This window comes from Choloepus didactylus, chromosome 22 (genome assembly GCF_015220235.1).
Source record: "Choloepus didactylus isolate mChoDid1 chromosome 22, mChoDid1.pri, whole genome shotgun sequence".
Lineage (NCBI taxonomy): Eukaryota > Metazoa > Chordata > Mammalia > Pilosa > Megalonychidae > Choloepus > Choloepus didactylus.
Genome location: NC_051328.1, coordinates 19,924,252 through 20,212,609, shown reverse-complemented (window position 1 = coordinate 20,212,609; position 288,358 = coordinate 19,924,252). Strand labels below are relative to the sequence as shown.

Below are 288,358 nucleotides of genomic sequence, written 5' to 3'. Positions count from 1 at the left end.
TTGATTGAGCACTTGGCCAGTAATTGCAGCCCTTTGACTGTTTTCCATAGTTTTGAGGAAGGTTCCTGTCTTTAAGATTCCTAGGCTGCTTTTCCCGCGGAGTGGGGGGTGGAACAATGGCTGCCCTTAGAACAGACCCCCACTGAGCTGAGTAGTTAATCAAAAGAGATGATCAGGGATCAGACTGCACCCCCCAACCCAAATTTAGAGCACTAGGCATTTATGTACCAACCTGGCCTCAGCAAGCCCTGCCAGGAGCCCAAGCTGTAGTCCTCCCTGATGCTTGCCAGGAGACTCGAGAATGGGGGATGGTTGCCATTGCAGGGAGAGTGAAATTCCCTGGGATTTACCGCAATTTACCAGCTTCTTCCTCTGTGCTACCTTGGATGGTTCACAGTGTTTCATTGGACTCTGGAGTTTCAAAATAATTGATTCAGACAGTTATGGCCAGTTCAATAGTTGTTTCATGCAGGGGCTGATTCCTGGAGCTCCCTACTCCACCATCTTCCCACCTTACCTGCAGATCTCATTAGTTAAAATTCAGATTCTGATTTGGTGCATCTGAGGTGGGGTCTGAGATTCTGAATTTCCAACCAGTTCCCTGGTGATACAGATGCTGCCGGTCCACAGACCGCACTTGATTAACCAGGCTGTAAAGAGCACTGTATCTAGACTCAAGTTAGCTGGATTAATGCTCTGCTTTACCATTTCTCTCTTTTGTGTGACCTTCTAAAAACACATGCCATCTAGGAACCTCCGCTCCTCTCTTGTTCTATCTTCTTCCTCAGCTGTTATAAAAATTCTCTGAACTATGAAACATCAGCTTGTGTAGGTTTGCCTCCCCGGCCACTCTCTTTTTCTCTTTTTTCTCTTGGATTGAAAACCCCACTGAAGTAAAGCCCCCTCCCACACACACATTGTACAATTGCCTCTTTTTCTAAAGCATCTCAATCACAAAAATGGCAACATTAGCAACCAAGACATGCATGAAATGGCTGCGACACCATTAAGGTTCTTATGGTCCTCATTGCCAGGAGTCAGACCATTTAATTCTCATTAGAACCAATATCATTAAAGGAAAGAGTTAGGAGACATAAGTGGCAATAAAACCCAAGTCTTGTTTTCAAGGAAATTGACTTTCTTGGTAGGGCTTTGTCAGGGTATGTGTCACTAGGAGTGGTGGAATCACTGTTAAGCAGGAACAAGTCAGTTACACTGAGAATGACAGGAGAACCTGTTAGCAGCAGCATGTTTCCATCAGGGGTCCTCAGCGGTACCCTTGCCAAAATAAACTGGCATGTTGGGGTTTGCATTTCTGTATCTGGGATGTGATTATTGAGCTATCAAGCAACACAAGATATCCAAGGAGTCACAGGCTCTATGCAGACAAATCCAGTGCAACCTCACAATAAGGAGAACACACTTCATTTAATTTACTTAATTTACTGGAGATTAATCAAGTGTGATTTTATCTTGTTACAAAGGCTTTGCCAGCATTGATAAATGGATGTATGGATGGACAGATGGATGGATGAGCATGTTAATGAGTAAGTGAATAAACAAATAAATGAAGAAGTAAATGAGTAAGTAAACAAAGGCTTGATAGACTCAATCTCTTGAAATTTGGGAAATCATGTTATTACATTTTTAATGTGCCAGAGACTCCATTTAAATCTAAGGTCCTTTCTAGTACACGAAGAATGCTACGGCTAAGGGAAAGTATGCAAATCAAATTTACCTACATGTGGACTGTGAAATTGGGAAAGGAGGGAGAAAGATGAGAAAAGACTAGACTGAAAAATCCATGAGGGCAGGAACCAAGTGTACCTTATCCATGACTATGTATCTAGAGAGAAGCACAGTTCCTGATACACAATTGGTGCTTAACAAATATTGTTGAATGAATGAATGAGTAGGCATTACAGCAATTGTACTAAGACTTTAAAGGGCATGAGAATAACTTGAGGAATATACTCAAAGGCTCCATTTCTAAAAATGATGATTCTTTTGTTCTGGGGTGAGTTTGAGATATCTACTTCAATAATTATTCCTAGATCATTCAGGCACAGGAGGCCTCACTGAGAACCTCCAACCAATTCTTTACATAAAAGTTATTTCCAGGTGATCCCAAAGAGACAGTCTTATGATATTCTGATGTGAGCAGATTTTAAATTCAACACTGAAATCAGATCAGGGCTTTGCCTCTGGCATGCTACCTTTGCCAGGTAATTGTTTGAGCAGAAAATTCTGTGAACAAGTTACATTTCAAATTACCCTGTATGATCAGAGATTGTGCTCTGACCTTAGTAAAGTTGCTCTCAACCCTGAATCAACATTAGAACTGCCTGACAAAAGGGGTTTAAAAATACTTACGCTTGGGCCATGCCACAAGCCAACCTAATCTCAAATCTGGGACTAAGGCTCGGATATCAGTATATAGAATAGGTGTCCTCCATATAACCAGCTTGAAGGACCTGCCACAACCTCACCTGTGTTTAAATTTCGTCTATCTCCTCTCATCTCCATCCCCAATCATTGGCTGTTTTTATTTTCCAAAATCTGCTGGATTCAGACATTTTATATCCTGCATTCTGGATAAAAACAAGGAAAAAACCATTACATTATAATGAACCAGAGCAGGTATAAATTAGGAAAGAATCCATCTTTAAAATTACAGTTTCATGTCATTTACTTTTATTTTATCAGTTGGCTTGGCAAGGCCGTGGTATACGCCATCATAGTGCAGCTTGGATTTGGTAAGGGGAAAATCATTTTGCAAATCCAATAAGCAACTCCTCTCTTACAAGGCTGCCCTTGAAATGGCACCCTGCATGGACCAGTAACCTCAAGTGGGAGAGGATTGTTCACAAATGAATAACCTCCTTTTATTAATTAAAAATATTTATATGTTTTATCTGCTGTCTACCTTGTTCCAAAACATGTTTTAGAAATGTTTAAATGTAACCAGATACAGAAAGGAAATGTAAATGGAAAGTAAGTGAAGATAATGAGGCAAAGAGAAAACAAGGGCAGGCCCATAAAACAAAGCCTAAAAAATGAGATCACATCACCATTTACTCTTCCCAGGACTCTCTGAGGCTCCCAGGATCCCTCCCATCTCTCTGATCTCAGCTGGAGCGGCCTTCCTGAATGCTGATTTCACAGGTCATCCCCCCACCCCCTTGCAGCCAACATACAGTATCCAGCCCCTCAAGAAACAACTAATGCAGTGGTCCTCCAACTTCAGTGTGCATCGGAGTATCCTGGGGGACTTGCTAAAACTCAGATTGCTGGGCCCCACCACCAGAGATTTTGATTCAGTTGGTCGGTGTTGGGGCCTGAGGATTTGCCTTTCTCATGAGTCCCCAGGTGTCACTGAGGCTGCTGGTCTAGAGACCACTATTTGAGAACCACTGTTCTTCTGGTTTCCCATTGTAACGTACACTCTTAGGATGAAGGCAAATGTTTTCCTGTCCTATGAAGCCCAGTGGCCTGCCTTCTACCTCCTTCTTTAGATCCATTTAGCAGCACTCTCTCCTTAGTGTCCAAGTCCCAACTACAGAGTCCTGGGTCCAGTTTCTCAAATGAGCCCTATCCCCTTCTGCTACAAGCCCTTCGTGCATGTGGTTCCTTCTCCACATTAAACTCTCTGCACAATTGCTGCCCCACTTCCATCTCCAACCCCCTCTTTAGGCAGTTAGCTTTGCTTGTGTGTCATTTCCTCAGGGAAGCCCTTAGTTTAAATCAGGTTTCCTTATTTTGTACTCTCACAGAACCACGTTCCTTTCTTTCACAACACTTAGTTCTATTGGGAGTTATACATTCATGAGTGTGATATGTGGATTAATGTCTTTTTCCTCCTTTAGACTCCAAGCCCCTTGAGAGTGGGAGCCCTGCTTTGTATGGTGTATTAATTTATCTTTAAAGCCTAGCGTTGCCTGGAACAGAGATGGGCTATTTACTTTTAATGGAATAACATTGCATACACTTCTTAAATTTGGATTCACATTTAGTTCTAACTTTTCAGCAACAAATTTGAAAAACAAGAGAGATCAATTATGTAATTCTTTGTATTACCTGTAAGTTGCAGGAAAATCAATTATTCAGAATTATTACAACCACCTCTGATTCTTAAACTGGAGTGGGGATCACACGTGACTAAAACATCCTGGTCAGTCAAAATAACAAAACATGTCACCAATATTGTCCCAACTGCAAATCCAGTAATCAGGCTCTTGGCTGGGCTCCTGCCGTCCACGTAGCTCCCAGGGCAGGCCAAGGCAAGATGTCATGATGGGTGGACAGAATGTGATTTTCTGCAGGTGCATGGCTGGTGGCTGATGGCTTAGCTTAATCCATAGTTGACTTAGAGCCCTCAAAGGCATGGATGGACTGTACGTCAAGAAGATTTTTTCTCTCACCCAAACCTTGGAAAGATATTGGACATCGCAACTGTGTTTAAGAGTTTACTCCCTGGTAAGTCACTGGAGGGCAGTTTGGGTGGGTTCCATTGAAGAGCAAAATCATAGGCTTTACAAGGCAGTCTAGATGAGAAACCTGAACTTCAGTTAAGCTGCCCAGGGCCTCCTGGGATAGCCTGAGTTGCAATGCATTTATAATCTTATTAATACTCATACTCTGGTCTTGCTGATCTGTGAACACAAAGCTTTCAGGCTGAAAATGTGTTATAGGAAGCTCCAATACAGACAAAAAGATTAATGTGGTAATGAGATTGTGAACTGATCATGGGTCATGCTATACCGAGTTCGAATCCTTCCTGCACCATGGCCAGGTGTGTGCCTTTGAGTAAATTATGTAAAACATCTAACCACCAGTTTTCTCAACTGGAAATGTTAAGCATGCCCTTCTCCAAATAAATAAATAAATAAATAAATTAGAGATAAATTAGATAATGTATACAAATTTCCCAGCTTATGAAGTATAATAAATGCCATTTTTGTTGTCTCCCAACACTCATGATTTTAATCAGCTATTATTTAAAGAAACCAAAAATTTCTATACTATCACAAAAGTGATGTCACAGGAATTTACATTTGTGAAACAAAGCAAATTTGAGGCCAAACAAACTAAGTTTGAGGCTACTGGCCTTTGTTCTTATTCCTTCTTATGCCTTGGAAAGACCCAACAGATGCTTTTTTAAACAGTAAAATAGAAAAAAAGTGTTTCCCCACAGCCCAGTGGATGGTGGGGTATAAAAGACTCAGGCTTCTATGGCTCTCAGTCAGGTGGCCACAGGGAAGGCAACGGGGGCCACCTCCCAAGCTTTTGTCCATGGCTGAGTCCTGCAACTAAGGGCGCTTGCATTTTGGGTCTTCACCTGGCTGCTGACTTGCCAGGGACACTCCCCAATGGCTTCTGCAAAGAGCTGTAAGTTTGTCAGTGCATTGTGCACTTGCAGCATCTAACTGTGGAAATGACAAATGGTCTTGGGCTACCCCAACTCTGATGATTATGCAGAGCATTTTTAAAAGAATCTTCCATTTTTAATATTGTTTAGAATGCCATAGCACTCACTGAGTGTCAGGAGACCTAATTTTTACCTGACTCTTCCACAGAAAGTGTATTCAACCAGAAGGGATGGCAGGCTCAAAGTTACAGATGCAAATAATGATGTAGAGATCATTCAGAAATTCAGTGTAGCTGGAGACTCGAAAGCATAAGGGGCGGTGGTAGGAAAAAACGTCACAGAGGATGTAGTTGGGAAGAGACATTGAAGGGCCTTGGTGTTCCAGAGTTCTTATGACTAGTAAACCCAGCTTACTGGGCAAGGATGGGCAGACAGAATCAGGCTATTTTTCTGAATGTTACTCTAGCAGAAATGCAAAGGATGGAGATGATGATGAGACATGAGTAAACAGAACACACTAGTTAGGAAATTTAAGTAATCCATATTTTTTAAAATACACACACACACAATGGATGTGTATCTATACATATGTATTTCCTAATAGGAGCATCTTAAATCATCACTAAGAAAGCATGCATTCCCAGCCCCACCCACCCCCGCCACATACATACAGAATGGAAACAGAGAACGTGCAGTGAGAATGGATGACAGCCCTTAAATTGAGGAGGCAATCCCAAGGAAAATTCAACTGGATGTGGAAAGAAATGAGGGAAAGTGCAGGTTTTTAGTTTGTTGGCTTTTAAATCTCGGTAGATAAAGAAATTTTTATGAGACAAGCTTAAACAAATGTCTTTCCCTCCAGCATCTTAGTTTTGCCATTCATAAAATCAGAAGATCAGAAGACAGAACTTCTGGGGTAGAGGGAGAGGGTGTGTTCCCTGCTGCGATGTTACAGCCACCACGGTTGTGCCCGGGATGGCTGCCTGGTCACCAAGCCGCAGCAGCTGTATTTTGGGAAGGAAGTTAGTGATTTGAATCCAAAGCAAGAAGTTTCCCAGGCACATGTGCCAAAGCCAGGTTAATGCTTCAGAGCACATTGCATCTTTGGCTACTGGGAGGAAAAGCTGTGTTTGATGAAGTAATTTCCTCAATTTCTCTATCTTTGGGATGGATAAATTTGGCTTCTCAGTGTGCCTGGGCTATCTCAAGGAAAATTCTATTAAAGACACCATGTCCCAAAATGACAGGCTCTGTGGCATGTATCTACATGTTAGTCCTATGCCCAAATAGGACTTACATGTTAATACAGCCTCCATTTCCTTAGCTCTAAATTGGGGGTCACTCATACTGGGTAGATAAAAGCAGTTTTTATGAGACAAGCTTTAAACAAATGCCTTTCTCTCCAGCTTTAATGAAGACAGAATGAGAGGAAGTGAATACAATGTCTGCTATAGAGCTTGACACACAGAACTCATTTAAAGTTATTTCTTCCATTTTGCTGTTTGGAGGATTCAGCATTATGTAAAGGAATATCTATAATTTGGGGTTAAATAGACATGGGGTCTTATAAATTTGATTAACTTGATGTTTCTTGAGTCTCAGTTTTCTCACCTGCAAAATGGATCTAAGACTAGTTACTTTACAAGGTAGATGAAGTATCAGTGATAAACTGTTTTCATTTGTCCATGTTCTAATGTATGATCTCAGTAAATTGTATTTGCTCTTACTCAATGAGCTTCACCAAGAAACAGAACATAGTTAAGAAGGGTTTGTTCAGACAACAACCAATCCAGGGGAGGAAGAACTGGAAAAGTTAATTGGTGATGAATACATGGGGAGATGGCATCCAAAGCTCTAAGTAATTGGGAAAGAAGAAATGTATAAGTATTCTTGTTCTTCTTTGTATAATTTATTGCATGAAAAGATAACAATAATTTGATGAAGCACAAACAAATATAATTGAGCATTGATCAAATACTATATGGCAGACACTGTACCAGGTTGAAAAGGAATAGAAGAAGAAAGGAGAAGAAAATATAATTTCTCACCTAATGCTTTCCAAGGTAAACAACCTACAAGTAAATAGGAGTAGGAATTTGAGTCAGTCTTTTAAGGAACAGTGAGCACACTGGAGCTAAAGCATGACAAACTATTCCTTGGCTTTCTTTCTTTTCCTTAGGTGACCAATTCCTGCCTTTTCAAGGAGTTAATTCTTCAGTTCGGAAGCCACCCAACAATTTTAACTGTTTAAGGAACACTAAATTACGGAAGTAACAAAAGATTGTGCTCTCCAAGAGCAGCTTACATGGGGACGAAAAGAGATGTTGAATATCTATAAAACATGTGTCCCCATCGAGGGAAGCAGAACGCATTTTCTATTTCTAAACAAACCATTTTTTTTTTCATCTGGAATTATTTCTATCCTGTCAGCAGAAAAAAAAATCTTTGCATGTGGTTGTGTATTTATGAGTGAGTTTTATCTCTAAACAGTATTGTAACTAAAAACAGAAATATCTTTTTATGGGAGACAGCTGGTTGGGAAATTAAAGATACACATGGAGGGAGAAGGGCTCAAATTAAACATTCCTAGACATAGAATGTCTGTGAGTATTAGGAATCTTTTAACTTGTGACCTAAAAAACATCTCATCCCCACAAGTTTCCCAGGATAAGTTTCAGACTGTTATTTGGCAGTTATGAGAGAAAAAAAAAAAACTTGGAAAGCCGGTAGAGCTATAACTCTTCAAAATCTCAAGAAATCATAAATAACCTATAAATAGTCATGTGAGCATAAAAATTCCTAAATATGCAGTTCCATTTATGGAATTCAGAAAAAAATTAACCAATTGAATCAGGCCAATTATGGGCCCACTCTTTCCCTCTTGGAGTACAAAAAGATGTGCTTCTGAGATTTTGGATTTGATCCCCAAATTTCGAGCAGCTGCCACATTTTTGTGCTGGGAGTGTGCTGTAGTTGCAATAAAACTATTCTTGGTTTTATTTTCCAAAGGGCACTGGCAAACATGCATTTACAAACATTTTTATTGTGCCTGGGTATAACCCTTTGATTCTGGTAAGCCAATCCCCAAATTGGATTCAGACCACCAATGACTGGAACTTCTCCAGTTATTTTCTTCCTAGTGTGGGAATGGCTTTTAAGATGAATGACCAGAGCTCGGGCTGGATTCACTTGTGGCTGGGGTCACCATCCTGGGAACATTGGTAGGAGAAGTTTTGAGAGCAACCACTTTCAGATGGTGAGCTCCAGGACCCAACACAAGGGCTCCATGTGTTTTAAACTGATTTAAGTTTTGGAATCATCTGAGTAAGAACAAGGTAGAGCGTCAATTATACTCAATGATTTTAGTGGTAAAAACGAAAATGGCAATCATCAGGGTTGGCTGATCCTGGAGAAATTTGGCAAGGTCCATTTCCCACACTTCTCCCAATTTAGCTGGGCATTTCTCAAAATTCCATCATTGATTACATTTTAAAAAGAAAACATTATGCCTCATTCATAAATGAAAAATTAGTATTAACTGCTATAAATAGAATATAATTTTGGAATAGAATATAGAATATAATTTTCCTTGTGTTTATTTTACATTATCGCTTCCTGAAAACTCTGAGCCTGATGTGTACACTTTTGTTGTTGTTGACGAAAGGGGAGGATAGCAGGTGTTAGAGAGGTGTTAGAGACAAATTACCAATAAAATCACTGAAAGGAATGATTGATTACTGAAAAGGAAATACTTTTCCACCATGTAATATTTAATGTCATATGTTCATGCTACCATCAACAATCAGCTTTAATATCACCAGGGATTTGCATTCCATGCTTTGGGGAATTCTTTTCTAGCAGATAGCTGCTACTACTCTAAAGAGCCAATATCGCTCAAGAAGGCATAACCTTCTAAAGAGCTTATCAGTCATTATCACCTGGGAGTGGATGCAGTTTCGAGTCTTTCCTCATTTTTTCCCTGCCCATCAGCCCTATCTCATCTTCTCCATTCTAGGTTTCAGACAAGCCATGAAGTCTTTTTCCTACATTGCTTCTAGGATCTAAAAAAATGTCCCTCCCCAAGACAGCCCTTCCACTCACCAACATGCCTCTGTCCACTTCCTTGAACAGCTCACACTGATCCAACATGACTCAACAATCAAAGAAACTTTGAGAAAAAGTGGATGATAGACATAAAATGTGTTCAACTTCTAGAATTGATTAATCAGAAATATTTGCTTAAAGGCATAAAGGTACAAGTACATGGATGATTATTTTGGCATTGTTTGGTACATCAAAAAATAGCAAAAATGAAGCAATATCATAAATATGGCACTGGTTAAAAAAACTATGATGCATCCATAAAATACACTATTCGGAAGTGATTAAAAATAATGGAGTCATCTATATACTTACATGGGAAGATAGTCACCTTATCTGAAAATTTATTGGGTGCCTCCTTATTCCTTAACTGGATTCATTAACTCATTCATTCAATCTTCACGAAATCCCTAAGGAGCAGCAGTATTCTGTCCTTGTCGCAAACGACAGAGGTAGGACATACGATGGTGAGGTTATTTGCTCACAGCCACCAGGTGGTAGAACCTAGACTTAACCCCATGAATTCTGTTGCTTTGGATAGTTCTTTAATATTTTGTACTGTACTATAGGTTTGAAGAATATAAGTCAAATTGTTGACTTCGTTTACCTTGGAAAGAAGTAGCAGGTTCACAAGGGACCTCCCCACACGTGGTGTTTGATTCCTGATGACCTGTACTCATTGTCTCACTAACTGAAGCCATCAAGACCTGGTTAAGGAGTGGAGGCACAAAAGGAACTATTTGTATTTATTCTCTGGGTCCAGTGACAGTCTCCTGGAGCTCCTCGGTGAAGCCCCATGTCAGGGATAGAGGCCTTTCAAAAAGATTCACCCCAACAAGAGTGGCTGTTCACAACTGTATGCCTGCTGATCTCATTTTGGCTAAATAGCCTCTGTTCTTTTTAATTAATTTATTTTTGCTTTATTAGAGAAGTTGTGGGTTTGCAGAGTAATCATGCATAAAATGTAGGATTCCTATACACTGCCCCCTGCCTCCTTGACCAGCAGTACTCTTGCCTAGCTCACCTTAGCTCTGTTTTATTTTTACCTCTTCTAAGATTTGGGGTCCTCCCTAAGGCTTCCTCAAGATCAGATCTCAGCTTATCCCTTCCTCTTTCAGGGTGTGGGGATTCTTATCCCAGGGAAGTGCCAAACCTGCACTATTGTCCCCTAGTTAGAATGGGAAGGACAGAAGGTGATTAGATCTGGTGGTTTTAGTCTTTGGTTCCCATTTGCTTTTTCAAGGTGATGCACGAAATACATTCTAGTGAGCTGTTGATTAAATCACCAAGGCAGGGGCTTGCTTATTTTTAAGTACATTATGATTGCTATTGGCAAATCGATTCTGGTAATTTCTCTTTGAAAATGAAAGCTCTGGGCGGTATGACAAGTATCTTGAAGTACTACCTTCCTACTGACAGCAACATTATTATTATTATCATTGTTATTATTCCACAGAGGTTTATTTGCAAACTTTAAATGGCAAATATCTTTTATCTGGTATGCGGCCAGATACCAGGTGTCTCTCCCTCTGTCTTGTGGCAATGCCTAGAAACATCAGTTGGAACTAGTCTGCCATTCTGTGACCATCCCTGCGGATATGAAGTGGCAAAAGATGGCTGAGCATCAGGGGATTGAACTATGTCAACATGATCCATCAGTGCTGCTGCTGCTAATGCTATTATAACCACTAATGGAGTGGCTGACATGGGCCCAGGATTATTATCTCTTCACATTCAGAATCTCTCATCGTCTCAAGAAAACATGAAGGAAAAACATTATTACTCCATTTCAGAGATTAGTTTATCGAGGACCCGGGAGATCAGGTGAATTGGCCAAGGTCGTCAGAAAGTGGCAGAACTACGATTTGGATGTGCACCTTCCTAACCCAAAACCCCTCCACATTGCCCAAGAAACTTCAGGCTTCCATCATCCAACCACAGATTTGCTCTTTGTGGCGGGGGTGGTAGGGGTGGGTGGGTGGGGGGAGGCTTCCATCTTTGAAAGTAATTCCTTTGACAAATGTGAATGCTAAGGAAAGTTCCCTCTAATTTCTGGACTTGGGGCACCAGGAAAGGGTGGGAACATATGAATAGGAGTTTGCTTTTCTACTTCCAAACCTCAGCCATGAATTTTGGAAGCCCCAAGAAGCTCCACACAGTGTTGTATCAGCACACAGCTGTGGGACATCTTCCAGAAAAGATGTTTATTTTCATCGACCCTTCCTCTTCCACCCTTTAGTTTTATTTTTTTTTTTTTTTATGGGCTAAGTGTGAACACTCATCATCCACTTGAAACCTTCCAGCTGCTTCTGGAGCTCTTTGGAGACAAGGTCTGAAAGCCCTTGTGGTAGTCTGCCTTGCTAGAGACCCTTTCTGAGAAAAGAGCTCTGGGACCAAGGAAGGGACAGGGACGGTGGCTAAAATGCAAGCCAAGGATGCCTGTTGGTCCTTGGTAACTGAGGGGCCTGGCTGCTGGGATGATCAGCGGACACAGAAAGCCCCTCTGGTTCCACTCCTGTGCATTTCCCTACCAGTCCGCTTTGTGGATCTGAGGATTTGTCTCCAAGTGAACTATCACTTGGTCCGAAGCAAAAGACCCCAGGCTTTCTGTCAGAAGCTGCAACTTTTCACTTGTTGAAGAGATAATGATATCTACTGAATACACTGCAGGCGTGTGGTACTATGTTATACATATTTTTAAGCCTTTTTTATTGAAATAACATTCACATAACATAAAATTTACTATTTAACCATTTTAAAGCATACATTCATGATGTTATGCAACCGTCACCATTATCTAAACTGAACCGTTCCATCAATCTTCTGATTGAATCTCATTAGCAGCATGGTTGTGGGTATGGTTGTTTGCATCTTACAGATGAGGAAATGGAGTCTCAGAGAACCAAGGTGACAAAAGTGACAAAGGTGTGGAGTGGTGCAACTGGGATTTACCTAACCGTGTGCTCACTTTGAAGTTCACTGCGTTTCCACTGCCCTTAGCTGGCTCACGGGGAGCTGCTTGGGGTGGGGTTCCTCGATAAGGGGGAAGGGTTAATTGTCACTAAAACCTGTGCTTTATTTCTCTTAAGATACCCGGAAAATCAGATATTGTTGGTGTCGTCAAGCTTAAAAACCTACAAAGGATAATTACAGAGGTACAAGGAGATCACAATCTGTAAATCAGGATGGGAGGAAAGGAAGTTTGTCTCTGATGCAAATGAAGCAAACAAAGGGTATGAATGAAAAATAATAACAATAAAAACATGAGTTCCTACCAGAAAGCTTACACATATTTTGGATCAGAATCTCACTATCCTTATTTCAGTCATTGCTCTGGAGAACTCCTCAGTACATTTCTCTGATGGATGAATATGTACTACACTCTTATAGTTTATACCAAGCACCTTGTGTAGGGCAAGGGCAAGCCAGTGTAGATGGGAACTGCTAGGAAAAATGGCCACAAGAGTGAGGAGCAGTCATTCCAGGTAGGTGATCTCTTTGCATTAGGGGAGGATGAATTTAGGCAGGTAAGGCAGGCAGCAGGTGAGTCCCAAGGATGGAGGGTTCTGATCTCTTGCATCAGAGAGGGCTTCAGGTAGAATTCTTGAAGAAAAGGGATACTAGTAGCTTTAGGACCCGCCTGCAGCTTTTATTGGGAGCAGCAGGCTTTCCTGATGCTCCCCCACCCCCCACCTAACACTTTGTTTTTCAAAGGTGTTGTCCTCTATTGCAGAGCCTGGTGGTTCACCTGGGACCCCAGAGTAATTTTCTTCTCTACTTCCCACTGGATTGGAAGTGATAATTGGATGTGGTCCTCCAAAGGGAGTATATTTCTCCCTCTGGATATGGCGGGCTGGCTTCAAGGACGGAGACATGGCGTCTTCCTTCTCATTACCGGTCAGTTAGTCCCTTGGGGTTCTCTTTCTCCCAGTTAAGTTGGTTTCAGGGTCTGTGGTTTGCTGTTGAGCCCTTCCACCTGAGCCCTTGATCTCCAAGTCTTTGGTTTCTTAAGGACCCCACTTCAATTACACATGCCTGCGTTCAATCCTTCAGTTTCTAAAACTGCTGAAATCTCCCTGGTCAAAAAATTTGTTATAAAACATTCCACTGAAGAATGAACATAGTAAAGATGTCAGTGCACCCCCAAAAATGATCTATAGGTTTAATGGGATTCCTATCAAAATCCTGGCAAGATTTTTTTGTAATCATAGACAAGATTATTCTAAAATTTTTATGGAAACAATTTTGAAAAATAAGAACAAAATAATCGCTCTACCTGATTTTAATGCTATTTTATAGCCACAGTAATGGAGACTGTGTAGTTCTGGCAGAAGGAAAGACACAGAATAATACAGCAGAATACAGAACCCAGAAATAGACCCATACAAGATACCCAACTGATTTTTGACAAAGGCATGAAAGAACAGCCTTTTCAACAAATGGCACTGGAGCAAATGGGCATTCATAGAAAAAAAAATGAACTTTGACCTAACACTCACCACTTCTAGGAAAATTAACACAAAATAAATCACATACTTAGATGCAAAATGGAAAATGACAAAACTTTTGGAAAAAAATATAAACAAGAAAAAATTCCTAGGATCAACAGCTAGATGAAGAATTCTTAGACTTGACACTAAAAGCATGAACTGTAAAAGAGAAATTGGATAAGTTGGACTTCATTAAAATTTTAAAATTTTTCTCTGTGAAGGACCCTGGTAAGAGGATGAGAATATAAGATACAGACTGGGAGAAAGTATTTGCAAACCACATATCTGGAAAAAGAATACTATGTGTGATATGTAGAATTCTTAAAACACAAGAGTTTGAAAAGAAAATCAATCCAATTAGAAAATGGGCAAAAGACAGGAAGAGACATTTCATTGAAGAGAATACACAGATGGCAATAGGCACATGAAAACATGCTCAACATCACTATCTATTAGGGAAATTAAAACTACAATGAGATATCATCACATCCCTATCAGAATGACTAAAACAAAAATCGTGAAAACACCAAATGCTGGTAGTGATCGGGAGAAACTGGATCATGCCTACATTGGTGGTGGCAATGTAAAATGGTACAGCAACTCTGGAAAACAGATTGTTGGTTTCTTATAAAACTACACATACAGCTACCATATAACTCAGCAATCACATTGTTGGGCATTTATTCTACAGAAGTGAAAATAGGTTCACACAAAAACCTGTGCATAATAGGCAAAACCTGGGAAAACATCAATGTCCTTCTATAGGTGAGTGGTTAAATAAACTGTAGTGCGTCTATACCATTTGTTATTATATGTGTCTACTCGATAATCTGATGTGTTAATTTCATGTGCCAACTTGTCTAGGTTATGGTGTTCAGTTATTTGGTCAAGCAAGCAATGGCCTGATTGTTGCTATGTGGGTATTCCATGGATTTAAGTCATTAATCAGTTGATTGAATCTATGGTTGATTATATCTACAATCAACAAAGGAGATTGCCTTCAGGAATGAGAGAAGTTTGTCCAGTCAGTTGGGGACCTTAAAGGCGGGAGAACGGGATTTCAGCCATCTAAAAGAATTTCTATTTCTACTTCAGCCAGTCAGCTTCTCCTGGTGAATTCATCAAACCTTTACAAGCATTCCCAACTTGGGCCCTGCCCTATGGAATCTGAACCTGCCAATCCCCACAGTTGCATGGGTTGATTCCTATAATAAATTTCATAATATTCACAGAGCTATACATATATATTTATACATACACATATCCAGACAAATATATCCTTTCTGTTCTGAAGAACCCTGACAAATGTGCCACTGAATGCTACATAGCAATAAAAAATGAATGTGCTACTGGATACATACACCAAGTTGGATGGATATCAAAGGAATTATGCTGAGTGGAAAAAAGCCAATCTCAAAAGTTTACATACCATAAGATTACATTTATACAACATTCATGAAATAATGATATTATGGCGATGGAGAACAAAGTAGCGGTCACCAGTCCTTAGGTTGGGGATGGGGTGGAGGGTGAGGCTATAAAGGGATGATAGCACAGGGAAAACCTTACATTTTGGAATAGTTCTGTATCTTGATGCGGTTGTGGTTACAACATGTCATAAAATTACATACATACAAATGAGTGTAAATATAGCTGGTGAAATCTGAATAAATTCTGGGGATGGTGCCAATGCGGAGTCCCTGGTGCTGATACCGTATTATAGTTATATAAGATGTTACCAGTGGGGAAATGGGGTACATGTGAGTACACAAGACTCCCTGTGCATTCTTTTGCAACTTCCTGTGAGTCTTTAATCATTTCAAACTCAACAGTAAAATGAAAAAAATTCCCTTGAGCATAGTACTCCTACAAATGATCGCCACTTCTTTCTTTCCAAGAAAAAGAGCCTACCATGCTTCTCCCACTTGTTAATTCTATCACTTACAATTCATTGCCCTCCTACCAATCCAGTCCAATTTATTTTTCTTGCTGTCTCTGATAGTCCTTTGGCCTCTTCTCAGTCTTCCAGAGGAATTTGATCATGTGGTGAATATTCATCACACTCTTAATGAAGTGAAATTAATAAAGTAAAATTAGTGAAGAACTAATTTTGTGGAAAGTATTTGAGTGGGAAATAATTAGCCGAGTCTGTTACTCAAATGCATTTCCAAACATTGAGTTAAACAAGTTGCTTTTCTGCTAAATTTCTGAGAGCATCTATGAATCTGTCCAATCCCAAAACAAACCCCGAAATATCTGCCCACATAAGCCTTTCTTTCATTGAGATAATTCGTGGGACTGATGTTGCATAGGAGACCAGTTTGGAGAATTTCACTATGGTGCACATAACCCCCACAACCCTACCTACTCACACATGCTCACGCATCACTGTGTCTATGCATTCTTTCCCTGATGTCTGTGGTTCTACCTGATTCATTTTGTCTATTCTATTAATGTCTCTCCAAAGACTCATTATATCTTTTCCTGCAACCTCTCATCCCATTTCCCAAACTATTATCCTTATGTTGTTGCAAAAGATTCAGTCTTCAGGAAACTCACTTTTTTATTCTGCCACCCCCCATTTTTACATCCATTTCCACAGTTTCACTTATCATCTACAGGACATCCTTCAATTCTGTCTCATCAGCTAGATATGGTCCTCTAATTCACACTCACAAATCTAATCAATGACTGGGCATCTTCATTTGGGTGTTCCGCAAGAAACTCTTAACTAACTTGTCTAATGCTAAACAGCAACTTCTTCAAGTGTTTTGAAGTTTCCCAGTTTACTCATTTCAGGGAAAGTCACTTCCATCCACCCATTCATCATCCATTTACCACCTTGTTAAATGAGATACCAGGGGTGGAGGTGGGGTGGGGGTATTCTAGACCACTATTAGAACTAGAATTTATGGAGTACTGGTACCCACCACATAAAGCAGGTCTTATTTGCCCGTTTCCTCAAGGAAAATGAGACTTAGATGTTAAGTAACATGTCCAAGTTCCTACCAAAACAAAAGTGGTATACCTATGCTATAAAAACCCATGTTTGTCTAACATCAAAGTTCAGGCACTTTTCTCTTAACCACTCTACCTCTTTTAAATTCATTCTTTCAAATGCCCCTACTATTCATTCTTCCCTCTCCATTGTATGTGCACATTCCCATGTCTTCTTTCCCAAACACTTGTAACAGTCTCCTTAGCTGACTTTTTGTTCCCAACCTCTCCCTTCTGTATTGATTATTTACACTACCACAAGATTTTCATGATATTCAGAAACTTTTACTGGCTCCCATTGTATATTTAATTGTTTGAAATCCTTAATTTGTCATTAAAAATTATCTACAATATGCACCAACTTCTATCTCCATCTGTATATATGAAATTACACTTATTGTTTTCTAATCACACCATTCCCTTACTAACTTATTATTTATGTCCATGTCTTTTGTTTATATATTTATTTAATGGCAGCAGAATCTCAGGAGTGGAAGCACTGATTCCTAGTCCAAGACCATTCTCTACTGGGCTTTATAGATCTTTTAACAAATTATATCAAATAACATAAAAAGTTCTCAATAACAGATGGGGGCAGGAAAACAGATGGGAAAGAGTGTGGCAGTCAGTGAGTAAAGATTGACACAAGTTCAAGTCATTGCCCACATTCATACCTAGAGAGAGTTATAAAAGGATGCGTGACAGGATAGAGGCATCACTACAAGCACAATGAACTAACGGTGAGCTGATCACTACAAGCACAATGAACTAACGGTTTCTAGATTAAACCTTAAATTTGTGGCTTTAGGCAACTTCCTACGTTACCCAACCTAAGACGCAAAACAGGTATGATTGCCTATGTTCAGCTCCTTCTCATGAAGGTGTGAAAACCCTAGTGCTACTCAAGCCCTAATTTTCAGACTCCCTCTTGTTCTTGCTCTCCATGGAGTACATAGTACCTATTATTCCACATGAAATGTAATGAATATGTACTGAAAGATAATGAAACCGTGGAAAAATATAATGTCCTTGCTGAGCCCTCTGTCTTGGGGCTTGCCACCTATGAAGCTTGTTACTGCAAAGGAGAGGCTAAACCTGCTTACAATTGTGCCTAAGAGTCTCCCCCTGAGTACCTCTTTGTTGTGCAGATGTGGCCCTCTTGCTCTCTAACTAAGCCACCTTGGCAGGTGAACTCACTGCCCTCCCCCTTACTTGGGACCTGACTCCTAGGGGTGTAAATCTCCCTGGCAATGAAGGATATGAATCCCAGGATGAATCTGGACCCGGCATCATGGGACTGAGAACATCTTCTTGACAAAAAGGGGGATGCGAAATGAAACAAAATAAAGCTTCAGTTGCTGAGAGATTTCAAATGGAGTCGAGAGGTCACGCCCTATATAGATAACACTTTTTAGGTTTTAACGTATTGGAATAGCTAGAAGTAAATACCTGAAACTACCAAACTCCAACCCAGTAGCCTTGACTCTTGAAGACAACTGTATAACAATGTAGATTACAAGGGGTGACAGTGTGATTGTGAAAACCTTGTGGATTACACTCCCTTTATCCAGCGTATGGATGCATGAGTAGAAAAATGGGGACAAAAACTAAATGAAAAATAGGGTGGGATGTGGGGGGATTATTTGGGTGTTCTCTTTTGTTTCTATTTTTTACTCTGATTCTGATTCTTTCTGGTATAAGGAAAATGTTCAATAATAGATTGGGGTGATGAATACACAACTATATGATGGTACTGTGAACAGTTGATTGTACACCATGGAGGATTGTATGGTATGTGAACATATCTCAATAAAACTGAATTTAAATATATATATATATTAAATATATATATATATATTCTTGCCTTATCAGTGGATTTCCTTTGAATTTTAGTTTCCTCATCAGTAAAGTGAAGACACTGGATGAGGTAATGCTGTAGGATAATCCTTGCCTTGATATGCTGGTATTCTGAGCACCCTGCTCTGAGTGAAGCTTTTTGCTTATGGCTTCAACAAAACTGTTCTGAGAGAATCATGAATCACTTTCATGAATCACTTTCAGCATGAGCAGGATGTGACTTCCGTGGTCACCTGCATCTCTCTGAGCTTCCTTTGGCTAGCCCCCTTATCTGCGTTGGCTTCTATTGCAGGTTTGATTCCTTGCGATGAATGTTAATGTTGCAGGAACTTTATTAGAGAGTACTCTTGGGGTTAACACCTATGGAATGATGGAAAATGAAGAAGAGAAGAGTAGAAGGAGAAGTCAGGCTGCAATATAATCACAACCAAGTTTTCAGCTGATTTAATGAGGGACTCTGAAGGTGAGATGGCCCTTTAGGATCATGCCTAGTTGAAGTGAAGATTGTTCACTATATAACCCTGTGTCAACCAAACGCTGGATGCAGGCTTCTCCAGGAAAGGGGTGTGACCTTGGTCAAGGCCGTTCTTTTCAGTCGATAACTTCCCCAAAAGGACTGATGGGTGAGGGCTGTATGCAAGCAGCACCTTCAGTAGCTGGATATTAGGCCCTATATTCCTAAAAGGGTTCTGGGTGACCCATCACAATGGTGGGCTATGTTCCCAGGCAAAACCTGGTGCCTGGAAGTTAGTAACACTTGGCTAATAAGTAGTGCGGCTTTGTGCTGACAGTGTCTTAGGTAGTACTTGGAATTCTTGTGTTTTTCTCAGTGTGAATTTCTGTATATGTGCTGCTTGTCACTGACATTGGTAGAATCACTTACTGCCTGCCCTTTACTTTTTCTCTCAATACTTTGGTGTCTGGCTAATTTTATTCTCCTATCCTCAAATACCTGCTGATCAGAAGACATAATTTTCTGATATAAGGTATCCATTGTTCTTTTGGGTGGATTGTTGGGAACAGGTTGCATCATATAAGGTTGACCAGATGGGTAGACAGTTGGATGGGATACATAGGATAAATGGATAGATTTGTGGATTTATGGATTTATCTCATGGAAAACAGTACTCTGACAGTTTTCTTGAACTGCTTTCTCTGTCCTGTTGCAATATAAAGGAGAAGAAATGAGGCTAAAATTGGAAATTAGGTTGGAAAGAAGGGATAAAAGTAAGATGAAATACAGCAGTGCCAAAGAAGATCAAGCTGACCAGTCTCATATAATTCTCAGGTCCGTCTCTGTTTATTTTTTCATATGCAGTTCTCTCCATCTTGATTCCCTAGCTTATGTTCTCCTTTCATCAAAATCCTACCCTTTCTTTTGAAGCTCCCCCAAATTTCCCTAGACCACTCTGACTTCAGTAATCTACCTTAGTCTCTGAAGTAATTTAATACTCACTGCTAGAATAACAGAACTCAATGCAATGAAAACTCATCAATCATCTATTCTGCACCAGGAACTGTTACATGTCTTCAGGACTGAAAAAGAAATAGCCAAAATTTGATTTCTCCCTTATGAAGTTGCTTTTCGTTAGAACATTGACCTGTAAGTATTTAATAGCAGTATAATATGGTACCCATTACCACAGAGGGTGAAAGATATGTTGGCAGTAGAAGACATGAAATAAATGCTCAATAAATATTTTTTGAATGAATGAATGATCAGATTTGTAAGTTAACAAACCACTCAGGATGGATAAATGAAGTCTAATGCAGGAATATTAGCTAGAGGGTGTTACCTGAAATGAAATTTTGAATCAGGAGCAATGGCAGAAGAGTCAAAAAGTTAATGGGAAGTCAAGAAAATAGTGCCCTATTTGAGGGCACTCACACATTGCATCTCTCTCAGGAATCTGTAATCAGGACATGTGGAATGAATGAATGAAGGATGACAAGTTTTGCACCATGCCATGTTCAAACTAATCAAGCCACACATCAAAGACGGTTTATTTTCTTTTTTAACTATTTTAAGTTTTCATCTTGAGTCTTGACATGTCCCCTCTTTCTCCAATTTGCAACAAATGCATAAACATTCCAATTTTAATAGAGAAACAAACGCATTACACTGCAATCTTTTCCTGTTTTAGAATACTCAGTTGTTTTATCCAAACATATTTATAGTAAAACATTTTGGGAACAAATTTGTAGCCTGTCAGATATCAAACACATTAAAGTTGGATTTTAGCAGTTTATCAGTGAAATAAAATTAGCTGAAATCTGAGTTGTCAGATTGTCAGGGGTTTTTTTTGGTTCAGTGATATAGTATTAAGGAACTCATTTATTGCTGATTTGTTTAATTCATGTAGTTTTTCCCTTTGGGTGGTAATCTTGAATAAAACAATTATGTCTCTTACCCATCCCTTTGTCACATGCACATACTGTTACTGGGCTCAAGCTACAAAAGACAATTCATTTTGCCCCAGATATGCATTGTGGGTTATTTTTATTTTTATTTTTTTTCATTCTTTGTGCTTTTGTTCATGGGTTCCTCAGTCATAAATGTTTCTGTAGCACTTCTCTCCCTGTTGTTTAAAATGCAGACTTCCATCACAAGAATTAGCTACAGTCTTTTCTGCCTAGCGTACATCATATTAATATGGGTCATTATTAATGTTTGTCACAAACGATGATAAACAAATGCTATTGAATTAAATAATGCATGTACCACAAGAGAAAATAAAAGACCAAGAAAGGAATGCATTTGTAAAATCTCAATGAATAGACACTTTGGATTTTTGCATTTCACTGTATATAAATTTTTACATAAAAGAAAATCATTGCAAATAAATATTGAACTCTAGTAATACTGTGCACACTGAAGTATTTATGTGGAAGTGTATAGCTATCTACAATCTACTTTGAAATGTGTAAAAAAATGATGGATTGATAGATGGATAGTGCGTTAAGTAGATTAGAGGAATGGATAGCTGGATAGATGTGATTAAAAACACATGTTTAAAACTTTTCACAATAAAATGTTGGAAAGAAAAACCAGGGTGAAGAAGAAAAATTAATCAGAGGATGTATAAATAAGAAAAGTAGTCAATATTCCCTCTCCTGACTCTGATATTTAGCATTAACTCATTTTATTCATTAATTTATGTTAAGCACCTGCTATTGCTTACATAATGATGTTGTGAACTGAACATTATTGACCCAGTTTACATGAATGGAAATGGAACACCAGTCAGTTTAAATTGTGTGCCCAAAAGTAGGTGGTAGAGCTGGAATCTGAACCTATTTCTGTCTGATGCAACATTCTGCACAATAGAAGTTGTGAACTGGAAGCAAAATTGTTTCTAGATAAGAAAGCTATAAGATAAGTGAAAAAAAAAAAAAAACTTGGCAAAATATTTCAAAGAAAGTGCTGCAGGTCACCCAGTTGGTCTCACTTTGTATGCACCCACAACCAAATATTTATGTAGCAGTCTCAGATGATAACACAACTCATAAGCTCAGAGGTTAGTGATGGTGTGTGTGCATTTTTGAGGTATGGTCAGGGACGTTTTATGGGGAAAACCAATCCAAGATTTGTAGAAGGATCATAGGGATCTCTGGCCTGACGCCACTACATCATTCATATACAATACTTAATTTGTATTTCAAGGAAATAAATTAAGGACACATTTGAGGGGTGCACATAAAGTTTTGGAAATCATATATATCTTTCTTCAGACTTAGATTTTAGAGCAAACTGATACATAACAGGGCTGGGGCTTGGCTGGTTAGATCTAAGTTAAGTAGAGAAAACACTGCAGGAAGAGTGACACCAGTTTAAGGACAGAGTCAGCTGGTCACTCGGGAAGACCACATCATTCCAAAACCTACTTATGCACCTTCTGACTTTAAGCTACAAACCCTCCACACCTTAATTTCCTCATCTTTCAATTGGGACAATAAATCTCTACCTGGAATCATTGTCAAAGACTTCCAGTTAAACATGGAAGATTGAACACATGGGTTTGTCTCTGCTCCCTCCCAATACGGCAAGGAGAACAAGGGAGAACAGCAAAGTAGAAAAGAAATGGAAACACAGGTTTGGAAGATACATAGCCAATTGAAGAGTGAAAACGGCTTAGCAACTGGAAGATAGCTAGAGGAACAAAAAAAGCAAGCCACTTTCAGTCTAAGAATCTGGAAAGAGCTTTGCACTGGACTCACCTGTTGTCTGAGATGGCAGGATGAATTGCAGGATAGAACTCAGTGAGTTTCCTTGAATGTCTGCGCAGAGTTTCCCAGACCATTTGGTCACCTCTTCTGTTTCGTGTGACCGGATAATCACCAATCACTAGCCTCAGTAGAAGACTGTGAATTTAATAGTTACAGGAAGTGAACCAGAAACTCAAGCCTCAAGCCACAGGGCACAGATGAGTGTGTAAATGAGACAGCATACTAAAAAGATGGAGATTGATCTGTAGACTGAAAGGTAAGACTCTATCTCAACCCCCTTCCCTGCTTAGCTACTGTGGTCTTTTAACCCTAGGAGATGTGAGGGTTGTTTACCTGAAGAAAGTGACCAGCCCAAGAGAAGAGGAATAAAGAGATGAATATATGTATGGATGGATGAATGCATGGATGGATGGATGGATGGACAGATAGATACATACATCTGAATACCCCCAGCAAACAAACTGCATTCCTACCTAATTACCCTATAGTGAATCCCATAAGTTACACCTATCAAGTACACAGAGCTATAAATCAGCTCTTCAGTTTCTCATTCTTAAATATGAATACCAGCTTATGATCATCAACATTTTAGAAAAGTTACTGTCAAGAATGACAGAGAACTCTGGAACTTTAGGGAAGAAATGTTTTGTTTGTTTGTTTGTTTGTTTTGTGCAAGATCTATATTTTCTGTAGCACACTAAATAATTTAACTTGTATGGTCAGTTTATTCAAATACCTAAGTACATGGAACTTTGAATAGGAAGTGAGATCTGGTAGATTTGTACAGGTTACTGTGAAATCCTGATACATTCCAAAGTAATTTGGGCAGAGAATAAAAATAAAAATACATTTGCAGGGCACCCCTGAGGAACTGGTGAAAAATGTGGAAATGTTGGACTTCCCTACCTGGGTTATGACTGATATTCTCACAAACATTGAGGACTAACAATTTAGTAGGCTGAGCCCTCGATTTGGGGGCTTTACCTTATGAAGCTTTTCACTGCAAAAGAGAGGTTAAGCCTGTTTGTAATTGTGCCTAAGAGTCTCCCCCAGAGAACCTCTTTGTTGCTCAGATGTGGCCTTCTCTCTTTAAGCCCACTAGGCAGGTGAACTCACTGCCCTCCCTGCTATGTGAGAAATGACCCCCAGGGGTGTAAATCTCCCTGGCAATGCGGGGCATGACTCCTGTGGATGAACCTGGACCTGGCATCGTGGGATTGAGAACATCTTCTTGACCAAAAGAAGAAATAAAAATGAAACAAAATAAAGTTTTCAGTGGCTGAGAGATTTCAAATGGAGTTGAGAGGTCACTCTGGAGGGTGTTCTTATGCACTATATAGATACCCCATTTAAGTTTTGAGTGTGTTGGAATGGCTGGAGGGAAATACCTGAAGCTGTAGAACTGCAATCCAGTAGCCTTAATTCCTGAAGACAACTGTATAACTATGACGCTTACATGGTGTGACTGTGTAATCGTGAAAACCTTGTGGCTCACACAAGGTTGAAGTGACTTCAACTGTAAGTCATAAGCACTGCTCTATGCCAGTACTTAATATGTAGTAAACAATTTTAAAATATCCCTTTATCAAGTGTATGGACAAATGACTAGAAAAATGGGGACAAAAATTAAGTAAAAAATAGGGTTGGATGGGGGAAGGAATGTTTTATATGTTCTTTTTTACTTTTATTTTAACTTTTTTTGGAGTAATGAAGATGTTCAAAAATTGATTCTGGTGATGAAAGCATGACTATATGATGGTACTCTGAACAATTGATTGTACACTGTGGATGATTGTAGGGTATGTGAATATATCTCAATAAAACTATATTTAAAAAAAAAAAAAAGAATGACAGAGACCAGACAGATAAACATAGAGTGAAAAAAAGTGAACTTCAAAAAAACAAGGCAAAATCATGAGGGAAGAAGCTATATATTTTAATCATATCACCAAGAGACAGAGAACATATTGAATTCATGAAATAAGTATTAGTTGCTTCCCAAAAAGGATACAGAATAAGAAAAATATCAGAAGTAAAATTAGAAGAATTGAAAGAGTTGAAGACCTTCAGGAAAAAAGGGAAGAAAAGACACAATTGGAGGATGAGATTCCATGTTTAATGCATAGCAGTTCCAGAAAAAGAAAGTAGTAGAAATGGAAGGCAGAAAATTATTAAAGAGCTCATCATGAAACTCCCCCATTCCCAAATGATTTGTTACCAGATCAAAAGATACCTTGAAGGCCCAACATATTTAATGGGGGGAAAACAAAACAACATGCATGTCATCATGAATTTTCAGAATGAGACAAGAGTGTACATAAAAGATTTGGAATAATAACTCATCCCAGTTAAAGCTTTAAGACATGAAGAAATGCCTTCAAATTCTAAGGTAAAATTATTTCCAGCCTTATATTCTGTATCCAGGCAAACCAGAAATCAAGTATGAGAGTTTTAAGAAGATATTCTTGGACATGCAAAGTCTTAAAATATTACCTGCCAGGCAACCTGTCTCAGGAAACTTCTGGAAGATGTATACCACCAAACCAAGAGAATAAGTCAAGAAAGATGAAGACTTGAGATGCAAGAGAAGACAGATAGCTAACAGAAAAGAAGCAAAAGGAATACCCAGTATGACAGTGCAGGGATGTCCCAGAATGACAGTTATGCAGCAGGCTTGTGGGCCACTAGTCCAGGTTGGAGGAGGATGATGGAGGGTTTCAGAAGGTTGTCTTCCAAAAAAGAAAAATGGAGCTGATGGGCTACACCATGTTGAAAGGATATTTGTAGTTCCATCAGAGATTTGAGGGATGCATTATTGGCAAAAAAATAAAAAAGGAGGCTAAAACGTACCCAGTATTATGAGGCAGTTATTAATTCCAAATGTGGGACATTTTTCCAGGAAGAACATATAATCATACTACACTGCAATAGTCAGTTATGAATGTTATATATGTACATAGCTAAATATGATGAAAATTGAATATTTACTTACCCAAATAATAATATATAACTCTTTTAGGAATATGGAGAGAGAGAGAAGGAGACAGAGAGAAACAGAGAGAGTCAGGAGTGACAGTGGATATAGTGTAACTGAACCTAACATTTATGCCAGGAAGTCAATAGATGGCATCTAAAAATGAAAAAAAAAAATAGTTGAATGAGAATATTATTTAGAATTACAAAAGTAAATACTTGATTAAAAACAACCAAAGGATTTTATAGCAGTTATTTCTGGGTAGGAGATATCAGGGTGGGGATGGGTCTTCATAACACATTTACTCATCTATACAAATATGTGGAGAGATTGCTTTATTCAAATGTATGTGGCAACAATAAAACGTTTAGTTGAAGCAACTTAAACTGTTAAGTCATAAGCACTGCTCTACACCAGTGCTTAATATGTAGTAAACAATTTTAAAATATTTGTTGATAGAATAAATCAATACTATTGGGATAAGACTACATGCACCTTACTATATCATTATCTCAAGTGTAATTATGTAAAATAAACTCTACATTTGCTGATTGGATTCCTGATATAAACTTGTATTTCCCTATTCATTAGAGAGTATTCAGTCCTGTCAACAACCACTGCCATAGGGCAATTGAATGCATAGGAGTTTAAACTTCTCCTGGACCTCTCTTTTCCTGGGCTGCCCGAGTTCTGTTGATTTTCCTCTAATTGACGCTCTCTGTTCTGTACCACACTGATCTGGTCTGCATTCAGCTGGTCACTCTCTTGCGTCAGAGCCCCTCATTACTCTGTTAATATGAAATCCCTTGCTTTTGCTGAAATTTTCATTGAAATTCACTTGTCGTAACTTAGCATAGCAAAGGAAACTTGCTTCCCTTCAAAATCTATGCCAAATATTTTCATTCATTCAATCATTCATTCATTCATTTTGTCAACAAATGAGTATTGAGAATACACTGTGGAGGGGCCCTGGCAAGCAGGACATAGTTCCTGGAAGTTCCTCAGGAAGCTTGAAGCCTAGTGGAGGCAGCAGGCATGTCACCTGTCCATCACAAAGGACTGGCTATGGGCCTGAGCAGAGGTAGATGCAGGGTGCAAACGGAGATGTAGAAGAAAGCACCTGACCCAGATAGGGGTGTATCAGGGTGTATCAGGGTGGACTTCTTGGGGGAAGAAAAGTCTACAATACCTTCCTTCACGCCGCTCTAAATGGAATGCTTTTCATTCTGCCTGACTGCTGCTGTGCTTTGTCCCTGTTCTCTTTCTGGGAAAAGCATAGGTTGCTGATGTGAATCTTATTTATAGATGGATTGCCCATTGGTCTGAAGCATGATAGCCAAGACACATCAGTGTAATTTCATTAAATAAGCCCTACTTTTCATTAAAGTTTAGGAGGCTTTTGTCTAGCTTTTTCTCATCTAATTATTTGAAGCAACATTTTGAGTTCCACGAGAACTTAACGGCAAACCTGTCTTGTTCAAAGCTTTAACTTAAGTGATTACCACTATTTCACACATAGTAGGTATTCCATAAATATTTGTGGAATGAATAAATAAGTGAACAGGCTATAGAAGGCACTCAGTACTTGTTCATTCATCTTTCAGATGAAAGAACTGGATGGGATGATTGCCAAGTCCTTTTTCAGCTCAGAAATGCTCTAGTTATATGTCAAAGGAATCTTTTTAATAAGAATGGTAGCCTCTCTGGATTTTTCTTCAACTAGCCTTGATTGCTACAAAGAAAAGGCACCAAACAATAAATCAAGTAAAGGCTTCAGAATCAAATGCTTATGGACCAAAGATGTGCTGGAATGGACTTGAGTCCTAGAATCAGACAGACCCAGTTCTGATCCTGGTGCTGCAAGTTTCTGATTGTGAGGCCCAGGGGCAATTCAGACTTGTTCTGGCTTGCTAATGCTGCCATTATGCAAAACACCAGAAATGGATTGGCTTTTACAAAGAGGGTTTATTTAATTACAAAGTTACAGTCTTAAAGGCATAAAAGTGTCCAAGCCAGGGTGTCAACAACAGGGTACCTTCACAGAGGAATGGCCAATGGCGTCTGGAACACCTCTGTTGTCTGGGAAGGCACATGGCTGGCATCTTCTTCCTTTGCTCCCAGGTTGTGTTTCAGAATGGCTTCCTCCCAGGATGCTTCTCTCTAGGCATCTGGGGGTATTCTCTTAGTTTCTCCCAGGCAAACGCTGGAGTAGCAAAGATCTACTTTCAATGGCTGTCTTCAACATGTTTCTCTTGGCTGCAGCCATTCTCCAAAATGTCACTCTCAGTTGCTCTGAGGTTCTTCTGTCTGTGAACTCCAGTGATTTAATTAACACCCACCCTGAATGGGTGGGGTAACACTTCCATAGAAATTATCCAATCAAACGTTTCACTCACAGTTGATTGAGTCACATCTCCATGGAAACACTCAGTCAAAGGATTCCAACCTAATCAACACTAATACATCTGCCCCCACAAGATTGCATTAAAGAACATGGCCTTTTGGAGGACATAATACATCCAAACCAGCACAAGATCCAACCTCTGGCCCTCAGGTTTCATCTTCTCCAAAAGAAAAATGGTAATGTAAGCAAAGCAAAAGGAAGGCACTCAGTATCTATTTGTTGAATGAAAGAACTCAACAGAAGATTACGTGAAATAGGCAACTGTCTATATCGCCTGACATAAGTGTCCAGGTGTTTGACTCCTCCTTTCATCCATTTTACAATGAAATATGAGTAAATAAGGTAGTGTCAGGAATTATGATTCCTCCAATTTTGAGGAAAGGTGTGCATGATGTCAAAATTTTAAAGGAATAAAACTTTATGACTTTTCTACTTTCTCACATAAATTAAATACAAAAGAAAAAGTTAAACGAGACAAGCAATTTATTAATCCGTTTCATGATGGGCCCATATTACATTATCTTTAAGGTCCTTTAACAAACAAAAATTAATTTCTAGACCCACAAGTTTTTGGCACATTGATGGACTCCTTAATTACAGGGTCTTTGGCTTAGAAAATAATGATTGATTATATTAGACTGTATTTCACTTAGTTATGGATGAGACCCTGAATATTTGCATAGAGAAATTATTTCAAAGTTATTATGATTAATAAGTGTTACAGACAGGATGTCTGAGTTAATGCAAAATCTGAGACAATGAAAATAATTTTCTAGAGTATCTGAATGGGTTGTTCTGAGGCAGATGACAGGAAATTGGGAAAATGAATTGTGCTTCTCTTTATTTATTCCAGAAACATTTATTCGATGATTTCTAAATACCAAATCCTGTATTGGACACTGGAGATACAAAGTTAGATGAGACGTGATTCCTGCCCCCAAGGAGATCACTATGTAATAAAGGAAACCAATGCTTATTCAAATAAATTCAGTGTGATGATAGAGAGGCCAGGAGAAAGTTCAGAGATGGGTCACTCATGGGCAATTTTATCTGATGTGCTCAAACAGAAAAACAAACAAACAAAAACAGCTCACAGAAGAAACGAAGCTGAAGCTGTAGGGATGAGAAGTGGTTTTCTGGGTGGACAAGGGCAGGGTGGACGTGCTGTGTTGCCAAAACAGCCTGAGCAAAGCCTAGCATTATGCAGAGAAGCAACTTCCAGGGGCTTGGCCCAGCAGGAGTGAGGCGGTCAATGTTAATGATGAGGCAGGGGAGGTAGACTCTCTGCTTCAAGTTTGTAAACATGCAAGGAAAACGGTCACAGTCACAATTTCAAGAGACTAGTCTGGTAACAACACGGAGGCATGAAGACAACTAAAATTGGCTCCATGAGGCTCTTTGGGAAATGATTATGATAAATTATTGGATGTGGGGTGGGCTGGGGGTGTGTGCTGGGGCCCTGTGTTAGTTTCCTAGGGTTGATATAAAAAAAAACTTCCTCAAATTGGACAATCACAGGTGTTTTTCTTTCATGAATGATGTGTATTTGATTAGATTTGACCAAGTATTTGACATATGTAAGTCTTGGTTTGCTGTCTCAATTCTCTTGTTATAATTCTAACCAAAGCACAATGCTTTATACTTTAGTCCTAAGGGAAAACACAGTTCACAGTAACTTTTGTGGTGATTGTTCTTGCTTTGGAATTCAATGCATCATATCAAAAAGGGAAAGAGACTCGCATTCAATTCACAAGGTAAGGCTATAGGATTAGGTTTGGCTAGAAGCAGGAAAAATCCTGAAACTCCTGGTTTCTCTTAAGCTGAGTTTCAGACCTATGTTTTTGGTTTAATTACATGGGAATAAAATTATAAGGGAGTGAAATATAACTCCCGGGTGACCTGATGTGACTTGCAGCTTCTTCCTTTGGGCAATCCTGGAATGTGGTTCTGTTAGTATTTTATCTGTCCTTTTTTACTCCTTCAGAAGAAGGGGTCAATGAAGTTGCAGTGAAAACAGAGAAAATGTGTAGATGGCTAACTAAGGGTGCAATAAGACAAATGCAAAGGAAAACAAATTGAGAATGAATTTGTACAGTGAGAAGTAGGGGTTATTTCAGGAATTGTTATATATAAAAAAAAAGCAAAAAATCAGAGATAAGAACATAATGCCCTGGATAGGCAGGGGTCTTTCTTTTCATTCCCAGCCTTTTGGAGCACCATCCCTTAGGCCAATCCCTGGATAGGCCGCCTTCTATACTGGGACCCCGAATTCCCAGAATCCTCCCTGCCAAAGTTGGTTTCCAACTCCAAGCTCAACCACTTGCTACCTATGAGACCTGGGGACAAATGGCTAAATCTCTCTTATTTTCATTTGTTCATTCATTCATTCATGAAGACAGAGCAACACAATTGCATTTATTTGGCTGTGATCAAATGAAAGTGAATTTGCATTTTACAGGTGAGGAAACTAAGGTTCAAAGATCCCACAGGGTTTTCATAATGGAGCTTAGACTTGAACCCACATCTCCTGACAGTTGCAGCCATAGTTACAGCAAGCCTTTTCCACAGATGGTGAAGGAAGACATTATTCTGTTTCATAGGGGAGTAGGACTGTGAAATAGATTTGGGTTTCTTAGAATCATATCAGCATTTTTCCTCTATCCTCAGATTTATTTAGGGTTATGAACCTTTGAGGGTAACTTGCCCAAAAAACATTTGAGTAATTTATCAAGTCTCCACTTTGCTTAGGCTGCTCAGCTGTGGCCTAAGGGTGTCAAACCAGGAGTCTCACTCACCAATGAAGTCCATCAATCATTCAATCCACCCTGGTCCCACCTCATAGAGAAGAGCCAGAGTAGCTAAAGGGGAGTTTGCTATCATTTAGGGAACAACCAGCATATAAATATGGTCATTCAATATGCACGCCTTTTAAAAAAGAAATTGTTTTGCAATAAAGAGAAGTAATGATTATCAGAGCAAGAACCATGAAATAGCAGATTGGAAGTAAAATATGCTTTTATTAAGTCTCCATTTCTGTGTTGCAGAAAAGGAAATAAATAACACAGTGCAGAGCTAGGGGCTGAGAAAATATTGCTAAGGGTGGAGTCTAATGACTTGACTATGAAACAAAGAGCCGGCTTTAGAGAGAATTGAATAAGTTGGTGAAATCACAAAGAATTTTCAAGTTCTCCACTGACCTTACATGCAATGCTTCTTTATTTCCTGACTTTTAATTTAAAATGGACTCCAATGTTTCTTTCTTTTTTCTAAGCTCTCTTGACTTCTTTTTAAGAAGTACTTAGCCATTGTTAGGCTTAAATAAATCCTCTGATTCATTAGGATGCATTGAGATTTTATAATATGGTGTTTTAAATAACACCACAAGTAACATTCTTTATGCTCTGAGTTTTTATTCCCTGGTAATCTTTCCTTTGTCTCACATCCACATGCTGCCTTGAAGCTATCATAGTCAATTTCATAGACTATATACATACATACAGATGCACACATACACACACACACACACTCTGGCAGGCTGTCTAGGCCAAATCTGACTGCTTGTATTTTGTAAGTCATTGCAATGTCAAATTCATATTGACGTCTTTAATAAACTGTGCTTTGTGCAAGGAAAAAAGTGGAAACACATTATTTTTCCTCCACTCCTATCTTTTAAAAGACCTGATTTATAGCATCGCCATGAATTTATAAATCAGATTTTAAGGTTTTATTAAATTTCAGGTAACAGTAAATTAAAATTTCATTCACAGATGCTTCATTAATTTCATTTGTTATCAATAAATGCAGCTACATTTCTTGATATATTTGAATGTGTCCTATAAATATATATTAATAATGAATTCCCACAAGAAATATAACACTTTGTTGTGTAAAGCATATTATAATGATGACTATTTTTAAAGTATGTGTTTAATACAGAATTCAAATTATCAAAATGTGGGTGTATAAATCATAGCAGAGTTTAGAAATGAACTTTTCAAATTTGTATATGTAAATTTCTAGCAAGAATCTTTCTATTTTTCTTGTGTGTGTGTGGGTTTGTATAATTACTTGATAGGCATCCACACATATTAATGGTTTCTAAGCATATCATAATTAATCTGTCCTCCCAAATGCAGCACAAAAGTATTTTTCTTCAAATTACTTTAACCGATACTAAACAGAATTTCCTAACTTTTGTTTTCCTCTTGATGCAATGAGTAGTTTAAATATTGGACAGGTGGGGACATTATTTTTGCTTTATGTGATTCAGATGGAGAGTTGAAGGGCCTGGAATTTGGGATAAAGAATAAAAGACCCAGGAACATACAAGTTTTTTTCTCTCCTTAGACATTGATGCTTTAAATATTTATCCTGAAGGTGTCAAGAAATAAGGATCACCAGCAGGGAAAGGGGCTGACGTTGGGTCTAGGGGATAATAGATAAGTGTAGTCTCAGAGGGTTAAATTTGAACCTATGTTAAATGATAATTGGCCTAACTTCAGAAAGAATATCTGACCAACCCGAAGCATCCTACCATAAAGCCTTGAAGGTAATGACATTTCTTTCTACTGGAAATACTTATGCAAGTGACATAAAGGTGTTTCCTTTAAATGACCATGAAAATTTCCTTCAACTTGGCCATTTTGATTCTTTCTCGAGGTCAACGTCTTCTGAGGGAGAACCCTATGGATTCTTAAACCAGCAGATCAAATTTTTTTGGTTGCTCAGGTTGGTTTTATCCTCAGTGAAATTAATTTAGGGTCAGTGACATCATCAACATGGCAATGTAAGATAGCCCCTGAAAAAAACTCCTCAAAGATTCAGCAAATAAAAGGACAAATCCCTTTTGCTTAAAACTCTGGAGAAAGTAGAGACTGAAGAAGGACTCCAAAACTGCTGATGTGAGAAGAAAGAAAAATAACAGGTAGGAAATTGCCTTCCTGTACAGTTCTGTTTCCTCCTCTCACTCATCCTGCACAGCTTGGGAGATCCTCAGAGACAGAGAGGCTGGGATCCCTCCCTGCCACCATGATCACAGACTTTAGAGCCACTCGCAGGAGTGTGATAGAATCCCACACATATCAAGGCACTGGGTCCCAAGGCTGGAGAGAAACAGGGTGGAACACAAGCCACTTGGCAGTGCCACAGTATATGGGCACCCAGGAGAGAGGAGGAGAAGCTGCAGCTAGAAAGATATGGCTCAGTCAAGGAAACAAATTAAAACTTCAGAGCCAACACAGAATTTGGACCAATTTATCAAAGAAGTGCAAAAAGTCTAAATCAATTCAAGGAAATGAAGGAAAATATGGCTAAAGAGATAAAGGATTTTAGGAAGACACTGGATTACCATAAAGAAGAATTTGAAAGTATAAATAGAAAAATAAATTATGGGGATGAAAGGCACAATAGAAAAGATTAAAAAGACACTAAAGGCATACAACAGCAGATTTAAACAGGCAGAAGAAAGAGAAACAGGCAGAAGAAAGGATAAGTGAGCTGGAAGAAAGAGAAATTTCAATTTCAATTTCTTTTTTGAAAGAAAAAGACAGGAGAGAGTGGCTTGGAGTACTGTGAAGGAAACACTGAACATTAGTGGATTAAACTCACAACTCAAAACACAAAGATTGGCAGAATGGATTATAAAAATCGTAAGCCAACTATGCACTGTTAACAAGATACTCACCTCAGACCCAAAGACACAAATAGGTTGAAAGTGAAAAGTCGGAAAAAGATATTCCATGCAAATAGCAACAACAACAAAAAGAGCTGAGGTCATTATACTATTATCAGATGATATCAACTTGAAATGCAAAGCTGTTATAAGAGACAATGAAGGACACTGTATAGTAATAAAAGGGGCAATCCACCAAGAAGAAATAACAATCATAAATATTTATGCATCTAACCATGGTGCCTCAAAATACATGAAGCAAACACTGGCAAAACTGAAGGGAGTGATAGATGTATCTGCAACAATAATTGGAGACTTTAATATATCACTCTCATCAATAGACAGGACATCTAGACAGAGGATCAGTAAGGATACAGAGAACTTGAATAATATGGTAAATGAACTATATCTAACTGACATATATGGAATATTTCACACCCAAGCAGTAGTATATACATTCTTCTCAAGTGTGCATAGATTATTCTCCAAAATACCTACATTAAAAAGAAGAAAGAGCTAAAATCAATGGCCTAATTGCACACCTGGAGGAACTAAAAAAGAACAGCTAACTAATCACAAAGCAAACAGAAGGAAAGAAATAACAAAGATTAGAGCCAAAATAAATGAAATTGAGAAAAAAACAATAGAGAGAACCAACAAAATCAACAGGTGCTTCTTTGAGAAGATCAATAGAATTGACAAAAACTTAGCTACACTGACAGAGAAAAAATGAGAGAGGAAGCAAATAAACAAAATCAGAAATGAGCAGGGGACATTACTACTGACCCCAAGAAAATAAAAAGGATAATTAAGAGGATACTATCAACAAGTGCATGCCAACAAATTAAACAACCTAGATGAAATGGACAGATTCCTAGAAACACACAAATTCCAGAAGAAATAGAAAATCTCATCAGACCAATTATAAGTAAAGAGATTGAATCAGTTATCAAAAACCTAGCCAACAAAGAAAAGCCCAGGAGCAGATGGCTTCACAGGTGAATTCTACCAATCATTCCAAGAAGAATTAATAGCAATCCTGTTCAGATTTTTCCAAGAAATTGAGGAGCGAGCACTACCTAACTCATTCTATGAGACCAAGATCACCCTAATACCAAAGCAAGATAAAGACACTATAAGAAAAGAAATTTTCAGAGCAATTTCCCTTAGGAATACAGATGCAAAAGTCATCAACAAAATACTTGCAAATCAAATCCAATACAATGTTGAAAGAATTATACTCCATGATCAAACGGGTTTTATACCAGATACGCAAGAGTAGGTCAACTTAAGAAAATCAATTAATGGAATACACCACATTAACAAAATGAAGGGGAAAAAAACACATAATCTTCTTCATTAATATAGAAAAAGCATTTGACAAAATCCAGCATCCTTTCTTGATGAAAACACTTCAAAAAATAGGAATAAGAGGAAACAAGAAAAAATTCCACTTATGATAGCAACTAAAATAATCAAGTATCTAGGAATGAATTTAACCAAGGATGTAAAGGACTTGTACATAAAAACCTACAAAACATTGCTAAAAGAAATAAAAAAAGACCTAAGTAAATGGAAGGGCATTCTGTGTTCATGGATTGGAAGAGTAAATGTCATTAAGTTGTCAATTCTAATCAAATTGATGTATAATTCAATACAACTGCAATCAAAATTCTAGGATTCTACTTTGAAGAAATGGAAAAGCCAATTTTTAAATTTATTTGGAACAGTAAGAGCCCCGAATAGCCAAAACCATCTTGAAAAAAGAATGATTGGAGGACTCATACTTTCTGCCTTTAAAACATATTACAAAGCTACAGTGATCAATACAGCATGGTACTGGCATAAGGATAGATATATTGAACAATGGAATCAAATTGAGAGTTCGGAAACAGATCCTCACATCCATGGCTAATTGATATTTGACAAGGCTGCCAAGTCAACTCAAAGGGAAAAGAATAATCTCTTCAACAAATGGTGTTGGGAGAACTGAATATCCATACCCAAAAGAATGAAAGAGGCCCCATCTCGCACCATATATAAAAATTAGCTCAAAATGGATCAAAGACCTAAATATAAGAACGTGGACTATAAAACTCCTGGAAGAAAAGGTGGAGAAGCATCTGCAAGATCTTGTGGCAGGCAATGCTTTCTTAGACTTTACACCCAAAGCACAAGCAAAGAAAAAATAGATGAATGGGACCTTCTGAAAATTAAAAACTTTTGTGCATCAAAGGACTTTGTCATTAAAATGCAAAGACCACCTTAAATGGGAGAAAATATTTAGAAACACATATCTGATAAGAGTTTAATATCCAGAATATATAAAGAAATCCTACAACTCAACAATAAAAAGACAAACAACCCAATTAAAAAAAAAAAACGGGTAAAAGAGGAAATGCAAATGGCTAAAAAGCATGTGGAAAGATGTTCAACCTCGCTAGCTATTAGGGAAATGCAAATCAAAACCACAATGAGCTATCATCTCATACCCATGAGAGTGGCAACTATTAAAAAAACAAAGCTACAAGTGTTGGAGACGTTGTGGAGAAATAGGAATACTCAACGTTTGCTCGTGGGAATGTAAAATGGTGCACCGGCTGTGGAAGACAGTTTGGCATTTCCTCAGGAAGCTAAGTATAGAGTTACCATAAGATATAGCAATCCTTCTATGAGGTAATACCCAGACGAACTGAAAACTGGAATTCGAACAGATATTTGCACACTGATGTTCACAGTGGCATTACCTACAATTGTCAAAAGAAAGAAACAATCCCAGTGTCCATCAACTGATGAATGAATAAACAAAATGCAGTATATGCATACAATGGGATATTATTCAGCCACAAAAAAGAATGGAGTCCTGATGCATGTGACAACACGGATGAAACTTGAGGAATTATGTTGAGTGAAATAAGCCAGACACAAAAGGATGAATACTGCATGATCTCACTGATATGAGCCAATTATTATAAGCCAACTCATAAAGTTAGAATCTAGAATATGGGTTATCAGGAGATCGACTGGGGCTAGAGAATGGGGAGTTAATGCTAAACTTCTGCAGAATTTCTATTTAAGTTGATGGTAAAGGTTTGGAAATGGATGGTGGTAATGGTAGCACATTATTGTGAGTGTAATCAACAGCACTGAACTATAGAATTGAAGGTAATTAAAAGGAAAACTTTAGGATGTATATATTACTAGAATAAAAATTAAAAGATAAAACATAGCACCATATGACACAGTGAACCATATTATAGAAGATCGATAGTTATTAGTACAAGTATAAGAATGTTATTTTGTGAATTATCATAAATGTATGATACTGTAATAAATGGCGTTATTAATAGGATGGCATGTGGGGGAAAATACCCCTAATGTAAATTACAGATGATAGGTAATGATTTGATTTTAATAATCTTTCATCAATTATAACAAAGGTAACTACTGTTAAAAGATAATACGATTATTAAAAAGTGCTATCATCAATTGTAACAAATGTTCCACACCAAGGCAAGGTACTGGTGGTGAGATGGTGTATGGGAATCCTGTGTTTTATACATGATTGCTATGTAAACCCACAACTTCTCTAATAAAAAAATTTAAAAATTAAAAAAAAATGATTTAGGGTCTGACACCTCAGAGTCTTAGAATCTTGAAGCTGGGGGTGCTTCTAGACATTTTATGGCAGAGAAATGTCAAACTAGAGAAACTAATATTGAATACAGGAGAGGAAACATGATTTAATTAAGATCACACCATAAATTGTTAGGCCTCAAATGCACGGCCTGATTCCTGGCCAGTGTAAGGATCAGGGACTATTCTTAGATAGATGGATTGAAGGAGGCACATTTAAGTGATACTATCCATTACTCCACTTTAAATATGGAAATTATTTGTGGAGTCAGATAATAACTCAGGATATATTGCTGTCATTAAGTGAAGAATTGTCTGTGCCAAGTGAAGAGCACAAAAGCCCTACTGGCCAAACCTCTCTTTGCGAATATGTCCAGTCCACACCTAAGTCTAAAGATGGCTCAAGAATGAGCAGACTTCCCTTTCACTAAAATGGTATCCTTTTCCCATATTTGGACATCTCTTTGAAAGCAATAGTGTAAATTAAAATCTTCCAAGATACAAATGACGAATCAGATTTTCACTTGTTTTCTTGCTTCCTATTGCAGAGACTGCCAGGTTCTGGCATAGTGGGGCTTCCATTCTAGACTAAACTCAGGTCATGGAGTGTATAAATACAGTGGCATCTGATACCTGGATCCCACTGGACTTTTGGTTACTTAGGTCTTGTTTGATTTGCAAAGCACTTTGACACTTTAATTATCTAAACCCTTCCTCTCACCAACCCCTAGAAGTAAGCAAGCAAGGCTAGTAGTATTTGTACTTTAAATAGCAATGGCCTCATTTGTAGAGACGTTAAGAGAGCACACAGCAAATTACGACAGGGTAGGGACCAGGACATTGGTATCTGGTGCCAAATCATTGTCATCTAGTAAATGTCTGCATGTATTAATCTTCTCCTCTATTCTTCAAGATGTCTGCTTCCTTTGATACGGGGCTCTCTAATTTCTATTGTGTCTCACTGGGAAAGGCTTGAATATTTCAGCCTCATTACCTTCTGACTTGGCCGTGTGATTTTCATGGTGAATGAAATGTGAGTGGAAATGATGTATGCACATTTAAACAGAAACTATAAGCCATAGTGTGTTCCCAACATACATGGCCTCTCTGCTGTAAGAAGGGCAATATTCTCCAAAGAAACTTTCTCACAGCTTGGGTCCTGACATAAAAACGGTGCAGTGCAGGTCACATCCCACAGAAAAATGGGCATGTAGTGGAGGTGAGAATAATTCTTTGTTGTTATAAACCACTGAGATTTGAGGGTACTTTCTTTAGCATAACCTAACCTGATCTAACCTATGTGACTAATACAGACTCCAAAGAAATTACCTTTTCCATCCTGTCTCTGGAGAAAGAAAAAGCTTCATTATTACTCAAAAATCATTATATTAAAATAAATTTTTATTGTACACAGTTTAGCCTTTATGCAGATATTTAATTTGTGATGTATGCTGCTATATTAATACAAATAGGTTAAATACTGGTGTGTGAACTAAAATTTATTGAACATCTACTATGTTTTTAAGCACTTTATACCTCATTTTCTCTAATGCTCACATCAGCCCTGAGATGTGGTGTGCTGGATTATAAAAATGGCAAGAAATTCTCCTTCTTCCTGTACCATACCCTTACAGGTGGTGCTGCAGCTCTCCAAACAAGGGAAGAGCTAGGAAAGAGTTTTTTAAAACCACATTTTCCTTCTTTTAAGTTATTTAAGGTTTGTGAGAAAGTCATTTCCAGAAACCAGGTACTCTCTATATCAGTGTTAGAGCAATTGAGTGTGACAGAAGAAAGAAATTTGCTAGAGGAATGTTGCATTTGTGTTATTTCCCTCTTATCTGTAACTGCATTTACTTTGATTGCCTCTGGGTCTGCAATGTTGAATTGCTCCTACTTTGCACAAAAATTATAATTTTGAACCATTTTCATGATTGGTATCATCAGGGTTTATGTTACAGACCCTTTTTATAATCTGCAGGCAAGAAACGGCCCATCATCTTAAGGGAAATAAGGGGTAGGAAAGAAGGCTGAGCATTTGAATGAATTCCTAATCATAAGGGCTTTGTGGATGCACATATACATGTTGAGCTATTAGGAGTGAAACCAAGTATACCAGACCAGAGACCAAAGGTGGAAGGTAAAATCTACTGGAGGGCCCTGAGAGCCAAGAAGTTCATCATGGAAATAATTTTAAAATTATGGATGAGGGCACCGGTGGACCCGGTCCAGGGCTGACCTGGCCTGGCCATTCAGAGGGGGAGATGTGCCCTTCAGTCCTGTGGGCAAGAGGAATACTGGAGTCTGTGGATTTGCTGTGGCATCAAATTAAAGGTGACTATTGAAGATGGCCTCATAGCATAGAAATGACTCATAGAGGGCTGCAAAATAAACCAAGAAGTAAGTGTAAGATGTATCAACTGTCATCACTCTAGATTTGAGAGCCGGGAGAAGACTGGATTAAATGAGGAGCACCTGTCTTCACATTTTACAGAGGGGAAAAAAGTTCTTATGAAAAGCATGATGGAATTGTAAAAAGTGCCTGAGATCAACTCCATAAATTGTACAAAATAAATCACTTAAATTTTGGAGGGCATCAGTAAAAAACTTACAATATTTCAACTGAAAGAAATGAAAACAACAAAGAAAAACTACCAGGACGTGGAAAGAGAAAGATAGAGGTTTAGAAAGAGAAATATAAATGTGTCTTAGGCTTAAGGTCATGGACAGGCATGTGTGCACCTGGGTGCACGGGGAAACAAGAATGCTTGTGACAGTGGGGCTTGCCAGAGGATGCAGAAGGACTTACAAATATTTTAGTACAGTTAAGGCTATGCCCATCAATTATAACCTCTTGTCTTTGATCCCCTTCTTGCTAAAAATCACAGTTCTTTCTAGATAAGCCACTAGGGGAGAACTGTGTGATGTGATATGATGAAGACAGATATAATGAAGAAAGAGGCATTTGCAAGAATCTACTGTGCTCCCTGTGGTTTTTCATTCTAATGGCATTCACCCTATTCCCTAAGTTGAATCCTATGGCTGAGGCCTTTTGACTCCCTCTTTGAACATTTTAAGACTTTGCTGAAATGTTTGAAAATTCACTTATCCTTCATTTGACTTCCCTTTACGGTACAGAAATAGGGGGTCCCTGGTGGAAAACGAGTCAACATGTTTCAGGAATTGTACCTGGCAAAGTAGAGGAGGAGAGTCTTTAAAGAGTGATGCTCTCTGGAAGACAGTTTACCAGGTATTTACAGGTATATATTAACACACATGTGCAAGCGTGTGCATCCACACACTCATGCGTGTACCACTCATGACACGATTCCACTTCCCCAGTTAAGCCAAGACAACATATCTTGAAAATGAGGTCTACCCACCTTAGGCATAAAGTATGCATAAGGCAAATTACATGAGAAAAGAAAAAAACAAAAAATAAATAAATAAAAAGGAAAGCAATTCAGAAGGGCAGTCAAACAGAAAATAGTAGTTAATTATGATTTATAAACTTATTAACTTGCTAAGCATTGTAACGAAACAAAGAACAAATTTAATTTTAAGTAACAGTAAGGTAGAAAAGTTGCCTAGATGAAAACACAAGCCAAGGAAATGTATTTAAAGACTGAGAAATCACATTTCTTTAGGACAGAGCCTAAATGTCACATTTTAATTCAACTTTTATCCATTTAACATGAACACAAGTAGAACCAATACAAAATAACAGCAATTCAACATTTTCTAGATAATTGTTATTAAGTAAAAATACATGTGTATTTCATTTAGTTCTTTGATATAAGTTGCATATCATTTGCAAAAACAAATTACCATGGCAGTTTATAGTTTTGCACTTTAATGTTCTTTTTGCACATATTCTGGGCAAATAATAGCTTATACTGTGGTCTAAATAATGTCTGTGTGCAATTAAACAGGAGAAATCATTGTATTCTCTATTTGAAATAAAAAAAATCAAATTTCATAGAAATTGTGATATTTTATAAATCACCCACATAATATGTGATGGCAAAATTAACTTTGCAACATTGATTATATAGTATTACATTTCATTTGAATTAAACCTTTGAACTTCCTTGATTTTTCCCACTAGCATGTGAAACAAGAAGAAAATTGCAGTTGGAAATAAATCAAAATATACTACAGGCACATCCTGCCAGCTAGTGTTTCAACACTCTGGAAGTGGTTCTGTTCCTAGAAAAATCACTCTAATTTAAATGTAGCCCAATGATCAGAGACAAGGGGAAACAGTAATACGTCTTTATACTTAAAATGTTTAAGGGACTACAAATTACCCACATCCTAACCCTTTCTTTAATGATAAATAAATCTGGACCTTAGGCTCACTTCCTTTTCATTTCCCTAAAATCCCCAGGCTGAACTCATCAGTGTCCCCACTGAATGAAGATCAGATTTCTATCATAAAATTATGTTTTAAGACTTATTCTGTGTCAGACACTGTGTAAAGGGTTTTACAGAGATCATCTAATTCCTCAAAAAACCTGTTGAGATATTATTCCCATTTCACAGATGGAAAAACTAAAGGGTGAAGAGACTGAACAGCTTTCTTAAATTCAACAGCTTTCAACAGTGTGGCTCTGGATGTGGACTAAAGAAGTCTGACCCAGTAAAGAGTTCCTAAGTCTCATGCTATAAAAGGCAATGGAACATGTTTTGTGGTTGGTTGAATGGCTGGTTAGTTGGTCAGGTGTTTGGTTGGTTGGTTGCTGTTTTAGTTATGGTTCTCTCAGGAAACAGAATCAACAAGAGATATCTATAAATATAAGATTATATAAAAGTGTCTCATGCAACTGTGGGTGTGCACAAGTCCAAATTCCGTAGGACAGGCAGCAAACTGGCAAATCCAATGAAGATGTTCGATGAATTCCTCAGGTAGTGGACTGGCAACTTCAATGAACGTGTTCGATGAACTCCTCAGGAATGAGCGGGCAACTTTGATGAACTCCTCAGGAAATGCTTCACTGGTTAGCCAAAGAAGAAGTGAAGGTCCTCTATCTGTCTCTCTTAAAGGTCTTCAAATGATTGGATTAAATCCAGCTGATTGCCTTCTCTCATTGTGGAAGACACACCCTTTGTTGATGTAATCAGTCACAGCTGCAGCCAATTGACTGATGATTTAATAAACCAGCCTTCTGGTTTATTAATCAGCCACAAATGTCCTTGCTGTAATGGTTAGGCCAGTGCTTGCTTGACCAGTCTGGTCGGGCCAAGTTGACACATGAACCTAACTATCACGGTTGGTGTGCCAGTTTGGATACATTATGTCCTCCAAAAAGCCATGTTCTTTAATGCAATCTTGTGGGGGCAGATTTATTAGTCTTTTGATTAAGGTGGAAACTTTTGATTGAGTTTTTCCATGGAGATGTGACTCACCCAACTGTGGGCGATACTTTTGATTAGACTACTTCCATGGAGGTGTGGCCCTGCCCATTCAGGGTGGGTCTTGATTAGTACACTGGAGTATTTAAGAGAGAAGCTAATTACTGATGCAGACCCAGATGCTTGCTGATGCTTGCTGGTGTTTGGAGATGATAAGCTAAGAGATGAGGCCCACAATTTGCCCTGGAGTAGCTAAGAGAGGACTCCCAGATGCTTAGAGAGAAACACCCTGGGAGAAGGAAGCAAGGATAAACAGGAGATGAGAGAAAGGATTGAAGACAGAAGCCCAGAGACATTTTGGAGAAAGCCATTTTTAAACACAACCTGAGAGCAAAGGACCAGCAGACACCAGCCACGTGCCTTCACAGCTGACAGAGGTGTTCCTGGATGCCATCGGCCGTTCTTCAGTGAAGACACCCTCTTGTTGATGCCTCAGTTTGGACATTTTATGTCCTTAGAACTGTAACTTTGCAACCTAATAAATCCCCTTTATAAAAGCCAGTCCATTTCTGGTATTTTGCATAATGGCAGCTCTAGCAAACCAGAACAGTTGGTTTGTGTGCCTTTCCCAGTAGACTGGGAGCTTCTTGAAAGGAAGGGCTATGACCCTTTCATTCTTTCTCAAAGCATTGATTACCTACTACATACCGTATAATGAAGAACAAATTTGAAGCTTACTTTCTGGTTGGGCAGGGTTGGGGAGAAAGACAGATACATTCCTCCAAATGGCAAAAATAACCCAGGGAAGTGGAAGAGTGAGTGTTATGGGTTAGGAGCCAGGACAGCTGTTTCACAAATATGGTCAAAGAAAGCTTCAAAATAAAGTGATAATAATTCCAGGCAAAGGGGCAGTGATTGCAGAAGCTATAAAGCACCCGCACACATCATGGGTTAAAGGAACACCAACCAGAGCAGGGGCTCTGAAGCCAAGTGAGAGGGTGCCCATTGGTAGCAGATGAGGTCAGAGAAGTAGCAGGGCGAGGGCAGTGCCCATCAGATAGGGCTGTAGGCTGTTGTAAGGCCTTTGGTTTTTGTAAAAGTTACCTGGTATGGTTCCCATTCAATAGGTATTTATTAAAAAAAAAAAAAAAAAGAAACTTGCCCTTGACCTTTAACAGGTCACTCATCTTTCATTGATGTAGAATCATAATCAAGCAAATGATAGGACTAGTGATGGATTCCTTAACCTCTTAAAATCTAATTTTTAAGTTTCATAAGTAAATTCACATTGTTATAAAACTGTACTCTTTAGTGACTTGCTAAAATATTATTTTCAACCAAGATCAATGAAGTCATGAGGCATTGGTGACCCTAACCTAACCCTAGATGAATTCTACTCAGAACTATGATTTTTGAGAGTCCAGCTTTTTATTGGATAATTCAGTGTTTTATATGAGGTATTAAGATTACCTAATTGGCATTGGCTGCTAAGAAACTCAGAGCAAAGTTGTGTGTCAGGGGGAGGAGGGAGAGAGGCAGAAAGAGGGAGAGAGATGCTTAGAACTCAATTTTCTATTTTTGAACTTGTCTATGTTTACAATTGAAATTTCAGGATCATAACTCTCTAATCCAGTGCTGTCTGACAGAAATATAATGTAAGCCACAAATGCAAACACATGTGTAATTTAAATTTTTTTAGTCGCTAGATTTAAAAAGAGTAAAAGTAAAAAGGAAACAGTTAACAGTAATTTATTTTATTTAAGCCAATATATCCTTAATATAACATGTCCTCAGTGTAACTCAATATAATCAATGTAAAATTACTGATTTCATAATATACATTCTTTTGTCCAAATAAGTTTTTGAAATCTGCTGTGCCATTATAACACATATCAATTTGGACTGGCCACATTTCAGCCCTTCCACTCGGACAAGACAGACAATTGATTGGTTGCGTACCTGTAGACATTCCAGCTGTTGTCTTCCTTTCTAATCTTGATCTCATCTTCATTGCCCTTCAAATGGCAATGTCCCTGGGGAGACTGAGCCCACCTCGGCCTCAGGATCTGAATCTTTCTTAGTCTAAGACCATATCATGGTGGTCTCATTTACTTGCCAATTTCAGGGATTAAGTGTGAGTAGGAACAAAATCTAACACATCAGTCCACAGTCGGGATCTGGAAGAACTTCTGGGAATAGTTTCTTTGTTCTTAAAGATACACGGGACAGAGATGTGCTCTTAGCTCAGCCTCTCGAGTGCCAGCTGCATGTGGCAGACTGCTTTATCGGGGAAAGGTACAAGTTAAGAGTGGCAAAATACGAAGCTAGAAGGAACCTAGCCCGTAGGGATGCTGTCGAGCCACTGAATTATAACGTCATGAATGTGAAATAATAGTATTTATAGCTCAAGACACTTTTAGGTGGGTTTTCTGTTTGTTGAAAGCTAAGTAGTAGTAACAAACTAAGTATTTCATCCACCAAATGCTTACTGAGCCCTATGAGCAGTGTTAGGAGTGGGTAGTACATTCGTGATCAACTTTCTTGATCCTGCTAAGCCTCGATTTACTGATCTGTAAGGTTTTGTTACAAATATAGACTTCATAATCTTGCTATGGATATTAGGCTATTATTATTAATTGCAAACTTTGGAAACTTTAGGAAAACAACTAATGGATGACTTTTGTATAAGTGAGAAAGTCCAATGGCGGCCTTTGGTGCATAGAAAAGAAATGGTTCCAATATGAATTTTGGCAAATGGAAGGTGACTTCTCTTCAGGAAGTTAACACAAAGTGAGGATATGTAAAATGTAAATGAGTTTCAGTTTTTTTACTCTGAAGAAGGCGTTGGGCAAAGTCACTGTGCTGTTATGGAAAGAACATACTTTAGAATCTGGAATCCAGAGGGCTCTGTGATTTATTGCAATGTGACTTGGGAAAAGAGCATTATTTCTCTTAATTCACAGAGGAAATAGAAGCAATATCAGAAGAGAAGTTTCACCTGCTCCCACCACCAAATATACCAAAGTCCCTGCATCTATATCTATAAGCTGTGCTCTTGCTCCTGTTACAATGCATGTACTCACGTTGCCTTGAAGGCCAATTTCTCCATTGTGACTGGGACCCAATCATGCCTAGCCAAGTACATGTCTCTTGCTGCTGTCTTCTCTCTTGCATCATCAAATGTCGCCTGTGTATTCCCATAATCATACACACTATAATATTTCCCACTTACCCCAGAACATCCTTAAACTATTGCCCCATACTCTTAGAGTGAAGGGTCCATTCATTGTGTCATCTTTTCCCCACTGAAACCAATCATGTCAATTGTCCTTGTCACCAAATCCAATGGTCATTTATTAGTCCTCATCACACATATCACATTGGCAGCAACTGACACTCTCTTCCTCTTAAAATATTCAACTTGACTTCTGGGACAACACTCACTCAGTTCTCTTCCTCCTTAATGGATTGTCACTTCTCAGTTACCCTTTCTGGTTTCCCCTCATCTTTCCTACCTGGAAATAGTGAGGTGCCCCAGAACTCAGACCGCTTCTCTTCTCTGACTATGTTTAGTCCCTAGGTTATCTCATTCAGGTCTCTGAATGTTGAACTCGTATGTCTGCCTCCCCATTTGATTAAACATCTAAAAATTTATCCACTTTATACACAAATACCCAACTTCTTCACATCCCTCCCCCAACCCAGCTCCTTCCACAATCTTCTCTCTTGGAAAATAGCACCTTGATCTTACTAGTCTCTCAGTTCACAAACATGGTACATTATTATGTCCTCTTCTCTTCTCATACCCCATTTCCAATTCCTAAGGAAACCCTGCCAGATTCATCTCTGGAATATTTATACATCCAAATATTCCTCATTTTTTTTCCCACGGCTATTGCCTTAGTCCAAGCCACTGGTATTTTTCCCGTTTCTCTTCTCCCTACCCTGCTCCCAAGTGATTCCTCACAAAGCAGCCAGATGATTCTTTTAAAATAGATCATGCCACTTCTTGGCTCAGACTCTTCCAATCCAGTCCTAACTGCTAAAATTCAACACCAAAAAAAAAAACAAAAAACCAAGTAACCCAATTTAAAAATGAGAAAATGACTTGAATAGACATTTCTCCAAAGAAGATATACAAATGGCCAATAAGCACCTGAAAAGATGCTCAACATCATCGGTCATCAGGGAAATGCAAATCAAAACCATAATGAAATACCCCTTCACACCCACTAGGATGGCTACTGAAACAGTAAATAAACAGAAAATAACAAGTGTTGGAGAGGATGTAGTGAAATTGGTACCCTTGCACATTGTCAGTGGCATTGTAAAATGGTGCATCCACTGTAGAAATCAATATGGAGGTTCCTAAGAAAGTTTAGCATAGAATTACTATATGATACAACAATCCCGCTTCTTGGTATATATCCAAAATAAGTGAAAGCAGGGATTCAAACAGACACTTGCACACTAATATTTATAACAGCATTTTTCACAAGAGCCAAAAGGTGGAAGCAACCCAAGTGTCCATCGACAGATGAATGGTTAGACAAAATGTGGTGAATAAACACAGTGGAATATTTTTCAGCTGTAAAACTGAAGTTCTGATATATGTGACAACATGGATGAACACTGAAGACATCACATTGACTGAAACAAGTCAGACATAAAAAGACAAATATTATATGATCTTGCTTACAGGAGTTTCTGCTTGAGGTGATGAAAAATTGGGGTAATGGATGTTGATGATGGTAGCACAATATTGTGAATGTAATTAACACCACAGAATCATACACTTGAAACTGATTAAAATGGGAAATTTTGAGTTCTACATTACTATGATAAAAAGTTAAGACTGAAATCCTGTCCTGAAGATAACCTGATTCCTCCCAGCCACCAGCCACCACCTCTTTGAATTCCTTCCACATTAACTTCCCCTTCCTCCCTCCATTGAGTCCTGTTGGTTTCCTTTAATTCCTAAAAGCCACGAAGCATGCTAACACCCCAGGGCCTTTGCATCTGCTGTTCTCTCTGCTTGTCCCACTTGCTGACCTGGATAGCTCCCCTACTCTCTGCAAGCCCCTATTCAAATATCCTCCTTTCAGGGAGATCTTCCCTGACCAACATACATAAAATAACCCCTCCTCAATAGCACTCTATTTCCTTAACCTATTTAGCTTTCTTCAAAGAAATTTTTACCAACTGACTGATTATCTGTGTATTCATTTCTTGAATGCACTTTGCCCCCATTAAAAGATAGACAGCATAAAGCAGGAACTTGGTTGATTTTATTCACTGTTATACCTAGAATTGTGTCTACAATGTCATAGACATGCCATAAATAATTACTGGATGAATAAGTGCATTAATATAATAACCATCCATAGTCACACCGACTATATAGACAAATATTAACACCATGTATGAGTAGATTAAGCATTTGTATATGTTTCCTTCTTATCTTTCTCAACATATACACATGCATTTGCTTTTGGTTTGTCTTACAGAGTAGAGGCTTTTTAATATATTCTTTTTTGTATTTTAATTGTTTCACTTAATATCTAAGCCAAATAATTTTCACACGTTATTTTGAATCTTTTGTAAATGTGCCCTTTATCAGTGGGATAGTCTTTCTTCCAATAGATGAGTCAAACTTTACTTCCCCTTTTCCCTATAACTGGATATTTAGGCTTTTTCCACTTTTTTCACTCTTCTCAGTAACAGCATAAAAAAGCATTTGTACCAAATGATTTTCTGCTATATCAAATAATGTCCTTGGGGTAGGATAAAAACAAGATGAGGATTTTCCTGGGTATGATTTTAAAAATTGTTCATACAGCTTTTTCAGAAAGGTTAAGCCTATGGATACTCCAATAATATGCCTCCTTGGCTGGCCTTTGACTTCATGCTGACATGAATGGATTGCCTCGGTAAACTCTTTCTTTGTGTTATTAATGAATTTATTCTTAGCAAATTTCTCACTCCTAGCTATTTCTAGAAAAAATGGTTGAGTCCTGTTTCTGATGCTTCAAACATACAGTGATTTTTAAAAAAACTAGTTGCCTTGAAGGAGCTGTTCAACCCAATTGATGGTTGGTGAGGCGCATGTGCTTTGTCCTGTGGAAAATGTATGATATGGAGCTACCTTGCTATTCTGGCACAATTCTGCCCCCATAACTTGTCATCTCCATCATCTTTATGTGTTGTGCCTTCTATCTTTGAATCAATTAAAATGTGTGTTCCCAGTGGATTGCACCATTGAAAAAATGGTTTGCACAAGAAGCAAATTTGGGTTTACTTTGTCCACATGTGAGTGTGAGAATCATTAGGTGGTCTTGGGAGAAGCATGGACTTTAAGTTGGGTGGACCTGAATTCAAACTCCAGCTCTCATCCATACTGTGTGACCTTAGGCAGGTTACTGAGCAAACCTGAGTGAGCCAGCCTGAATCAGCTTTCTCATTTGTAATGAAAATAGAAAGCATAATGTGTGTCTTATAGGGTCGTTGTCAAGATTGAATGACAGCTGAACGAGAACACTGCATACATTATGTTCATAGGAAGTTGTGGAAATAATGGCTCTCTTTCTCTTTCCTCAACCACCTGTAGATTATTTTTGTCTTTGCCAAATATTCCAATTTCTTTCATTGCAAAGGCCCTCCCTGAAGGAAGAGTATACAAACCTATCCCTTTAAACTTGAGGAGACATGTGACTTGCTTTGGCCAATGAAATGTCTACAAGGTGAGGTGTCACTTCTGAGCAAAAGCACCTTAGTTCATCATGCTTTTAGAAACCCTTGGTCGTGACAACTAGAGGAAGAATGTTCTATGAAATGGGTTCCAGAGTGAAGGTGACAGGTGGAACAATGTAGCTGACCTGCAGTAGACGTGTAGCATGAGAGAAAAATGAACCCCCCATTTCCTAAGCCCCCAGGACTTGGGGAAGTTTATTATCATAGCTTAATCTAGCCTATCCTGATTTATATCCACCAGCCCAACAAAATAAGAAGCATCAAGTTCGTCCAGGCAAAAGAAGACCAACAAACAAAACTAAAAGCCGTGCTTATTTAGAATCTATATGAGTTATTCAAGTTATTTATAGATATATCTGCCCTCAAAGAGATCACAGTCCATTATTTCAGCATATGTTGTTATAAATTATCTCTGTTCCCTTCACACAAGGAAAGGTGTTCTCTGACCCAGAAACATGAAGGAGATGTCACAAAATGTCCTTCTGCCAACAGGGTGTGGAGCGAAACGAGATTTTTCTCATTGTATCCACATTATATTCTACATATGTCCCAAAGTGACTGGCTCACTGCAGTGTCTGTTATTGTAGAAGGACAAAAAAAAGCAATTCCATAAGCTATTTTAGTTTTCCTAATGGAAAAACTAGATGCTGCAGATGAAAGAGTTATTAGAAAAATAAGTCTTAGTTTTTCTATAAAAGCACCCAAAATGTGCTGTCCGTCTTGGCCAGTCCATCAGCGCTGGGAAGGTGTGCATTAGCAGACAGGATCTCTAATCAAAATAAATCTTATATTTAAAGACTTTTCTTCCCTAAAAAGTAGCTAAAGAAGAAGAAGAACAGCCAGAAAAGATACCAGAAGTTGAGTGAATGAACATGTTTCAGACCATTTGATGATTCCTTTTCTGCCTTTTAAAGGGTGGGGACCACCGAGGCAGCTATTTCCAGTGACAGGTAGAAGCCCTGCAGCTGGAGTCCACCCAGGCCACCCACCCAGCCTTTGGTTTTCTCTCCTACCCTTCCTGGAATTGCAACTACTTGGCGCCACTTTCTGGTGCTGCTTTTGACGATGTGCTTCTCTGCCCCTGATGCCTGTCATTTCTTCTCAATCTTGATTTTGTGTAGAACCTCAGCCAAAGATGAAATGAGTTTGCTCCTCCATCCACGGTAGCATTTGGGCAGGGTAGAGCAGTATCAGGCAGCAGAGTTGAACCAAGAATGAGGTGAGTGAGGCCCTCACCTCAGGCATAACATGTAAGTGGTGCTAAAAACGCAGCAATCAAGGTAAATAATATTTTGATGCAATATTTTAAAATACCAAAATTAATGCAAAAATTCCAAGAAGAACAAACTATCAAAAATTTAAATCCAGGCAGGATCAATATTACCTCTCTTTTCTTTTGTCTCAGCTCCCAGTTTGGTTCTTTAGAGTACTTTAGTAAAATTTTTGATAGTTTGTTCATCATGGATATTTTGCCTTAATTTTGAGTTTTAAAAATAATGCATTATAGATATTATTTATCTTAATTCTTGTGCTTTTAGGGGCCTCCTTAAATGTTGTATCTACGATGAATGCCTCACTCTCCTCACCCTACTCCCATCCCTGTCAAACAGATTAGAGTTACGTGTTTATGGTAGCCATTGGCTCCATAAAATCACATCAGACAAAGCAACAGCTCCCTTATTTTATCTTTATAAACCTCAGAAGCAGGCAAAGTTCTATAGCTTAAGTTCCCAACAATCTCGCCCATGATTCTGCCAAATAGGTCATTCTTTGGAAAATGACTTTTTTCTAAAAATAAATTTTTCATGGCCAAGTTAGTTTGGAAAATGGTCAGTGGAACAAAGCTAAACAGAAAAGAAATAATATATTGCTGGATGTGCTAATATACACTCACACGCAATGCATATGGTAAATCTCTGAGATATATATAGAGAGCCTGCAGTATTTTCATATTTGAGCAAGTAACCCCCTTTCCAAAGGCTAGTGTTCCAGGCAACATATCCAGGGAAATGCCTAGGAAATCTTGCGGAAGAGATCTCAATGAACTCTCTTTGAGAAGATGCACAGAGCCTGGGAAAAGGTAAATTGGTAATAGGCCTGCTGACACAATCTAAAGAATAGTGTCACAACAGAAAGTTGAAAATAGCTCACTTGCCACTCTGGGGGAAGAAAGTTTACGTTGCATGACTTAACATCCTCCTGTTGTTAAATAACACACAGCTTCGTGTAGGATAGAGTGGGAGAGATGTGAGTTATTGTTCATAATCCCTTATAGCTGTTATACTTTCATTGACAGAAAATTTTCCCTTTGCTAATTTTATTTCAACTTTCATAAAATCATCATTCAGCATTGAAAGGTAGAGTCAAAGCTGGATCTGCAAGAAAGTAGGGAAATGAATTGAAATTGATTACTTTGAAGGCAAGGAAAAAGGCCTCTCTCACAGCATATAATGGTGACATCCATTTTTCTGGGTGAGGCAATGCATAGGAATTTCTTCCTTTTTAGATACTGGCAAATCAGCATTCTTAAAGCCATCCCATTATAAAAAGTAGACAAAGTTTATCGGTTGTTTTCCATATACAAGGCCCTGTGCTAAGCACTTACGTGGATTATCATTTGTAATACGTATGGCAGCCCCATGAGGTAGGTTCTGTAATTTAATTACCCCCATTTTACTCAAGAGAAATTAGGTTCAGAAAGGTTAAGTCACTTACCAATCTCAGGCACTTAGTAAGTGATGGGGTTTGGATCAGAAGCCAGGCAGTCTGACTCCAGAGTCTGCAATTAAACACTAAAGGCTAGAACCTTAAAACCTTTGTCTTCTAACCTCTCAGCAGGCATTAAGTTGGCACCCAGCTGGCAAGTTCAAGTGGGAAGTGAACTTTATTTGTGGCTATATTTGTGCAGGATGATCAGCATCAACAGAACAGTTTCACACGTATGATACAAACATCAAGATAGTCAAAGAGAAGACAAGGGAAAGTAATCCACAGAAAGGTGGAGTTGTCTCAGTGGGGATATTGCTTCCTAGAAAAACAGAAGACTAAATTCTTCTACCACATTAGAGCCACAAACTTCCAGAAAGGGAAAGAAACTTAGAGGTAAACAATTGTCAAGACCTGACTATGGTAAAGGCTTTCACTGTTTCCCAAACACCTATGTCTTCCTCCACATTTCCCAGCCCTCTTCAAGAGGTGGGACCAGTTCTGACCAATGAATTGAGCTTAAGTGACTTGTGTCTGTTTCAGGGCAAAAATTTAAGAGATTTAAAAGATTAACTTTCTTCAACACTCAACTATTTCCTGGGGTCTTCTTGATGGGGGAGTCTTATATTTCACACATTTGTTAAAACAAAAGCTTTTGCCTTATGCTTGAAGTCTATTATTGTTAAGTGCATTTTCTTGGGTTCCAGCAAATTAAGATTTGTAGCAAGTTAATCTCTCTTTCTAAACACATTTGTAATACCTGGTTTTCTTTATACTGTTGTTCTGTGTATTCTATATATCATTATATGATGCTGCATTTCTTAAAGAGAAAACCTGTTGGAAGTATATTTTTAAAAACCCGAATCCTTTATTATTATGGCCTATGGCAATTAAAGCTTGAAATTAGAATTAAGGATTGTGCATTTTGATGCAGGCAACCATCAAATGACCCTTCCACTCTTTCCTTCACCTGCAGCAAAGACATAAACTTTTCAGTGGCAGAGCCATAGAGAGAACATCTTAGGTTCTTACTGCAGAGAGGATAGCTTTCCTAGAGTCACCTGAGCAGTGGATCTGTGAGTTCAAATAAACTTTAATGTGTTATGTCTTTGGTATTTCATGGTTCATTTGTAACCACAGCATTACATGGCCTAGCCTATCCTGATAAATACACTGCAAGTTTCAAGATCACCTAGGGAGCATACAAAAAATACAGATTATAGGACCATACTCCATCTACTGAATCCAAATTTCCAAGGATGGACTTCTCGAATTTCTTTCCTTATAAAACTAGGATATTTTAATGAGTATCAGTTTGGGGAAATGCTATTAGATATCACCTAGTTTCCCTAAGACTCTCAATCTGATTCCTTTTCAAACTCCACTGTTTTGGATATGAAAAACAAAAGAAAAAACAGATGTTGAAACTTAGCCTTGGAAGCCTAGGATCTATAGTACAATGGCTAAGAGCATGGGTTTGACTATCAGCATTTGCTGTTTACTATCTGTGTGGCTTTGAGCAAATTATTTAACTCTTCTGAACCCAATTTTTCTCATCTGGAAATCAGAGATAAAAATAGCATCTACTTCTGGGGTGATGGAAATGTTCTATATCTTGACTGGGGTAATGGGAGCACAATTGTCTACATTTCTCAAAACCTATGAAATTATGCATCTAAGATACGAGCAATCTACTGAATGTGTTTTACTTCAATAATAATAATGATAAGTAATAAAATGGTATTTACTTTGCCAAATTGTTGGAAGATTATAATAGAACCATGGAGAACATACATCATGATTTCTGGTACAAATAAAGCCCTTAGAAAAAAGTGTCAATTATTATATATTATTATTTATTATATATCATTTTCAGAATCATATTCCAAGGTTACACATACCTAAAACCATAGCAGATTTGGGAAGCTCTGAAGAGAACTCAGATTATTTAGATTGTGAATTGTGTTCTCAAGGTGCATTTATTTCTGTTTTAAGTGAGTAAATTCTTTTAATGAAAAATATTTCAAAAAAACAAATTTCATACTTACTCTGAGAGTTTCTTAGAGAATGTTTTGGACTCCTACCTCAGCTTATCCACAACTCATAATTTTGCAAATGATGCATGCTCCAACACACAATATATATTTTGTTATGCCTTTGCTATAATTAATCAAGCAAAAAATGAGTATTATATTTCCTAATGACAACTTTGTGCCTGCAAAGAAAACTCTTGCCAAGATGCTAATGCATCTATATGGTTGCCTGCATCAAAATGCACAATCCTTAATTCTAATTTCAAGCTTTAATTGCCATAGGCCATAATAATAAAGGATTCGGGTTTTTAAAAATATACTTCCAACAGGTTTTCTCTTTAAGAAATGCAGCATCATATAATGATATATAGAATACACAGAACAACAGTATAAAGAAAACCAGGTATTACAAATGTGTTTAGAAAGAGAGATTAACTTGCTACAAATCTTAATTTGCTGGAACCCAAGAAAATGCACTTAACAATAATAGACTTCAAGCATAAGGCAAAAGCTTTTGTTTTAACAAATATGTGAAATATAAGACTCCCCCATTAAGAAGACCCCAGGAAATAGTTGAGTGTTGAAGAAAGTTAATCTTCTAAGTCTGTGCCTTGTCCTGTGCTAGAAATTCTGGGGATGCAGACAAAGAAAAGAGTAAAATTGCTCTCCTACAAAAGTTACACCTTGTTTTAAGGTTTTGTCTCTAGTAGGGGTTTTGATATTTTTGACAGTCTTTTGTCTCTAGAACTCAGAACAACAAAAACAAAAATAATAAGCTCTGAGATTAAAAACCATAAAATTAAATAAAAGACAAATTTGTGAAATCATCTCAAAGAGATAAAACAGTCCAGGTCCACAGAAAGATGTGGCTGTAGCAAAATTGCTTCTGTTTACATATTTGAAAAAAAATAAAAAGTGTGACTATCAAAAGAGAGAGGAGCAGCAGGTGAGAAAGACAGATTTACAGCATGTCCAAGCAAGGTCTGGGGAAGGAGGTCCCTGTGGGTCTCTCTCCCCTTGGCAGGGCTGCTCCTAAGGTGGAGATGGTGCACGAGACTATCAGTCTGAGGCCACTGATGGCCTGGATGATTCCTGAGCTCTTCTTCCTCATTTCTAGGTTCCCACAAATCTTGTAATTATAAAAAGTCTTTTCATGCCATCTCCAACAGACACACACTCATATACTACACTCAGACTTTGCTCATTTTTACTGACTTCATCAATATTTTTAACAGCTTTTGAATAGTCACTATAAGTTGACTTCCCGATAAGAAGATAATAAATACATGCTGAGCATCTACCATTTCCATATAGTTTACATTGTCTTTTTGTTTGTTCCTCTTTTTGTTTTGTCCTTAGTCCCAAAGCTAGATACCATTATTCCTAACTATACATAACCCAAATATCCTCTCATCCTTTAGAATAGAAACTGCAAGAAAAGTACTCTATTTCACATATGGCAACCCAGATTCAGAACTCAACCTTTTTCTCATATCCTGCCCCCAAAGAAGCAATCCAGTGTCATAAAATAATTATCAAACATGATAAAACTTATTGGAGATGTTTGGCAGAAAAATAGAGGAGGAGACCTATATAGCACCTATAAACTAAAATCTCCGTTAGACATTCCCCTTCTCCATAGTCCCGTCTCAGCTTTGATACCAGTGGTTTGCCACCTAAAGTCATGCGTGTCGTAGCTGGTACAATTTAGCTCTTCAAGAGACTTTACAGGATAACATAACTCGGGCTTCCAATTTTTAACACCTAACTGATCAAGGTGCTTATTTGAAGCAAAGAATTCTCTTGGAGCCATGATGTCCTCAAGAAGGCAATTTGAGAACTGTCTTTTTCCACTTGAGTCCTCCTCTCTTGCTGCTTCCTCATCCATTCCACATATCATATATTTCTTCAAAATACACATCGGGTTCCTCTCGGGAAATTCTGATGAGCGAAGTTGTTTTCATTGCCTTACAAGTAGTTAGATAGTGAGCTTCTGTTTTTTCCAAATTGTCTTGCCTTAGCACAGACAACTCAAGTGTGAGGTTATATATCAAAAATACCCTAATCAATTATCATTTCTGGGACTTCGTTTCTGAGTTGTTGGACTTGCAAACTGAAGGCTCGATATCGAAATTCAGTGTATTCTTCAAAGTTATGTTATCCTGTAAAGTCTCTTGAAGAGCTCCAGCTGGCAATTCCCTAGTGATGTTGTAACAGGAAAGGAAAGCAGACACAGAAGGAACAAAAGCCAGTAGTAACAAAGCAACACATGATCAAGAATCCACTTTTGAGGTGCAGAGGATAGCTTCTCTAGGAGCTTCAGAGAGAGCCCCAGGAATCAGAGAAGTGAGTGAAGGCTTCCTAGCGGTGGTAGCCCTTGAAGAAAGATGGTTGGGGACTGACTGTCGGGTAAAGGGACCACCACAAAGGAAGAGTAGACACAAGCGCTTTTTATAAGCTTTCTATTCATCTATTCCTCTGAGGCTGGCACATTTTATTTGCCTAATTGGCTCAATCCAACTGGGTTTTTTTTAATCCCTTGGGGAAGAGACTTTGTCTACCAAAACAGCATAGAATCAGTTGTTTTCAGATACACATTTAATTTCATTATTCCTGATGTGCTGATGTTATCCTCATACCATCTCACCATCTTCGATCTCCCAATTCCTATCTGAGTTCCTCTATTCACCCTACCTAAGTTCCTCTTGATGTCTCTTGAATTGACCTGCTCTCATGCAGTTGGAAGGCAGTTCTTCCTACGAAGACCTTCAGAATAAAATGGGTTTACTAGAGAGAGGAACAAACAAATGCACTTGTCGTAAATAATTACAACCTATCCAATCATTAATGTATAGCTAGATACAGAAAAAATTAGAACATCTTAGGAACAGAGTATTGTTTTTTCCCAATATAAATGGGGCATAAGTCTAGGACTATCTATTAGACTTTTTGCCTCTCCTTTCTTCTGTCCTGTCCTCTCCCTTCTGCTTCCCTTTCTTCTCCTCCACTCCACTCCTCTCCCCAATCCTTCCCTCCCCTCCATCATCCCTCCCTCCCTCTCTCTTTCTGAAAAAAACACTGATTTTGTGACCAGACACACCTGGGTTTGAATGTCACTATCTAGTTAACCGTGAGTAGCTAGATGGACTCCCAGGGCTTCCTCCAGCTGAAAAATGAAGTTGACATCAGCCATTCAGGATTGGTGTGCAGGTTAAATGACATGGCATATACAAAATATTTAGCAGAAGGATTACGAACATCTCACACAGTAGTTGCTTTGTAAACAGTACTGTTATATGACCATTAAAAACAATGGTGGTAGTTGTACTTTTCATATTAGTAGAAAGAAACCCTTGTCTAAGGCATACGCTACTCTAACTAGACTTATAACAATTTCCATTAAAATTGTGACTTAGAAGAAGTCATGGTGGTCTGTAATATCCTCTTTTATCCAAAGCAGAAGTCCCGGAAATATGACACTGTCAGATGGACGTATAATCTGAGTTCCTATGCCTACAATGACCCCAAGCTCCCTATTCCCAGGAGTACAAGATCTGGTGGTGGAGATCTTTTCTGCCAGAAATCCTTCTTTAGACTGAGCAGCAATCCAACTCCCTGAAGATTCCATCTATTAGTCCCAGTTCTTCACTCCCTGGGGCCAGGCAAAATGAATCTAATCACTCTTCCTCATGACAGCCCTTTAGATATTTGAACAAAGTGATCATGTCCCCCCAGAGCATTCTAGTCTCCAAGTGATATATCCTCAAATTGTTCTTTAATTCCTCCTTGTGGCTTGCACTCCAGTCCTGAAATGTCTTGGCTATCAATGCAACACCCAAGACTGAGAACTTCAACATAGACCAGAGTACAGAGGACACAGAACCACCCGTGGTCTACAATGTGTGCTTATCAGTGCAGCTAAAGAAGGCCCAGCTTCTTTGTGTTAAAGCTCACGAAGTTTATGAATAAGTAAAATATCTAGATCTATGTGATGCTGTGTATGTGTTTGCAAGAGTAAGCTGTGTGTGTATTTCTCTCTCTCTCTCTCTCTCTCTCTGTCCATCTCTCTCTCACACACACACATTTTCCCTCTCTCTCATCCCTCTCCCTCTCTTTTTCCCTATCTCTCTCCCTTGTTAGAAAAAGTCCTTGTCAATAGTTTCTATCTCATGTGTTTGTTGTGAGAATTAGATTAGTCTAGATGTAAACTGCTTACAGTGGTTCCTGGCTCATGTAAGCACTAAGTGAATACCAGCTATTATTCCTATTTTATCCTAACATGTATTGATACAGCGCATTTCCCAAGGGCTGCACTTGGTTCTGGAGATACAGTGATGTATAAATGTGGCCCCCACCCTTAAAGAAATAAGATCCTTTGGAGAAAAATTTATAAAAACAGTAATAGGTTAACTACTGTATCAAATCTTAGGCACAGGAGGACTACAGAAGATGGCAGGAGGAGGGGGCAAGGTGAACCAGAGAAATCTTCCTGGAGAATAAGACACCTAAGCAAGGAAGTTTTTAAGAATAATGGGAATTAGCCAGAGCAGGAAGAGCTTGTTCTAAGCAGGGAAAGCAGTGTGCAAAGATAAAACACTATAGCCCTTGGGGCATTTGGAGATATGCAGAGGATGACAGATATCCCTGGATGCGGCTTCAGGATTTAGATGTCTTTCAAGATGTTAAATATCCAGTGTACAGGTGGATACCATCCCTTCAGACTGGACGCTTTTCAGTTTACACAGGAGAAATACCAGGGTATACTGGACTAAGAAAGCTGCATGTAGACATCGAGGCTCCACAATATCTAAGTTATTTGGGAAAGGCACCTACGTTCTAATAACTGATTAGGATGCTGCTGCTGATGTTGTCCATCTATGACATCATATTTAAGTAGACACTGGCCAAATGAAACATACAGGTGGTCTAAAAACCACAATATTAACAAAAAAGAAGGTCAAAGATATTTATCACGGAAAAGTAATTACTGGGTATTGGCATGAGGGTGAGGTTATGAGGTTATGAGGAAGGGGATGGAAAGGGCAAGACAAACTGGTATTTTCAGCTGTCTTTCTGCTTTGAAATCATACCTCCTTTTAAGTGATGATCTGGGTAAATTTCTCTACTTCTTCCTTCAGAACCTTTTGCAAATACACTAACTTTAGCTTTAAAAAAAAGTTTCACTCCATTTTATACAGCTACCACATCCAAAACAGTTTTATCTGATGATTGATTATTTTGTAGCACATCTTCCAGTGTTTGCTGCTATGACTCATCCGACTTAAAGAAATGACACTGTCTGGGTGCATTTCTCTCCTTCTGTTGATGGAAGCAAAGCTGAGGAAGCAGGCCATTTCAGATAGCAAATACACGTGGCAACCTTTGCTTCTTTTGATAAACATTTCTTAGTCAATCAAGGATAGTGTGTACTAAAGCTTAAATGATGACTACATATCACATAGAAGAGAGCTATTGTGCCAATTGGGCCAGTTAATGGATTCTGCTTTTTCTTTGTTTTTCCTTTATACTCTACACTAAAAACTTCTCTTTTTTAAGGAGCTGGTGTGTTATATGCAATACTTTCCTTCTCCTCTTCTGTCCTCATCCCTCTTCCAGGATTCCTTCTTCAAACATCTTCTTTGTCAGTCAAGTTTAGCAGACCTTTATTGAATGCCTACTGTATGCCTGTATGCTTAAAATACAGCAATGATGCTTTGATAATTATTGACCTATAGATGTGTCTTGCAGGAAAGACATTTTTCAGAAAAACAAGCCTAGGGGGCATGCCATACATCCTGGCAAGAGCAAATTGTAGACAAGACTCCAGGAAGGGGAAAGGTCAAGGGATATTTTCTGAAATGGGTGATCCCTTAGCTCAGTCCTCAAAGATGAAGGATAATGATTCATTATCCAAAACATTGACTGAGTATTATATTCCAGACACTGAATTATCACCTTTCAACCACACAATTCTCTGAATAGGTATAAATGCTATTAGCATTTTACAGATATGGAAACTGAGTTCACAGAGGCAAATGGTTTGCCCACAAAGAGCAGGGGACATGATAAGGGTTTGGACCTGGGCCGCTCAATTCCTAGGGCCATCTCAGTGTTCTGGTGTAATGCTCTCACCCCTGATAGGAGAGGGAAGAGAAGATGAAGATGAGCGATGGTGCAGACATCTTAGGTAGAAAGCAGGTCTGGTGAAAATTCTTGGATGTCATGCACAGCAACAAATCATTGACAAATGGCCCTGTGTAGCAGCATGAGGGCAGCTAGCTGACCTGACACTGAGCTCTGGGGCAAACCGAACACCTCTGTGTGTCTTCTGGTCATTACTACTGCCCCACATCCTCCTTCACCTGTTCCTCGAGACAGGACCCCAGCTGACATGGAATCAATATAAATGTATCCTTTGGACACAGTTTTGAAAAGCTGTGCCTGGAGTGATCACAATCAGTAATCATGGGCTTTTAGAGGGAAGATGGAATGCAGAAGTCCTTTGAGAAAACTTCATTTTAGACAAGAAGAAATTATAGCTCATAGAGGGAAGTACTTGTCCAAAGTCAAGGTCCAGAATCCATTCTCCTGCCTCAGAGCTCAGAGCAATTTCTATCTCTACCTTAGCAAATGTCAGGCAACACTCCTGTCCTGACCCAGGACGATAATATGCAAGTTCAGGAAGGGAAAGCACCATAATATGTGGCATGGGAGCTTAGCCCAAAGTGGTTTCTTACACCGTAGATTTGGGATCCTCACCTTCCACTTCTTGCCATGCTCACATGCCCGGTCATCCCGAGGCATCTACAAGTCGGTAAGAGCCTTCTGCATCTCCCCAATTGCTAGAGTTAGTCATTGGCGAATCTTCATTTGCATCTTACTGCCACTCCCCTACCTCAACCAACTCAACACAAAGTCTTACTTCCATCCAGAACACATCTAGTATTTGTTCCTTTCTTTGCTGCCACTGTCTCAGCCCCACACAGCTGGCAGCCCCTCTCTCCTGGGAAACTACAACAGTTTCCAAATCAGTCTCTGTGCATCCATTCTTGCTCCACACTGCACCCAGAGTGTCCTTTGCAACAAATCCAATCAGATCACTCCTCTTTAATAAAACCCTTCAATAACTGCCTATTTTAGTTCCTTGGTTGCTAAAATAAATACAATGCAATGAGTTGTCTTAACAGCAGGAATTTATTGGTTCATGATTTCAGAGGCCAAACGTCTTGCTTCCTCCAGAGGTCAATATCATCTGGCCGGCTGGCTATCTTTGGGGTTCCGTGGCTTTTCTGTCACAAGGAAATGCACATGGCAGAGTTTGTTCCTTTTTCTTCCAGGTTCCATTGACTTCCAGCTTCTGGCTGCTGCCCGTGGCTTCTCCTCTCTGTGTCCAATTCCTTTACAAATAAGGACTTCAGCCATATTGGCTTAAGGCCCACCCTCATTCAGTTTGGGCACACCCTAACAGATAACATCTTCAAAAGGCCCTATTTATGGATGGGTTCATACCCATAGGACCAGAGGCTAGGGCCTGAACATGCCTTTTGTGGGGAACTTGATTTAATTCCCAGCACTGCCCATATGCCTTCCCAGTACTGATGGTTAATAGCCATGGAAACTGGAACCCAGAGCTCTCTTAAATACAGTTGTCCACATTGTAGACTATTTGCAAAGCATGCCAGTATCAATCCTGAATGCATTTCTAATGGTTCTCCTGGAGTACAAACACATTTAAATGTGCCTATTCACAAATTTTAAAAAGAATGTAAATGTATGCACATATAAATATTGCAATAGCCTTCTGTAACGAGTTTAATAAGCCAGTCCGTCAGTCCACACAACACACAAACTCGAATTAGAAATCAGAAGCAGAACTGTCATTATGCATACCTGCATATTTCATTTTAGGAAATTCACATGTCCTAGAAAAGTCATCTGCATACTACCATTTTGTAAATTGGATTATATTTTTAAAGCACTAAAAGGTAGTATTTATACCTTCAGAAAGAAATCTTTGGTAAAGTGAAGAATCGCTTTTGTAATGGCATCATTAATTGGCATCATTAAATTCACTTTGTAAACAAGGGACATTTGCACCATATTTAGATTTAAAGTTTTCTCTGATGATCTATCTGTACTTGGTTCTGGGTTTCATTCATTCAGCTAGAGTTTACTGAACATTTACTATTCATACATTCATTCTACAAATGTTTACTGAGTATATGCCTGACACTGTTATATGTTCAAAGTACAGGAGTAAACAAGAGAGATTATGTACTTTTTCCTCCAGAAGCTTGTACTCTAGTGGGGCAATGTGACTAATGGATAAGTGAACAAAAATACATAATACAATTGCCAATAGATACATGTGTTATGAAGACTAGAATAGTCTAAGAGGATAAAAAGTGATGGGTTATGGGGGGTTGAAGTGTTGAGCAGAGGCTTCTCCTTTTTGCAGATAAGAGAGCCAGGGAAAACCTTGTAAATAGGTAAAGTGAGGGAGCCAGTCATGAATAAGATGGGGAAACGGTGTTCCATGCAGGGGGAACAGCAAATACAAAGATCTTGAGTCTGGAGTACACTTGTGTTTGAACAGTAGCAAGAAGATTAGTGTGGCTAGAGTGATCAAGGAAGACAGTGGAAGGCAATGAGATCAGAGAGGTAGGTAGGAACCATCTCCTGTTGCTCTTTCTAAAGGTTATGGAGAGAAGGTATGTGCAAGCTACTGTTTTCAGCACCAGCAGGGGACAGGAGATGAACACCTCCCAGTCCATGTCCTCAGTGAATGTAGAATCTAGAGGGGGAGGAATATAGGACGAAGTAATAAAGTGAGCTGAGGAAGTGCACAGAATATGTTGATGGACATTAGCTAACAGGGTAGGTGGCATCTGAGATGGAATGAGAAATATTTTATGGAGCACTTTAATGTAATATTTTGGTGGAACAGAAAATGTAGGTGATTGAAATGCACCCAGAAATGATAAACTAGCTATGAAGTTTGGTTGATGGTCCCCTTTTCTAATATATTTGAATTACACTGCAGAAGCTCCTCCCTCTCAAAACACTAAACTAATAAACTTTAACATGTAATAAGTGCTGTCTTTGTCGTAAGTACTGTGCCATGGATTTCACAGATACTAGTTCATTTGGTGTTCATAATCCTATAAAGCAACTACTGTTCTCATTCCCATTAGATAAATGGGAAAACCGGGGCATACCAAAATTAAGTACTTTTCTAAAGTTACCAGTCAGTAATGTAATTCAAATCATTGTGTGTATATGTGTTTCCTGAAGATGACATTCATTTGAAACCTCAGATTTCTTTCAACTCTTATTTTTATTTCAGGGAGATACTCATCATTTGAAAACAAAAAAATACTGAGTGCCTACTTTATGCCAGACCCTGAGCTCTAGACCAGGGATATGTTGGTTAATAAGTCATGTTCTCAGCTCTTTGTACTGGAGGAACTTTGAGCTGGGTGGCACTAATGTTTCAAGCATGCGTCGTGTAAAGAACCAGGCTAGCTTAAAAGAGGAGACAGTAAAATTCATACTCCAAAGGGATTGTCACAAATGGCATGTGACTGAGGCCTCTGTCTGGGGTCTTTGACCATTAGATAGTTAGCCCTTTCACCCGAGGAATATTCTGTGGAAGAGTGGTGGGAATCCTCAGGAACTGAGCAGAGGCGTCAGAACCGAGGGAGAGAAGCAGGCTGTGGTTTCCCTCTGGGCCGGACTCTGCCATCACCACCTTCCATCCATCCCGCCTGCTGGTTCCTAACCCAGCAGAGGGCCTCTTGGAAAGGCGGCTTTAAGTGAAAGCAAACCTAGAAAACCCCGACAAAATGTCACTCTTTCCTTCAATGTGCCCTGAATGTGTGGCCCTTAGAATCCACAGATTTTTCTGCCCATCATGGAAACGGATGGCTTTCAAATAAAGCAGCATTCTTAAATTTTCTTTCTTATATCCTCCTTCCTCTCCTACCTTCTCTACTTCTATCATCCTTCCTCCCTCCCTTCCTTTCACCCTTTCATCTTTCACCCATAAATGTATATTTTCTGTGCACCTACTGTGTGCCAGGCATTATCCCTAGAGTGCTGATGGGTACCCCTAAGCTCTTCTCTCCCCAACCCACTCCAGTGATATTAAAACCAGAATCTGTTGTACATGCTTCTCCACTGATAGACAGGCCAGAGAGTGAGATAACTTGTGAGTCGAATTCCAGCTCCACTACTTATCAGTTGCATAATCCTGGGCAGTGCATGTCATTTCCTTGTGGTTTCTATTCTCCCATCTGTAAAATAGGAATAATAATACATACTTTGAAGAAATGTTGTGAGGATTATTGGTTTATATATAAAAGTTTCTGGGATATAAAACAACTGAATGAATGATGCTGATTATGATTATATTATTATTTTTGTTTCCCTTCTCCCTTTCTGACTTGAACCCTGATAGAGAGGACAGGGATATGTGCAATGATATGGTGTGATTTTCTGACCCTCTAACGTTCTAGAATATGTTGTATCCATGATTATAGGACCTGAAAAACCAAGATGGCCCGCAATGCAGGCCTGACAGAAAGCTGTTTCTGCCAGTGAGAGATGGCGTTAATGGCTCCGACTCTTTAACCTTCTCAGTATCCATACCCTTTGCCACATAACTCTCGAGTTTCTTTGCCTAAAACGGTTGATTATATTTCGCCACCCCTTCACTTTCGACCTCACCATCTGATGGGCTTTGGCGTAGGCCTCCAGAGTCTGCACTTGCTTCTCCTTGACCTCCGTGTCACCACCACTGCCACGAGAACATGCCGGCTGTCCAAGGAGGAGGACGACAAACACGGGAGCTGGGTCAAGTTGCTCCAGCACAACTCCGTCTAGACCAGGCGAACCCAGCCACCCTAAAGGTCTGTGGGAATAAATAATTGTTGTTTAAAAATGCTGAGTGTTGTTTTAAAATGATCATTCTTGCATAGTATCCTTGTGGTGATATTTGACTGATAAGACTGGTTTTCATTCACTCAAAAATATTTATTGGATTTCTATGTTTGATCTGCCAGGCACCGGGCAAGTGTTGGGGATGCAGGCATAAGCCAAAAGTGTATCTTTCCTGTCCTTGAGGAGTTCACAGTCTAGGTGAGGGGGAAAGACAAAGACAAGCTCTTGACAGAGGTTAAGAGGATGTATTTCAGAGACAGGGGATGCCAGAAGCCAGGTTTTTGCAGATTATTGACTGATTACTCCTAGAGGCAGAAAGGGTAATTGTGCCTCTGAGATGCATGCTTTCATTTTAATGAAGAAAGGAGCTTAAAGACTGCAGAATTTCAACTTTGGAAGGATCCTTCCCAGAGCTCATTTTGGATAAGCTCTCATTTAAAGCCAGAGAAACTGAGGCTCGGAGGAAGGGATGACTTACCCAAGGTGACTCAATGAAGTTGTGGCAGATCCAGGACTTGAACTCAGGCCCCTGCCTCCAAGGCTGGCACATCTAATTCTATATGACCCAGCACATGCCTGACAGTGTCAGGAGATTTTGAACTGCCATAACATCCTCGGTCAGACGTTTTACTAGGAATCCCATTTAAGATAAGATTAATCTTCACAATTATTATAATTCATAATTGCAGTATGACTCCTCTCTTGCTCAAGTTATTTAAGGTATGATATTAGTCAGACCTAATAATTGATAGTAGTAATTAATAACTTTCCATTATGAACCTGTGTTCCGGGCTTTAGGTACGAGGGTAGGTAATCCTTACAACCATCCAGGCACAGGTAATAACCGCCATTTTACAGAATTAGAAACTGCATCTCATAGAGGTAAAGTCTCTGTCCAAAGCCACACAACTAGTAAGTGAGAGAGCCAAAAACAGACACAGATCAAAGACCAACATTCTTCCCACTTTCCTCACAGGGCCGGCGGTGGGAGTTTCTGCCCCGAGTGTCTCATTCAGAAATTGCTCGCCTCTTCCATCTTTTTCAACGTCTTCCCTCCTCCTGCGGAAGGAAAGATGGGAGCCCACTGCTGCATGGTGAAACCCACTCCCTGCTTGGCTCCCACCTCGCTTTTGACACCACTTTCCAAAGGATACCTCTATAGCAGGAAGCTTTGAGAAGTTCTGGGGAGCCCGGGGCTTCTGAGTGGAGACAAGGAACAGACTCAGCAGGGCCTGGCTGTCTTCAGAGTCTGAGGAGAGGCGCATCAAAGCGATGAGAGCCTGGTAACTTTGATGAGGGAACTGACAGGAAATTAACAGCCTCTTGCTGGCAGGGACAAAGACAACAAAGGGCCCGTTTGGGCCTCGTCTCTGTCTGGATTGGAACAGGCAGGAAGCAGAAGCGACTGTTTAATACTGGCTGCAGAGCAACGGTGAACCATGAACCTTGGCTTCTTCGCTTGAAGAACAAAGTGAAGGAAAGGTGAAGCAAGTTGAGATAAACACCCAAACTTTTGGCTGCCTGGCTGAGCTGAATCTTTCCATTTAAGCTGTCAGTGGGTTCTTTTTCCTTCTTTCTCTTTTCCTTTTTTAATCTAAATTGTAATCACATAATACCCCACCTATGAGCTTGATATGGATTTCTAAGACAGATCCTAACATAGTCATAAAAAAATCCCCTCTGAAATGTGCACTTTGTACTGTGTCTATGTGTAGGTGTGTTTAAAATGTCACGAACTGGGATGCCTAACTCTAGTTCCCAGGAATTAATCACTTAGAAGAGTGAAAGGAGGGAATTAACTTGCTTTAACATCTTAAGGTTCTCCAAAGCAGTTGCCAAAATAGAACTCGCTGAATAGAAGTATGGTTATCTTTCCATAAGAACTTAATCTTGTTTTTTATGTTTTTCTGTCTTAAAAACTGCCTTGCAAAAGTTTCCTCCCTGGGGCTTAGCTGCAGGTCACAGATACTATGGGAATGGAAGTGCAAAAAGAAATACATGTTTTTTGGCTTTTTGTGGTTACAACTCAATGATTTTTAGTAAATTTATGGATGTTTGCAAACTATCCAGTTTTAGAACATTTCCATCACCCCACAAATTTCCCTCATGCCCATTTGCAGTCAATTCCTGCTCACACCTGCAGCCCTGGGCAACCACTTCTTTCTGCCTCTCTAAATTTGCCTTTTCTGGAATTCATATCAATGGAATCACGTATGTAGATTTGCATCTGGAATCTTTCAGTTAGCATATACATTTAAGGTTCACTCATGTAGTAGCATGCAACAGTATGAGTTTCCTTTTAATTGCTGAATAACATTCCATTGTATGGATATACCACATTTTGTTTATCCATTCGCTAGCTGATGAACATTTGGATGACTTCCAGATTTGGGCTTGAAACAAATCTTTGTGTGGACATATGTTTTCAGTTCTCTTGGGTAGAATCCTAGACATGGAATTGATTGCTGAGTTATGCAAAGGAATATTGACTATTGCTAAACAATGGATTCTGTCTGCTCTGTGCATGCATTATCAATGGAAATCTACAAAGCAAATGCCAACTTAGGTTTTTCATTCCCTATGTTATCATTCATAAACTGGATGGTCCAAAAAACAACTGCTATTACTGATAAATGTTGAATAGAAAGTAGAAGACAAATTCAAGCTCTCAGATCCCATGTTACCAGGCTCATCATACCACACCTCCACAGTGGAATTAATGAAACTTCTTACAGATTGAGAGCTGTCCTAACCATCACAGGTAGTGGGCATCTTTGTGTATGTATAATTAGATTGACGGTGGTTTCACCTTCCCTTTATGTCCATGTGAGAAGGATGAGAAAATCCAAACAATGGTTTGTAACCAAACAAGAGCAAGTGACCTGAGTAGGGATCCTAGGGGAAGCTGGAGTCTTATCTTTTTTCTTGTGTAACTTCATTTGTGAGCAGAAAAGGAGAGACCAGAGCCCACCATCACCATCACTAAGCCCCATAAGAGTGGGGATTTTTTGTCATCTGTATGAAGTATGATCCAGAAGATGGCTCGTAAAAACTTAGAACTTCTGTCTTTGCTTGAGTTCTGCTTATTTTCAGAAAAAAATACAACTGCAAACACCTGTAAAGAAGCTGAGCTGCTAGAAACTCCAGGTCCTGTAGCCATTGCCCTCACACAATGTAGGGTCTACAAAGCCTTTAGCCAATGAAAAAGCAAGAACCCATCTCATTGCTGACCTCAGGTTTCTGCCTTGCCACAGCCAGAAAAGTCCCTTTCCCAGATCATGTGCATTAAGCCCCCAATCCTGACCCTACTTTACCTTTTCTCATTATAATAGCAAACTCTCACCTCTGGGTGGGATTTAGATGCCATTTTCTGGACATCCAATGTGTGTAGAAGCATGTTCTAGCATGACCAAAGACTGAGGGTGCTCAAAACCAATTATTTGAAAAACTCCTTGAATTCTCCGGAAATCTCCTTGCCCACTTGCCCCACCCACCATCCCATAAGCCACTACGAAGAACTCCACTCACCTCCCTTCAGAGAGAAGGTGACTTTTGGACACCAGTCCACCTTTTCCATTCTTTGGCCAAATGAAGTGCTGCTTTGCTTTACCCAACTTGGTTTCTTCTAGTGGTGCGAGCAATGTGGAACAGGAGACCCGTTTCGGAGGGTCTGGCCCCTAGAGGGTGAGCAACATTTCGGCGGTGGTCTGGGACGAACCAAACTGACAGTTTTAGGGCTAAGAGTGACAAGTGACAGATGAAAAGACAGGGACAAAGAGGCTGAGAGAGGAAGCAAGGCGGAGCTGTGGAAGGGACTCTGGCGGGAGAGCCACCAGCGGAGACCGAAGCAAGAGGGAGGCCTCGTGACCCAGCGCACCTCGTTCCCTGGGAAGGCGCTCGGCGTGGGTGGCCTCCGACGTCCCCTGCACCGAGCACATGTGTGGCGAGCGTGAGGGGATCTGGGGCCCAGAGGCCTGTCACCGGTGAGGAAGGGCGGAGAGGCAAGTAAAGTGGGCTGCTGGAACCCTAGCGCCCCCCCCCCATCCCCAGCCGAGGAGAGGGCAGTTTAAAGCCACGGTCAACGGCCTGCGGCGGACAAACAGGACGCCGGCGGGTTACCGGCGCCGGGTACCGCAGGCATCCCGGAGTCGCGGAGAAGAAAGCGGGCGGAGGCGGGGGGAGCGGGGTGTACATATGGAGCGTAGCCCCGACCCGCCTCCCACCTCCATGCACGCTGCCCCGCGCCACGCGGAAACCCGGCGAGCTCAGTGCGCCCGCGGACTCGGGAACAGACGGCGAGGAGCGAGGGGCGGGGTTCGGCCGACCCCTCTCCTCTCCTCGCGCTCCTGGTCCCTCCCCTCTTCGCGTCGCTTCGGAGGCTTTCTCTTCCTCCCTGCCGAGGCCTCTGGTTCCGTCAACTCCTCTTCCCTCACGCCTTTTCCGAACGCCTTGCCCCAGTGCCCTGCCCCCCCTACCCCCCACCGCGATCTCCTCCCCCTGCTTCCGTCCTGGGCCCGAAATTCCTCATTTCTCAGCCTCATCCTCGACCCCCCAGGCAGCTCCGTCTCACTCTTCGCCCATTTACTTCTTCACCTTCCCTTTCTTTTCTCTTTCCTCCACCCCCAGCTCCCACCCCACCCCGGAAACTTGTCTTAGCTCAGAGTCTCCAGCAGGTCACCGTTGTTCCCCTCCACTCCTGGGATCACAGTGGATGCGGGTCCCGCCGCCGCCAACCCCTCCCTCCCCCCATACCGAAAGCATCCCGTCCAGGCCCTGGCACATTCTGAAGCCCGGGCTCAGCCCGCCCTATCCCCGGGTCCAGCGGGCCCGGGAAGCTGGCCCGGGGCTCCTTCCCTGCAGCGGGTCTGCGGTGGAGGAGTAAAGGGGAGGACAGAGTGAGGGTGCGGGCACTCCTTCCCGCTGAGCAGCCTCTCCACACCCACGGGTCTGCGTGGGGGGTCTGCGGCGAGGGCGGAGGCAACAAGTGACGCTCCCTGCGGGGGCCGCCGATACCTGGCTTGGGTGGGCGTCAAGGCACCCCCGGAGGGGAAGCCTGGTCCGAGCCTGCCCTAGCCCTCCCCGCGTCTCCCTCCAGAGATAGGAGAGGGGAGATAGGAGAGCACAGAGACGTGGCTGTAACCAAGTCGGAAGCCCCCTCCCCCGGGATTCGCTACCCGCGCCCCAAGCAGAGTTTGGAAGGGGTGGGGGCAGGGCAATAGCCGCCGACGTGGAGGGATTTTCGGAAAGTGGGATGGTGGAACGAAAAAGAATAGGATTCCCTAATTCCCGAGAGCCTTCCCGCTCGGGCGATGCTTCCCCCCAAGCCAACAACTCGGCTGGCCCGAGAAGGCCCAGCTTGACCATCTGGAGCGGATTTGGGGGGAAGGAGGAAAAACGGGGCTCCCAATCTCCCCCAGCCTCCTTCCTCCTCCCTCCCTGATTGGCAGTCCGTCCCTGGAGCCCAACTTCAGTCACTCCAGACTCTGTTTGAGCCTTAAGGGAGCCGGAGCGCAGCGACCCGGGGCGGGAGGGGCGGCCACGAATCCAGCGGTTCGCACCACTGGGGCCCTCTGGGGGGGAGGGGCGCGGACGGGGTGGGCCCCCACGGCCCCGGGGAGGCCCAGCTCGCCGCGTCTCGCAGTCTCGGCTACTCTCCGCCCCCCGCCTTTTCCTTCCCTCCCAGCGGCGGCCTCAGTCCTCCTCCGCCCCCCACCCCCCCGCCCGCCACCTCCCTCCGGTTTCTCATTCCTGCCACTAGCGCGCTCGGCGGCTCATTCCGCGGCCGCCGCCAGCCAAGGGGAGCGTCGCGGGCCGAGGAGCAGTTGTCGTGGGAGTCGCTCGAAGCCGCCACCGACTTGTGAATGGGACCCGGACTGGGGTCGGGGCTGACACTGCTGCGCTAGCTTTTCACCAGGGACGGACCGCCCGGAGCTCGCGCCCCCCCGCAAGGGCCCCAGGTGAGGCGTGTCGCCAGTCCCTTCTTCTTTCCTGGATGGGGCTTCTTGTGGATGGGGGGGAGAGGGGGGACTCCTCTGTAAGGGATTGTCCGTGGAGGGGTCTGACGCGAAAGGGCTTCACTGATGCAAATCGCAAAAGGGATGGGGGGGGGGAGGGATAAGAGGAGATTTGTTTAAAAATTAGAAAGGGAGAAGGGAGCCAGCTGTGGGCGAGGGCAGCGCAGGGGCCAAAGGAGCCAGATGTGCGCTCCAACCTCTCTTCCCCACTCCTGCCTCCTCTGAGGTCTGCGCCCAGGCCGCGGGAGAGGGACGTTTGCACCCGGCTGGGACAAGAGACTGTAGGACGGAGCTCCGGACACCCCGACTGCCCCCCGGTCCTGTCTCTGGAGAAAGTAGCCCCCGGCGCAATGCCCGCCCGCCCGCTCTGCACCTCTTTCTGAAAGCCGCGACATGACCGCGCTCTGCGGGATTCCTACCCTCCTGCTCCTTGCTCCCCGCCAAGAGCTCCCCGGGGCTTAGTAAAGACTGCCAGGGAAAACCAGGAAAGCGGAAAGAATCAAGCCGGGGGCGGCAATTCCCCGGCACTTTTAATAGCGTGAGCTTAGGTCGGCTCACTGCGGCTCTGGGGCTGCTGACTGCGGTGAGCGCTCCAGCCCTCAAACCCGAGTCCCTCCCGGAGCTCTGGGGGCAGTTGTCAGCTCCCACTAGCCAAGGGGTAAGTCGGCGAACGGCTCAGACTCGGGTTGGGCTCAGCGAAGCTTCCAGGGTCAACGTTAACTTTGCGAACCGAACCTTCCCCGAAGCCGGCGCCACCCCCAGAGCGCACCAGACCTCTCCAGGTCCCCTAGCGCACGGCCTCCCTCCCTGAGCTTTGCCCCGCAATGTGAGCGGAGTGGTGGGAAGCGCGGAGAACCGGGCAGGATGGGGAAGGCGGTGAGGAGGGCACCCCTTTGGCTCCCTACCCGGGCGGAGCTGTAGAAGGGCCCGCCTCGCGCGGAGAAGAGGGTCTCTAGAGAAAGTGGCTCGGAGAGGCCCGCGGGTCTGGCTTCCTGGTCCCTTTCTTCCCAAGGCCCTGCTTTTGCCGGGGGCTCCGCGCCTCGCTCTCCCGGGTGAAAGGTTGTATAAATGATAGGAAGCCCTGTAGCTTTTACTGATAATGCAGCAGGAATTTCACGGACCATCGCACTGCTGTTAAAAAATTGCATCTTTTAATTATTTAATAATGCCATCCCTGCATGATGACGGGTCGTCCCTAAGGGCTGGGGTGGGCGGTTGTTTCTGAAACCGTGCTGCTTAAGGCTACAGATGTGCTTGAAGTCTTTCCTTTCGTTTCCCCCTAAAGATAATCTTCGGATGGCTCTTTTCTTGTTTTCTTCTTCCCGACCATTCCTATCGGCTTAATATGTGGCAATGAGTAAGTTTTCGGTTTAATCACAGGGATAACATGATAATTAATCTGGAGAGCTGATGCATCTTTTTTTTTTTTTTTTAATCACTTGGGTTTGCAGCAGACATCGATGGTTTTGCGGGGTGTCTGGATTTTCCGGGGATGGGATTGCAGACGTGTTCTCAGGAGCGAGGATCCGCCAGCATCGCCCCAGCACGTTTGTGAGGCTGGGCTGCGAGCGCTAGCGCCTAATGCAAGGGGAGCAGAGAAAAGAGGCTGACCTTCATTTCACTAACCGTGGATTTATTATTCCTGCAAATACGTCAGTGCAGACACCAGAACACAAAAGTAGTCACTGCCCAACCCCTGCCGCAGGGAGCCTGTTCTTCCTCCTCTAGAACAAAGGAATAAAAGTTACAAAACAAAGGGACTGAGTTGGGGCCAATACCAGAGAGGCCCTGAAGCTCCCAGTCCTTAAAGTTCCTTAATTGCGAGCTCTGATTCCAAGTTCTAAAGTTGGCCAGTGGGCCCTAGAATTCGAATCTCTGTGCAAAACTGAAATCCTGCCTACCACAAAGGAATGTGAGTAGTTTTTGGTAGAGACCAGGGAAAGGCATTTGAGAGGCCAGGAAACTTTTCCTGGTGAGACTGACCCTTACGCTGTGTTTTTGAGACATTGCAAATTAGTATATTAAAAATGTCTTACAGCTACGCTTTCATATTAATAATTATTATCGTTATTTTACTTATTTGAGAGTCTGCCTAACATGGCCATTTCATGACATTGTTTGAAAAAAGAAAAATGTTCACATCACCTCTCACTCCTAGGGGAGGAAGGATAAAGAGATTCCTTGAAAGGACTGAGATAAAATAATCTGTCCAGGCCCCAGACTTGTAGATTTGCTCAAACTGGGCTTATTGCTTACTAGAAGAATAGACTTTTAAAATATTTCTAATTGAAGCAGTGGACCATCTTGATAGTACTTCCGAACTTTCATTCTGTCCAGCATTCTTATCAGAATGCCAGATGGTAAAATGACTGGAAACCTAAATTCTACTTTTAATTTGAGAATTAAAAAAAAGTTGCAAATATTTTTTAAGACCCCGAGTTCATGGTTCCCCCTTTGTAGTGGTGGCTGTGAATGTGTATGTTTATTTGTTTATTTATAAGAGGAGGGGGCAGGGCTAGAGAGCCACACCATGATTTGGAGGAATGAGGATCAATTTCATGCTCCTTTAATGCACTTGTCTTCATAATTCATGGTTTTTCTTCCACTTTGAATAGAATTACAAGGCTGCTTTGTACAGATTCTGGTTTGGGGACCCTTATATGGGAAACACCATGACTTTGACCTCAAGGCCTGACTTACAATGCCAAAACTACAATCCTCTGAGCATAGTGTGTCTCACAACCATGCCTGTGAATTCCTGGGACTTACGAAGTTGACACTTCACTTAAATTTTGATCTGTTATATTCAGACCTGTTTACAGAACCATCCAAAGGAGATCTGCAAATCTGATTTTAATCTTTCTTCGTTTTTGATACATTCATTTAGGCAGATGTTCAAGAGCATATTAATGTCATTGAAGTTTACTTTTATGTTGATTTTTTGACCATAAGCATACCTACTTATTAAAAGGGTAATAATAGTAAAACAGTAGTCTATAGGGTTCAAAGGTAGGTAGCAAACGTTTCTTGTCCTATCAAATATGCATATTGGCTATGAATTCCTAAGTGTCCTGGAAAATCTGAGTACTGTGTAAATTTGCTAGCCAATAATTTAAAAGACAGAGGTGGGTTTGGGGATGCATTTTTCCCCCTTATGAAACTGGCCTTTTGTTTATAAAAATGTACCTAATTTGTCAAGAACACCCCCATTCTAAGTTTATTAAGCATTGTGTTTGTAAACCTTTCCAACCCAAAGTTATTACCCCAGAATGTGTAAATATCTTTGGTGTATACAAAATGTATGATATAATTGATTAGGGAAAAAAACACATCAACAGGTCTGTTAAAAAAGAGACAAAAAAAAAAAAAAAGCTGGAGAAAAAGTTGGTCAAATCCTGGTGTACCAGTAAGAGTAGGGATCAGCTTTTCCATCAGGATTACTGCGATAGCCCTCCACAGCCTCCTCTAGGAACAGGAAGGGCTAAAGTAAACACTCGAGAAGGATAATTAGACATCTTTCTGCTGTAATTTTCCCCTGACATGGAGAGCCTTGTACATCTCTGGAAATGGACTCCTTCGTGGAAGATCGCACTTCTGGCCACTAGAGGGCAATGGCGCCCTTCTCCAACTTTCCGCATGGGCCCGTCTGCTTGAGAGGGTACCATGAAAAGCGGTTTTGTCACCACAAGCCTTGTGTAGCCCCCTCCTGAGAGACCAAATTCAATCTAGCCGTGGTTCAGGCTACTGCTTGAGCAGTTTGTCAGGATTAACATCTTTCTAGTCGGTGGATCCCATTACCTTCAGGCTCTCCTTCCCACCTTGGAGTTTACTAGAAAGTTGGAGAAGTAACTTGAGATTGTCTGAGGGGGAGCCTGGGTGGGGGCTGGGCTGCACAATAAACAGGGTCTGTTCTCACTGAGGCCCTGATCTGGAGGGGATTTTCTGTCTTTTTCTCTGGCAGAAAGAGCATCATTTCAGACTCCCAGGGTATGAGGCCGACAAGGGGGTGGGGTTTGAGAATGAATAAGAAAAATATTATAAGGCTGCTACCACTGCCTGTCCTTTCAAGAGGGTTTGAAGACTTTTCTAATTTGCAAAAAAGAATAGCAGTTAGATCTTCGGTAAACACTTTGGGGCATGGAGTTTTAATATAACAGTAAATGTTTTACTATTATCTTTAAACCATTCCTGATATGGCTATAGAAAACATAACTTTAGCAGAGAGTAAAATTTAATTTAAGACCGGTCTGCATGTACTGGAGTTTAATCATTTGACTTTTTTTTTTTTTTTTTGCCTCCTCAGTGATATGAAAATTACTGCTTATGATTAAATTGCATATTTTAGGCTGCACAAATTTATATTTGTTACTATTTGATAATGTCATTATGAAAGTTCAGAACAAGAATGTAAAAAAGAAACTAATGGTATATTATAATTAAGTGGAAAGCTCTATTAAAAAATAAGTACTGTTTTAAGTGGATACTTACTTGTATTTTTTTTTTTAACTGAGTCCACTTGGCTCCCTAATGAATCAGCAGTGGAGCTCTTTGCAGCTCTGAGCTGTGTTGGAATGCATAGACAGTTGATGAAGAAAGAATCAATGCAAATGGATTATGGGGGAGAATATTAAGTAACTCAGCGGAAAATAAGACAAAGTGTTTTGTAAACCAACGTTCACTCACTGGACAGTTATTTAACTTAAAAAATTTTAACTGCTTGTAAGTAATGCACATTTGTTAGAACTGGAGGCAAAATTTCATTGTTATTTAGTTTAATTAGTTGTCAGACAGTTGCAGTGTTCTGGGATTCTTATTGAGATAAAGCATGTCCTCATGGCTGTGTGGTCAAGGTTTCTGCTCAGAGCGAGACACTGGTATATCAGGATACTAAGCTAGAAGTAGGGGAGAGAAGAGAGGAAAGGAGGAAAAGGGGCAGGGGAGAAAAAGAGACAGTGAAAAAGACTAGTAATGTTGTTTCTCCTGGCAGGCCAAATACTTGCTCCCTCCCCTCCCTCTCTTTTTTAAAAAAAATCCTTATTTCAGCCATGTGAGGCACTGAATCCAGAAAGTGGGTATAGACCGCTTTGCAGGCTTCTGTAAACTGTCAGGTTCCTGTTCTATACTTTCTGGCACTAAGGACTCCTCAAACAATACTTGTGTACAAACACTGCCTTCTTCCCAATTTTTCCTGGTTGATGAAGGTAAAGAGAAGCCTTCACTCCCTCGATTGCCTCCCTCATTTGCCAGAAATCCTCCTGATGGGGTCATCTGCACTGGGGTGATTTCCACAGATTGAGGTTACTTCTCCACATTCAATTCTCTTGAAGAAGATGGGTTGGGTTCTGGCTTTGTCCCTGCTCTGATGATCACCTGACAGAACCGGGGTGGTGGAGGCTCTTGCCTGGCCTTAGCTGAAAACAAGTGGAGATGTCTTTTTGAAATTCATTAGGCTCAACCAGGGAGAGCAAATGACGAGAACTTAGTGTACAGTCTCTTCTGTTGATGCTAGCTTATCTTTCTCAATGAGAACCAGCATGGAGGAAGGAAGGGAGAGGCGTAGCAAATCAAATCAGTCTGTGCCCACCTTCCGGTTGTCCTTGCAAAGGTTTTACCGATGAACACATTCTGGAATGTTTAGGCCTGTTTCCATCATCCCTGAGGCTTGGACCAGTCATTGGAATTTGGAGGCGGCATCACCCAGCAGCAGAGCGGGGTCTAGGGGGAGGGTGAGTTGTGCTAATGTAGAGTTGGAACCATGACTTCATTTAAAAGTTTGATATTTTGCCTGGCATGGATTTTTTTTTTTTTTTTTACCTAAGTTTTGATTTTTAAAATATTATTTATCTTGATGACCGAGTTTTTGGTGCCTCCTTAAATTTTATGCCCACGGTGAATGCCTTGCTTGCTTCACCTTAGTTCCAGCCTTGCCCTTCTGATTTATTTCTCTAAATGCCAGCTCTGCTCCTTACAAAGCATGTGATCAGTTACCTCTCTTAAGACTCAGAAACCCAAATGCCAGCTGTGCTCCTTACAAAGCATGTGATCAGTTACCTCTCTTAAGACTCAGAAACCCAACTGTAAAATGGAGCTAATGCTGATATCTATGTTGTGACTATTAAATGAGAATATAGCACAATGATGCTCAGGTTGTGGCAAGCATTCAGTAAATGCTCAGGCCGTTTGTCCTCTCTGAAATAGACCTGGGATTCAGTTTTACAGACTGGCGGGTAGCAGTTCTTCCTTAGACGTTTTAGTACAAAACCCTGCAACGAACATGGGCTTTAGATTGAGGCCTCTACCAATTAGTGATGAATTGTTTATTAGTGCCTGCCTTTTTTGAATTATTTCATAAGCGTAAGTGATCCATCCCTCTTCCATTTAAAATATTCAAGAGGCAGCCAAGGTTGGAGAGATAATTATTGTTTTTGAAAAGTGCCTGCCTCCTTCCTTTCTTTGCGATTTCCCTCCTTTCATTTTGCATAGGGGATGGTGTGGTGAGTTACCCTGAAGAAATGTCTTACTGGGAAGGTTTACTAAGCCTTGGATGTTGAGATATTCGTCACAGGGTTGCCTTCCTTCAAAGGGGGCTCATTACTATTCCAGACTTGCTTAAATGATAATTAGTCTCTTGATAAATTGTCTCATTTCAAGAATATTCCTGTGGTTGTTCAGGTAAATGTAGTCTAAGGGGTTTTAAGGGATTTTAAGGGGTTTGAGCAGTGACACATTTAACTCGTGACAGGATTGCCATTGAGGAAGCCCCATCCTTGTCTTGTATTCTTTCTCTGCCCAGGCAAATCGCAGTGATTTGGTGCAGTGTTAAAAACAACAGTAAGGCTGATTTAGCCCTTCGCGGCTTTCCAAGTGTTTGCACACCCAATATCGCCGTCAGGCTGGGCGTCCCACGGCTCCCGGACCTTCCAGGTTGCCCCGCCATTTCCCATCGGAGGCGTTCTTGGATCTTCTGCTTCCGCCCCAGGCTGGCCTTCCCCTGAGAACCGACTTTTTGAGATTGTCTTATGTGCTGGGTGCTGGACCAGGTACCTCGTATAGTCCATACAACCCCCCCCCCCATGAGAATAGTAGTGTTATTTCCATTTTACAAATGGGAGGGGGGAAAATGACTCTCAGGGAGGATTCGAGACCCTTGTCTAAGCACTTGAGGCTGGAAAGAAGCAAAGCTGGGCCTCCCCTCCTGTTCTGGCCTCAGGTGCTCAGCAGTTTCCCACCTTGTATGATGTACCACCACAGGCCTGGGGCGGGGGGCAGGTGCTGAACAGAAGAGCTGAGCTGAATGCAGGACCCTGTGTCCCTCCAAGATCCCCCATCTTCTCCATGAAAAGAGTTCTAAGGCCTTCTACTCCAGCTCCCCAATCAACAGGTCTTCTCTCTGACACTGGTTGACAGCTTCTTAAATGTCCCAACGACAGGCTGCTAACTGCCTCTCAGGGAGCCCATGACATGGGTGATTCATTAACTCTATTCATTAAAATGCCACATTGTATGAGGAGCTAAAATACCCCTCTCTTCTTTCTCCCAGTGATTGCACTGGGCCCCCACCCATCACTTTTTCCTTCTCCTGGCAGCCCTACAAATATTTAAAAACTGGTATCAGATAATAGTTAAAATCCAGCACTTACTGTGCACTGTTTATTTCATGCACTGTGCTAAGAGTATTCTGTATAATATGAGCCTTATCCACAATAGCCCTATAAGCAGATAGGATTATTGCCAGCATCTTACTGGAAAGAAACATACATTCCCGTTGTTCCACAGGTGGTAATAAGCAGCGCAAGGATTCAAACCCAGGCTTCCAACACCAAAGCGTAACCACCATTCCGTTCGATTCTTCCGCTAATCTAATGAAATATAATCTCCAGGCCTCTCATGCAGATCTCTCCCTTCTGCTTCTGCTCCATTGTGTCATTGCTGTTTCTTAACATACAGCACCTTACATCAGATTTCCTATTGCAGATAAAGTCTAACAACTGCACAAAAATTTGGACCCACTGTTTCAGGAAATGGTGACTGGGGACTCTGTTTTATAAAGTAGAACTCTCAGGTTTCAGATGCATAAAATTATTAACTATGTCATCAGTTATTCCAATCACCCTTCATTTAGAGGTGAGGGTCCAGAGACCCAGAGAGATCATAAGATCATATGGTCATTTAGGGACGGATGGAAAAAGAACTGAGCTGCCTTGGCTCTTGACTTAGTCTTTATCTGCTATTTTCATGCAAAGTTCCTCCCCCCCCCCCCCCACACACCTCTCCAGATATATACCTGTGGCTGGTTCTTATTTAAACATGTCATTAGTTCAAGCATGGGTATATATCTTAAACCTGTTGTATTTCTGGATAGTTAAGTTTTAAGACCCAAATATGGGACTTTGCATGAATCCATGGTTTTTAGTAGTCTATGGCCAGCCAGTCTAGTATCGTTTGATAATAATTTGCCAAGTGTACCTTTTGAGCCTGGACTTCAGCTTTGTCTTACTTTATATTCACCTACATTTACTATCTCCTTCCAGGTTCCCTTAGCTATCAGTGTTAGAACGTAATCCTCCCCTAGCCATCCCAAGCCTCCATGGGGCACCTCCGGCAGCGTTCAGTTTGAATTCCACATCACACATTCCTATGTCACCTGCTCAAGGTAAGGCTCTGAGCCGGACACAGAGAAATTGTCAAATCTCAGTGCTTTACTTCAGAGAGTTGACAACATCAACACTGCAAAAAAAAAAATTCTAGCTCTGTGTATAAAATAATTTAGGCTGCATTAGTAACATGCCGTAAATATTGCAACAGAAGTGTAAGCAAATATGGTGATAGGGTTAGGGGCACAAGGAGGAGTTCATCCAGTTGATTAATGAAGATGCTTTGGGGAAGGAATAACAAAATTCCACTCCTCCATAATTGGAAGGGACCCTAGAGATCATCTAGAGCAATGCACTATGCCACTGCATGCCGGAGTCGTCCCTGCCGTGTCCTGGTTGCAGCTTGAGCACCACTAACCATATGGAGTTCATTGCCCCCGTTGGCAAACCATTTAGACACAGGGAAAGTTCCCCTCACCATTAGAAAAACTTACTTATTTTGAGCCAAACTCCATCTCTTCAGAGATGGTATTGCTTGAGCCAAGCACTTGATATCATGCAAAAAAAAAATGTAATTCTTCTTCCACATTTCAGTTATTCAGGATTCAGTATGTCTTCCAAGTAGAATTGCCTTCTCCCCAGTTGTATCATCTCCAGAATGAACACCCCACCATTTTTGCTCTAGCCGACCTCAGATGGGAAGACTGAAGACAGAAATTTAGGCAGCTAGACTCTAGACGATCATCTCCCGTCTTACACACTTCTTTTATTGCAGCCCAAGGCTACATTACATTAACTTTTATTGCAGCCACATCACCCAGAGGACTTATGCTCCACAGTTTGTTTGTTTTTCTTCATGTGCTGCTAAGTCACATTTTCCCATCTGTCCCTGTGCATGTAAGACATGATGGGGCACCTTCAGTGGCATTCTCACAGGCTCCGGAGTCAGGCTGCCCTGCTGCCAAGCTTGGCTCTGCCACGTACCAGACATGCAAGCCATTTTATCTGTTTCTCAATTTTGCCACCTATAAAGCTGGGTTAATAATCATATCTACCCTATAGGGTGGCTCTGATGGTAAATAATATTAATATATAAAGCCACCTATAATGCTGGGTTAATAATAATATCTACCTTATAGGGTGGCTCTGATAGTCAATAATATTAATATATAAAATCCTTAAAACAGTGCATGGCATGGAGTTGCTATTATTTCCATTATATTTTACATTGTTAGGCCCAGTCCATTGATCTGTCTCCCAGAATATTTTAAATTTAAGTCTTTAGTTTGCTTCCCAGTATATCTGCCATCCTTAGCCTCATGCCAGGGGTTGGTTTGTTAAGTCAACTACCTTACTTGGTAAAAACAAAACAAAACAACAACAGCAACAACAAAATAGCCAGAATAGGAGCAGGGACATTCTTGTTAAACCATGCAAGATGCTTCCTTATATAACCCTTATAGTGCATATTTGCCCTTTTGTTTGCTTGGTGGTTGGTTTGGCTGCATAGTATCGGAACTCCCTTCCAGTGTCTGGGGAGTAACCCACTGCAATATCCACTATAGAAAGAAGACTCAACAGTCAGAGAGTTGCTTCCCTAGCTCTCCTGGAAGCTGGAGCACCAATTCAGCTCCACCTTCCCAGGGTGTTCTAAATTTGAATTCAGTATCTTACACACACACACACATGATCACTGGCCTGGAGAATTCACTCTGGTGGTTGTGGCAATAGCTGTTGCAGGATCCATTTCAGGGGCCACCAGGAGTGAGCTGTAGCCCCGTGTCCAGCTGGGACAACTGCGGGGCCCTCACCCACACGGTTCCATGGCAGGATCTGGTCTGTGGTTCTGACTGCCCAAATTCCCAAGGTCCCTGGAGGTTTTCAGAGCCTGCTTCTCTATTCTTCCTGCAAATACCGAGCTACCCAACATCTTTCTGATACATTCCCCTCTGGCTTAAATCAGTTGGAGTCTCTTTCTGTTGCTTTCAATGAAGAAACTCAGAAGGCTTCATTTCTACATGACCTTGCAAGACAGCTGTGAAACACCTTACCAGCTGCAACACTGAGTGAAGCTTTTAAATTCCTCTCGATGGCTGGATAGAACACTGTGGTAGTGAGATAATTGGAAACTGGGCTGGGAGGGTTGCTAGAACAGGAGCTTAATGAAACACTGAGTAGTCCAATTTGGGTTGAGCAGGAATTGGGCGGGGTATCAGGACTTAGTGACAGAGCTCACTAGATGAGGTGGGCTTTCCAAGAGCAGCTATTGCAGGTGGAATAACAGGCATGTAGATGGCAAATGGTCTCTTACAAGGGACAAGATAGATTGTGTGGGAAAGTGGCCTATAGATGCTGGCCATGAGGCCAGTGGAAAAATCCCAAAAAGTCTTATCCAGAGGAGCTTAAAGCCAGATTCAAGAACAGGAGTCCAAATTGGATCTGTAATCCAAGGGGAGCTAGATAGAAAGGAGTATTCTGAAAAACATCATGCAGAAGCCAGGAACCCTGGTTGGAATACATAGGGATTCTCTAGGCATTGGTGGGCACACGAAACACACCCCCAGGAGAATGGACAGGGGCCCCAAGTCACATGCCAATTTTTGAGGGGCCAGCCTCCACAGCCCTCCTGGCAGTGTTGGTCTCCATGTTTGCCCAGGGACTGAGTGAGAAGGTGAAAGTTGTTGCCAGTACCCACAGCTAGACAGCTTGGGGGAGCAGGGACTCACAGGCAAAATCTACCTTCCTCATGGTTTAGTTCCATCCCATCCCAACCCAGGACAACATTCCTGACCCTCCTTTGACAGGAATCAGCATCATCCTTCCAAAGAGCAAAATCTTCAGGAAAAGCTCAAGATTTCAAAGCCTCTGTGACTTGGGGGCCTGAATGATGGGCCAGGTAGTTGAACCATTTAAGAGATTTGATTTGTGGCAGTTGGAGCTCCTTGCCCAGACCTGACCCAGGTGTCACTGTGCCCCATAGGGCTCTCAGATCATGTATTTCAATTTCTGTGTGATACTCCCTGTCTCGTCTCCATGGACACAAATACAGACCACAAACCAAGGCTAACTCCCCAAACACAGGTGAGGCTGGCTGGGCAGCCTAGGAAAATATCAGTTCTTCTCTACTTTTCATTGTCTATTTATTAAAGCCACATATTTAACATTCATTAAAAATATTTATAGGCAATAGCAGCATAAATTTCAAAGCCAAATTGAAAAATGAGGTACTTTTATATAAACAATTCTGATTCAAACGCAGCAGCTTCCCCTGAAATATCCTAATAGTAAAGGGAGATCTCTCTTAAACTGCCACATTCTACTCTATGCTTTAAGTATAGACACAGTTGTAGTATAAAATAAAGTTTTCATTTTTATTATTCTTGGGAACCTAAAAAGAACTATATAAATGAAGCATCACTATTAGTGTTGTTTTATAATAAAAATTGCAATGTAGCAGTTAGAGCTGGGCAACACTCACCTTCAAAGTAATGCATTGATGATTCTTGTGTTTTATTCATTGCCGGTCCTACTGCAAAACATTGCAGAGAATCTTCAACTTCAGCAAATCTCGGCAGTGCATTTGGGAACATTAGTCAGGAGACTAATGCAGCCTGAGAGGCCGTGTCTTTGAAGTGAGGGATGGTTTGTGCAGAATCGTTTCAGCTGCCCTCTCCTGATAGTCCCCACTCCTGCCGTGCCCAGCATTGCAAGGCAGAGAGGCATTGACTGAGAGGCATGTCTTGTGTCCTTTTCTTATTGGATGCGTAACTTCTGTCCCATTTCAGATGAATGGAGAAAGATCACCTGTCAGCAAGCTTGCGGCCAATTGCTGACAAATTTTCCCTAATATTCTGCCCCGCGGTTCCCTCCGTCTACACAGACCAGCCCAGTGCAGTGTTAGCATTGCTGATAAATAGCTGCATGGCCTTGGCAAGTCAATTAACCTCAGTTTCTGCATTTTGGGTCCTTTCCAGCTCTAAAATGGTCTTGCTTTCAGATATTCTTCTACAAATCACTTGGCATGGTAGTTTCTAATCATCACTTCTAAGCATTCTGGAGAAGGAATCCTGCAGACAAAATCGTGGGGATGTGAATAAGCAGATCCGGATTGCCTGAGCAGAGTACACCTATAGGTGAGAGTGGGACTTATGCCTGGGACCCATTGTGAAATACCTGGAATGCCAGGGTCAAGGGTTTGGCTTTATTTTCTAGACCCTCAGGCACCTAAGAAGGGTTTGGAACAGGGGAGTGATGTGTTCAAAGTTTTATTAAAAGATTTCTGGATGAACATTGAGAAGAACAGATACGAAGGAGCAGAAGTTTCCCTCTGGGAAGCCAGCAGGGAGGGTTTTATGGCCGTGATGATGAATCAGAGCCTAGGGTGGTGCCATTTATCATTTATAAGAGCTAATGTGTACTGAGCATTCACTTGGTGCACACACCACACTCAGCACTTTCCATGAATTATCAAGATCCTGCCTCACAACAACCTCAGTGAGGGAGAAACTTTAATTATCCTCATTCATAAAATATGGAAACCAAGACTCAAAGAAGTTAAACCACTTTCCCAAGTGTTATAAAGATGATTAGTGGTCAGGTAGGATTTGAACAGAGAGAGATTCCATGTTCTTCACCACTGTGTTGTAGGGAGACAGATTTAAGAGGATTTGCTACCGATGGTCAATGAAGGATGGGAATGCTACTTGTGGGCAGGACTGTGCCTTCCGTAGGTCATCTCATTCCATCTTCCCAACCCCATAAAAAGGAACCTGCGATCCCACAGGTACAGAAGATTTGAACTCAGGGCCTGAAAGATCCAGAAAGCTTTTCCCATGAATCTCCTAATGCATTCAAGATTGATGGATTCTTGGCTTTCTCCCAACCCAGGATGATTTAAAGATGACACAGTGTTATATTTCCCATGATATGCTCATACAACTTAAAATATTTAAAAAGATGTGTTAGGCAGAAAAGAAGTTGTGTTTCCAAGATCTATGTTATCTCTTGAAATTTTGGCTCCCGTCCAGCCCAAGCATAGATGAGGGTGCCATCAAAAGTGTCACATCAGAGCATTTATTTTGCACCCAGTTAACAGTGTGATTTTAGGGCTCATTGATAAAAGACAATTAAACCCAGTCTTGGTCCATCAATAGGCACTGTGCTGGTTTGGATGTCCCCCAAAATGCCATGTTCTTTAATGCAATCTTGTGGGGGCAGACATATTAGTGTTGATTAGGTTGGGACCTTTTGATTAAGTGTTTCCATGCAGATGTGACACACCCAACTGTGAGTGACACCTTTGATTTGGGTGTGACCTGTTGATTAGATTATTTCCATGGAGGTGTGGCCCTGCCCATTCAGTTTGGGTCTTGATTAGTTTACTGGAGTCCTTTAAAAATGCTGGCCAGAGGGAGATGATTTCTGGCTTAGCTGAGAGATGCTTGAAATTGCGGACCTCTGACATTGGCCGACGCTTTGACGTTTTGGAGAACGCCATTTTGGAACGCAACCTGGGAGCAAGCAGGTGCCAGCCACGTGCCTTCCCAGCTAACAGAGGTTTTCCAGATGCCAACAGCCTTTCTTTGGTGAAATATAATCATATTTATGCCTTGGTTTGGACACTTTTATGGCTGTAGAACTGTAAATTTGTAATTTAATAAATCCCCTTTATAAAAGCCAGTCCATTTCTGGTATTTTGCATAACAGCAGCATTAGCAAACTGGAACAGGCACTATCCATTTTCTGTTGAACAGTACCAAGAGCTTGCCGAGTGTATGTAATAGGTGGGAGAATAGAGTGACATTGCAGCGGTTATAAGGCATATGAATAGGATGCAGGTTTCTGAAACATGAAAGAATCTGCTCTGAGATCTAAGAGGACAGAATTAAATTAAAAACAATTAAAACCAAATTGAATTGTGAACACCAACATTGCAAAGTTTTATTCAGAGATACAAAGGCTGACAAGATGTCTTCCTTTAGCAGTATCTTGTCTGTGCTTTGTATTTATTTTTCTGCTCTAGTATCCTTGGAGCATTTGCATCCATATACTCTTTTATACATACTTTCACCCATCCCTTCTGGTTTTAACCAACTCACTGTGTAACCCAAAGGATGTCAATTCTCTTCTTTGGACTCAACTTTCTTCTTTTGTAGACTTAAAGGCTTAGAATGGAAAATTGCCTCCCCACAGGAGGGATCTGGAAGAACAGCTAAGCTCTGTTTAGAAAGTTCAAGAAGTTCAGGTCATCATGCTTGACCCAGAAAATACATGTATTATTGTCTTCCTAATCCAGCTCCTGAGATATATGTATTTTTTTATTTGTTCAATAAGAACCAAATTGATGGTAGGCTCTTGGAAATTCAGAACTTAGTTCTCAGTCCTGGCACAGAGCCTCCATAATGGGTCCCCCAACTTATTTAAATTAATGGTTATAAAAACAAAATAAGGAAGGAAAAGCTTTATGGGCAAGAAAGTGAATTGATTAAATCACTCTTGGAAATAGCATGGAAGTCGCATCACTTTTCAAGGATTGCTTGCCTTTGCTTAATGTTGAAAATATTGATACTATCTCTTGTATTGTTTCCTCCATTTTTACATTTGCATGGGAAATAATTTGATTAACATTTTTCTGAAAAATGTTTCGTTCTGAGAAAGTGACATTGATTTTATCGGCTTGGCCCACTGAATCTTCTTTCCCATGCAGGGCTGATTTGGATGCAAAGCTGAGCTATTTTGGAAATGGTAACTTTACCAGTATTCTTCTGTCTCCTTTCAAGGCTCAGTTGGGTTTCTTATAAGGCTGCATTGAGGATGCCATTCATGTGCTCCCAAATATAAGAAATTGTGCTAATACAACTTTAATTTTCATATCAAATTGAACAAGAAATGAGTTTGTCAGAAATAATCATACCTATTGCAGAAGAACCAGGTTGGATAGTTACTGAGATGTGACTGTTGCTCCATGATGTGACCTTGTAACTTGGGGATGTGTAGATGGAGGTCACCTAGGGTACTAGACCCATTTAGACCTCCTGGGAAACTCTTCAGGGTCATTCTTGGCAGTAGGCTCACCCCAGCTAGGAACATTCTCCAGTCTCCCAATATAAGTTGGCTCAGCCTCTGTCTCATTCTCAGGAACCTCCTAGGTCCTATATTAAAAAAAAAAAAAAAAAAAGAAAAAGAAAACATTCCTTTATATATATATAGTTCAATCTTTATGAAATTTATGTTTATCTTAAAGGCATTGGGTTTTGATACTGATGCCATAGAAATGGACCTTGAAATCCAATATAGTTTGGGAAAGAACCATGAAGATCAGAGACACTCATTATAATAAACATAAGGAAGTGATTTTAAACTTATTAGTTATCTGTGAGGCCAGTATTCTTTTAGTTTCATATTTCATAGGTCAACTTTTGAATAACCTTCCCGCAAAATACTCAGTGATTCTTACAGGATGCAAGATTCTACTAAAATATCAGAGTTCCCAAAGTCAACTAAGGTTCATCCTCATCTTTTTGTGTCTTTCTTTTGAGCTAATGGGGCACAGAGTGATTTAAATCTTATATCTTTTAAATGCTCTGTTATGCCTTCACAACAACAAAAATAAAATTATGTACCCTTCCTTGAAGCTGTTGGTATGTACTGTCATCTTCGATTCTCTATGTGATGGAACTCTGCTCTGAGTGTAGCACAGTGGTTAAAAACTCAAGCGCAAGTTAGAAGTAATCAATATTTCTCTTCTGCAGATAGGAAGTACAGGCTCAGTGAATTTATACATCTTGCTCTGGGTCATAGAACCAGTGAGCACCAATGGTGGAATCTGTATTCAAGTTCAATGACTCAAGCCCATTTGTTTATGTTCCTTCCCTTTACTATAGTTTACTAGCTCTTGTTCTTCTCTTCCACACTAAAACCTCAACTAGATTTGACAAGAACTAGCTTTCCATTACTTACCAAAGTTTCAGGATGTACTTTTGAAAGGAATTGACATATGTAATTGGGGATAACCACAGTTTTCAGAGGTGTGGTGAGCTAACATTTACACAAGCTTTACATTTGTGAACTTCTCTATCTTGAGTGCAAATTCTTCCATTGCTTTTTCATATTTAAAACAGCAAGAGAGAGTATGGAAAGGAAAAATATGATTCTTGCATAGCTTGTGCACTCTCTCTCTCTTTCTCTGTTTCTTTCTCTCTGTCTGCCTTCTGTGCTCTCTTGAGAGTTGCATGGAAATGTTATCATGTGTATATACCAAGAGCTACAAATAAATAAACAAACTAATAAATACTTGTAAAGTATGCAAATATATATTAACCAAACAATCATTGCTATATTGTTGTCAAGTAAAACATTTGTTCGTCAATACTTTACATCTCTGTAAGAGATGACATAATCCATTTAGGAAATATTGGGCACCTATTGTATATGGAGCCTTATACTAAATATGGAGAGATCTGAAATAAGAAAAGGTATAAAAGACGTAGTCCCACACACTAAGTTTATGGAAATACAATTATTTCTCTACTGAATAATTCAAAATATAGATAAAAAGCAAAAGGGCTAAAACTAAATACTTTTTGACAAGGTGTTTTGCTGTGAAACAACCCACCCCTAAGATAATGACTTAAAATAGAAGGAACCATTTATTTGCTTATCCTTCTGTAATTAAGGCAGAGGTTGGTGGAGACAGCTCATCTTTGGTCCATGTGGCACTAGTGGGGCAGTTTGATTGGGACTGGAGGATCCACTTCCAAATTAGCTCTATCATGGATGGCAAGCTAGTTCTAGCTGGCAACTGAGCAGGTGGAAACAGAACTGGAGGCTCAAGTTCTCCTCCACATGGCCTTTCTATGAGGCTAGGTTTGACTTCTCATAGCATGGTGTTTGGCTTCAGAGGGGAAACATCTCAAGGGCAAGTGTCCCAAAAGGACAAACCTCAATGTGCAAGTGTTCAAATGGCTCTGTTTGTACCATGATCAATGTCCCATTTCCAAGGACAGTCACTTGACCAAGCCCAGAGTCAGGGTGTGAAGGGCTTAGCCAAAGACGTGAGTGAAGGTGTGTTTTACCGGGGTTTTCCAAAGTAACAGTCCACCTCATAAGTTTTCCTGAGAGTGAGGTATCTAAGTGTGTAGGAAAGTGGGCGTATGTAGAGGCTGCAAGAGGCATGTTCCGCTTAGAAATATTCCCACGTGCTCTGTTCTTCTGTTGACCCACTAGAACCAATTGGGGTGGGACTTGGAGTCTATAGACAGATGGAAATCTGAACAGTGAAAGAGTAGATTTTCCAATGGATAAATACTTAGCTCTTCGGTGTTGTTTTCATTCAAACTTAATGTTCTTGGTTTTAAATCAGAAGTTTCCTTACAGTTCATGCTAGCTGTGGTCTTCTGGCAGGTGTTAGAAGTGAGAACCTGCAATGACTGTGCAGAACAAAGAGAGATGTTAGTACTTTTAATTCCATAATGCAACCTGAGAACAATTTTGCTGTTTTGAATGCATTGTCAACATTGTGTGAATATACTATGTCACCATAACTGTGAATACAAGTCCCTGAAACAAAGCAAAGCATCAGGATAAAAATGTGTCATCCTTCCACCCATCCATCTATCCATCCATCCATCCATCCATCCAGTCAGCCAGCCAGCAAACATCCATGGTACACTAATAATCCACTAGTCTGGGGGACATAAGGATGAACAAGGTAGATATATATTATCTCTTCTTTTATGGATCTTATATTTTATTTTGAAAGAATGGAAAATGAAAAGCAACTAAGTGAACAAAATTATGTTCAATAGTAATAGTATTATCAGTAAAGCATGGCAAATGTGATGTGTTAAGAAGTGACTATGACATTGGTGAAGGACTGCTTTGGATTGGGAGTTCAAGGAAGTTCTGCCTGAAGGAGTTATGTATGAGCTGAGCCCTGAATGTTGAGAAGAATTTGGCTTTGGATATGGTGGAAAGGATCCTTTGTCAGAAGGTGTAGCAAGTCCAAATGCCCTGAGGTAGGAAAAGAACTGCCGTTTGAGAAACAGAGAGAAGGGCTGGGGGCTATCAAGATACTATGAAATGAGTTTGGAAAGGTAAGGAACACCTACAGTGAAGCTTGTGTAAAAGATACATTGTGGGGTTTTCTCTCTACATGATTATTCTCTTTGTTTCATGCGAGCAACACATAGTAGCAGGGGTGAAATATTTTAGACAAAATTATGGAAAAGTAAAAAAAAAAAAGTAAGCAGAAACTTCTACTCATTCATTTAAATTGCTTTGCAAAATAGGAGAACACCTCAGTGATTGGATGTTAACAGTGGGATTCCATGTGTAGCACTGGGATATACCAGTGTTTAATGAAGGTCTAGTTGGAGAATATCTCCAGGCTCTTTTTCAAAATAGTAGAGATCCCTACAACATTGTTTTGGCAAATGTTCATGTAGCCTTTGGTCCAACATCTTCTGGACAGGGAGCTCTTTACCCAGCAAGGCACTGTTTTCTATGCCTATATTGTTCTTTTCCCTGAAATGTCTGTCTGCCAAAATCTGTCTTTCTATAGTATCCACCCATAATTCCTAGTTATAGCCTTGAAACGTACCAGAGCCAACTTATTTCCTGTTTTTATTAGCATAATTTCAGACATTTAAAGATGATAGCCGCCATCTCTGTCCATTTCAGCTGAAGGATACTCATGCTGAAGATGAGGAAGAAGATGATGGTGATGATAGTTATTATTAGAACCAACAAAATGATGAGTGGGAAGGAAAAAAATGAATAAGGAAGGGAGAAGGAAAATAGAAAAAAAAGAATAAAAGAGAACAAAAGGAAAGAATGGAGGGAGGGGGAACAAGACATTAGCATCATGGCTGTCAATTTTCATAATTGATGACATGGAATCTCCATGATTGTCCTGAGCGTTGGATTCCCTAATGTTGAGGGAGAGCCTCAGAGAGGAAAAAGAACTTGATCAGCATCACAGGTGAGGTAAGGGCTCTGGGTTTTTTGGTCACAATTACCTGATCATGAATGCCTGTCTCTCCTTGGGGATGTTCTGTGCCTTTATATCAGGGAAGGCCCATCTTAGCAATGTTGTATTTTTTAGGAGAGTGTTATGCTTCTCTGGGGGTTCTGGGAGGTTGACGAATGGGGGGAACATATTTGCATAAGTAAGTGGTTGGAATGGATTAAACATTAGAACATAGTTCCTCCGAGTAATGGATAAAAGTGTTGAATGATGCCTGGAAGCATACAACCTACACATATTTGAGGGATTGCTTTGAGGGAGAAAGTAACCAGATTTTCACCTCTGACAATATTAAAAAACAACAACTACTAAATGTAAACCTCAAGAAGAGACATTAGATTAAATCTGAACTGCTCCCTTGATAAAACATGTTAGCTCTAAGTGGCAGCACATGGAGTGGTTTCCTCAGGGGTATTAAACAGCAGCTGGCCACCATCTTGGATATCACTGCCAAATGCCATCCTGCAGGGAGATACCCTGGCTGCCTTCTCACCCCACCTCCCTCAGATTCACTCTTCTCTGTTTTTCTTGAGATAGCTCTCTTTCTTAAGGAGAGAAACTTTATCAAAGTTTCCTTTATTGGCTACTGATCTCAGCCTTTCTCCTTAAATATTGGAGATTCTTTGTGGTTTTCTCCTTAATATTTTCTTCTAGGCATCTTCTCATGTTACACTTGTTCTGAGAGATGATTCAGAAATACCTATGGGATTATCTACTAATTCTGCTGGCTAATTCTCTTATTGCATACCAAACTAAACGTAGCAAACTCATATGTGATCCTTTTCCTCTATTGCATATTTCACTGATGACCATATCGTCAACCCAGTTTTCCAAGCAGAAGCAAATGAACACATGTGATAGATGAAATTATGTATCCTAAGAAAGGACATATTCATAATCTTAATCCATGTTCCTGTAGATGTGAAACCATTTGTAAATAGTATCTTTGCATATGTTACAGTGAGTCAGGGTATGGACTCATTTGTGAATAGGGCCTTCTAAGATCCAATATAGGTGTGGCCCAACTGATTCAGGGTAAGCCTTAATCCCTATTACTAGAGATCTTGTAAGGAGAAAGCCATAGGAAGAAGCAAGAAGCAGGAAGTTGGCAGAAACCAGAAAAGCAGACACAAAGAGGACAAGATTCTTATGAGATGGGAAGCAGAGAGGTAAACCAAGGAACCCCAAAGATCCGGCAAGCCAGCACCAGAACCCTACAGACTTTGGGGAGAAAGAACTGCCTTGCCCATTATAAGTATTTGTTATTTAAGCCAACCCTTTGTGTAGTATCTGTCATAGAAGCATGGCAAACTAAGAAGCGCAAATGATCACCAAGCTTTGTGCAGCTATTATTGAGACCTTATGGTCAGTAGAACAGCAATTCCTGTTCAGTTTCTTTCTGATATTTCTTTCGCAGTATGTCCCCTTCATTAATTCCACTACTACTGTTTCCATTTCATCCCTCATCACTTCTCTTCTGAGATCTCTCACTCTTCTACCTGGCCTCCCTGCCTCTTTTCTTCTCAGAGCCTTCTAACCTTCAGTTCTAGTGCTTACTCTACTCTTCTCTGCTTGAATGTGAGCTTCATGAGGGCAGTGACTTGACAGGTGATATTATCCCTGCTTCTTCAGTGTTTGGCACAAAGCAGGCTGTAATAGGGACAGAAAACAGAAATACAGATCAGAATAGTTTGAGAGGAGAACTTGCAGGCCTAATAATTGGGAAGTTTAAGAGTGATCTAGCTTCTGGCAAGACTGGATCCAGGAGTTAAATCATCTTGTGAACTCTGTCTGTCTTTCTACATCTCCTTCCCATGTAGACATCACCATCTCCTTAACACTGCTTCTCTTTGAGTGTTGACTTCATACTCTTATTGCAGACAGGCTGTCTCTGTGTGGCAAGAGCAATGACACAATGACCACTGGCAGTCTCAGAACAGTTCTCATTTGATTTAAGATTGCAAATGAAAGGTTTCTTCGCCTTAAAATCAGAAAACTGCGAGGAAGAACTGAGATGGCCTTGCTTAGATCATAAATCCATCTCTGGGGCTATTTCCTATGCCCTGTGAGTACTCTGAAGGGCCCAACTTGAATCTTGTACTCATCCCTGTGATTATCAGTGGGGTTGGACAGAAAAGAAAAATCTATCTAACCACATCTAAGAACTGTTGTTTGATGGATGAACAGATGAATGGATGGATGGAATAATATTCTGTTTCCCTAAGTCTTTCATGTCACTTAATTTCTCTAACTTCTCATTGTGTTGTTCACTCCCCTTGGGAGAAGGGACTTGCCACTCTCCTATGTAGAATTCATTATGGTACATCTGTCTGTGCCAGTGATTCCCCAGTAACTATGAAGCCCATGAGATCTAGTCCAGCATTCCATTTCAGCTCAGCACTCTGCACAGTATCTGCTGCACAGATATACTGGGTGGATGAATGAAAGAATTAATGACTGATGAGTATGAATGAATCGATGAGAAAATAGATGGTTGTAGGGCATTCCTTTATTTCAGGTTCTCTGCACAATACATGCTTTACATTCACAGTTGATGATCATTTTATTCATTTACTTTTTAAAAAAGATATGAGAGCCGACACAGAGAAATGTAATTGACTGCCCCAGAGTCACATGCTTTAACAGTGGCAGAGCTGAGAACAGGACCTCAGCAGATGGAACTCCTAGTGAGGTGTGTTGTCCATTGCACACTCTCTTTTCTCAACCAATATGCATGAGATAAATCCTTCCTGCATACAAGACCAAAGAGAAGGTGGTACAGGGTTTACTTAAAAAATGAAAAGACAAAGCTTCAATTCTACAGCAGCTCATACTCGAGTGAGGAGGATGTGATAAGTGTCCAACAGTGCAACTATTGCATACCCTGAGAAGGTCTGGCATTCTGACCAGCTATTTTGACATTCCTCACTGTCTGAGTAACATTTTATATATTCGCATTACTTTGGTCATCTTATCTAACTGGATTGTCAGGGTTATTTTAAAGAAGCATCTGAAGACTTGTCAACTCTAGCAAGTTGATCAGTCTTCCCTAAGTATCCAGGGAACTTCTAGATAACAAGGAGAAGGATGCAATAACAGCTGGGGACAGTTTATTAGGAAACTCCTTATCACTCAGTTTTCTGAAGATATCGTACCGGCTAGATCAGTTCCTCCAGCTGTTCCTTTATGCAGCCTCATGCCCTTCCGTCTGCACTTGCTCTCTTTGGACGATCTCTTCCGTCCACCCCCCACCCCCCATTGAGTTGAACAAGCTTGGCTTCAGGTGGGAAGGAAAAAACAAGAGTCGTCATCCCAGTGGTCCCCCAAGTAATTCAGGCAATTTCTTAGCTGGGTTTGGGTGGCCCACCTGTTTTCTTGCAGTGGTTTCTGGTTAGATAATCTTTCTAGCAGAGCTCTGCTGTCTGGGCTAAATCTCACAGGAAACCAGTTTACAGGCTCATAATCTGAATTTCCTCCGATGTGATAAAAGCTATGCCTTAATTTTAGTAACCATAAATAAAACCCCCAGCAGTGACTGGAAGGAATAAATATCAGGTGCTTCCTGTAAGGGGTGAGGGGGCTGTTCTGTTCCTTGTTATAGGGGCTGATTACATGTGCTCCTTTAGCAAAAATTCATAAGAGCTGTGCTTTCCTGTTTGAATATTACACTTCAAATTGTTACCAAAATAAAACAAGGAAATAATAATAATAGTTATTCCCCTATAGCAGTAGTTATCAATCTAGGGTGATTTGGCCCCCAGAACACATTGAGCAAGGTTTGGAGATAATTTTGTTTATCACAACTAGGTGGGGGGGTTGGTGCTACTGGCCTCTAGTGGGTAGAGACCAGGAAAGCTGCTCAACATCCTACAATACATAGGAAAGCACCCCCCTTTCCCCCCTACCCCAGCCTGATAAAGAATTATCTGGCCCAAATGTCAATGTGTTGAGTTTGAGAAACCCTGCACTAGAGAGGATCAATCTAAAAGATTCATTGTTGAAGGGTCATGACAACTACCATTCACAGAGATTTATAAGGTAGACCAGATCTTTATTTCCCAGTTGCAGAAACTGAGGCTAATAAAAATTAATTGTCCCAGGGTCACCCAGTTAGGAACCAGGACCCTATGAAGCCAAAACTCTTACTCTGAAGAACCAGTATATATCATCTTGCCTATTAACACTTCTCATCAAAAAATAATATTTTGAAAGCTTACAAATAGATTTTTTCTCAATAACTGAAATGTTTGTGTAAAACAACCAGGCATTAAAAAGAAGAGGCTTTACAAAGATAGCATCTGTGTGGTCTTCTGCAAGAATGCCTTTATCAAATGTAATAATAGAGTACTGTGAATTCCTTTTGCCAAGAACTGTCAAAGAACATTGTGAACCAAAAGCACAGCATTCTACTTATTGAACCAGTTAAAAGCTGACCTCTGTATACAGGTAAGAAGACAGCTATCATTTGAGGGTGTTGCAATGTGTTCCTGATTGCCATTAGGGGATTGGATGGTCTCTTCCATTTCTTTGAACTTGAGATTTTCTTAAGTTTCCCTTGTAAATGTTAAGAGATTTATTGCAAAGAATTGGTTTATGGAATTGTGCAAAACTGTCTAGGCAAGTCTGAAATCCTATGGACAGATTGTCAGGAAGGGTGGTCTGGAACTCTTGGATAAGAGCTGAAGCTGCTGTCCATAGGTGGGATTTCATCTTCCTGACAGAAGTCTCTGTTTTGCTCTTAAGTTTTTCAACTGATTGAATCAGGTCCACCCATTTTATCTAGGATAACTCTCCTTAATTAAAGTAAACTGATTATAGGCTTCAATCACGTCTATAAAATACCTTTGCAGCATCTCTTAGATAAGTGCTTGACTGAAGGCCTGGAAACTGTAGCCTAGGCAAAAAGTACAGCGAATGTAAAGTAATGCAACGCACACTTAACACTGTGAGACTTTGGGTGGGTGGCTGCACCCAGAGATCCAGATCTCCTTTGCTCTCCAGGCTTGTAGACATCTTTGAATGCAACCACTTGCTTATGATTCAGACTTCGAACTCACTGGGGTGTTGTTTGGGAAAGAGCTAGGATGAGGCAGGCCTGGACCCAAACCCTGGCTCTGCTATTTAAGAGTCGTGTGAATGTTCCTGTTTCTTAACTCTACTAAAGCTAATACTACACTGGTTCATAGGAGATGATGTGATTTGCCTGAGAAACCCTTGTGCAGTGTATGGCAATATAGATACATATATGCACAGATATGTATGTATATGTGTACAAACACACACACACACACACACACACATACACACACAGCTGATATTTTAGCAAGCATCCATTTATTCAACAAAATGCCTACAATGTAGTAGCCACTGTGCCAGGTACTAGGTGTACAGAGATGAAACTCTCATAGCCCCTACCGTCAAAGCGCTAATAGTCTGGTGGAGGATGTAAATTGGCAATGTCAGCATCTGTAATCCATGCTGTAAAGCCCACACTTAAGCCCTAAAAAGGCCTCACTGAGTGTTGAATAACTCAGAGCAAAAATTCATCAGCTACAAGTCTATCCTTTGAATACACACCCCTTGGATAGACATTAGGACCAAGTCTGCCTTACTAAAGAATTACTGTTTCTTCAGATTTAGCTAAAGCTCTGGGCAGACAGCCAGGAGAAGGGTGATTGGAATTACAGGGGTTGTCCATGTGAAGAGCTCAAACAGTCAGGCCTATTTACCTGTCCATTTATTTATGGCCTTTCTTGTTCTTAAGAGGAGTTGAAATGACCTTCATAAATATCAGCAATGTACTAAAATTAAAAAGAAAAAGTTTTTAAAGATATTAGGGAGAGGAGAAAGTAAGAGTAAGGTTGTAAGATGGAGCAGAGGGCTTCATTATAAATCACATCATAATTTACAACATAGCTCATGAAGTTTCCCAGCAACCAAAGAAACTGGGGAAATGTCAGTAGTTATAAATCAGCACAAAATAAAAATTCATAAGTGTTCAGATGAGACAAAACATTTCTTGACACTGATGTCAGTAGAATTTCTCCCAAAGAGACTTATAAAGAGGACAATACCAAGAAAAAACAAAAATCTACACACACACATACATGCACACACACACGTGCATATGTGTTTACATGCAGATATACAGATGTGTATATAGATGTTATCTCTAGGGTCATTTAATTCTAGTTAGGGGCCCAAGAATAACAACCCATTTCAGGAAAAGCAATTCTTAGATAGTGACTTGTGGAATTTAGAGGATACGTCTCAGCCCTAGCTGGTCCTCTGTCCTCCTCTGCGTGCTTCCTCAACACATTGCCCATGGCCTCCTCCTGGAAGGACACAAGATGGCACTGACTAGAAGCAGAGGACTATAACCAGGTTACATTCCAGAACCTCACCACTGTGCAGGGCTCATGGGCCCAGAGCCAATGTGAGTCCCGAGTTCCTGGGCTCGCTGTCACTTGTCTCCTCTGGTAACCTCAGAAAAGGCAATTTGCCTTTGTGGCCTCAGTCTTGGCATGCCTAATAGTGGGTCACTTTACTTCTAAGTTTCTCTGGGTCTCAGAAACAGGGAACAGGTACAGTATCAAAGGTGGGTGCTTTAGTTTCCTGTCTGCTAAAACCAATGCCATGCAATCGGGTTGGCTCCTTATCAGTTTGGCCCAAAGCACTTCAGGTTGGTCTCCCTGGGCCTGGTGGGCGTGAGGACCTCCATCTCCTGTGCTCCAGGCTCAGAGGTAGACATCTCGGGGGATCTGTGGAAAGAACACTGGTCTAGAGTCAAAATATACATATTTTAATAAAGGAGCTAAAATTGGTGGCCTTTAAAAACCTGTGTAGTTCTGAGGGGCTACAATGTGCTGATCACAATTGTAGGGGCGGAGATATGAGTGAACGGGACAGACCCTGCCCTCTGGGAGCATTACATTCTGTTGGAAGGGGCAGAACATCCATGACAGAGCAATTTTGATTGGGATAATTGTCACCAGGGAAATGAACAGCATCACATGAGGGAAAGAGAGGTGAAGTGGGTCATGCTCGCCAAGGCAACCTAGGAAAACTTCTCTGAGGCGGTGACATTATTTGAGCTACCCCTTTATTCCTGACACCTAAACAGTTAAAATTGACATATGAAAGAGTAGCTTTGTCTTTTGCAAATTCATCTCAGCAATAGCAGTAGAAGATGGAATTGCTTTAGGGAGGGATCTCTTGCCCTAAATTCTTTGTGGAAAGTGTCAAGGTATAATAAAGGAAAATAAATTGAGGAAGTGTTTGCAACTTGAACAAGAAACACATTTATAGCCCTGGGAGAGGGATGAAGCTTGCTTTTCAAGATGCATAAATCATTTATTGAGCTCCTACAGTGTGTCTAGCATTAAGCAGGGGAGTGAGGCTAGGATGATGTTTATCACACAGAATGATAAACTTGGGAAAGGCCTAGTCTAGAAGGGAGCTAATCTTCTCGCTCCACTGTAACAGATGCTGTAATGTGGCTTTTTTAAAGAGCTAATGAAGAAGAGATTATTTCTTCATAATGGAGCTAACAAAGGAAATCATCAGAGACGAGGTGATTTGCAATCAGCAAGGAGTGTTACCGGACCAAGGTGGTGGATTCTTTTGCCCGATGCGCTCAAATGACCAATTCCCGAGACAAGGGGTTTCAAAGAGAGAAGGAGTCTAAGCTCCTGTGCATGTCAGGTGGGCCCATTTTGGTTAGATCCAGCTTCAGTTATCAAGATAATTTTGGACTTGGGGTAGATTAATTCTGGGCTGATCCAAGACCCTTCACTAATAAACATTAGGGGCTGACTTTAGTCGTAAGACTTTAAAGTAAAAAAACTGGATAAATGGGTACAAATGAAGGTTAATAACAAGGTTTTATGATCACAAGGGCACAAGATAAAGGCTATACAGTGATCAGAGATCAAGGCAGCTGGATTATAGTTCAGGTTTCAGCTATTTCCCTCTGTCCACTCTAATATACCAGAAAGCAAAAAGGAGTATCTATGTAATGATTTAGTAATCATAATCATCCCTTAAATCCTAACTCTTTGAACATGCATACTACCTTCCAGTAACAGTATTCATGAAGGGAGAAGAGACAGACATACTACCACATAATGGAAGAAGGAAGAAATTATGCTTAGATTTGGAATGCAGACAGGCATTTACATACTTTATACTCACAACCCACAAATGATTACTTCACAATATGCCTAAAATTTCTTAGTCCAATCCAGACTACCTTCAAAGGTCAGAAGAGCTCACATTTGAAATACAATAAATTCTTTAATAATTAAGGGGTTTATAGCCAGAAAAAACTGAAAATTTTCAGCATTATTTCCAAGTTCTAAATAATACTGGGAAAATGTTAGTTCACAATATTAAGTTATGGCTTCTAAAAAAACTAGTTCAAAGCTCTATTTATTAAAATGCTACTTCCTTATTCAATAGTCTTACAAATGTCATCTCTTCTATGAGGTCTTCCTAGGTCATTGTTTATCTGCTTTTTAAAATTCTTCCAGCATTTTTATTTCTTTATTTGGATAATCAGCTGGTACTTTAAACACCACTGTCTTGTACCGTGCTCTGGTACAGGTATATTCAAACTGGAATATAAACTCTTTGAAGCTAAGAATTACCCTGCCCATTCACGACAACACTTACTAACATGATTATACATGTGCTCACGGAACATATTTCCTGACCTTAACAAAGCCACCACAAATTCAAATCTTCCACTTACTGGGTAACAAATGGCAAAGTAATTAAAAAGCCAGATTCTTTGAAATCTAGGTAATGAAGGTTACAAAAATTTCTTTTAAATTTCTTACTAAACTTAACTGATTTCTTAAATAGGATATATTTGAAGCATTAGCATATGTTTCTTTTTATTACATTTTATATGTGTCATCATTACCGGAAACATTGCTCAGTTTATACAACCTGCCTAGTTAAGCTATTTTTAAGAGGAATTTTGAGAATGTACTTATAATACTAGCTTATTTTATCAGTAAGCTTGTACAAATGTAGGGAGAACATACTTATGCAAAATAAAATTGCATTTGTCCAATTCAAAATGTCCTCAAGAATTGGACTAGACTTTGCCACTGCAATTTTGTAGCTGTGTTTTCTTTTTATTCCTTCTATTGGTGGTTAAAAAATACTCTTTGTTTCCATAATGTCCTAAAACTATGGACAACCTTAAAAATACACTGACTATCAAATTCTGGAAAACATACTGTAATTGTTTAATTTGTCCCAATCCAGGAAGACTTTTCCAGAGTTCTCAAAGACCTTTCATTTCACTTACTGAAAATTTGGCAGTTGGATCTTATTCAGTTACTCCTGTTCTAAGGCTATTTATATTTTAATAATAATCTGATTACTATGGTTACCATTGCAAGGTATTATTGGGAAAAAACAATTTTAACAAACATGGCCTATTCCACAGCATTTCTTCTGTGCCTACTATTTCTCATGTCTAGGCTCAGTTGAAAGAATTATAAACCACACCTTCGCCGTCTTTCTATACCCAGCCCTTCCCTCGTAGCTGCCTTAGGTGGTAGGCCCTGGGGGCAGCGATAGGTGAGACAAGGGAAAAATGAAGTCTGGTCTGTCAAACTTGAATTTAAAAGTTTTAGGTGAAGGCAGTGGGATTTGAGAGTTCGTAGGCCTTTCTTTTAACTATTTCCAGTTATTAGATCTATTTCGTTTAAGGCTGTGACCCAGACAATTGGAAAAGGTTTTTGCCTTTCCCAGAGACAGCCCTCTGGCAGCCTTCTGCCGTCTTAGGGAAATTCCAGGGGCACTTTCTTTCTAATGTCCAGGTTTGTTTACAGTAATTAGAAAACTAAGGCTTTTTTTAACCCTACTGCGTAGAGATTTTTCCTTTTGGACTGCAGGATTACTAATTTATATAAATATGGTTGTTCACTTTAAAGCAATTCAAATAGAGCTCTTTAAGAACTTTTGTTAATTTGTTATTGCCATCCAGAGGTATGAGAATATACACTGAACGGGAAGACAAGACACAAATAGAAAGTTAGTCACAAGAAACAGAAACACAGAAATACTTTTGAGAGGGACAAATAAAAGACTGAATATGCATTATCTTATCCCATTTCTTCCCTTTTGCAGAACAATTATAGAGCCATTCTCAGGCCATTTCTTTCCTGATCTTAAATCATACTGAGGCCAGATTGTGTTACAGAAATAAACCTTTTTCTCAAAGGCTCATAACTAAAATCTTTACAATTTTTCAAAATACAGCCCAAAGGACTACATTCAGGAATGCTTTTTGAATTAGAATTTCCCATTGTAAGTGATTTCTTTTGAAATCAGTAACCAGTTAGGAATACTTGACCAATACAAATGCAGTAAGACACCAACTAACAAATTTAAAGGCACAACACTTACTATATATATTTAAGTAACACATCAATTAATATCTAGATCAGACACATCCATTAACAATTCAACAGGCATTATTATACCAAACACATCAATTAACAATTAAAGAAGAATTAAACACTTACTATATCAAGGTGACATACTGGTTAACAGTTAAGCGAGTCTACTTAATTTCATTAAATACCAATTAATTGTTGGATGACTTATTTTTTTCAAGAGTATACTCAAAAGACAAGTTTGAGGTAGGGTCCTCAAACCTCATACAGAATGGTACCCAGAAAACAGAAAAGTGTAGTGGTCAGAGCAAGGAGCAAGGGATCATTCTGGAAGTGACACCCAGGCCTTTGAGCCTAGGTCTACGGGACTCGAACTGCTATATTGACTCCCTGACCCACTTTTACCCCGATGACCTCTTCACCCAGTCAGATGTCTGGACCTGAAACTGGAAACAGTTTCTCTCATTGAAGCTTTTAAAACTCCAAGGGTCTGGAGTGCCAGTAGGACAGAGAGAAACCTGGTTGCTGAGCCTCTAGACTAAATACATAAAGTCCAGTGGCTGCAAAAGGCTCAGTTACCATGCTTGCCTATCCTGCCAGGCTCCAGAGTCTCGGGCATCGTCCCATCTGGGGGTGGCCAAATTGTTACCAGACCAAGGCGGTGGATTCTTTTACCCAATGTGCACAAATGACCAATTCCTGAGACACCAGGGTTTCAAAGAGAGAAAGAGCTTCATTGTTAGGTGTGAACTAGGAGGACAGATGACCTATTAGTCTATAATCTGTCTCCCTGCACTGCAATAATTCTGATAGTTTCATAATATCAAAAGATGGGCATGTTTTAGAATAATGAGTACAGTGGCCCCAGATGATGTAATTAGAGGTGATCTAATTATTGAGCATGTGCAGATTGATTACATGCTTAGTCACAGAACATATGTAAGAAGATGGCGGCCTTAATATGAGGATGGGTGTGATTTTTAGTATTATAATGAGGTATAGGTGACTTGTAGGTTAAAGTCTAAGCTACTGCGCATGTGAGGGGGGCCCATTTTGGTTAGATCCAGCTTCGGTTATCAAGATAAATTTGGACTTGGGGTGCGTTAGTTCAGGGCTGACCCAAGACCCTTCATTAATAAACATTAGGGGCTCTTTAGTGATCATAAGACTTCAAAGTCGAAAAACTGGATAAATGGGTACAAGTGAAGGCCAGTAATAAGGTTTTTACAATCACAAGGGAACAAGAAAAAGGCTATACAATCATTATTGGCGATCAAGGCAGCTGGATTACAGTTCAGAGATTTCAAGTATTTCCCTCTGTCTACTATATCAGAAAGTAAGAAGGAATATCTGTAGAATGATTCAGTAATCGTAATTAGCCCTTAAATCCTAACTTCTTGGTTACAGGGGGTTCAGGAAGCTGGAAGAACTAGGAAAGGGGGTGGCATGAGTGTGGTGTGGTGGGCGGAATGGCTGTGGGGCCTTCAGTGCCGGTGTGCTGAGATATGATAAAAAGCTTTCACAGAAGATGCTACGTGTAAGTGTTTAAGTGAAAAAAAATCATCAACACATTTTGAAGTACTAATTTCTGTCGAGATTTTGTAACATGAGCTGGACATTTACATCTTTGAGCCCATTAATCTCATATTTTTTGGAATTAATAATAAAGAAATAGCTAAAATATTAAATACAGATGCATAAAAATGTTCATGATAGTTAAAAAGAAAAAGAGAACAAATATTGAAGAAAGGTTAAGTAAATCATAGTCTATTCTTATGTTAGACTATAATTCAGTCCCTGGACATAGTAACAAAGAGGGTATAGTTACAAGGACATATGCTTGGAACAAAATTGTAAGAGATACAAAAGTAGGCCACTGAATTATCTATTCAGGGTGATTTCAGCTTTCCATATACATACTCACAAATAGATACCCCAGAGGATAGAAAAGGAATCACATTACAATAGCAGCATTAATTGTAGGGATGATATGATTAATTTTATTGTAAAATTGTATTTATTTTCCAATTTTTCATTACTGTACATCATTGCTTTTGTTAAAAAAAAAAAAAACATTTAAAATAATTCCAAACCTGTGGTATTTGGAGAAAAATGTCCTAGTGTTTTTTCCCAGTTCAGTTTGTCTCTGATGAATTAGTCATTATCCCTTGGGAACATACATGGAATCTTGTAATTTAAAAATAAACTTTACATTTTATTTTTATTTCTAAGCTTTTGTCATATTGTAATTCATTTTCACTGTCTGTATCTTTTCTTCCCAAATTTAAATGAAAGCAAGACTAGAAGGCATATGTGAGTTTGGAAAACCTGGCTTTATTGTGTGTTTCTGTTGGCACCCCAGAAAGAGCTGGGGGAGAGGACCACAGAGCTATTGGAAGTAAAAAGGACCTTAAGAAAGCATTTGATAGTTGAGGGCTGTAAGGGTTAGAGATAGGTTGGTTGTTAGTGGTCACAGGGCTGATTTATAGGGACATTAGGCATCATCACAGTACAGATGAGCAGAACAAAGCTAAAAAGGGTATTGCCCAAGATTTGCTTTCTTTCTAATGGTGTTGGTGACAGTGATGGTGATGGTGATGGTGATTTTTAGAGGTAGAATGAAAAATAGGGCTCATGCTTAGCTGGAAGATGCAAAATGGTAATTAAGAGTGCAGATTTTACATTCTTTTAAAGCATAAGCATAATATCAGAAAAGGAGTTATAAAAATACTGAACAGGTGAAGTTCAAAGTCTAGAATCAAGCCCGTCTGTGTGCTGAAAACTCAGAACATGTCGTGTTTCAGAATAGAAATGTTTATCTCCATATCTGGATTTTAAAATTCATTGTGCATATGTTCTGAGATTTAAAAGTAACAGTCTTTTCCATTTTTCTCATTCGATTGCAAATTGCAATTGCACCATGTCATCAAAAAGTTATTTAGTGATAACTTATGGGGAGCCAAAAAGTTTCCTGTAATTTGCATATATTTTCCACATTTGGAATGTTAGTTATTAAGTTTTTTGTGCTCACTTAATGTATTATTATTGAAAATAAATATAATAATAAATGTAAAATGTTGGCTCTAACGGCATATGCTAAACATTTTCACAGTGCAGCACAGCATATGCTTTGTTCTTCATTAAGAGATTTTAAAATAACTTGTATTTAGCAAGACTGCATTATCTTTTATTCAGAATTAATTATATGCTGTTTTGTGTACTATAATTTAATGTGCTACCCACTTCTAATATGTAATATGTGAAAGAAACTATGGTTACAATTCATTAGAATTGGCTTCTTTCCTTTGCAATTTAGTGGCATAATGAATACACAGTGCTGAAATGCTATTTGTTACTTGAATCAAAAGTTACATGAAGTACTGGTAACTAACAGTTACAAATCCTTTATTATCATTACTTTTTAAGCACAGCATGCCTCAGCAGACTGGGATAAGTCATAAGAGTAATTCATGCATAATTAGTATTTTATCATTCTTTCATAGTTTTAAGAACACAGTTTCAGAAGGCCTATTGGAATTAGAAGGTTAAAGAGCATTTAGAAATCATTTTGTATTATTCAAATGCAGGATGTTTTTAAATTGGTTGGTATCCCCAGCCAGACACTTCTTTGAAAGCAAAGTAAGAGTTTTGTAAAGAGTTTGATTCTAGGTGTCTAAATTTAAATAAGTATAACATACCTTTTATAAATGAAACCAGCAGTGTTGAACAATGACCAGGATATATATTAACTGTGCAGTTGTGTGCTTGGAAGCTTTTTTTGATCAACTTCTATTTCAACTATATTTTTTATTGATGATGCCCAAAGAGGTTAAATCCTTGCCAAGGATAACATAGCCAGAGCCTGGGGAAACCAGAGTTGGAGTCCTGGTTTCTTGGTCCAGGTAAGGCTGCTATTTGAGCTGCGCACAACTTGCTCATAGTGTCATTTCAAACCTTATCTGTTATCAAGAGGTTCAAGGAGGTGGTCCGTTTGAGTATGTTACCTCAACTAAGCAGGAAGAAGAGAACAAGAACAATCAAAAATGCCTTGAAAGAGAAAATCAAATCCCAAAATGCAGTTTTCATTTTTGCAGTATATGTTGACATCTCAACTTTTCCATTATAAGTGACAGATCTGAAATAATAATAATATTCAGTGCTAATCAGGGTGGAATGGAATGAGCATTCCAATACTCGGCTGGTGGGAGTACAAATGAATGCTGGAGGGTATTTGGCAAAATTTTTTTGAACCTAAACATGTAAAGATCCTTTGCCTTAATCCTTTCATTTCTGGATCCCTGGCCTTAGGGCATGCTGTGAAATACAAAGATTGAGTCACACACACACACACACACACACGTTCATCCAGGTGAATTCTATGGTATATAAATTGTACACGAATAAAACTGTCCAAAATGGCTCATCACATTTCTATTTATTGCAGGCAAAAATGGAAACCTGTTAAATGGCCACTCCTAGAGAAAGTCTTTAAATAGTAATGGCTCTTTCAGATGAGAAGCTATTAAAGTTATATTTAATAAAGTACTTTTAATAATACAGAGATATGCTTATACTATAGTATTTATCAGAACATGCATGATGAAAATTGAACAGAGAACATTTTGGAAAAAAAATATGTGGTTAAAATGATTAGATGGTGTTCCAGTTTAGGGCTGCCATTATGCAAAATACCAGAAATGGATTGACTTTAATAAAGGGGGTTTATTTGGGCACAAATTTATAGTCCTAAGGCCATAAAAGTGTCCAAACTAAGGCATCAACAGATGATACCTTCACTGAAGGATGGCCGATGGCATCCAGAAAACCTCTGTTATCTGAGAAGGCATGTGGTTGGCATCTGTTGATCCTGGGTTGTGTTCCAGCTCCTCTCTCAGCTCCTGTGCATTCTTGGTTCTTTCTCCCAAGACGTTTCTCTCTAAGCGCCTGGGGGTCCTCCCTTAGCATATTCCGGGGCAAACTCTGGGCTTCATCTCTTAGCTAACATCCTTCTGTCTGCATCTCCAAGCGTCTCCAAGTGTCAGCATCAGTCTGAATTGCAGCGAACATTCTCTGGGCCTGTGTGGCTCTTTTTAAAGGACTCCAGTAAAGCAATCAAGACCCACCCTGAATGGGCAGGGCCAAATCTCCATGGAAACATTTAATCAAGAGGTCACACCCTAATCAAAAAAGACTAATCACTCTGCCACCACAAGATTGCATTAAAGAATATGGCTTTTTCTGGGGGACATATTATATCCAAACCGGCACAGATGGTAAATAACAATAGTTATCCTTTGGGGACAAGATTATCCATTCATCATCCATTCATTTGTTTATTCAGTCAAGTTTATTTAATCTTTTTTTAAACCCCTATATTTCAAAATGTTCTTCAATGAGGATTAAGAATTGTTATAAATCAGGAAAACAGTATTAATAGAGGTCAAAATGAGGAGTCCTCATACACAGGTGTCTCAGCTGTATCAGGGAGATCCGAGATAGCACATGTGGCGCACTTTTTGGATGAGTCAGAACACTCTAACTATAGCCCTTACCTGGGAAGGAGAGTCTACTCAAATAGGATTGACAAAATTCATTAGCATTTCACTTTCTCAGTCATAGTAATTGTGTATCAGCCCTGAGAATATCAGAGGGAACAGGTTGCCTTGCAAACAAATCCACCTAAGGCAATAGATTTACATCAGTCCTCTTTACATTTAGCCAACTGTGGGGTTTTTAATTTCCATCATTTGTAGCAACTGAAACCACAGTGTAAAGAGCATGGAGTTTGCGCTGTAAAGAGGCAGGTGGTGAATGAGTTGGATAATAGGCCAGCTCTTACTGCTTGATACCTTCTCACGCTCAGTCCAGGTTCCAGTCCAGAATGTAAATGTGTTTCCTACAACTTGTTAACTCAATTACACAGTCCTCTGAATTGCAGCGAACATTCTTATACAAAGCCACTTGCATATTCTCTTTGGTAGCTGACACTTCATAATTCCTAAGGGAAGGCATGCAGGATTAGACTAAATTCCCTGGATTCTGAAAGAAAGGGATGGTGATTAAGATGTTGAAATTGCTCAGGCTATGCTGCTGTCATTGTTGGAGGAAGCAATACCTGTGTTAGGTGCAAAATGTAATAGCTCTGATTACCTGGTACCTATCTTCTGGGACATTTCCAATTCACACCTAACTCTGAAGCCTGCTCTAAATTGAAAGATTCTGGAGTGAGCTGGTCTAGGGTTTTGTTTCATTTCAAATGATATCTTTTTTTTTTTTTTTCTCATTTAAAATTCACTGTGATGGTCCTAATGTGGAATATTTGACCTCCATGTTTCCATAATAATTTTTTTTTTAATTACACTTTCCCTCTCTTACTCTCTGCTGTGGAGTATCTAAGAGTATAATTCTGTGGGGTAACCCCCTCAAGACCAAACACTGGCCTTCAGAGAGCAGGCTGTGGGCTCTATTTTCTTACATGCCCTGGGACTTGTCTTTGTTTAAATCAGGATTTTTCAAGGGGTGCTCTACAGGTCACTTGCCTCAACCTTATCGGGGGACATTGTTTTAAAGAAAGCTTCTGGGGTTCTAGCTGAGGCCTTCTGTGGCCTCATCTCCTTGGAGAGTCACCTTCTCCTCCATGCTTGCTTTTCAGGCGCTGTGCATAGGTGTGTTATGACACTTACCGTGGCAGGCACGATCATTTGTTCCCGTGTCCTCTCCCACTAGTCAGTGGGTGAATAAAACGAGGACATGTCTCACTATTCTTTTCATCCTCACTGGTTAGATTTGTTCCTTGGGAAGGGCCCAGGCTTTGCTAATGAGACAAACCTGGACCCAAATTCCAAATCTGAGAGTAGCAGCTCAGTGACTCAAGCAAGACACTCAAAGATTTATGCTTCAGAGTACTCATTGTCAAAACAGAAAAAGGAATGGCTCATGGAGTTGTTTTTAAGTATTAAGTAATTTGGAAATAATGTTCTTGGATACATATTCAATACATGCTCCTTTGCATTGTAGGAGTAACTTCCCTTCCAGAAGCACTTGCTGTTTGCCATGCACTATGACATCGTGCCCCTTGCGTGCCTTCTCAGTTGGTCCTCCTGTGGTGCCCATATCTTGTATGGCTGGTGAAGGAAAGGGGGCTCACAGAGATTAGGCAACTTGTCCACAATTTCTGAACAGTTCTATGTTGACTCTGGACTTAGACTAAGACTTTCCTGATGCCAAAGTCCATTCTGTTATCTTCCATGCTTTCTTCCTTTAACTGGGTGTTATTAAGTTTGAAGGAATGAATGAATGATGAAATGAATGGATAGAAGATGATGATAGAAGTGTATTGGTAAAGAATTCTTTCCTTCCAGGAGGACTTTTTCTCTTGGGAAGTCAGCTGAGTCTGGACCTTGCATTTCACCTTTGGACTGAAGCAAGAGGGAGCAGTTCTTTGCTGCGGATGTCAGGGGTAAAGTGGAATACCAGGCTTCCAGCCTGGCATCTGCAGCCGGCTGGTTGTGTGGTCTGCACACTGCTCAACTGCACTCAGACACTGCTTGGCACTTATTTCTAACCAGCAGTTCCCTATGAGGAGCTCACTGTTCCCCCTAGTCCTATGGGCAGCACGGTGCATTGGGTGAAGCCAGGTTCCAGCCTCTTCCTTTCCACGCAGTTGTTAACCTGTAAAGCCTGAGCTGCCCAGTTGGCACCTGGGCAGAGAGAGCTCAGCTAAACCCTGCCTGTGGCTGGCAGGATATTGGGGTGCCACTGGGAGAGATTTAATCTGACATAGCCAAAGGAAGCCAAACTTTCTCAAAAAGCATGCAGGTGGGCAAGTGGCTCTGTGGTTAGCTCCAGGGGTGGCGCTGTCTGGACTGAAACCGGAAGCAGCTACACTGGACAACTACCCCACACAGAGTGTGAACCCTAGTCGTTCTCAGCATCTTCTCTCCCCTCTTCCTCCTCCCCCTTGGGCGTCTGATGCAGACTTTGTATGACATTTCCTTGAATCCATTTTGTGTTCAAATTACAAGTCATGTCTATGTTTGCAACACCAATTGATTTTAGGACACATCAGTATACTAATAGTAATTTGAAAGGAATGTTTTATTTTAGAATATATTCAGGGTGAAAATTTTTGAGTGGTGAGAAGCCTTGATGGTATGGAGAGTACAAAAATATTGAGGTTCTCTTTAAAGTGTTCTGGGTTTGGGTAGTGACAAGTAGCATTCTACTTTGGTGGATAACCAAAGGAATCACCATTTTGATAGGCCCTATTGCATTGCATTCAGCAGCAGATGCTCCCTGCCTACCCTGCATGAGCTTCTACAATTGCCCCTACGCCAAATGACTCATCCGTGGAATCCCATTATATTTGTCTAGCAATTTTCAAAACATGGGTTGGGGTGATCACTTTAAGTATATAAGGGAAATATCGAAGTATTTAAAGTATTTATCCAACACTAAATATATTCAACATATATACATTTTAAATATGTATATTTTAATATATAAAAGCAAATGATTTAGAGGATAACTTTTACTAAAGAACTTCTAATTCAATCCAATTTGAGAAAGATGTATTGAGTGATAATTACATTTTGGGCACTTGCCACCATTATGTAACATGCTAAAGACGCAAAGATGAATAAAAGTGGACGTCTGTCCTGACATAGGTCATGGTATATCAGTAGGGAAGTATGTAGAGAAATAATCATAAAGGAAAATAAACTGAGAAAAGAATGGACAAATTAACTGTCAACTTTTTGCACCAAAGATATCGTAACCAAAGAGCAAATCTGGGAAATACCCCAAACAAATATAACCTGCAGGGATATTTTGATATTTGAATATATAATGAGCTTTTGAAAATTGCTAATTAAAATGCCATCACCTTAATGGACAAAGAGGGGTAGGGTATAACCATATAATTCCCAGGAGAACTATAAATGACTACACACACACACACACACACACACACACACATACATACACATACATGCATGTACTCACATGAAGAACACAAGAAAGAGATATTCATGCAGTAAAGCGCTTATCTCTTTTTTAAAAAAATAATTGTGGATGTAGGGATTGTTATATATATCATGATAGAATGGGGAGAATGAATGTACATTCCATTATAATGCTGGTCAATTGTTAATTAAAACATCTCTTCTGGAAAATAATCTGCAATTTGTACTAAGAGGTTTACAATCTCATCTCTTGTGCCTCAGCAATTTAATTTCTAAGCATCCATTCTAAGAGAATAAGCAGGTATGTGGACAGAGATTAATGCACAATTAAGTTTGCTGCATTGTTATTTATAATAGGAGAATTTTGAAACCGCTGAGTAGCCCAAGAGTAGGGGGATGAATGGTTATATAGCTTTTTGTCCATCCTGACAGGTAATTATACAACCATTAAATTTAGGGCTTTGAAAGAAATTTTCATAGTAGTGCATGAAAATGCACAGGGCTTGTATTATGGCAAGTCTAATAGAAGAGAGAAAAATCTCAATTGTCTCTAAAAATATAAAAAAAATAGTGGAAGGAAATGTTTATTTTCTTATTTATACATTTTATTTTCCAAAATTTTGACTCCAGGTAACATTATCTAGCAATTACAAAATACTAATTAATAAAACAAGAGTTGCATTGATAATCATAGTGCCTTGGGAGGTGAGAATTATACAAATGAAAAAAAAAGGTTTCCAGGAGATTGACCACTTAATTCCACTTGATGAAACAAGCAGGGAAAGCTAGGGAATAGAGATGGATTTTAAAGACTGAGACATAATTTGCCCCATGGACTAGGTAAAGAAGGTCATTTCAAGACCTCCAGGGGCATGGGTTGCCTGCATGACAGAAAGGTAAACATACCTGGCATGTTCAAAGGAAGAAATTGATCTGGGATGACTGGGGCATGGACTCAGTAGGACAGAGGGCTCAGTCGAGTCTAGAAAGGTAGAGAGGCACCAGCCTGTGAACAGCTTTCCATTTTCAGGCCATACTAAAGAGTTTGGATCAAATGACATTTCAGCATCAAAACCTGATCACAGATCCTGAGAGATTCACAGCTGAGTTCTGACTGGAAAACACACACACACACACACACACACACACACACACACACAGTGCAAAATAAATTTCCTTACAAGAATCAAAGTAAAGTCATATGTGTAAATAAAGTACAAATACTTTTTAGAAAACGTCATGAAAAAAAATCAATGTGTTCTCGATGATAAAATCTAAGGCAAACCATGATAGAAAAAAAATCTGACATATTTAAATATACTGCTTTTCTCCATGGCCAGCTCCTTCCTGCCCTCCAAGCCTTCTCACTCCTAAATAGATCTTGCTTTCCTGACCAATTCCTATTCCTATAACAAGCATTCTTTCCCAATTATTATCTACTAGTAATCACTACTTAGACTGTAAGCTTTGTGCAGGCAGAGATGACATCTATTGTATATGCCCTTATATCTCCAGCAGCTGGTATATAGGACATGCTCATCAATAGTTGCTACCTGAATGAATTTCCAGAGCCCCTGCACATGAAAGGTTCTGTCAAAATTCAAGAAGTTGACTTCTGTAGCTTCCCTTAGTCTAGGAATAAGTGCAGGCGTATTGGACTGGGGTGATGTCACCTTTCACATGTTGATTGTCTTTCCTTTTGATATTGTTTTTAAGCTTGGAGACCAAGTACAGCTAGGTTATATGTTGTTTAATATCATGAGGCAGTCAGCAGCCCTGGGTTCTAATGTAGCCTCTGCCACCAGTTCCCTAAATGACATTAGTTCCTCTTTGTTTCTTTGGCTTTCTCCCCTGTGGCATGAAGATCTGGAATTAGTCTGGGTTGCTGATTCCAGGATCCCACCACAGAAATCTCTACTTCTTACCTGCTTCATGAGATCTAGTGAAAAGCTCAGCAGAAAAGCAGTGCCTGATAAATGCTTGATGATTTATTGATCAGCACATCTACTAGGTTAGAACTCTTTATATTTTGAGATTGATTATGCTCTCCTTTAAAGTTTCTGGAAGGTTCTGGAGAAAAACATCAGCTGCTCTCAGTAGGATGGGGGATTTGTTCAGTTATATTTAATGGAGGAGGCCATGGTTTCCTTTGGGGATTCTCTATGCCTCCACTGGAGAAATGACATAATAAAGAGTAATATCTTCACTGATGATAATACTGAGGATACCCAGTCAGCACTGGAATATTAATTACTCCCGCTGCCACCAGGAACACTAATGTGTCACACGTCTCGAGCTGAAGGCCGAGGGTTTTGAGCTCAATAAATACATGCATATTTACTCACCAGAAGGGAGCTGCAATTGTTTTTCTGCACATGCAAACAGCAGAGTGAGGGTGAGAAACTATAACATCTTGCAGACAAACAGTATCACAGATTTGGTTCCCTGGATTTCATCATCAACGTCAGGGTGATTTCTTTAACTTTTATATTTTATTGGAATATATGAAAGAAATTTGCAAACGAATGAACAGACAATGCCATAATTTGCTTTTACTGATAATAACCTCATGGGGACAGAGGTTGGGGTGGGGTAGGGGTGGGTTGTTAGAGCAAATGATTATAGTCCAAGAATCAGAGGATCAACATAACTGCCACCTTCTGCTTCAGAAACACTTAAACAAAGCATCCCTGCATTTCAATAACTGTGAATGAAGATAATGCAGGTGTTAAACACACAGTGAATGTACAGATGCATTTCTGGCTAACATACATGGAAGGGAAAATATTTGAGGAGAGTCTGCTTTATCCTTGACATGAAGAGGTAAGATGCTGCAAAAATTTGAAGATGAATAGAATAGCAAAATATATAATGTTAAAGCTGTTTTATGTATCCCATCAAATATTTGTGAAATGAGATACTGCTGAGTTTTGTAGCTGTGTAGTGACTTAATATTTAATTTTAAAGGATTTCCTCCCTTAAGTATATAGTGTTGAAAGTAAAACCTGTGCAGTTCCTTTTGAGGAATAGCAAAATTCACTTATTCATTGTGTTGGCTACAAGAACCATGTTAATATTTTGTGAGGGTGAGTTGTAGCTTTTGCTAATATTATTTTTCCTTTTTCTTTTCTCAGTTGCCATTGTATTTTTGCATTAGAGTACCACTTTTATAATTAGACTATGCAATATCCTCATTTCCATTATTATTAATTATCCTCTTTACATTCAGTTTTACCTTTCCTGCTATACATGCCCTACCATAAAATATTTTCTTTCTGTAGCTCATGTAATGAGCTTCTACCTCATGCCAGACTCTTTGCTCCATTATCTCATTTGATCTTTGTGTAATCCTCAATATAGATACTTATGCACATTCTTTTTCTCAAATTAGAAAACTGATATTTAGAGAGATTAAGTATTTTTTCAAGTGTTCATATATTGGTTTGGTAGACTTGAAAGTTAGGCACGCTTGGTGACTTTACTTCTTTTGTGACCTTTGCACAGTAGGTTTGCTAAGGATTAGAGAGCCAATGGGATTTTTTTTCTCCTTGGAAATAACATGGTTCAATAGAATGTGCATCATCCCGTGGCATCTGGGTTCCATTTCTGGCCCTGCTACTCCCTAGATGGCTATTGGGGAGTTACTTAAACCCTCTTGAGGAAAATTGCCCCTCCGGAAAACGTGTATGACAAGAGGTCTTTTTCTGAATGTCTGTAGGATTAAAAACATCACATGCTTCCAGGACAGGCTAGGTCAAAGGGAGCTGTTCTTGTCCCTGTCCTTTTCCCCTCCCACCTCTGTGTTTTCAGACTGTGAGACCCTGATGGAGGTTTATTGATGGCTGCTCCAGTTGGAGAGCAGCTCACCGAACCTGAGAAGGGGTTTTTTCCATTTGGCATCACCCTGTGAAAGAGAAAAGAAGAAGCCAAGGCAGCCTTTCCAAGCTGAGAGGCAGGAGTTGGAAGAGGGGTTTGTAGGAGATAAATGAAAGAAAATTGTCTAAAATTGGTGCAAACAAAATTTGCACTTAACAAGTGCTGGAGTGGTGAAGCATGATTTGTGCTCCTCTCACTGAAACACAATTACTGCACCTCGCAGGGGAAAGCAACTCATTGGCAAACTCTCCCGGGCACAAGCACACTGACCTCGTTCTGCCTGGGACCCTAAAGACAGGCACTAGGCAGTCAGCCAATGCCACTTCTGTTTTACAGACATCCTTTATCAAAAGTAATAGTTGTCATGTATCAAGCCCCACCCATAAATTCAGTGTGGGGTATACCAGGTACTTGATCACATTCACCTGTTCAATCTGCATGACAGCCCCAAGATGAAGCCCTAACTAATCACTTTTATTTTATAGAGGAGACAGTTTGTTCGGAGAGGCTAAATAACTGCCCCAAAGTCACACAGCTCTTTGTAACAGAGCTGCATTATGAAATCAGGCCCACCCACCCCAAGTCATCTCCATTGGTTTTGCAGCACGAGCTCATCCAGGGATAGCATCCTGGGAGCGTCAGGCTCTGCCTGTTTCATCAGAGGAGATAAATCTCCAGGGCTGTATTGCTTTGGGAGGTAGATTTTCGTGAAATACTCTTCTGGCCGTACTGTGAGAGCCAGTGACTCAAAGATCCTTGCCAAGAGCTCATCATAAATCCTGTTTAGACAGAGAGCTCCCTAAAGAAAGAAGGGTTCTTTGCAGTGGCCCACAGCTTTGAACAATCGTGTTGAGAAGAGGACAATTTGCAACTATACTTGAGTAAAAGCTGAGGGACTTGTTTACATGGGCAGGGACACACGTGGTCCCACAAGTAGGATTTGATGAAGAGAGCCCCCCCACCCACATGGAGATGGGGGAAGGGCTTTAGGACAGTGCTGTCTGAGAGACCGCTGTCACTTGTGGATTCCTCTAATCCCCTAATCCTGAGTTCACTGGTCACCGTGTCTCTTTTCAGAGACAAGAAAGCTTAATTCTAAGCAACTATTCTGATATTCTGTCCCATACTGCAGTGAATATGAAAACCATGGCTGATAGCTATTTCATTCAGTCCTGTTTTCCCCCATCTCTTTATTCTCATCAGACTGGCAAGGCTCACTTGCAAATGGTGGAGAGATGAGCAGATTTCCAGCCGCTGTGGAATCAATCTGCTAATATTTGCCAGGATCCACCATTTGTAGGACCCAGTCTGTGTTCTACCGGGTGAGAGATGTGATGGAGGAGAAGGGCATTCTGTGTGTGTGTGTGTGTGTGTGCGTGTGTGCCTGCTTAAGGTTGCTTCCTTCCTTTCACAAGGATATTTCTAAGTGCATACATTTTTATAAAAAACAATTTAACCATTTCTTCCACCTAAGGATGGAATATTATCTAATATTGCCCTTATAATTTTGACATTATTCTGTACAATAATTAAGAAAGTTTTCTAAAGTACTGTTTTGAATATGGGTCTTTATTACTGTTCAAACCTTTCTTTTTCTTTCTGTTAAAATGTTTTCATTTCTTTCTCAATCTCTTATGCATATATGTATATATATACAAGCAGAATATTTACATATATACACATACACATATACATATGCATATACTGCATGTTCACATACATATATATATACACATATATACATGCACGAACACATTCTGAGAAAGACTAGGACTTAGAAATAGTAAATTCATGGGAGCTACTTATAAATGTTCAACTTTTGGGGGACTTTTTGGGACTTCAGAAAAAGTAGTGTTATTCTTCATGTATCATACACATGGATATATATATATATGTATATATACACACACACACATATATATATGAATTATCTCACAACAATCCTTATGGATATATATATATAGATGTATATATATACACACACACATATATATATGAATTATCTCACAACAACAATCCTATAAGGTAGACAGTATTAAGGTGACATTTTAGCTAGAAATACTAAGGTTCAGAGAGCCTAGGTCACTTGCCCTAGGTCACACAGCTAGTAAGTGATGGAGCCTTAACCTGAACCTTTGGTTCCTCATTCCAAAGCTCTGAGTCCTCGTTTGTGCCTGGAGTTTTATGGAAGGGCAGCAGAAGACAGTTAATTCAGGCATGTTAAACTGATGCTGTTTTGTTACTCTCAGCAGCAACCTGTTTCCTTCGGAGCTGCGTGTTTTTGCAGTGCTAACTGATGCACAGCCCCATCCTCTGTGGCAATCCTACCCCAGCTTCCAGAGCCAGACAAAGGAACAAGGGAAACAGAAAGTTCATAAACTCCCCGAAGAGCAGCCACCAGGAGTCAATGGATATTTGCTTTATTCTATTTGTTTTATTTAGAACAAAACAAAACAACAAATGTTCCCTGCCTCTGGGTCCCAGGACTTTGCTACAGATTTAACAATAGTGGTTCCCATGAATAATGAAAGAGTTTTCAAGTTGTCTGAAAAGAACCATGACATAAAAGCAACATACCAAAATGAAACTCAGGTGTTTACCTTCTCCTCTCCAGCGCCCCAAGGACCCCCTTTTTCTGGGGCCTTGCTCCTCTGAGTTCCCCTGGCTGACCGGAGCTTTGCAGCCATCATCGAGGCACTTGTTAGATGTGCAGGACCCTGGTCCCTTCCCCAGTCCTCCTGGATCAGAATCAGCATTTTAATAAGGTCCCCAGGCAATGTGCTCGTTACAGTGGGAGAAGCACTGTTCCCAAGAAGGCTGGGAAGGCAAGGACTTCCTTCCCCTCAAGGCCGGTGAGTGAGTCCCATGGGGCTGAAATTTAAGAGAGTGCCAGAAAATGCAATAATCATTATAAGCAATATTTAACACAATATTTTTAAAATCTTTTTTTTGAAAAAGGTATCTGAACAGCTGCAGCCTTCTGTCTTCTAGATCCTTGGGGGAGAGGACGGGAGAAGCTGGTAGAGGCCTGGGAGCATTTTTGTTCTCTCTGATTATTCTGAGTTTGCAGCAAGTGAAATTGCATTAAGAGTTTTTTCCATTTTGGTCTGCGTATCTATAGATTATTGGATTTTCAATAACTGTGATTATACACAAGGAATGTGCATTATTAGGTGAACATTTAAGCTCCACCGTCAGTCTGACTGGTTCACCTAGATCATGCTAATGATAACGATGTGAGTAGCAAACATTTATCGGGGGTTTGCTCTGTGCCCAGTGCTAAGTGTGTCCCATGAATGCGTTCATCTAATTTTTGCAAAAACCCTAGGAGGCAGGTACCACTTTTATCTCCACTTCAGAAATAAGGACACAAGGGATAAAAAAGTGTGAGTGGCTTGCTGGAGGAGGAGGGTTCAAATCCAGGCAAGCCGGTCTGTAGTCTACACTCTTCACCCCCTCACTGACCTGCAGTACAATAGTGTAAACTGAACTGACCTTTTTTTATTCAGCGTTCTAAAGCATCTCTACGCACTGCTCTTTTTCATTTCTTCCATACCCAAGTGTAAGGTTGCCAAGTGTCTCTATTCTTAAACTCTGTCCCTTTTTACATTTTTTTGTTGCAATGTTCTTTTTTTATGATTTTTTTTTTGTAATGATGAAATGAGAGTGATAGTCGGTAGAAATTGCCTTTCAAAACTGCCCTTAAATTTTTCACTGCCATTTTCTTTTTAAATGGGAGAGTTGGGGAGGGGAGAAGATGCTGTTAGTTCAGTGGATGACAGAAATCTCCAGGCTCTGCCTCCCGAGTCGGGGAGCCAGACGCATCTCTGCCGCTCCCTGAGTCTCTGCTTTGGCTCTTGCCTGTCATGCAGCGGCCCCTGCACTTGCCTCTCCTGCTTGGGGCTGTGTAGGACTCATTAGCAGTGGGTGCGTGTCTCACCACAGTGGCTCATTGGCAGGCTGCACACAGTGCCAGGGACGTGGGGCCGCCTCTTTGGCTGTCCCGGGAAGCCATTGCTCCTGGCTGTCCAGGCTGGCACGTTGTCCTGGAGGTGTCCAGAACAAATCTGGGCCACACCCTCTCACAGTGCTGTCCCCACGCGAGGAGTCCTGAGACCAAAGAGAGAAGTTGCCAGTGGAGATGGCATGCTCAGGGCTGCATCCTGCTCCTAAAGAAGATTCTCAGCGGCCAGCTGCTGCACCATGATGCTTCGTGGTGGTGGAGTGAGCAAGCACTGGATTTAACAAACCTGGTCTCTCCATCTGCCAGCCTGAGTGCGGGTGCCAGTTACATTGTCCGGCACAGACAGGGGGCGGAGAGCGAGCACACAGATCCCGGCAAGGGGCGTTTGCTTTGGGGAACACAGGGTCTAGGCTGTCAGTGCTGTTTTCTGTGTGCCCTGCCCGTGCTGTCACAGCTGCTGACTCTGTCTGTGCTTGCTATTCCGTTTGTTTCAGGATTCGTTTTTATTCCATTCAGTTACTGCTGCCAGAGTTGTGGCTCAAGTGTTTGGCCTGGACTATTGATCCTCATGTTGGTACTTTCTGAAGTTTGTTCTGGTTTATCTGTGAGACACAAGGCATGCAATGGGCCCCATTGCCAGACTGTGGTATCGGGATATGCGCTTGGCGTGTCCATTTTCTGTTTTTGTTTGGTCTCCCTCATTAAATCTTCCTGGGTCTGTGGAGTTGACTACCAATTGGTGCCTGACCTAGTTAGAGATCCACGATGTTACTCCTGGCTTATCATAGCAAATAGATCATAATGGTTTGTTCACCGGGATTCAAAGTGGACTCCAGTATTCTAGAGTTGCTTCTACCTCCTTGGCAAGGGTGTGTGATGTATGTATTCACATATGCTTACGTGTGTGCCGTGTGCATGTGTGTGTGCATGTGTGTGTGCTGTGCAGCTGACACTTTCAGTTGCTATGTAAGGACTTTGCTTTTGGAAAACAGTCTTGTGGATCTTTGTAGAATACTGAATGTGCTTCTTGGTTTCCTTGCCTTGATCTCCTTTCATTTTCTACTTGGAGCAGTTTCTCTGGAGCACCAGTTCTCACATTTTCTGCTTTTTGTGTCCGCTGTTTCCTTCTTTTCTGCCAAAAGGCACCAGGGAGTTGCTCAACGGAACTTTTGAGCTCTTGTCCCAGTCCAGTCAGAACAGTTGCAAGGGCAGCACGTGCCTCCAGCCGGTTCCCGAGGCGGCCGTGCTGAGCCATGACTCATGCCTCTGGCTTCTGCTCCTGCTGATCTCAGAAGCCGGGTGGGAAGTTGGTTCTGTCAGTGTATCCCAGAGCCTGGGAATTTTTTGTATTTTTTCATATTTTATTGGACATGTGTATTGATTTTATACATTTTTAGTTTATATTCTTTTCTTTGTTTGGAAGGTTGATCAGTGTTCTTTTAATGCTTTGTTCTTTATGTAGGTAAGTGTTCTTTATATAGATAAGCATTTTAAAAGTACATAGTTAATATTCTTTCCCCTGTGCTTTTTTTAATGCAACTTGATTGAGATATATTTGCACACCATACAAATTTCTACAATGTACAATCAGTTGTTCACAGTACCATCATATAGTTCTGCATTCATCACCACAATCAATTTTTGAACATTTTCATTACTCCTCAAAAAACAAAAATAAGAATAAAAATAAAAATAAAAAAGAACACCCAAAACTCCCTTACCAACCTTATCCCCTTTTTATTTATTTATTTTTTGTCTTTATTTTCTTACTTATCTGTCCATACACTAGATAAAGGGAGTGTCAGTTGCAAGGTTTTCACAATTACACTGTCACACCATAAAAGCTATATAGTTATACAATCATCTTCAAGAATCAAGGCTACTGGTTTCAGGTATTTCCTCCTAGTTATTCTAATACACTAAAAACTAAAAAGGGATATCTACATAATGCATAAGAATAACCTCCAGATTGACCTCTTAAACTCTATTCAAAATCTCTCAGCCATTGAAACTTTATTTTGTTTCATTTCTCTTTCCCCTTTTGGTCCAAGAAGGGGAAAGGCAGAATTTGAAACCTGGACTGTTAGCCTCTAAAACTTCCCCATGCAGATTATAGTCACCAGCTCCCTGCATTCCTTACTTCTCTTCTCTGCTAGGTAGATGTTTAGCTTTTGTAGAAGGGGCATCTTCTGTTCTCCCCATGTTCCATGGCTTTTGGTTTCATCTGAGGTCTCTGGAAACCCTAAGTACAAACGAATCTGCGGTCCATAGAATAACGGAGCCTCTAACTTTTTGACAGGAAACCTGAAACCCTGAGTGGCAAAGGGATCTACCCACGGAACCCAGCGACAGACACTGAACTTGAACCAAGCACACCTTGCGCAGGCTGGTTGCATTGGTCACACCACATCACCTTGTTTTTGGCTAATTTATACTGGATTAGTTGGCAAATCTCAAGAGATCTTCTGGGAAATTCTACCATGGCTTGAAGTAAGAGCAGCCAAACTTAGATACAGTGTACACTCTCAGTCTAGTCTTTTTCACTGCGTCCTCAGCACAGTCCAGGTGCACTGCAGGAGATCAGCAGGTGTGTGCTGAATGAAGGAAATGGATGAAATGAAGGGGACCTTGAGGGGTACAACCTCAGGCTGTCTCTTTGGTAGTTGCTGACCTCTCTTCTTGGATTCTTTAACACCAGGGAGTATTTTAGACTCAAATTGATGGTATCAATATTTAATTTGACACTTCGATGATTCAGTCATTTAGTAACGTAAACTATTTTCCTCTTTCTATTTTGGAATAAATTGGCTGGTCCTTTTTGCATCTCTAGGCTGTGTAGTTTGTCCTGGATGTACAGGAAGGAGGTGGAGGGTACCCAGTTATCAGTCTACTGGTTTTCTTTGGATGCAACTGGCACAGGTACCATCCTGCAAAACAGGTACCACCTGTGTTTCATGATGGGACTACTTCTTATAAAATTAACAATATTCTTGTTTCTAGGACAGACAAATTTTAAACAATTACATAAGAAGAGAGGAAAAATATCACCTGCGTTTCATCCACTCTGACTCATGAATTGCCCTTATTTTTCTCCTTCCTTCTAGTACCCAATTTATTCAGGAATATTTTTACATTGTTGTAATTGGAATAGAGATTGTATTTCATAATGAGCCACACTGAAATATTCTAACATTTTTTCACATAATTGCAACTTCGGGGAAGGCCTGCTATTCTGTGCAGGGTAGGTATTGTGTTTTATTTAAACATTTTCCTATTATGACAATGCAATTTTGACTTTACAGGAATATAGGAGTATAATTCCTCTGGGTGAAATAGAATGGGATTATAAAATATTTGCATTTTCTAGAGGGTTCATACTTCAATTCAGTTATTCCATTTGGGTCCACTTGTTAAAGCTCTAATGCTCTATTTCCCTAATGAGAAAATAATACTTGGGGCATGCATAGAGAAATCTAGAATTAGTTAATTTCTGAATTCTTTTCTTTTATATTTTGTAATTTAAATAAATGAGATAACTTTGAAAGCAAGCATTTGTCCTAATTGCTAGGAAAATTTTCCTCGTTTCTGAAAATGAGTGACATTTAACCAGAAGACAAAACAATAAAAGCAACAAAAAATTCAAACTAACTGCTTAGGCCTACCTGGTTCGTTAAATTTCTTTATGTACAATGACTAGAAAGGCAGAAAAGCTCAAGTAAAGCTATCTGCTTACTCCCAGGTCAAACCTGTTAGGATTAGTTCTTTAATGAGGTTACAGGGTTTTAGGCGATGTGTCTGCAGAAAGGACCTGGTAATGATCTAACTTTGAAGAGAAGGTTGAGAGAGCTTTCATTAACTTGGTTTGCATCATAACTTGGCAAAATCACTGGAGAGAATCTTCTTTAGGCCACTAAAAATAGATAGCCTCATAGATCCAATCATGCCGTCAGCTCTCCTCTCCTTTTCTTTAGTCATGTCTTATTTTGGGAACTCTGTTCATTCTCACCCATCTGACCCCTCTGTAACTCTTCATTTGCTTTGGATAAGCCACTGTCTCCCTGTGTGTTGGGGAAAGGCTGTAAGGCAGGAAATTTCAGGATCCTCACCTGACTACTTTGCCTTGCATTTATCATTCCCTCCCTCCCTAACTTCTCCCCTTCTTCCTTCCCTCTCCTTCCTACCTGCCCTCCCTTCCTCTCTTCCTCTGTCCCTCTGTAACAAGGTTTCTAATTCTATGTGCTTGTCCCTACAAAGAGACTGGCACATAGCAATTGTTAAAGAAGTGAATGAAAAAATGAATGAGTGAATGGTCAGAGCTGTAGAGAAAACAAAATTCTAGTGGGGGGATGGTGGGGCTGGCTCATGTCTGTATACTGTCTACCATCACTGTCCAGCAGTCTGCCTGTTGTTTTCTCTATCTGTCCACTTCTAAACACACACACCCATTCAGAATGAGGTTTAAACTCATTCTCAAAGGAGTAAAAGGATCTAAGGAGTCATGTACTCCCCTTGGATTCAGTGTTTCTGTTTTTTTCCCCTCTTGATTCCATGATTGCCATGCAGGTATTTGTAAATAAGAAATGACCTCAAACCCTAACACACAAAAAACGGCCAGAGCAGGGCTTCTGTGTATTTCCTGGAAAAAAAGAGGAAGAGACGGTGCTCCCAGAGACTGCCCAGGCTCTGCCATGTGGTTCCTAAAATCACTGGATTAGATCGCTGAGTTTCTGTTTGGCTCCTGTATTCTGGGGTCTGTGATATCTCTCAGACTTCAAGTCTGGGTCTTTGTGTTTGTGGTTGTCTGCAGCAAATGCAGGTGAAAACGCAGTAGGTGCCGGAGGGGCTGTAAAAGATGCCCATGACAGGACTTCTGCTCTTTGTGAGCTCACAGGGATTGGAGGTGGCAGCACGTTGGGAAAATGATTTCCTAAATGCAAGGTGTTCTAGGACTTAAGGCCCAAGTGACTAATAAAGATTCTCAGCAGTATGTGTTGCCTCTCATCCCAGCAAATATTTATGAGCATCAGCTATGTGCTAGGCATGTATGTGCTGTTGTAAAAGGATATTAGGAAGAAGATGTGATCCAGCCTCTGTTGCACTAACCTGTTATAATTTTTTATGCATCATTTATCATTATCTGATTGTTTGCTGTTTATTTTTCAGTTTACTTGTTCATTTTCTAACTCTACCACTGGATGAAAGCTCTGTAAAAATAGCAGTTCTGTTTGGTACACAGTGTCTGGCACACAGTAGATGCTCAAGAAACTTTTGTGGACAGGATGAATTGTTGACAGAGATGGCACAGTGAGTTGTGTGAGTGTGTACATGTGTATGTGTGTGTATGTGTGTGTATGTTTGTAAATTTGGGGAGAAGGGCCATTAGGAGATAACAGTTGGTCAAGGCATTAAAGGACAGGAGAAGTATATTAGGAAGAGAAGAGGAATCTGTGCAGAGGCAAAACTAGGAGGGGAGAGGAGGGAAAAGTGAAACCATATGGTAAGTTGCAGAAAAACAGTCGGTTCCTGAAAGGGGCAGCCTCAGGTGAACTGAAAGCCAGGCCAGCTAAGGCTCACTGATGAAGAGCCTTCATTAGCAGAAGCTCTGGAGTCAGCTTGCGTGAGTTTGAAACCCTGCAAGCAGGGTGACTGGGGGAAATTACTCAACCTCTTTTTCTTAGATTTCTCAACTTTCAAATAGGGGTGAGTATGTTACAGTCCGTTAAAGCACAGTATTTGGAACAAAATGGGATTTAGCTATTGTTAAAACAGAAGAGGTGCACCGAAGGAGACCTCAAGGGCTTTTAAATAAGGAGTGGCATGAGCAAACCTATGGTTTAGAAAGAGCATGTAGCAGCCATGTGGAGGATGGGCTGGAGAGCCCGGAAGAGGCTCTCACGTCCTCTTGGGAGAAACATGCTGTTGTGCATCCTCCCCCGACAACTTCTCCAGCTCGTTAGCATCTCCGAGTGTCCTCCATGTGCTGCTGTTGTTCTGAGCTGCTGAAAAATTCTGTTTCCATTATGTTTACTCTAAGGATGTTCATTACCATACATAGGTTGTCTCTCTGAGAACCAATGGGATAAATAACTCAGCTGTTAGTATCTGGAATGGCTGTGATCTTCCCAAGAAACAGTTCACTGGCTTTGTGAACTTGTACCTGCTCGCATTTCCCCTGTGCCTTTGCATGGTGCACCCCTTGCAGGTGTTGACTTTATAGCCTGAGTTTTGCATAGGAATCTTAGTTCATCTTGTTATTTCATGCCATTGTTTCTCCTTTTCCTATTTTAATTTTATATATTTTTGTACTGTATGCATCTTTGTAGGCAGCCTTAAATCTCCTCTGGAATGAAAGGGAGTATGCATAAAATGCATGACCTGAATTGCAGGGCAAAGTAAGGTGGAGTCTGCGCCCAGTCAGCGTTTGACCTAGTTTCTTCTTCTTCATGAAGACCTAGATTCCTGGAGAGTTATTAGGCTCAGCTCCTGCCTCCGCTACCAACCACCAACTCTGGACTGATATTCATCTCTGGAATTCCTTCTCTGTCCTTGGAGGAAAACCACAGTCCTTCCTCTTGGATCCATCACACACCTGACCTGACAGGTGGCATTAATGAAGACAGGGTAGAGAAACCTTGGGATGAGGTGGAGTCTGCAGTGGCTGGGCCTCCTGGGGATGGAGGCCTCGGGGAGCTCTGCTCCTCACCCACTTCTAGCCCAGGGCCTCAGTCTACCCATCTGTAAAAAAATCACGGTGGGATGAATGTGTGTTCCCCATCCTTCATTCATGTTTCGTCTTCACTATATACAGCTACCACCTGCACTGTTAATTTACTTTCTATTTTCCTTTGACTCATTCTGCTTTTCTTAAATATTTTTAAAGAAAGTCATATCACTGACATGGATGGAAAACCAGTACCTCTTGTCATAAACAGAAGATAGCCCTAAAACTAAATATAATTAAAGGGAAACAATATAACTGAATTCACTCTTTTTCAAAAGAGAAATATGTTCGGGAATAGCTGCACATAGAGCCTTTTCTGTTGCTATGATCAGGATTGAAAGAGAATTGAAACAATACTGTCCCACTTCCCGATTCATTGTCATTTAATGCAAAAATAACAATAATTTGTTGGGTCCCTATTGTATCAGGCATTGCATTAATTTCTTTATATTAAATCATTATAAATAAAACATGATGAGTTCTTGATGATGATGATGATGTCAACTAACATTTAGTGAATATTAAATTTGTGCCAGATGTAATAGTGTAATTTATATGCAGTGCCCACTTATCCTCACCTCCTCTGTGTGAGGTGTTGGTTTGGCTGGCTGAGCAGTGCCCGCCAGCTTTCCCCAACACAGCCATCTCTGCCAGGGACCCTGAAACCTGCTGTGTCTACACGTCACCCCAAGAGCTAAAGGGGTGAGCACAGGCAGTGTTTTCCTATAGAGGGTCCTCATCATGGCACCGGCTTTGGCCCAGAAAGTCACAGACTCGTGTTGAATACCGAAGAGGGAAAGTCTCTCAGAGATGATGTGGCTCTCCGCGTCCCCAAGTGTGGTGAGAAAACTGCTGGAGATATGTCAGGGGCTCTTAGCCAGGGGACTAAGCTATTTCAATCACAGAGTTCTGTAATCAGATCGACCTCAGCACCCAACGTAAAATTCATTTTATAACTTATTGGACAAACAATGTGGCTTAAATATTTCCAGAGATGAACAATCAACATTAATCAATATATAGTATACTATATTTGTGTGTGTGTGTGTGTACACACACATTTTAGGATAGACACATGCATATATAGCTGACAGCTGCAGGTATCACAGCCAATAAGGCATAAAAGACTACCTGTTTCAAAACCTGGGCCAACTTTCTTGGCCGAAGCCATAAGAGGGAGAATTAGTAAGTGAATATTGCTGTGGAAGCCCTCACAGAGCCTCTGATTGAGGACATCTCCTCACGTATGCAGACGACCATCTGTCTGTTACTTCCACACCAATGACCCAAGCCCATAAGATGACCCAAAGTCACATGACTGCTAGAAAGATAATTTTTTGCTTCATTCTCAGTTCTTTATGATGGACTTAGTGGGAGTAGACTTCACCTGTATTCATTTGAGGAATTCAGAAGAGGAAAGTGAACAGAAAAGAAGCAAAGGAGTCATGGAACCCTTCGGCACTTTGAGAAAGTGTGTGTGTGGGTTTGTGTGTGCGTGTGTGTGTGTGTACCTTGGAGGTAAGGGGTAGGGAAACAGCCTAGAGAGTTTCATGAGATGTTTTAGTTTGCTAATGCTGCGGAATGCAAAACACCAGAGATGGATTGGCTTTTATAAAAAGGGGGTTTATTTGGCTATACAGTTACGGTCTTAAGGCCACAAAGTGTCCAAGGTAACACATCAGTAATCGGGTACCTTCACTGGAGGATGGCCAATGGCGTCCGGAAAACCTCTGTTAGCTGGGAAGGCATGTGGCTGGCGTCTGCTCCAAAGTTCTGGTTTCAAAATGGCTTCTCCCAGGACATTCCTCTCTAGCAAGCTTGCTCTTCTTCAAAACATCACTCACAGCTGCACTCCGTTCAGTCTCTTTGAGTCAGCATGTTTTATATGGCTCCACTGATCAAGGCCCACCCTGAATGGGTGGGGCCACACCTCCATGGGAGTATCCCACCAAAGTCACCACCCACAGCTGGGTGGGGCACATTCCAAGCAAATCTAACCAGCACCAAAACGTCTGTCCCAGAAGACCACAAAGATAATGGCATTTGGGGGACACAATACATTCAAACCGGCACATGAGACAATAATAGATTCCCGATATTGGCAAGTGATTTTTTCCATGAGCCTTAAGAATGTCAAAATTTGTGCATGCAAGTGAAGAATATTGTTCTACCAATAAAGTGCAGCAAACTATAACTGAAACATTTTAATGGCGCTCTTCCCCTGCCAACCCTGAATGAATCCCGTGCACTTAATGAGGTGTGATGAAGATGCAGAGTGCCCGCTAGACTTGCTCTCTGGCTCACTCACATCAGCCCCTCTGTGGCCAAATTCAAATTTGTGCCTGCAGAAAATTACAAACCACCCCCCATTGCGAGCCTTCCGAGGCACTTGCATGTCGGTGAGACTGCAAAGCCAGAGACTCATTCCCTTATTTACTAACTCATTCATTTGAAAGGCGTTGGAGCATTTAGTTTGTGCCTTTGTGCCTCGGGTATACGGTGGGCAAGAAAACCTGCACGTTCCTTGCCTTTGTGGAGCTTCTAGACAGATTGAGTTTGTCCAGCTTCTGTCTTCAGAATAAGTGTCTAAGAAGAGGTAAATAACAAGACGGTATTTTTAATCTCAACTCAATTTTATATTGCAAAAGGCCAATCCCACTTAATGTTTAGAAACCTTGGCTTTGTTTCTCTCTGAGCATAATAGTCCCAGAGAGAAAACCCTCTCCTTTTATGTCATGTATCAATCACCTTGCTACTGAAAGTGTAGTGTGGGAAGATATAGTAGCAGGCTATGACTATTTCTGGCACCCAGCAAAAACTCTGCAATGTTTATGTGTGTAAGTCTGTGTGTGTGTGTGTGTGTGTGTGTGTGTGTGTGTGTGTCTTGGTAAATACTTCCCTGACTTTGTGAATATGGAGATTTGCATCCTCCAGAAGTTTTCAAATAAGCTGATTACTTGGTTGTATGGATTGCCCAGATTTGATAAAATGTTAGAGAGAGTTTCTTGGGCCTTGAGTTGTCAAAGGTCTTTGCCAATCTCCCTTTCATTTGGGGGTTTTCCTTTGTCTGTGGCTGCTTTCTCTTTCAGTAGACTGATAAAGTTATATAATCCTGAGTCATTCTTTTTTTTCAAGTCTTCAGACTATTTCCCTAAATGAGAGCCCTAATTTATATCCAGAAGAAGCAGCTGAGTTGAGCTGGTAGGTGAATTGCTATAGACTCACAACACCTGTGTCCAAATCCCAGCTTCACTGTTTAGAGGCTCCATGGGGCAGTTTTATTCTGTCTTTCTGTGCCTCACTACTCACTTATGAAACAGAAAATCATAGGGCCTGACTTAGAGGATTGTTGTAAAAATAAATTATATATGATAGTAAAGTAATTAGCCCAGGATCTGGCACATTGTAAATTTTCAACGAATGTTGGCAATCATCATTGCCTGTTTGTATTAAGATGTGTCTACATAACACTCAACTCCTGAGTGTGGAGAAGAACTTACTTAGCATCATGCTATATGACTGCTGTCGTGCCCTTACATCCCCAAAGATGAGTAAATGTGTCACTTGGCATGCAAGCTATTTAGGAAATATTTATTACATTTTTCCAATCTCAGTACTTGTTCAAACATGTTCATTTAATCTCAGTTATATATTCAGGAAATATTGGTTACCCTGTCTTTTTTCTTGTTAATAGCCAATTGTTTGCAAAACGATATTGTTTTGTTGATTTTAACTATCTTAGAAAATGAATCAAACAGCTTGACTTTGCTTTAATCAAGTCTGAATAATTTGAGCCAAGTGAGTACATGATTACAGTCCTTAAAAAAATACAAATTATACCTGTCATGTACAGATAAAAAGGAAATGGATATTTTCGATCTTGTAAAATTAAATATATATATATATATATATATGTAGTTTTATGGGTACTGCCTGTTTAACTACTGTCATTCAGTATTTCTTCAAAAATCCAGTCTTATAAAGGGTCAGGAGAATGCTGATCCAGGCCAAAGGTGGGTGAGATGCGATTTCTGTCCTGGGGGAGCTCAGTTGGGAGGGGCAGAGAGTCATGATAGCGTGGGAGAAATCAAGAAACATTCTGTACACTCAGGGAATGCTGGAGCTCCTGAGCCAGGGAAAATCCCACCAAACTTACGTGGAAGTTGAATGGAAGGAGTTCAGAGGAGGGAGCAGTATGTGCAGAGACTCATTCTGAGTAGCAGGAGGTAGAGGTGGGCAGGGGAGGCTGGAAACAGATCTGGGAGAGATGAATAAGGTGTGTTAGTGAGTGTAACCATTTAGGGTCATAATATTATCAGAATTTTTTCATGCAGACATCATAGTTGGTGGCTTCCATATTCATTACTTGCAGATATTTAGATATTTGTTCCTTCATGGAAAGGAGACAAATAAGCAAAATAAAATAAAATACAGAAAAAAAAAGAAAAAGAGGGTATTGCTGTTCTGGAGCATGTGTAACTGTGTTTACCCTGCCTGCTTTATTTTTTACCCCAGCAATTCTTTCTAGAACTTTACCGACACTATGGACATCCCTAAAACTCTCCTGAAGTCCAGTTACATTCATTTTTGTTTGCTTCCCAAAAAGAAAAAAAAAGTTAAAATTAAAATCGCTAACATTTTAGGGAAAAGGTAAAATATGCTCTCTCGTAGTAGACTTTTCGTTTTCCTTTTATTCTGACTGTTCTTAAGTGTTCTCAGATCTTATAATGATATAGATAGGCTCAGAATATATATGTGACTTTTATAATGGATGTGTTTAGATTTCCCTCCTTGTCCTGACTTTTAATTTCTTTTTTATTCAGTAGAGAAGTCATTCTGGCCAAGTGGGAAGTGCAGAGCCTTTGGAGCAAGGGAATTCTGAATTTGAATTCCCATTCTGCTTCTAATTAGCTTTGTTATCTCGGGCTGGCACATTATTTAACTTCCCTTGAGGTCTAATTCCTTCTCCTTTAGGAGGTAGGAATGGAATAAAACAAGTCCCTCCCAGTGCTGTGGGGAAGATTAATTGAAAAAGAAAACAGCACAAGAAGGCACCAAGGCAAAAATATTGGGTGTATGTAGTAGGTGGCAAATAAAACATGAAGCTTCCAGTATTTCAATTGTAAATCTGGTAAAGGGAGATGGTGACACCCCACAATTTGGGAAAAAATAGGGATAAAATGTAAAGAGTAGCAGGAGGTTTGCTCATATGCTAGATGACTGTTTGTTTATTCATTTCCCAAAGATATTACAAAGGCTGTGAATATTTATTTAGTTCTGCTCCCAATAGCCCTTCTAATAGGGAATTATTTGGGTACAACGAAAGACATTTGTAAATGCGGCTGATAAGACTGGCATTAGACAAGGAGGGTTTTGTTGGACACAAGAATTCTATTGTCCCCAGCTTCGGTTGTCAAGTGCCCGGGGAACCCAGAATTTATGGTGGCAGCACAATGGGCCTTTCAGGGCCCGGCGAAAGAGCTGTGAGATCCCGCTCCTCGGCTTTTCAGGGCCTCTAATCTTTTTATCGGGCGCGGACAATGCCGGATTCAGCTGCTGCCTGAGCCTCCTGACTGTCCATTGGCCATCAGGTATTGTACAGTAATTACCATGGTGACAATAACTCTCTCTACACCCGTCCATCGGAGCTTTAGAAAGCAGCGTAGGTTGTCACTTTGTATTAGGTGCCTCTAAAGGCATGGCTTACTTAGAAAAACTGCTAAAGAGAAATAAAGATAATCGTGTTGAGAGTTTGATTTAAAGGGCCACTATGTCAAATCCATTTGGAGTCCAGGAACTCTTTATGAATGTTTTCATGTAATTACAGTAAGACATTGGGCGTCATTCCCAGCAGGCATTGAGTAGCCGGCTTGGAGGTTTTGCAGGGAGGAATGAGCTATGGGCAGCTGGGAGCCCTTTAACCACACAGATGGAGCAGAGCCCGAGAACTTTGTGGCATCATTGAGCTTTGAGACTCAGTTTCCTCATCTGAACAAAAGAATGGTATGGAAATTGCTTACAGATTAATATTAATTATGTTATGTCATTGTACATCAATATGTACAAATATATTAATATCTATTCTATGGTAATGCTTACACATCTACCATAAAGCTTTGTGAAGAGAAAATATACGATAACAATTAAAACTAATTTTTTAATAGTGCACAATTGAAAATGCACAATCTATCTCTTTTCATAATCAGTTACTGATTATTGTGTGCCTGCTCTAAGTAAGATGTTGCATTTATTCTCACTATTCTTTACAGTAACCTTGCAAGATTGTTATTACCCTCACCATTTTATAGGTGAGGAAACTGAAGCTCAGCGAGTTCTTGCCCAAAGCTCACCCAGTTTGGAAGAGACATAGTCTGGGTTTAAGTCCTGTTTTCTCCCACTTGTATAGTTTACTGCTTCCCTCATTTTTAAAATTAATAATCCACCAACCTATCATACAAAATCTGCTGCACCATATGGCTTTGAAACTTTGGCAATAACAGGAAAGAAAAACTCCCAGTGGCTGTTATTAAGTGAGGCTATTCATCCCTTCAAGAATGTCAGTAATATGTGACTCCCAGAAAAGGAGAAGCCCCTGTCTGCAAGGCCCTGGGCTTTGCTGTGTCAGGTACCACCTTATCTCCTCCCTGCAGAGCAAGAAAAGCAAAGAGCAACATTAACAGAGCAACTTGTTATTTCTGGACCAACAGGAAAGTTTTTGGCCACTGCTTTCCTTCTTTGCTCTATAAAACCTTATATTTAACTTGTTTATTTAATAGCAATATATCTCATCATTGCTTTTGTCAGCTTTCTACCAAAATATCTGAAATTCCCTGTTGTGTTGCCATACCAAAAACTAGAAATGATCTGTCATACCACATATCACATACCAAAGGAAAATGTTTGATTAGCCCTGGGAAGTGGGTCATGTTGTGGGTTCTCCAAGCTGATAGGAAAGGAGTGGATTTGTTCGTTTCCCAGCCCAGCTATGCTCCTTCCTTGCTGTATGTTTTTGGGCATTTACTGCTCAGCCCCTGTTTCTTCATCTGTAAAATGGAGCTGTCACTACTTCCTAGGGCTATGTTGAGGATTAGATAAGCCTGGCACAGATAAAGCTTCCATCAATGGCAACTCTTTCCTTAGGGGGTTAAATCACCACCCCTCTATCATGCCTGCATCAATTTTGCATACTCAGTAAGTGGTCTGGAGATGGTGGAGAATGCTTTGATGAAGCTAAGTGGGGTGGGGCCTGTTTTAATCTAATTTATGTATACTTTCAGCCATGCACAACCACCCCACCTCCAACAGCACTACCTGCTGTTTGTTGTCGATGTTGTGCTGTCGACAATGATCCTGGCACACCCCTGGCCTGGCTGTGCTCACATTCTAGAAGAGGACCCTACCTACACCTAGAAATCCATAAGCCAGATGTTTGATTTGGAGCAGAGATCCTTAAGATGGAAAGCAGGCTGTCTCATGGGTCAAAGAAAAGGCTCGTGGCCACTGTGTGATCCAAGTCTTCCGCACAACCCGAGCTCAGCAAGAGACAGCTGCCACAATAACAATGCGTCCATCCCTGGCTTCTATCCTTGATTATGCTGGGCTTGCCAGATATTTTCTCCATTCCACTTTACACCCTTGGCTTGATGGTGTCCTTTTTCCTGATTTCTCAACCTCTCTGAAATAATATATGACGTGCAGTGTCTGTACCCCCAAGAGCCTTGGGACTGTGTGAGCCTCTGTGCAGAGCCGTGGAGGGGACTGAGAGAGGACGTGATGCTGGCTTGAGGGAGGCCTGTGATGGCACACAGTCCTTGGAAAATGAAGTTGAGAAGTTCAGAGAATAGGTAGGGGGTGGATGCAACAATGTTGGTTTGGCACTTCCTAACTGGGAAGGAAACACGTGATTCCAGGCCTGGGGGAGTCATGACATATGGGAGAGAGGGAAAAGGAACACTCAGATCAAAATGCTAACTCAGAAACAGAAGATCCACAGCATACCTACACAGCCCTCGCAGAAATCAAATTCTTTTTTTCCCATCAATTCTGTTAAAAGCATAAAGAGCAACAGATTTCTCTTCTGTTCATATTTTTTTCCTTTCCTGAGAAACATGATCTAGTTTTATTTTTCATAGAACCCACAGGCCCTCTTTCTCAAATGTTTGCAATGACCACAATTTGTAGACATTTCACCCATCTCCTTTGGTTTTTCTTCCAAAGCTCATAATTGACTCATAGGCTTTTATCGAAAGGAGTTTTGTAAGAAACACTTTGGAGGGAGATAAAGAATGCAAAACAAAGTGGGGGTTCACTTAGTTTTTACAGATTTGGAAGGAAACTGTTTAGAGCATGCTGGCCAGATTCAGCTGCATTAGTAACAAAGCAACCAGAGACGGTTGGAGGGAAATAGAAGGAACACAGGCTAAGGAGCCTGTCATGCTGGTGTCTGATCCCATCTTGGCTGTGATTGACTGTGCTCCTTGGGCAAGAGCCTTACCTTCTTGATCTGTGATGTGGGATGGGCCTCATGGTACTCACCAAGGAGTGATTAACAGTATTGAAAGAGAATCCCTTGGTGGGGACCCTGGCAAATGTCTGTTTCTTCCCTGTCTATAGAGTCCCAGTTATCGCCATGCCACCCTAAGACTTAGAGGCTTACAACAAGGGCATGGATACCTGGAGGTGTGGCTCCCGGGGCAGGTGGGCATCTGCGGAGACTGGCAGCCACATGTAACATGGTTGCAAAGTAGGATCTCCCCTCATCAGTTAGGTGTCCTAGCAGTGGCTCCGTGTGGCTTTGTCTCCAGGACACCGTGTGCTATTCTGTTCTTGACATACTGGGAACAGTGCTCAAAGGGGCATTTTTATTGTTCTTCTTGCTAAAGTCATCAAAGCAGAGTTCTATGAACAAGATTTTAGTAGATTTACAATTCATTTACAACCCTTCACTAAGATTTATTTTTTTTGGAGGGGTGTAAGGAAGGGGAATTATATGTGTGTGTGTGGGGGGGGGGTCTGTTAGATGGAACCAAGGTGAGGCAAAGAAAAATGGATTTGGAAAGAAAGAAAGAATGATACATAAAGTGAGAGAAGCTGTTTAAGCCCTGACATAGGCTGAGTTGGTCCTAGAAGGTAGAAGCTCTAGAGATGAAGGACGTTCAAGAACTCCTTTATGCTGTTGTGCTAAGGAAGCTATGCCAGCCGCCACCTTCCTTGGTTCAGTGCCTCAGTTTTTAAAGATGACAGCTGTTCAGACACTCCATATTCTTCTCTTCATTCATTCAGCAAATATACGTTGAACAGCTGCTCTGGGCTAGGAAATGTGTCAGACACTTTGGGAGAAATGAAGATGAATCAGAGCAGAATCCAAGCAGAACACAGCCTCCTCACAGAAAATCCAGCATGTGGTAGTGAGGGTGGGGGAAGGAAATGTCTTTAAAAATAGTGGCTGCTCTGTCAGCCCAGTGCTGTCGTCTGCTGGGGTGGAGATGAGATCTCCTAGCACCACTGCCACCACTGGGGCTGTTTACCCTTGAGTGCATCATTCTGGCAGCACCAGAACAGAGCTTCTCACTTTAGGAGGGAAGGCGCGCTTTGTTCCTGTCAGATGGAATGTGGATTTGGTCAGAAACTAGCTCTATGAATTAATATCTCCCTCTACATACTTGTTAGTGCTAGAGCTAAAGTACTTAGCATGTTCATCAGCTCAATGTATAATTGCTTTTATCTCTGTTATCAAAGTACCAAATGCAGATGTGTTAATCACACCATCTTGTGGTACCTCTATCTGTGACAACTTTTCCCCACTTTTCTTGTAATAGTAATAAATATCTTACATCTCTCTCATCAACTATTGACTGTTCTCCTTCTAAGGAGAAACGTCTGTTGTATGCAAATTATATCCCCCGGGCCTAGAATTGTATGATTGTAGCAGTTTTTATGTCACCTCTGGAATTACTAATGGGCCTTTCACTTTTTGCAGAAATCACTGTGTTTTTGGCTCTGTGGCCCCGTGATGTTCATTCCTGTTGTCATTTGTTGAGTGACCAATCCAATGGGTGGAGTATCTTATAGAAATTGGCAGCAAGTATCCAATGGGTGAAGAAGGTAAGATGGACCAATATTACTGAGTTTTGTGCATGTTACTGTGTATGCAGAAGTGAATGTATTCTCACCGGGGCCATCCCACGAACCTGGCTTGATTTGGACCTTCACCAAAGAGCTAAGTAGACTTTCAGGGGAAGTGAGACACCTTCCTTCTTGGGCTTCAGGACTGTGGTTATTTGATGTTCTTGTAATTGGGTTCCCTTTGTTGAATACCTACCATGTGTCAGTACAGGGATGATAGTTTATTTGGCTCCAGAACATCTAGAGGAGAAAAAAGAAACTTGGAGTTGTTATAATTCTTTATCAAGCACTTGGCTGGACAGACTGACAGAGGCTATGGCTATGTCATTTCCCCCTTTTTCTTTCTTTTGAAAAGAATTCCTTTAATATAAACAAGGTAGCTTATTTCTCATGAGGAAAAGAACATGGTAGGAGGTTGGTCCTTTTAGATCTCCAGACACAGATCATGAGCCAGGAGGCCTGATTCCAACTTCCAGTCCCAGCTCTGCCGTTCAATGCCAGTACGCCCTTGAGCAAATGAGCTCTTTGCTGGGCTACAAGGGTGAAAGGATTTAGAGTCTCGAAGAGTTCTGAAGTTCTAAGAGTCTATGAATCCATTTACCGTCCCCATCTGCTTGGTAGTGACTGGAGCTATTTTTATAGGGTGTCCAAATATACAGATAGAAATTTAACAATTAAGTCTTCCAGCATGACTTTCCACACCTTGGGGTTCGAGAGCCATCCATACAGTGTCTATAGGGTTGATCACCATGTGGATGTCTGGCAGGTACCCTAAATTCAGAGGCCAAATATGACTCATGATTTTGTCTTCTAAACTTTCATTTCCTCTTATGTCCTACATTTCAGTTATTGCATCAATATTCACCCAACCAGAATCATGGGAAACATCCCTTATGCTTCTCAATCTCTCACTTCCAATAGCAGCTTAATCATATCAATTCCTATTGATTCTACTCTCTGATTGCCTCTGAAATCTTTCTGTTTCTCTCCATCCCCACCCAGCATGATTCATCTTTCGTACCCATCCTGAACAATGTTCCTAAGCCCAAATATTATGTTACTTCCCACTTAATACCTTTAATCTTTAATAGTAAAGCTCTGAATGCCTTAGTAAGCCTCTAGGATCATTTAATAATGGGGTCCTTGTGTCATTATCCAGACCCATCTTTTGAACCCTCTTTCTCCCCACCAGTCCCACCAGCCCTCGCTATATACATGCACTCTTAAGATTTACCCATACAGCACAACCATCATTCCCCAAAGCCCTGTGATCTCACTCTCTTCTGAATCTGCCACAGGCCAATACTTAATCATCTCTGTATATTAACTTGGACCTCATTATCTCTAAGGAGTTCTTTTTGATCCCCTGAGACTGAACTTTTGTTATCTCCTGGGAAATCCTTTAGCAGTCAGGGATTACTCCATTACTATGATTTTGGCATTGGGTTGTAATTGTCTATCTAGTTATCATCCCAGCTAGATCTGGAGGCTCTATGGGACCACCATGCTCCCAGTTGCAAGCACTATACCTGGCACAGAATAGGTTCTAAATAAATATTTATTAAATATATGAACAGAGACTGCCTTTAGTATATTTTGAATAAAAGATGATGAATGGGTGCCAATGTCATTACACAGAGAAAAGTCATAATAATGGCAGCCAACTGGTTTTGAGTGCTTACTCTGTACCAGACACTGTGATAAGGTCTTTAAATTTATCACCTACTTAATTCTTTCAGAAGTCTATGTGGTCAGTATTACTATTATCCACAATGTTAAAGGTGAGGAAACTGAGTCTTAGAGAAGATAAGTAACTTATCTATAGCCATACAAGAGTATGTCAGGAGACAGAAATTTGACCTCTTACCACTCCCCTCTCTGCTTTTCTAGGCATTACAGGGATGGTCCTTTCTTAACACTGGAACCCACAAAATCCTTTTACACTCATGTCTTTTTTTTTTTTTAATTGAGATTGTTTGCATACCATACAATTATCCAAAGATCCAAAGTGTACAATCAATCAGTTGCCCCCGGTGCCATCATACAGCTGTGCATCCATCACCACAATTAATTTTTTTTTTAATTTTTAGAACATTTTCATTACTCCAGAAAAAAAATACAGACAAAAAAAAAAGGAAACTCAAGTCCTCCCATACTCCTAACTACCCCTCCTCCACTGTTGACTCATAGTATTTGCATAGCACATTTGTTACTGTTGATGAAAGAATGTTAAAATACTACTAACTGTAATTAGTTTGCAACAGGTATATTTTTTCACTATATGCCCCTGTTTTTCTTTAAAGCTTCAGAATAGTATTTAATTTTCAGATATTTATAATCATCTTATTTGATATCACAAAATAGTGGCCGTGTTATAAATTTTACAGATGAGGATATTGTTGCACTATTCTCACCATACCTAGGTTGCAGAATAAATCTCAATACAGATCAATACTTCCCCTTCTTCCTCCTTTGGATATTTACAAACATGCCTACACATAACTCTTGCTATTCAGATTATTTTTATCTGAACCAAGGAACTAAATGCATTGAGATAATTTTGTTTTGTTTATAGGAATGCTCACTGTAAACTATATAAGCTCAGGGATCAGAGTAAATAGATTTCTTTTTTTTTTTTTTTTTGCCAAACCCTCTATCTGAACTCAGAAGCTAAAATGGTTCAGTATTTTCCATTAACTATGCAATAAATAGCAAATCTTGGGTCCACAATTAATGTTCTTTTGTTTCAGTGTCTGAAATAGAAGTTAATAATTGCCACTTAAATTTAGTGGTTCAATGACTACAATAACAGATGTCTCTCCATATATAAATAGATATTTTCACCAACACTGCTCTCTGTATGCCTTTGCTCTATATATCCCATGCCTATCTGCAGACAATGGCATCTCATCTACACCAACCAATAAAACACGATTGAGAATACACATTTTCCAATGGTCTCAAAAAGTGTAAGAGTATTCCTTTGGATTTTCAAAAGAAGTCTATATAATAAATTTGATAGTTTTTAATTATTCTTAGTCTAATCCCTGTTTTATCAATTAGGAAACTAAGAGTCATCTTACAAGTTAAGTGAGATGACCACATTTATAATCAGCAAGTCAGAAAAGTGAGGCAAGTATCTTCATCTTCTGACTTCTAGTGTTTCAGAAAGAATGCCATACCATAAACCTGAGTTATCCATTTGAAATAGAGTGAAAGCAATGGTAGCATGGAACAGGATGTGATACCAAGTATGTTTTCTCCTTCATAATGTCACCATTCTGCAATGTCTGTTTGTTCCTCTCTGAAATGCGGAATTAAAAATAATTTAATATAGGGTTGTGTCTTATGATGACTATGATGATAATAAAGCCAAACTTATATTCAGTGGTCACTATATGGCTTAAAAATGCGTCTTCATCTAATATTACGGAACCTTTCTCCATCTCTCTGTCTCCTTTCTTTCTCGGTTGGTACAGCTCCCTTTAGTATCTCAAGTAGGACAGGTCTTTGATTAGCAAAATCTCTCAGCATTTGTTTGTCTGTGAAAAATTTAACCTATCCCACAAATTTAAAGAAGAGCTTTGCTGGATAAAGAATTCTTGGTTGGAAATTTTTCTCTCAGAATTTTAAATACGGTGTGCCACTGCCTCTTGCCTCCATGGTGGCTGCAGAGTAGTCACTACTTAGTCTTATGTTTTTTCCTTTGTATGTGGTGAATTGCTTTTCTCTTGCTGCTTTCAGAACTTGCTCCTTCTCTTCAGTATTTGACAGTCTGATCAGAATATGTCTCAGAGTGGGTTTGTTTGGATTTATTCTGTTTGGAGTTTGGTGGGCATTTATGCTTTGTGTATTTATGTTGTGTAGAAGGTTTGGGAAATTTTCCCCAATAATTTCTTTGAAAACTCTTTCTAGACCTTTACCCTTCTCTTCCCCTTCTGGGACACCAATAAGTCTTATATTTGGATGTTTTATTTTATCTATCATATCCCTGATGTCCATTTTGATTTTTTTCCCCATTCTTTCTTTTGTTCTTTCATTTTCCATTTTGTTGTACTCCAGGTCACTGATTTGTTGTTCAGCTTCCTCTAGGCTTGTACTATGAGTATTCAGGATCTTTTTAATTTGGTCGACAGTTCCTTTTATTTCCATAAGATCATCTATTTTTTATTTACTCTTGCAATTTCTTCTTTATGCTCTTCTAGGCTCTTCTTGATGTCCTTTATATCGTGTGCTATGGTCTCATTGTTTGTCTTTAGTTCTTTGATTAATTGCTCCAAGTACTGTCTCCTCTGATCTTTTGATTTGGGTGTTTAGGTCTTGGTTATCCATATCATCTGGTTTTTTTATATGCTTTAAAATTTTCTGTTGTTTTTGGCCTCTTGGCATTTGCTTAACTTGATAGGGTTCTTTTAGGATATGAATGCTAATTCAGAGGCTTCTCTCTAATTTGTCAGATCTACAGCTTGGTGATGTACACTTTCTCTAACTAACTGCAAGCCACCTATTCCCCTCAAGCCAGTTCTCCCCAACTTGCTCTTTGTGGTGTGTGGGGGTCTGATTCTTGTGGGGTCCAATTGGTGCACCAGTTTTGTGTGTGTAGTTGGTGCTGTCCGCCCTGAATGTGGGGTGTGTGTCTGAGTGGTTGGGGAGCGAGGGTGGCTTTAACAATCAAACCTTTCAGGTGTTCCTGGAGATTTAAGGCTGTTTTAAGAGTCTAAACCTTCAGTTCAGTCTCGCCACAGATTGTCTGTGCCACTGACCTACAAGTCCTTGGTATTGGCGTATGATCCCTGGGATTTCTGAGTGGGTCCCTCTTCTAAGCCGTGCCCTTCTAGGGCCTCTGCTGAGGGAAGGTTGTGCTACGTCACAAGTGCGTGCCATCCCTCAAGGGAAGTTCTGGGCCACTGGGCCATATAGGGGTGGTCCCAGCCTGCTGAAAGGATGGCTGTATGGGGTGTGCCAATCTCCCCCCTTTCACACCGCTCCATCCCGCCGCTCTGGGACAGTCAGCTGCGGGTGCACCGAAGGTCACTGTCCACACCAGACACTGTTGCATGCTGGAAACACTTCCTGTCGCACTGGGTTTCCTGGCACAGCTCTGGATTATGGCGCCAGCTCTGGGCAGGAGCATTCCCAGCCTGCCAGGAAGATGGCTATAAGGGGCATGGTTTCGCTCCCCTTTTGGCTAACCCCTGCCTGCCTCATTCCGAGACAATTAGCAGCAGGTGCGTGAAAGGCTATCGTCCATGCCAGATACTGAGGCATCCCCACAGGTTGTGGAGACGCTGTTCCTGCCGTGCTTCCCTGTGTGGTCCCCGCTGCCGTATCTGCAGCTGCTTTTGGGCTTTTAAAAAGAACTAGTCGGACTCCAAGCACCAACACATGGCTTCCCCACACTGCAGTGTGGCTGCCAGACATTCAGCAGGTTCACTCACCCGAGGACGCAGACTCCTGGCCTCACCAAGTGCATGATCCCTGCGGATCCAGCAGACCCTGTCCTGCTGGTGCATCGCTGGAACCGGTGTTCTGGGTCACCCTCTGGCCTTTATCTAGTATTTTCCATGGAGGTGTTTTTTTGCCCTGTCTTTCCTAACCACTATCTTCTGGAGGTCCTGATCCACAGTTTTTACTTACAGATTTTATGCTGTGATCTTGGGCATTCCTCCCAATTCAGGTTGGTGTATGATGAGTGGACAGTCACGTTTGTCCCCCCGCAGTTATTCTGGCTTATTTACTAGTTGTTTCTGGTTTTTTCAGTTGTTCCAGGGGGACTACTTGGCTTCTACTCCTCTCTATGCCACCACCTTCTACACTCATGTATTAATGTGGCTCTGTTGTAGGGCCAAAATTTAGACTTGGGAGCCCCCAGTTCTTTCTCCCATACCCTGGTCAATATTTGTTAGGGACAGAAACCAGTGCAAATGCACTGGTATGATTTGGAAATTGTATGCTCGCCTCCTCTCTCATTTGCATATTTTGCACTCATTTGCTCTGAAGCCTGGCTTAGCAGATGAGACGTGCCTCTCCTGTGGAAATGTCTGTGAATGACGATCTTCTCATTTCTGCCGAGCCAAATGGGTCTCTTCATTTCATCGGCCCTCTGAATTCTTCAATAGGATCTGTGACTGACATTTCTTATTTTTCTCGATAATGGGGACAATTAGAATGAGATATCAATGAAGCAGAGTCAAAAGTTAAATAGAAAATACTTGAATTTAATTTCTTTGCTAGGAAATGTTACTTTTTTTTTTCAGTGAGAAATTAAGAATAGCCTATTTTGAAGAATTCTACATAGGGTTAGTTCTAAGGAGGAAAAAGGTAAAATATTCTAATGCTTGTAGCACCGTTCAAGAACCACAGCATGGTGCCAGTGGAAAGGCCCTTTGATCTTTTAGTAAAAGCTTCTTGTTCTACAGATAGGAATTGGTGCCCAGAGGGGAAAAGGAGTCCTGCTGAAAGGTTTGGGAAGAACTGAAAAGGTAACAACTTTGGCTTAAGACTCAGATTCCTGATCCTCAATCAGTTGTCACCCACTGGGTGGCAGAGATGGAACGGCGGTTTCCCTTTCCTCGAGGAGCTTACAGTTAAGCAGCTCTCTCTATAAAACCAAAATCTGGGTGGGAAGGAGAGAGAGAGAGGAGAGAGAGAGAAGGAGAGGGAGTATAAGAGAGGGAAGGGGAGATGCTTTTAACAAATGGTGGTGATGAGGTTTGGGCTTACAAGATTAGCTCTCTGGCTGAGCCCCAGGGAAATCCACGTGGGCTTCCATTCCTGGCCCGTCTTACTCAGGAGCCTCCTTGGAGCAGGGAAGATATTACACGGGTGGCTACAGGACAGGGCTGCAAAGCCCTCCTGCCTGGCTGGGCTCTCAGTGGAGCACTGGGGCACAGAAATGAATGTTTGGAGAAAAGAAAAAGACTTGCCCTCATGCTCATGAAAAGTACACATACTCTGAGATACTCCTGGGTGCTCATCAACAGAGGGTGCTGGTCACAGGTCATCCGGTTATCTCTCATTTGCATAGAAATCAGTCCCAAATTGCTTCTTGAGTCGGAGCTCACCTGTGCTGGAGGCTTCCCCAGGCTCTGTGTTATCTTTGATGTTTTGAAACATTGGCAGCCCGCTTCCTAAGCCCCGTGCCCGCTGGGTCTGTCTGTGAAAGCACATTTCCTATTTGGGGATGTAGGCCACTGTGGAGAAACAGGCCAAGTGTCTGCCTGTAGCTGGTGTCACTGGAAGCATAAAGGGACATTTGGGTCACGCGGCGACGACTTTGCAGAGCTTGAACAATGTGACAGGGCTTCTACCGCAGTCAAGTAACGATTACACGAACCTCTTATGTGTTAGGTAATGTGAGCATCTTATACATGCCCAAAATCAATACTCAAGGAATACCTTAATCAAAGCTGTGCTTCTTTGATCTTGCTTTATTTAACTAGGAGGGAATAAAAAGCAGAGAGCACTACTGAGAAAAACGGTAACAGATATTTATTGAGCATGCCTATGTGTCAGTGCTCTGCTGCTGCTTTACATCCATTAGCAACTAGTATGTGCAGCAATTATGTCACTTTTATAGATGAGGGCCACAGGGTGGGCAATGGGGGTGGGGGGCAGGGCTTAAGGGAGGCCTGGATGGAAGGGGCTCCACTCCTCTGCACAGCACAGCCATTCCTCCTACTAATCAAGATGAGCTCCAATTCTTTTGTACCCTGACTTCCAGTTGTACCCAAGTTGGAGTGGGAGAGGGTCAGGAGGACAATTATTACTAGTTACCCTACTTTGGGGATATGATTCATTTTGTTATGACCATATCCTCAAAGTCCACTTGCATTATAAAGGAGACCAAGGTGGTCCAGCAAAAGCACCAGGATGCAGCTAAAGGTCTACATTGAGTAAAGACGCAAGTCATCAGAGAGGAAAAAGGACCCTAGATATAGTCACTCATCAACCATCTTTTGAGAACCTTCTGTATTTTAGCTCCTGACCTAGGTACTGGGGATACAAGTATGAACAAAACCAAAGTCATGGCCTCAAGAGCCCCCTTTTAAGTGACGGAGCCAGGCAGACAAATAGCTAAGACATGGAATTATTTAGAGATGTCACCACAGTCCATAAAAGCACCAAGGGACTGTCTCTGCTGAAGGAAATCATGGAAGGCTTCTGTGAGGAGGTGACCTTTGGGTTTCAACTCAAAGAATAAGTAATGAATTTACCAGGGGGAGATAATCAGGAAGCATTTACCAGGCAAAAAGGAGGCTGTAGAAGTTCTAGAATCAATGCTTGTCATGACTCAGTGGAGAGTCCATGAAATGTTTGTTTTAATTTTTATTTATCTATAAATAAATTCAACACAAACATGGTTTAATATTCAAAAGGTAAAATAATGGTCTTCAGAAAATTAAGTCTCCTTTCATTCCTGTACTCTAGTCCCTCAGTTTTGCTCCTTGGAGGCAATCAATATTTCTGATTTTCTATGTTAACTTTCAGAGATTTTTGGGTTGTTAAAAACACATCTATATTGTTGCTTCCCTAAACTTATATACATCCATGGTATCTGACTATAAACACTGTTCTAAACACTGTTCTGGACCTCGATTTAAAAAAAAATTATGAAGTTTTCCCCTTGCTTGTTTTGCTTGCTCTTCTTTGATTTTTAAACTTTTTAAAAATTGAAAACATTTCAAACCTAAAGAAAAGTTGAGAAAATAATACAAAAATTCTTATGAACCCATTGTCTAGAATCACTGATTTTTATACAGTTCTGTTGAGATCTATTCATATACCCTACAAACATCCTCAGTGTACAATCATTTGTTCACAACACCATCACATAGTTGTGCATTCATCACCACAATCAATTTTTGAACATTTTCTTTATTCCAAGAGATAAAAATAAAAGTAAAAAAAGAACACCCAAAACATTCCATTCCATCCCCTCACCTCCACCCTGTGCCGATTTGGATGTATTATGGCCCCCAAAATTCCATTATCTTTGATGCAATCTTGTGGAGGCAGACATATTAGTGCTGATTAGGTTGGAACCTTTGGATTAGGTTGTTTCCATGGAGGTGTGACCCACCCAACTAGGTGATAACTCTGATTAGATAATTTCCATGGAGGTGTGGCCCCGCCCATTCAGCATGGGTCTTGATTAATTCACTGGAGCCCTATAAAAGACAGAAGCTCACTGCTTGCTGCAGCTGAAGGACACATTTTGAAGACAGCTGTTGAAAGCTGCCATTTTGGAGAGTGCCATTTTGAAACACAACCTGGGAGCAAGCAGACACCAGCCATGTGCCTTCCCAGCTAACAGAGGTTTTCCTGAAGCCATTGGCCATCCTTCAGTGAAGGTACCTGATTGTTGATGTGTTACCTTGAACACTTTATGGCCTTAAGACTGTAACTGTGTAACCAAATAACCTCCCTTTATAAAAACAAATCCATTTCTGTTGTTTTGCCTAATGGCAGCATTGGCTAACTGGAACTCCCCCATCCCACCTTTTTTTCATTTAATTTTTGTCCCCATTTTTCTACTCATAGGTCACTACACTGGATAAAGGGAGTGTGAGCCACAAGGTTTTCACAATCACACAGTCACACTGTGTAAGCTACATAGTTATACAATTGTCTTCAAGAATCAAGGCTACTGGATTGCAGTTCAACAGCTTCAGATATATCCTTCTAGCCATTCCAACACACTAAAAATTAAAAAGGGATATCTATATAGCACATAAGAATACCAGAGTGACCTCTCAACTCCATTTGAAGTCTCTGTCACTGAAACTTTATTTTGTTTCATTTCTCTTCCCCCTTTTGGTCAAGAAGGATTTCTCAATCCCATGATGCTGGGTCTAGGTTCATCCCTGGGAGTCATGTCCCATGTTGCCAGGGAGATTTACACCCCTGGGAGTCATGTCCCACATAGGGGGTAGGGTAGTGAGTTTACCTGTCGAGTTGGCTTAGAGAGCAAGGCCACATCTTAGCAACAAAGAGGTTCTCTGGGGGAGACTTTTAGGCACAATTATAAGTAGGCTTCACCTCTCTTTTGCAATAACAAGCTTTATAAGGAAAAGCCCCCAGATTGAGGGCTCAGGCTACTAAATTGGTAGTCCTCAATGTTTGTGAGAATATCGGTAATAGCCAAGGTGGGGAAATCCAACATTTCTGCATTTTTCCCCAGTTCTTCAGGGGTGCCCTGCAACTACATTTCAATTCTCTGCCCAAATTACTTTGGGTTGTATTGGGATTTTACCTAACCTGTACAAACCTACCAGATAGCACTTCTTATACAAAGTTCTATGTACTTATGGTGTTTGAATAAACTGACCATACAAGTTATGTAGTGTGCTGCAGAAAATATAGACTCTGCACCAAATTAACGTCTCTTACCCTGGTCTCACACAGAAGTTGAAGTTTTAAAACACAGTCTGTATCATCCTTTACCCTTTGACCTGATTTACCTGAGTCCTAACCAGATCCACTTCATTCATATCTCTAACTGAAGTCTACATTGTTTTTCAGCTTTTTTAACAGATGCCATAAGAGGTAATACATTCATAGCCGACGAGCTCTAGCTCTAAGTTTCAGGTAGAATCCCTGATTTTTTCAAATCATTTTGCTATGTTCCATGTAGTCATTTTATGAACTTGACAGTTTATCCATCATCAGGGTACATCTTGGATGTTGGCTACCCACAGAGCTGGGTGAGCTTCCTCTACATGGCCCTTATTTAGAGAGAGAACCCAGGTGTATTTGAAACCAGAGAACATTCCTCTTTCTCAATGTCTGTGTCCTTGTGATGCCATAGCAGCAAATTCCCCCAGAATGGGGGTGGCTGGCAGAGCCCTCTTTGGGCCACTTGATACCCACCTTGTGCTTTTCTTTGGGGAAGGGCTTTGCCCTGTCTCTTCAAGCACTCAGGAAGAGGAGAGTGTCTTGGGCAGATGAGATGCTCCCTGAGCTTGCCTTCTGGGCCCAGTGGTCCGGGGTGGGAACAGACGGTACAGTTGAAATCTAATCACTTCATTTCCGACAACGGACCATTTAGTTAGTGTGACTTGTCTGTTCTGCTTGTCAGAGTCAACACAACTCCTCAAAGGCTGGTATAGGATTCCCTCCTCTTAAAGATCAAAGTGGCTGAGCGTTGCTCATGTTATCTGTGCACTTCCTCTGTGCGGTGCGTGACGAAGGATATTTTGTACTCAAAGTGAGAGGGACTTCGAATACTGACAGGCAGGAAGCAACCTAATAAGACAATGTGATGTGGCTTTGCAGCTATGTGCTCTGGGGCTGGGAGGATTGTTTTCAGGCATTCATCCATTCATTCAGTCATCAAACAGTTTGTGAAAGCCTTCGTGGCACTCGTCCATGCTCTGTGCCAAGACATCTACATGCTCCCTGCTGCCTGGGGTCTCAAGCTCTATAGGTGACGCACATACAGACACATCAGGGCTGAATAAAGCAGTTGAACCTGAGTGCAGTGCAGTGGAATTGCCAAAGAAGGACTTCCTGGCCATTCATTCATTAATTCATTCATACATTAATCACATATTTATTGACTACTGACTCAGTGCTGAATTCACCCGGCAGCTGTGAATAAAACTACTGGAGTTCCTCTTCTCATGGAGCTCACATGCCATTGGGGGCTAGCTTTGGCCCTTCCAAGTCTATCCGTGTCCTTAAGTTGGGTCCATCAGAAAAGGACGGCTGCCCCTAGAGTGTGTCAAGAGAAAGTCAGGACTTTGCCCTGCTGCCCTTCCTGGCTCCAAGTGATTCCTAAGCCACAGAATCACCATTTCCTCCAGAAACTACTAACTCAAAATACCCTGTGCCTTCCGGGGGACTTAGAGCCCAAGGCAGTTTGAGAGAGCAGGGAAGGGAAGATAAGAAACCACCCTAATATCTCCCACCAATTAATCATGGATACTGAAGATCGAAAAGGCTGCAGCCAGGCACCTGGCAGAGGCCTCCATTTGGAGGGTTTAGAAAAACTGCAGAGGGGCCAGTGAGCTCATCTTTTCTTTTCAAGAGGCTCTGAATTTTAGAAGCTAAGTACCCTTCCAAATGCTGTTAGGTTGCCATAGCAACATTTCTTATACTATTTTTCTGATTTTAAGAGAAATCTTTTTAAAAATTCAGTCACATTCTTGCTGGGGCTAGTGAGAAGGTAGCTCTCTAAATGAATGTCTAGCAAGTTTCCTGAAGTATCCTATTTTTGTCCATAGCAGATACTATTTTGTATCTGTCAGTACTCCCAAACTCTCTTGAAAATTTCCACTTGAAAAATGAACCCAGGAAAATAGTCATTCATTGCCCCTAAATAGTTGACATCATGCTTTGGGCCAAGAAAGAAAAAACCTTTGTTGCAAGTGTAATTGCATTCTTGTCAAGAGTCTGAGCTGGACGGTCTGCACCTGCTGCACCCACCCCCCGCAGTGGCAGCAAGGAGCTGTGCTCACACAGCCATGTCCGGGCCGGCCAGTGCACAGGTCACGGGAGCAAGTCCACCTCAATTCCCTCTTCCTCAATCCATGCTCCACTGAGCTGCAACATGATTTTCTAAAATGCAAATTATATTAAGTTTGCTCTATCTTAAAACCCTTCAAAAGCTTGCATTCCTTGAAGGATGTGAGGACTTGGGGTATGTACCCAGAAAAACATATTCTCAATCTTAATCCATTCCTGGGTATGTGAACCCATTTTGATGAACACCTTTTGATGAGGTGACTTCAGTTAAGGTGTAGCCCAACTGAATCAGGGTAGATCTCAATCCTATTACCGGAGGCCTGATCAGGAAAGTCACAGGGAGAGAAAGTCATGGGAAGAAGCCAGAAGTCAATGGAACCCAGAGAGGCCAGGAGAGGCCACCATGTGCATTGCCATGTGATGAAAAAGCCAAGGACCAAGGATCACTGACATCCGGCCCCCGGACGCAACAGTCTTCTGGGACAAAGCATCATTCTGATGATGCCTTGCTTTTGGACTTCCCCTAGCCTCAAAACTGTGAGCCAATGAAGTCCCATTATTTAAGCCAACCCATTGCATATTGTTATTTTATTTTATTTTTTAGCAGCCAGAAAACTAAAACACAAGATAAAGTCCAAAGTCCTTCACCTTCATGCGATGACCTGACATGATCCAACCCCAATTCCTCTCATCTCCTAGTATGCCTCCTTCCAACATCCCATTGGACACTCCATAAATACCATATTATTGGTAGACCCTGAGCACATGATGTTTCACACTGCAGTTCTCTTGCACAAGTTTGCCCTTCTCTCTCGTCTGCTCTGTCCCCAATGACCTGGGTATGCAGAGATGGGTCCTCTCCTCTGGGTGGGTTCCCTGGCCCCATGAGATAGGGTCTACCACTTCTTCCTGTCTGCAGGTGCCTTTGTTCCTCCAGTTGCATAGTGACCTCCATGAGCCCTACGTACCTTTGCCTTCATGAACTCATTCTTCCATTAAAATAAAATTAAAAATTTTATTTTACTACCATTTTGGTATAAAGCTGAATATAGTCTTCTACCTTAAAAGGTCATTTTTTTCCTTCTCATTTTAAAATAAATTAAAACATTTCCATGAGTCCCCCAAAGGTTTTGTGGGCTCTGGTCTCTGCATCGACTGTGTCTAATAGGTAGGTTGGCCCTGCTGTCCCTTTGTCACTATAACACATTGCCATTTATTTGCCTACAAGCCTGAAGATCCTTGAGGAAAGAATTTGGAAGTTTAGTTCCGCGTCTCCTATTGCAGTATGAGGAGCACCTGTGCATGCCCAGTGACTGCAATGGTCAGAACTGGCTTTCACTGAAATGGGGTCTGTCTCCATCTACGTGGGCTTCCAGTGCTGAGGGCTGTGACTGACACTCCCTGCTAGGCCAGTGCTTACGACTGCCAGTTGATTAGCAGAATGGACAACATCCTGCCTTCACACTATCAGCACAGCCCTTTAAAGATTACATAGATCTTCTTTGTGCATTATCCACTTTGATCCCTTGACGTGGGCCTTATCCAACATATTCCACAGAAGAATCAACTGAGGCTCACAGAGGTTAGGCAGAATCTAGAAAACAGAGTTTTTCTCTGTTTTCCTCTGCCCAGGGTCACACATAATATATGGTGGGTCAATATTTCTAATACTTTTTTTCTCCCCAACACCAATGTCACTATTCTTTCTATGAAACCATACAGTTATCAACCCAAATATAGGCAGAAATTACGTAGTCATCCTCTAAAATTTTTAGAGTTCCGAGACTTGTAAGAAACAGTAGATCCCTAAGCAGATAAGATCGCTTTGGTGGGCACTACACTATACCTTGCAGTTCCCCCTTCACTGGAAGACTGCTGATCCCAGCTGCTGGGAGTGCTGTTGGCAGTCAGTCTTCAGCTCTCAACCCCTACAGTGTTAGTCTCAGCTGCAAGGAGCCACCTCAAAGTCCTGCCCCTTCCTTGGGCAGCCCATGTTCGTTGACTGATCAATAAAGGCCTGGCCATCCCAGCTCAAATCAAAGTCATTTTGAAGGGCTGCCCTAGCTCCAAAAGACCATTTGAGGTGGACTGGGTGTGCATCTCACTTGTGTCTTTGTCTACTTCTGCTTTCCTGCCCTTCCCTTCCATGAGTGTTTTTCTCAAGGGCACCCTTTCGTAAACATACTCCATCTTTGAGTCTGGTGCCCAGAGAAACCAGCTCATCACAAACCCTATTGAGTATTTTGCAACAAGTGTTCTTGTATCTGTGCATGAACACATCACATTCAGTTGTTCCTTCATTGTTTTCACTGAATGCTTATTTACTGAATGCTTAGCAATGTGCTAGGTACGAAATACTGTGGCAAACAAGGCAGCAAAGGAACTCTGATCATGTGGAACTTCAATTATTTCTACTCTGAAGACAAGTTTTAGTCTTGTTTCTGCCACTCAGATTGTGAAGTTTCTTCCAGAGCCTTCAGTCTGCCCTCATGCTTCAGTGGAGGGACAAGAGAGCCTCCCATTGATTGAGCTCTGCTGATCTGCTTTGCAGAATAAATACTTTTCCAAAAAGACAAACATCTATGAATGGCCTCCCCCTGAGCCATCGTGGGACTCCATGGTAGGCCTTATCAGATGGCCCAGAGTGAAGTCGGGGTTAGGAAGGGCTAAGAAGGGACAGGAACCTGAAATGGCTGCTCAGCTGGAGGACAGAGGTGCAGATACAGGGAGAGCTAAACGTGTGACAGGAAGGCAACCGGTGGGAGTCACAGTCAGGCCCAGAAGTTGATCTGAACAGATCAGATGAAGAAGAGGCATCTCTAGATCTGGTTTACAGCAAAGTGGAATAACAGGGAGTTGGGGGCTCCTTTGCCATCATCCCATAGTTCTTATTTAAAACCATTCAATGACATGACAAACCATATTAATCAGAATAAAACCAGGGCCCTGCTTGGCACTGTCACTCATGACCTCTCCCCATCACCCACTCTGCTCCAGCCACAATGGCCTCTTGTTGCTTGAGGAGCCTCAGCTCTGTCTAGTCTCGGGGGCTTTGCATTTTCTCTGCTGTCAGACACCTCATAGGCCTGGCTCCTTCTTATCATTTAGGGCTCTGCTTCAAAGTCACCACCAGAGAGGGCTTTCCTAACCTCACAACCCCTACAGCCTCACCCTCCACCCACCCCAGGTTATTCAACATGTCATTATTCTGGCTAATTCTTCATAGCAGTTATCACACTCTGTGACTATCATGATGGATTCATTTCGTGGTTTACTTCTTTATTGTTGTTTCCCACAAGAGATCCTAAGCCCCCTGCAGTTCAGAGAATAGGTCTGTCTTGCCCACATAGTTACACTCTCAGTATCTAGAGCAGTGTCATCTACATCAGTAGTAAATCAGTAAATATTTCTTGAAAGGAGGACCCAGCCGATACCTAATTCTTGCACACTTCCTTTATGGGTTGGCGGGGATATGATGGTTTGGGTGTCTGCCTTATAAAACAGGTTGGAGCAGAGGGCTAGGGCCTGGGTTCTGCCACAGTGCTGGGAATCTTCACCCATCTCTCCCTCCATCCCCCTCCCCCACCCCACTCCCACTTTCTCTCACTGAGTTTCTCCTGGACCATCATTCATATTTGAGTGGCATCAGCTCCAGGAGCACTCCACTCTCGGGAAGCTGACAGCTGCATAATGGCCTCCCTGCATGTGCGTCTGTGCATTAGCACGGGCTTTTGGGGCCAGTTCCAGCTTGCCTGACCCATCTCCCTGCAGGAGAGACTGTGCATCTATAATACTCCGGAAAATTGGGGCTGACATGCAGCTTGGTACCCAAAGTGTTTTCACTCAAGCAAACACAGAGAATAATAGCCATGCACTTAAATGCTTGAGCAGGTATCACTTGGAGGAATGTTCCAATAATCCATGTTTATAAATCCTGTTAGTATGAATTTTTGAAATGGCACTTACTCCACTTTATTCTTGACAAACGGTGTTTGTAGCCATTGAGCTATTTTATTTCAATTATGTGCCGGTGTTATAAAGGGAAGGTTTCTGACAATAGCAAAGCATAAGCCATTTTTATTGTGCTTCTATCACTATTCCCCGTGCTAAACTTGACTGGACAGTTCATTAAGATGAAAAATTAACAGCACATGCTTTGGGGAGAATAATCATGGAACACGACAGCTTGTGGAGGCATCGGAATTCAGAGAAGCAGACAGATGACAAACGTGCTGGTCTCCGGAAGAAGTGGCGATTGGCCAATCCATCAGAAACCATGCGTTTACCGAGCACCTACTGTTTGTGCAGCCTAAACTTGGATGTTGGAGGAGGGAAACACAGGCTTTGCCCTCCAAGAACAAGCCAACTATTTGGGAAGGCCGGAGAGAGTCCAGCCGGCAATCAGGGAGCCCCTGAAAGGTGTGCTTTAACTGCCTGCCACTTGAGTGCTGACTCTGAGTTCAGGAGTAATTCAGTGTGGACTTTTGACATTTCTTAAACCTTGAAGAATAGCAGGACTTTGATTAGCAAAACATTTTGTTTTGTTTTCTAAATAATAACTACTAATGCCTATGGGCTTTCTTTTTGTGTTGACAAAAAATACTCTGAAATTCGATAGTGGCGATCAGTGCAACAACTTTGTGAATATACTAAAAACCACCAAATCGCACACTTTCAAGAGGTGAACATTATGATTTGTGAATTATATCTCCATAAAGCTGTTGTTTTTTAAAGAACTCTGAAAACTCCACAGAGCTAAATTAGCAATTATAGCAGATTTTATTACAAGATCAGAGAATTGGGCTTCATTTGAATAAAGAAAAGGGATGAGGCAGAGTAACGTTGATTGGGGTCTCTTTTCTGTGGGAAGGAAGGAAACATATACCCATTGAACAGATGAGGAAATCAAGAGTCAGATCAGCTGGTGCCTTGCCCAAGAAGCCAGAGAGCCAATAAGTAATGGGGTTGGGAATTCAACTATGGCCTTTCTGTCCCCACTCCACCCTGTTACCACAGAAAAGACAGATCCTGGGGAGTGCCAGTAACACAAATCACAGCCATGATAACAATTAGTTGCCTCTGCAGAGTATTTTAAAGTTTGGCGAGTATTCTCGACTCTCTTCTGTCCTCTGTTCTTTTTTTTTCATTTTTTTTAACTTTATCAAAAATAAAAAAAATAAACAATAATAAAACCACATTTCAAACAAAAGCAAAACAAAGGAATAAGAAAAACAAATAACCTAAAATAACTACATTTCTGTGCACTTGTTCCTACCATACCCCCCAGAAATTAACAAACCATAGTCATTCCAGAGCATTCCCAGAACATTAAGTCTACCCTCCGTAACTTATCTGTTCTTATTAGATTATCATTCCCCCTTCGCTATTTGCTGTCTATCGCTAGGTCCCTTACATTCTACAATATAAATGTCCTCTGTTCTTAATGCATCCCTGTGAGGAACGAGCATTTTGGAAGGGTGTTGGGTGTATGTGCAGCTGCAGAGGTGAGCTGTGACGTGGGGGAAACAGGAGGCCAAAAGAGAGGAAGCCAAGCTTTCTTGTCCAGGCTGCCTAAAGAAGGCTGCCTTCTCTTCTCCAGGCATTTAAGGTGTTTCCTCTGTACTCCCACCTTCATTTTTGACTCCATCCCTTCCTGGACTTACATGCAAACTGTTCCCCCAATGCAAATGAAATTTCTAAGTGAAACCACAGAGATGTGGGATCCACGGATATTTAGAAACAAGGCTTGGAATTAGGTGTCCTCTCTGTCAAATATAGCGGTAAGTGCCGCTTCCTTTTTTTCCTTTGTAGGAGGAGCAGGTCCACATTTCTATTGTATAGCACATGTCTAGATTAAAGCCACTTAAATCATTATCTCCCCTGCGGTTAATAAGAGAGCTTTTGATGTCATTCTCGGCTTACTCCTGTAAATAGAGGGTCAAATTCTCATCCTGTTGGACAGGATGGAAATCTGACTCAGGATTTGTAAATACTGCTGCATTTCATTTATCGTCACGGGGACAGTTTTTTTCTCCTGCAGACAGTGGAATAGCAGCATCCCGGGAAACAGCCTGTGGAGGAGTCACGATGCATTAACCTAAGCAGTGAGATCAAAACAAAAGCTCTGTTTGTGATCTCCCGCCAGAGCCCCAATCCCTGCAGTCCCACTGTTTGGCTGCATTCAGGAAGCGTAAATAAAATTAGATCTTAGCAGAGTAAAGAGGAACTGGGATGTATGAAATAGAAGTCTTTTGCAAGCAGCAGATATCCTCTTTCCTTTTCTTTACAGTTTTCTTAGCTTTAAAGCAGTTAAAAGAAAAATGAGTTGTTTTTTTTTAAAAAAAGAAGGTATTAACATCTCTTGAAATACATCCCTGCCTATTTCAGAGCGTTTTTGTTTTTTGTTGTCTTTTCTCCCCCTTCTTGAAGGCCCTGTACGTGCAGTCTGACACAGGAGCAGGAAGGGCTCCATTCCATTCCCGTTTCTGCCACTTGCTGGGCCAGGTGAGCGCATCTCTTTGCTCACTTGTAAAACATGGTTGGAGGTAGTGCCTTCTCCATGGTCGAAGGAGATGCTGCTTCTGAAGTACATAGTCCAATGTCTGTCTCATGGGAATGGCTCTCCAAACAGGAGTCAGCCTGGTGGTGATGACAACGGATGAGCCTATACAATTCCAAACACCCAAGTGTTTCCAAATTTGGAGCTATGCTGCCAGAGGCTTCAGTGATCCATTGAGTCCAGGCCCCACCCAGCCTTTGACAACATGTGCACACCATCTCAGATGCAAGGGCCACTGACAGGAGTGGCCGCCTGGGCAGGTGGCACCAGGCACAGCCTCCTCCCAGGCCTCGCTGGCCCCATGCCCTGGTTTCCAGGGTGAGAGTGGATGCAGGAGGGCAGGGTGCTTCTCTTGGCAGCAGGGTGGTAACTGTAAAAATGGCACCGATACAGAAGCAGCACTGTGTGTGTATGGCGGGGAGTCGGGGGGGCAGGAGTGGTGTCACCGGGAGAGCCGGCAGGCACACCTTGGCTGGAATTGTGCTTCTGCCCCTGTCTAGCTTTGCAAACAGCTGGTTACACCTTGCACCCATGTTTCCTCTTGAATATACTGTAGTAAAATCTTTGGCTGTCTTCACTGCTCAGGGGGGTGAGGAAGGCCTTACGTTTATTAAACTGTGACATTGTATTTGTCTTCCTCCTCCTTCCCCAAGGCAATATGGGACAGCATGGAGGAGCCAGAGCTGTGGAGCTACCCAGTGTGTGTCATTTCGGTTTCTTTTAGTGCTAGCTGTTCCTTTGGCCAAGTGGTCTAACCCATTGAAGTTTCAGATTTCTCATCTATAAAATTGGTGTGTGCATTTCCTACTGCTGCTGTAGCAAATTACCACAAACTCAGTGGATGAAAACAACACAACTTTGTTATCTTATAGTTTTGAAAGTCACAAATCTGGAATGGGTCTGATGGGCTGTTTTAGCTTGCTGGGCTGCCAAAAGCAGATGCCATAAAATGGGTTGGTTTTTAACAATGGGAATTTATTAGCCTACAGCCTTACAGTTCTGAAGCCATGAAAATGTCCAAATCAAGGCATCGTCAAAATGATACCTTCTTTCTGAAGACCGGCTGCTGGTGATCCTGGACTCCTCTGTCACATGGCGAGGCTCATGGTGGCATCTGCTGGTCTCTCCCTTCTCTTCCGAGTTTCATTGCTTTTAGCTTCTTGCTTCAGTGGCTTCCTCTCTCTCTCTCTTTCTCTCTGTATTCATCCCATTTATAAAGGATTCCAGTAAAAGCATTAAGACCCACCCTGGGCCAAGCCTTCACTGAAGTAACCTCATCCAAAGGTCCTACTTACAATAGATTCACACCCACAAGAATGGATTCAGTTTAAGAACATGATTTTCCGCGGTACGTACAGCCTCAAACCACCTCATGGGCTAAAATCAAGTTGTTGGTAGGGCTGCATTCCTTCTTGAGGCCCTGAGGGAGAATCTGCTTCCTTGCTTTTTTCAGATTCCAGAGGCTTCCTGGATTCTTTTGTTTGTGGCCCCTTCTTGCATCATCAAAGTGCACCACTCCAACCTCTGTTCCTGTTGTCACATCTCCTCTGTGTGTCTCTGCACTTCCTCCCTCCCTTCTTTTATAAAGACCTTCATGATTACCTGGATAATAATCCAGGACAATCTCCCCAACCCAAAATCTTAACCTAACTACATCTTCAAAGTCCCTTTTACCAAATAAAGTAACATGTATTTGCAGGTTCTTGTGGGTTAGGATGTGAACATCTTCGGGGTGGGGGTGGGGGCATTTTTCTTTCTGCCACAATGGGAATACTTATAGTACCTTCCTCATAGGACTATTGCAAGGTTCACATGAGGTATTGTGTGTAAAATACTTAGCACAGTTCCCTACACATAGTAATAACCCAGTAAATGTTGGCTCTCTTTCTTAGAATTAATGACATTTGCTTGCATACTTCCAGGAGATAGCTGGGGTCACCACAGTCATATTTCTGACAGTCCTGCACTTTGATGAAGTTGGGTCCCTGATTAGCAGTAGCTGGGGGCTTCCGTTCACTTTAGGCGTGGAGGGAAGCCAGTCTGCAGACCTAGTGTAATGCACGCTCTAGTGATGCTTGCTAGTGCAAGTTTTGCCTCTTCCTTACTTGTAAACTGAGGTAAGGGAGCAATGCTTGACTCTGGAGCTCTTGCCAGCATTGAAAATCTATAAACTGTTAATTAACCAAAGTTGAATCAAAGGACATGCAAGTTGGTGCTAAGGTATTTTACTGACCCATTACCAAAGAAGAGCAACAACGGAAGCAACTATGATAACCCTCTCTAGCCATCCTTGAGAGAGTCAGAGGGATCCTAACTGTGGGAGCTTTCCAGCCTGGAGCAGGTCGTGACATCTAAGGGAGGCTGGCGGTGGCATTTTCTGCCAAGTGTGGGTCAATAGACAATTGAGCACATGGGCTAAGGTTTCACAGTATTAGTGTTGCAAAATTCTTCAATTTAGAAGACGTGTTATCTGTGGATCAAGGATAGAAGAAGAGCAAAATGGAGTGGAAGGGAGGCTACTTAGTGCCAGACACAAACGGACAAGGCTGAAGTATCCAAGTGATTCTTCTTGCCTTCAAAGTTAATCTCCTGCTGGGGGCTAGACTCTAATTACCTGTGGCATCACCTTGGCTGGCATTATCTCTAGAACTCCTTTTGGGGTCTGCGTTTCAAATCATCTTAGAAATGGCCAGAACCCGGTCCTGGGAGAAAGTTGGAAGCTCCTCAGAGTTATCAAGGGACAAGATGATATACAGTGTGAGGGGATCACACCAATGAACATGGGTTGCGGTGAGCGGGGATTTGTGGCTATAATGTGATGGATCGGCGGTTCTTTTGCAACTGAGACACGGGCTCCATGGGGACATTTGGATGTATGGGTTCTGGTGTTTGCACAAAATCAATCTCTTTCATTACAAACCAGAGTCCCTATGGAAGCGGAGCACAGCAGGGACTGACAAGCTGATGCAGTATTGGATCAGGTGTCTGTAAGAGTCCTGTATAGAATGAAGCCAAGCTTTTGAATCAAGCCAGGAGTCCTACTTCTGACCTGGTGCAAGCCAGAGCAAAAGGCGAGCAGCTTTAGGGTTACTATTGAGGAGGCTGCACTAAATGGGGCATACCTCAGTAAAATCAGATTGTTAAAAGTGAGACCTCTAAGTCTGCCAGGGGCTGCTACTAGCTCTATGACCTTGGGCAAGTTATTTAACCTCTGGGAGCATCAAGTAACTCATCTATAAAATGGGGGTAACAGTAGTAAAAACTCATAAGAGTTGTGAAGATTAATGAAATAAAGCATGTTGAGTGCTAAGTGCGGTGTTGAGCATGGAATAAGGTCTCAGTAATTGTAAGCCACAGTTATTAATCCATTGGCCCTTGGACAGAAGTGTGGAGCAGACTGAAGGTGGAATTGGGGCTGATTTGGCAGCTGTCCATCCCCATGTGGAAACTTGATTTCTGCCAGGGATGATTTTTATTGTCTCGGGGTAGGATTTTCTGCTGAAGACCTACTCTGAGCCAGCAGCCCTCATCTTCCCCAGTATCTGTGAACATTAAAGACTATGACTTATTCCTTCATTCTCCATCAACAAAATGAGGATGATAATAATCCCTGCCTTTTTGGCTGATGTGTAAAATGAGCTAATGTTTGCTAAAGCCCTTTGTAAATTACAAAGTGCTATAAGGTATGAATTATGAGTGTAGCTATAAACTATCAGCAGATGGGCTTGATAATACAGTCTTCATTCTATTTCAAATATGAGTAACTGCCTATGGAGAGCAACTTTCTGTTAGGGGAGTGCTGCGGAGGCCAGCAGGCAGCGGGTACCCTGGTTAGCTGTGACAGCTCCCCGGTTCCACTGGGTGGAACACCAGCTCCTGATCCGCATTGGGACTTTGCACTTCATTACCAAAGGTCTCTAATCTCACTTCCCTCATTTGTAAAATAAAGATAGGAATACCAGCCTCACTGAGTTTCTGTGAAGAGTAAAGAGTAAAGATAATGATCACAAAGCCCTGGGCACAGTACCTAGCGCAGGGGTATCTGGAAGTCTCCTAATTGCAGGCTCTGACTGTTGGGTGTTCTCTCCTTCGCCTTAGGCCCCTCACTGGAATGCTAATCGGGGTTAGAGCCCTTGCTGTCAGCTGGGTTCCCATAGGGAGCACGGGGAGCTGAGGTCACTGCCATCCCAACCTGCAGCCTCACCTCCCAGCCCTTCCCTTGCCCTGCCAACCTGCAGGCCTGCAGGGTCAGCTCCCGCATGTCCAGGCCTTTGCAGATTTCATTGCCTCCTCTTGACAACTCCACACGTGGAGATAGGAGGCAGGGAGGAAGGGAGGAGGATGGTGGGTGGAAAGATGTGAAAGCCAGTGCAAGCAGACTGAAGTCCTGGCAGTGTCCCTAGATGGCAAGGACCTGCCAAGACTCCAAGGGCCCTGCATTATCAGCCACATACAGCCATGTCTACACCGCCTCCATGAAAATCCAGAGAAATATATAATTGACCTCAGCGACATTAAGTTCCAGGGGCTGTGGTTTTAATGCTCCTAAAAATAGCAGCTAGTGTTTTCTGAGCCCTTACCGTATTCCAAACACAACTGCAAGCATTTCACAGGAATGATCTCATTACTCTTCACAACAGCCCAAGGAGAAATGTACTGTGCTATTACCCTCATTTTTTTCAGACGTGGTAGCAAGTCTCAGGAGGGCACTTAAAGGAGGCCACACGGCCAGGAAGAGCAGAGGCGGAATTTGAACCCTGTGCTCTTGGCCATGGTTGTCCCGACCAGCTTACAGCGGGGCTTGTATGGAGGAGACCCAGGAGGTAACTGACAGCGCCGCCATGGGGGGGTTTCCGAGCCTGGCTCAGTCTGCGTTTGGTCCTTCCCCACGCAAGCTCATTTCTGGGATTCCCACTGTAGTCTTGAATGTGTCTAGTGTAAATCTTTTGCTCATATACTCATTCAACAAGTAGTCATTGAATGCTTCCTATTCACCAAATACTCTGCTACCCACTGGAGATAAGATGATGAACAAAACATTTATGGTTCCCATCTTCGTGGAGCTGCTGCACCCCTGGAAAATGTCACAGAACTGCAGCTAAACCTTTTATCAGGAATTCCAAACAGCCCATCTAAGGGACAAGGAAATACAACTTCGTGTCCTGAAAAAATCTAAAGAAAGGGAATAATCAGGAGACAAATACGAATATTCAATTGACTTTATTTGCATGTGCACATCTCTGATTCATCCACTATTTTGCAAAGTAGCGTATGATTTCTTAAAGTCTTTCTAGTTTACTGGTGGGGTGCAATCACAGTCCTCTCAGACTGAGCCCTGAAAGTGGGGTGATTTTAACTAGGGTGTATCACTTATTACATGGAAGAACGATTAGCCTGTTCCCTGTTTAATTAAATCTCACTTAATGGGCAAACGTTTCCTTTAACAGGCTTTCTGTCACCTCATCAGTTATTTGAGGCAGTTCATTTCACAGCAAGGAAAAAAAAGAGAGAGAAAGAGGAAAAAATTTCTCATTTGCTCAAACTCAATTGGTCTGAGGAAAAGCGTGGCTGTCTAGAAGATGCCTAATTGCCGCCGTGATGGTGTGCTTATTCTCTATTTATTCCTAGGCTTCTTATTGAAACGCTAATCAGGGTTAGGTCTCACCTCTTGATGAATGATTTTGTAAAAACTTGATATTGCTCAGCTTAGCTAGGAATGTCTGCATGCAAATATAATGCCACTCTGAATGGGAAGATAAGTAATGCCCTTAATTTTGCAAAGAGAGCTGTGATTTGGTACATACAGTACAGATCAGGGGAAATCAGAATGAAATTAATTTCTTTCTTTGCATAGGCACCACCTCTGTTATATCATGAGCCACTTTTCTTTAGCTGTTTTTGCTGGGAGTTTAGAGAACGCTTGGCACATGTATTCGGGCTTAATGCCAGTAAACCCGGGTCAAATTTAGGTTCTGCCATTTTATCTGATGTTGGAATGTGGAGAACTCAAGATCTCACCTTCCCGTTTGTCAAGTAGGAATAATTATTGCAACCTCACAAGATTGTAAGGATTAAGTGAGATCATATCATGCGTTCTTTTAGTTCAAGATCTGACATTGTAGGTGCCCAATGGAATATTATCCCTCTTCTCTTTTATCCCATCTCCTTCCCCACCCACCAATTCTAAAAGGGGTAACAGAGGTGTATGTTTCCACAGCAGCAACACACCCATCCCAAATCTGAATCTGGAGCACTCTGCCTCTTCTCAGTTCAAAGTTATTTGTGCTTAAGGCATCCAGATGGAAAATGAGAAACTAAAGCAGACATCCACTTATTTCACCTGCGGGACACCAAAATTATAGACATTTGGCTATTGCTGCATGATCAGCTGACTTTCTGCTGCTTTTTCATCTCCTCATGCTGCACTAGAAAATGAAGCATTTTCTTCATCGGCATTTGCCAAAGAGAGGAAATTTATTATTATTACCATTAGTACTTGTTATTTTATTATTTGTGTGAATGTGGTCCACTACCTGCCTACTTTTCCTACTTCACCCCTTTCCTCTTTCCTGAGCAGTCCCAGTGCTTTCACAGCAGCGAATTCCTATTGTAGGTACACAATGCAATATTATACCCCCTGTCTCTCCATTGCCTATCCTTTCCCCCAACCACCTCTGGTATTTGTTTGCACAGCAGCAACCCAAGGATCCTAGGGTTTACTTTTGTATTTTAGGTGCTTGCTCATGGAGGTCCTCAGTCTGGACTGCTGCTCCTCACCTTGAGCATCTGTTGCATTCATCTTCTTCAAGACTGAGTTCAGATTTATCCAACAAGCCTTCCGTGACCAAGCACCTCCTCGCGGCCTGGTTTGTGTGACTCTCCTCTGATCCTCGTCTGGTCCTAATGCTCCCATAAAAGCTCCTTTCACCTTAGAGTCACCTCTTTTCTGGGCTGCCTCCTCCATCAGACTATGAGTGACTCAGGAAGCGTGGTCACATCCTGTCATCACTGCCTCTGCTTAGCACAGCACCAGGTTCAGGACACACTTGGTGAATGCGTTTTTATTAAAATTGTTTTGCGTGAACAAACATCTGTGAGTTCTGCATCCTGAAAAGACCTTGAAAGGTGCCCACTAATCCGGTGTGGTGTGTGCTCCTAGCAGAAATCATCCTGACTCTAGGACTTGGGTATTAGTTGTTTTCTGAAAACTAGCATCAGCGCACTGGGTGAAAGAGAATATAGTTCCTTATTCCTCAGCACCAGAGATAAGCCTTTCATCCTCAGGCCTTTTGCTTTGTGGGTCACCTGTCAGTATCAAAGGTGCCTATTCTACCTTCTCCTTGGAAATATAAGATCCTCCTTTGGGTTTCTCTGACCTCAGTTAAACTGATGTTACAAGTCCCTAAGCTGTGAAGATTTCCACAAATGTGATTTCTTCTGCCCACTGATGTAGTCCTCGTAGTGGGGGCCAGGCAAGAGTATTCTGAGTTCTCATGAATATGGGTGAGATAAAATGATTCTGGGATTTAGATAAAAAGACAGTTTGGAGCTTGAAGATTGGCTTACTTAGTCCAGTTCTTTATTTTTCTAGATGCCATTCAAGTACGATTGCCAGACAAAATATAGAACTCCCAGTTAAATTTGAATTTTAGATAAACAACAAAGACATGCTTTAGTGTCAGTATCTCCCCAAAATTAGGTGGGAAATCCTTATACTAAAAAAAAAGTTATATATCTGAAATTTCAAATTTTTATTTGCTAAATATGGCAACCTTAGCTTCCAGGCAAATTAATGACTTGCCTAATATTTCACTGCTAGTATGACAGGACTTGAACCATTACTCAGGCTTTCCGAGTCCCAAACCAGTAGTCATTCTAAAGTCATGTGATTTGTTCTGGTTTGCTAATGCTGCCTTTTTGCAAAACACCAGAAATGGATTGGCTTTTATAAAGGGGGTTTGTTTGATTACAAAGTTACAGTTTTAAGGCCATAAAGTGTCCAAGGTAAGTCATCAACAATCAGGTACCTTCACTGGAGGATGGCCAATGGCATCCAGAAAACCTCTGTTAGCTGGGAAGGCGTGTGGCTGGCATCTGCTCCAGAGTTCTGTCTTCAGAATGGCTTTCTCTCAGGATGTTCCTCTCTCAGCTCCTGTGCATTCTTCAAATTGTCCCTCTTGGTTGTAGGAAGCTTGCTCCTTCAGTCTGAGATTATATTCTGCTGTAGTAAACTAACCTAGGCCTAAACGGAATGGGCGGGGCCGCAACTCCATGGAAATTATCTAATCAGAGTTATCACGTATAGTTGGGTGGGGCGCATCTCCATGGAAACACACAGTCAAAGAATTACAATGTAATCAACACTACTATGTCTCCCCCCATAAAACTGCATCAAATAACATGGTGTTTTCTGGGAGACATAATATATACAAACTGGTACATGATTCAAGGAATAGAGTTTTTCCTACTCTACGGCAAAGTGCTTTTGGCAAGTCTGTGATGCTTATTCCTGGAAACCTCTCCCATTGTAGCAAAGCAAAGCTTGGTTTAACATGAGCCATATTAAGAAAACTGAGCCATATTAAGAAAATTTTATCAAGGATACTTGCGAAATATATAGATTTTCAATTCAGCAGGTCCTAAGTCTGACTGCAAATGCCAGGTGAGTTCCCACTGAAGCCAGGTCCTCTCTGGGAAAAAAAAAAAAATCAGGAGGCTTTTGTAGTGTAGGACATTGGGCAGGTAACAAAACGAACTCTTTTGAGGATAACTGAAGCCACACAAAAGAATAAGGAAAAGCAATTTACTCTAATGCTATCCATTTAACCAGTGTACATGGTATGTCCATTTTTCTCCAATATAAATTTTCAGTTTTCTGTGCTCACTGAGGAACTGGTTTAAACTTCTTTAGCCAGTTCAGTTATAGGTAAAAGAAATGTCACTATTCTGCTGTAATTTGAAGTTCTCCTCTCTGTCATGCTTTTCCAGTTCCAGGATTATATCACTGAGGGAAAAAAATCACCTTTGATTCAAAGTCTTTTATTACTCTTTCCCAAAATTTTTTTTCATATTTTCTCATCTGCCTTCTTGAAGTTCAACTGCAGCACCAAGCTTTCTATTTATAGCAATTTGAAGGAGACTTTCTTCTTTTAAATCTGCACAGCAAAATGTCTGCTTGTTTTTTCTTATTGCTCTAGGAAGATTTTCTCTGGCTTTTTGATTTGGGCTCCATTGTATTTCACTCTGAATTTTCTCAGAGTGATGTCACCATCCCCTCCTACGTCAAGAAGCTTATATTCTGTCCTCTTGGTGGTGGAGTCACTTTTTAATTAGGATACAATATGAAAACTGATTCCTTCTCTTGGGTGGAAACCTGATTACCTGGACACCTTCTTTGTAACAACCTGCCCTGTCTTCCTCCACGGGTAGACTTCAATGGTTACACCAGAACTGAGGGTTGGTGTCTGCTAAAGGGAGATGTGCCAGCTAGTGAACTATTGACAATGATGTTGATATAAGAAACTGATTCAAATTATGTAGCAGCTGAGGGCTCAGTCCTTTGATGAAGTGCAAAAAATGGTTTCAGCAGCATCTTGGGAAGGCTCAACCAAAGGGATTGCTGTTCTGTGGTATCTTAGCTACAGAGTGGGGGAAGGAAAGAGAAGTGAGGCATGTGTGTGTGTGTGTGTGTAAGGGGGTATAGCTAAAAAATAACTCTCCAGCAGTAGATATTATTACGATCCCAGGTCCCTTAATTCAGGTTATTCCGAAGAGTATCTGTGCTGGTTTGGATGTATTATGTCCCCCAAAACACCACGTTCTTTGATGCAGTCTTGTGGGGGCAGACGTATTCATGTTGATTAGGTTGGAAACTTTTGATTAAGGGTTTCCATGGAGATGTGACCCACCCAACTGTGAGTTACACCTTTGATTAAGGTGTGACCTCTTGACTAAATGTTTCCATGGAAATGTGGGCCCTGCCCATTCAGTGTGGGTCTTTGATTTAATCAGTAGAGTCCTATTTAAGAGCTCAGAGAGAAGGATCTTGCTGCTGCAGCCAAGAGAGACATTTCGAAGATGGCCTTTGAAAGCTGACGCTTACATTTTGGAGAACACCATTTTGAAATGCAACCTGGAGCAAGCAGACACAAGCTATGTGCCTTCCAAGCTAACAGAGGTTTTCTGGATGTTATTGGCCTTCCTTCAGTGAAGGTACCCTGTTGTGGATGCTTTGATTTGGACATTTTTTGGCCTTCAGACTGTAAATTTGTAACCAAATAAACCCCCTTTATAAAAGCCAATCCATCTCTCGTATTTTGCATGACAGCAACATTAGCCAAACTGGAACAGTATCCACCTGGGGAGGAGTACAAACACCCCAAGAGAGTCACAGATACATTTAGAAGGCAGCATCATTTACTGTCTCCTCTACCCAGGTAGAAGTGGGACCCCAACCAGTAGGTAAAATGCCAAAGGCAGGGCTAGACCTCAGGGAGATACCCCTGGTATGTGCTTAGAAGGACCTCAAACATATAGGCAGTCACACTGGGCTTCTCAGCAGAGCAGGAAACGATGTACAAGCTGGTGATATGGAGAGCATAGTCACAGAGGAGGGATGAGGGGCAGGCTACAAGGCCAGTGCCCCCTCTTCTTCTAGGTCAAGGTCTCATTTCCTTTCTTTGTGACATGGCCATGCCATCCTGCCTATATCTTGACCTCTCTTTATGCTTATATTTATCATTCATTTTATTGAGCTGAGTTGATCCAGAGCTATTTTCTGTGCGTGTCCATTTGTCAGATCAACTGGTTTTCAGGGGCTGAAATTCACACTGTGTGTGCTGGGTGGGCTAGATTAGGTTATTGGGGTTTAATCCTGGAGACATCTTAAGATGTCTAGGCATGGAAGAAGAGGCAGATTGGGAGCTTAGCTTGGGGGTACCAGTGGACCCAAATCTGGAATACTCAGTGTCACGGCCAGGATCAAACTAAGAAAAAGACTCTGAACCAAGAGACAAGACATATTTGTGTGACCTCATGGGCAGCATCTTTGAGATGCAATGTGGGCAGTTTTGACATGAGCATCTTACCAGGAAGATAGTAAGTCCTTGTTGGCAGGATTCATGACTTACAGCAACTCTCCTTTATTGCTCCTTCTTCATCGGTTCCTCGCTTGATTGGAGCAGTTATGGCTCAAAGGAGCTTTCCCTTAAGGAGTGATGCTGGAGAACACTTTTTACTCAACAACTGGTGTCATGGATTGCAAACTTAACGTTCCAGCAAAATCTTTTTGGAACGAGATGCTTATTTGATCGGATGTAAAAACCCATCCCCAGGTTTTGGGCGAATTGGGCTTTCTCACACTGGTGCTCTATTGACTGATTGAGCATTATATTATTTTGCTTGCTTGTTGGCTAACACACTTTTTTAGAAACAAGGTTAACATCACCTTGTTTGTTGTTAAGAACAAGATTGTACCTCCTTTGCAGTATTGACATGACCAGCAGTTGGGTAAGGCAGCTCTTCCTGGTGGAGAATAATTCTGGGGCTCATCTGCATGTTCCTGGATAAAACATTGATGGGGGACCCTTGTCTCTACAGGAGCCTAACACCTCCTTCCATGAGCAGCACACCCAATCTTTTCAACCAATGCAGTCACCAAGGAAGAGAGACAATCCTGTGATTAGCTCATGAGATTGCACAGAGCAATCTTCCTGTTGGGCTGGCTCCTTGTATTAGAAGATATTTATCTTCTGGCCACCTTCCAACAATTCCCTGCACTGCCTGTATTTTATTACTCATTAGCACCTCCTTTGGAAGCTTAGGTAGGGAAGGATGTAAAGCAAAACTTTGCTCTAATGTGGAAAATGTTATAGAGGAGAGGTATGAAAATTTTGCTTCATCCATTCATGGGCTATTTGGAAGAGCTGGGCAGGCTGGAGATCATCTGGAGAAGGGTGGGGGCAGTCGCTCTACATGTGAAGGAACTGGTGATATTTGAAGTTGAGAACATAAGACCCTTGAGGAAAAGCTCACTCCCTAAACATTCCACTCACTTATGAGTTCCTTGAGGGCAAAGAACATGTTTTACTAAATTCTTAGCACTTAATTGCAGAAATCTTAGTCTCCACAAAGATTTCTTAAACAGTTGTTATGTGGAACAAGGGCTAGCTGAGCTCTGAGCATCCCCAGAAAGCAAATATAACCGCAGGAGAATTACAGATGAATAGATCTCAGTTCAGTGCCAAAGGGTAGAAGGTCAAGAGCTTCTGAATGAGTTGCATATGATTCAAGTCCTATTTTGGGCACTAACTAGCCATATGAGCTAAACCGAATGCTCTGAAACCCAAGTGCTCTGAGCCCTTGTTTTCCTACCTGTGCAGTGGAGGTGATAATACAGATGAAGATGCTGGAGGGAAATTTGTTATACAGAGCATATGTTAAGCACCTATCCCAGTATCCGTCACATAGTAGGTACTCAGCAAATAGAAGCAAGGTTGTAGATGATGATTCACTTGAAGGCTCACCCACCCATGGACCGGGTTGTTGGAGAAGAGGCAGAAAGGAGAATGAGAAGTTTGACAAGATGGCCTCTTGGAACTCATCCAATTAGGAGAGCCCATGCCATCTTTCTGAGTTTTGTCAATAACTCCCCCTTCTCCCCTCCATGATGGCTTTGTTCTCATGTAATATGGATAGTTGAGAGCCCGGTTGCCTCTGAAGAGAAGCTGAATTTCTGTATCCACTTTCAGACTGAGTGCCCTGATATATTTTAACACCTTTTCTCATTGGAACCAGCCATTAACCCCACCCCACCCCAATGACCCTAGCTGGGGATCTTCAGCCGAGATCAGAATCCTCATTTAAAGTCAACACTATAGAATCCTTTTGTGTTTGCGGCAGACCAAAAGAAGGACCATGTACATGAAATGAGCTCATTTTCAGTGTCTGGAATATTTTATATCCGTAACAGGGAAAAGGAAAGAAATCACATTTCCTTTCTGTGGTAATAACAGATGATTTACATTTATCTACAACCCAGACTTCTAAAGGTTAGAAGCTGAAACTTTTTAAATTACCCAAAGATATGTAAGTTGCCAGTGCTGCCAGCATTTTGTCATCCTTCTCTTCACCTGTGTAGCCCACGGTTTGCTTTACGAAGAGCTTCCCAATCCATTATCTCATTCAACCCTCAAATTAACTTGGGAGCTAGAGAGGGCAGGCATCGTTCATCTATATTTTTCATAAAAGAAAACCAATACCCGGCGAGATGAAGTGAGCTGTCAGTTGTCAGTGGTTCCACAGTTTTCCAAGTAGAGGCCTCCTCCCTAAAGCGGGGGATTATGGGCACTGAAGCAGGAATTTACTAACCCTCTTGTGAACTGAGACAGGGAGTCTGTTAGGTATGAAGATATCAGAAGTGGTTTCTTTCTTTATTTCTTTCCTTTTAATGCAGCAGAACCACTTTGCAAATCAGCATTTTGTTGAATCTGGCTATGTGCTCTGCTTACCACGGGGTGTGGGGCCAGTCAGCTCAGCCTTGTGCCCACACCCCTGTAGCCCCTGGCCCCTTGACTTTTCAGGGTATTCTGCTGAGCACTGCTGGAGAAACAGCTATTTTATCCAACCCCTTCATTTCATCAATAGGAAAACTAAGGTTTAGAAATTGCATACAACTTATTGGAAAGTACACAATGAGTTAGTGGCAAGTCTTTGAGTTCCTGGTATAATGTTTTTTGAAAACCTTCATTCATTGAACAGACAGACATTTATTGAGGATGTTTAATTCCTCAGACTAGCACTGGCTAATAGAACATTCTGTGGTGATGGAAATGGCTATTGAGCACGTGAAATGCAAGTAATATATGGAAGAGCTAAATCTTAAATTTCATTTAATTGTAGTTAATTTCAATAACAATAGCTGCACATGAATGTTTGACCCCATATTGGATAATGCAGCTCTAGACCAGTTGTTCTTGACCTTGAGTGCACATTGGGATAATCTGGGGAACTTTAACAAATACTGATGCCTGGGTTTTATGGATTTACTTGGTCTGGAGTGAAGCCTGGGCACCTGGAGTTTTAAGACTCCCTATTTGATTCTGATGTGCAGCCAGGTTGGAGAATCACTGGTCTAGATTCTAAGGTTGGTGAGGGCAGACACCATGTCAGTTGTATATACCATTGTGCCTGGAGGCAAGAATTCATTGAGGAGTTAGCTATGGCCCTAAATCTTAAGGAACTTATATCTCCTGGGGAATAGGAAGACCTGCAATCAGGGGCAAAGAACTATTAAATGTGCAGTAGTTATTAAATTGTGTAAAAGGCCAATGTGCAGTAGTTATTAAATTGTATAAAAGGCCAATGTGATCTAAAGGAGGGGAAATGATCACTTCTACATGGGGGAGGAGAGGATAAGGGTCTCTTTGCGGTCATGATTTTGGATGGGTTTTAAATAAGGTACATTTTTTTTCTAGAAATCCATTCATACCAATAGATGTTTCTGCCAGACAAGTCCAGCCTCATGTCTGTAATTCACAATAGGATTAACCTGGGATTATAGAAAATCTAATTAAGGGAACCATATTATCTGAGCCCCACAGAAGACACTTACTGTTGCCTTTGAAAGTCCTGCCTGCCTAGAGTGTTCAGCCCATACTTCAGAAAACGCTTTGCACACTCACAAGGCACTTGACTAGTTTGCTGTATTCCATTACTTCTCTTTCATCCTTTACTTTTTTTAAATCCCATTACTTTGGATAAATGACATTAATACACCTGAAGAGAAAGAATTGGGCTTCAAAGATTGGATTCTTTGAAACAACAATGAAATCATTATGAGGCTATTGTTGGTGTCTGCATTATAAAAATAAGGCGGGAGGGGGTGGACTCGGTGGTATTTGTAGACACACCAAAAAAAAAAAAAAAGTCTACTTTTAGTTTGATGTGATGGTGTGGGGAGGTAGATTAGGAAAGAGACCTCCAGAGCAGCCACCCACACTCCGGTAAAATCAAGCTTCTGATAATTGGAAGCAGCTTGCCTTTCTGTCTTCGTCACTCCTGAGTGGTGGCATCGGCACACGCTGATTAAGCTGGGAGGATGGTGAGGATCACACGGGACTGGGATCACCGGCTGGACTTCTCAAAATTCTAGGGGCTCTCTGCAGAGGGGATTGGAGGCCCCCTTGCCCCTCCCTTTGGTAATTATTTCAAAAGACCACATCAAGCCCTTGTTGGTTCTAAAGGCCACCTTGGGATAATTCCTCCTCCCATTGTTTACACTTTAAAAAAAAACAGACTGTGGAAAGTGGTTCTCTGCAGGATGTCAGATTCCAGCAAGAATATACAGATCATTTTCCCTCTTTGAGTTAGTTTTCCACTGACAATCTTCAAAAACCGCTCCCAGGTCCTTGTTTATGAATGTCTTTTCCCTTGAAGAACCTGGGCTGGTTGTTTCCATAGCAATGGGTTCAAAGGGAGGATTGTTTTTAAAGCAGGTTTTGGGGAGAGAGGACAGGGTAGATGCTATAAAAATTACCTTTCACTCCTTGATGATTTTTCCTCCTCATTCGCTTTTCCTGTGTAGAGTGGGGAGTCTAGGTTTTGTTCATTTTGCCTTTTATTTTAGCTTTTTCACATAGCGTGTTTGTATCTCAGTTTCTCCATTTATCTATTGAAGTGAAGAACTAGTAGCCAAATGTCTCTAAGTTTTCATCTAATTCTGAGCTTCTAGAATTTAATAATGCAACAAAATGTCCAACATAAAATGGAAATGATTATGTTGATGATATCAGCTCTTGGAAGAACTCTTGAACTTTACCCTTGAGCATCAGAGCTTAAAACATTTAAAACCGAACTCATGCTCTTTATCCCCAAACCAGTCCTTCTCCTGTTGAGGCCAGGGATAGCATCCGTATCTCCTCCGTCTGCCCTTCTCAAACTATTCTGTGTCCAAGGCCCTTTACATCAGCATGGTTTCTAGAATGCCTCTCTGTCCTCCACCCTGAGTCTTCTTTTTCTAGTTCAGAACCATATCACGGCTCACCTGAACTATTGCAATCATTCCAAGAAATCTTCCTTGACCACATGCCTTCCTCTCTCAAGACACTTTAGGATCCTCCATTTCTGCATTGTCCTATATGGTAGCCAGTAGCCACATGTGGCTTTCGAGCTCTTGAAACATGGCTAGTCTGAAGCAGGATGTAACGTAAGTACAAAATATACACTAGATTTTAAGACTTGGGACAAAAAATCATAAAATATCTCTTTAATACTTTTTATATTGGTTACATGTGAGAATGATCCCATTTTGTATGTATTGGGTTAAATAAAGTATATTATTAAAATTAATTTCACACATTTCTTTTTACTTTTTCTTTAATGGGGCTACAAGAAAATTTAAAACCCCAGCTATGGATCGCATTGTTTCTATTGGAAGGCACTGCTTTACTTTACCTCATCCTCCTCATATGTTTCTATGATTGCTTTTAGCAATTCCTATTATAAGAACTGGTTTGTCTGTCTCCCCATAATAGACAGGGGGCTCCTGGAATGTTTCATGAGATTTGTGCCTTATTTCATTCTGTATCATGGTACCTTATCCAGGTCTTACAGTATATATTTGTATATACTTGTTAAGGGAACAAGCCCCTAGCTTATCCATTTGATCACTTACTGTGTGTCAGGCCATCTGCTGTGTGTGGTACAATAGTGAACAGCAAAGAAATGCACCCTGACTTCATAGATGTGACAGTTTTTTGAATATTTATCACGTGACAGGTACTATGCAGAGTTCTCTCAGTGCATCATCTTATTTAATCTTGGCCTTCTCCCTGTGAGACTGGTCCTTGTGTTTTTCCCATTTTCTATGCAGCAGCATGGAGATTCATGGAGGTTAAATTATACATCTAGTGAGTAGTGATCCTGGAGTTCTAGCACTCTAACCCCTTCTGACTCCAGAGCCTGCAATCTTAACCATTTGGTTGGAGTTGCCACTCCTCACTTGCATACCACAGATAGCTTGAACCCCATCAGGCTCCTAATCAGAAGTCCTTAATGGGATCCCATTGCCTATTGAGTAAGGTCCTGGCTCCTTGTGCTGGGATTCAATGCCTATCATATGTGCAGAGCCTCTGTACTGCCTAATCCCAGAGGGTAGCATTCAAACATTCTTTATGATCCGCCCTCTGGAGCTGTGCCCTGGGCAACCCTGGCAGCTGGGACCCCAGCCTTCTGAATGAGAAGGAAACCTCCATCCAGGGAAGGCTGCTGTGTTTCACACAGCACAGACTCCCACAGACAGGGAAGACTTTTAATAGGCTGATTCCAACTTCTTCTTTCATAGAAGGAGAAACTTAGTCCCAGAGGCAGAAGAACTTTTTTCCCTAAAGTCATACGATTAGTCCATGGCAGAACTTATGCTAGAATACAAGTCTATTGACTTTGGTCTAGAGATCTTCTTCTGGCCTTAGTACTCCTTGGAAACTCAGACCAATAGGGACACTAAAGGTTTTTGGAATGAGAGGAAGGGAAGGAGGGGAAAGACATGGTGAAAAAGGTTGAGGAGAACGGAGAAGGGGAAAAGAAGGCATTTTCTATAATTGAACAAATGCTCTCCATTGCTATAGTACTTCATCTTTGACCGAGTGAGAACCACTTGTTTCCACTTTGTTGTAGTAGTTTACTAGGTTTGCTGTATTGATTATTAAAAAAGAACACTCAAGTTAGTTCATGTACCTATTGTTATCCAGTGGATGAGGCATTATGGGAGACCTCATGGAAATTCAGGAAGAGAAGATCAGTAGGGCTGGGCCCCAGGAAGACAGCAGCTGGAGGGCAGTCCTTCGGAGAGCAAGGGGGGTGTTCTTTCACTTAGGTGGCTCGGGGGCACAGGCCATGTTTGTTTCTATTTGGCTTCAAACTGGCTTCCTCACAGCCCTGGTTTCACTGAAACAGTGGCCATAGGATGTCAGTTTGGGACTATATAATCACCAGGTGCCTCATGTCCTTTTTAGTTCAGCTCCCTCAGTAACTGGCACATGGCTTCTCTTTTCTTTCTTTCAGATATGTGAGAGAATCTGACTCATCCAGCTTATCATTTTGAACCAGGTTACACAGGTTGAAACAATGGGTGGTTTATGGTTTGGTTGTCATTGGACCAGGCATGGTTCATCAGCATGGCCCAGAGTGGGAGTGGAAGTTGCCCTGTGGTGCACAGCATGGCTGCCCAGACATTGGGGATTGTAGATATAGGCGTTCACTTGGAAGAAATTAGAGTAGACAAGTATGGGAAGACAGAACCGATATATTAAACATTTATCTGCAGAGATGTGGCCACTGGCTCCTCTGTGTTCTTATGCATGGTCCTATGTGCACTGATCACATTGGATAGTTGTTCATCTGCTCTGACAACTGCCTCTCCATTGACTGGGGGCACTCCTGCAAGTGGGGGGTGCAGTTTACCCTTGATGTATCCCCAAAGTCCAGCACAGGCCTGAAACTGTGAGAAGTTTTTGCTGGATGAAGTAATGGGCAATAAAGAACACTTAATCAATAACAAAGGGAGGTTTACATTTAGGCCTTTGTTATCACTGATGATGTTCCATCATGTTAAGCATCTGTTTGTTATTGCCATTTTTGCTCTAAACTTCCCTTGGGTGTTTTAGCTCATGTGAAAGAAAAACTGAAAATACATCCCTCTCTACACATTCAAAGAGAGTTTGTTCATAGTCTGAGATGACACTACTGACAGTGTTATTTCCTGCATGTGTTGATATATTTTATTCATCTTAATGATTAACATTTAAAAATATTACAATCAGGAAAAAAAACTGTCTTAAAGACTGAATAGAGCACAAAAAATATGTTCTTCATTGCATGCTTTGCATTTAATCATCTTATCATTTGAAGATAATTTAATTACTTGCAGAGGAAAATTAATAATCACTGAATTATTCTACAAGTCCAGGACTAGGACTTGAAGTTGGATTCCATGATACTTTGTGGCCAAGGGAACTTAAGAATATAAAAGCTTATTGGACTTGCTTAAAAAGAAATGAAACTTGTATCTAATAAAGACCCTTTTCAATATCAAATAAAATTTGGAACTGAAATGGTCCATGGAGGTGCTTCATGCGATCTCCTTATATTGAAGATCAGGAAAATGGGAGTTAGGGAAATAGGGAAATAGGGAGTTACGTAAAATGATCCAAAGTCAAGCATAGGTTTTGCAGTTATGGAAACTTGAATTCGAATTCCAGCCCTGCCAGTGATTCAGTGTTTACCCTTGGGTGAATTTCTTAACCTCCCTGAGCCTCAGTTTCCCCCTGAATAAACTGCAGATAAGATTTACATATGTTTGTGATGAAAATGCAATAAAGTGGTGAGCATGAAACCCTTAGAACACTGCTCTGCACAAGAAAAGCCAAGTGACTGGTCAAGGATATCCAACAATTGTTACCTAGTTTTGTGTAACCTGTAAGTGATGGACCAAGATTTGGACCCAGGTCTGCCTGACACACAGATACTGGACGAGTTTTCCACTTCCAAAGCTGAACTCCTGTGGTTCTCTATTTCTCCAAAAGCAGAGGAACAGTTACAAATTTCACTCCCCTTAGAGAACATTGGTCACTGGCAAGGTGCCCTGTTTGCTCCATATTTTACCACTTGAATTTGGTACCGGTGAGGGGAGCAACATATATAACGACCCCTTTACTGATTCAGCTGCATATTTTACAACTGAGAAGTGATTACCCCAAGCTTATGCCTTGCTCCAAGTGTAGAAATCAGGGGAGAAGAATTGTGATTCAGTAGTTCTTGTAAAACTTCCTTTCCCCATTCTCTGTGATTTCCACAGACATGGCATAATTCCTGTGATTTGATTTGAAACTAGAGACCAGCTCAATGCTGAGTGATGAGATCTGAAAGGAGAATAAAATATGCTTGAATTAATTTGCATGATAGAATCTGATTGGTTACAAAGCCGTATTTGTTGAAGGGGACGGGAGCCCCTGAGCTAGGGGGTATTGCAGATGTGGAATGGAATTTGGATTTCTGGTGTGGACCTCGGTAATATTCTTAATGTAATGATAACCTGCCTTTAACTGTAAATTAGCTACCTGGAAATGAAAAGAACAGGTCAGCCTGTCTGATCCCTCCAGCTCCGTGGGGAGGAGGAAGCTGAAAAACCAAATCTGCTTGCTTTCTGCTAAGCGCTTTCGTCTTTCTTTCTCCACCCAATAACAATTTCCAGCAGGAGTCCAAATATACTTAAACACCCGTATATGTCATTTTCTTTTTGCGGAGACAAAAGCAGGCACAGCAACAGAGTTTTATGCTCAAGGCGCAGTAGCTTATGACGGGCTATCTACTCTCAAGCGAGCCTTCCACTTAGAGCTGGTGGTTTTGCAAATCCATTTTCCTGTCATGCTGTTACTCCAGTGACTTTCAACAACATTTATTTTTCCTTCCAAGCAATATGCTCCCATCATAAAATATAAAGTCCTCCTATATGTTTTCCAGGAACCCCAATGCTTAGGCATACTGGCATACTGCTAGAAAGTGCTTTAATGAAAGGATTGTACAAGAACTGCCTTGGGGACATTATTAAAACTAATTAGAACATTGATAGATTTCCCTAATTATTACCAGTGTCAAGGTCTTCTTAAGAGGGTGGTCTCCTATTAATTTTAATGTGCAGTTCCTGCAAAATCTCTACCATTGACTCTATCAATCAGGTCTCTACATTCTAGAAGCATTTCTCAAAGAATGAATCCCTCTTGATATATCTCTTTAATATATAAATTTAGAAATTCTGAAACAGGAGCTTAAAACTAAAAAGCAAAGTGTGCTGTTGACAGACTGATGCAATCACCTCCTGTTTATCTTCACTTTGTTCATGGCTATGAAATGCTTTCTCTCTGTTTTGGTTAGTGTTCTGGTCCCAGTCTACCACTCCCAGTGTCGCCAAAACGTAAATCATTGTCATATCTTGATTATTGTGTATATGGAGGTGTATGTCTATATTTGATCTACGGCCTTCACTTAGAGAAGTGGTATCATATGGTATTGTTAGGCAGGTAATTACACCTGATAAATGTTAACTATTATTACTATGTTCATCATATTCATATTATTATTATACCCTAAGCATCAATGTTGGTTTATTTCCCACATTCAGGTGGCTTCAGCACAGGTGGCTTCTAGGTTTCTGTTTTTATTACCATGTCCATATCATTTCCTTTTCCCTGTGAATTTCAAGCAAGTAGCAAGAGTTGGTATTGTTCAGTGATTAAGAACACAGACTCTGGAATAGATGGTGTGGGTTTAAGTCCCATCTTTGCTAGTTACTAGTGAACAAAATGCTTAATTTATCTGTGCCTCAGTTTCCTTATCCTTTAAAATAAATATATTCATTAGTATCTACTCATACTTATTGTTATTCAAATTAATAGATGGGATACTGTTTGTAATGATTTTACAACAGTGACTAGAAACATTTGTTAAGTAAATTTTCATTATGAAAGTGAATAAATTTTAAAAATCATGTCTAAAAATATATATTATTGATATCTGAGATAAATCATTAAACTAATTATATGTTACATATGGTTTTATAAGTACTTAAAAACAATGGGTCCAATGAACTAGTTTTATGGGTTTTGCTCTTCTTCCTAGCAGAATAAAGGAGAGACTTTCACCATTTTAACAAAGGATGAAGTTTGTTGTTTATTGGTCATGTAGAAGCTTTTAAATTCATTAGTAGTAAGCTAGAATTTTTATAAAGGGAAAAAACTTGTCATCGAGTTTCAACACTTCTGGTGTCAGAAATAATTGTGCATTACAGCAAAATGGCAGCCAGAAGAAAGAGGTGCAGAAACATCAACTTTAATTAAACCCTTTCTTTCAAATACACTTCACAGCTTATATGTAAGAATAATTTATCACCATGTGAATGAACACTTAATACTTGGCATGGTGCAAAATGGGCAAGGATCTTGTCGCACCATATGCTTTTTCCTTTCTGTTCTTCTCCTTGAGTTTCTGTGGGGGCGATACCAAGTTTGAAGTTGAAATATGTGGTTTCAAATCATTCATTCCCCTTATACTGATGGACTGCTTTGAGCTCAGGCATCGGACATGTAAATGTCAATAAGACACAATCCAAACCATTAAGAGATGCCCAGCCAAGTGAGAGAGAATGCATGAACTGGAGGAAACGCCCCCACCATCTCTCATCAAAAGTCTGGCAATGAATATGAAGCTAGAGGCCACCTGTAGAAAATGTCACTCAACTGCTTCATGTTACAGAGAATGAGGCAGAGCCTTCCAGAGAGTAACTGACAGGGCCCCATGACAAATTAGTGGTAGATTCTCCACCAAATCGTGAGCTTCCTGACTTAAGCCCATTGCTCGGCCCTGTCTCCTTTAGGAAAGAGCAGAGTCCTCTCCGTGCTCTTCCCACATTGTCAATTTAGCTTACAAGAGCCTGCATTTGATGTATTATTAAAATGCCTAAGTTCCGAGGGCAAAGCCACTAAAGGATGACACTAACTTTTTAATCTTTTCTCTCTCTTCCACACAGACTTTTGCATGTCCTGGAATGTCTGTCTACAGCAAATGTTACAGATTTAAACTCCCTATTCCTTGTAAAGAGACTAACATGAAGACAGGGTGGTATTGAGGGCAGATACCATTTCGCCAGGTTAAAAAGGAAACAGGCTTAGGTTGGTGAAGTGACAGTCTATCAGACGGGAAGGGATTCCACACAAAATTCCAATAAATTCCCTTATTTTCTGGATTCTTCAATGTCTGTGGTATCCATGTGACTCTTGTTCCTCAATTCCTCTCTTGGAGAAGGCACCCTACTGCCATCTTCTGGGCATCTCCACCTGTAATGCCAGGGCACCTCCTTCTGCCCAGCGAGGGGTTCAGGCTTGGATTGTGGCACTTGGAGAAAAGAGGAAGAGACACAATGCATGCCCAGTTCCCCTGCTGTGGGCTCAGGGCTTTATATGAAACAATTATCATCCCCATTGTTCAGATGAGAACACAGAGGCTCAGAGTTACTGATTGTCATGCCCAAAGCCACCCAGATGGTAAGATACAGGAATGGTATTCAGAACCGAATCTATTGCATCTCGAAGTCTAGGTACCTTCCACCATGCCGAGACCCACACCACCTCCTTCTTGCCCTTCCCCCTCCCCCAATTCATCCAAACCAGGTTAATAAAAAATTCTACCAAAGCACTCATTCCTACCATGTCTGATCAACTCATCTTTCATTCAACCAGTGCTGAAACAAAATGTCATTGTCAACATCAATGTCTGACCCTCCAGGCACAACAATTTTCTGAGATTGTTGGTAGGGGCTGTGTGGTTCTGAGAGATAAGTCTCTGATTAGAGTCTGGTGACTCTGAGAGGAGAGGATGATTCTCCAAAGGAGAGTGTGAGTTGTTAAGAGAAGGGAGCTAGCGAAGGAAGCTCCTTAGGGAGAATTAAGTTACCAGTGCCAGAAAGACGAAGTCCAGTGAAGAAGTCCAGGAACCTGAGGCAGGAATTAAGGACTGGAGAGAAAAACCAGAGTGCTGGAGAGAGGACCAGGTGTCCAAGGGTCAGAAAACTGGAAGGGTTCTGGGGCAGTGTTGGCGGCTCATCCTCACTATTGATGAGAAGCCGAGTCACGCTGGATGCCAGGGACAGGAACACTGGGTCAGTTGGTAGGGCAGATTGTTTTATTTTATTTTGCATCTCCTGGATGGAGAAAGCTTGCAAAGTTTCTTTGGAAAAACTGCCAGGCGGAGGTAGGATCTTCAGCTTCTTGAATGGAGCTCTGACCCGACAACAGCAAATCTGGCTCGCTGAATTGACACTCTAGCCTTAAGTGATCCACCAATGAGAACTTGATCCATTAATTCACTGACAAATATTTTAGTGACTATCAGTGTGGTCTCTTGGGTCATGCATTGACCTCCCTCTTTAGCAGGACCTCTTATCTGCCTTCCTTCTTCATTATACCTTCCAGTCATGGCTGAACCTCTTGGGACATGCTGCGCTCTTGACTGCCTCTGGGCTTTGGGACATGCTGTTCTTTCTTGGCGTCCATCCCATCCTCCCCCTTCTTATCACACGTAACCATCACTTCAGGATTTGGCACAGCCATCCCCACCTTTTCAAGGCTGTCTTCCTTCAACAGCTCCACTCCCAGGATGTGTTATATGTTCCTCTCCTGGGCCCCCATAATGTCCTAAGTGTCTCTGTTTTAAAACCTATAACAGCATAATTATGATCAATGATAATAAAAAGTAAATATGGAATGTGCTAAGAGAATTCCATGCATTACTCATTTAAGCCTTGTGACAACCTTGCAGTGAGTACCACCTGCATTTCACAAATGAGCAAACTGAATTCAAATAAGTTGGTTAACTTACCCAGCTGGATTCCACAGCACTCAGTGCTTTCTCCACAGATAAATCAGACCTTGAGGGTTTTCTGTGTGTGTGTGTGTGTGTGTGTGTGTGTGTGTGTGTGTGTGTGTGTGTGTGCGTGTGTGTGTCTGTCACCCACCACCTTACAGTCCGTGAGAGAGCAAGGACCTTTCCTTATTCACAGCTCCCTCCTCGTCACCCAGAACAAGGCACTCACAGGCACAGAGTCCAAATGGAATTGAAATGAAATGGGGTGGAACCTGTGGCTAATATAACCTTTCTCTCTCTTTGCTTCCAGAAGCAGACTGGGGAAGCGGGCAGTCTTGATGTGATGTGCTCAGCAAACGGAGGCATTCCATCCCAGGAGAGGTCTGTGTTGAAGCATCTGGGAGGCCACCATTGAGAAGGCCACCACACAGTTGGCAGAAAGGGTGACAGCCACATTCTCCTGTGCCTACCACGTAACCAAAAATGAGGGAGAACTACTGTTTACAAGCCGCCCTGGTGTGCCTGGGCATGCTGTGCCACAGCCAGGCCTTTGCCACGGAGCGGCGGAGCCACCTGCGGCCCTCGTTCCATGGGCACCACGAGAAGGGCAAGGAGGGGCAGGTCCTGCAGCGCTCCAAGAGGGGCTGGGTCTGGAACCAGTTCTTCGTGATCGAGGAGTACACTGGGCCCGACCCCGTGCTTGTGGGCAGGGTAAGGCTGCTTTTATTCCATGTTTGTATTCGTTATAGATCGCATTTATATTTTATTTGCATTCAATAATTACGTGTATTTCTCCATTATGTTTGCATAGCAAAAACAAAAAATTCTAGGAGGTAAAACACTAATGGTCTGACCATCCAGAAAAATATCACAGGACACATTGTTCCTACATCCTTCCAATCTTTTTTTTTTTCATTGCTTAGACTTATCCATGTTGAGAACCCTCTGTTTTCCATTTGATATTATACTATTTAAAAACTGCATTTTTAATGGGTGCACAATCGTCTACTAAATGGAAATGACCGTAATTTATTTAACCATTCTCCACCAGAGGGCATTTCCCTGACTACACCTTACCTCCAACTTGGATGCCTCTCCTCAGTGTTCTCTTAGTACTCGGTACTCCTTTATCACTGCTTTCCTTTCTATATTATGCATGGCTATTTATTCATCTGTGTCCCCTGCTAGACACCAATCCATTTGCATCAGGGACAGGGACAGTGCTGTATCCCCATGTCCTGGTACTAAAACTGGCTTAGGGGAGGCCTCCGTAAGTGCTTGATGAGAAGAAGGATTGTGTGCAATAGGATGGGTGTGCTTGTACCTGCTTTGGTTTAGGGATGGCAGAATCCAGTTGGGGATGGCTTCAGTGTCCTAGCACTACTCAGGCTAGAGCAGAAGGACAGCCCAAAATATGTCTGAAAAACTGCCTGCCCACTATTGTTTGTGGCAAAGCATGTCGCTATCTTTGAGACGATAGTGACATTAACTCCAAGGATTTAGGTGCTCATATATGTAAGAACGGAGAGCCCACTCTACGCAGTTAATGTGGTACCAGTCAAATGGAATCTAGTTCAAAGGAGTTTAGATCCTAGAGGGAAAAAGATACCTAAGCAATTAAACAACAACAACAACAAAAAACTAAAACGAGAAGCAGAATAATGATTATGATTACATGGTAAGGTTTCAGAGGGAAGAAGGAAAGTTTCATGGAAAACTTGATTTAAACTTGTGACCTGAAAGATGAGCAGGAGTTATCCAGTGAGAGGGACATGGGATAAGAGTGGATTTGAGAGCTGCTAATTTCTGAACCGCATGGATTCCAACCAAGTTATCATAGTTTCTCCTTAACATTTGAGAACAGTGCTCCTTATATGTGTAATTGGCATACTTGGAGGAGGCTTATGTTCAGAGTTGGGAAGGAGTCTTTTTGAAAAGATATGCCAAAGAATTTTCATTCATTTATGCCTGAAAGGGGAAGCTGTTGAAGTAGACTTGGGAAATGGAAACACGGGGAACTAATTAGAATGTAGAACTTCCTAAGTAGTGATGGGCTCTGTGCCCAGAGAAGAAGAAACTTCAGCCATGGCAGGGGCTGTGTAGCTTGAACAATGTGGAGAGCTGTGCATGAATTGTTCTGAGAAAACAGAATCTTCTGCTTTGGGACCCTTCTCAGTGGGAAGCATTGTGTGTTAGGGTGGAGGTTGGAGAAGACAAAAAATGGGGAGAGCCATTCCAGCATCTCTGGGGAGCATGCCATTGTAATGGCTACAGAAAGGGGGCGCAGGCAGAAAGTGGGGTGAAAGAAAACTCAGCATCATTCATAATGAGTGGCCTTCAAAGGCTAGGCTCAGCCATGAGAGTGACTCTCAATGTCAGGTCAGAGAGGGGGAAAAAGAAATAAAATAGTTGTATCTTGTGGCTCTTCTTTTTGAGATCGTGCTAAGATATGGTTCCCCATAAATTGGGGAGCAGACTAGATGATGTGTTCCCTAAAAACCTTTGATTCGACAATCTTCAAGTTTGGTTTGACATGCTCAGAAAAAGTGAAATTTAGCAAGCCATGGACTCTCAGACTTTTTCTGTAGGAAACATAGTTTCTGTGTTACACAGAGGGAGAAGCCTTCGATCTTGAGATTAGGAATTGTTTATGCCTCAGTAGTAGGTTCCCTTGATCGCATCGGAAGGCTTACCAAACTGCTTTTTGTGTGGAACCTAATAGTAATATCATTGTCAGTTATACAGATCATCTTTGTTGGGGGTAAAGAAAAAGGAATCTACATCCAAATTTCAAATCTGAAAACAAAATAGAAAAGATAATGAGCAGTGTGTTTATGTGCTGTTTTTGTTTTTAATTTTCAGTCATTTGGTTAATCATGAAAAAAATGTTTTCTTCCCAAGAAATTTGCCAAATTGATATATAATACATGAAGGCCACCAGAAACTTTGGTTGTCTGGGCACTCCCATTAAAGTAAGCATTTCATTTATTTCTGTTTAATAGGCTGAGCCCTAAACTTTTACTAGGTCTGAGGCAGAGAAAAACAAACAAGCAAACCCAAGCCAACCAGGGAGCGGGGACCCTCTCCTGGTTGTGGAAATTTGTGTAAAGATTGGGACAATTCTTTTCATCTACTGGAAGCCACCAAATGACTTCATATTTTGTGTACACACTACCTTATTCATAAGAAAAATGTTAGCCATAATCTCATGACAACACATACTAATAACAAGTTTGAAAGGAAAGTGTGTTTTTTTTTTCTTTTCCTGAGAAATGCTATGGGCTAAAAACAAAATAATCTTTGTAATTTGTACCTGCAGGTATCTCCCTGAGCTGAAATATTTGGTGTTTCCCTGAAGCACTGCAAATCAGTTAGATATCTTTTGGGAAATGGAAACAGTACAAAAATTTAAAATGTGTTCAATTTTGCTTTGACTTTGAGCAAGTTCCTTAAGCTCTCTAGACCTTGGCTTCCTAATACTATTATTATTTTTTCAGTATAATAATAATACTATTATTTATTTAATATAATAATCAGTATTATAATTGTATTTACTATTATTATGAATTCCATTTGAGTAAATCTTTTCAGTTCAAAAGGATTTTCTTATGTAGTAGACAGACCCAAGGATTTTATCTCAGTTTGGCTACAGCCGACGCCTATGAGAACGGTTTAAAGTAATGCTTGTCTTTTCCCGCAGAGGGAATAATGAGGACAGAGGAGGCAGATTAAGATGATAGCTGCAAAAAACTGAGGTTGGCTGACAAGGAAGGGAGAGGAATTCACTGTAGAGGAAAATCAGATGAGGGCTTTGGGGGAGTCCATGGTGTGAGTCACAGAGCAGAGGCAGGGCGGAAAGGCACAGGACTAGCGTTTAAGAGACCTGGACGATTTTCTTGGCTCTATCGAGTGTGGATTTAGGCCAGTACCATCTTGTCTCTGGGCTTTGTCAAAGTTGAGGGAATAACTCAAGGACGTTTATGGTTCTTTCAATGGCCTAAGGACCACCCCTTCCTTTATGATTAGAATGGGGGCTTCTTCCAGACAAGCCACATCCCCAGCTTCTCATACCCTCTATGTCACACAGCGGGTCTGCTGGAAAGATCTGACCAGTTGAATTGTTTGCAGTAGCACAAGTCTGGAAACAACCTGAGTGTCCTTTGGAAGAGGACTGCTAAGATAAATGACAATAACATCCATAGAGCAGATGAGGCAGATCTATATGTAATGATGTGGAAGGACCTGAATTAATTGTTTTAGGATAAAGGAAAGGTGAAGAATGATATGTGCACTGTGGCACTTCATTGTGTAAAAATAAAATAGGGCATTTATGTATCTGAAGAGATATGCATAGAATATCTCTTAGAGGATTCACAAAACCTGGTGAAAGCATTGCCTCTGAGCAGGGCAAATGAAGGACTGGGAGTGTAATTGAAGGGAAGACACTTACTGCATAAATGCTGGCTTATATTTTTTGCAGTATGCATAAATTTCTTTCCAAATAATGACTAATGTATATAGTATATATGTATATATATAAATGTGTGTGTGTATGTGTTTCCAGGGAGCAGGGAGGAAGCTCATAAGTTCTAGAATTTAAAAAAATATTTGAACCCTGGCTTCGCTGCTCCCCAGCTGTGACCTTGACCCAGGCAATGATCTTCCTTAAGAGCCCATTTTTTCATTTGTAATCATGGTGTGCATGTGTGTGTGTGTGTGTGTGTGTGTGTGTGTGTGTGTGTGTGCGTGCGCCATTTCTGTGGCAAGTGGCATGCCCCTGAGTCTATCTCCCCATTCTATCCCTCCAGGAATTACAAATCTCGATTTTTCTTTTCCTAGCTTCATTCCGATATTGACTCTGGTGATGGGAACATTAAATACATTCTCTCAGGTGAAGGAGCTGGAACCATTTTTGTGATTGATGACAAATCAGGGAACATTCACGCCACTAAGACGCTAGACCGAGAGGAGAGAGCCCAGTACACGCTAATGGCTCAGGCGGTGGACAGGGACACCAACCGGCCGCTGGAGCCGCCCTCGGAGTTCATCGTCAAGGTCCAGGACATCAACGACAACCCTCCCGAGTTCCTGCACGAGACCTACCACGCCAACGTGCCGGAGAGGTCCAACGTGGGTGCGTACGGCGCCCCGCCTGCGCCCGGCGTCGCTGCGGGTGGGCGGGCTGGCGCCGGCGCCCCGGAATCAGGAAGTGGCACCGAGGCGCCACCTTCCGTGGCGAAGTAAACGAACGGACGAATTTCAGTTGTGGAGCTGAAGTTTCAAATATTTACGATTTGGACTTGAATTTTTAAAATCCAAACTTATAAAATACGAGTGATTGTGAAGGGATAGGGAAGATGATCCCATCTGGCTTATCCTGGCTCCTGCACTTTTATTAACTCTGTGATTTAGAACAGGTTTCTCTATTTTCTTACCCTTAGTTTCCTCATCTGTAAAATGGGAACAGCAATTTATAGTCTTGCAGAATTAGAGATAGTCTATATCTAGTCACTGCTGCATGTTGATGTTCAATAATTAATAGCAGTGGTAACATTTGTTGCATGTAGGCACTGTGCTAATTAGTTATTTGCATTCTGTATTTCATTAAGTCTTTCCAGTGCTTAATCTTTGTGACATCGTACATCCTATTGCCATATTTTACAAATGAGAAATCCAAGCCAGAAACAGGTTAACTAATTTATGTGAGGTTAACCAAGCTATTGAGGGGATCCAGAATACTAGCACACTTAACTATGAAACTATGCTGCCACTTGTTATTAGAATAAATCAGAAGTGGGTATGTCTTGTCATCATACACAAAGACACGTTGCACTGCCAAAGGACATCTCTGTAGGATTTCAACTAGGCACCTTCGACCTGCAGTCACATTTATTTGGCTTTATAGAATGCATGTGGTCATTTGTGAAACAAGCCTTGTGTAATAAGAAAGGCTTGTCTTTCAGAAAGTGAGCAGGGCTGTCCCAACAGGAAGTCAGTCCAGTTATATGAGTTGGAGATTTAGAGCTCAAATGAGTTTAAGGCTCATCAGGGCCAAACCACCCATTTTTTTTTCTTTTTTCTTTTTTTTGTTTTTAATTTTTTAAACCACCCACTTTTACATATGAGAAAACTGCACGATAATGAGAGTCTACCTGCTCAAGAATGTTAGAAGCAAAAGTGACTTTTGAACCCCAAGCTCCTTCCACATTTCAAATAGAGTCTCTTGTGCCAGAAAATATTTTCCTCCTTCTCCCCCTCCGGGAAAACCAGGCTCTTCTCATAATTGATGAATGCCAGGCTGAACCATTTCCTGCCTACTTCTTTCTCTTTTTTCCTGCCCAGTCCTTTAGTTTCTTGGTATTCACCTGGGGGTCTAATCAGAAACAATGAATATTGAAAACATCCATAAATAGGGAGCTCCGGTGTCAGGACCTGTGCTGGAGGGAAAAGACCAACCTCAAAAAGGGTACTCCAGGAGAATTTTCATCGCTCCCTTGGTGCTTAGGAATAATGCTCCAGCTTTTTATTACAGCATATGAGAGTGGACTCTTCCACTGGCAGACAGTTGTGGTTTGATTCCTGCTGTGCCCCTGACAACAGCCGCCACCTGGATAACACCTTACACCTTTCTAAGTTTTCACTTAGCCATCTATAAAACGAGGATGATGTAAACTATGACGAGATTTAAATAAAATAGACGTAAAATACAAACAGTTGTGGGGGACTTGGCAGAGTACTAGAAACAAACTAAGCATAACAAATTAATAATTTCCTTAGTTGCACCATGATGGTAGAGAACAGGGCTCCTTCTTCCTTACAGACTCCAGTGCCTGGCATGTGGGAAGAGCTTAAGAAAGGCTGTTTGCATGAAATAATGAAATACTAGTGAGAGACCTGTAGAAGGGTTCCCAGCCTTCCACATGGAACCTCACCCCTCTGGTGAAAATGTCATGAGTCTGTTGCTCACTAGATCAGAGTTAGACTCCTAACTCTGTAAATAACCAACTTTGTCAAAAAAAAAAAAGCAGCAAAATGTCAAACCTCTGACATTTAATTTCTCACAAGTACAATGAATGTAAAAAATGCCCAGCAAAGGGATACTGACAGAAGACACAAATGGTGCTTAACACGACTCCAGAACTAAAGGAATTTGAGAATCCCTGGTTCTCTGCTTCCTGCTTCCCCTGCCCCCAACTCAGAAGCCTAACACTCCAGACCCTGGATATGAGGGAGGTATTTCTAGGAAAAACAGGAATCCCAATTCCTTTGAATTTCCTGGTTTCTTTTCATTGTGACCGTCAAATGCTTGCCTTAGATCGCACCAGATGTTGATTGGTTGTTTCTGTTATATGACTACCTGGCCTGTTAGAGGTGGGGAGAGGCAATTTTCATGCCATGAAGGAATAACATTCTGCACAATATTTATAGCCATAAATTAATTAAACTATAGTGTTAGCAGCAATTTTATCACCTGCAAAGCAACAATAAAATGAAGTACGCAATACCCTGCTACAGATGGAACATTGCACTCTGTCCTTCCATGAAAAGCAAGTCATCATTAATTATCATTTATTATACTCCTTGGGAAGATTCTTATTTAATTATTTGATGTACTTCATATTTCAGTTGCATGGGTCTTAGAATGTTTTTGCAATCATGTTCATATTATTATTTTAACTACAGAGCATAGCAGGTTGTGCTATGAATATAGAAAGTTCACTTTTTAACTATGGGAATTTAAAAAAAAAAAGCAAGCAAGGAAGGAAGGAAAGAAAGAAGGAAGATCGCTGTGCATCCAAATTCCAGGAAAACAGAGCATATTGAATAACTGTGGGGCTCTCCTCAGTTTTTAATTTTGAAAGGAAACTTTGTAAACACGAATGCAATTTGAAAAGCTGAGGGGGTGTTGCTAATTAACTTCTTTCTTTCTTAAGGAACATCGGTAATTCAGGTGACAGCTTCAGATGCAGATGATCCCACGTATGGAAACAGCGCCAAGTTAGTGTACAGCATTCTCGAAGGACAGCCTTACTTTTCAGTGGAAGCACAGACAGGTACGGTGGAATGTCATGATTCGTGACATTGTGAATCAAGAGTCCAGACCTGTTCGCAAAACCTGTTTGATTCGCTATTCACTGTTTTCTTAAATATGAAAAGGGCACCATAAGCTCTACCTTACAGGGCCATTGTGAGCATTAGCTACCATGCCTGTGCCTGACATATGGTTGGCATTCAGTGAACCGTATTTATTAATGCTTCTGCCAGGGTTTCACAAAGTCACAGTAGTAAATATAATGTTGACATTAAACTTTTTTGCCAGAAAGGACTTGAACTGTGGATCAAAATTAAGAAACCATAGGTCTTTGAGGGCTAATGTAAACCCCTACAGATTACTTGAGTAGAAGCTCTCAGCACTTGCTCTTGAAAATCACAGTTGTGACAGCATGTTGTACAGGGTTGGGGGCAGTAGGGGTGGCAGCTGACAATCCCACATATCTAAGAGTCAGTACATTCCCAATATCTTTTACTGCACTTAGAGAGTCCCAATGGAATTTAGCATCTGGAAAGAAAGTTCTGGAAATTTCCTACAAAGAACCAACAGAAAACCAAAAATATGAACAAATGAAACAACCCAAACCAAAATGGCTTAATTTCATTTATCCTAAATTGCATCATAGAATCCTTTTACTGGAGAAAATACATACCGACCTCTTAGGAGACTCAGTCCACAATATGCCCAAGGTATCCTGTCTCTTTTTTTCCACAGTATGCCCCATATTTTTGAAAGATAGTTACAAATAATCTGCATTTGTATATATATATTGCCAAGCATGTATTTTGCTCATTTGCTTGACTTGATGTAATTTTAATATGCATGCATGTATTACACATATATCATTTACTTGTAGCCACTTTGATTCAGAATTCAATTTTTGGGGCTACTTGCTATGATTTCCTCAAAGGCATTTGCTATTTAATCTTACCAAGTTAACCAAGGGTAAGTGTGTGATTTCATCTAGACTTTTGAGATGTTGAAACCTGGTAGAGGGATTGTAGTTGTCACCTTCTGCATCTCTTGGTTCTATAGTTAGGATCCACTGGTTTGAGCTTACCAAATTATTTAACAGATAAGGAAACTGAGTTCAAGGGTGTTGCTCAGACTCATACATTTAGTATAAATGTTGCCATCTCTACAGAGAGAAAAAGCTTGTGCATGTTTCCCAGAGATTTAAGTGAGTATGGCTTTCATGCAAACCATATGCCAGTATCCAGCTATCATGTGGAATTCAGTCATTAATTTATTATGATGTCAGTGATAGGTGATGGAAGATAGAAAGTGTTTTCATAAACAGTATGTCTATTTTTAACCCATTTGCTTGTCTCTTATGAAAATTAATATTAAAAATTTAATGTGTTACATTAAATATATGCCTCCAACTTTTACCTTATTATGAACCACATAAATGTTCATCAAGTTGCATAAGAGAATAGACTTCCAAAAGATACTGTTGATTTTTGAGTCTAAAAGCGTGGATTTAGTCAAGGCCATTTATGTGATGGGCCTCAAATATTTCAATCTTTAGAATCTTTAAGTGTTACACTTGAAGAGAATGAGGTTATTGCTTGTATTAAAAATGAACCATATAGAAACAAGTGAAATTTTAATGCTATATTATAATAATTAAGATTTGCTTAAAAAGACTTAGGAGGCCCCAGATATGGTTCCTTCTGGTTAAAATTTTTTGTTGAAGTGACTTTTCTGGGAGAACAGAGGCTGTTTTATTCATCTTTGTTTACCAGTGCCTAGAACTTTTTATTGCTATAATGTTTTTATAAATGAATATCTGGGCCAAAAGAAGGCTTATAGGTTCTGTGATCTTTCTTGCTCACCTGTCTAGGAATCATCAGAACGGCCCTTCCCAACATGGATCGGGAAGCCAAGGAGGAGTACCACGTGGTGATCCAGGCCAAGGACATGGGTGGACACATGGGTGGACTCTCAGGGACAACCAAAGTGACGATCACGCTGACTGATGTCAACGACAATCCACCAAAGTTTCCACAGAGTAAGTAGGTGGGCTTGGCTTTCACTCTTCAATGGTGCCACAGCCAGGGCTCTGTCTTCTCTTACCCATTTCTGCTTTACTTAGTGATTGAAAAGGAATCTAGAAAAATAGAGTCTTTGTACATCATTCTTGCAAAAAAAGCAAAAACACACAAACAAAAATAAATGTACTGGAGTAGAGGTAGTGGGAGAAAGACAAGGAGTAAAATATCCAATGGCCTTTAAAATAGAAGATCTGTTTTACTGGGTACTTTACTAGGTAGTAGCAATGTGATACTAGTAATTCACTAAACTTTATCTGTCTTAATTTTCTCATTTCTAACCTCGATATAGTAATAGTATCTGAATCAACCATCTGTTGCTACATGACAAATGGCCCCAAACCTTAGCAGCTTAAAAACAATAATAATCATTTAATTTTTATGATGAGTTTGCAGTTTGTCAGGACTTAGAGAAGACAGCTTGTCTCTGCTACTTGAAGCATCAATGGCAAGGTAGGGTGACAGGAGTTGGAAGATCCATTTCCATGATAACTCAGTCACATGGCTGTCAAGTTGGTGCATTTTTGGATCCCCTTCATCTGGGCCTCTCCATGCAGTGGTTTGGCCCTCATCATGGTGTGATGGTTGGATCCCAAAAGCAAGCATTCCAAAGGCACCAGACAGACATTGTATTGCCTTTTGTATCCTAGCTTCAGAAGTCACATAGCATCATTTCTACTGTAGTCAATATTAAGACGCATGAATGTAGATTCCATCTTTTGATGGAAGGAGCATCAAAGCCATATTGAAGGAAAAGCATGTGGGATGGGAGATATCATAGTGGTCATTTTTGGAAAACACCATCTGCCATAGTGCCTAATTAATAGGACTCTTGTCAGAAATAAATGAGCTAGTGTAAGATCTGACAATGACACCTGGCCTAAATTGTCAACAAATGTTAACCATTAGTATTATCGGGGGCAGGGCGTATGGCATTTCTACAAGATTTACAGGACTGTTGAAGGAATTGAAAGAAACAAAGATTTTGAAATGCTTGAAATGTTATTAATAATCATAATTACAATTTCTACCATTTGATGAATAGTTACAAACATTACAAATCTATGTAAGAGCATACATATTAAAATGGATTCCAGAAAGGTAGAATAAGTTTCCCCAAGAAGGTGGTCAAGCCAGGACTCAAACACAAGTCTGTTTATGCATGTATGACTTATATTACAGATGTCTGCTGGGGCTGTAATGATGCTGGTGCTGCTAGTCCATGGATGCACCAAGAATGTGTCGTCTTCATTAGGTTCGACAGGTAGTAGTAGGTAGAATCTGTGAGTTTATCACCAGAGAGATGGTCCTTTTTTTCCAGTGAGGAAACAAGGAAGGCAACCAAATGTGGCCCAGGAAGGCACCGTGGTCACTGAAAGAAATCCAAAGACAATAATCTATGCAAAGGGGACACTGAGTTGAGGATAATGAGCAACAACCAGTTCTCAGAGGATCCCAAAAGAAATGGGTGATTGGCCTGGTCAGGCACTAACTTCAGCATCGCCAATGAGCTTAAGGCTCACATTGTGCTCTAAAAACTGCATGCATCATTATCCACACTGTAAAATTGTCTGGTGTGCTAGAAGGAAAAGGCCAGCCAGGATTATCAGCAGGCAGCCCTTACTGCTTTTGTGCATATGCAATCGTATAGTAAAAGTTACATTGCTGCTGTGCAGATACCAGTTTCATAGCCTGGAACTTGAATGAGATGTTGAGAACATCAACTTATGGCAAGTTCTTCTGAACCTTAACATCAGTTAGAAATTATCTACAGAATGGCACCCCCATCTCCCACCTGTTCTTTGATATGGAGGGCATGATGAGATTAAGTTGAATATGGGAAAAACTGAAAGTATTCAAAAAAAAAGAATATAAATAAATGTAGACAGAGTATGGAACTGATAAAAATCTATATAAGGGGAAACTAATGCTTAAACAGGTTAAGTAACTTACCCTTAAGCTAAGATCACAAAGGTCTCCAACCCTTGCTTCTCTATATTCTGCTTCACACAGAGTATTTTTAAAATAGGAAAATGCAAATGAGATCACCTTACTCCTCTGCCAAAAACTTTCCATGTCTTCCCACCATGTTTAACAAAACCCAAAGATTTTTTCGTCTCTAACAATGCCTTATTTTATACATTACGGTCCCAAACAACCAACCTATCTCTTTCCAAAAGACTCCAGTCACACTTATCTTTTTGCTATTCTGTGAAATCCGCCAGTGTGTTCCCACTTCAGGGTTTTTGCCAATTTTGTGGTTCCCTCTGCCTGTAATTTTTATTTGCCAGATAGTCACATGATGGTCTTCCTCAGTCCCTTCAGGGGAATTCAGATGTCTGCTTCTGAAAGATGTCTTCTCTGTTCATCCTCTTCAAAATCAGTCTCTCTCCCTCCCTCTCTCTCTCTCCCTCTCTCTCTCCTCCCCCTTCTGTCTCTCTAGCACACACACACACATGCATGCACACACATTTAACCCTAACCTACACATTCATCCACACTCATACTTGCACGTGCACAAACACAATCTAACACAATCGTACGCACATTTGCACATTGTACACATGTACTTATGCACACTCATGTATTCACACATGCCATCACAATCACACTCCCATGCCCAGTCACACACACTCACACCTCCATACACATTAACACACACTCAGGCACGTACTCACACATGGAGTCATACACTTATAATCACACACTCGCCACTCACTGTTTCTCATTACAGTCTAATCTTAATTTTTTTTCTTCCTAGCAATGACATCAGAGTCATTTGCTTATTTTCTCTTTAATGTGCCTCATTAAGGAAGGAATCTTAATTATTTCATTTAGTATTAAAAATATAGGCACTAGAGCAGTGCCTAGAATATAGTAGGTTCTTGTAAATATTAAATAAATTTATATGGAAATATACAGTGTGGAAAACCCTTCCAGATAAAGTGATGCTTGGCCAAGTGGTGAAGGACATGAAGTAAGAGGGAAGTCAAATACAGAGTTAGATGGGGTATGACCCTAAAAGATACAATTTGCATTTTATTTTAATACTAACATGGAGCTGTTAAAGGCTTAAAAATAGAAAAGGGCTATTTCTGGGTACTTGGCAGTCCCATAAGTAAGCCTTAGATATTAACTCTTGGACTATCCTAAGAACATGAAAGCAGGTCTTGACTATTTGAAAGCATGAAGTTATACGTCATTGCTGGGAAGAAAAAAATGAAGATTAGACGGTGATGAGAAAGAGTGAGTGGTGAGTGTGTGATTATGTGTGTAGGTGTGAAGTTATACCTGGACCTCCATCATTTCCTGATGGGAAGTGTAGCCAAGTTTTGTTTTCCCTCCTCACATATAGCAGGTGGAGCAGCCATTTCACCCTAGGCCCACTACGGTTTCATCATCCTTTGTACAACATATTCCTTTGACGGCAAGCTGCTTGGTATCGTCCTCCTATCTATTTATTTCTTTCATGTTTTCAGTCAATGGAAAGTTCAATTTCAAACCCTTTGAGAAATTTATTGGGATTCAATGAAATCTAAAGTCCTACAGCTGACAAATAAAGGGGAAAATAAAAATAGATGTCTTCTTCTTCTAGGCGTATACCAGATGTCTGTGTCAGAAGCAGCTGTCCCAGGGGAGGAAGTAGGAAGAGTGAAGGCTAAAGACCCAGACATTGGAGAAAATGGCTTAGTCACATACAATATTGTTGATGGAGACGGTATGGAATTGTTTGAAATCACAACGGACTATGAAACACAGGAGGGCGTGGTGAAGTTGAAAAAGGTGAGTGAGGGTAAGGAATCAGACCTGCTTGTGGCTTGGTTTGCTCTGCCGAAGGAATACTGCGGGAAACAAGGAGTGAAAGATTAAGAAATGAAATTAAGGGTGACTGGGAGCTTACCTGGCTTCTCAGTAGACCTCTGGGAAGATAAAAAGATGGTACTCTCTTCTACATTACTGCAGAGGGAGCTGGCAAAAGGACTGTTGGTTCATGTGTGTTTTAGCACAGATTTCCCATGGGAGGAAGGACAACTGGGTAAGTCTGGATTTTGTAGACGTACCCCTGAGCATGTGTGGAGCTCCCCTTTAGCTCTGCCAAGCTGACTCTGTTAATACAGGCTGTTCAGAGCTTTTCCTATCTCAGACATCCAAGCTCCACTGCATTGCTGGAGATTCTGTGAAATGCAAACTAAACCTCTGTTTGCTTTTCTCTAAAAGATCAATCTGGGGATATGACAGTGGACCTTTCACCATAGTCATCTCTACTTTCTCTAAAAATGTGTCCTTGGGATTAATTCATTACAAATAAGAGCTTACTGTTTGCTCCTGTTTTGTTTTAAAAAGAAATCATTTACTCAATACCAATTATAGGCCAGAGCCTTCTTAAAAACATCCTCTAATTTACTTTTTGCAAAAATTATATAAAATAGATAGTATTATCTCAGTGAGCAAGAATACTACAATTTAATTATATGGATATTGGATTCAGACAGATTAAATAAAGTCACAGTCATACAGCAAACAATCCTCAGATATGGGATTCGAATCTAGGACATTATAGAGCAACTTCCTTCTGAAGATGCTTCGATAACAGCTGGGCCAGTAATTGTTTATAAAGGAGATCCAGATAGGATTCACTTTCAAGTGAAGAAACAGTTACGCTATATTCTAAAACTGTTTCCCCCCTTGATTTACCACTTGAGAAATCAACACCACTCGACCATCAAAATGTATGGAGCATTAAATCTGAATTGGATGTTGGGATTACCTTGGTTTTAATCAAGCATTCATTTTCAACTTGGTTTTGTAGCATGAATATTAAGCTCCTTGGTGTGGTGGAAAAGATTGGACTGTAACACTGATAAAAAATTAATTTGAAGAATCAATAAAGAGACCAGTGGCTAGAGAGAAGGTGAGGGTGGGGCAGGGGGAGGCTGATCCTGGAAGGATAATTTCAGTGAGGGGAGTGAGAAGAGACATTCTCTAGGATGTTGAACCTTTCAGAATATTTTAAAGCTATGTTGGGTTTAGGAAAAATATTATGGGATACAGAACAAAGAAAAGATGATGATGACTCAGTTTACAAGAATAAAGAAAAAGAAGGATATGGAGGTTAGGATGAACTTTGGATACTTGGAAAAGTCAACGTTAGTGACAATGAATGGTGTGACCGAGAGAGCCCAGTCATCAGCCACAGGGGCTGGAGTTGCCATACATTCTGGTTTCTAGTCTGAAAAAGTAGCTGTGTGAATCCTATGTAGCATAGAGCTGTCAGCTTAGCTTGTTAATTAATATTATTGTCTCTCCTACTTGACACTAACATATGAGCATAAACATCAAAGATTCCTGCTTCCCATCCTTTGCTGTTCTAGTAATTGGGTAGTTGGTTATGCTAAGATTGTCACCTGTTTTCATTGTATTCAGGGCATAAACACACACTGTGTCTCTAAAATCCTGAAACATTTATATCACCCCATGGAGCTCACACATTGCAAATGAGCTCTCTGCATATGATTAATTTGCACATTTCCCTCCATTCCAGTGTTTATTTCAGGCAAAGGAATGATCTCTAAAGCACTCAGGTTTAGGTTTAATACAGGATGAGATATTATTTTATTGTGAAACAACATTTGCTGAAACTTCTAGCACAAAGTTCCAAATGTCCACAAATGCATACACAGAGAGGCAAATTTAACAGAGTAAAATTAGGAATCCTTATGGAAGGAATTACATTCAATTTAATAATATGAATGGGCATGGAGAGATTGTAGAGGTACTTTTGTCTTTTAAACTTATTTCCTAATATAGTATTTTCATTCATTTCTTAATTAATTCATCCATTTTTCAACCAAAAGATATTAAATAATTATTACTGATCGGGTTGGCGAAGCAGTAAATCTGAAGTTGAAGAGATCGAGTCCTGACCATAGGACAGTCACTGTTTAACAGAACAGTTAAGTGAGAAGACAAGATAGAGCAGGTTTTCTCAACCTCAGCACTCTTGGCATTTTGTTGTTGGGAGCTGCTCTGTGCGTTGTAGGATGTTTAGCAGCATTCCTGGCCTCTACTCACTGGATTGCTAATAGCTCACACCCCTCCCCACCAGTAATGATAATAAAAAAACATTAGACATTTCCAAATATCCAAGGGTGAGGGGCAAAATCACCTCCAGTTAGGGCCACTGCAACAAAGTGTGATAAGACCAATGAATATGAGTCACGACCACCTTCCTAGAGAGAGCAATTCTTGAGCTGCATGTTGAAAGAAGGACAGATCAGACACACGCACCCAAGAGCTTATGAAGGTCTGGTATCAAGGGTTAGATAAACCTTGCATGGTTAGCTGAAGACGAGACTTTCAGGTAGCTTGGTAGACTTGGGAAGGAAAAGCTAATCTGTCTTGTTTACAGGCTTAATCAAGTTCGATGCCCATCTATCCCAGAGAAATCATTCTAATGGCACAGTTTCTAGACTATTTATTTTTAACCAAATAAACTGAAAAGCAGTGTGAGATCAACATTAGAGGACATTTTAAAGAAATTACCCTATATTCCCTATTTTAATAACTAGTTTTATGTCTGATTATTTCTTTATATACTTTGTCCACATGTATATAAAGTGTGGAAACATAACATTTAACACAGTTGCAATCATAGGGTGATCTGATTTGTTAACTTAATGTCACATCATAAGCATTGTACATGCTGTTACATAATATACATAATGAGTTTAATGACTGTATAACATCCCATCCTATCAATCGGCCCATTATTTCCTTAATAAAATCTCACAGTTGGATTTGGTCTTTTGTGTGTACATTTTCCCTGATTAGATATAACAATCTATTATATCTAACCAACATCATGCATTTCTGAATGTTATTTTGTTATGTTTTCTGTTGAGTTGATCCCTCAGGGAGAAGTTTCTGAGGTGGGATTAGTAAACTAGAGGCTATTGAGTTTTTCATGGCTTGTGCAGTGTGTTGCCTCATTTAGCTTTATTTCAACTACTCATAACATGGATATAAGTATTCACATAGGAAACTACCTCAAATCCTTTTTTTGGAAGGAGACAGGGAATAAATTGTGGGTAAATACTTAAATGTTATCCATCAGTCAGCCCTGTTCCCCACTTAGTCAAAATCATTGATCCATATGATCACTTGGTACACTCTTTCCTTGGCACTGGGGACGCAAAGATCAGCAAAAATCAACAAGACTCAGGGAAATCTTTTGAGTTACTCCCAGCCTAGAAGGGGAAGGAGATGAGGGGCTGCAGAAGGGAACCTTAGGGACTACAGAGTTCCCCCTGGTGGAGTCTAAGAGGACTTCCCAAGGTAGTGAGACATGAGCTGACCATTACAAGGTTCTGTAGAACCTAAACAATTTGGATAAGGACATTCCAGACAGATAAACATTTGCAAAGACCAGGAGAGCCTGGCTTGGGATCTGGGATGTATCAGTCAGGCTGTAATGTGACTATACTTGCTTTCCAGTGGGAACTTGCCTCTGGTTCCTTAGGTATAATCTTAAGACATAACCAATTTTAAAAGTTTGTGCTCTGTTGGCATCAACAGACCATCTCGGATTAGAGTTTCCTCTCTTCTGGTTACAGGTTACCTCGTCTCAGAGCTGTCTTATTCTAGTCAGTTGATTCTGACTGATAACTGCAGAGATTTTTGAGAATTGAAGCCATCTCACCTTCAGCTTGTAAATATCATTCTTTTCTGCTGCTCAGTAACCCAGCCATGGATGAAGATACTGCTGAGGCTGAGATTGGTGGAGCAGTGGGGTAGATTTAACTTCAAAAAAAGGGAAAGGTAGCCTGGCTTTTGGGGAATTGGGGGTAGGAAGTTGATGGGAGAAAGTGTCAAGGATTTGGAATGTGTCTAACCTCCCTGCAACTCGAATCATCCTTGGTTTGGAGTTCTGTAGAATTAGGTCAGGTCTAAGCCCCTTGATTACATGCCCATTCAAAACCAGTGTTTGCCAGGCACATTAAAACGACAACAGCATGGTAGGCAGATGCCTGACTTAAAAGATCAAACTCCTTCCAAACATTTGGTAGTTCAGCAGCAACCAGACTGCTAATTAGAAAGTTCTGTTTCCTAGGCATTAGGATTTGTTTCTCTGCTAAAATTTTACTTTGCACCCTTTGCTGTCTGACTGCACCTCCTCGCATTCAGAATTAGGAAATGAGTGTTTACCATCAATTTCCCAATAACTGAAGTCATTCAAATGCGACTTTTAATTTTTTTCATGTCTCTGCAAAACCTGTACTATTTATACTTGGTTTTCTTTAAATGGGCCTTACATTTTTATATATTTATGTTTCTTTTAAACATGAAGCATTATTCTTATTGTCCTGTCACTTGCCATAAATAGAAGAAGTTCACTTAAAAATGAATATAATCAAAACAAAACAATGTCATCGCATTCTAGCAAGAGTTGTGTCAGAGACCTTCAAAAGAGGGATCAGTAAGAGTCAAGGTTATGTTAAAAATCAGCTCTATTCTAAGCTTTTCTCCCTGCTCTGTTCAGGATTCTAAAGATTGGAAAAAGAGCATGTTGATAAATAAGTTAATATTATTCAACAGCCCTACCCACCAAAATTACCCATAAACCACCTCACATCATCTTATAGGCCAATCCTGGTAAGTGTCCCAGGTTTTGGGAAATGCTAAACAGTCAGTAAGTTTAAAAGTGTTGTTGATATTATTTAACCAGATGTGGCCAAAAAACCTAAGCAATTGCCTGTCAAGGCATAGCTTGCTCTTTGGCTGGAATTCAGCAGGTATTTTAACTCCCAAGGTATTTAGTACTTTATAAAATGGACTACAAAATTTATTTTTCTAGTGTTTCAAATCTGTCCCTTAAACTTTTAACATCTGATCTGGGCAAACATAGTGTTCATTTTCGACTATGTGGTCCTTCTGCAGCTGTCTGGCATCTGTAATTACCCATGAAGCACATTCCAAGTTTCAGCAATCAATTTGTCTGATTTTGTGACCAAATGGCTCAGGTAATTGGATTTTGAATAGACACCAGTTTGCTCTCTTTGAGGAACTCTTCACTCGGCCCTATAAAACAGTCAGGTCTTTCTATTACATTATTCTTTCAAAGAACTGGTTTTCAATTCCTCCTCATTCTGGTCAGCCCATAGATTTTGAAACCAAAAGAGCATACAGCCTGAAGGTGGAGGCCGCCAACGTGCACATTGACCCGAAGTTCATCAGCAACGGGCCCTTCAAGGACACCGTGACGGTCAAGATTGCGGTAGAAGATGCGGACGAGCCCCCCACGTTCTTGGCCCCAAGTTACATCCACGAAGTCCAAGAAAATGCAGCTGCTGGCACGGTGGTTGGGAGAGTGCATGCCAAAGACCCTGATGCTGCCAACAGCCCAATAAGGTACGAGTGGATTTATTTTAAGAGATGAGATGGGAGACATGAGAGACAAGAGGTTTTACAGGAACACATCTTTCAATCTCAAAAAGGCTCCAAGTTTATCTCAAAAAGGAACAGTAAACAGGGTTGAGATTTAGAAGACAGGTGTTCCGGTTCACCTCTGCTACTAACTTTTCATAGAGCCTTTTTTCAAGCTATGTAATTTCTCTCCGGATCAGATCCCTCAATGTGCACCTGAAATATAAGCCTTGGCTGGATCTGTCTGCTGCAGAGAACTTTGGGGAAGTACAAATAATGATTATGAAATAATTATATTGTAATTTCTCAAACACCTTCCTGCATTGTAGTTATCCTACTAGATGTGTTAGGCATATGACCTCATTTATCCCCTCCACTTTGTTGTTAAAGGAATTATTATTCCTTAAATTAAGAGGAAATTGATGCTTTGCAGGGCAAAGTGACTTGACCAGAGTGCCACAACCAATGAGCAGGAGGCTAGGAAAGCAAGCTCTGTCCATCTAACTGCTGCAGAGCAGTTGAGAAAGATGACAAAGTGCCACACAAATTTAGGGTGCTTTTATTATTATGGATAGATTTTTTGTAACTTGCAAAAGCAAGCCGCAAAATTGGCAGAACCTCACTCCACCCCACTGCACCCCCAAACCTGAACTAATGATCAAAGGGGCTGATAGTAAAGAGAGAGAGTGAGAGAGAGAGTAATGAGAAAGAGCCAGAGAAGGAGGCTTGAGTCATGGAGTCAAGAGAAACCCGCTCAGATCTGGATTCTAGCAGGTGTTTACTTCTCCAAGGACACTCCCCTAATTCCTTTCTTGCCTAGATTCCTTCATGTGCCATCTTTGGTTTCCCTGCCTCCAGTATTCTGTCTCCATTTTATCAATCCTGTAGTCAAATGATTATTTTAAAATGCAAATCCAATTTCACCTCATGCCTCACTTAACCACTAATTAACAAAAAATCAGTGACTGTCTTGTTCGCCATCGGCTGCCCCCTCCAAAATAACCCAAACTCTGTTCCTTATTTAGGGCTCTTCTTTGTCCCTCCATGCCAACCCCTGCTGCACCTTGCTGATCTCTTCTGCTTTTTGGTCTTGCTGTCCCTCAGCTGCAGCTGAACCAAGCTGCTTCCAATTCTCTGAAATGCTCTTGCTCTCTCCTAATCCTTATCCTTATGAATGTTGTTCCTTCTGGTTGGAGCTCTCTGCTTCTGCCCTTTACACATTGCTACCTAAAGCTCATTTTCTCCATATCTGTTTAGGAGTCACCTCCTCTAGGGATTCTTCCAGGCTCTCTACAGATGGGTCAGACGCTTTTCCCAGAGGCTTCCCCCTCACCACGCTGTGTTGTCCCCTCTAGCTGGCCCACTCAGACAGGGACGGGGATGTGTCTGTCTAGTTCATGGTTGACAAACTAAAAACCCCTTAGGCCAAATCCGGTTGTCATCTGACTTTTGTTTCTTTTTTTTTATTTTCTATTGCGATAAAATTCACATACCATAAAACATAAAATCCACCCTTTAAACTGTGCAATCCAGTGGTTTTTAGTATCTTTCACAAGATTGTTCAATAATCACTCCTATATAATTCCACATTTTTATCACCCACAAAACAAACCCCCCCATAAGCAGTCACCCCATTCCTACTTCTCATAATCCCTGGCCAAACTAATCTAATTTCTGTCTCTGTAGGTTTTCCAATTCTGAATATTTCATATAAATGGAATCATACAATGGTCTTATGGGACTGGATTTTTTCACTCAGCATAATGTTTTCAAGGTCCATCCATGTTGAATGCATCAGTATTTCATTTCTTTTTATTGCTGAATAATATTCCATTGTGTATATATCACATTTTGTTTATCCATTCATCAGTTGATGGACATTTGAGTTGTTTTCTACTTTTTGAATATTACAAATAATGTTGCTATGAAAATTCTTGTACAAGTACTTACAAGAACATGTTCTCTTTTCTCTTGGAGTATACTTAGAGTGGAATTGCTGGATCATATAACTCTGTGCTTATTCTTGAGGGGCTGCCAAACCGTTTTCCATAGTGGCCACACCATTTTACATTCCCATCAGCAACATGTGAGGGTTCCAATTTCTCCACATCCAACCAGCACTTGTTATTGTTTGCCGTCTAAGTTGGTATGAAGTGATAACTTATTGTCATTTTGATTTGCATTTCCCTATTGGCTAATGATGTTGAGCATCCTATCATGTGCTTATTGGCTTTTGGTATAGCTTCCTTGGAGAAATGTTTGCCCATATTCTTTTTCTCATTTTAAAATTGTGTTGTCTTTTTATTGTTGAGTAGCAAGTATTTATAGGTTCTGGATATTAAACCCTTATCGGATATATGATTTGCAAATATTTTCCCACATTCTGTGAGTTGTTTTTTTCAATCTCTTGATAGTGTCCTTTGAGGCAAAAAAAGAGCTTTTACTTTGGATGAAGTCCAAATTATCTGTTGTTATTTGTTTGCTTGTACTTCAAATATCATCTAAGAAACCATTGCCTAATCTAAGGTCATGGAGATTTGCACCTATACTTTCTTCTAAGAGTTTTATGGTTTTGGCACTTGCATTTAGGTCTTTGATCCATTTTGAGTCAATTTTTTATATGGGGTGAGGTAAGGGCCCACCTCCATTCTTTTGCCTGTTTATTTCCAATTGTCTGTGCATCATTTCTTGAAAAGACTATTCTTTTCCCATTGGGTTGTCTTGGCATCCTTGTTGAAAGTCAATTGTCCATAAATATTTTTTTCTTGACTCTCATTTCTATTCCATTGATATAGGAATGTTATACAGATATGTCTATCTGTATAACAGTACTACAAAGTATTGATTACTGGAGCTGAGAGTTCCCAATTTTGAAGTTACCATCTTTTTTTTATAAATCAAGTTTTATTGGAGCACAGTGACACCCACTAGCTTACATATTGTTATAGCTCTTTACAAACTCCTAGGGCAGAGTTAAGTAGTTGTGGCAGAGACTATGACCTTCACAGCCTAAAATATTTACTATATGGATCTCTACAGAAAATGTTTTCTGACCCCTGGTCACCACTGTATGCTCCCTGACTCTTTCTTTCTTTCTTTTTTCTCCCTTTCTCCCTCACTCCCTCCCTCCTTCCCTCCCTACCTCCCTCCCTCTTTCTCTTTCTTTCTTTCTTTCTTTCTTTCTTTCTTTCTTTCTTCCTTCCTTCCTTTCTTCCTTTCTCTCTTTCAGTACTCTCAAACTTACAGGAGAGTTGCAAGAATAATACAAACCCCATCCAGAGAATTTCACCATACCCATACCCCCAGTTATCCAGATCCACCAATTTTAACATTTCTCTACCTTTACCATTGCGGTGCTCCCTCTTAGCAGACTACCCAGCCCATAGTGGATGCCTAATAAATATTTGTTGAATGAATAAATGAAATAACTTCAGCTTCTTCCTAAAAGTTAAAGCTGACAACTTCTGAGTGTAAAAAGTATGAAGCATGATAAAAGTGATAATATCTCATTTGCACATTTATTCAGAAAACCTTCTTTGAACACACACTGGAAATTCTCAGACTAGTTGTTGAGACAGACACCTATCAAGAGTAAACATATTTGAGTTTAAAAAAAAATACCACGTACAGTGGAGTTTTCCCTTTATGTCAAAGAAAATGGTGGCAGGGCAGAAGGAAGTCCCAACTGTAAGTACTCTTCAGTTTCCTTTAGATCCTTGAACATTTTCCCTTCTGGGAGAAAGGAAGAGAATTACCCTTTATTGAGCATCTTCTCTAACCCCAGGAAATTTGTTGCACCAAGTTTTTTAAATTAGTCCTCACAGCCACCCACTGAGGCTATGACTGCTCTAGGATCAAATAGATGAGAACACTGAGGCTTAGAAGGATGAAGTAACTTCCTCAAAGTAATCTGGTCAATCATTGTTGGGAACTGGATTTTTAGCCCAAATAAGTCATCAATGCATTTTGAGTTTTTTACCCTAACCGAGCAGCCATGATAAAAAGATTTTCTGAGAGGGTTTCATTACTGTGTTCTTTGCAGGAAGAGACACTACATAATGACTGGACACTGTTTTAATACCTTTAAACTACTAAAAATTTTCATAGTGTGAATTTTAATGAGTTAGCTTTGGCCTAGAATACGGAAGTACAGTAATAACTAAAGTGATAAGGTAAAAATACATAGAACAACCCCTCATTTCCATTGCACCACATTGCCTCCAAGGAGCCACAACTGTGATTAGGTATTTGAGTCAGGTTTTCAGTGGTACTTGATCTGGGCATGTAGGCAATTTCCATGCCTGTAATTATCCATGGATGCTCAATGCCACCCTCTAACTAACCTCTCTCACCCACTTGGGTACCTGATCCTGGAAATGCCGAGCAAAATATAGAAGAATATTCAAAACTTTTCAAGCAATGAGCCTCTTATCCTCACTACTTCCTTTCCTGCTTGCTTCTCTTCCCCTGTAAGAGAATCTGTGGCCTTGGACATGTGGGTAAGGCCTGATAGTTTCACCCATCCTCTTAGGTGCTTTGATAGTTTTTAGATCTTCTCAATCTGTGTAGCAATAGGCACAGTTTTGTTCACCATTTCCTTCTCAAAATCTTCTCTCCCCTTAGCTTCTTTGGCGGTAACCTCTTCTTGCCTCAGACAGCATCATAGCTAGTGTCTTCACTAGTCTGATCCCTGTCCAGGCATTGGGGGCTCCTTAAAACATGGCCTTTTGACTTTGCCCCTTCTCTCTCCTTGTCCCCTCCCCTGTGAATTCTCACCTGTGCCATGATTGAAAACTGAGTTGATGCTCTAGTTTCTCCACCTCCAGTCTGATCTTTTTCTTTGATTCTAATTCTGTATTCATAATCCTGTCCTTTGTGCATTTCACCTACTCTTTTACCCACTCACTTATTTATTTATTCAAAATATATTTTTGAGTTCACACTTATGGTGACATACTTAAAAAAGAGACCAATGCCACCCCTGACTCCATGAAACCTACAACCAAATTGAGTCTTCATCCTATCAGCATTGCAGCATATTCCTGGTTGAATCCCAACCTCTCCTTTCTGCTATTTTGACTTTCTTTTTGTATTTCCCAATCTCCCTCTGTAAGACCCTCAGGCTAGAAACTATGTAAGTCTCTTCCAGCTTCCCATAAATATTCAAACATCCACTGACTCTTATTGGTGCATTCTTCATCACATAATTTTCCAACTCCTCAGCCACACATATACCTAACTCCCTTATTGCCTCATGTGTTAAAGACTGCATCAGATCCTTAAGTTTCCTCCATTCTTCCCTCTTCTCCCTCTTGCTGGGACCATCCTGCCCATGCTAATAGCCTGATTCCATTTATTTGTTCCGTCCTGCAAAAAAGCCTTCCATGCTAGCTCATTGGTGACAGAATAAAGGCCATACTTGGTCGATTGACTTTTGAGAACTTCCATGATCTGTCCTCAGTGTAAACACAGTATCAGCGACAGCACAAATAATAGCAATTTTTATTTGTTGTGCTACTTACCATATATGAAGGCATTAGGCTATACATTCTAAACAACTATTATTTCATTTAATTCTCACAGATAACCTAAAAGCTGGGTACCATCAGTATTTGTTCTGGTTTGCTAATGCTGCCAGAATGCAAAACACCAGAAATGGATTGGCTTTTATAAAAGGGGGTTTATTTGGTTACACAGTTACAGTCTTAAGGCCATAAAGTTCCATCAACAAAGGGTACCTTCACTGGAGAAAGGCCATTGTCATCCGGAAAACCTCTGTTAGCTGGGAAGGCACATGGCATCTGTTTGCTCCTAGGTTGCGTTTCAAAATAGTGTTCTCTAAAATGTCTGCATCAGCTTCCAACAGCCGTCTTCAAAATGCCTGTCTCAGCTCCAGCTCCCTATGAGCTCCTTCTGTCTGAGCTTATATAGTGCTCCAGTAAACTAAACAAGGCCCATGCTGAATGGGTGGGGCCACACTCCATGGAAGTTATCCAGTCAGAGTTATCACCTACAGTTGGGTGGGTCACATCTCCATGGAAGCTGAACCAGTAGGTTCCAATCCAATCCACACTAATATGTCTGCCCCCACAAGAATGCATTAAAGAATATGGCTTTTTCTGGGGAACATAAATATACAAACTGGCACAGTATCCTAATTTGAAAGGTAAGTAAACTGAAGTTCAGAGAGCTTAAATGTCTCTTTCAGTATCACTCAGCTTATATGCAATGGAGTATGGACATGTACCTAGGTCTTTCCAAAACCAAACTTCACGTAGACTAATGCCTTGAATTGTTAATTCTCTCTCTTCCTATGTGTGTCTCGTCATGCCATTAGATAGCAGACTTGCTGACTCCAGGGAAACAATCTTCTATTATTTTTTGCCTCTTGTCCTCATAGGGCCATGTGTCTAGGGTTCCATAACTAAGCCTCTGCTCTTATATTTGTGAGGTGCGTGACTGTTGGGTCTCAGTTTCCTCACCATGGAAGGGGACTCATCATTCCATCCCCACAGGGGGCTACACGTCAAATGAGATTATGGATGAGCTCCTGTTTTTATACTGTGAAGTTCTGTGGTGCTCTATGGGGGAGGAGGGTCCCTCTTTCCTGGAAAGAATATGATCTAGAGTCAGAAGATCTGGGCTCTAATACTGGCTTCTGCAGGAACTAGATGTAGAACATGGGCAAGTCCCATCATTTGCAAACTGAAGAGTAAGAGTTTATAAATCCTGTGGTTTCCACAGTCTTTGCTACCTCTAATATTCTTTGATTCTGCAACTTTCAGTGAGTGCCTTTAGGCATATTATTCTGTAAATTTTAGGAAAACAGAGCTAAGCCCTCTAAGAATAGGAAGCCACCCCATTATGAAGCTTAGCATGATATCTGAGTTAAGACGGTTCATCTTTGTTCATCTTCCTTTTGGAGTGAGTATGGTGGAATGAAAAGCGAAGAGACTTTGGAATTCACAAGCCAGTTAAGGCCAGGGCTCTGATACTGAGTATACCTGACAAGTTATTTCACCTTTCTACCTCTCAATAAAAGTCTTTTGCTTTCCCCCATCTCCTGCCTCATCTTGCCATATTTATGCCATGATGATATTCTGGAAATTGTTTTGCTTTTTCAATAGGGAAAAACAAACTTTCTGGTGGACAGGAGTAGCTAAATTCTTCCAGCTATACTATTAGGCACAATCCTGAATCATTAATGCATGGGGAGTGTGATGTGGCAAAGAAATAGCTAAAATAGCTAAGCCTGTATTGCATATTGCACCCTGGAAGTCAGAACCAAGCTACTAAAATTAAATGTTCACTCAAAATATAGTTAGCATTTTCTTTCAATAAGGAAAAATCTGTTTTTTTTTTTTATGGCCATAAATGATACTTGATGATAAATTTAGATAAACTTGAAACTATTTAACATTTCAAATGCAAAAATCTGGCAAAATTTTGATACCTTTGTGACTTTGTGAGTAGTTTGGGAACAAGGGAAACCCAAACACAGTTTCATAAATATTCAAATGGTGGGTGATTGTAGTAAATATGAAGAAATATGCAACATGGTATTACACTTCTCCATCAAATATGCTAAATAACTCTTTCATTCATTGTACTGTATAAAGAATTCCAGTGTGGCAAAATGACTTCTATAAAAGATTCAAGTAAAGAGTTTGAAAAGTAAATTTGATTAAAAAAAAAAATCCTTAGCTCAAGTGACTCATTGAAAAGTTGCTTTAAATACAGCATGGAGAAAATATTCAAATATTAAGCTGCTCCAAATGTCTCAGTCTAATTGCCTCATTTTCATTCTGTTTAGGTATTCCATCGATCGTCATACTGACCTCGACAGATTTTTCACTATTAATCCTGAGGATGGTTTTATTAAAACTACAAAACCTCTGGATAGAGAGGAAACTGCCTGGCTCAACATCTCTGTCTTTGCAGCAGAAATCCGTGAGTATTCTTCTAAGGGTTTTCATTCTACTTTACCTAATCTTATTCCTTCAGACTTTCTGTCTATATATGCTAGAAAATGACAGACAACTGATACAGAGTAATTTTTTTAGTCTTAAAATATTTTTCAGTCTTAAATATTTATATTTGGTCATCGACCTAAGAAGACACAGGCAAATAGAGATATTTTCATTTTCTGCTGCATAACTGTGTACAGACTTGGAAGACAGCTGATAGTGCTCAGCAGTTTGAAACTTATGACCTTACGACCACTGCTGAAGAACTCCCACTTCATCCCATCACTGGGTTTCATTAAACCCAAAGCAGTGGAATCCTTAGGGTCAAGGTTTATAGGTTCTTATTTACCTATAGCCCAGTGGTTCTCATACTCGTTCGTACTTCAGAATCTCATGGAGGCTTGTTATCATACAGCTCTCTGGCCTCCAAGGGCAGAGGCTCTGATTCAGGAGGTCTGATGTGGGGCCTGAGCATCTGTATTTCCATCCAGTTCCCAGATGATTCTGATGCTGTTTTGAGGACCATCCTTGAAAACCACTGCTGTATATAGATTTGTTCTGGATGACCAGGCTCCATTATAAGTCTTTAGAACTAAACCTCCTCTTCAGAATCAGCAGACATGGAAAACTGGTCCAGTTATTACTGGCCTAATACTCATATTTGTTGCAGGACACCCCACCATACATTAGACTTAGCACTCTTTAGGTTCCAGATGGCTTTTGAGCTACCACCTTTCCCTGCCTTCCCCAAAATGGGCAGCTAGAGCTTCCTCTTTCCCAAGGACCAATGTGAATTCCTCCTGGACATTGCCTGTCTGAATTGTCTCTTTCCAGACAACAGGCATCAAGAAGCCAAAGTTCCTGTGGCCATTAGGGTCCTGGATGTCAACGATAATGCTCCCAAGTTTGCTGCCCCTTATGAAGGCTTCATCTGTGAGAGTGATCAGACCAAGCCACTTTCCAATCAGGTAAGGCCCCTTCTCCTTCCCTATCTAAGAACAATGCATTTGGAAATAGTTTATTTTTGAGAATGTCACCTGGAGATACCTCCCAATACCCAAGAAGGCTTCAGAACTATAGTTTTGCTCGGGAGCTATGTTCTCTAATTAAAACCAGGCTTTTTAGCCAGACAAGAATTTTTGAATAAATGATATCCCAATGTCAGTATGATTTATTTATGGACCACCTTTCTCTTTCAGCCAATTGTTATAATTAGTGCAGATGACAAAGATGACACCGCTAATGGACCGAGATTTATCTTCAGTCTCCCCCCTGAAATCATTCACAATCCAAATTTCACAGTCAGAGACAACAGAGGTTCGTATCAAGTTTCCTATGTATTCAGAGAAGTAGACATGGAAAACAAATGGCTTTTATATTGCAGAGCACAACTATTTTTTACTAATGCTAATAATGTCTTCCTGTTGAAGAATAGACAAGAAATAGAAATGCCACCTCTATTTTGAGACTTGGGCTCATTTGGTGAATATGAATAAATGAGTCTAATTTTATTTTACTTTTTGTATTGGCTTTGCTATTCATGAAGCAGTGGAAAAACCAAGTGGGGAAGCTTACAGGGTCAATATGCAAACAACTTTCATTTATTTTTTTTTTAAGAGGTTGATAAACCCTGAGGGGGAAGTATGACTGAATATTGATATCAAGTAAAGCGTTAGAAGAGATTAGTTCAACTTTCTAAGGCAATGTAATCTTTCAGCTCCCTTCTTTTCCAAGCACAGTTTTAAAGCAATGCAGTTGAGAATATAACTTGATGTCTAAAGGTGGTTGCAGAATTGTTGCCTAAAGGGCATGTCCACTGTAAAAACTACAAAATTTAACATGATTTTGGCTTCTCATTTGGCCATTCAAGGAAGTCTAGACTTGCAGATGACTTAAAGTAGTTTCTCTTACTGTATTAGGTCCAGACTGATGCATTCCCTTCACAAAGTTGATGGCAGAGCCAAGGACAAAAAATAATTTTCTTGACTCCTAGCCAGAGTGTCTGCACCTTACTTCCTAGTGTAACTGTTCACATAAACCTGTGAAATTGCAGGTCTGTGTAGACATAGGGAGACAAATGCCATCATAACATAGGAATAAATGGTGGTTCTCCCGAGTATATGTTTTCATTAGCCCCATGTGAACAGTGTACTAGGTTAGGGGTCAATTGCTTTCCCAGTGACTGAGGCCAGGCTCATGGGATTTTAAACTGACTGATAAATCTTATTTCCCCCATCACTGTTATCACCATCATCATCATCATCATAATCAACACTAGCTATGTTCCAAACACCATGCCAGGAGCCTTCCCATACTCTATACGCTTAATTTTCTCAACACCACCATATTATTATTATTCCCATTTTGAAGATGAGAAAAGTGAGACTGAGAACCATTAAGTAACCTGCCCACAGTCAGTCAAATAGGAGTTAGTGCTGGGTTTTAAAGTCAAGCACTCAGAGGCCAGAGCTATAGCCTTAACCACTGCTCCCTACTGGTTTGATGATTACATAAGAGAAATGTTCCCCATGCTGCTTGGATTGAGAGGAGTATGATCTGAAATACTTTTATTTTTATTCTTTGGACTGATCTGAGCATTTAATAATGGGCTTTATCAATCAAGCAGACACAAAATAAGAGTGGGATAAAATGCCTTAGGTCAATAAGAGGGACTTTCTCTCCTGATGCCTTGATTTGTGCAGTGGACTTGCCCTTGAGAGCTTGGCTGTGAAGGAAGTTATAGGCAAGACATCAGGGCTACCTGTGTGTTAAAGGAACCCTACAAAACAACCTCCTATTCACTTTGAAATATAATCATTACTTGGAGTTCTTTAGTTTTGCATTTTAGCTAGGATTTTTCTTTTTCCTTCTGGCTTTGGTTTATGCACACATGGGAGCACCTCAAGCCACTTAAAGGGATCAATTTGCCAAGCCCTAAGGTAGATGATTAGTTCTCAGCTAGGAGCACATATACCTCCAGTGGACCACAAATATAATATAGGGATTGTCTTGTGTAAAGGTTGGTTTCCCCAAAGCTGGGAGACCTGGCATGTCATAGGAATCTAATAAATATTTACTGAGTTGATTTAAAAAGAGAGCATTTTTCATAACACTTTCTAAGATATACATATCTTATATATGTCTCATATATATTATGTATATATATTCTACATAAGTATACTTACATATACCTACTTTCCAAGATGTGTGCATGTCTTTATTTGAGTTCATGAGAATCTCTTCCTCAACTACGAATTTTCTCAATTCTCAAATTGGTCTCAGATCCTACTCTGGTGTTTTCTTTTATCCCTTATGCCACTGCCTCTTTTATGATCTCATTTCTCAAGTATTCATGGTCAAAAGTTTATCTGAATATTATTGTACTCTCCCACTTATATTTGGAGTGTAACTGCTGGGTGTATTTCCAGCAACATCCCTGTCTGGCATGTGATACCTTGCACACAGAAGGCTTTTCTAGACTTTATTCACTGTGCCACCTCCTTCTCTATCACTTCCCTTGTCTTCTTTCTTTCTTTTTGTGCAATAATATTTAGTTGCTGTTAACCTCTGAAAATATTATACTAAGACATATTGTTCTCTAGGGAGGCATACATATTTTACTTTCTCACAATACTTCAGGGATACCATCTTTAATTTCAAGGGGATTATATTACCATAGGTAAGTCAACTACACAGCCTGCCTTCCCTCCCCATTCTTCTAAAAGACTAATCTTATATTGAACTACCACTTTTGCAGGGAATTGCTACATTTTAAGAAAAAATGGCTTTATTAACTATAGCAAACAGTTAATGAACACTCCGATGTTTAGAGCTATTACAGAACCTTAAAGCAAGTGCAGTCTTATAATAATTATTTAATAGAGTTTCTTTCTACTAGCTTCTAAAAGTAATTACATATTGAAGTAATCCAAAAGGAGTAATCACATTCCATATCCTATTAATAGCCTACTGAGTTACCAAATTTCTCGGCTGAGACTATTTTCCATAGAAAACATGAGATAATGGTTTGTATCATGCTGAGTAAAAGCATCGAGTTGCTTTCTCCTTGAGTGTTTACTTCCATTATGCCATGTAAATAATCAGTATTATGTTTGCCTAAATTCAGCATACACATTCGGCATCTTTAGAAATATAAGAGAGAAAGCCATCTTCATATGTGCAATGCCTTTTATTTCACTTTACCTTACTCCATTCTGCAGTCCAGGCTTCAAAGCCAACTCGGCAGGCAGCAGGGAAGGAGAACACAGGATGACACTTCGGTATTTAAGTCCATCTTGGCCTATTAATATCAGGAGTGGTGCTCTTTGGGCGGATGGAGAGTGGTGTGCTCAGGTTTTGAGATGGATTTACTTTGAAAATATGAGACTCATGTCATCTCTAAAAACACAAGAAATGAGTAACAGTTAAGTTAGATAGACAAGTAATCTTTTCGTCTATCTAGTTCTTCGTGGTTTACAAAACCATTGTTTTACCTAATTCCTCAACCATGAGGTGGTCATCTTTGGATATTTTTATCCCCATTTACTAGATTGGGAAGGAGTATGAGCCATCAGAAGATTCCACAACTTGCTAATTAGTGAAAACACTAGACTTGAATTTGAGTATTGGTGCATCTAATGCACTATATTATGAATATAGAGCTCAGACAGATGTGCCTTTTCTAGTTAATTCATTTCTTAAAGTCTTTATTTACCTCAAATGGCCAAATATTCTCAGAAGAGATCAAATCTGATGTGCAATTCAGAAGTGTAGGATCCTAGGGAATGTGTGAACAGAGAAGGATAAAGTGTATTTCAATTCCAATTTTAATCAGTCATAATAATTATAGTAAAATATAAAACCTTTTGTAATTTTCTTCTATTCTATAATTAATATAAATTCCTTGGAGGAAAATTAGAAAATACAAACAAGCAGAAATAAAATTAAAAAAATAAAATAACTTGATAATACACTATCCAGAAATGACCGCTGCAGATATTCTTTAAAATTCTTTGCAGATTTTGTTATTCTAAAAAATGCAAGTATAAAATGCATTTTCTCACTTAATAGTATGTGATATACATTTTTCTGAGTCAATAATTTTTATCAACATTTCTTCTAAGTATATTTGTAATTCCCACAATATGGATGAATGCATGATATTGGTCGTCTGTTGTACCATCAAGTTGTTTCACACACTTTTGCCAAGTATCTAATTATTCTTTTAGGATAAATTCCTAAAGTGGAATTACTAGAGCAAAAACTTTTGATACTTAATCAACAAACTTTTGATACTTAATCAGAGATATTATACCAATTTATAGTCCCATGAATAAAATAAAAGAGATCCATTTACTCACATCCACACCAACTGTAGGTATTATTATTCTTTTTAATCATTGACAACCTGATAAGTGAAGTATAATCACATTTTAAAATTTCAATTCCTTTCATTACTAGTAGAGCTGAGGATTTTAAAAATATGTCAATTATTGCCTTTTATTTTTTTATTTCATTAATTGGCTATTTGTGTCCTTATCCCATTTTTAAAATTGCATGTTCATCAATTTTGCAATTGATTTGCAAAGGCTCTTCATCTTTTTAATGCTATTTACCTTTACCTATCATATCTATTGCATGTATTCCCCCAGTGTTTCAGTTTTCCTTTCAGTTCTGATTATGCTATTTTCTTAAGCATAGATGCTGTACTTCTTTTATCAGTTTTTCTCTAAGATTATCCTTAGCAAGGCTTTCATCACCCAGAATTGATATCAACATTTACCTTATTTTCTTCTTTCTTATATGTTGTTTTTCCCTTTTGAATTTTTATCCATGTGAAATAAATATACCACTGTACCCTCATTGTTTGGCATTTCCAAAATACCGTTTATGAAATAGTCATTTCCTACTGCTTTCTAACACTGTCTTTAGTATCTTCTCCATTATATGCTACTATATTTTTTCTGGCCTTTCTATTATTCTCCCCATTCATCTGTTTGCTGTAGTGTAAGTATTATATTTTTCTTTAATGACTGCATACATGTATATCTAAAATCTGACAGATGCTTTCTCCACATTATTTTCATTTTATTATTATTCTTAAATTTGGTACCGCTTTTGTTTTTTTTAATCCCTTAAGATATAATTTAGATTTTTTCTCTGGTGCCTGATTAGTACCTTTGTGAAGTTTGTTGAAATAACCTTTAATTTATGGATTAGTTTAAGAAGAACTAAATTTAAAGAAATAACCTTGCCATTTAGAAGTATTGACTGACGTTCAGCTGAATCATTTCTTTCTTTATTACCATCAGGTGTGTTTGGTACTTTTCTTCATTTTGTCCTATGCATTTCTTATTAAGTTTGTCTCTAACTATTTATTTTTTGGATGTTGTCATGAAGTGGAGCTTTAAATTATATTTTCTAAGTGACTATTAGTATAGCTATTTTAATTGATTCATTTATTATTGGACTTTGATCAAAATTGATATAACTTTTCAGCTGATTTTCCTGGTTTTCCAGAGAGGCAACCACATCAAGATAATGATAATTTGCTTCATTCTTTTTAATATTTTTTCTTATCTAATTGTATAGATTTATATTTTCAGAACACATGCTAATAATAGCAATGATAATTTAATTCTTACTTTACTTACTGTTTTAATAAGAATGTTGGTTATTAACCTAATATAAAACATCACCATTATATTCATTTGCTAGATTAAAGTTAAGATTTTAGTATGTGTGTATGTATGTGTGTATGTTAGGGGATTTCCCTTTCATTAGTCTTTTACTAAAAGCAGCAATGTTCAATTTTTGTCAAAAACAATTTTTGGATTCTAACAAGAAGATAGGATGGTTTTGTTCTTTGCTCTAATGATTTCATAAGGTGTTTAAATTAAAGTATCCTAATATTGAACCTCATATTTTAATTTCCAACCCTCTTTTTCCAAACAATGATCATTCGGTAAAGTATGGAGGGAAGGACAAAGGTTAGAGGATAAATGCTTGTCTTTGTTCCTTATCTCTAAAATGGGGAACCATCTTGATATTAATACATTGAACATTTTACACATAATTAATCCTGTTACTGATTTTAAACAAATTATGTTACTCCATCACTCCTAATTCATGGGTTGGCCTGCTCTTTTGAGAGATAAGGACACTGAAGTCCAGAAAGCCAATAGCATAGTTGGAAAAGATCCCAGGCACCCCCAGCCCAAGGGGGCCTATTGCATGCTCTTCAATAGGCCATCCCCACTAAAGTTAGAGTCATATCAGATCACGGGGTTACTTGGCTATTAGAACTTCACTTTGTCATTTAAGCAGCAGAGGACAATTTTAGGATCTTGTAGAAAGGTCATAATGTAACAAAAACAAAAATGCTCCGAGTATTTTCAAGCCACCATGAAACACACTGTCTATTTTATTTGACCTTCTCCATCCTTGATGTTTCTTCCATGGTTAATGTCATTGGGATTCATCAAAAACGAGTGATTTCCTGGTTCTACTACCACAATCTTTCGTTTCCTCCCTTCCATACCGTGGAAAGCTGAGCTGCTCTTATGTACTCTCTGCCAGAATGAGTCATAGGAGGCGGACTTCAGCAGCGAACAGGACACAGTCCCGGGGGTCAAGGAGTTCCCCAAAGCACATGCGTTAAGGTCAGTTACATTGTGCAAACACAGCTGATTTTGTTAGTAGCTATTAGTGACTTTCCTCCAGGGGTGCCGTGACTATCATGGTGGCCCTCAAACAGGTCTGCCTGACACGAACTTTGCCCCTACATCACCCAGTAAGAAACATACCTGCTGGTGTCTTTCTCTTTCTTAAAATTCTTCTCTGGCTCTCTGTTGCCTCTGGATTTAACTGAAACGTCATAGCTGTGTGAGCAAGAAATTATGCCAACTAGCCCCTGTGAACCTTTCTTCTATCAGCTCCTTTCTCTTGCTTAAACATTAAAATTTAAGCTCCAGAAACTTCAGACCATCTTTAGTTCCCCAAACACATTGTGCTCTCAATCTCCATTCTTTTACTCTGTCTGTAATATAATCCTCCTCCTCCTCCTCCTTCAAATCTCACCTCAAATGAAATTGTCTCTTAGCTGAGGACTTGCCAGGCATCCCCAAGCCATTTGGTTGCCTCCTCCTCTCTGCTCCAGAAACTGCACTAACTTCTGTTATTTTCCTTAATGTTCCACTTTGTAAGCATGTATTTCTCTGTCCTTCTCCACCTAGAGTTTTGTGAGCTCTGTGCAGGCATTATCCCAACCCTTAAGGAAAGTGGGTGAAGTTAGTGAAGGAATGGATGAGGAGGCTCTCTGGAACATGTAAACTGCTGCAGAGACTTCAGGCATTAGTTACTATTATGCAAAGAAGTGATTCTGTGTTATTAGCCTTAGACTGGAAAAGACAACACATCTTCTGATGCTGGAATATCCTGAAGGAGTCAATACTCCTTCACTCACCCCTTCCAGTCACTTATCCATTTATTTATTTATAATTCCATGGAGTTGTACAGTTACAGTTTCAATCCAGAAAGAGATGAATTTCAAATGTATTTATTTTACAAATCTAATATTATCCAAGATGGGCCAATTGTAGTTTTATTTTAAATAAGCTCTGATATATTCAGAGTTAAGTGTGTGGTATTTAAAAACATCAATACTAGGGGTCAACAATGGGGGGGTGTGGATAAGGAGTATAGGATATTTTGGGTTTTCCTTTATATTTTTATTCTATCTTATTATTATTGTTGGGTAATGAAAATGTTCTAAAATTGTGGTGGTGATTGCATAACTGTGTGATGATACTGGGAGCCATTGATGGTATGCTTTGGATGGATTGTATGCTGTATGAATATATCTCAATAAAATTGCATTAAAACACATGCACACATTTGCATGGAAAGCCGGTTTGGCTAAGTAAGGATAGCCAAGATAGACTCACCCTGATTAAACCAACTGGCAAACATCTACCTTCCTTTCCTCCTTCCTTCCTTTCCTCCTTCCTTCCTTTCTTCCTCCCTCCTCCTTCTCTCCCTCCCTCCCTCCTTTTTCTGTTTTTCTAAACTAAGTACATTTTCTTTCTTTCTTTTTTTTTTTTTTATGAGCAGCATTAAATAGCTTCCAAGTACACTTCTGGTTTTTCATTTTTATAATTTAAAGATAACCAAACAGATTTTTGTGGATTTTTTTTTTTCTTTTTTCCCTTAATTGCTCCAATGTGGAAGATACTCTGTTGGCAGATCTAAATGACAGATGTCTTTTAATGACCTGCCATTTTCGCTTGTGTAAATAATTATGTTCCTTTTCTGCCTGAAATTCATTGCTGCAGCTTGTCCCACACAGAACACAGATTATCTGAAACACTACCTTCCGCCCCCACCTCCAAAAAAATAACAAATATTGGTCACTGACTTACATATCTTCTGGGGCTTAACTCTCTTAAAGACCCTAAATGTTCATAACCTACTGAGTTCCTACGTGGGCTGCTCTGTGTTAAAATAATAAATATTTAGGCATTATGCTCTTTCCCCTTCTATATACTATTGCCAAAGAGAAAATTATTCACAAACAAAAGTGGAAGGGGCATGATAAAATAGAACAATGAAAGCATTTGTTGATGCCAGCAAGCAGTACATAATGCTTGATGTCTCATACACACAGGCTTGGATTTCATACATCATTCCTACCATGTTATTATTTATTCTGCTCCATATTTTGCAGAACCCTAACTATATTCAGTATCAGAGACGTTTATTAAAAGATCACAATCACCCCAGGCCTCCTTGGTTCAGTTGGGAGATATTACAGCCACCAGAGTCTTGGGTTAAACAATTTTTTATTAGTATTTCAACACTAGTCTTTTATAGAATTTGCCTTAATGTAGCTTTTTTTTTTTTTTAATTTGGCTTCTTGTCTGTTGATTTCTTTTGGAGGAGTGTGTGTATGTGTGTGTGTTTCTGGAAATGCTGTAAGAATGAAGGTGTTAAATGAGGGGCTATGACAGGGAAGAGGCTCCATAAACTTTGTAACCACTTTTACCAGCTTCCACAAGATAGCTACTGCCAAATAATGCAGTAACTTAATTAAATACCAGCTTTCATGTCCTCTCCATGTGGGGTCAGAACACGTCACCCTCTCAGCACATCAATGTAATTATCAGTCATGGAAGTTCACTGGGGCTTCTTTGGGTGTCCCGAGTTCACATGGAATCTTACTGCATAGACATGATTGATAGAATCAATGTCCCTGTGGTTAAAATCAATCCACCTTCCCAGAGGTGGGGGAGGTAGGCTGAGATGACATGGCTCAAAGCCCAAAACCCCTAATCACAGGGCTAGTCTCTCTGGTGGGGCCAGTCCCCCCACCCCCTAAGGCTGCAGGTGTGGCTGCCCCTCCCTGTTGTTTTTTCAGGTGTGGTCCCGGGTCCACTGTGAATAACAAAAGACTGGAAATTCCAAAGATGTAAAAGTTTACCTCCCCAAGAACTGGGGACAAAGAACAGCCAAGTTTATCATTATGCTACTCCGATCCTTCCAATTAACCAGTCATATTAGGGAAATTTGGCCAAAAGGAGCCAAAATAATTGACATGGAATAATAGCAGGATTCCAGAGTTGGCTGTGTGTTAATAAAATACATTGAGACCTAGAGGAATTGGAATGCTAGTTGTGTTTATATTTTCCATATTATCTTGAGCAGTTGCTGCTCTTGTTTCTCAGTTTCCTTCCCTATAAAATTAGAGTAAGGCTTTATTTGCATAGTTTGAAAAACTGGGATAAGGTATATAAGTGTAACAAGCAACAGGGCTTACACATATTAGCTGCTCAATAAATATGGCTTATTTGAATGGGACTTAACCTAAAAAATACAAAAGAAAGAATTAAATAAAAAGATGAAGACATTTAGCAGGAACAAAACCCATAATACAGACTTAGGCAGCACTGGTCAGGTTGGTTAAAACTGAGGAGTGGAAGAAGATGGAGACTGGAGGTTGACTGCAAGCTAATGAATCAGTAAAATCTGACCATGGTGCAGGAGTCAGGTTGATTCTGAGTTGAATAGAAAGGAGTATCATTCAGCCTTTCATTTTGTGAACATACAAAACACACAAATATGAGTGAAACAAGACCCCTGCCCCCGAGGAGGATATGTTCTGGTGGAAAGGATGGACATTGAAACAATTGCCATGGACTGTGACATGTGCAATATGTGCAGTGGCTACAGATAGACAGTTCATATGGTGTTCAAAAAGGAAAGAAAAGAAAAGAAAGAAAAAGAAAAGATATGCAGGTGATCCTAGAAGTCTAAATTCAGTTTTAAGCTTTAGTAACATGAGAAGTATAAATGCTATAAACTTTAAAATATCATTTGAAAATTTTATTGCTTCAGTCCTGATTGAAGATGGCAAACATTGACTAAAACCTAAAATTTAAATTAAAATAAGATTTTTCAAAATTCAGTAATTTAAATGTAAAAGAAATCAAAATAATTACACTTTCAAATGATATCTTTTGTTGTTTTGTAGCATATATACTTCTGAAATTATTAAAGCTTAAAATTCCATTAAGAATCTTGAGATATATTTTGTGTTTGTGTGTGTGTGTGTGTGTGTGCGCTTTTCCATTTTCTTGAACTGAGGTGTTGCTACATTTCTAAGGAAAGTTGAGTGGGCCTGGGGGAAAGTAATAAAATAATGATTATTTTGCAAGTGACTTGGATAAACTGTCTTCAAGCATGCAGGAGCTTTCTATGAGGTAGTTGGATCTATTTTTTTCTCTGAGATTTGAGCAGAAAGGATAGAGTAGATTGATATGGATTAGAAGTGAGAAAGTATCTCCCTGGTAGCAGGGGGCTGTGACTTTATAGCTGTACCTCATTCTCCTGCGTTTGACGTGTTTCTGTTGTTTGATTAAAGGACCTCTCACCCACCAGGGCTATTGCCTCTGACCCTGGAGATAGTCACAGAACACTTGGCTTGGCCTAAATTCTCCAGCTCTTTAACAATCTTGAGAGAGACAAGCTCAAAATTAATGGACCTGTAACCTTTCTTTGCAGGCTAAAATGTCTCTGATCCAGTCTAAGCAATAGGGAATCTTCAGATTCAGAGGAGAGAAGGGCAGAGGAAAAGAAGTGGCAAAGAAGGGCATTTTGAGGCCTTTAGGGATGCTCCTGGGGTGACCGAGCCCCTCACCTCGAGCCTAGCCTCTCTCCTAATAGCAGACTGAGAGCAGAATGTCCTCCTCATTTACTGTAGTGCTTTCTTTTTTCACATATCTAACATGCAGGGGCTGTGTCCTTATATTGCCCGTTTTGCCCTACTACCAAACGTGTTAGTGTGTGTGTCTGTGTGTGTATGTGTTTGTCTGCTTATGTAGGGTTGGTACCCAGTGCAGTTTATCAAGAACTGTTTGCCCATCAAAATTTTCACTCTGGGTATCAGTTTAATGTAACCTTCCATTTTGCTACTTCATCATCATAACCCAGGTTATGTTTTTGCATTTCAAAACTGGTGTCGTAGAGACCATATTCTCAGGCACCTTTATATTTTGTTATGGAAATGTCAAAGTGTACAGGTAAAAACAGCATGTGATTCGATGTGCATGTTGTAGATACAAAAATTCAAAACCTGGATTTATTTTTCCATTAATAGAAATACTACAATTTGGGTATGACATATACTAGTAATTAATGGCCCTGTCTTCAAGTTTTTGCCTAAGCAGGGAAAAAATGGAACCAATTACATGTCTGCAGCAAGGGAGGAGAACATTGGGTGTCAGGATGAAAAGCTGGGGTCTTTGAAAGACACTCGTAGCATGGGAAGTATGTTGGCCAGGACTGAAGGGCATGAACTGTTTTCTTACCTCCTGATGATAAGACCTTCTGCATAGATAATTGCATTCAAAGCTGCAGTGACATTTCCAAGAATCTACGTTTCTCTCTTTGCCAATAAGTTTCTCTTCCTCATTAGCCTCCTGCTCAAAGCAGAGAGTTCCAGAAAAAAATTAATATTTACTCAATGCTTTAGTTTCCTGGGCTGCTCCAGCAAATGCCATGCAATGGGCTGACTTAAACAATGGGAATTTAACGGCTCACAGTTTTGAGGTTAGGACAAATTCCAAATCAAGGCATCCTCAAGGCGATGATCTCCTCCAGAACATGGTGGCATTCTCGGGCTGGCTGATGGCAATCCTTGGTCCTGGGCTCCTCTGTCACATGGCAATGCAAGTGGCAGCCTCTCCTGGCCTCTCCTTTCTCTTCTGGATTCCATTGATGTTCTACTTCTGGCTGCTCCTTCGGTGACTTTGTCTGTCTGTCTGAATTTCATTCCACTTATAAAGGACTCCAGTAATTGTCTGAGGTGGGCCACACCATAACTGAAGTAACCTCATCAAAAAGGTCCTACTTACAATGGGTCCACACCCACAGGAATAGATTAAGTCTAAGAACATGATTTTCTGGGCTCCATACCACCACACTGAGCCTGTCCCACAGGCTGGTGCAGTGCTGAGTAACCTCGTGAATGGAATAAAATTTAACCCTAAAAATTATTAGCTTCATAGATGAAAATATGGAAGCTCAAGACACATTTAATATGTGTAGTCAGGCACTTAACGAATGCATAGCCGATTCAGGATTCCTACCCAAGTCTGCAGGAAGACTGGGAGGTTTGCTCTTTGGAGAATTCATAAAGGAGAAGGATCTGAGAAATCTCTTGACAGAAATTTTTAAATGAATGGAATATCTATCTTTTTCTGTGTCATTTTATTCTTTTTCTATGACACTTTATTAACCGTGGAGCTTATCTGACACTTCCCTGAACATAGGTCCTCAATGAACTTTTTTTTATTCCCTGGGGTCACTCAGAAATCTCCGAAATATGCTGAGAGTGAGGTTATCTTTCTCAAAAATAGGTAGGGAGGGCTGGTCTAACTGAAATAATTTATATGAAAAAGCTGTAGTCAAACCGAGGATGCATATTTGCTTCCTAGTAGGTGGGGAGTTTATTACTGTTGTTGTTCATTTGTTTCTTTATCCATGTGTTTGTCTAGCTTTGTTTTTCTGTCCATAATGGCTCTTTGTGTTAACAAAAAATCAATGATGAGAGCGAATCACAAGTAAGACCCTCAGAAGCCTTGGTACTGAATCTTCTGCAGTGCCCTTCCAAGAAGAAAGCTCCCCCTCGGCTTGGTGCTGGAGTGACTTGGATCTAGAGGGGAAACATCTTTCTTTCATTTATTCATGCAAACGACAAAGACCACCTGTGTGCCAAGCCACGCTGGTGAGACAAGTTCCCCTCGCACATCACCAGCCCTAGAGGACTCCATGCCACTGTTGCGTTTCCTGGTAGAAGCAGTGCTGAACTTTCTGGAAGCATGGTGCAGAGGACAACCCCTCACTTTCATTACTTCATTTGGTTTCAGTAACTACCCAGTGAGACATGCTCAACAGCCACCATTCCCCTCTTTTTAACTGGGTTCCCAAGTGAGGCTCTCAACAGGGAAGGACACATTTCAAAGTGTATAATTAGCATATGTGCAAGCAGAAACCATTAGCCCCTTGCTTTCCTACCTCTTGAACTCATCTTAAAATCCATATGTAAAACATGTTTTGTTAGAAGAACATTTTTGAAAGTTCTCAAGATTCTACTTCATCTATCACTCAGGGACTGCAAATGGTTTGGTCAGCTGTGTATTTTGATGAGCTTTTATGTAATAGTTTCAGTGTGTCTGATAGGATTCAGCTGTTCAGAATTGGAAACATCTTGAATTCACAGGCTGGTGGCATGTTCAGATCCATGTTTCCCATTTGTGTTTGATTTTCAGTTACCTTCATGTGGAAGCCAGCCTGCTGTGATCTGGGGGTGCAGTCTTTCATGGATGGCATATTGAAGAATTGATTTTAAATTATAGCTTACATGCACACACACACACACATGCACACACAAAATAGCCCTCAGTAATGCACACCCCCTCCCAACACACTACTCTGGGTAACAGAGTAGGACTTACCTAATAGGTAAGTCAAATAATCTATTGGGGCTGTCATCCATTTCAAATAGGTGTATTTGACCAAGCAATTTAAGAAAGTTAATGGCATTGGTGACATTTCAGAATGTTTGAAATGTGGAAGATGTTCTGATTTTTTTTTTTTGGGGGGGGTAACGTTTTATTTGAACTCAATTAAATAGAAGAAAAAATAACTAATTTTGAAATGATTTATTATATATATATGTAAGTTGTTGCTTTTTAATTTTTGTAATTGCTAAGTATGGGATAATGGTATAGCTTAGAATAGGAAAGAACAGCCAGGGCATGGAATTTTCAGTTAAAATTTCATTTGACCGGTTTATTTTTTAAGACAATATTTTTCATAGTATATCTATATTTATATATATGCATCCAATTCCAGTTTTAAGAGTGATATATGCTGATCATACAAAATTCAGAAAATACAGAAATGAGGGCTCACTGTTCTGTCTTGTCTTGATTGAGATGTCAGCAGTGAAGGGCAAGGAACCCCCATAAGAGGGTCCCACAAGAGCCAGTGGGAGCACGCCTTACCTTCTGCAATACTCAGAATGTGTGCTCATCCATAAATGAGACGAAACTCACCTTTTATATTTTCTTTTATAGCTCACTGAGAGAATATTACTCTTAACTTTTAAAAAATCCATTTTATTTTGAGATGCTAAGATATTTTTCTCCTAACACAAGAAGGCTAATTCATGTTACTGTCAGTCTCTTCAGATTAGCCACTGAGCCATCATGTTGGTTCTAACATTCAAGTTGTTATGAATTAGTGATTCTCAACCCATAGATGCAGACAGGTCATGCCAGGGTACCATTGTGTGCGTGGGGGGGAGGGGGGTGATTTAATGGAGAATATTCGAAATTTCTGTTTTATAATACCAATGTTTCCCCAGAATATGCAGCCAGGAAAAATATTTTTGGCCAGTGGAAGTATGATGAAAACATGCTGAGGAAGCATTTGGAGGGTATAGGTTACAAAGGACTGGGAAATACTGCTGCACGTGAAAGCCAACATCTGGAGTCCCAGTTAAGCCTTTCCCAGAACACAGTCACACCATTTGGTCAACAGATATTTATCGAGCGCTGCCATGTGGGACACTGCAGAAACTAATGAGTTAGATAAAACTCCCTGTTCTCAAAAAGCTCACAGTCTAGTAGCAGTCCGGGCAATTATGGAAACAAATAATGGCGGTATAGCGGGATGCATATTTCTATAGGAATGTACGGTGTTCGGGGTCATAAAGGATATCATATGGGAATTCCAGGGAGACGACCTTGAAGAGGAATTCACCAGTATTGATAAAAGGGACAGCTATTTGGGGCGAGAGCAGCAGGTAAAAGAGGAAAAGCATGGTGTGCTCAGGGAGCAGAAGCGGAGCTCAGCATGTCGGGCAGAACTGGTGCATGTTGAAGGCTGTGGGATGTGAGCCTGGAGGGCAAGGCAAAGTCTGGAGGAGGGAAACACCTGGAGGACCACTTTAGAGATGCCCTGTGCTGTGCAGACAGAATAATCTTGGACCTTTTTTAAGCAGGAGGGGTGACATGGTTAACTGGTGGGTGATGGTGTTTGAGTTTCAAAAAAACTGCAATTCTGCCTCTAGGTTTCTAAAATATTTTCTCCTTAACGAAGACATTTTCCATTGGGACTAATGACTGGGTCCATCATTAAAGGCAAGGTTTGAGAATAGACTTGGGATCTCTTAAAAAACAAACTAAATTTAAAGAAAACTGGCCAAAGGCTTGTCATGTTGTAGGGAAAGTGCTCACATAAAAAAGAAGCTTTTTTTATTCTCACATTGACTTATATATTTAATTATGCTATGCTAACACAGATTATGTGGTTGATGCCCGTACTTTCTTGTAGTATTTGACTAAGGGGTCAACCCCCCCAGTAGAAAATGGTGTGGTTAGCTTGCCAGTGAAGGTGTTCACTATTTGCCAAACAGAAATAAACTGATTTCTGAGTTTTGTTCCAAAAGGAAAAGAGATTATTCTGTGATCTTATCATGCCAAGTGGCTGCCACTTCTATAGATACTTAGATGAAAGACCAAGAGGGAAAGATTTGGGTTGTTAATCTTTGTGATGAGAAGAGTGTCCTCAAATGTGCATGCCGGATGTTAAAATGTTAAGGATGAAAGTAGTTGAAATGGGAAATATTATCTTGTATATATGTTACCACAGTGAATTTTTTTTGAAAAAGTGAAGGATGTGACTTGAATGGTCCTGATGTGAGAGCGCACCTTGTCTTGCCTTTTCCAACAGATAACACTGCAGGGGTGTATGCCCGGCGTGGAGGGTTCAGTCGGCAGAAGCAGGATTTATACCTGCTGCCCTTAGTGATCAGTGACGGTGGGATCCCGCCCATGAGCAGTACCAACACGCTCACCATCAAAGTCTGCGGTTGCGATGTGAACGGGGCGCTGCTCTCCTGCAACGCCGAGGCCTACATTCTGAACGCCGGCCTGAGCACGGGGGCACTGATTGCCATCCTCGCCTGCATCGTCATCCTCCTGGGTAAGGGATCTGCCGGGCACCCACGGGCAGGGCCTTACGTCTAGGTACCCACCCTTGATCACATCTATTTCTCCAGTAAGGGTTGGATACCAGAAGCCATGCTATGTACTGTTAGCACAGTTTGAGACCAGAAAGAGGTGGTGCCTGCTCTCCCATATTTTCTGATATGGTGGTCGGGCAAGCAAATTAACAAGCAATTATGATAGAATGCAGGGAGAGTTATTATGAGCAAATTGCCGGGCATCACGGAACTGCATAGCAGAAGTCATCTGCAGGGCATTGGTTGGACATCAGAGAAGGATTTGCAAAAGGGGAATTTAGACATAAACCTGGCATATGAACAAGGGTTTCCCTCACAAGAGGAAGGAGAAAAATTTTAGCAGAAGGAATAATCATGAGACAAAAGCATGTGAGGGATTCAAGGAAGTGCAAGTAGGTCAGCTTGACTGAAGCCCAGCCCTGACCCTTCTAATTGTCCTGTGTAATGACTGTGTGCACACCTCGGCTTAAGGGGCCCTCTGGGAAGCTTTTTCTGCACTTGCTTACTGGTTAGGTAACCCCCTTCTGCATTCGTATCCTATCCATGCTTTCCTCTATAACAGCAATGCGGTCATGCTGATAGCATCTACCATTGCTGGGTCTCAGGTTGGTTAGATCATTTGTCCCAACATCAAAGAACGCTTGGGTGACAACGCCAGAAGTCAAACCTGAGTATGTGATGCCAAATCTATGCTTTTTCTTACAATGTTTAGTTCTCCGTTAAATGAATAATGCCTGATTCCTTAGGGAAGAGCCATTGAGTTCATCTCAACAAATATGTATTGAGTATTATCTGGGTACCAGAATCTATGTTAGGCCCTGGGGAGAATTTTATGAGATTTCTGTGCTCAGTAAGCTGAAAATCTACCGAGGAAAATATATGTGAACAGGTGAATACAGCTGGAAATGGCAAGTGGTATGATAGGGACATGAACCAAAGTTGGAGGGGCACAGAATAGAAAGTGCCTGACATTGTCAGAGAAGGTCAAAGACCTCTTCCTGCAGGTGACATAGGTGTCGGATGCTGAAAGGGTTTTCCAGCTGGAGAAGGGGGCTGGGACAATGGATATTCCAGACAGAGGGAACAGAATATGCAAAGGCCCTGAGGAGTTCATTATCTAGTGGCAAGGACAGATGTGTAGACTGGGTGAGTGACATTACCTTGGTAAGAACAGCATCAGGTGGGTGCACAGAGCAGGTATCAGTAGCCCTTTCTGGGGTCAGGATGGAAAACCAGAAAAGGCTTCCATGACAAAAGATGAGGAGGAGTCAGCCAAGCAGAGAAAGGAAAGGAGTGGTCCGGGCAAAGATTCTGGCAAGAACAAGGCACAGAGGAAGGGCACTGGTTGGGGAGCACTGGGCACTGGGAACCACATGCCATCCAGGCAAGTGCAAACTCTCATCTCTGCATCTCGGAGGGATGGTGAACCCAGGGCACTCCCAATCCACTTGCTGAATTCAATCGCAAATATCTTGTTCGGTCTTGCTGAGTGTGTGAGTGAAGCTTCTAATGGATAATATTGTAGAAGCCTCTTCTGTGGGAAGAAATCAATAAGGAAGTAAGCAGAGCCTGAGCTTTCCTTGTAAATGACGCGGCTCTCTCCCCCGAGATTGCCTCAACTTAATGGAATTCCCTCTCCCAGGGAAGAAACGGGATTAACTTCCTCTGGGATTTCAGCTGATGCTATTTTCATATATGCAAATAAGTGGGAGAAGATTTGTCTCCTGAGAGTCTTTGCATTCTTGCTCATCTGTACAGTGTTCTGAAGAGATACCAGTCAAGCTCTTGATAAGGTTCCTTTTACATTAAGGCAGAGTAAGGTCGGTGCTGACCTCCCAGCTCAAGAGCTAGGGCCTGGGGTCTCTAAGTGGCTCATTTATGCTATGGAGAGGCAGTGCCTTCCTTTGCAGAAAGAAACTGGTAGAAGCCACTTTTAAGAAACTGCAGACCAACATATTTAGAATCTTCCTAATATTTGTGGAGGTTGAACCCTGGAATGACTTCCAAATGGTGTCTGGGTCCATCTGTAAAAAGTTAAAATATTTCCAACCTGCCTATTTTGGGGGCAGAATGTTTTCATGCAGTATTTTGCACAGGAAGAAGCAGATGGAGGGCAATGTTTGCATATTTGGGGATTCCAGGTAAAGCTCTCATCTTATATACTGGTTTCCGTTTGGAAGCATTTGTACACCAGGATTTATGGTAAGCGGAGTTCCTCTGGGCAAAGAATGCAGGAATACCGGGCTTAATTTAAGCTGCCTTTCTTTTTCTTCCCCTGTAGTCATCGTAGTATTGTTTGTGACCCTAAGAAGGCAAAAGAAAGAGCCGCTCATCGTCTTTGAGGAAGAAGACGTCCGCGAGAACATCATCACCTATGACGATGAGGGGGGTGGGGAGGAAGACACAGAGGCCTTTGATATCGCCACCCTCCAGAATCCCGACGGCATCAATGGATTTATCCCTCGCAAAGACATAAAGCCCGAGTATCAGTACATGCCCAGGCCTGGGCTGCGGCCAGCCCCCAACAGTGTGGACGTGGATGACTTCATCAACACGCGAATACAGGAGGCAGACAATGACCCGACGGCCCCTCCCTACGACTCCATCCAGATCTACGGGTACGAAGGGAGGGGCTCGGTGGCCGGGTCCCTGAGCTCCTTGGAGTCAGCCACCACAGAATCAGACTTGGACTATGACTATCTACAGAACTGGGGACCTCGTTTTAAGAAACTAGCAGACTTGTATGGTTCCAAAGACACTTTTGATGACGATTCTTAACAATAACAATACAAATTTGGCCTTAAGAACTGTGTCTGGCGTTCTGAAGAATCTAGAAGATATGTAAACAGGTATTTTTTTAAATCAAGGAAAGGCTCCTTTAAAACAAGCAAAGTTTTCCAGAGAGGATGCATTTAATAAAACTGCAAGGACATCAAAGTGGTAAATACTGTGAAGTACCTTTTCTCACAAAAAGGCAAACATTGAAGTTGTTTATCAATTTCGCTAAAGAAAAACCACTTGGCATACAAAATATTTAAGTGAAGGAGAAGTCAAACGGTGAACTTACAATGAAGGGAATTTGTTTATGTGTGACGAACATCTAAGTCTTTCTTTCTTCTTTTTTTTTTTTTTAATTTGTCAAAGAAGCTTCCACAACATTAGAAAGGACAACAGTTCTGAGCTGTAATTTCGCCTTAAACTATGGACACTCTATATGTAGTGCATTTTTAAACTTGAAATATATAATATTCAGCCAGCTTAAACCCATACAATGTATGTACAATACAAGGTACAATTATGTCTCTTGAGCATCAATCTTGTTACTGCTGATTCTTGTAAATCCTTTTGCTTCTACTTTCATCTTAAACTAATACGTGCCAGATATAACTGTCTTGTTTCTGTGAGAGGCGCCCTATTTCTATGTCATTTTTAATGTATCTATTTGTACAATTTTAAAGTTCTTATTTTAGTATACATACAAATATCAGTATTCTGACATGTAAGAAATGTTACGGCATCACACTTATATTTTATGAACATTGTACTGTTGCTTTAATATGAGCTTCAATATGAGAAGCAATCTTTGAAATAAAAAAAAGACTCTTTTTTAATTCTGGGTTTGATTCTTAACATTGAAAAAAATCAGTATTTCTAATACCCCATTTATATCTCTCATTTAAAATAATTGTGATCTTTTAGTAACCCCATTTATGATCTGTCTGTAGTCTGTCTGTTGGTTTTTTTGTTTGTTTGTTTAAAAGCCAGTATGTTTTACAAATGTTTTTTCAAACACAATTCTGTAACATCATGTAAAGCTTTTCTGTACATTCTCAGTCTTAGCCTCTTGGCTTTTCTTTGCATGCATCTTCTTAAAAAGAAGTTGTTAAAGAGCTGGGTCAGTCTATGATTTTGCAATGTATGTTATATAATATGCATTTCTCTTGTATATCAGTAGTACTCTGGTTATGAGAGGCGAATCCAAGAGGAAGGGAACTATCACAACTCACCTGCTCCAAGTGTTGATTCTATGACCCATCCTGAGCATTTGGGGGTGGCATGAGTGGAGAGTCAAAAATTTGAATTAGCCCCACTTAGATATCAGAACGCCAATGCTGACTCTAATTTTCTTTACATTGATCTTGCCAGACTATCCCAGTGATTTTGATACTTGAAACTGCTTATTTATTTTTCTTCCAGTAATTTTAACTTTTCTTGAAATAATGGGACATTTTAAATTTTATGAAGAGGGGGAGCAATTCATTTCAAAAACTTTGTTTTAAAATCTGCTTTGGGCCATTCCCTCAAAGCAAAGGCAGGAACCCTATTTGGTTCTCAAGGTCAATGCCATTTGATCCATGAGTAAGCCTATTCTTACAGTCTTATGTAGTCCCAACTAACTTCTTGGGGAGTGGGGCTTCTGTGATGGACATTTCACCTGCACAGTTGAGCCAAAGGTCAAAATGTAGCAAACTTAGGGAAAGTCCACACAGTCAAGCTGCAAGCACTTTCCCTCTTTCACCCTGGACACAGGGTGCATGCATTCTCTTGGATTGCAAACGATTTTTAGATAGTTTTTTTCTTACTTTATCATGAAAGTTTGTTTCAAGCATTTCTTGATTTCCTGCTACATTCTATTTTTATGGCTCAGTCAAAATGCATACAAAGAGAAATGTTTTTATGAAATGCTCACTTCCATTTTACTTTGCATTTAAATCAAATTGGACTGGACACTTCAATGGAACAAATTCTATGGACAATGTCCCTTTAGAATCTTTCACTTCAGTGAAGTACTGTACTTTCTCAATTCTTCCATAATTTCAGGTTTTGTTCATTTTTATACATTTTTTTTTGTTATCCAAAGAATATTTTGCTAGCTTTGCATAGATCTCCAATGGAATCTGAAATGAAGAAATAACTCAAAAGGAATATGAATAGCACTTAAACAAGTATAGTGCTCTAAGTAACTCTGTCACCAGGGATGATCCTTTTTTTCCCAGGAATGTATTTAGATTAGATTTGACAACTACATTTTTACATTTTTATGTTTAAGGTTATTTTTTTAAATGCTTGTAGTTTTGGCTTTTTTTTTTTTTTCCTTTTTAAGAAATATTTTCTTTTTTACTTTAAGTCTCTATTGTTTGTAGAACCCTCTTAGAAGCTTGGAAATAAAATATCTTTCCCTACTAGTGGAGTCCTTTTTTGTTTGATATATGTTACTAAAAGTAGTCTTAGTGTAAGTAGTCCTTCCTATTTCAATGTAAAGTTCTTCATGCTTTATGATGCTAAAAGAAGGAATGTTGCTCTGTTCTGGCCTTGAGTAACTGGTAGTTTTTCATTCCTTCCTTCCTATCTCCCTTCCTCCCTTCCTCCCTCCCTCTCTTCCTTCCTTCATCAAAAATCTTATTATATAGATGCTTGCTAGTTGCTTGAGGATACAGAATGAATCTTGCTACCTCCCTTGATCTCTTTTAATCCCCCAAACCCTGTGGAAAAATATTTATCCTGTTGCTTTGTAATCGCCTATTTAACTATTTGCTCACCCACCTCCCCAGGCAATGTAACAGGTTACGTCTTCTCTTTCTGGGTTGAAGGAACAAAGTAAATTAATTAGACGATGTCACAGGAGATAGTGAGATACTGAGCTTGAATGGAGATTAGGCCAGTTGAGCAATTCTGGACAGATGTTGTGTTTAGCTAAGCTATATCTTATAGGCCAGTATTCCAAAGGGAACATAAAAAGGGGATATTATCTAAATCTCTTGGATAATTTATTAAAAACACATGTTCATGTTTTCCAGAGACTGTGGCTCTGGTCTGGTGGGGCCTGGTCAGAACTATTTTGAAATTGCTCCTGGGTAATTGAACACCCCCTTCACTCCCCTTTGAGAACCTCTGTAGGACCATGGGGGCGGGTAGTGCAATCTCTGAGTAGGAGAGTGGCAAAATCTATCTGGCAGGCAGTGTGGAAGACAGATTAGGAGCATATAAAACCAGAGACATGCTAGGAGGGTTTTTGTGGAAGTCAAAGTGAGATAGGATGAGGGCCTGCAGTAATTAATTCCCAGAAGGGGAAAAGGCTTCTCTGCCGCTGCGCTGCCATCAGCCTGGTCTGGGCCGTCGTCATCTCTGGCCCGGGAGATGGAAACATCGTCTGAGCTGTTCTTCCCAATCTCACCTCCACCAAGAAGCAAGGATACTTTTAACACGCAAACTCAGGTCATGTGACTTCCCAGCTTAAACTTCTTCCCTGGCATCCCAAAGTCTTAAAAAAAAAAAATAAAGCCCAGTCCCCTGACTTTATTGCTTTACATGAACAGGCCTCTGCAAACCTCTCCAACTTCATCTTGCTCCATTCGCCTTTGACTGCACTGTGCTCCAACCACGTGGCCATTATTTTTTCACTTCTACAGACAAAACCTGTTCCTCTTCTACCTAAAGTAGAATATTCTTTGTTGATTTCTTTCCTAACAATTGCAACTCTTCAAACTTATTTTTGCTTGTTGGCATTTTTTTGTGTCTGTGCATCTGACTGCCCCATCAGAATGTAAGCTCCAAGAGGGCAGGGATCTTGCTTGCTTGTTCTCCATTGTATGACTAGTATCTTACCTTGCGCCTGAAACATAATAGGTGCATAATATATATTTGTTGAATCAATGAATGTGCTACTGATGAGGCTGGTTAATCAGGATTTGATGACTGATTAAGAGAATGTCAGTGTGACTTCAGGGTTTCTTCATCTGAGAAACTGAGTTGATTGTGATCTTGGTTTCTGGGAACGTGGATCCAAAAGAACTGGGTTTGGGTGGAAAGACGTGTAAATTGAAGGTGCTTGTGTGAGAGCTAGCTAAGACTGTCGAGGTATTCAGAAGTAGGAATACAGAAATGGGGGTGGGCATGTAGAGTAGAAATCATTAAATGGGAGCTGAATCTCAGGAGTGACTGTATCTAATTGGCTTTTCACTGCTCTCTTCCAACTTTAAAGGAGTATTTCAATGGTGAAGCCCCTTAGGTGTTGAAGAGTAATGCTGATTTTAGTTTTAATAATAGGGATAATCAGTAAGCATAAACTTTCTGCTGAAATGTCAAATGCTTTGAAAATAGGAAGGGAATATTAATTTGTTATTTCTGTCCCTCAGGTAGTGAGCCTTTTTGAGCACGTGATGTAAGGGAGATCATGTACTAGACATGTAACATTCATCCCGTTCCTATGAAAAGACAAAGTATGTGCTCCAATCCCCAGGTTACATGGAAGGAAACTGTAGACCAGAGGGGATGAGCATCTCTCTAAAGCATTCACAGGAAATGATCATCAAAGCCAGAAGAAAAGGATCCCATCTTTCCCACTTTGGTTAAGGATTTATTCTTTATCTCAGGTTAAAGAAGACAGTAGCAATGACTGTTCCTCAAAACCAGTTATTTAGCTGATGCAAGGGTGGGCAAGGACTTCGAAGATGGTGGAAACTGCCAATCCTCATGGGTTCCATGTATTACTTCAAGCAGCCATTCTTCCACATAGCTTGACAACAGAATTTAGTCATATCTCTGAATGCCCAGCCCTAGCTTCCACATCCAAAGTGATACACAGGACAGAATTGTGATATGTTCTGGAGTTTGCATCTTTCTGAAATATGGATTTTGAAAATCCAGTACAAAAGAAACTGATTCAGCATTTTGTAGCTGTTTGCATTATGTGTTTATGAGAGGTTTGATATTTCTTATTCACAGGATTAAAAATGTGTAAAAGAGGAAAAAAAAATTCATCAGTATCCAGAACCTCTGTCAGCTCTCAATGGCCTGAGAGTAAGAATATAATTTCCATCTTGGAAACTCACTCATTGAATCATTTTTCATGATCCAGGGGGTAACATCGTCTTAAAAGGGTCTTCTTCATTGCAGGTGACTGAAATATGATTTTATCATCCTTTGTCACTTAAGAAACTGATACCCAATACTTGGTCACCTCTCACAGAATCACAAAGACAACACTGTTCTAAGGCTCAGTCTTCAGAGAGCTCAAATCTTCAGTTCAAGAGTAAAACTATAGTCTGTATACACACCCCTGTGTGTACAGCCTGGCTCCCACAGTTTCTAGCTGAGTATTTTGGGCTTCTCTGAATTGACTTCTCTGAATTTCATTTTCTCCAAATATGTAATGGAAATAACAATTCTTACATTGCTAGTGGTGGTGAAGAATAAATGAGCTCATGTGCCTAGAGCCACTAACTCTTCCTAACATAGGGTAATCACTTAATGTAAGATAGCAATTATCTTTTCAATGCCTGTATTGTTTTTCCGATCCCAGAAGAATGTAAGGGAACAATTTACCACCTCATGGTAAATGGGCCAGTTTCTTCAGAAATCAACTCACTTTCTTGTTGTTTTCCCCTCTTGAACCAACATTACAGCACAGATGGCTTCGTACACCAAAGAAGACAATAAACAAATCCACATGATTATGAATTGAATAAATTGATAAAAACTGTATATCAAATGGTATTTCAAATTTGGATGCCCTTGTCAAGGACTGTACAAACTTTGACATTTGCAGTATAAGGAATTTCATATTTGATATATTTTCAGTCATTTGTTCAAACAATGGTGCTGCCTTTTTTAGACATAATTCTTCTATGAAAATATTTAGACTTGAAGACATATAATTTCATTAGAATACTTTTTTTAATAATAATTCTGATTAGTTTAATTTAACCACAATTTTTACTTCATTTAGCACTCAAATTATTTTATGCTATGGTAATTTTCTTCCCTCTTCTTTTTTTTTTTTTTTTTTTAACACTAACTGGGATGTGAAAGAAATAGTAGTACTTGAAATATAATTTTCAAATTACCTTCTCTTATGAATTAATAAAGAGGTGGTCACTTTGATGATGCTGACTGAGCAAACTTGCCCCAGGTTTCTAGGTTACAAATGAGCTCCCATGGGGCACTCCCGTTTCTTTTTTTAACTTTGCATTTCCAGGACTGAGTAAGTGGTGAGTACAAGTTAGGGGCAGGGATATAAGGTGGGATGGATAAAGGAAAATAAATTCTTCATCTCATGTTCTGGGTAGGAGAGCATTCTAAACTGTTAGAAATGTATATTTGAGAATTCATCTAGGTATCCCCACCCCCTGCCACGTTTTGACTACTATTACAGCTAGTGATTTTGCTTTGCACAAAAATCTCCAGCCTCAAGATTTAGATTTAACATGATTAGAGATTCCTATTTGACTTTCACCCAACACATGATGAGATCCGTTTGGACCCCAATGCATCAAGCAAATCACTAAAGTGACATCAGAGGAGCTGTGTGAACTGTCAGCCCTGAGAAGGGCACTTAATTTCTGTGTATCTCATTTTCTTTATCTATGTGGCAGGAAGATGCAATCCCTGTCTGGCTTGCCTCCAAGAATTCTGGAAAAGATTGACTGAGAACACGTAAAATAGAAGTAATAAATGTGTAGCATGCTGCCCAAGTGAATGGTTTTATTATTGTTGTTTTGGCTGTCTTTTTTTCCTACTGTAAATTTGATCTTTCTAGCATCTACAGTTGATTCAGAAGACAACCCCAGATCCAAATGCAAAGATAACTGACCCTTTGAAGGCTTTGATCCAGCATCTCCAGGATTGACTTAAAACTGCCTCTAAGAGACGGAGCCTGCATCTTTGATGTGTAAGGGTTGCTATCCTAGGAGTTCCCCCAGCCCAGTCTCCCAACTTTGCTGCAGTCTCATCCCCTGCAAGGAAATAAGCGATGCCTGGAAGGCAGAGGCTGTAAGGGACCTAGATCCCTACAGTCCAGTGTTATCCAAGTTGGGAATGTGCATCTCTAGTGATTGGAAGAGATGGTTTTATGTATCAAATGGACATGGAATAATGCTTCCAGGGAGAAGGTATTTCCATTCAAGTTCCTTAAGCAGATAATTTGCACACCATTCTCCTTTTGTTTGGAATCCACTTCCTCCTGAGGTTATCTGCTTGACCACCCAATCTAAAGCAGCCTCCCAGTCGCTAGCTGCCATATGCCCTCCAATCATTTTCTGCAAATCACGTAATCATTTTCTGACATATTTTCTCTTTTCGGTGCTTTTTTGCTCATTATCAGTCAATCTATCTCCTCTCTCGAATGTAAGCTCCATTGGAGCAAAGATGTCTTTTTTACTGTGTATCCCAGCACCTAGAACAGAGTCTGGTACTTTCTTGATTCTTAGCAAATGATTTGATGGCTTATTGGGGGTATTGGTAAAATTCTTTATTGATTGTACTAATGGCATAAGTCCTAGTTTAGGGTTGTAGGTTTCGACGCTGTACAAAACCCTTTTTTAAAAGGGAGATATTGCCTCAAGCTTAAAGCCTTCAGCAGCAAATATGTCCAGGTAGAATTTAATAAAAGGTTTTGCTTTCAATGAATTTATTTGTGCAGTTATCTTCCATGCCATGTGCGAGCAGTTTCCCACTCATAGGAATGATACAATGTTTCCTTTTAAAACATTTGTTCATATATAAAATGAGCTGTTTAATGACAAATACATATTTAGTAAATTGTTACACAAGTATCTGGGGAATGAGAGAGAGAAGGGTCATGTTGAATTCAGCAGTGCCCTGAGAGTTTTGGCAACACCAGTGGTGTCCACTCAGCCCATTTATGGATGAAGGAACTGAGGTTCTAGAAGGTGTTATCTTGCTTCAAGAGGCAAAGGACCAAGAAGAGAATCTGGAAAGAAAATACTGATCTCCCACTCATGAACTGATTCTCAGTTCTAGGTAAACTTTGGAGAGCATTACAAGCCATTTAGTCAACTCTTATTTTCACAGCTAATTTTTCCTGACTATATATTGGCATACCTTTCCCCTCATTTCTACTATTGCTCTACTTCAATGTCACCTCCCCGGAGCGGCCTCCACTGATGGCCTTGTATCAAACAACACCCCTGCTCTTTGAGTCTCTTTCTAGCCCCTTATCCCATATTATTTTTCATTCCCTGCACTTACCTGACATTGCAATTGATATCCGTGTATTCATTTATCATCTGCCCCCTGTTCACCCACTAGAATGCAAATTCTATGAGGTTGGTGGCTTTGTTGCTCACCTCTATATATCTGGAACCTGGAAAATGGCTGGCATATATTGGAGGCTCAATAAATATCAGTGAACAAATGAACAAACAACTGTAAGCATTATCAACAGTAAGCTTTTTATTTCTGGTTTCAATTAAACTGGACTTTTCTTTCAATTTTTTCTTTTCATCTTATTTGTTAATAGCAGTGACGCTCACAGGCGAAATGAAAATCAAAAAGGATATGGTGTAACTCCATTCTCCCCATGAAATACAGGCATTTCAGATGCTTGGGGGCAGTGATTGATTAGCAATTGTCAATCCCCAACAGATTTCTTCCTTTAACTTTTGCAGGTATTAGAAAAGCTAGAGCACCAAAAGCTAGGCCTCCCGTGTGCAAAGAAGGAGCTACAGGTAAAGGGAAAGAGTCCTCGATGAGCTGCACAAAGAGCTCTTCCGCCAATTGGGGCTCAAATGTTTAAATGAAAGAAATTTGGAAGAACCCCTCTTGTGACCCACAAGGAAGTGGAGAGCTTTGCCATGAAGTTAGTTTCTAGTTAACTATGATAATTTTTTTTTTAAACTATGATGTATTATTAAACCCAAACTGCTTGGATGGAAAGGGAAGTAAAACACTACTAGTGCTCTGCTAAGCATTAAGTACCTGCTCTTAAATAGGATGATTTCTACCCTAAGAGATCAGATGATCAATTTATTCATTGCCCACTCTGTTCTAGAAATCAAACCCATTTAATATTCATTGTCACTTCCTTTTTAATTGTTTGGTGTTATGGACAAAACACCAATTAAAGAAGATATTCGGAAAATGACTGACCATGTGGGAATCATTTCTGCTGTGATTCTCTGGCAAAATGGTTGAAGTGCAGAGGATCCAAATATCTTATAGCCATGCTTTCGTATCATTTGATTGTTTACTGGAAACGATCAAAGGCAGGGTGCTTCTTATGGGTAACACCAATAAGCCTGGATACTGGATGTTCCAGTGATTCCTGAGACAGTCCCAGCCTCTGTTCATGGTTCTAGAGTAATTTTTAGACACGCCTCCTTTCATTCTTCACAGTGACCCATTGTGGATAATAATTTATATGGTCATCCTACCAATAATTTTATCCCACAGTGTGTTGACAGTGTAATTGTTTTTCTGTGGCCTGTAGAGACTTTTCCCACAACAGCAGAAAAGAGATTATCCTTTTCTGGGAAGGAAAGGAAAGAAAAAAAAAAAAAGAGATACATTAATCTCATTAACCTTAGAGAAATACTCCAACATATTAACTTCTTCCCTGACTTTGAAAAATAACTTTAACTTCCTTTCCAGGATATGGAAATATTGAAAATAATAAAAAAAAAGAATACTGGGTTCATATTGTTTATACAGTTCTATGTTCTGTATGTCTTACTCAACATAGGAGCAATTGTTGACATCAAAAAATATCCTGTTGATCCTCACTTGAATTGCTGCACAATATTATATTGTGTGGATGAATCTCTTCTTATCTGATCACTAAACTAGCAGACATTTATTTAACACCTTCTTATAAGTTGTACACTCTGCAGGAACCCCAGGTAAATAGCAGTAGCAAAGTGGTCTAGTCCCTGCTTATATGTGGATTAAGATCTAGTGGGGATTCTGACAGTAATCAAATACTGGTATAGGCATGTAACTCAAGTCTATAATGACAAGGGCATAGAGACAATTATCATTATAGTGGGAAATAGATTGCTTCCTTATAGCATTACTACTGTATGTAATGCTTAAGGTAATAAACTGTACACAATACAACGTCTACATTTCTGGTTAGTTCCTTAGGCTGAATGCTAAGAAGTGAGATTCTGAGACGTGGTATTCAGGATAAAGTGTATGAATATTTTTTAATGGATTTCAGATACATATTTTCAATTGTGTTCCAGCAAAATTGCTCCATTTATGCTCTAACCAGCAATGAACATGACTACATATCTTTGGCTCCCCAATTTTTAAAAAGTGCCACATTTTTTTTCATTTATTGAATTTCTAGTGAGATTGAGTATTTCTCATGTTTATTAGCATTCTGCAAAAATCTTCTAAGAAGTATTATCTTGCAATTCTCAGAGCTCTTTTGAAGTATGTCATGATATTTTAATTTTACATTTATAAGCGTTCTTTCTATATTAAAATAATGAACACAATGTTTGGCATTTGCTGAAAGTATGTTTTCCAGCTTGATGTCTGATATTAAATTTGTGTGCTTTTAATAATACAGACTTAAATACCTACACACATACACACACCCTATTGGATCCTTTGTGATATTTCCCTTTGTGGTTTTTCCCATTTGTTTAATTTTTAAAATTTCAGCTAATTTTTTGTTTGTAGAGTGAGATAAAGATTCAAGCCTTTCCATATGGATAACCAAATGATGCATCCCCATTTATTTAAAATACTGTCCTTAGTATTTATCCTTATACAATTTATCCTTATACAATTTATCCTTAGTAAGGATAGTATTAAATAGACTGTCCTTTTCCCATTAGATTATCTTGGCACCTTTGTTAAAAATCAATTGGCCATATATGTATGGTTCTGTTTATGGGCTCAATATTTTGTCCCGTGAATTTCTATACCTGTCCTTATAGCAATACTGTAGCTTTATATTAAGTCTTGTCATCAGGTAATACAAGTGTTTCATTACTTAATTTTCAAATTTCAAGCAGACTTGCATTCCTAAGATAAACCCCACTTTGTCTTGATATCTGTTAGCCCCTCTCCCACCTTTTTTTACATATTGCTGCATTTGACTGGCTAAAATTTTAATGAAGATTCTTGTAATATGTTATTGAGGTTTATTGGACTATACTTTCCTTTTTTGGTAAGTATTCTGGTTTTCTAATGCTGCCATTTTGCAAAACACCAGAAATGGATTGGCTTTTATACAGGGGGGGTTATTTGGTTACACAGTCACAGTCTTAAGGCTATAAAGTGTCCAAGGTAATGCATCCACAATTGGGTACCTTCACTGGAGGATGGCTGGTGGTGTCTGGAAAACCTCTGTTAGCTGGGAAGGCACGTGGCTGGCATCTGCTTGCTCCCAGGTTGCATTTCAAAATGGCATTCTCCAAAATGTCTGCATCAGCTTCCAACAGCTGTCTTCAAACTGTCTCTCATCTGCAGCTACTCTCTCAGCTTCTGTGCATTCTTCAAAGTGTCCCTCTTGGCTATAGCTATCCATGAGCTCCTTCTGTCTCAGCTTTTATAGGGCTCTAGTAACTTAATTAAGACTCACGCTGAATGGGTAGGGCCAACCTCCAAGGAAATTATCTAATCAGAGCTATCACCCACAGTTGGGCAGGTCACACCTCCATGGAAACAACCTAATCCAAAGTCTCCAACTTAATCAACACTAATATGTCTATCCCTGCAAGAATGGATTAAAGAATATGGCTTTTTCTGGGGGACATAATATATACAAACTGGCAGAGTAAAGCTTTGTGTAGTTTTTGTATCAGGATGATTCTGGCCTTTTAAGCTAATTTAATAAGCATTCCCTCCTCTTTACTGGAAGAATTCATGTAAAATTAGTATAATTTCCATTTTGTCTGTCACCAATGACACGCAAATTCTTTGCGGGAAGCTTTTAAACTACAAATTCAATTCCTTGAATAGGCATAAGGCAGTTTGTTTTAGTTTCCTAGGCTGTTCAAGCAAATAGCATTAAATAGTTTGGCTTAAACAATGGAAATTTACTCACTCACGGTTTTGAGCCCACGAAAATGTCCAAATCCAGGTATTATCAAGGTGATGCTTCCTTCCAGAAGACTGTGGCTTTCTGGGGCTGGCTGCTCGTGATCCTTGGTTCCTCTGTCACATGGCAAGATACATGGCGACATCTCCCGGTCTCTGCCTTCTCCTCCTGTGACTCTCTCTTTCTCTCTTTGTCTGAATTTCATTCTCTTATAAAGGGCTCTAGTGGCAGGATTAAGACCCTTCCTGACTGAAGTGGGTCACACTTAACTGAACTAGCCTCATCAAAAGGTCCTACTTACAATGGGTTCACACCATTTAATTTATGGATCAAATTTAAGAACATGTTTTCTGGAGTTTACAGCTTCAAACCACCTCATAGTTCATGTTAATTACTTCTTCTAGAATGCCTTTTGTAGTCTATGTCTTTCAAGGAAATTGTTTAATTTCATCTATGTTATAGAATTAAGGGCATGAAGCTGTTCATAATATTCCTTATTGTACCTTTAAGGGTCTATAAGATCTCTACTGGTGTTCCCGATTTTATTCCTGATATTGATGATTTGTGTTTTTCCCTTCTTTTTTGTTTTCTTCATCAGCCTATCTAGAGGTGTATCATCGTTTTATTTTCTTATCAAACAAGCAAATTTTGACTTCAACTTTATTTTTCTTTGACTTTGTCTATTTGATGTTTTATCTTTGCTATTTCTTCTTTTCCACTTACTTTCCATTTAATTTGGTATTCTTCTGTTCTCTTAAGGAAGAAGATTACATTATTGATTTTAGACCTATCTTTTTTCTTCATAAAAATATTTAATGCTAAAAATTTCTTTCAAAGGCCTGCCTTCCTTGCACCCACAGTTTTAGTTTGCTGCTTTGTCATTTTCATTCAGCTCAAAATATTGTATAACTTCCCTCGAGATGTCTTGTTTGACCCATGTCAAATATTTGAGGATCTTCTAAATATCATTTGGTTTTTTAGTTTTAGTTAAACTCCATCGAGACCAATGAAAATAGTTTGCATGATTTCAATTTTTGTGAATTTTTTGAGACTTGTGTTGTGAACCAACACATGGTCTATCTAGGTGGGGCTTATAATTAGACATTTCAACAAACTCCTAGGTGATGCTGACACTTCTGGTCCATAGACCACATTTTGAGTAGCAAAGCTCTGAGCTATTTTGAATGCACTAAAACACCTCGTATGCTCACGGAATCCAAAGTGAATTTTATCCCACTGAAGATAATTCACTTCCCTGTGGAGTAAAGGTGAAGTGGACTGTCAGGGGTATCACGTCCCCCAGGATCTGGTCGACAGTGACACTCAGAGCCTCTCAGATGAATCATTTCATATCAAGTAAATTGAGATGTGAAAAGCAAAGGGCTGTAGTTCTGCGTTTTCTCTGGCCATTGCTATTGACTAGAATATGATAGCCCTCCTGCCAGAAGGAGGCCCCCAAGTCAGTTTCTTGGAAATCCCCACTGACTGCTTGTTTTACTTTATTATCTCATTAAAATATTTCCTTCAGGTTCCCACCCAAAACCCACCCCATGGGATGAAGGGCTTCTTCTCAAAAGTCAGCAGCCAATGGGCACAGTATCCTACCTGTTGCTCTGATTTAATGTATTCAGCCTGAGGGTGAATTGAGCTGTTACTATCAACTCTCTGATGCTAGAAAACTGTATTAGTTTTATATCTCAGACCACAACAATAGTACTCCAAAAATAGTATCCCAAATATCACTGTCTTTTTTCTTTTAAGTCTAGTTAATCTCCATGGGTCACTCCCATAATGCCAAGCTAGGGGGAATTCCAACTCAGCCATCATTGACCTTAGATTTCCTCTTCAGAGTTGCACTGGAATCCAAGAACATTCTGGAAAATGGGGTAAAGACATTTTAAGTTCCATTTTAACATAGTTGCAGCAGACAGCTTCTATTTCCAAGCCACATTGGTCTGAGGGTCTCAGAATCCTCAGGGGTAGAGAAAATATCTATTATCTAGGGACTTTCTTCCTGAAGCATACCGAAACTCATCTCCTGTGATCTATGCCCAGTCCCTTGGGGTCTTGCCAGAGGGCAAACTGTGGGTCAGCTCTGTCAGGTGGACATCATAGTTCTTTGTCTTAAATGAGAGGGAGTGGGGAATTAAATGTCTCCTCTGACTATCATTTCTATCCATTGGATTTCATCTTTTATAAAAGAATTGAAAAGCTTTCTGACTTGAGGCTATATCTGCTTTCTCCAGGGCAAATATTCATCAGGCTAGAAGCACAAAACACCCTGGCAGCTTTTTTAAAATGAAGGAGAGTGGGACAAAATATAAGGAGAACCAATTCTGATTAATATTTAACAAATGTATACTGTCATGTCATTCTAAATGTGTGAGTGTGTGTGTGAGACAATAAGCATGACAAAAAAGAAAATATATATTTTGTTATATAGTGACAGTGGGAAGGAGAAAAAACAAAGCAGGGAAAGTGGAAAGGAATTGTCACATGGGGAGAAGTTTCTCAAATTTTATATAATCTGTCCAGGGAATGCCTCAATGAGAAGTTGATATTTAAGGAAGGGCTTGAAGGAATTGAGTGGCTAGTCATTCAGACATCCCGTGCAACAGTATTTTCAAGCAGAGGGATCAGCAAATGCAACTGAACTAGGAAGGCAAAGGAGAAACAAGGGAAAGTATTTGCATGAATTATGACAGGGAAAAGAATCAACTTTTTAACCCCTAAATGGCTCAGGTAAATCAATAAGATAATAACAAATGAGTAAAAGTCATGAACAAACCAAAGATGTGTAAATGCAACTGGCTAGCAAGCACCCTGAAAAATCATGTATATATTGCCACCACTAGTAATAAAAGAAATACATATTAAACTAAGGTAGATTTTAAACTGCTTTATTTCAATGAAACAAAGACAAAAACAACCAAAAAACAGTTGAAATTACAACCTTAGAGTTTAGGGAAACAAACATTTCATGTTTTGATAGCAGCAGGGTAAATTACTACATTATTTTGGGAAATCAATTTGGCAATCTGTATCATGAGCCAAATTTTCACAGGTGTAGTCCTTCTACCTCTGAAAATCTATCCAAAGGGTGTAAACCAAATATGGAAAAATATGGGCATGTGTATATTTAGAAGAGTGGCCGGTGACATCAGAAGCAAATTACATGTCCAGCAACATTGTAACAGTTAGGTCACTATGGCATAATTGTCAATGGATTAATATTTAGCTACTGAAAATGATGATTCAACAATTATTTAGTAACATAGTGAAATGGAAAATGTTTAAGATATGTTGTTAAATAGGAGGGGATGGAGCCAGTGTGCCATGTTTGTACATGGTTGTGTGTGTACCATAATTTCAGTATATATTTATAAACTGTTTTCATATGTGTATCAGCAGCGACACACACGTGCTTTATTGCTTTTCCATGTGGAAGAAAAGATGGCTTTCAAGGTCTCCAGATTTATATAATGCTTCAAGTGCATAATGCCAGAGAAAAAATTGAGTACCTCTTCATTATATGATTTGACTCTACCCACTGGGATCAGTTAAAAAATTGCCTTGAAATCCAAGCCAATTCAGTGGGTAGAGTCTAATTAACTCAAAATGTGTCATAGACTGATATATAAAACCTAAAACTATGAAAAGTCTAGAAGCAAGTATAGGAGAAAATATTTGTGACCTTGAGTTAGAAAAAGATTTTTTAGGATAATCCATAGAATAAAAACTTGATAGACTGGACTTCATCAAAATTAAGAACTTCTGCTCCTCAAATGAATTGTTAAGGGAATGAAAATACAAATCACAGACTGAGAGAAAATATTTGAAATCACATATTTGATAACGGACTTGTACCCAGAAAACCGAAGGACCCTTAAAATTCAGTAAACAGAAAATAAAAACACTCAAAAAAATGGGCTAAAGTTCTGATCAGACACTTCACTAAAGGAGATATATAGAAGGCAAATAAACACATGAAAAGATGCTAAATATTATTGGTCATTAAAGTAATACAAATTAAAACTACAAGGAGATATCACACTACACACCTATTATAATAGCTAACAAAAAAAACAAAACTACAATGACAAAATACCAGATGTTGATGAGAACATGGAGCAACTGGAATCCTCAGGTACTGCTGGTTGTGTGCAAAATATTACAACCAATTTGGAAAATATTTTGGCAGTTTCTCATGAGGTTAACACATTCAACTAGTTCTTTTTACACAAGTGAAATAACTTACATCCACACAAAAACCTGTTTGCAAATGTTTATGGTGGCTTTATTCATAATCACTAAGAACTAAAAACAGCCCAAACTTTTCATCAACTGGGAAATATATAAACAAAATTTGGTGCCTCCAGGAAAAAAGTATGAACTATTGATACACTTAACAACACAGATGAATTTCAGATGCATTTATGCCTAGTGAAAGAAGCCAGCCTCAAAAGCGACATACTATTTTATTCCATACATGACCTTCTTGCAAAGACAAAACTATAGGGACAGTAAACAGAACAGTGGTTGCCAAGAGCTGACAGTGGGAGAAGCTGTTGGCTACAAAAGAATATGGGAAAATTTTGTTCTGTCTTGATTTTGTGGTGGACACATGACTGCCTATACTTGTCAATACTCAACCGTCCATTTTAAAAAACGAATTTTTCTGTTCGTTTAATTTACACCTCAATAAAATAACTTACACCTCAATAAAATAAATTTTTAAAAAATGCTAGGTTAAAAAACGCTCTGGCATAATAAACAGGAGTATATTCATCCTGTGCCATCTTCTCAGTAGGCTTCCTGGTCCAGATCCGAAATCCCAGAAAGGGGTCCTGGCTGCTTGGCATACCTATGTGTGTTTAACATAGGGTGGGCCTACTGCCAGCTTTTCAAGTTGCTAGGATATATTACTCAATTCCCATTAATCCCATTAAGAGCAAGCCAATGAATTTAATTTGGATTTCTGATTGAACTGTAAATTACATCCATCTGCTTCCTAGTCTAAAGCAACAGATAGTCTAACACTTCTTGGGGAGGAATTTGCTGAAGTGCTTAAATCAGGAAAATGGGCAGCTAAAGATGTTGACACCAAAGCCCTTGTCATCAGGTGGGTCTCCTTCAGTCTGAGTGTGACAGGAACATTTTCTTGCTGTATCTGTTCATTGCTCTGAGGCTCATTTGGCATTTGCGGGGGTACAGAAAGGTTACTGCACCTGTTCAGACACCATCGATAAACATACATTCAGCTTCTGCTTGTTCAGTTCCACTCCAGTTTGGCAGGCTTGTCTCCAGCAGTCCCTGCTCAAGGAGAGTTCTTGATGTGGGCAGAAAGATGTTTTCCTGTCAGTACCTGTGTTCTCACATCTTAGCCTCTATTTATCTTAAATTTAAGAAGATAAATCATTCCATTAAGGTTGGGACTCTGCTTTGTGACCAGGGCAGGATGATTTTTAGAGCCTTATCAATAGTGAATAATTCCAGGGGAGAGGACAAAGATGAACTCTGAAACCCAGAAAACTGTATGAAGACACACAAATTATTGAAGTGGTTGTCCCTAGTGAAACAGATTCTGTCTTTGCCTGCTCAGGTTCTTTATTTCTTCTACCCTCCAAGGAAGAGCCTGCATGGGGAAGCTGGTTTTTTGGGGCTTTTGCAGTGCAAACTAAGGAGGAAAGTGGGAGGATGAAAAACAAAAGTAAGGCTTTGGGGATGGAGTTTTCATTTTCTGAAACTGTTGAAGAAAGAGGTGCTGGAGTCGTTTTCAGGGTGCAAAGAAAACGGATGAAAGAGAAAAGTGATATTTTAAGCTGCACTGCTGTGATCTACGTTCAAGATGTGTTAGAAAGGACTTGAGTTAGTTTGCAATTATTTGGAGCTGCTCAGCTATTGTTGCATTTATTCTTTTTCTTTTTTCTCTCTAAACTTGACCAGACTTCTGAGTCTGCGTCATAACTATGATGATTTTAAGTCTGGTAAATATCTGGGCCTTCTCCTATTTCTCATATATAAAATTGCTCATCAAAATATTGATTCGACCTTAGAAATGTCTCTTGATTCAGACCCCAATTCTAATATCACTCCCCATTGTCTCTCCAACAAATTATGTAGCCTGCTTTTAAAAAATAACTTTATTGATAAATAATTCACATACCATACAATTCATTCATTTAAAAGTATACAAATCATTGTTTTTGAGGATATTCACAGGGTTGTGATACCATCACCAAAATCTACTATTAGAACACCATTACTCCACCCCACAAAAGAAATACTTGTGCCCATTAGCAGCCACAACTTCTTCCCTGCTGCCCTCTCCCCTCCCGTCCCTAGAAAGACCAATCTACTTTCTGTCTTTCTGGATTTATCTATTATTTCAAATATTTGTGATCATACATTTTGTGACTAATTTCTTTCACTTAGCATAATTTTTTTAAAGCTTTGTCCAAGTTGTAGTATGATTGAGAACTCTATTCCTTTTAAAACTGAAATAATATTCTATTGTATGGATATATGACAATTTGTTTATTCTTTCATCAGTTGATGAACATCCAGGTTGCTTCCACTTTTGACTATTATAAATAATGCCATGAATGTTCATGTATAAGTTTTTGTACAGACACAGGTTTTCATTGCTTTGGGGTGTATACCAAGAAGTGGGATTATTGTGTGATATGGTAACTTTATTTTTAACATTCTGAGAAACTGCTGAACTGTTTCCCAAAGCAGCTTCACCGTTGTATGTTCCCCCAACAATGTCTGAGCATTCTAATCTCCCCACATGCAAAATAGTTGATGTCTGTGTGTTCTTTGTCCTTTATTTAATAAACAGGGTATATTACATTGCTTTGTTTTCCTTTCTTTGGGGTTTATTTCTAGGAGTGAAATTTCTGGGTCATACGGTAATACTTATTATTGTCCATCATTTTTACTATAACAATCCCAGTTTGTGTGAAATGGTATCTTACTGAAGTTTTGATTTGCATTTCTCAAATGATTAATGATATTGAGCATTCTTTCATGTTTCATTTGCCATTTTCTTATGCTCTTTGGAAAAATGTTTATTCAAATCCTTTACCCATTTTTATTGGGTTAATTGCCTTCTTATTATTGAGTTCTTTACATATTCTGGATACAAGTCCTTCATCAGATACATGCATTGCAAATATTTTCTTCCATTCTGTGGGTCACATTTTCACTTTCTTGATGGTATCGTTTGCAGCATGGAGTTCAATTTATCTATTTTTTTGTCTTTTGTTGCTTGTGCTTTTGGGTTGTGCCTTAAAAAAGCCTTACATACCTCAAGAACATGAAGCTTTATTACTGTGATTTCTTTTAAGAGTTATATGTCTCACATTTAAGTCTATGATTTATATCAAGTCAATTATTGTGTAATTATTTTGTACAATGAAAGATAGGAGTCAAACTGCTTTTTTTTTTTTTTTTGCATTTGGGTACTCAGTTGTTCCAGCATGATTTGCTTGAAAGACCATTCTTTCACCATTAAATTGTCTTGGCACTGTTGTCAAAAATCAATTGCGTATAGATGTACGGGTTTATTTCTGGACTCTGAATTCTCCTCCATTGATTTGTAATGCCACCATTCTGCCAGTAGCACACTGTCTTGACTATAGTAGCTGCATAGTAAGTTTTGAAATAAAAAAGTGTAAGTCTTCCACTTTTATTGTTTTTTGAAATTGTTTTGGCTTTTCTGATAGCTTTGCATTTACATATTAAGTTTAAAAACATATTGTTAACTTCTGAAAAAACAAAACAACTGGGTTTTAAAAAAAGGCAGTTGATAGGGTTTGTACCAAATCTGTAGATCAATTTGTATCTTAAGTCATCTGGTCCATGACCATGGGAGGTATTTACATTTATTTTGATCTTCTTTAATTTCTTTCAACAGTATTTCATAGTTTGAATATACAAGTCTTGCACTTACTTTTCTTAAATATTCCTAGATATTTTATTTTTTCTGATGCTGGTGTAAATGAATTCTTTCTCTTAATTTCATTTTAGAATTGTTTTGCTGGTATAGAGAAATACCATTGATTTTTTTTTATATTGATCTTGTAACTTGCAAGCTTGCTAAATTTGTTTTTTAATGCTAAATTTTTTTAGTGGATTTCTATATCATCTGTGAATAAAGGGAGTTTTACTTCTTCCTTTCAAATCTGAATACCTGGCTGGTGGCGGCCCTGTGGGTTCTCGCCGTGGTTTTGGCGGGGGCCTGGGAAGGGGGTGCCCACCCTGCGACCCGAGCCCGCGACCTGACGAGGCCCGGGTCGCCCAGGGGGCCTCCGGGGCGGCTCCAAGTCAAGGGCTTAGGACGCGGGTTGCTTTCCCTCCGTGCTGGCCCTGTGCCTGGCCCTCTAACCGATGGAAACCTCCAGAACCGGGGCTCCGAACCCGCCTCATCTGTTGCAGCGCTCGTATTTTTTTGAACACGAAGGGGTATGTGCACAGCAACATAAGGCAGAGGGGCAGCTCACCGTGAAGGCCCTGAAGAGTAAGACCATCACCCTCGAGGTGGAGCCCAGCGACACCATGGAGAAGGTCAAAGCCCAAATCCAAGACAAGGCGGGCACCCCGCCTGACCAGCAGCGTCTGATTTTTGCAGCTAGAGGACGACCGCACTTTCTCAGACCACAACACCCAGAAAAAGTCCACGCTGCCCCTGGCGCTTCCTCCCCAAGCCGCATCATGGACCTCCCCTTGGTCAGCTCGCCCGGAAGTGCAATGGCGCAAAGACCTTCTGCCGGAAGTGTCATGCTGCCTGCGCTCTGTCAGCTGCCACGAGAAGTGTGGCCCTTCGCGGCTCCTTCCCAACCCAGCCCTGAGACCTCAATAAAGTTTCCCTTTTGTTGACTGAAGCAGTAAACAAAGAAAAAAGAAAGAAAAATAATACCTTTTATTTCGTTTTCTTGCCTGCGTGCCCTGGCTGGAAACTCCAGTACAATGTTGAATACAAGTGACAAGAATGGACATTCTTGTCTTGTCCAGACCTTAGCGGGGAGGCGTTTGTTATGCTTTCATGCATTGTGTTGTGTTATTAACTGTGCATTTTTCATAGATTTCCTTTTATCAGGTTGAGGGAGTTCTCTATTCCTACTTCGTTGAAAGCTTTCACCTTCAAACACTGTTTGATTTCACCGTATGCTTTTTTTCTTTGCTATTGGTGTGATCAAGTGTTCTCTGTCCTTTATTTTATTAATATGGTGTATTGCATAATTGATTTTTGCATGTTAAACCAGCCTTGCATCCCTGGGATGAATCCCAATTCTGTCCTGGTATAAAATTCTTTTTATATGAGGTGGGACTTGCCTTGACAGTATTTTGGTTAGGGTGTTTGCATCTATATTCATAAAGGTATTTGGCTTTTTGATGTCCGAGTAATACCTGCATCACAGAATGAATTAGGAAGAATTCCCTCTTATTATTTAGAAAAAGTTGTGAAGATTTGGTATTAATTCTTCTTTAAATGTTTGGTAGAATTCACCAGCAAAGCCATGTAGCCTGGGCTTTTGCTTGGGGGAAGTTTTTAAGTTACTAATTCAGTCTCTACTTTTTATAGATCTATGCAGATTTCCTATTTTTGGGTAGATATTTCCAGGAATTTGTCCATTTGATCTAAGTCATCCCCTTTGTTGGCATACAGTTATTGAAACATTTCCTTATAGTCCTTTACTTTATGTAAAGTTATTAGTGATAATCCCTCTTTCATTCCTGATTCTAGTAATTCGAGGCTTCTCTCTCTTTTTTTCTTAGTATAAGTAAACATTTACCAGATTTGTTAATATTTTGGAATAACCTACCTTTGGTTTCCTTGATTTACTTTGTAGTTTTTTCTAATCTCGATTTCATTTATTTCTGCTGTAATTTTTATTATTATTTTTTCTTGCTTGCTTTGTATTTAGTTTGCTCTTCTTTTTTCTAGTTTCTTAAAGGAGAACATAGGTTATTGATTTGAGATCCTTCTTCTTTTTTAATGTAGGAATTTACATTAAAATTTCCTTCTAAGCATTGATATTGTCACATCCCATACGTTTCGTCATACTGTGTTGTCATTTTCATTCATCTTAAAGTATTTTCTAATTTCCCTTGTGGTTTATCCTTTAACTCACCGATTATACAGGAGTGTGCTGTTTAATTTCCACATATTTGTGAATTTCTCAAATTTCCTTTAGTTGTTGATTTTCTTACTTCATCCCATTGTGGTCAAAGATCTTGTTTGTATATTTTCAATCATTTTCCTTTTATCATGGCTTGTTTTATGGTCTGGCATATGGTCTATCCTAAAGAACGTTTCACACACACCTAAGAAGAATGGTCGTTCTACTGCTGTGGGGACAACATTCCATAGATGCCGGGTAGGTCTCGTTGGTTTATGGTATTGCACAAGTCTCCTCTGACCTTTTCTGTTCTGCCTAGTTTTTCTATCCATTACTGAAAGTGAGCCATTGAAACATTCAACATTGTTGCTGAATTGTCTATTTTTCTCATCAGTTGTCAGTTTTGCATAATATACTTTGGAGCTTTATTGTCAGATATGTACATTTGAATTGTTATATCATCCTAAAGGGTGATACCCTTTTTCCAGTATAAAGTTTTCATTTTTCTCTCTAGCAATATTTTTGGTTTTCCCATGCTATTATCACAACTCCAGATCTTTTATGGTTGTTGCTTACATCATATTTCCTTTTTCATTCTTTTACTTTTAACCCACTTGTTATTCAAATACAAAATGTGTCTTATGTAGCGGGCGTAATGTTAGATTTTTTTTTAATCAAACTGCAATTTCTATCTTTTGATTGGATTCTTTAATCAACTCATATTTAATATTATTACTACTATGTTTGGATTTATATTTGCCATATTACTTTTTACTATGTCTCATGTCTTTTTGTTGTTGTTCCAGTTATTCCTCTTCTACAGCTTTCTTTAGCAAGAAGTGAATGTTTTCTAGCGTAACATTTTAATTTTTTAATGATTTTTTAAATTATATTTTTGAGCTATTTTCTTAATACTTGCTCTATAGCTTACAACATACACTGTAACATCATATTTTACAGGGTTATACTATTTCCCATGAAATACGGGAAACTACTTGTTTATAGCTCCTTCCTCCCCTCCTTTTTGTAAAATTATTTTTATACATATAATGTCTATATATGTTACAAACCTGGGAATACATTGTTATGATTCTTACTTTAAGTAATATTATGTCTTTTAAAGGAACTGAGAGAAGAAAGGAGAGTAAATATATATTTATGGAATTTGTTATATTAACCTCTGTTTTTAACTTGTCTGATTTTCATAAGTTATTTCTGTGGATTTGAATTACCATTTTATGTCATTTTTTTACTCCAATATAGCTTTGTTTCCACCCACCTGCTTTGTGCTTTTATTGCCAAAGATACTACATTTCTATGTGACATAGGCCCAATAATACAATTAGATACATGTTGTTTTATGCAATTTCTTTTTACATATGTCAAGATGAAAGGATAAAAAATATGCAATACACAGTCATTTGTAATTACCTGTGCAAATACCTTTACTGGTGCCCCTTGTTTTTTTGTGTGGATTCTAGTTACTGTCTGGTGCCACTTATTTCCAACCTGAAGAAATTCCTTTAATATTTCTTGCAAGGGAGATCTGCTAGCAGTAGTCTCTCAAAGTCTTATTTATCTGGGGATTCCATTCCACCTTCATTTTTGAAGCAAATGTTGCTAGATATAAGATTCTTTGCTAATGATTTTTTTTTTCTTTCAGCACCTTGCATATGCTATCCCACAGTGTTCTGGCCTTCATTGTTTCTGATGAGAAAACAGCTATTAACCTTATTGAAATTCTCTGGTATATTATGAGTTGTTTTTCTCTTGTTGCTTTTCAAAAATTTTCATTTGTCATTGGCTTTCAACATTTTTTGTGTGTCTGGGTATAGATCTCTTTGCATTTATCCTACTTGGAGTTTGTTGAACTTCTACAGTGTATAGATTAATATTTTTCATGATATTTGGTACAATTTCTGCTATTATTTCTTTGAATATTTTTTCTGTTCTTTCTCCCTGTCCTCTCCTCTGGCATTTCCATTACATGTGTGTTGGTGGGCTTAATGGTGTTCCACATTTCTCCAAGGCTTTGTTCATTTTTCTTTATTCTTTTTTTTCTTTCCGTTTTCTGGGTTGTGTAGTCTGACTTGATCTGTTTTCAAGCCCACTGATTCTTTCTTCTGGCAGTTCAAATCTACTTCCAAACACTTTGATGAGTTTTTCATTTCACTTAATGTACTTTTGAACTCCAAAATTTCCATTTGATTTGTGCTGGTTTGAATGTATTATGTCCCCATATGCCATTGTCTTTGATGTAATCTTGTGTGGGCAGATGTTTTAGTGTTGATTAGATTGTAATTCTTTGATTGAGTGTTTCCATGGAGATTTGACCTACCCAATTGTAGGTGATAACTCTGATTAGATAATTTCTATGGAGGCATGGTTCCGCCCATTCAGCCTGGGCCTTGATTAGTTCACTGGAGCCCTGTAAAAGCTCAGACAGAAGGAGCAAGCTTGCTACAACCAAGAGGGACACTTTAAAAACACACAGGAGTTGAAAGGGTAGCTGCAGCTTACAGAGACATTTTGAAGATGGCCGTTGGAAACTGATGCAGACATTTTGGGGAACACCATTTTGAAACACAACCTGGGAGCAAGCAGACGCCAGCCACATGCCTTCCCAGCTAACAGAGGTTTTCTGGACACCATTGGCCATCCTCCAGTGAAGGTACTGGATTGTCAATGCATTACCTTGGACACTTTATGACCTTAAGACTGTAACTGTGTAACCAAATAAAACCCCTTTTATAAAAGCCAATCCATTTCTGGTGTTTTGCATTCTGGCAGCATTAACAAACTGGAACATGGTTCTTTCCATTAATTAATTGACACATGCTATTTATTTGATGAGACATTGTCATCATACCTTCCTTTAAGTCTTTAAACATGGTTTCCTTTAGATCTTTAAAAATATCTATAATAGCTGCCCTAAAGACTTTTTCTACTAAGTCAACCACATGGGTCCTTTGGTGGTTTGAATCTATATGCACCCTAGTAAAAGCATGTTCTTAAATCTAATCTATTCCTGTGGGAGTAAACCCATTGTAAGGGGAACCTGTTGATGAGAATACTTCAGTTAAGGTGTGACCCACCTCATTCAGGGTGGGTCTTAATCCTATTACTGGAGTCCTGCATAAATGGAATTAATATAAAAACAAAGAGAGAAAGCCGCAGAAGCAAGAAGCTGAAATCGACAGAAACCAGAAGAGGAGGGAGAGATTGCAGCCATGTGTCCTGGTGGCAGAGGAGCCAAGGATCACTGGCAGCAGGTCTTCAAGAAGAAAGCATTGCCTTGATAATGCTTTTATATATGTGTGTGTGTGTGTGTGTGTGTATACATATATATATATTTTTTAATTGAGATTGTTCACATCCCATACAACTATCCAAAGATCCAAAGTGTACAATCAGTTGCCCATGGTAGCATCATACAGCTGTGCATCCATCAACACAATTAATTTTTTTCAATTTTTAATACATTTTCATTACTCCAGAGAAGAAATAAAGACAAAAAAAAAAAAAAAAAAAAAAAAGGAAGCTCAGATCCTCCCCTACCCCTAACCATGTCCCTTTCCATTATTGATTCATAGTTTTGGTATAGTACATTCGTTACTGTTGATGAAGAGAATGTTAAAATACTACTAACTGTGGTATATAGTTTGCAATAGGTATATATATTTTTCCCTATATGCCTCTCTATTATTAACTTTTAGTTATAGTGTCATACATTTGTTCCAGTTTGTGAGAGAGATTTCTAATATTTGTACAGTTAATCACTGACATTGTCCACCATAAGATTCACTGTTTTACACATTCCCATCTTTTAACCTCCAACTTTCCTTCTGGTGACATGTGTGACTCTGAGCTTACCCTTCCACCACCTTCACACACCTTTCAGCACTGTTAGTTATTCTCTCAACATGCTACCATCATCCCTGTCCATTTCTAAACATTTAAGTTCACCCTAGTTGAACATTCTGCTCATAATAAGCAACCGCTCCCCATTCATTAGCCTCATCCTATACCCTGGTAACTTATATTTCATGTCTATAAGTTTACATATAATTAATTCATATCAGTGAGACCTTGAAATATTTGCCTTTATGTGTCTGTTTTATTTCACTCAATATAGTGTCCTCAAGATTTCTTCATCAACCCATTTCTTTTAAGATGGTTTTGTTCACACACTGTACATTCTATCTTAAGCAGACAATTGTTGGTTCCCTGTATAGTCATGTATTTATGTATTCATCACCATCGCCACTATCTGTATAAGGACATCTCCATTTCTTCCATGAAAACGGAGGAAGAGGCAAAGAAGGCAGAGAGGCAAAAGAAAAAGAAAAGAGAAAGAGAAAACAAACAAACAAAAAACTTGATAGCTAGAAAGCAACAAAAGGAAAGATAGCATTAACCTAAAGTAGAATAAAGAGTCAGACAACATCACCAACGCCAGTAGTCCCATACCCTTCCCCTATTCCCCACCCCCCCCCCATATGCATTTAGCTTAGGTATATTGCCTTTGTTATATTAAAGGAAACATAATGCAATGTTACCGTTAATTATAGCCTCTAGTTTGCATTGATTGTATTTTTCCCCCAATCCCACCCTATTTTTAACACCTTGCAATGTTGACATTCATTTGTTCTACCTCATGTAAAAACATATTTGTACTTTTTATTACAATTATTGAGCACCCTAGGTTTCCCTAAGTTACACAGTTCCAGTCTTTATTGTTCACCTTTTGTTCTTGTGTCCCACATGGTCCCAGCCTTCCTCTTTAAACCATATTCACAGTCATCTTTGTTCAGTGTACTTACATTGCTGTACTACTGTGCCAGCTTGATTGTGTTATGTCCCCCAGAAAAAGCCATGTTCTTTGATTCAATCCTGTGGGGCAGACGTTTTAGTGCTGATTAGATTGGAATCCTTAGAGTGTTTCCATGGAGATGTGCCCCACCCAACTGTGGGTGATGACTCTAATTGGATAATTTCCATGAAGGTGTGGCCTCACCCATTCAGCACAGAAGGAGTGAGATTGCTACAGCCAAGAGGGACACTTTGAAGAAAGCACAGGAGCTGCAAAAGAGACAGTTTGAAGACAGCCATTGAAAGCAGACTCTTGCTCTGGAGAAGCTGAGAGAGGACAAATACCCCAAGTGCAACTAAGAGTGACATTTTTGAGGAACTACAGCCTAGAGAGGAACGTCCTGGGAGAAAACCATTTTGAAACCAGAACTTTGGAGCAGACACCAGTCACATGCCTTCCCAGCTAACAGAGGTTTTCTGGACACCACTGGCCATCCTCCAGTGAAGGTACCCAATTGCTGATGTGTTATCTTGGACACTTTATGGCCTTGAGACTGTAACTGTGTAACCAAATAAACCCCCTTTTATAAAAGCCAATCCATCTCTGGTGGTTTGCATTCTGCAGCATTAGCAAACTAGAACAACTACTATCTCCCAAAATTGTTTTCCAAACCTCTCACTCCTGTCTTTTCCTTTCTGTCTGCAGTGCTTCCTTTAGTGTTTCCTGTAGAGCAGGTATCTTGTTCACAAACTCTGTTATTGTCTGTTTGTCAGAGAATATTTTAAGCTCTCCCTCATATTTGAAGGATAGTTTTGCTGGATATAGGATTCTCAGTTGGTGGTTTTTTTCTTTCAGTATCTTAAATATATCACCCCATTTCCTTCTTGCCTCCACGGCTTCTATTGAGAAATCCGCACATAGTCTTGACAAGCTTCCTTTGTAAGTGATGGATAGCTTGTCTCTTGCTGCTTTCAGGATTCTCTCTTTATCTTTGATGTTTGATAATCTGATTATTAAGTGTCTTGGCATAAGCCTATTCAGATCTATTCTGTTTGGGGTACCCTGTGCTTCTTGGATCCATAATTTTCTGTCTTTCATAAGAGATGGGAAATTTGCACTGATTATTTTCTCTGTTATTGCTTCTGCCCCTTTTCCCTTCTCTTCTCCTTCTGGGACACCAATGACACATACATTCATGCTTTTCATTTTGTCCTTAAGTTCCTGGAGATGTTGCTCATATTTTTCCACTCTTTTCTCTGTCTGTTCTTTTGTGTGTAGGCTTTCAGGTGCCTTGTTCTCCAGTTCCTGAGTGTTTTCTTCTGCCTTTGAGATCTGCTGTTGTATGTTTCCATTGTGTCTTTCATCTCTTGGGTTGTGCCTTTCATTTCCATAGATTCTGTCAGTTGGTTTTTCGAACTCTCAATTTCTCTCTTATGTATGCCCAGTGTTTTCATTATATGGTTCAGCTCTTTCACCATATCTTCCCTAAACTTTTTGAATTGACTTGTTATTAGTTGTTTCAATTCCTGTATCTCAGTTGAAGTGTAAGTTTGTTCCTTTGACTGGGCCATAACTTCGTTTTTCTTAGTGGAGGTTATAGTTTTCGGTAGTCTAGGCATGGTTTCCTTGGTTACCCCAATCAGGTTTTCCCAGACCAGAATGGGCTCAGGTCCTAGAAGGAAGAAGTATTCAGTATCTGGTTTCCCTCAGGGTGTGTCTTACAAAATTGGTACACCCTGTGATGCCTCAGGTCACTGTGCTTTTATGCCCAGGAGGTGGCGCCTGTCAGCTGGTAATTCCAGACCGGTGTAAGGAGGTGTGGCCCGTGGCTGTTTCCTCCAGGCTCTGGGGTCAGGTTCTGAATGGAAGGCAGGTAGTAGAGCTGCGCCCCACCTCTCTCCTCTTAGAGAAGATAGACCCCCTAGGGAGAGGTCATTAGCATTTCAACAATCTCTCTGTCTATGCTATCTTCATCCTTGTCTGGGTCAGAGCACTGGGAAATGAAAATGGCTGAGGCTTTCTCCACTGATTGGAAACAGGGACAGAAATTCCCCATAACGGCTAGTCTGCGGTGACCCTCCGTCTCTCCACGGTCGGTTGTCACCCAAAGTCTCTCTCTGCTTGTTGGGGATTCGTAGCTTGTAGTAAGCAGTTCACACTCACTAATTAAAACCCCAGTTGGATCTCAGCTGAGCTATATCCACTTGCTGGGAGAGAGGGTCTCTCTAGCACCACGAGGCTTTGCAGCTTGGGCTGTGGGACTGGGGTTTCCCAGCTTGGCTCCACAGTTTTTACTTACAGATTTTATGATGTGATCTCGGGCATTCCTCCCAAAACAGGTTGGTGTATGATGAGTGGATGGTCATGTTTGTCCCCCCACAGTTATTCCGGATTATTTACTAGTTGTTCCTGGTTTTTTGTTGGTTGTTTCAGGGGGACTAACTAGCTTCCACTCCTCTCTATGCCACCATCTTAGATCCTTGATAATGCTTTGATTTGGATACTTCTTGGCTTCAAAACTATAAGCTAATAAATTCCTATTGTTCAAGCTGAACCACTCCATTTGCTTTAAGCAGCCCAGGAAACTAAAATTGGCCCCTTTAAAACTAATTTCTTTTGCTGACTTTTTTGCTTGTATATGGCCATGTTTCTCTATTTCTTGCTCATCTGATAATTTTTTGTTGAAAACTAAGCACTTTAGATAATATGTTGTACAACTCTGAATAGTGATTCCCCCAGGGAGTTATTGTTATTGGTCTTTTGCTTGGTCCTTTGTTTATTAGGTTGTAAGTTGATTAAACTATTTCTGTGAAGTCTATTTCTCTGGTAGTATGCAGCCTTTGATATCCCATCTCAGATGTTTTTTTCTTTGACTATATCATTAGGCTGACTGCCTAGGGGTCATCCCTGGGCGAGCATAAGCCACTTTTGGTTTAAGGGTTGTACTTAAGCCCCCTTGGCCAGGTAGACTTTTACCATCTACTATTCAGTGCGTGTATGGCTTGGAGGCTACCATCATTATTTGAGTGGTTTATTTACTTATTTACTTTTTGCCCCATGTTCATTCACAGATTAGTAGGATGTAGGTTACTTCTCTGATGATTCTTGAGAGGTCATGGCTTTGGACATGCATGCAGTTTTTCAGGCTGGTAGGGCTGAGTGTGATTTTATTTTTCTGCCTGTTTTCCTACGAGTCTCCCTTGGGTCAGAGTAACGTATTGCCCAGTTGTTGTTTGGTAAGGGGTTATATTTAAGCCCCTTGTGCACTGTGGCTTCCACCCTTTGTTGATGGCATTTGTGTCATTTGGGGAATGCTTTCAAGTCTGTACATTCTGATTACTCTTGAGTGGGTGCAGCCTAGAGTTTAGGCACAGATTTCCCAACCTGTAGAATAAATTGCGATCTGAAAAGGGGTCTTCTTCTGAGCTGATCAGAGCTGTCTCTTTTCCTTGGTTCTCTCTATCAAACTTCCAGCTGCTCTGACATTTTGTTTGTATCAGGGAATCACCAACATCCTCTTAATTGTTCACCACCAAGATCTCCCTTGTTTTTTACAACACTCATAGGGATGGAGTTCTCCACACTTGGTTCAAACAAAGTCCATTTCCTCAGGCAGAGTTTCAGAGCCCTTGTCCTTATGGTCTGCCTTTTCCCCTAGAAAGTATCCCCACACCACTGCTCCAGAACTGGAGGCAGGGTCATACTTTTCGTGGAGTGACATCCCTTCCCCATGAGTATGCACCATAAATGGGTAGAGGCTTCTGATGTTTTCAGTTTGCTCATCCTGTCATGGAATCTCTGTCCTCTGACTGTGCTGGAGCAGAGGGGATTGGAGCCCCAGACTTCCTGGCCTGTCCTACTTGTAGTAGAGCTTCTGAGTAGAGCAAGAGAGCTCTACACCCCTCAATATGTTCTTGCTTGGAATAGAGCCTCTGCAACATGGACCTGTGGGGGATGAAAAACGCAGACAGCTTTTCCCTCCTGGAGTGAAACCATAGCTCCAGAGTGTGACCTGCATGTATAGGGCATCTTCATCTTCTTGGCCACACTTACCCAGAGTAGAGTGTCCAGGGTGTAGCTTCCATAATTTAGAGCTGGAGGGAGGAGGGAGGGATAGCAGTAAGGGAGCAGAAAATGGCCCAAATGCCACTGGACTCTCACTGTTCTTACTGAAATTTAGTAGATTTTCTTGAGCGAATCTTTCACCATTTGAGTATGTCCTTAAGGCAGTTTCTAGACACTTTAAATGATATTTGTTTTTGTTATTTTGTTTCTTACCTTTTTTACCAGTTAAATTGTGTTTTTGTTTGTTTGTTGCTATGGAAAGGGGCCAATGAACTCCTTACTCACTATTTCAGAATTCCTGAGATTATTTTCTTACCACAAATGCATGATATACTGAATCAGGCAATAAGTGATTTTTTTTTTTCCATATGTGACCTCCATTTGCTTACCTTATCATTTTGGTTTTATCTATGTAACTTCTATCCCTTAAGCTTAGATTTTTGAAACACTGTTCCCATTCTCTCCAACACACGCTCAATTTTCATTTATCTTTCAGAGCTTTCTTTGAAAACAAATAGAGTTAAGAATGTTTATCTAGTTTGTTTAAATCCTTCGCTTTATTCTTCCAAAGCAGATTTTTACCTGCTTAGCATATGGTAGGCGATTAATAAATGTGATTTCCCTTTCTTCCTTTCTCTGTATCACTTATCACCCTATGCCTTCAATATAGGTGCTGCCAAATCTATCTGATCTCTCTTCATTTACTATTTATTCGCTGAAGATAAGAGCACTCCTCTTTCTTTCTCTGAATTATCCACGGAGCTGGCACTATATTTTTTATGCAGCAGGCACATGAAATGGTACAAAGTGAAACTGCCCATGCCGGAATTCTTCCAGAGGAAGGAAAGGTAAAGGGGAAAGGGTGAGGAAGAGACCAGTATCAGATAATGTATGTTTAAGCAGCAGACCAAATTGGGGAGGAGACTTTTAGGCAACCCAGCTTAATTACCTGGATTGGGCAGTGGAAAACCTGGCATAGCAATAAGTATTTCATCATAAGAATGAGAAAAAGGCCACCCAGGCTGGGAAAAATACACAGGCATTTCTAAACATGGATTACAGGAGCTTAAGGAAATCTCGCAGCAAAATTTTGTTGATTTGCAGAAGGCTTGCAGTGCAAGGCACAGAGACCTTCTAAAAAGAGCTGATAATGGCACTTGTGGGGAACCAAACTAGGGAGGCAGATAGGACAGGAGTGGCAGTTGCATCAAGAACAAGGTTTACATTAAACAATCAGAATTTCCTCTTTAGCACAGTTCAGAGATCAGAAATATCAGACAAGTTACAGAAATTTATATATTTACTGTACAGCCAGACTCCCTGTGCTCTGTGGGTGGGCTGAGTGGAAATGACCTGGACAAGGGAGAAGGCTAGTCTGAGCATCTGATGCTGCATGTGTGGGCTGAGAAGTCTCAAACATACATGAAATTTACAAGGTCCAGAATCCGATAAAGAAGGAAAGCAAATGGAGACTCCAGGGCAGTGTCCTTATGCACAGAACATCACCCTGGCCCCTGGCAAGGGGGGAGAGAAATGCTGCCATTGAAAGGTGCCTTTAAAAATTTACTATGGATGGTATATATATATCTATATATATAAATTTATATTAAATATATAAAGATTGTCCATTTGTGAATACCTAGAATATTCACTAACATATAAACAAAAGGCGAAACAACCCACAAAGATTACCTCTGTCAACATTTCCATCCCTTTCCTTCCAGTCTTTTTGCTTTTAGCCTATTACCGATGCAAGTTTTACATGGTCGTGAACATAGTCTATGTACAATTCTGTACCTTGCATCTTTCTTTTAACAATATATTGTACATATTTTTTATGTTACCAATTTCCCATAAGCACCATTTTAATGGCCACATAACAGTTCATCATGTGGATATGTTATCATTTAATAATTCCTTTTATTATCTATTTAGAATTTTTTTCATCATATCAACAAAATTGGAAACTATGGTGTGATAAACATATTTCCACAAATACATTTTTTACGTATTTATTTTCCCCTATGTTTTAGGTTATTTCCTGTGGATGGATTTCTGGGAATGGAATTGCAGGCTCATAATAAACCTATATGAACATTTTTAAGACTCTGGATCCATTAATGCCAAATTGCTTTTTAAGACTTCTGCATCAATTTACATTTCCATGCAGTGAATGGGAGTTCTTAGAAAGATAAATATCAAGTTGCAGAAAAAGAGTATTCCAGGGTCTCTAGGTAAGAGTTAATGGGATGTGCTGCAGGGTATCACCCAAAAGATGAAGGCAAATAAAACCATGTGAAGGATGTACAGATAGAGCATATTCCTGGCATACACCTGAGTAAGGAGTGGGTGCTTGCCTTCAGATTCTTACCATTATTCATGGAGGTGACACCACCGACACCATACCTCCCCGCATTACTCCTCTCAAAATGGGGTACTCTTTTTCTCCTTGAAAATTCCTTCGGACCTCTAGCTCTGAAATCTTTTATAAAGTCAGTTCTGCCCACAGTGCCTACTCACGTCCAGGTTCCCATCAGTGCTCAGACAATGGTTGCTGAACTTAATGTGCTTGTCCCTAAACCATGGGAACATGAAAAGAAAGGAGCAGGAAGGAAGGTGAGCACAAGGGAGTTTGGAGATGATTATTGGAGGACAAACTGAAGTTCTGTGCAAGACTTACTTTCTCTGAAGCTGTTAGCGAGGTGAGACAAAAGGGAGCTGGTATGGTCTGACCTGGATGAGGCTGAGGACATCCCATGTGTGGGGACATACGACTGAGTAGCATATGTTGGGAAACGGTCTGATGTCTGTGTACCGCAATAGTGTCTCCTGGGGCCGTTAAGTCAAGCACACATCATAGGCCAGCGCAGAGTGAGTACTGAGGGAAGGGTGTTCTTAAAGAGAGAGAGAGCTCCAGCTAATTGTCATCCTAGAAGAAGTCATCTGGGGTAGAAAAGAACCCAAGTGAGGAAACTTGGAGCATTTCTATAGAGCCAAGTTAATGTGGCCTTTGCAAAAGATGAGGAAAAGCAGCGTGTACTTCCTTCTGTGCTAATGGAATCTTCAGGAAGACTTAGCAGTGCTGGCCATGATCCCTTGTGTAGGTCTCAGGGAGAGAGTCCATCCCAGGACAGCAGAAAGGAAGCTGGAAGAGAGCAGAGGGGCGGAGTCCATAGAGTCACCATCGAGACACAGCTCTGCCCAGGTGAATGACGACTTCTCAGGAGTCACTGCAGGAGAGTGTGCAGAAGTCAGCTTGGCTAAGAGGTGCAGAAAGACCTGCGGAACTGCTCTGGGGCACACCTGAGCACCTCCTAGGGGCTGCTTAGGAATAACTGGTGGTTACCTTAGGCAGGGCTGATTTTCAACCACAAAGGGTTGAAGAAGCAGTTGCCACTGTAACTTAGGTTATATATGATATGATAGGGACAAGATAAGTTGCTCTGTTGAGGCTCTTGTTCCACTCCTGCTACAGGACTTTACCATATGTAGACTTAATGATTTATTACAGTAGCCTCATGTATTTACTATATAGTCATACGTTTCTCTTGTCAAGAGATTGACATATCTGAAATTTATATTAAAACTAGGTATTAAGTTCTAGATCAGGAAAGTCAGAACTTGGCTATGTATAAAGAAAATCTCAAGGAAAAGAAGAATAAGAAATCGTAACCAAAGAGAAAAAAATTGTCCCCTCTTCCATTGTGAAAAAAAAAAAAAAATAGTAAAACAAAACCTTTGAAATTAATCAAGATGCTGGAAGGGGTGGGGATATCTGAGCACATTCACAAAGTTTCTGAAGGCATTTTATTAAAAGGCTTTATAAATAGCCTTTAGCTTAGGGCAATGTGATTGTAGGTGATTGCATCATTCTATTCAATGTTGATACAATACATTCATGGCTAACTAAATATGTTTAAATCAAAAACATTTTGTCTCAGAATGGAAAGACAAGAGCAAACTTAAAGAACAAAGACTTTTCAAAACATCAGAAAGGCTGACATCTTAAAGGGGGAGTGTTGGGGGAGGCAATCCATTCTGAGGGCAAAAAGTACCTTGTGAAGTTAAAAAGGAGAAACATGAAAGAGAAACAAAACTTCAGTAATATGAGATTCCTAAAAAGTAACGATCAACACCTAGATTATTGTTGAAATGTTGAAAGAAACTTAACTGTGTAACATAAAAAGTCTTTTTTAATTAAAAAAATTAAGGCTACAATTAAATGGCAACAGCATACAATAAGTGAAAAAAAATTATTGGAGAACTTGCCCTCAATATCAATATAATTTTGGTGAGCTTGCTACCAGATGAACTCTTCCATCAGGAGAATATCCTTCACCTTTGCATGTGTAAATGCCACCAATCTTGTTTCTTTCCAAATCAAAGACCCCCGTCTTCCATGATCAACAGGGCTTTACTTTTTTCACGTCACTTGACACTTAATTACACTAGTTTCTTTTCGACACAGCGGCAGTGTCTCCTCTGGCGATACTTATTTTAGTGTTTTTATGTTTCGTGTGTGCTTGGAAAACATAGGCCAAATGAATGCAGGAGAAAACCTTGTCATTTCCAAGTGTTCTTCAAGAATTTTAGGCTCAGCATGAAAGCCTCATTTGCAAATTCATACTAAATTTGCAAATTCATACTAAAGCAGCCTTACCTCAGTCCCCTTCAACTTCAATAGTTGATACCCCTGAATCAAACTGAAAATAAATAACCCCACCGGTGAGACTTGATTGACACAGCACATCTATTCTGGGCAGAGTTCTGTGCTCAGCATGGGGATGGCTGAATCAATAGAACACTAAAGCCTCAAACCCATCTTGGAGACGTTTGAATGCCCGAATGGAAATGTTGACCTTTTCTTGTTGGAACTAACTTCTCCATTTAATGAAGTTGCAGCTGCAAAGAAAAGTGCCTGGTCGGCTGGAGTCAGGAAATAATTTCATACTGATTGGAGGTTGATAGTTTCTGACATAAAATCCTCTACCCTATCCTTTACTCCAGACCCTCCTTAGAGGGCATAACTTTGAATGGCCTGCTGCTCTCTGGCTCCTCTCTCAAGCAGAGCCAAGAGAAATGAGATTTCCAGAAGACAGGCTCAGGGACAAGTCACCCACCCATTCGCCAAAGGACTCAAAAGTGGATCAGACAAGACTGTGAAAAGCTATTACCTGAGCTGTTGCAAAGGAGATGAAAGTTCTGGCTTCCTTCCACTTTTCAGGAAACTGGAAGGTGACATGTTCCTAGGACACACAGATCTGAGTAATGGGTGCTGAGGACATAGCTTCCCTGGGCTGATGGTGCTGCCAGGGACTTTTGAGTGAAAGCCTTGACAGCAGGGGGAAATCCTGGTCACAAAGGATATGATCCCTTCAAAAAGAGACATCCCACCTTGAGTTCTGTCAGTTTCTCTTATCTCAAGAAATGCTGAGTTGTCACTTAGAGGGAAGACTCACACTAATCAACCCCTTCAACCCTTTTGAGTTATGTCCACCGGGGAAGCCAAGTAGAGAGAAAAGACATTTCCCCCTTGACTTCAGAAGACTCAAATAGAACTTACGGAAAGAAATCATGAGTAACTGAACCTAGTGGAAGCTAGTTTGATATAGCTTTGTTTATATTTGTAAGTTTTTAGATGTCATATCAGAGCCATCCAATAAAGACTGAGCCATTTTTGGAGGAAGAGGCAGTGAGCCCCCCATCTTCAGAAGCCTTCCCACAGGTGTAGAATGGTGTTCTGGTTTGCTAATGCTGCCATTATGCAAAATACCAGAAAAGGATTGGCTTTTACAAAGGGGGTTTATTTGGTTACAAAGTTACATCTTAAGGCCATAAAAGTGTCCAAGCCAAGGCATCAACAACAGGGTACCTTCACAGAAGAATGGCCAATGGCATCTGGAACATCTCTGTTGTCTGGGAAGGCATGTGGCTGGTGTCGTCTTCCTTTGCTCCCAGGTTGTGTTTCTTTCTCGGTATCTGAGGGTATTCTCTTAGTTTCTTCCAGGCAAACTCCAGACTAGCAAAAGTCTACTTCCAATGGCCATCTCCAAAATGACTCTTGACTGCAGCAGCACTGAGTTCCTTCTGTTTGTCAGCTCTTTTATATGGCTCCAATGATTTAAGTAAGACCCACCCTGAATGGGTGGGGTGACACCTCCATGGAAATTATCCAATCAAATTTCTCCACCACAGTTGATTGAGTGACATCTCCATGCAAACACTCAATCAAAGGATTCCAACCTAATCAACACTAATATGTCTGTCTCCACAAGATTTCATTAAAGAACATGGCATTTTGGGGGACATAATACAACCAAACTGGAAGAGATGGTTTCCTCTGGAATATTATCAAGACATTAAAGACAGCTGTAAGCATGAGGGGGTGTGGCAATGGTTTGCATCTACTCTAAGGTTCACTTCAACCTCCAGAGTCTGCGACTTAATTTTATCACCTGTAAAATGGGGATTAAAAAAAAAAAAAAATCCCTTCCTCACAGAAATCTCATGGGACTGGAATGTAGCACCCAGGTGCGGTGCCTAACATGGTGCCAGAGCTAGAGCAGGACCTTAGTTAAAGTTAGTTCCCTTCCTATTGGCACTTCGGCTCGAACAGAAGCATTGCTGTTCCAGAAGACCAGATTAAAATTTAAATGTAAACCGTGCTCCAAGCTGTCCACCTGAAATGTCTCAGGAAAGAGAGGTTTTAATAAGTACACATGCTTACAATGGTGATATGCTGACATTTAAAAGCAATAATATTTGAACTGAGCAAGGAAAAAGCCTGACACCCCAGCAAGTTGGCCATCCATAATCAGCTCAGCGTTTTTCTTCACAAGGCAAGACTGTGCACTAGAGCTCAGTATGGCACTGCCTGCTTTGTTTGCAGGTGAAATCTAAATCCAATGCCATTCACTGATTTACTGTTTTTGCTCAGGGTTGCTGTCAGAAAGTAGGAATAAAAATCCTGTGATTGTCTCTGTTACTCTCAAACCTAGGCACCTGGTAGGCAAGGAACTCAGTTCTAAGGGGCACTATCAAAATTAAGTCCTCAGCAAAGACACCAGGCCATCATTCTTGGCTTTGATCTCTAAGGTGTGGCTGCGAATATTATTAAGTCTCGATAAATGGCCAAAAAAGCCAAACAATTAGCATGTCTTTTATCTGCAAACTAATTTAGAGATATCATCTAATCCTAAATAAAACATGAAAAGGAAATGCCCTGCAACAAAGTAAAATTATTGTAAAATATGTTTGGATATATAAATGAAAAATAGTACTTTAAAGAAATAGAGGATACTAACTCTTTTGGATATGAAATATACTATACTATCACAAACTAAAACTAACACAGTATGGTGCTTACAAAAATTAGACAGGTGATTGACACAAAAGATAAATCTGAATGTGCACTGATCCGCATGGTTTCAACCTATCACTGTGTGATGGGGAAAGAAGAAAACATTTTATAGATGGTGTTTGCAAAATTAGCTAATATTTGGGGGAATGAAAATATTAATACATCCTTCATATCTATACACTAGCATAAGTTCTTGATGGATAAAGTGGTTAAATATAAAATAATTAAACACAAAGTAATACAGTAGAATTAACACTTTATGACCTCTCTGGAGTAGTAAACGTTTGTGATTGATGAAATGGTAAAAAAGCTTAAAATAAAAATCCAAATGTTTTAGCTGACGTGAAATGAAAAACTTCTCTACAGCAACATAAAACAAAAAATTTAAAAAGGCATATCCAGAAAGGAATGCATGAAATCATTAGCAAAGATGATGATATATAAAATTACTATATAATTTATTCATATCTATAACAAAAAAATTACCTCAGATTATAATAGTTAAATTAGTAAAGAAACTGAAACATCTCAAGTAAGGAAGAGTAAATAATGACCAGAAATGAGGAAACAAATGAAAAGTTTTTGTATGCTCTAGCAGCCAGAGACAGAGAAATGAAATAATTTGATGTATTAAATTTGTGGTGACCTGGTAAATTGCTATGTTATTGGGGACAATAAAAATCAGTGAAATCTTCTTAGAAAGTACTAATCAAAACATCAAGAATCATACAAAATATTCAAGACCTTTAAAGCGGTGACCCAAAGAATTAATATTTAGGCAAATTATTCAATGGAATAAAAATTCTAAAATCTCAAAATAGCATTTGGAGCATTATCCAAGCCTTAAAAAGAAAAATAAAAAAAAAAAAAAAAGAAAGAAAAAGGAAACAGATTAAGAATATTCTCCCATTAGAAATAGGATCAGTTTAAGCCACTGCATGTGCATAATATTAGGGGAGGATATAGGGGAAGCATTTCTAACAACTCCACTCAGATATTTTTTCCCCAGTGTGAGGAGAAACCTTTTGGAATTGAAATGATAGAGCCTAATGATTTTCAGTCCTGCCTATTCATCAAACTCAAGTAGGAAAGTTTTTAAAAATTCTGATGCCTGGGATGCACCCCAGACCAATTAAATCAGATTTTCTTGGGGTGAAGCCCAAACTCCTGTAATTTTTAAAAGGCCCCAAATGATTCTGATGTGTAGCCAAATTGCACTCCTTATGTTAAAAAAGAACTTCTCTCTTAAAAGTGTCCCAGGAATACAAAGCATTTGTTTAATATTTTGTTTTTCCTATAAATAAGAATGGAGACAATACCAGACTGCTTTAAGCCTGAATACAATTGAATAAGAAATTTTTTTACATTAAATAAAGGTTTAATAATACACTTCCCCATCAGATTCTAAATTTTAGTTTTTTCCCCATGTTAAAGAGAAATCCCAGTAAATTATTTGAATTGCTCATAATTGATCACTAGATTTTCCTTTATTTAGATTGTGTTGACTGCATAAAGAGGCATCATGAAGTGGTCTTATATACAGGTTATATATAAATAAGAATAATATAATATTTAACTATATAATCCATCAGTGAGGCTGTGGGGTTCAAATGTGATGATGCATGTCAATTTATTAGCATAATGTATGGCATTTAGTAGGAGATAAATAAATGGTAATTTTTCATTTACCTTCTTTTCTCAATAAAATGTATTTTTCTTTTTAATAGTCATACTTTAATTTGTTATATAAATAGCAAATATTTATTTCAATCTCTAAAATACACTGAAAAGCATTTAAAAAATCACTCATATTTCTCTATCCTTCAGAATGGAATATGATGTACATTTTGGTGTATATCTGTTTGGAATTTTTCCCTATGCAGGTGCAGGAATATATTACGCATGTTTGGTATGAATGGAGACAGATTATACATCATGTTCTGTTTCATAATGCATTATTGATACCTTTTCATGTCAATACACAGAGATGGATCTACCTTGTTATTACAAAGCTGCATAGTACTCCATTGTATGAATGTACCATAATTGGCCTAAAGTTTTCTTTTAACATTTTCAGTATTTGAAAAGATACTGAGATAAGAAAAACATACATCTTTGTATATTTATCCAATTATTCATTTAGCATAAACTCCTAGGTATGAATAGTCACAGTGTATACTTTTATGTTTTCCAAAGTCATCCTTAACATGCTAGCCATTAGTAAAGTGGATTTGCTAATTTTTACTCCTGCAAAGTACATGAGAGTGCTTGTTTCCCAAGATTCTTACCAGCACTTGGTACTATGTCTTTTATCCATTCATTCATTCATTTTTGCCAAACTGATATTTTAATTTCACATACTTGATTACAAGGAAAGATGACAATAATTTCATAGACTTGTTGGCTAATGTGTTTCTTTTTTCTTTTATATTCAGAGTGTGTGTGCTGCTCCAAATCATACCATGTTCCTTCTTCAAATCTTAATTTCTCATTTCTATTGCTGCTCTGTTGGTATCAGTCTGTGTTGCCACAGGATCTCAGGCTTTGTATTCAGAATGGCCCTCAGTTGCCCCTTTAGAATAAATGGCAGTTATGCTCCTGTTCAGATGACCTTGGGAAGAAAGCAAACCGCTTTACTGCAAGGCGGGGAGGGAGGTGGGGGAGCCTGAGGCAGCCCTGTGTCTGATCCTTGGCAGGCATTTTCGGCCTCTAAATCCCTGCTACTGGTAATCTGCCCCGCATCCCCCACCACACACCCCAGGGAAGAGGGAGCCCCTGTCTGATGTGCTTCCTGTCTAGCAGCTGTGTAGCTGTTGGCTCAGCCTTCCCTGGAGCTCCCCTGGGATCAGGACTCCTCCCTGCTTAGCTGGCTTCCCTGTCTAGGGGAGGAAACTGGAACTGGTGGAACTGGGCTGTCTCCTGCTTTAGCCGGACAGTGAGTCAGATGGAAATGAAGCTGGAGTTTCACGACTCATCAAGGGTAAACTGGAGAACATCAGGAGCACTCATTTAGGTTAAAGTAAGGGTGAGCCTTCTTTCTCATGGAGAGAAACCTGGGCTACTAGTTGTCAAACTTCTGTTCTCTGCAGCATGTGATGCTAGGGCTTTACATACTTCATCCCATTTAATTTTTGTGATTGGTTGGTAAGAGGTGCACATTACAGTCTCCATTTACAGACCATGCAACTGAGCTTCTGAGAGACTAGGAACCTGTCCAAGACACACGTGCTCTGCCAGAGGTTTTCATGCTTCAGCTGTTTCTTCTCACCCTGATTCCACTTCCCTCTGACTTTTGACCGTCTTGCCTCCCAAGGCTTAGCAGGTTAGGGGCCCCATCAGGAATTCACTCGTGTCTGCTGATGTTTGTGAGAGCCCCCTGTGCTGGTTTGGATGTATTGTGTCCCCCAAAACACCATTATCTTTGATGCATTCTTGTGTGGGCAGGAAATGTATTGGTGTTGATTGGGTTGGAGGCTTTTGATTGGATGTTTCTGTGGAGATGTGATCACTCAACTGTGGGCAAGATCTTTCACTGGATAATTTCCATGGAGGTGTGGCCCTGCCCATTCAGTATGGGCCTTGATTAGTTTACTGGAGCACTAGATAAGCTCAGACAGAAGGAGCGAACTTGCCACAGCCAAGAGGGACACATTAAAGGATGCACAGAAAGCTGAGAGAATAGCTGCAGATGAGAGACAGTTTGAAGACAGCCATTGAAAGCAGGCTTTTGCTCCAGAGAAGCTAAGAGAGGACAAACACCCCAAAAGCAACTAAGAGTCACATTTTTGAGGAACTGCAGCTTAGAGAGGAACGTCCTGGGAAAAAGCCATTTTGAAACCAGAACTTCGGAGCAAATGCCAGCCACGTGCCTTCCCAGCTAACAGAGGTTTTCCAGACACCATCGGCCATCCTCCAGTGAAGGTACCTGATTGCTGATGTGTTACCTTGGACACTTTATGGTCTTAAGACTGTAACTGTGTAACCAAATAAACCCCCTTTATAAAAGCCGATCCATCTCTGGTGTTTTGTATTCCAGCAGCATTAGCAAACTAGAACACCCCCCATTCCCCACGCTCTCATCCCATGAGGGTGGAGGGTCGGGGGATCTTCCTAAGCCAGAATCAGCAGGATCACAGAACAGCTTGGGAGCCATGGCCCGCTCTGCTGCTCACAGGATGCATCAGGCATTATTAGCCTTACCTTCCCTAACAGGGGGTCTGATGGTAGAGTGAAAAATCATACACTTGCTTCCCTCAGGCTTTTCACTACCTGGTTTTCCGTTCTTAAGAGTTTTCCCTCCTCTCTGGATAGGGCACTCAGAATATTCAATGCGTAGCTAACTTTGCCCCCTTTACAAGTTTGTTTAGAACTGGCCTCTCCCTACAGTCCTACTGGGGTTCAGCTGGGATGGTGGCCACCCAGCCAAAATAACAAATTACTCAAAAGTAGCATCAAGAGACATTTAGTTATTTGGCTTAAAATATCTGCTTCTTCAAATTATTATATTTTTTAAGTTTCTCTTTTCTTTGAGCAAAACCCCTGCCTAAAATCATCTCCACTTTTCTAAATCCCACCTTGTGAATTCAACAGAATATTTCTGTTTCTTGGGGGGAAATAATAAGTATCCTGAGCTCCTCTCTACTATAAAAATTACCCCACTGTATTGAACTTTACCTGTCTACTTGCCTGCCTCTTCGACTTAACTGGGAACCCCTCAGGACATGCATTACACTGTTTTGATCATTATAACTCCAGCATCTCATGCAATACATATTCTGTAAATAAATAACTATTGAACGATGAGTGAGTGAGTGAATGAAAAAAATTAATGAATGAAGAGATGTTGCTTACAGTTCTAGTCCATTGATAGTAAACATGAGGGGTCAATGTTTTCTCTCTCTGCCAAATAAATAACCTCAACAGATCAAAGATCTGAGAAGCCTGTTGCAAGAAATTCTTTAAGAAATCCTGTGGTCAGCACCTATCTTTCTTTTTTAGATGGTAAAGAATGATGAGGCGATTCATCTAAAGTCACATGGAGCTCTAGCGAGATGGCAGATTTACACACTATCTATATCGACATACACGTGTACCTATAAACATAAACACACTCATTTGCTTATATACACGTATATCTCTGTGTGCACACACGTGCTAAAAATCCTCCCTCCCCACTTTGATAACTTGAGGGTCACTGATTTTAGAGAATAGCTGTGAGGGGACCAGTCAGATGTCAGGGAAGCTAGTCCAGTGCACAGGCTAAGGCAGCTGGAGAGTCGGCTTTGACTGGACAGGCATTCAGGAGGTGGAATCAACAAAACTTTCTTGTTCCTGCTAGTCTTAGAGTTGATTGTGCCTTGACTTTGTCACTTACAGCTCTGTGCTTGGCTTAAGGTGTCCTCTGTAAGTATGAAATACACACCGTGGAGAATATTGTTCCCAGCCATTAAAAACTTCAAGCTGCAGTGTGTCAAAAAGTCCTGCACTGAACAAATCACCCTTCCACCCTACCCAAGTGATCAGCCCCAAAGGCTGGTGATGCTAAACAGTCCTTCCTCTGATAGATGAACTTGTGCATTCCAGAACAAATCCCCAGTCGCCTTAAGCCTCAGTTATCTGTGGATTCTTCCTCTTGTCTCGTGTCTCCCCTTTAACACCGTCCATCTGGTTTCTTGTTTGTCTTTGAGTCCTACAACATGATCCTTCACTCTCTTCCTGCCCTTTGCAGCCAATATGCTGCCCCCAGAGGAAACTCTGGGCCACTTGTCTCTCAGTGGACTTCTCCAGTGTCCCTGACGTTGGCCTCCCTCCTCTGCAGCAGGGCTTTCTGGCAGCCTTGGCCCGGCTCTTCTCTCTCCCATCCATGCCAGGATGTCAGAGTGTCCGAGGGAATCATTAATCAAAGACCCCTCCCGACATCAGCTTTTTGGAAGCTTTCCATCTGCCTTGAGTGCATCTGGAGGTCTGGGCAGACCACGATGGGCGGCTTTCACTCACATGCCCTTCCATTTATGGATGGGATGCCGGAAAGATACAGGAAGAAAGGAGTCTAAGTGCAGGTGCTGACAGGAGGCACATTATCCTTATCGGCCCTGTGTTTCCTCTGAATGCCGTTTCGCTCATCACTATACACCTATAAGGAAAATCATCTCCATGTAACATCTGTCCCAGGGTTGACAAATATTTTTGGTAATTGAACTGCTTCACTATACAAACAATTGTGAAAAACCTTTGATCCCTTTCTCTTCCTTTGAGATTTGTTGAAGGAAAATTCTCCCCAGTGTGTTCTCTGACCCATCCCCCTACCTTAACTCCTCAATAGATTTCTTCTCCTGAAATAGCTGAGAAGCAGCCACCTCACTTCAGAGAGATACTGGGGCTTGGAGAAAGAGTATGATGCCCACGTTTCCTTATGGAATGTGACACGATGAAGGGTCACACTGATTCCACAGGAGGTTGGAACCAGAGAGGCAAAATTCATCCCAATGGAAGCAAGAGCTTTCTAAAAATTTTGCTGTTAAACAAATCAAATGCACTATCTTGGGAGATGGGATCCCCTGTACTTGGATGTTATAAAGAAAATGTTAGATAACTATCTTAGTAACAATGAAGGAGGAGAGGGATGTTGGTTTTGGTAAGAGACCAGGTGATTTTTAAGAGCCCTCCAAAATCTAAGATTCTTGGAGTTCCCTCTGTCCCCTTGACATGCCCCCAGATTTCTGCCCTTAATAACGGAGGATCAATACCCAAAGGAATCTTTTAGGCTTGGATTTCTTACAGAGAGGGTATATGGTTGCTTGATGGACTCTTGGTCAAGTGCTCCATTAGTGAATTTGCACACTTCTATAATGTAGAATGCTTTTTTGCTTCCATCCCTCAAATGAAGGCCACAGGTAGGGTCTATGGGCTCAGATGTCTAATTCCTCAGGTTTTTAAATTGATTTAGAAAAGTTACCTGAAAACTTAAGTAGCTGCATTGTTCTAAGTAGAGAAACAAATTGCATACTTTTTATAGTAATTGGTAACTTCTGAAGTGTGAAAAGAACTTTTCTAATAAAATACCAGCATTCTCAGCAGACTGTTGGAGAGTGAGGGCTTCTTCATGTCCTTTGGAGCCTCTCTTTCTCTTTCTCTCTCTGTCATTCTTTCTCTCTCTCTGTTAAACGGAATCACCCCCCCCCCCCATATGTGACATAAGTGCAAATGTTATGAATACTAATTCAATATTAATTGTTACGATAACATTAAATACTCTTGTTTTGGTTTGCTAATGCTGCCATTTTGCAAAATACCAGAAATGGATTGGTCTTTATAAAGGGGGTTTATTTGGTTACAAAGTTACAGTCTTAAGGCCATAAAGTGTCCAAGGTAACACATCAGCAATCGGGAACCTCCACAGAAGGATGGCCATTGTTGTCTGGAACACCTCTGTTGTCTGGGAAGACAGATGGCTGGTGTCTTCTTCCTTTGCTCCCAGATTGTGTTTCAAAACGGCGTTCTGCAAAATGTCTCTTTTAGCTGCAGCTGTCTCCAAAATGTCACTATCAGTTGCTCTGAGGTCCCTCTGTTTGTGAGCTCTTTTTATAGGACTCCAGTGAACTAATCAAGACCCATTCTGAATGAGTGGGGGCCACATTTCCATGGAATCATTCAATCAACAGGTCATACCCTAATCAAAGGTGTCACTCAGTTGGGTAGGTCACATCTCCATGGAAACACTCAATTAGCAGGTTCCAACCTAATCAACACTAATCCCTCTGCCCCTACAAGATTGCATTAAAGAATATGGCTTTTTCTGGGGGACATAATATATACAAAATGGCACAACTCTCTTAAAAAAGAAGACTACTGAAAGCATTGTTTCAACTAAAGGAACTGTCAGTTTTATAAATTTGATCGAATGGGTAACTATTTCAAAAGAACTGAAATAAGAGAAATGACTAATAGGGAACAGGTAGAAATTGCTCACATTGCAGGAGGAACAGTTGTTGGAAGCCAACAAAGCTCAGTGGTGGACATGTTGAGCTGGTGACGTAACTGGGTCTTGAATTCAAGGTTGAAAGAAATTTCCATTGATAGAACTTGATTTTTTACATATTTTGAATGTCAGAAGGGTCAGAAGACTCTGAAGTGTCTAGCACTGTTAGGAGAAAGACACACCCTTAATATTATAGTTTCACTGTGTGATCAAATGGCATAATAGGTTGAGAGATCCTGGGCAGGAAGTTGAAGTAAATTGTGTTTGTTATGTTCTACATTTATACATCACGCACTCTGCTTGGGTCTTATATTTGCTTCCTTGTTTCTTCATAGTAACTCTGAGAAGTAGGTGCTATTTTTATGTAGCTTCTTCTATTTTCAAGAGACATAATATTTTAGACCAAATAATTTTCTCAACATTACTGTCTGCTTTGTGACACATGCATTCCTTTTATCTGTTCTAAAATATTCCCATTGAGTTCTTTGTCTTGATGTACTGAAGTTTGGTTCATTCTAGCCCAAACCTCATGATTCTGCAGTCTCTGATCTTATTTCCTTTGATCCTTTGCATTTCAAAATAAAATTTATCATTCTTATCAGATAGTTGTACACACACATTATAGAACTAATCACACTACATCGTAACTGTCAGTTTATGGGTCTGTCTTTCCCTACTTTGACAGAATGAACAAAAGTCTTAATCATCTTTGTGTCCCCATTTCTTAGCATAGTTGTAGCAGATAATATGTATGAATGAATGAATGAGTAAATGAATGTATAAATGGAACTTGACTTCTCTTTTTGTCTTCTTGGCAGTGGTAATAATGTCTGGTGTCAGACATAGAAATACTAGGTGAGGAATAACAGGACTGCAAAGTTCACCACTCCACACCAGGGTAATGTGATCTTTTAAATCTTTTTTAGAATCTTCTTTTAAGGAAGTAGTTCCAGATTAATGGGATGCTATTCTGCTAGTTCATATACATCATAAAAAAGATCAGAACCATTTATAAAATTATCATCCCAGCTCTTAACCAATCATCTTAAAACACAATCAAACAGGAAGGCATTTCTTGCTGATAATGAGTGTGGATGAGTGGAAAAATTGTGTTTCTGTAACCTCAGGCTCTCTCAAGGATAAAGGAATGTTATCACCCTTCTTGGAAACTACATCAGCACATTATCACGGGAGTTCCTTTGAGACATTCTGCGCCTCCTCACACGCAGGCGTTATGAAGGGGTCTCTTCCATCCCACTGTCAGCTGGGATGGTGGTTAGCCATCTCAGTCTCAGGGTAAACAACTCTTTGGTGTGTGATCTCATATACAAATGGCTATTTACGCTGGGCTTTCCTCTACCCCAAACTGTCAAAACTCACTCCTTAGAGATTTCTTGTTGGGTTTTAATGTATTATCAAGGCAGAAGTTATCACATGGCAAAGGAATTTTCGTCCACGATGAGGCCCTCTGTCATAATATGCAGTCTTTCCCTTTCTATCTATCAAGCTACTTAGAGAAGTATGACTACATTATATCAGCATTTGTCTTACTTGAAAAGTCCTGAGACAAATTATACTTTTTTTTTTTTTTTTTTTGAGAAAAGTCTGAATTCAGTGAGAAGGGTATGGATAGCAGGGAGGACCAGGAGTTTGATTTCTTCTCCTTCTCTTGATGGAACTTTTTTATCAAGGAAACCACATTGGACATTTTAATTTCAGAATCACAAATGTAGTTGAATTCATGTTTGAATAATTCAGGAAAGTGGGAGCTTTGTAATAGTCACTCTTGGAATTTGATCTTGAGTCTCTTTCCAACTCTTACAGTGCCTGGTATATAATAAGTGTTCAGTAAATGGTAAGTGATGCTACCACTGTGTGAGGTCAGTTCCAGGCTTGGTGATGTGGCCATGGCCCGCAACCATCCCATATTTCATGTGACTTACATACCAGCCCCTCCTTGACTGATTACCTCTACTTGGATCCCATTATCTGCTGTTGTACTAAAGCTACCTCTTCCAGAAGTTCACTTTCTTTGAACTCAAGTTTCTTCTTGCAATGCAAAGGGCATTTTACATTATCTGTCTCTTGCTTTCCTCTCCAGTCTCAACTATGACTTTCCCTTCTCCTAGAAAACTATTCTAAGTGGAGTAATCTTAGACAATTTAACTTCTCTCAGCCTACTTATCTGTAAGATGGTAGCAATCGTAGCACCCACTGGAGAGCTGTTGGAAGACTAGTTGAATTCTACAAACAAAGTGTTAATTAGCATTTCAAACCTGACTACCATGAGAAGAAACTAATTGGACAAAGAGAAGAGTCCAGGTTGGAGGAAATTGTAATAGAGATGAGGAAAGAAAAGACTAGGACAGTGGCAGCAATGAAAACATCTAGCACATGTTGGTGATTTAATACAGGTCAAGTGCTGACTAAACATCTTACCTGAATTGACACCTTTATCCTGGGAAGGACCTTGAGATCCAGGTATACTCATTTTGAAAATGAGGAGACTAAGTTTTAGAGAAATGCAAATAAAACTGAAAATTCCATTTGATAGGTAGAGCCAGGGTTTGATCAAGGTTTATGTGAAGCTAAAATACCCATCTATTTTAGAAATAGGAAAGAAATAGTGAAAGAACAGTTTTCGCAGTGTTTATAGCTTGTAAAATGTCACCATTTTGTCTAATTGGCTTCCAAATCAGACAGTAAAATCACAAAGAACCAAATTTAAAGTCTGACATAAACAAGAATAATATAGTTTAAAGAGATAAATCACTTAAAACCAGGTAAAATGTGCAATCATGCAATGAAGTACACAGCCATTAAAACATGATGACAAAAGTCTACTTTGACATTGGAAAATGTACTCCACCTGTGTTGAGTGATACAAGCAGGTTAGGGTGCAGCATGATTGGTGATCCCATGCTTATGAAAGAGCAGGTATTGCTTCTATAATCAGAAAAAGTAATTACTCTATCTTCATTCTGAAAATCAAAACAAACTCTTTTCCCCACTGACCAAAAAAAAAAAAAAAAAAAATCAAAACCAAAAACAAAAATACTCTACTGTTAGTTATCTAGTGTTGCATATAATGCTGCATAACAAATTACTCCAAACTAAAAAACCTAACAGCTTAAAATGGTACACACTTATTATTTCACAATTTCTGAGGGTCAGGAGTCCAGGAGCCACTTGACTGGGTTGCTATGGTTCAGGGTCTCTAATGGGGTTTCAGAAAAGCTGTTAGCCAGGTCTGCAGTCACTTCAAGGCTCAACTGACACTGCAGGATTGGTTTCCAAGCTCACTCAAATGGTTGTTGGTAAGCTTCAGTTCCTTATCACGTGGACCTCTCCATGATAGCTGTTGCCATGTTCACCACTAAGCATCAGGATGTTGCATAGAGCACATAATATATGCTAAATAAGGATTGTTTTAAATTAATGAATGAATGAAATTATTTAGAAAAATGACACATTGAAGTTAGCCAGATAAAATTAGCTTGGTTGTTAGGGGACAGAAAATGGAGGAGAGGTAGAAATGGTAAGAAGAATTATTTAAGCCAGGAACCCCAAAGGGGAACTTTAACATACTCATTCTGGCTCTAGGGTGCAGAAGTGGGGTGGAGTGGGCAGGATAAGCAGGTTGAAAATAGACAATGCAGGGCCTTCCAAGTGATGGAAATTTGGAGAATTCTTCTTGCTGAGGTGAGCCATGATAGGATTTCAGATAAGGGAGTGACACAGTATGAGGACCAATTAGGCAACACCTAGACAGTTTTCCTTACATTCTGATACTTGTCTGAGGAGTTACCTGGAGCTCAACTGTTTCATAAAGGTTCAGCCCCCAACCAATTCTCGATCTGCCTGGTTGCACTTGAGTCCAGTCTGTAACTTTGCCTATTGATTAAATCTTGCTGGTGATTGTCCCACACATTTTTCCTTACCTGTCTGATCATTCATTTGTGTATTTCATTCCCTATCTTTTTAATTTTACTTTTTTTAACTTAATTTTAAGAAACATTGAAAAATGCATGTGATAAGTGTTCAGTTCAATGAATTATATCAAAGAGACAAAGGGATGAACCCACCATCCAGATCAAGTAATGGAAGGTAGTGGCATCCCAGAAGCTCCCAGGATGCCATTCCCAGATGACTGCACTTCTAGATGAAGCCTTTCCTTTATCGCTGGTTGTCTGAATAGCACCTGATGCTCAGGTGTTCCGTGAGCCACCATGATTAAAAAGGTCTCCACTGTGCTCCTCAAATGTTGTGATAATTACCTGGGGCTGTAAGTTAATAGAGAGCATAATGCAGCAGCAAGATCTGACAGCCAGAGATTATGATAGAAAATGAAGGCTGCTGCTACATTTTTTAGAAGGAGGGATCAGGGGTTGGTGGACACTAGATAGAATTTTGCTGCTATTAGACAAAAATTCTTAAAGGAGATGAAACATCTCACCATTTTCAAAAATGATGGGGAAACCTCATAGAGATACTTCATTTGGCAGAAAAATCCCCAATGCACATATATAAAAAAAGAAGCATGTGGGCTTCAGAACAAGGCGAACATCCATACTTCAGCTAAATTCAGCCTTTAGATAACCATCACAACTCTTGTTCATGTCTGCACAAACCATTGTGACTTTCCCAGTGCCTGGTAAATAGGAGGTATCAATCTGTGTTTGTTGAAGGAATTGAATTTAATTTAAGTGAACAATACTTGACAATTAATATCCATGCCTTCCAATTCGGGCTGTATAGTTACTCCCAAATGTATACTTCAGATATAAAACTAAACTTACCATCTTCTCTTCTCAGATTTGGTCTTTTCCAAACTTAGACTTTTCTTAGAAAAGGATACCACCACATTCCTGCTTGCTAGTTCCAGAAACCTGGGAATCATTCTTAATATCTCATTTTTCTTCATCCCTATAAAGGGAGTCATAATCCCTATTGATTTTATCTCCTAAATAGCATAAAAACTGACCACATTTTTCCTCTTTTAAATCTATGCTTTTATTATCTCTTGCTTGGACCTCTGTCCTAGTTTTTATTTTAATTTTCCTAACTCTTTCCCCCAAATACATCCCTCCCCTTTAAGCAACCCATTCTATTTATAGCAGCCAGGGGGATAATTAAGTCACATCTGATTTTGTTCCTGCCCCTGTGCACTGCTTAAATCCTGCCAATGGAGTCTAGTCACCCTTAAGATAAAGACCCAAATCCTGCACTGGCCTGAAAAGCCCAGCATGAGCTGGCCCTGCCTCATTTTGTGTCACCTTCCCTTTTACTCACTAGTCTCACTAGTCTCACGTCCGTCTTTAGGACACATCCAGCTCAGTGCCTGCCTGCTTCAATGTCTTTATAAATCCATGCCCACCTCCCAACCCCTAGCTACTTTGCCAGATTTGGATCAGTTGTGTCTCAGTTTAACTCCATTTCTTCACAGAAGTATTTCTAATTCTCAACAATTTCATGTGTTCAGGTGAAGCACCCCTAGACTCTAAAGGGCTCTCTCTCTCTCCATTTTTTTCTTTTATAACTTAACGTAATTGTACAACTGGCAACCACTGTCATTCCTACTGACTGTAAGCCCCATGAGGGCAGAGCTCTTGTCTGCCTTTTTATCACTTTATCCCCAGTATCTTGCACAGGGACTGGCACAGAGCATATTCCCCTCAAAAAAGTGATTTTTCATTTGCTTCCATAATGGATGTGTGGATATATAATGGAATAATGGAATAATGGAAGCCTCAGCATTTAGACTCACTTGTCCTCAGTTTCCCCAGCTGTAAAGTACCAGGTAAGTTTCCCATTCACATGTCTGCAGTCCATGGGAAACATTGGCTCATCTGATAATATCATACTTCTGAAGGTTCACAGAAATTACCCAGACTCCTGAGTTCCCATCCACCCCTCACTGCAGAGAAGCAGCCTTGCTGCTGCTCTGCCAAAGCAGATGGCAGAGCTGAGTGTCCCAACATTCTCCAGCAAGCAGTGCCATGTTCTCGCTTTGCTCCAAACTTGTGATGATAAGGTCCCTGGAGTCCCATTATCATTGTTCAGTGCTTAGAACTATCTTGTCCAACTGAATGGTGCCCTAGGTGTCTGCTAAGCCTATCCTCCTTAAGCACTATTTTGAATCATCTCCCCTCCTCTTCCAAGGCGAGTGAGAATGGACTCTGCTTTAACTAGTCCTTATGCAAATTTATTCTCTGATGAATAAACCAGGAGACGCCCCTTCAAGGAGATGTGCAAAGATAGGGGCAAAACAAGCGCCAGGCTTTTAACCCAGGGCAGCTAAAGACAGTGGAACTGGGGGGGAGAATCTTAATCTCAGTCCAGAAGTGAAGGAAGAGATCATAGTCAAATTAAGAAGCAAAATTTTAGTAAGATAAAACACACACACAGGTGCATAAATGCACACACATTATCAAATGATTGCAAGTCTGAGAACAGGTTTGGAATACAGTGTGGGTTAAGCCGAGCCAAATAGTTTAAAACAAAGGCTATGCAAAATGTGCAGCATGCATTAGAGGTGGTCTTTCATTTGATGCTGTTAGGAATGGACCTGATAGCTTAATGGATTCAGTTAGAGATGCCCAAGAGGAGTTAAGAGCAGGTGAAGCCTGTTTTGGCAAATGCTTTGTGGTAGAGACACCTTTTTCCCCAAATCTATTTCAAGCGTGTCCAGCTTCCTAATGCAGAGATTTAAACATCAGCATTCAGGTTTCATATCCCATTCCATCCTTCTCTAGGTTCCAAAGGGAAAAATGGACAGTCTTGGACAGGAAAATTCTAGAATAGAATTCTTATATGATACCTTTGTCTCTCCCTTTTATCTTTAAGATCCACATCATTTTTGCTCTTGAGTTCAAAGTTTTACAGGAACGGAGTACAGCCCAGTATTGTGGGTTTGCCTTGACTTCATATGCGTTCAACTTTGCTAAGCTTGCAGATGCTAGTTTGGGGACATTCAGCAGGAATGCAAACAGCCACCAGGATTTTTATTGATCAGAAGGAATGTGTTTAAACAATCCTCAATAGATTTACAAAATAGAGAACCCCTCATGTTAGAATTTCATTCTGCGAGCATTTCCTTCTCTTTAATTGCCCGCTTGCTCCTTCATTACATTGGCATTCTCCATCAGTGTTTAAATGCTGCAGCTGTTTTTTCCTGGTGTTTGTCCCTTTTGGAGCAAACCATTAACTTGCCATTTCAATCTCCTAAAAAAATACTTATGATTGACGAAAGTTTATGAAACAGTGGCAAATTGGAAGAAAATTAGGGCCACAAGCAAGGAACAGTTCAGCGGTGTTCAGAGAGAAATTTGTCATTGTGGGCTAACAGTGTGATTGGCTTGTTAAATATATTATAAACAGGTTAGGGCTTCTATCCTTAACCCTCTCTTGCTTTTTCTTTTCCTCTCTCCTTTCCTTCCTTCCTTCCATCCTTCCTTCCTTCTTCTTTCCTCCTTTCCTCTCCCTCTCTCTGTCCCTCCCTCCCTCCCTCCCTCCTTTCCTTCCCTCCTTCCTTCCTCTTTACTTTCCCTAAGACTTAAAGTGTACAATTTCATGTCATTCTGCTTTGCAAGGGTTCTCATTTGAGATGTTTATGTTTGGGTAATTTTTAAATGAATGCCATGAAGGAAAGGTACTATATCATAATGATCTTTTAAGTAGCATAATCCCTTTAGTTTTCTATTTCCCCACCAGCTATTAGTGGCTTCCTTAACCAGTGTCCCTCTCTCTGTGTGTCATAGGACACCACATTAAAATAGCCAAGGTGCTAGGAATCTGGATAAACTAGAGCATCCCTCCTAATACTTTCATTTTTAATTGACATGTGATTACATATAATAAATACACAGATTTTCAAAGTAGTGTTGAATGACTTCTGACAAATGTATACACCACTGTAATTGCCACCCAACAGAGAGGAATTAGACTTTATTAAAGTAGGCTTTGAATAATTATTTTATGAGTTTTAAGATCTATAGAAAATTATATTGAACAATCTCTTGTGAAGCACACTCTTTAATTCTTTGTAAACAACCCTCAATTCTAAATTTAAATTAAGCCTTGTCCAGAAGACCCTATTTTTGAATCTGCAGCTGGGTAAATGAATGAAGGAAATTCAATGGAGTGTGATGACAAGGGCAGAAATCATCTGTTTTTTTCCTGGACTGAAACTCAAGTACTGGCTTCTGAGTCCCAGATCACAACTCTGTATTCTGAAATAGAACCTTAGCATCAGAAGGAGCTGGCAAATCATTTATGTACTTATGTCTTCATTTATTTAATTATTTTTATTGTGTCTGCAGCAGCTTGGCTGCTAAATGCCTGCATAACACCTAATTAGAACAGCTTTTAGACATTATATTTTTCAATTATGATGTGTTTCACTAAACCAATCAATTATAAGTCATTATAAAATTTCAAAGGTGACTAAAACGCAATAGCACCAAATTAAGAAACCATTCATAATTTGCTCATAAGGGCCACATTGATTTAGAAGTGCCAACCAGAGAACTTGTATGATCTCCAAAAAGTGCGTTAATTGTGCCCACTCCACCCCCGTGGTCTGCCTAATGCATTAAAATAAATCAGGAGGACAGTTTAGAAATATGCCCCTGAAGTTGCCCCTGCACTGTTAAATCAAGACAAAGAATCATATTCTTTACATCAACTTGCCAGTGATTCACACTGCCCTTGAGATGAATACAAATTGGGAATAGCTCACATCGGTTTTTGGAAAAGAGGCATGTGTCATTCTGAAGGTTTGTCCTTCTTTCAGCTTTGCTGATACACCCCTGTAGGTATGCAGATGTGGATCCTTGCATTATGCTGGTGCATTTTTCTCCTGACAGCTCAGAGTGGGAAAATTTTCATTAGGCAAGAGCTGCAGGTATCATTTAACAAGGAACAAGATTAGTATTGAGTTTGGGAAGCAAAGGTCAGAGAGGGGTCTGCCTTTCCCATTATAGCCCCTTTTCATACCTATCTAATCATTTCTTGTCCCGATGAGTCCTTTGTGTGCGGGATTCCTATTTTAAATGTTGTAATACATCAAGCCAAAGTTCATCTCAAGAAATGTGCTTCGAAGGCTGTTCCAATTTTGCTGTCGTCCATTTATTATTTAAAGAAAATGCTAGGACATACAATATTTTAATATCTTAAAAATGCAGGAGGGCTGACACAGAGGGCAAAGATGGGGAGGGAAGCCGAGCAATAGCCTTCATCAGTTGTTATTGGGGTTGGACTTTCCGGTGGGGCCAGAGGAATCAAAAGTAGGGGAGGATCCAGAAATAACAAAGCGGAGCAGAAGAGATCTTTCTGTGTTGCCCCTTTCTCCTCTCCCAAGGTAATCTTGGAAACGGAGGCCCGGGAGGCAGGAATCTCAATACAACATCGGATAAAGAGACCTCTTAATTCTCCTCTTAGATTGCAGGTTCTGACTGCATCACCTCCCTCCGAGTTTTCTGCCCAGAACTGCATACCTGGGGCATCCCTGTCTCATCCCTCATCTTGTCAGCCAAACAGCAGGTGGCTGGTTATTGTCTCTGGCCCCTTCCCAAATCCTCAAGGAAATCAAAATAAGTATAATCTGCTTGAGCCAAGGCATGGAGTGCTAGAGCACCCCCACTTGGAGAAGAAATCTGCAGCTAAGGGGTATATCAGTGAAGACAGACAGCTTGAGCTCCCATTTTCCAGCCACACACTTGGGAAAATATTACTCTGTCTATGCTTCAGTGGACTCGTTTGCAAAAACACAGATCCTGCCTCGTGGTTTGGACAAATAAAAGATGTAATATTCACCATGTGCTTGGTACAGAGCCTGGCACAAATCAAGGGTGGGTGTAGCACGTGTTAGCTCCTCTCCCCTTCTTCCTCCAATGCCTTCCCCAGCTGCTTTCTTCTCTTCCACCTTTATTTTGGTCCCCAGCCCCAGCTAATTTGGCAGTGTTATCGAACCACCCCTGGGGAGGGAGATAGGTTGCTTTTTCCTAAATCTTAAGGGTCCTGACACACGAGGTGTACATTTCTGTGTCCTTGTCCAGGATCCAGAGTCTGAAGCTGCTGGTTTCCCATCGGCTTCCCCTCACCAGGGCGGAATCCTCCTTCTGTCCTCTGCACCTGCCTCTAGTGGAACACCTGGGGCAGCCCTCTAACATCCCAAGACCTGTTCCGCAGTCATTTGATCATCTGTTAATTTAAATTTTTCTTTACTGAATGAACAAGTATTTGCTGAAGTCCTCCTCTGTACCTTCAGCTCAGGCTCAAGCACAACATCCTGCTCTCCAAGTTAACAGGGACTTTGGCAGCCCTCTCCCCAGAGGGGCAGAGTTTTTCTCCAATTTCTCTATATTCCGTTTAACTCTGGAAACTTCTTTTTCCCCCAGACTTAGGTTTTTCTTTTATGCACAGAATTCTGTATGGTGGTGCTCACCCTGATGCAGACTAATTATGGCAAGACAGGTGAATGTGCTGAGGATATCGAATACCTTCTCCAAACACAGATGTAGCATCTGATCAAGTCTTCCAACTCTGCCTATAAGGATCTGTGTGTCCTTGGCAAGTCACTTGGCCTCTCTGAGCAATACTTTTTCCCCTAAGTTTAAGGCCAGGTCAAAGATGTCCCCTCTCAGGATCCTGTGAAATGATCACGATGGAAGCATTTAGCACTTGTGAGAATATAGTCAACACTCATATCCTCCCTTCACTCCCATGTTAGCATTATCATCATCCACTTGCCAGATGTGTGACCACAAGCAATTTGAGGAACCTCTTGAAGATGCAGTTTTCTTTTCTATAAAATGGGGGTAAAAATAGTGCCTCCCTTAGGGGAATGTTGAAAGTTGATGGAAATCAAGCACTTATCTGAGTCTGGTCCCAGCAAAGACAAGAAGTGAGCAGGATTGTTATCATCATCAATTCCATCTTCCCTATTATTTGAAAGAAAGCAAAGCCCTCAATTACTTTGGTTAGTGACAGCTAAATGGGGTGACGATGCACCTTTCCACTAAAGAAAAGAGTGCTAGAGAGGCAAAACCCAGTAGACACAAGAAGACTGGAATGATGTGCACTGCCTTTTCTTACTGATATGACCCTTTTCCCCAGCTCTGCTATCTTCCATCCTCAAAATCTCACAGAAACTGTTCCTACCACCAAATGGTGTGTTCCAGCTGCATAAATTATTCTTCGGGTATGCTGTGTGGGTAGTGATTAATTTAAATAAAGTCAGTGTCTATAAGCAGCCACGTTTCCAGATGGCCCCAAAGATGCACCATCCAGGTGTTTTTCCTATGTATACTCAGAGAGATTAACACCGACACATTCAATGGACCGTCCACTTATTATGTGCTGACTGTGCACTACAGAGCAGAAATCAAACACTCGTCCTTTTTCAATACTCATAATGAATCTGTAAATTAATGTCCCCACTTTATAGATGAGGAGACTGGCCCTCATAAAGGTGAATCAAATGGATGATTTCAGTTCACTTGGCTATTATAGAATGATCTAGAATCTGAGTCTAGCTCTCTTTGAGACTATTCTCTACTCTGCTCTTCTTCCTCTGGGGTAGCTAAAACATTGGGGTGTGGGGGCTAGTTATCGGAGGTCAGCGTATTTCACAGTAAGTGGTGAGAAAGGGACACTTTGAAGCATGGACTTTTTGGAAGCTAAGAATTCACCATTAATATTGCTGTTTCCATGAGCTAGATGAAGGGTTATATTCCCAGTGATACCGTTAAAGTTAATGGACTGGATCATAAATGAATTAGATAGCTGAATAACAAAATAAAAAAAATCGAGCCCTCTCTTCAATATGTGGCATTACCCTCATTTTTATGGTAAAAATATTCCCCTATCTGAAAGTGCAGTAAAATGCTCTGACATTTTAAAGAGTGATGTGCAAAAGCTTCAAAAATCCTCCAATGTTTAAATACCTCTCTCACACATCTTATTATTCCCACTTCAGAGATGAGGGAGCTGAGGCTGAGAAAGTAAATTGCTTGACTGTCACCCGGAAGGAAAGCGGTAGAGCCAGCTTGGAATCTCGGTGACCTTTCCGGAGCTCAATCCCTGTGATATTTATTCTTGTAAGTTCTCTTACTCTATATGGCTCAGTGGCAAGATTCTAGGCAGCAGAATCAGTCAGACCTGATTCTGATCCCAATCTCCCTTTATTACCAATGTGATATTGCTAAGCCCTCCATCCCTCTGGATTCAGTTTTCCCATCTGCAAAGAGAGAATGACATTGTTTGCCTCATGAAGCTTTTGTGACTATTTGATTTGATAGCATTTGTGAAAGAATGCTTTGCAAAGTTTGGTAGATGCTTCATGCTCTTAACAAATGCTACGTTCACTTCTTTCCCTTTGGAGAGTCCTTTTGATAAATAAAGTAAACCTTACCCCATTTCTCAGTTTAGGATGCCCAGGCCACAGCTACTGATAGCCTGTATGGCTTTATGATCAATATAGAGGCACATGGGAGATTTATCGCCAGATGTGGGTGACAAATGGGTCCTTTCTCTTTTCATTTCCTGGTGTCAGGACAAATATTGAATTTATACCTTGTCATCTCTCTTGATGACCTTTGACCTATCAATCTTTGTGATTTTCTTAAATGAATATTCCATCTATAGGACATGTTCCTGCCAATTTCAGGGATCAATACCATTATTTTGGATGGTCATTATGAGAATGTGTACCCCTCAAACAGATTGAGTCAAAAGGAGGGGAGTTATTCTGTCCAGTGCAAACAGACCTCAGAATTTTTGTTAGGAAGTGCAACAATGTCAGAGAATCACTTTCTGCAATGAGCACTTCCTAGTGAGAAGGATGTTACATTGCAGGGGAATTTGAATCAGTCACTAAACAGTAATTAAACATTTCTTATTTCTTTAAGCACCTATGATGTGTCAGACTCAGTACTAAGCACAGTGGCTATAGTAGCTACTATAGAATGTACACATGCAAATACCTAAAGTACATCCTATGTATATAATCATATATATATATGTGTGCATATGTGTATATATGTATATGATGGAAGCACTGATCTTCAAAGGTGGCATGACCATAAATAACTACTAAATGACTGTGCCAGTTTGGATATATTATGTCCCCTAGAAAAAGCTATGATTTTTGATGCAACTTGTGGGGGGCAGACATATTAGTGTTGATTAGGTTGGAACCTTCTGATTGAGTGTTTCCATGGAGTTGTGACTCAATCATGGGCAAGAACTTTGATTGGATAATTTCCATGGAGGTGCTACCCCTCCCATTCAGGGTGGGTCTTAATTGAATCACTGGAGTCCTATAACAAAGTTTACAGGCAGAAGGAGGTGTTGTAGCTGAGGGACACATTTTGAAGATGGCCGTTGAAGGCTGACACTGACATTTTGGAGAATGCCATTTTGAAACGCAACCTGGGAGCAAGGGGACACCAGCCGTGTGCCTTCCCAGCTAACAGAGGTTTTCTGGATGCCAGTGGCCTTTCTCCAGTGAAGGTACCCGATTGTTGATGTGTTACCTTGGACACTTTATGGCCTTCAGACTGTTATGTAACCAAATAAACCCCCTTTATAAAAGCCAATCCATTTCTGGTGTTTTGCAAAACAGCAGCGTTAGCAAACCAGAACAGTGACCAAATGTAACACATGTCAAAAGAGAGATATAACTTATATGCTATGAGAATTTAGAGGAGAAAAGAAAACATCAGTCCCACATTGGATGTATCAGAGATGACTTCAAGGATTGTGGAGTTTGGGAAGAATTTGGACACATATACCTGAGAAACACAGAGCATTGAGGGCAAAGGGACAAGTATAAGCAAAACGTGTGACTGAGTGAAATAGTTGGCAGACTATGCACACTTTAAATTAAGGACAGCGACTGGCTCTCACTTATCTTTGTCTTCCTGGTACTCTGTGTCAGCACATTTAAGTAACCATTAGAGGTTTGTCGAATGAGAGTAGCTGTGGATAGATTTAACAAGGCTCAGGGCAATTTTATACAATAACATGAGGGTTATAGATCTAATCTCTGGGCTAGTTAGAACAAGAAGGGGATATGTATTTATGTATGCATACACATGTATATATAAAGTGGGCATCCATCTTCAATTCACACATTTCTCCTGCTGTGCTAAAATGTGTGCTTGTCAAAATTCATAAACATTGTGCTAATAATTGACCATGGAAATAGATGGTATCTGAACAACAAACATGACTTCATTCCATTTTAAAGATGGCCCAGGATTCATTCTTACATGGCAGAGGGGAAACCACCAAGAAGGTCTACCTGCTTCTGGAGTGCAAGGAAGCCCATTTCTGAGCTGTAAATCACTCTTGTGTGGAACCGAATTGTTTGGAAGAGGCTTCATTTATGTCTGGCTCTCCTTTGAATTTTAAAGTCTTGGTGCTGAAAGTGGCTGAGATTCTCTAGGGCCGATCCTATTGGCATTCACCTGTGAACGTGCAACAAACGCCTGAAACAATATCCCATGGGGTGTGCTAAGGATGTGAGGGCACTGGACGGTGGGGTGAAGAGCAGCACCCCAGGACACTCGGCATTTGACCAATGTTTCCATGGAGCTGTGCCATGGAGGCAGCCCTATTCTTAGACCTGGACATGTTATTTGTTGAAGAGAGGTCAGGAATTTGAAAGAAGGCATGATGAAGGGGTCTTGAAAGTTAAAAGGAAAGGAGCAGTCTTTCAGTGGCAAGTAGAAGAAATCGGACTCAAACTGACTTAAAGCAGGAAGAGAATAATTTCTCACATTATGAGAAAGTCTGAGGTTGGAGCAAATCTCTCCAGCAACTTAAAGGATATTGTCATCTCCCTCTCCTTCCTTCTGCCTCTCTTCCTCCTTCTTCCCTTTCCCTCTCCCTGTGTCTTAACTCTGATTCTCGTTTTGTCTACCATAGTCACTCATCCTTTATGCAGCCAGAAAATCAGAGTGCAGGTATACGTATCCCCAGGCCTACATTAGCTTAACTTTCTGGCCATGAAGGAGCTAGAGAGCTTACTTAGTCCTATATAATCCAGGGAATGTGCCTGATTGGTCCAGGTTAGGGGACAGACTTACCATGGTCTGCGGGATGGGGTACCCTGACTGGCTGGTCCTGGGGTACACGGCCAGACCCGGGTGGACAGGGGACTGTGATTGCAGCCAGAGCAGAACCAAACTGAGTGGAGGAGGAGCAGTTTCCAAAAGCAATGTCTGGGGATGGGGCTGTTCCAAAGCCCCAGCTAGAAGGAGCCTGCCATTTTAGAAATGGAGAAAGTCTTCTAAGCAGTTCGCTAGACTTAACAAGGAGGTGAAAAGCAACCTCTCCAGTCTTCATGAGTGTGGTGAGGGTAGCAGGACAGAAACAGAAAAAAAGGAGGCAAAGGACTGGGCATAGTCACCAGATTGCAGCATGTGATGAAGTGGCCTGACTGACAACAAAGGGAAACTTGGACCTTTTGAACTGTTGTAGCCTGT

At 40.4% G+C, this 288,358-nt stretch overlaps 1 protein-coding gene across 4 annotated transcripts; it reads left to right on the top strand.

Annotated features, from left to right (window-relative positions):
- Positions 1–71,282: 71,282 nt before the first annotated feature.
- CDH11 (cadherin 11) lies at positions 71,283–227,338 on the top strand. 4 transcript variants are annotated; one of them, XM_037815899.1, is made up of 13 exons: positions 71,283–71,464; positions 135,060–135,184; positions 178,954–179,354; positions 183,483–183,777; positions 186,578–186,697; positions 188,543–188,710; positions 192,346–192,533; positions 197,905–198,158; positions 205,987–206,123; positions 206,975–207,108; positions 207,340–207,457; positions 223,436–223,687; positions 226,009–227,338. In XM_037815899.1, the coding sequence occupies exons 3-13, from the start codon at positions 179,127–179,129 to the stop codon at positions 226,503–226,505; spliced, it is 2,391 nt and encodes a 796-aa protein (XP_037671827.1). In that variant the 5' UTR covers positions 71,283–71,464; positions 135,060–135,184; positions 178,954–179,126; the 3' UTR covers positions 226,506–227,338. The 4 variants fall into 4 exon arrangements, with proteins under 4 accessions (XP_037671827.1, XP_037671830.1, XP_037671829.1 ...); XM_037815901.1 differs by lacking the exon at positions 71,283–71,464 and adding an exon at positions 123,649–123,663; XM_037815900.1 differs by lacking the exon at positions 71,283–71,464 and adding an exon at positions 130,543–130,671.
- Positions 227,339–288,358: the final 61,020 nt, after the last annotated feature.

Bases quoted from the DNA above. Each gene is read 5' to 3' on its own strand.
- CDH11 (XM_037815902.1), top strand. From the start codon at position 179,127: ATGAGGGAGAACTACTGTTTACAAGCCGCCCTGGTGTGCCTGGGCATG. The intron at 198,159-205,986 runs GTACGAGTGGAT...CATTCTGTTTAG, and splicing joins GCTGCCAACAGCCCAATAAG to GTATTCCATCGATCGTCATA. The intron at 223,688-226,008 runs GTAAGGGATCTG...CTTCCCCTGTAG, and splicing joins CTGCATCGTCATCCTCCTGG to TCATCGTAGTATTGTTTGTG.